This window comes from Plodia interpunctella, chromosome 19, assembly GCF_027563975.2.
Source record: "Plodia interpunctella isolate USDA-ARS_2022_Savannah chromosome 19, ilPloInte3.2, whole genome shotgun sequence".
NCBI classification, from domain to species: domain Eukaryota; kingdom Metazoa; phylum Arthropoda; class Insecta; order Lepidoptera; family Pyralidae; genus Plodia; species Plodia interpunctella.
Window position 1 is genome coordinate 7346860 of NC_071312.1, and position 280641 is coordinate 7627500.

Genomic DNA, 280641 nt, shown 5'->3' on the forward strand with positions numbered 1-280641 from the left:
TTTCAGGTGGGATTGAGAATTTGATGGCACGAAAAGAGGTGTCTGAGGGCGTCCTCTGCGATGAGCGGGAGTACGCAGTTAATAAGTAGTGTCCGATGTTACATGTTATTCTCACATGCGAATGAGATGGCGTGATTCACGAATCACCTATTTCTATCACACACGCTATGTGAATGACTCGTCTCAACTTTGTCTTTTTCCATTGCAACACCAAATAGAATGGTCAAGTTTGGTTGATAAACACCCAGTGTTGCCCGACAACAGGAGACAGACATATATTTTCTTCGCTTTCTTGAAAAACTGTAGATCTTTTTCTCTTTATCATTATAATCAGGGCCTAAGACGTCGCATGCGAGCAGCCTAGTGTTATTCGCATCAATAAACGTAACCATAGCAAACCAGTTAAGTATTGTATCAGCACATTCATTCGTTTAATTGTAAAATAAAATGTTAATAAATAACTTGGTTTTTATTTAACACTACAACTTATTGTGAAAAATAAATATTTGAAAAATAAATACATGCTTTTTTTAACTTGAAATATAACTACATTATGTCTCGGCTGGAATCTTGCAAGTCAATTTTGAAGTACTTAGATATTTTTAATCGATTGATTACACAGCACTGCCGTGCCCCCAGATTATGTGTTAACATTAAGAAGTCTTGTTTTTAATTACTCTGATGCGAAACTGATTTGGTGGTTAAGATATATTGCCCCAACTTCAATGTGGTTTACACATGCTACTTAAGTTTTTAAGAGTGCCCTTCCCGGTCAGACTATCGTAAACGCGAGCATGGTCGAAAAGCTTGTTGTTCGACGACCTCGGTGGCGCAGTGGTAATGTTCTTGCCACTGAACCGAGAGGTCCCGGGTTCGATCTCCGGTCGGGTCATGATGGAAAATGATCTTTTTCTGATTGGCTCGGGTCTTGGATGTTTATCTATATATGTATTTGTTATAAAATATAGTATCGTTGAGTTAGTATCCCATAACACAAGTATCGAACTTACTTTGGGGCTAGCAGATTTCTCCTAATATTTATTTATTCATCTAGCCGCTAGATATTGCAATGCGTAAAGAGAGAGAAAGTGAGCGCATATTGTTATCAATTTCTTTGTAGTGAAATCTAAAATATAATACAATACGACATTTTACTACAATTTCACATTTCACTAGATGTGGCATTTGTTAGGTATAAAATGTCGCAATTTACGACAAGGATTTTGGCGTTCACCGTTTTCAGTAAAGTATGGCAACTGTGTCCAATAGAAAACTATAATACTTCTAATAAAATTAATTATCAAGCGTAGCCGTAGTGTGCTGTTTTTTATTATATGATGGTGGCGCTAGTGTGAGGGTCAGCCAGCCCAGTACCAAGCACGTACATTGCTGGTTTTTGATTGATTAACTCAATCAAAAACCAGCAATAAATGCTATCATACAAACGACGCAATCTAAGTTCCTTCGTGTCTAGGTACATCTAACAAGAGTTCGGCGATAGTGTATAGCCGACAATAGATTTAAAGTGATTTAATATTTATTTACATACGTATGTAAGGGGCTCGACGACCTATGTATGAGACGCGACGCATATGGTTTCATTCAAACTATTCCTAATTTTGTTGAAAGGTGAATGAATCTTGAATGCAATTCATGTATGTGAAAAAAAAACGAGCGTTAAATATACTGTTCTTATTTACATATACTTACGTATGTGTGCAAGGATTTATTATTTCATTGGAAAAAACGGCGCGCCATCTGGTGGTCTAAACCTACAACGATAAAGATCGTTAGGCTTTCGAAGTTTCGAAACTGGCAGGGTGTAAGCTAGGGTCAAATGATCTCACCGTTCGATAAGTAAAAGAATAACACCATTTTGTTGTGAAATCAATGCATAAACAAGACCGTACACATCGAAAGTAACTCCGAATCGGTCGCTGCGTCAGTCTTTTCAGTTCAACTTTTTTAATAATTCATAGAGGTCGCAGGTGGTTCATTGTTAATCATGTAGCGGGAATTGGTGCGACAGGGCATTGGAAAAAATGTCTGGATTTACTTTTCTTCCTAGATTCATTGATGAAAAGTAAATTTCGTAAAAACTCATAGAACCAGTGAGTCAAAATCCGATGTCATTGGTCAAATCAAATTATCTTCGATTTCTTGTTACAAACTTCCGTCCCTTTTTACACCCAAGATTTCTAAGACAACGGAAGAGAAGACATCCAAAGGTCTAGCTTCACTACTGTTACTATCAAAATATTTCATAATTGTCGAATATTGACAAATGTTATACATTTCACAAATATAAATGCTATTTAATTTATCAATAAGATTAGTAATATTTTACTTCATATCAAGTTATACACTAGTGAAGATAACATTGAAATTGCTAAGGTTTTGGATAGGAAAGTTGATTCTATTTCTTTGTTGACAAATTTATTTAATCAATCAATTTTAAAAGCACATGTTTTATCAAAAACATATTGGGTACTATTAAAATGTAGTGCACTCAACATTTGCAGGGTTGGAAAATCTGATTATTTAATTACATGTGACACGTATAAATGAATATAAATGTAGGTATACCACACAATAGAGCGGGAACAATAAACCGACTGTATTAGAATAAGAATCTTCGACGCGAGTGCTCCAGGAAAATAATTATATCACTGCAATTTTGTGGACTGTTGCGTTGTGTGACTGAGAGAAATCTTGTAGTTTTTAAAATGCAACAGGAAAGCGACGTGGGGAAGAAGATAGAGAAGAACAAGTTCGAGTCTTCTATCAGTGAACTCAAGAAAAAAAGTTTTGTAACCGCGACGGATATTGAGAATTTTGGTAAGTTTCCAATTCCTTATTTGAACAGTTTTTCTTTATTAACTAAAGCGTTTTAAATAATTTTATTGGTAGTTTGTTTACATCCGGTTCGAAGGATCCGGTTCGGTTTGTGTAGGCTTTTAAGGTAACAAAATATAACTATGAATTTATAGGTAATAAACAACAATTAAAATAAATTTAAACTAATAAAAACAAATAATTAAAAAATGTATTAATAAGTATAATATAAAAAATGCCACTCCCTGCAATTCGTTACCGTGCGCAGAAGGCTGACAGCATTGCCACGTTGAATGGCCATGTTTAATCTATCATCTTAGTTTCCTCGGTTCCCTCTTCAACCGTTAAGCATCGAACGGCATAGCATTCCCAAAGAAGGTTAACGTCAGGCTGGAGGCCGGTGGTAAAATCACAGGCTATACTTCAAAATTGTACGTCTTACCGTTAACCGGAAGCGGAGATGAGATAGATGATCAAATCACCGAAATTTTGCAAATATATTGTCGTATATAATTTACTTTGCAACATATTCATCGTCAAGTCGACCATTCTTATTGCAACATGTAAATTTAATTGTTTTCTTAGCTTGGCTATTAATTTGTGGCAAAGGCGTGACGTCACGCCCTTTCCTAAGACGTAGTTTAACTTTAAATGGACGATAAGATTGATATTGAATATGATTTCGACATTGTGACGTCTTTTTGCAATATCGCACCACATGTTTTTAAGCGTGAACATAGTTGTTCCTACTCTTATACTTATCTCCTCATAAGTGGATGGAATTAAGATCATCTAAATCACACCCTTTGTGAAGGATATAAAAATAATAGTCACCTTGGCTTATGTAACAAACTCAGCAAAACACATTTCTAAATTCTCCTTTTAAAATGGAACAATGGGACAATATACTTAATTATCTGCTGCTGATGCAAAGCGGTGCGGAACCTGACACCAGCCGCATCAGTGGAAACGCAACGTAATTGGGGGTTCATCTCTAGGTTAATAGGCTAGCAACCTATTCTATTCAATCACAATTCCGCCAGTCTCTTTCACTCCTTCGCATGTTCACAGTTGTGACGCTCGAAGACCGGAATCCAAGTAAAAGTGACCTCTAAATTTTGAAGATTTAGCTCCTGACTTTATGACCGGCCGCCTGACGTCAACCCTCCTTGGGAATGCTATTGTAACCTATCAGCTGCCTAGGCTATATATCTCATAGTTTCCTAGTGTGAAATCCTAGGACCAAATGCAGTGTAACAACAAATAAAAATTAGCATTACCATCAGACGACTAATTCAAAGCAACTCGTCTAACAATAGATAATTCCTATTGGTACATAGCTAGAATAGCCTTTAAATAGAACTACATGTGTTGCACACAGCTCCGCGTGGTAAAAAGAATAATAAAGAAGTTGGTACTAGTTAAAAATATTTTTCAAATTTGAGTTAGATTGTCATGATCTCTACTACTACCCTCAACTTTTCCAAAAACTAGGTATCACCCTAATCAAAGGTCTCTACCAAAAATGGTATTGATTCATAGCTGATTCTCGGAGTGTTTCGACCGCTGCGGTCGCGCGCCGCGCTGTCATTACGACCTGTCAATTTTCTTGAGGCAGGAATAATTTTCTAAAATCAATCATTCATAAAATTGACATTACCACTTAACAGTAATTATAGTTATTAAATGATGACGATGTTACCTATATTATATAAAGGTGTAAAATCGTTTCATTCATTTTGTCAAAGATTGCCTTGATAGACGTTTCCCGCCAATAAATAAAAGTTTGAAAATGGAACCATTGAAGAATTTAGAAAAGTCGGAAATGGGTTCGTAAGATCGCAAGTTTACCAACATAAGTTTAAAAACTAGCCTGATTCTTGAAACTGTACAGATATATGTTACTACATAATCATTATAACTGCGAATGTGAGGATGTATGGTGTATGTTTGTTACTCTTTCACGCAAAATCGACTGGACGGATTGTTATGAAATTTGGTACACAGGTAGAAATATAACCTGGAATAATACATATACTTGTACTTTTTATTTCAAACTTCCCACGGGAGCGAAGCCCCGGGGCGCAGCTAGTTAGCTAGCTATAAGTTTTTTGCGTTCAATTTTTCGGATCAGGTTTTGGAAATGTTTGGCAGTTGAATGCATTGTTGGGTGCACGTCGACTATAATTTAAAATGCCAGCTTTGAAAATAATGTATTTTATAGTGTAACATACCAATAAACTTTCAAATTTGACAACACGAATAAAGAAGAAAAATTAAAAAAAAAAACAAGAATAGGATAAATCTTTTTTTCACTTCGACTCTACTAGAGTTCAGGTTTCCTCGCGATGTTTTCCTTTACTGCAAGCAAATGTTGGTCGATGAAAATGAGTCAGATTATAGTATAAATAACCATGTTGCAGAACCAGAATTCGAATATAGAACCTGGCGGATCACAGGCGGGCGTTTTAACCATTGGACCACCACCTTTCTTATTTGTAGTACTAAGCGACTTCTATTGTAATGTGTATACTTTTTAGGAGAGAGTGGCCTGACAGAAGAATGTCGCCGCGCCTACCGGCGATCGCTGGACGATCCCGAGGGATTCTGGGCCGAGGTGGGGATGGAGCTGGAGTGGAGCAAGCCCTGGGACTACGTGTTGGACAATACAAACCCGCCTTTCACTAAATGGTAAGCTATAAGCCAGTGTATGTTGAGGACCACCTGGTCAAAATTAAGTACCACTTGGGTTCACCGCCTGGAGAGTTTACTCTAGTTTACCTAAACTGGGGTAAACTCCTTTTCTTCTTGTTCCTTACGAAATCCAATTTTAAACTTCCTTCCATAACATTCTGTTTCCTGTTATACTTTCATTCATTTTTAAGACTTTTATATCATTCCTGAATACTATCCTCAGTAAATGGTTTTCGTAAGTCATTGAAAGAATTTGTTTTATCGCAGCAGATAGACGGCACTGTTACACATTACTCAAATTCCCTCACTATTCTCAATTCGTAATAATTGATTGACCCTAAACCTTCCTCAGGAATCACTCTATCTATAGGTGAAAACCGAATGAAAAGCCGTGCAGTAGTTTTTGAGTTTAACGCAAACAGACAGACAGACAGACGCGGCAGAGGACTTTGTTTTATAATATGTAAGGATTAGGGTAAACCATGAAAATAAAATATCACCCCTGGAAGATTTTGAGGTGGACAATGGAAGAAGGAATTCTGAAGGATCTTTTTATACCCCGTAATCTTGACAACTGCATACAACTGGTGGAACTGCATACAGTTATACAACAAACTACCCCATACAATGAAGGAGCTAAATCTTGGACCTTTTAAAAATAAACTGTTTGATTTGCTTGTAGACAAATGTTTCTATAATATTCAGGATTTTTTAAACAGTAAATTTTAAATATGACAACTAATGTTTTAAATATCCTACTTGTATTTGACTAACTAATGACTAAATTAAATTGTGTTTATTTGAAATTAAATTATAAAATGAATTATTGTTGACATAATGTAATCTTGGAAATTATCAATTTTAGAGTTTAATTGATATTTATGTACCTACATTTGCACGCCATTGTTTGGCAAAATATGTGATACTATTTAATTTTAACATCTTTCTGTGCCATATTTTGTGCGAATAAATGATAAATAAATAAAATAAACAAAGATAATTCGACCTTGTTACTTATGTAGGTGGGTGGGTGGCGAGTTGTCGGTCTGTCACAACGCCGTGGACCGCCATGTGGCGGCGGGGAAGGGAGACCAGGTGGCGCTGGTCCATGACTCCCCCCTAACCGACACTGTGAGGAAGATCACTTATGCTGAGCTTAAGAATCAGGTAACATTTTATTTACCATTTGTTTATCAATTTCATTTTTTAAAATGGACTCCAAGCATCGGTTGTCTAGAAGAAATCGTTTTTAGCGATAAGACCGCCAATTGAACTTAGGTAATTATTTTTCTGTTTCTTAATTATTATGGCGTATTGTACAATCATAGGTTCATTAATTTATTTCCATTGTTTCTTTCTTTGACGCAACCCATCTATTTATTCTTTGGTCTTCTAAAGTTTTTTATGAATACAATATGATCTTTTTCACGTGTTTCTTTCGAAACACGTGGAAAGAGAGAGGGGAGACTTTTGCCCAGCAGTGGGACATGTTATAGATAAAAAAATAAATATAATCTTTAAATCGCATAAAATATGATGTTACCTACTAGTTTATTACATTATTAAGCGATGTAAAATTGCGAAAAAAATTTTTTTTTTACAATATCAGCCTAGAAACATATGTAATGCTGTAAATTATAAAATTTATAGTTTTTAAGTTTCTTAAACATTGTCGATTCGACGACTTCGGTGGCGCAGTGGTAAAATGCTTGCCTCTGAACCGAGAGGTCTCGGGTTCGATACCCCGGTCGGGTCATGATGTTTATCTATATATGTATTTGTTATAAAATATAATATCGTTGAGTTGTATCCCATAACACAAGTCTCGAACTTACTTTGGGGCTAGCTCAATCTGTGTGATATTTATTTATTGTGCCAGGTGGCAAGAATAGCTGGTAAACTGGCGACCCTGGGGGTGACGCGGGGCTCCCGCGTGCTGATCTACATGCCGCTGATACCTGAAGCGATCGTAACCATGTTGGCCACCAACAGGCTGGGGGCGATACACTCGGTCGTCTTTGGAGGTCAGACACATTTATTACTCAAGTGACCCCTAGGTGGGATGTACTGTACAATGGGTAATTTTTCTTTTTTATTGATCTTCTTATGCTCAATGGTTCCAATACCATATGTGACTGTGTTTTCTCGTTTAAAAGATTTTCGCCTAAAGGTATGTGTGAGGAGAGAAGTTAAATTAAGAATTCGAGAATTAGTACAATATTCATTATTCTTACTTTACAAATTTTGGTAAATTTAGAATCTAAATAAGAAATGTCGATATTAAATCGAAGTAGACACGGATTCAGTCAGGTAGCCGTTATGAAATAGCCACTTAACTTGGAGATGACGAGCGAAGGATCCGAGAGCAGTTCTGGCGACGCGCAGTTTTTGAAATGGTTCTCGGGATGATACGGTAAGGTGGAGGGAGGCCGTTGACTAAGGCATGACGTCATCATCTCGCCTATCCCGAGTGCCCAACACCTGCACTTGAAGGCAGCTTCAGACGAACCCATCGAAGAAAGGATTTAGTTGCCAGTGGTGTAGCGTTTACTGATCAAACACAGTACACTTGCTCAATTGTGCTATGTGAATACTGCGTTTTATTTTGTGTTTTTAGTCTGGTTGTGTATTGTGTTGTTGTTTTACAAATAAATGTTTTATCTATATATCTATCAAAGAGGTTATTATGAAGCATTGGTGGCCCAGTGGCCTGTGAGACAGGTCACAAGCATAGATTAATAAAGACTCGTGGTCACAGGTTTGAATCCTACTCGTGCTACCTACGTGTATATCAATCCGGCCGAGTCATAGACGCGCGCTACTGATGAACAGAGCGCGGAGCCCTTCTAATTAGAAATAAGTAACTAAATCTATGCTGATGAAGGAAAACATCGCGAGAAAACCTGCATACTGGCTGTTCGACTACTTATTCAATATTGTGTACATGCGTTCTTATGTGTTGTCGCAAAAGTCATGTAAGATGCATCAGTTTTTTTAAAGTATCCAGTATATCCATGGGATTAGATTTGCGCATTATACTTAGTTCGCGACTATTATATGATAATGCCTATGGATAAACCAAAAAGGAATACCGTAATAGGTTGTGCGCTTCATAAGTTAGTAGTTTATTTGAATTTGCAGGATTTGCTGCACGTGAATTGAGAACTAGAATAGAACATGCCGAACCCACTGTCATCGTAGCAGCCAGCTGCGGGGTGGAGCCTAATAAAATCGTAAGGTAAATTTTCCGCCATCTTGAAAAGTTAAAATAATCATATTCATGGATTTAGTAGGTATTTCGTACGAGTATCTACTAATTCCAAGATCATACCTATACTTACTTATAATTCTTTCATTCTATAAACTATTATAATTTTAATTGTTTCTGAAAAAGTTACTATTGTTCAATTATTTTCTTTATTGTCGATAAAACTTGAAAATATTATTAATTAAATGTATTTAAATGTAGATATAGGTACCTGCTTATAAGTTTCGTCGTATATTAAAATAGGTACGTAGCACCACGTGTAATGTTTTTTTATACTGGTGGAACCTACGTAGTATATTTTTCAAAAAGAGCGGAAAGTGGAAGTCGTGATAGCATAGACAAAGATGTCGTAGTTTGTTAGGTTAATCAGTCAATATTCAAATGTCCTGTGGTAGCAGTATTCTGCTACTACTAGCACGCTCAAAAGCACCTCAGTCTATTTACCTACTGATTGATAATGTTATAATAATTTTAACTATTTTTTCAATGTTAAACTCGGATAAACATTTTGTTACTTTTATCTATTTTATTTGATGGCCCAAATATACATGTAGAATTAACACCACATTGCAAATAGTGTAAACTCGTGTTTATACAAATAAATAATGGTTTTTTTCTTAACAGATTTATATCGTTATCTGTAGCGAAATAAACAATTTCGTTTTTTATTTAAATAATTTACATAAATTAAAATTGAAACCGATAATGTGTTTTTGGTAGACCAAAAGTATGTATTTGTATAATATTGTGATGATATACAAATACATATATATTTTGTATAATACTTATATATATTGAAAATTAGGTATAAAGATATCCTGGACGAAGCCCTGTGCCAAAGCTCTCACCAGCCGCGCTGTTGTATCATATACCAACGACGTAGAGTACTGGAATGTTCTTTGGAAGAGGGACGGGACATCTCGTGGCAAGATGCGTTAGATGCTGAACCTGTGCCTTGTGTATCTGTTGAGGCGAACGAACCTCTGTATATCCTATACACTTCCGGTAAATACCTACTTCCTTATTACTTAAACACAAATTCCTTGAAAAAAAAAAACATTTATAAATCTTTTCATGTGTTTCATGTCATCAGGACCATAAACCAGAGTTCACATTTACGTGATGCGTTGTGGACTTTTAAATAAGTCAAAATCATTATTATTATTGTAAGGTAGCCAACCTTCAGGAAGAGTGTGCCGGCAGCAAAATAAGTAGTTTATTTATTATATGTTGTGATATTTTTTCAGGCACGACAGATGCTCCTAAAGGAATACAACGACCGTGTGGCCACGCAGCAACACTATGCTGGTCAATGCACGCAGTGTACGGTTTGAAGAAAGGGGTTTGGTGGTCCGCCTCAGACCTCGGTTGGGTTGTCGGGCATTCCTATATTTGCTACGGTCCTCTACTTGCTGGCCTAACTTCAGTACTTTACGAGGGAAAACCCGACAGAACTCCAGATCCTGGACAATATTTTAGGTGACAAGTATTTTTTGTTTCCTAGATTGTATTTTTATTCACAATCTTAACTGTCTTATTGTATTACCTACATTTTGATTGAAAGTTATTTCATATAATTATCTATTACTTTTCATGTTATAAAGATACTTTAATTACTATATTGTTTTTAGAGTAATTACTGTTTTTTCAATGTCAACTATATTATCGTTTTTACACATAACTAGATAGTTATTGATTTATTACAGGATAATCGAGCAACATAGAGTGAACGCATTGTTTACAATACCTACAGCGTTCCGTGTTTTGAAAAGAGCTGACCCAGCTGCAAAATATTCCAGGAGATATTGCGGGAAATCTTTAAAAACTGTATTTATCGCTGGTGAACATTGTGATCAAGATACTAGAGTAAGTATATTTTTTACAGTAAATTCTGTAAGTTCCATTGATTTTAGATGGATAGGTTCAAAGTAGCCAAAATTATACAAGTAAATACATAGGTAGACGGTATTATGTATTTAGTGTTTCTAGTCACCCCAAGTGAAAACTAATGGCTATTACCTGACTACTTGTAGGTAACTAGTTAATTTTGGTCTCAAGAATGATTACCTATTTTTTATTAATTAATGGTTCACTCTATACAACGTATTTCTCATTTGCCTTCAACACTGTACCTACATTAAAGTTAACCGTTGTGCATTTTAAAATGCTAATATCTCCAACGGTGTATATCGGTAAACTCTGCCCTATGACACTTTTTGTTTCAACCAAAGTAATTAGTTGGTTGCTTACGTTTTTAATTAACACATAGTATAATTTAAGTTCTATTGACACTTTATAAGTTACTAGGAACATGTCTCACAAGTGTGACAGAAAATTATTTTTTCTTCATTGTTGCAGTAGGTATCTGGTATGACAGATAATATTAATAGTATCGTAGGACAAAGCGTCACATCATAATGAACTAGTTAATTATTTTTTATTCTAGCAATGGGCCGAACGGATATTTGGCGTCCCAGTTTTAAACCATTGGTGGCAGACCGAGACTGGATCGGCAATAACTGCCGCGTGTCTTGGGTATGGCGTAAAGTCTGTACCGCCACATTCAGCTGGATATCCCGTACCAGGATATGATAGTAAGTCACAGTTTAATGAATTTTCTAACTCACATATTTGAAATTAATTTCGAACTGAGATTTTCATATCGTGCTTATTTACTAGACATTATTTTTACCGTTTATTTCTATTACTTCAGGCTTAATGTGTATAGTTATATGTGAATCTATTTTAAGTGCGAACTCTAAGAGAAGATGGAACAGAATGTCAGCCAGGCGAAGTTGGTAGACTAGTGGCAAAACTACCGCTTCCACCAGGCTTTGCTTCAACACTATGGCAGGCCGACGAAAGATTCAAAAAGACCTATTTTGAATCTTACCCGGTAATATTATCAATTCGTATAAGTATAATCTCTAATCTACTTTACACATTGGGGTAACTAATCGTAGGGTTGACAAAAAAGAAAACAATACGAAATATTGTTGTTGACAAAATTAAATCGCGTGCAGGCATTACCTATGCAGACATGTCTACAATTTTATCCCAATGTGTAGAGGCTAAACTCTAGCCTAGGTTTAATTAGTGCATTTTTACATAAAATACATTAATGATAAAATGTATTTAGTAATTGTAGTTAGTCCAAAATGTGTTATATATAAATATCTCAACTTTCAGGGCTACTACGACACCCAAGACGCCGGTTGGATAAGCATCGAAGGAGCTGTATGGGTGGTAGCGAGAGCAGATGACGTTATCAATGTGGCAGGCCATAGACTATCCACTGCAGCTCTAGAGGATGTAGTTCTAAAGCATGCCAGGGTCGCAGACGCTGTGGTCGTGGGGGCCCCTGATCCGACTAAGGGAGATGTACCACTATGTTTATACGTAATGAGGCCGCCTCAAGATGGTAAGTATTATGCCAGTATTTCGAATCTATCTATTTATATTGCGTGTGATACTTCAATACCTATTTACTTCAAGATTTATAAAATGGTGTCTTATTTTTTCCAGATGAAGAAATTGTAGCGGAAAGTACTGTGACTCAAGAACTAATTTCACTCGTCCGTCACCTGATTGGTCCAATCGCAGCGTTCCGAAAAGCAGTGGCGGTGCCAGCACTCCCTCGCACTCGGTCAGGAAAGGCGCTTCGTGGGGCCATAGCCAAACTAGCGCGTTCCCAACTCGTCAAACTACCAGCGACTATAGAAGATCCCACCGTATTCAGGGAAATAAAAGCAGCGTTGAAAAAATCCGGATATGCTATTGATGCACCTGATCCAGAATTTTAGTACCTGATTTATTTTAATGTGATTAAATTGTGAATTGTGAAAAATGGGAGATTAGAAAGGTTAAACTTACATAAATATATATCATAGTCGTAACTTTATTACATAAATTGCAATTTACTTCTAAGCGATGGCAAATCTATAAACGCTACACCATCATAAATAATCTTGGATGTTTATTTCCTGAAATAAACTTATGCTACGTATGTACCAGAATACAAGCTGTTGAGTATCTATAGTTGATGTGATTAAAGATAGAATTAGTAATTTTATTCATTTTCTGTAATTCATATTTGTATGCTATGAATAAATTTATTTCTATTTCTAGATAATTATGATTAACTACATACTTAATATAATAAATTAAGTTAGGATGTGTTCACTTTGTACATTTATTTAAATTGTTTAAAGGTAAAAGGGTTCCTTTTAAGTGTCTACTAATATGGTGTGAGCAACTACAAATTTAACCAACAGTAAAATATTTCAGAAAAATATTAATAAATTAATTTGTATATTTTCTATTCATAATTGTGTGACCAACATAATGATTTTGAATTGGTTTTACATATCGACGGAGAATTTTGGAAAATTCATTCTTAGGGTGAAAGCTGTGGAGATATTCATGTAGGTGAAGCAGAGTACAAAACCTAGTAATACGTAAAAATTCTAAGAAAAAAGCTACCAAAAAGTAAATAAATTGGGTTATTTAATTAAATTGTATTTATTGCGACTGCAAATCAGTCGACAGTTGTGTTAAGTGTTAGTGTGATGATTAATTTATTCACATTAATTAATAGATATAAGTAATATATTTTATAGTATAAATGTTGTACTTAATGAAAGTGTCAGCTTTTATTTCAATGAATACTTAGGAATATCAAAATAGAAAAAAGAAAACGAAAAAAAAAACATAGTTTTACTTTAGCAGATCATATCGTATGGGTAATGGTGATATTGTGTAAATACTTGATGAAAAATCTTACTTTTTAAAATATTTACCGATTAATAATAAAGTATTTTCAGTAAGTACTATTTAAGAAAAGTGATTTAAGAGGCTTTTATTATATTTATAGTTTTTCTTATATGTAATTAAACATACTTTTTTAAAATTCCTGAGTATTTTATTCTTTATTTTAATTTTTACTTTCATTATGTTTTGCTGTTTTGGATATTACATACTCAAACTGGATACGTAGCCAAAAGATATTTTACAAAAATTTTAAATTTGAATACTACATGAAAACGCGGCGGAAGTTCAAATCGCTGTCAGTCACATCCAATGGTCACATCACAGTCACACAGATATGTCACTGTCAAAAATGTCAAATGTAGAGTGACGCATCGGGGGTCGGTCGGCTGTTCAGTTCTAATCTAAATAAATTAATCATTGCCCATTTCATATCCAAAATATTATATGAATACAGTTTATTAATCGATATTAGCACATTCAGTGCTTAATTTATAACGAATTCTTGTGATTAAGTTTCCTGTAAATAGGCTTGTGTGGAATTGAGGGCGTGGGAAGACCGGCTCGCGATTTGCAAGGTTTGTATGGATTTCTTTCTAAGTTTTCCTTTTACTTTACGTGTGCAATCGACTTTTTAGCAAACTAGTTATTGTATAATTCTATTGCGGCAATTATACTAATTTATAACCTGTAGGAGGCTTAAATCATCCTTATTTCCAGAACTTTTCGTTTCATTATATTGATGTTTTTGAATCATTTTCCTGTAGCGATTGTGGATGAATACACCTTATTATTTATCTTTATCAAGTGTCAAGATAAAGAAATAATATTGACAATTTGCTTACTGTGAAACTCTTATTTTATCATAAATGTTATGATTGATGTCTTTATTCATATTTGGCTCATTCTGTGTCATAATCTTTTAAAAGACTGTGGTGGTCTAGTGGTTAAGACCTGTAATTTTTAGGTTCAATGTTCGAATCCTGTTCATGTCAGATAAGATTAACTACAAATATTTTTTTAATTTCAACTATTCATGCCAGCATTATGGAACATTAGAACATAGAACATAATTCGTCATTCATGCAAGAGCTATAATGTCACAAATATACAGACATGAAGTTCTTTGTGTTGCCACAATTAATAATGTTGCAGATGTGGAAAGCAACAACCGACATAAAGCCTCCTGTACCAGAGGAGGCAGACGAATGGGAGACGGATCCAGACTTCATTAATGATGTTACGGAGCAGGAGCAGCGTTGGGGGCCCGGTGGACGAAATGTCGAGGCTATTGAGTGAGTGAACTACTAGTATCAACATACCTACTGCATGGGAGCCAGAACTGTTAAAGACCTCTTTGTATTGCTACTTATTGATATTCTCACAGCCGAGTTAAATGTCGTAAATCTTATGAGAAATTGAAAATGAGAAAGGCTATGTGAGAAAAGGTCTGCAGTAGTTCCATTTGTAGGGGTTTTTTTTTAATTTAACTTTTATTTTTAAAGGACAACCAAACAATATTGAAATAAAAGGACCTACTAGTAGCCTTATAATGTGGAAAAATTATTTTTTATTGTGGTTTAGTTAATTTTACAAAGTAAAATAAATAATCAAAACTATAAAATATGAACTTTATAGAATGTCTAAGATCTTTGCTATTCCAAAGGGTTCCATCCTCGCAACAGTTTGAGAAGTTGCCACAGTCATTCTTTTTGATGACTACATGTGTTACCACGCTTTCTCTCTTTTTTTTACATCATGCATATGTCTATACTATTATTATAAAGAGGTAAGTGTTTGTATGTTTGTATGTTTAAGAGGTAATCTCTGAAACTACTGAACCAATTTAAAAAATTTCTTCACCATTAGTAAGGTACATTATCCAAGATTACTATAGGCTATATTTTATCTCAAAATTCCCACGGGAGCGAAGCCCCGGGCAACGTCTAGTGACATGGTAAAAAGAGACAGCATGTGGTTCATAACAAGCTAGTGTTTGTATGATTAATGGTAGGCCTTCTGTTATTGATATGTTCAAATGTATATGACACTGATCTAATTTATCATTGCTGGTCAGTGACACTCATGTAAAATTAGCCTGGAAGGAAGTCTGTGGGTGTCTGTCTTTTGAACTCCGCTACATGTTTTAATTTGCAAGTGATGAGTCAATACATCCCAATAAGAATTTGAAAATTAATAAGGACTTTTTATTGAGCTGTATATTTTTTATTCATACAGATTAGTTTTTTCACTTCTATTATAAGTAACTAAACTATTGCCTGAGGCTTTGCTCGCAGCATATTGAAGCATATGTCACTCTCCACCCTTCCCATTTTTGACGCGAAGAAGTACAAAATAACACTTTCACATTTTATAATATTAGCATGGTTATGACAAGTAAAATATATACAAAAAATTTATATACAACACTCTTGATCGAAATTTTACAACACAAGTGTTTTTTTCGACAAATATATCTCCACCTCACGTAATACCAATGTTTGCCGTCCTGTATCATAATACATCATTTTTTTTACCATTTTTCAGTATGGCAAAATTACGCGAAGAAGTATTGGAAGCAGACAAGTTAGATAAACAGAAGAAATACGAACAAGGACCTAAGCCTTCCTATGGGTAAGTACCTATAATGCCAGCTCCATACTGTCGCCGAACTCAGACCCATGCCAACGAGAATCCGTGAACATTGCGTAATTTGTATGAGTGCTTTTATTTACCGCAACGGAGAACCAGCAATGCAAACTGTTCGACGACAGTTTGGAGTCGGCATAATATGTAATTAAATTCCATAATTAAATCACAAAACATAAATGACTTGGATTTGTAATAACTGCATTGGTGCATTACACGCAAACAATATCATCAAACTTACTCATTAGTAAGTTTATTTGATGCTATATAGACATCAACATTACGTTGAACAAACCGTTGTCTCGGGAGTCCGGATGTGTTTATACATTCTGGAGAGGGGTGATGATGCAAAGGCAGACATAATAAATACCAAATAAAATGGAATTTCTATTAATTTGGAATTTCTAATAATTTCTATAATAACCAAGCAACTGAAGCTTCGACAAAAAATAAATTAAAAAAAAAGCAATTTATTTCTATTGACGACGTGGCCTAATAGTCATCATGCCGGACTGCTACACTGGAGGTGCCGGGTTCGATCCCCGATCAGGTCAACATGGAAAATGATCTTTTTCAGATTACTTGGGTCTTGGATGTTTATCTATATATGTATATGTTATCTATAGACATATAGTGTCGTTGAGTTAGTATCCCATAACACAAGTTTCCGACTTACTTTGGGTCTAACTCAATCTGTGTGATTTGTCCCTATATATTTATTTATTTATACTAGCGGCCAGTCCCGGCTTCGCTAGAGTAAAACCATAATAAATTACATATCTAAACCTTCCTCAGGAAGCATACTATCTATTTAAATGGATTTGTTATACATGTCATGGTTAAGAGCACTGTCCCGGATAGACAGGGGCGCGGCTTAAATTCCCGCTCGATTCCAGATTTTTTTCATCTCATTATTATTTTCAAAATAATACTATCTATTGATGAAAACCGTACAAAAATCACCAAAATCGTTTTAAAACCGGCAAAATTAAATTGTATATCTTTTTGTCAGGTACGGAGGTAAGTTCGGTGTGCAGAGCGATCGTATGGACAAGTCGGCTGTCGGCCACGATTATGTCGGGAAGGTCGAGAAACATGTCTCACAAAAGGATTATTCTCAAGGTAAGTATTTTATAATTAATTTCGTCAAAAAATTAACTTATTGTTATTAACTAGCGGCCCATCCCGGCTTCGGTCGGGTCTCTTCATAGTCGTATTCCTCATGGCTGAGGGTCGTGATCATTACGTGGAATGAAACACACACAACAACTTTCTTGGCATTATTAATGGAGTGGTTTGCCTTCTCTATTTCACACATAAGTTAATAATAATCAACAATATAGATCAAATCTAGATCTAGATCTACCACTATTTAAAAAAATATATACTAAAAAATATTTAAAAACAATATTTGTAAAATAAAATAAAAAATCAAAATAATATTAAATACACTAGTTAAAATTAAACAAAAAATTTCAATATTTTTCTTAACTAAATAATAAATTTATACAACAAGAAAATTACACGAAACTTACCTTGTTCCAAGACGATGTCGCTTCTAGCGGCTTGCTTGGAGTTTACATCTTTGTCGCATTCCATTGCCTTGCAGTCCACGCTCGTCCTCCCGCTCGTCGATAATAAATAGTGAGGGTAGTGTGCTGCGATGTTAAGTGACTGTGATTTGTGTGTTATGGATTCTTTGTGATTCCTTTGTTACTTTTTTTTTTATCTCGCATGTAATTATGTACTAAGGATTTGCCGTATGCGCGTGTTGTATAAAACTGTACATATAGGACACTTAGTTGTAGTTCTCATACCAAGTGAATTTTGTAATTCTTTATGAGAAATAAATATCTTTAAACCCAACCAGTGTGCAGGTTTCCTCACGATGTTTTCCTTCACCTGAAGCAAGTGGTGGTCGATGAAAACTACTATATATGAGTCAGATCTGTATACAAACTCATGTGGCACGAGTAGGATTCGAACCTGGGACCTTTCGATCCACAGGCGGGCGTCTTAACCATTACACCACCACCGCTTCGGTCTGGTAAAACCATAATAAATTATACTCCTAAACCTTTCGCAGGAATCCCCCTATCTATTAAGGAAACCCACATCAAAATCAGTTGTGTAGTTTCAAAGATCTAAGCATACATAGAGGCAGACAGTCAGCGGGCAGCGACTAGCTCAACGATACTATATGTATAGATAAACATCCAAGACCCGGGCCAATCAGAAAAAGATTATTTTCTATTATGACCCGACCGGGAATCGAACCCGGGACTTCTTGGATCTTTACCATTGCGCCACCAACAACAACACGTAATCATATTATCATTATCATCATAATATTAGTAATCAATTTAATTATCCTATTTTATAAATAAGTAAAGTACTGGTACAATGCCAATTTTATAAATGTTTAATTAAAAAAAAAAATTCTTCATTTAAAAAAATTGCAACACTAATGAAACGCTACACGCCGCGTTCAAACAGTCGTGAAACTCACCCACATAAATAAATCGATAAATCGAATCGATTAATCTTGGCTAATTGTTAGGTATTGTGACTTTTTTTTTTGCAGGTTTCGGCGGTAAGTTCGGCGTGCAGACAGACAGGATGGACAAGTCCGCGGTGGGACACGAGTACGCGGCGCCGCTGGAGCGCCACGCGTCGCAGACGGACCACGCGCGCGGCTTCGGCGGCAAGTTCGGTCTGCAGGCCGACCGCGTCGACCGCGTCAGCGCTTCTTCTTTATATACTTCTGATAAACTAAATATACTTTGTAGGAATATATCGTCTTGTTCTTCGTTAGTTTCGGTTTTACTCTTCTTTTCAGCAAAGTAAATATGGCGACCTACATAGCTTGCGACTTCAATATTATTATTATGTTTTGACATCGTATCTTACTCACATTAATGTCACTTATTATTTGTTATAGAAAAAAATATATATGTCTAGGATTTTTAAACTACAAAGCCACAATAATATTATTATGTTAAAAAAATGATATTTTTTCAAAAATGAACTCATTTTCATTTCTAGAGTGCAGCAGGCTGGGACCACAAAGAGCAGATAGAGAAGCACTCCTCTCAGAAGGACTATTCCGTGGGTTTTGGCGGTAAATTCGGTGTACAGACAGACAGGAAGGACGCCTCAGCTTTTGGCTGGGACCATAAGGAAGACGCGCAACAACATCATTCTCAGACAGGTAATTCTCTATATTTCTTATATCATAAACTTTCCTCAATGAAAACCTTACAAAAATACATAATAATTTTTGAGTTTCTCGCATTCATACATATAGACACGACAGGGGGACTGTATATTAATTCGTTCTAAACTTTTCTCAGTAATGACACTATCTATTTGTGAAAACTTTACAAAAATACATAATAGTTTTTGAGTTTATCGCATTCATATATATAGACGCGACAGGGGGACTGTATATTAATTAGTTCTAAACTTTCCTCAGGAATGACACTATCTATTTGTAAAAACTGTACAAAAATACATAATAGTTTTTTGAGTTTATCGCATTCATACAGATAGACGCGACAAGGGGACTGTTTTGTGACATGTAAGGGTTACATCATGAAGCGGTGAGAAGCGGTGGTGGTGTATTGTTAGGTCCGGACCGCCTGTGAATTTAAACTTTCGTATTTATAATATTAGTGGGACTAGCGACCTGGTTTGGCTTCGAACGGTCTAATAGGCTGTTTTGTTTGTATGAACTTTCGTTGATAAATTGTCTAAATAACAGTGAAAACTGCATCGTAGTCCGTTGCATGCTTCAAAAGAAGAAAGCTTTAAAACAGACAGACGCGGCGGCCAGCTTTGTTTTGTATTATGTACTGATTATTATTAATTAATTTAACAACATAACAGTGAAAAATGAAGTTACAAATAGGAAGCTAATGTAAAAAGGTACTACTTTTTTATATAGAAATTTCTTCCAATACACCAGCTGAGATAATTGGTGACATTTTCGCCAATATATGTATATATTATTCTCCGCCAGACTACGCGATCGGTTTCGGCGGTAAGTACGGCGTGCAGACAGACAGACAGGACGCGTCGGCGCTGGGCTGGGATCACCTCGAGAAGGCCAGCAAGCACGCCAGCCAGACCGACCATAATAAGGTACGTAGCGCGTCAACTCGGGAAGGGTATAAATGTTACGGGAACGGTATAAATATCATACGAAAACGGTAAACATGTTATACGAGAACGGTAAACATGTCATTGGAAAACGGTAAAAGTGTCGAATCAACTCGGGAATGGTAATAAACAGGTGACATAAACCACGTTAAAAAATATTTTAAATATAATTTCTTTAAGATACCTTTTAAAACATACATTTTAGTTAAACATTACAACTTAAAACCTAAGTGTCTGTTACCACTTTCTGATAAAATAACATTTGTAATCTGACAGATAAAGTAACTGCTAGATAAATCTGCCTGAACTTATTAGCCAGTTAACCCTATCCAACACTTGTGAAACACAATTTTAACTCTATATTTTTGATAGATATAGGCTATCGGATAACTTATCAGCAAGTGGTGAAACCGGCTCTAACACGTGTTTACTTTTAGGTCCACTTGTATATTTCGGAACAAACTTGTCTTTCCCGGCGTCGCTACTGTTAACTAAAAGGACCTTTCAAATTGACTTTTGCAAGTTTCCGATTTTGATCCCCGGGTACTAATAACCGACAGATTAGTAACCTTAGCAATCGCGCATGCGCACACAATTCATATTGACCTTAAAAGCTAGGGTTATATTGCGGGAGGCAACTCTAGAAGAAACCTATTCGATCGAACATCGATCTGGATTCAATTTTATTACGTTCGATTATCAAGTTTACGTCTAGAAAATTGATCCACGGTGATGTTCGATCGAATAGGGAATCCTCCCAGCTATTTACCCCGTAAACATGCAAGTGGGCCTTACAGGTTTTAAACGTTGACATTGTTCCTATCTTTCTCCTCTACCGACTTATGACTTCCGTATAAGTGCATCCTCTTCTCTCCTTTCTTGATCATTTCGTCGAGTAGAGTCATGTCTTCCTCTCCCTTATTGCTCATTTCGGCGATGGACGGCATTTCTTCGTTACCTGTGTCACCATCCCGCGATCGACCTTTTTTCTTGTCTCCTGGAAGTTAAAAATGAAAATAAAAACCGGCCAAGACCGACTCGGACTCGCGTACTAAAATTAGCGTTCAATATAAAAAAAATCGTGTCAAAGTTTTAATTAGCTTACTCCGCCGAAACGGATTGGTTGATTTTGATGAAATGTTATATGTATAATCAATAGGTCTGAGAATAGATCGTTGTCCGTTTTTCGAAAAAGTTATGTCAGATGCCTTTGGGCGACTTAAATAAAATCTGACACCATATAGTATTAGCAATAACACACTCGATAAGAAAGATTAAACTCTGTCTCTCTCTCTCTCTCATTCGGATTTTTAGTTATCTATACTATTATTATAAAGAGGTAAGCGTTTGTGAGTGTTTATGTTTGAGGTAAAGTTTAAACTCCGAAACTACCGAACCGATTTCTAAAATTCTTTCACCATTAGAAAGGTACATTATCGTAGATTGCTATAGGTTATATTTTATCTCAAAATTCCCACGGGAGCGAAGCCCCGGGCAACATCTAGTAGCTTATATTATTACCGTGGTATGACTCACCCTCCTCCCCCTGCCCCTGTCCATGTCCCATCGCCCTCATCTTCTGTTCGATCACCCGCGCCCGAATTTCTTTAAGGAACGCTGATATTTGATTCCCAATGTCCAGTTTGCCTTCCACTTTGATCTTGTATTCCCATGTTGAGATTGGTAGCACTAAAAAGATTTTTCTCTTAGGATCATAATTATAAAGGTAATTAGTACATTGATACCGCATCGCTTCCACCCGGCAATATGGCGTTAAATGAAAGTGAGCTTTATAACGTTCTCTGTAGACATAGATTACATTGACCATCTTTCTCTTACAACATTCTTATTTGCGGTATAAATGTGCTATGACCTTAATATATTTTAATAACATACTGTATTATAATTTTAACTTTATCTTATATTAAAATAAAATACAAAAATAAACTCAACATTAACATAAAGATTAAATGTTAAACAAAAAGAAAACAATTACTTACATGCTATGAGACACAAATATTTTAACATTGTCTATGATATCTGTCATGTGACTATAAACTTTTTGACCAATCAAAATGTTTTGTTAATCATTACACGCTTCACTGCGTTTCGAGCTATTTTATTGCAATTTTACGACTGATTCGATTATATTCTACGTGTACTGTCAACAGCACATTAAGTTACCTTGCATGAACCTCTATGGCGCGGTAATAACGACGAGTTTGCAATAAATTTGGGTAGGTTGATGTGTTGTTGATTGTACTAATAATTTATAAGCACACGCCATGAACTTGGATTGGAATATTTTTTGGCACGTTTGGCCACGTGTAAGTATTGGAAGTCACGTGATTATTCATGGTAAACAAAAAAAAAACATATACATATTTCTTAGAGTACGGATTCTGAGCGAGGGAGGAGTTCGGTTGGGGAAATTTCCATACATTGTGGTATGGAAATATAGCACCGGTTTTTTCATTTGTATGTGACAAAAAATTAAGACGTATTGAAATCATACATAAAATTAAATTACAATTAATTATAACATTAAATTTATGAAAATTCAGCAATGTCTAAACGTATATTCGGTATTGACGACATTCGGTATATTTGCATTGTGCAAATACAATGACAGATATGCGCTGCTAAAATTTATGTTAAAATCACTACAAAACTGATATATTATTTCGGAAAAATTATAATAATATAAGAGTTATTTTAAGCAATAATAGGCACTAATACAAATAAAGAATAGAACTAAAGTCATTGAATTGTGTTTTTGCTTCAGCAAAGTTTAAAAGAATGTTCAATATAAAATTTTTGTTTTGTACAATAAAATCATTACAAACGAACATATAATCTAAATTTCACATTCGTCAAGAGTGTGTTTAGCGGATCAGGAAATAAATAATATAAAAAACACTAAATTTTGTCTACCAGGCCTTAATTCGGCGGTAATAGCGGCGAATTTGGGTTGGCTTAAATTCTGTTAACTATATTTTTTTCTGAGCTTGCATATTAATTTCTCTTCCATAGGAAAGTTGCGGAGGTAGAGTGCCATTTATAAATAACTAGGTGCTGCCCGAAACTCTCTCCGCGGTCTATGTTTGATTGTTCCAGATTTCGTCAAAATCGGCGCAGCGATTTGACCATGAACATGATAGACAGAGAGAGAGAGAGAGACTTTCGCATTATAATAATAGAATAGAAGTGTATAAAAAGAAGAATTAATATTTAAATTTAGGCCCTCCGAGATCTTATATGCTTCTTTGCGTCATCAAATTACACACTACTTGACACATGTAGTTAAATATCAATAATTCCTAGGGCTTCGGCGGCAAATTCGGCATCGAGACGGACCGCGTGGACAAGTCCGCGCATCGGTTCGACGAAGTGGAGTCTGTCGGCGCCGACTACACCAAGCACAAGCCCGACATCGGCGGGGCCAAGCCCTCGTCTATCAGGGCCAAGTTCGAGAACATGGCCAAGGAGAAGGAACAGGTAATATATACATACATACATAAAATAAATGCTTCCATGGGAAATCACGCGGGCGAAGCCGCCTGCAAAATATAGTATATAATAAATGCGAAAGTTTATGCGGAAAAGTTAGTTCTTAAAATAATTTTCTCTATTAATTTTTAATTATCGCATAGACGGAGAAAGTTGGCGGCTACAAACCAAAGTCGAGCGGCGGGGCCAAGCCGTCCTCCATCGGGGCCAAGTTCGAGAACATGGCTAAGGAAAGGGAACAGGTATATTTTCTCATAGTCTCTCTTTCTCTCTTAGTCTCTCTCTCTCTTAGTTCCCCCCCCCTCTCTCTCTCACATTGTATCTCTCTCACTCTCTCTCTCACTCTCTTTCATAGTCTCTCTCTTACTATCTTTCATAGTCTCTCTCTCACTCTCTCTCATAGTCTCTCACTCTCTCATAGTCTCTCTCACTCTCTCTCATAGTCTCTCTTTCTCTCTCCCTCATAGTCTTTCTGTCTCTCTCATAGTATCTGTCTCTCTCTCTCTCTCACACACACAACTTTGTAAGGCGTTTTTTTGTTACTGTTGTGCCGATTATGTATTTTGGAATCTGAAATCTTTTGTTTTTAGGAAGCACTTCAGTCGGTTCAAAAGATTCGGCAACAAAGGGAGCAGATGGATAAACAACTTTCAGAAAAGGTGAATTAATACATTTTATTTGTCTTTAAACTTCTAATTGTATAGTTGTTAAATTCCTTACTTTAAAAGATCAGGCAATTATTGTTTATTATTTTTTCAATAATGGTAGTATTCGCGCAAAAGTGTACTATTCGCTTAAACGAACTATACAAATTCTCACAATATTTTAGTAACTGAAACATACATATTTTCAACAGTATTTAGTTTTATTATTCAAAATCAAATCATGTATTCTAAAATTAGGCCTTCACGGGAACTTTTTCACATCACATTGTAAATTAAATGATATTTACCAATGCTACAAACTACAAAACTACTTTTTGAACATATTGAAATGTTTTTATAGGAAAAAGAACGACTAGCCCAGGAGCCAAAGGAAGTAGAATCGCCGTCGCCGACGACAGCTAAGGCTGCTGAGCTTCCAGTTGAAGCGGTCCAGTCCAAAGACATCGATACTACGGAAGATAAACAGCCTAACTTGCCTGATGTTACGTTAGTAGGAGAACCCAAAGAGGATAAGGAAGAGGTGGGAAACATATACATTCACATCATTCATTCAGTTTTTAGTTCATTCACTTTCTTAAAAGAATGAAACTCCCAAGGTTTAGATATAATGTTGTCTGATGTTACTTTAGTAGGATAAGCGAAGGTTAATTAGGACTCATTTTGTTCATTCACATTCACATTAAGAAATTTCTATTGAAATAAGTAGTACCTTTGTACTTAGTTTCCTATTTGTAAGTTTTATATTTACACTGTTATGTTGTGTATATAAATAAATAAATAAACTCATTCATTCAATTTTTGATTAACTAATTCTCTTATGGGAATGAGACACCCGAGCTTTAGAAATAGCACTAGAAACAAAAAAGGACAGGCAACATATTTTCATTCAAGTCATTCATTCATTTCTTAGTTCACTTAAACTTGGGGAAACAATTATAACTAAGTATTTTATATATTTTTTATATTTCGTCCGCAGCTAACTCGCCAACCAACGATCGTAGTGTCGCCCGTCGGCTGGGAAACTGAACTAAACAGCGAACAAGAGGAAGAAGAGGAATCGTACACTGCGCGTGCGCTGTACGACTACCAGGCGGCCGCGCCCGACGAGATATCATTCGATCCGGACGATCTCATCACCAATATTCAGATGGTGAGACTACATTAATATATATCACGTAATAGCTAATTAAAATTCATTTCAGCGTAACGAAATGGTGGTTTTCCAGTGGTCAAGACTATGAACTGAAAGGTCCAAAGTTCGAATCCGCATTAGTTTGTGTACCAATTTGACTAATAGTAGTTTTCATATAAAAATCTTATTTTTAGAGAGGTAGGGATTAGGAATTTCCACTCTCCACGATCCTGGCAAATCTATCTCCTTTCCTTTATACTCTTGAGAGGTGGGAGGAAGGGGGTGCCACTCCCAAAATAGAACTGTACGAACTTCAATAAACTGTGACATTAGTTAAAAGTAACGAAGTATTTGTATGCACCACATTTTTCACAATATATATACATACTAATGTTATAAATGCGATAGTCTGTCTGTGCCCCTTTCATGGTTAAACCGCTGGACCAATTTTGATGGAATTTGGTATGCATGTACTTAAAGACCCCCGTTCAAAGATAGGCTTATAACTTTTTTGTCAAAAATCAACCCCCAAATGACAATAATGGGGGGTGAAAGTTTGTATGAAAATCGTTTGTTACGCTTTCGCAGATAAATAAATTCACGAAGGCGAAGCCGCGGGCAAGAGCAACAAGCAAGTTTTTAAATATATTTTTTTCGTTCCAGATCGACGAAGGGTGGTGGCAAGGGCTCTGCAAGGGCGCGTACGGGTTATTCCCCGCGAACTACGTCCAGTTACAAGATAAGTGAATAGGGTGTACCATTAATTTCTTCTTATTGCTTACGAGGGTTGTGAAAGCTCTTTCCCTCGTCTGTGCGTTTTCCCGATTTCTTCTTCAGTCGTTGAGCGTCGGAGCCCAGAGTCCACTATCCTACTTTTTCGACTCTACTTCGCACGGTCGTCGACATCCCTAGTTGTCAGACCATAGACACGCATATCATCCTGGACGACATCAAGCCAGCACTTCTTGGGTTTGCCTTCTGCCAGCGTCTAGCGGGAGCGGAATGGCCAGACATTTTAAAAAACAATTTCAATAAGAAAATATAAAGAAAACTGTTTTGCAAAACAGAGACAGACGATCATCTTTACAAACTAAAGACTTGTTTTTAATAGTATTTTAGAATTTTGTAATAGTATTTAGATAATTTTTATATTTTGTTAATATTATGTGGAATTATTGATTACGTAAAGCTAGCCATTTAGTGTAGAATAAGAGTATTTAGTAGATTAGCTAGCAAGTTGCTAGAACGGCTCGGATACCTGGTTATTTTTGAAACCTGTTCGCGCGCATCTCCATACATTTTGGTAAAGAGCGTGTTCTTTACGATTCAACCCTGAGATAACACTTATTTCTCGGCTTCTGATCGAAGAGCATTTTCATGTCGATTTTGTTCGAATCATCAGTTGAACCTCAAAATGATTTTGCTCGTTTCTCCGACCCACCACGCCAAACGACCCTACACAAAATAATAAGAAAGACAAAACATAGTGTGGTCTTTGTCACACGCGTTAATAACATCAACAAAATGCCCTCGAAGTGGAACAATTACGAATATAATTATTAAACAAGGTTAAAATAATCCGGTATCGAGCCCTGATCGCTAGAATTAAAGGTTTGCCATACGAATGAAGTCTTTAATATCTTATAGTTTAGTATATTTAGCGTATTTCTCACAGAAATATATTACTAAACTCAAGTGAGTGTTAGCCCAGGCTATGATCTATTTATTAACTAATTTACATACAAATTTGTTGAGTAGTTTTCGTGTCAAATGGCGAAAATGAACACGTAAAATAAATTTCGTTCGGATGGTTTTGCATACTGCCGATTAAAAAATGACAGTACTTTTAAACTAAATAAAAATGAAAAAAATGAAGTGTTTATTTAATTTAATTTAATTTAGGAGACATATTTTAAGATATTATTTGCTTTAATTTAATATGATATTTGTCTCCTTAATGATACTATATTTCATGGTTGTGCAACATTTAAAAGTACGTAGGGCTGGCAATTACAAGTTATTTTTACGAATGTTACTATGAATAATTTTTTTTTCAAGACTTTTTCACGACAATGTAAATAGTGTAATTTTTTCGTCGAATAAATCTATAATATACCTCTACACTGATTAGAACAATTTGACGAAAACTAAAAAAAATAATACCATCTTAGTTAATTAATTTAGTATTAAGTATATTAGAAACGTACTTATGACAAAAACTGTATTAATTGTAAAGGAACCTCATTTTATGGAATTAAATTACTAATTAATTGCCTAAAGGTAGACCAACTTTTTTACATACCTAATAAAATAAAAAAGTTTTTAAAATGCCGACTACCTACCGACATCTAGTGGTAAGTAGTCACATACACATTAATCGTAATAAAGTAATATAGTACGGAATATTACTGGTTGGATAAAAAATCATAAAAGCCATGCCCCATTGCTCCATTGCAATGCAGCACGTTATAGCTCCGTTGTGCTCCGTTGTCTTCTATAGGTTTTGACACTGACGTGCGTTGACGTACGTCGAGACTTCATACAATTTCTGACAATGACAATGACCGAGGACCACGGAGCGCAAAGGAACAATGAGGCGTGGCTCTTAAACAAAAATTAAACAATAATTCATAGATTATCCAATGGCTCATATCAACGCACATGAATTTAATACAATAATCAATAATGTTTAAAAGACGCTTCCACTTTTGTATGATTTTTTTTAAATGACGCAAGTCTATTTAATTTAAATTGTAATTATTTGAAATGAAATGTTTCGATTTTTTTTTAAAATAATTGTATTATTAATGTAACGCCCATTTAAGTCAAAATACTTTTTAGTATTTTTTTTTTATTATCAGAATATTTTTTATAAACTTAAGTTTCGTTTTATGTAAGAAATCATATCGTATAATTTATAGTCACAGCATAAAGACATTAATTGTAAGAAAATGTTATAAATACTTATTGATTAGACTTAAGAAATAACCAAAATTAATTTTGAGACGCAAATATATTGGACATTTGTAAAATATGAGGCAAATAAATATGATGGCTGTTGCTATATGCATTCATGCAATAGAAATCATTTCTCAAGGCGCACGCTGACGCGCAGTCGTAACGCGTATTCAGCCTGTCTCAGTCACACGCCTTAAGGGCGTATGAGATAGGTGACTCGTTAATTTCAATCGACGAGTCACGCAGCGGTAATATTTTCAGTGATGTCGTCAAATATAACACGCCTTATGAAATAATACCTCTTTGCTACTTGATTATTCGAGCGACATGCCAATGTTCCGTTTTAAGCTGTTGTCGCGCAAAATGTCACTTTCGCAAAACGACAATAAATGTAAAAGTATACGGTATATACCCCATATTTCCAATTAAGTCCACGCTAAATTTCACCTCGATTCAATGCTCCGTTTTGACGTGAAAGAAGGACAAACACTTTATCACCTTTATAATATTAGCATGGATGGATATATAATAATTCATTCTGAATTAAAGCCAAAACCAACTCCGAAAAAATATGTGGAGACGATTTTATTTACGACTAGCTTTTGCCCACAACTTCGTATGTGAGAGAAAATCAAGAAATATCTTCTTAGTGGGGAGCACTAAGAAGATATTTCTTGATTGATTACACTGTCCTAGAAACCTACTCACCAAATTTCAGCTTTCTACACCCAGTTTGGGCTGTGCGTTGTCTGTCAATCAGTCACTCAGTAACGCAAGAGATTTATGTTATGTGTTAATATATTTAGACGATTGATGTTATATTCAATATTTTTTTTTATTTTAATAAACTTATGTCTTAAACAGTTTCAAGCCATAAGTTTATTGAGGCAAAATAAATTCTATACTTAGTTACTTTTCGCAATGACGTTTTGAGAACGTGACGTTTTGTGTCACCAACTGTCTTACAAATCCATTATTATGAAGTGTTGACATTTTGAAAGCATTACGCCACTTTTCACGTTTCACTGATAAATTTTAATGGAAATCAATTAGGCTTAAGTAACTCGATCATAGATAACAAATAACTGTCATAATAATCTATGGATTAAGATAATTTCATTCATTCTTTCACAATGTTTTCGATCGAATCGTGAAATGAATATAGGTACCCCAGAAATGGTACATGTGCTGCTTTTCATAAAATTAATGTAAAATAATGTATCCTGAATCTTTCTGTAAATCTTTCGATAAATGTCCAATTTTTTTTTTTACATTCAATGTATAAATTTGTATGGATTAAAAAAATATATATGAAAAGTGGCATAATGACATAATTATAATATACATTGAATATTGTACGGCATGTAATGTCGAGATGTTTTATATTAAATGATGTTTATAAAATAAAATATTATTTTCTAGTGATGTGATTGTTTTTATTTGAGCCCGATCGGTCCAGTAGTTTGGGCTGTGCGTTGATAGATCATACTAGCGCCTCGACGCGGCTTCGCTCAGGTTTTACCTGCGTACCCCTACCATATAACGCTAATATAACGCTTTAGTAATTGTAAATTTAGCATCCCGGGCCCTACTATATCTGCCCGATATCCAAAAGGGAGTGATCTCGACGCTAGCGCCCATAAGAAATGAAAATCACAAAATAAATAAAGCAGTTAATCGAAAATAGAACAATAATATACCAGAAACAAAATAATTGTAAATCTAAACAAAACGTTGCTACTTAAATTACAACCTGCACTCTCAATAAACTTTGTATACGCCGAGACCCTTGTGAATAGTGTAGTTTTATCAAAGTTCTTGCCGCACACCACGCCGACCAAAATACCATTCGGGCTCTCTCTCCTTCTTTCCGGGGTTCCTTTACACACCAACGGACCCCCAGAGTCTCCGCTGGCCACGTCTGCATTAGTCGATGTGGTGCACACGAAGTTGTTCATATTCATATCCCATAACTCATTACAAGCGTGTCTTGGTATCACAAATAGTTTGGCTATTAGAAGACGCGTGGATTGCAACGCTCTCGGTCCATGCATTAGATCACCATACCCACTTGCTAAACACCAACTCATGTAATCACTATTCCAGCGCGCGTATGGTATAAACGTCACATAGTTATTGAAAATCCACGGTTCTCTTACGATTACTAAAGAAATGTCATTAACAGGGAAGTAGTATTGTTTGTGGACGATGATCTTATCTATATCCCTCCATTGCGACAATCCTGCGCTGTTATTGCTTTTGCTGTCCGTCAACAAATCGCCTGCTACCGCGCGCAGTGTGTCCCTAGTTTTAGGGTTCTTATAGTCTTTGTTCTCAAAACAATGGGCCACAGACAGAACCAACTTTGGTTTTAGTATGGAGCCCCCGCAATGATTACGCCATATGTTTTTCCTAAATCGTTTCGCCTCTCTTTCTTTTATAGAGACCATGTAAGGGACATCGCCGTTTCTAGCGATTTCCCCGTGAACGATTACAGGTTTCACGGATTTATCGTAATTTTTCGAGTACTTTAATGTCGTTATCACACGGTTATCGTAACTGGCTACAGCGTGGGTTATTATGAGGATGAATAAACAGTTTAGTGTCATATATTACTGGTGATTTCTTAGTTTTCCGTCACATTTTGGATATGATTGACAAAGGTGATGATGATATTTCTTGACGCAAAGGAAACAGAAAAATGAGAAATGAGTGAGATTTGTAGGTACACATAAATATTACATACTCTTTAGAGTGTTATTATCTATGGATTCTTACATCGCGTTGAGATGTTCCGTAGTGTTCCGTTTTATATGACTGTGCGAAAAAAGGAGTGTTATATTTTGATGTTTATATATAAATGAGGATTTTTATATATAAAATCATTGGAAATATTCACCGTTGGTCTTCTGATATACTTATGTATAAATAGTTTTGAAAATAAAATACGTAATTTTCCCTGTATTATTTTGAAGCCATAGTCGGCAATTATGCAATCAAATTATTGTATCCATCTTGTTTCTGATTTAATAACGTCTAGCCTTTAATTATTAAGTGATTCACATTTCGTCTTTATTCCCCCATTTGTTTGGTAAGCCGCGGCGTCAAATGACGAGAATTTATATGTATAACATTTATACTGATACTAGCTGTTTACCCGCGACTTCGTCGGTGTAGAATAGTTAGTCCTGACAGCATAATTATATTCTTTTGTGATTAATTTGTACCTATACCCATCCCAGATTACTAATTTTAGTGCCAATATTTTTGTGTTATAGCCAAATTATCATCTTTGGCCGTCTTTTCAACATGATTTTCATTCAAAATTTCACCCCCCATATATTGGAGTTTGGGGGTTGATTTAGAAAAAAAACGTAGCCTATCTTTGAAAGGAGTTCTTTAACTATATGCATACCAAATTTTATCAAAATCGGTGCTGCGGTTTAGCCGTGAAAGCGCAAAGACAGAGAGACTTTCGCTTTTATAATATTAGCTGACTTTTTTTAGCTGAATTTTATAATATTACTGATGTTTTCTGCCATTATCAAGGACTTTACACTTTCATGACCATTAAAGGTTGCAATCAAGTAAAAACTCGTTATACGATAACTCGATACGATATCCTTTAATAAGTCCGAGTTTAGGTATGTGCCTGCAAGAAATGTTTTTAATTTGCCTATGGTTTATATTATTTGACTACGGTGTTCTCTGACTGAGTCAAAAAGCATGACATTATTCAAGATTTATTCCGTAAGAATATAAAAGGTCCTTGAATTTATTATACAATGTTATTCATTGAAGGGATGTGTTCTAGGGTCAACTAATTTTCATTGACCGAGTAAAATGTAACCAAAACACTGTGGTCACTTCGTAAAATTCATGAATATATTAGCGTTTCTCATAATTTTATTCCAAGGCGCAGCATCCCTAAAAGACAAACGCATTATAACCACATTAAAATACTCGAGTTTCCGAGTGAAACCTGTAGTGGTCGAAGGAAGACCTGTGAACATCGAGGATGTGCCATATCTAGTGTCAATAAAAGATATAGGCAAAAAAATCGATGAGAAAAACTATAAGTGGGTAAATCTGTGTGGGGGGAGCATTATAAGCTTGTCGATTGTGCTCACGGCGGCCCATTGTTTCGAAGAACACCACTTTTACTACACTAGGAGGTTTGATCTTCTTGGAGTTTCAGCTGGGTCTATTTACACCAATCTGATACACGACGGGACTCCCGTCACGACTGCCGCTGGCCAATGGAGGATCATACGACAGATTATTCTGCATCCCGATTTCTTGTTTCCATTGAATGACCTAGCTTTAGTTTCGGTCAAACCTGATTGGTCATTCACGAATTACATCAAACCCATCCATGTCTCGAAAAGGAATACGGAATATCCGAGCGAGTGCTACATTGCTGGCTATGGTAGAAGGGGACATGGGAGGACCAGTGCGAAATCGGACGTGTTGCTTAAAGCGCCCATACGCGTTTTTACTACAATACAATGTTCCGTTATATGGCAAATGGATATGAGTACTTACATTTGCACTGATGCTTCATTCGGAGACGTTAGTTCGGGAGATTCTGGGGGTCCTTTGGTATGCTTCGGGACGGCAGAAGCGGGGAACAATCCCTTATTGGTCGGCGTCGTTAGTGGCAAGAATTATGACAAAACGACGTTGTTTACCCGAGTGGCCGCGTACAAATCTTGGATAGATAAAATTGACAATACCAATGGCGGCAAAACGGAAGCCTGTTCATTACTGCTAGTAATTACATCTCTGCTTTTATATCTTGCGTTTCATTCACACCGTGCAATTAGCTTTGGAATTAATTTAAAATTTAATAGCGCTCCACAAAGACTTGGTTTGTTCTATGTAAAATGACTTCTTTGATCACTTGATGCAGATTATTATAGGGTATTGTTATTGAAATTTCTGACGTCATTAGTGGGGCACGATTCTCACTTTATCAGTTTTCTCCATATTTTTTTCTGAAGAGACATTTACAAAAAATCCCGTTTAAAAGTTCGAGCGCAGGCATTAACGATCGATGTAATTTTTTCGTTTGAAAATTTGCTTCATACCATCCATCGAATTGGCTTTTGCTCGCGGCTTCGCTCGCGTTAATTATGTGTGTCTGCTCATAAATTCTTTTTGTCAATATCTCGGGTTCTAAGCGACGTATCGCGATGAAACCTATACCAGATTTCAAGTTACTCCATCTGCTATACAATTTTGAAAACCGGATCAAATTCCATCCAGTTTTTGCGTAATGTGCGATAGACATAGAAGCAAACAAAAAAAAACTAAAAAAATTGTCTTGGCTACTATTAGTCCCATAAAGACCCCCATAATTATTTGTCTTTAATATGTCATATGTACAGACAGACATTATTTGCTTACAAACTTACATTTTTATTATATGTATTGATTCTTTTATATGTGACAGTTTGGCCTTGGCATAATTTCACAAGAAATAGGCATGTACGTATAGAAATCGGGTAATCATTTCAGATACTTATATTTTATGTATTAAATAATAACAAATGATTACTAGATTAGACTATATAAAGGGCTTATTTTTCTCAGTCGTCTCGGAGTTACAATGGCGCTATTGAAAAAGCTAGACGTCTCATTATTTATTGTACTTATTAAGTAAGCCCATAGATAAGTAAACGTGACGCGTACGTGACAAGATACACGTGAAAATAAGTATATTCGAAATTCAAAATTCAAATCATTTATTCAGAAATTAGACCTTCACAGGCACTTTTTCTCGTCAATTTTTATATTTATAGTTATTTCTCACAAGCTACAAACTACTGGCATTTCGGAACGACCACTGCTGAGAAGAAATGCCGAAAGAAACTCATTTGAACAGTGTTGGTCCCTATCATGCCAGATCGGCTTACCATTATTGTTTCTTACAATGTTTTTTTTTCTCTAATAATATATAAAATACTGCGTGTTGAATGTCACGTAAACTACTTTCAAAGAACGAAATTTCTGGTCAAGTGCTAGTCCTACTCGCGCACTGAAGTCACCTGTTGTAATCCTATTAATACCTATTATAAATGCGAAAATTTGTTAGGATGTATGTGTGTATGTTTGTTACTGGTTCACGCAAAATCTACTAGATGGATTGTTATGAAATTTGGTACTTACACGGGTAGAATTGAACCTGCACGCACAGGGTACTTTTTATCCCGAAATTTCCACAGAAGCAAAGCCACTGGGCGCAGCCAGTTAATACTTATAAATGTTGACAATCTTATTCGTCGGCGTATACCCTCATTTTGTACAAAATTAATTGCAAACATAAGTTTGTAGTGGTTTTTTTTTCAGTAATGGCCACACTATACGATAAACGCATTGCATATCATCACGTGCTGAATAAAACAATCGATCAGGAGCATACGAGAACCACTATGTAGATGTAATTTATGATGACGTGTTGTCGCGTTGTCCATGCCCATCTTTCCATTTATATTGCCATGAATACTTAAACATATGACTATATTAATACTAAGCGAAAAACTATGATTTTGTGTGGGTTCCATAAGGAAAAGAGTTAATAGATATTTTTTTGTCAGTTTTGTTTCGTTCACAAAATATGTATGAATTTTACAGGTACATAAATGGCGAACCCTGGGCTCCGACGCTCAACGACCGTGGAACACGCACGGATGAGAGAGAAAAGTATCGACTAAGTAATAATGTGTACTACAAGAAAAATAATGAACTAATTTAAGTGTTGTAAAAAATATATCTCAGGGACTTTCCGGGATGAAAAGGTATTATTTATATTTGATCTAACCTTTAATGTGAAAATGTTACAAAGTTAATGCACAATAGATGGACTTAATGATAAGCATTTTCTAACAATCAGATTGTTTTTTATTTCCACCTCGAATAATTGATACTCATAAATCCTATATGATTTCAAAAAATATATTCAATAAATATTTCATAAATTCATGATTTTCAATATTGAATTTAACTTCACGTTATTAGATTTTCACGTCATATTGAAAATTCTCATGAGTTTCTATGATATTATAGAAATCGAATTTTTCGCATTTGTATATGTGGAATTTTCTTATTTGGATAACAGATGTCGAGAAAGTAATTATCACGTTATGGACATAACTTGTCAGCTTCCCGAGATAGTATGGTTAAAAGTACCTATTCTATGTACTTTTATAAAACATGTTTATTACAACTAGTTATTATAATCCCTATGCCATTCCGTTGTCAAGCCGCCTCTAAGATACAAACTTAGTTGGTTGAAATAAATAAAATAATCATTATTATTTTTGGCCTTCATACACAGTGGTAACTAAACTCACTTAACCAGTTACAAGAGAAAAATTTAGCTGTTACTAACTAAACTAAATAACTAGCTGTGTGACAAGTTTTTTTTTCATCTTCGTAGATCATTTATTTAACTTAAATATTTTACATAACATAAATTTATCTCCTAGCAGTGTAACAAAAACGTAATCTAATGTAAAAAAATTATCTACGAAAGCGGAAATAATCTTGTTTCCATAAGTGTTTGTCTCATATTATATCTCCTTTAGATAAAAGAACATCGAAATAAAGTAGAAAAAGGGGTATTTTTTATTTAGTCATATGCTTAATGCGATAATGGTGTCATTTCAAGATGAACTTGGACGATTTTAGACAAACAAGTAATAAATAAAATCATTTATTTCTTGAAACGTAGATAAAATTACTAAGTACAAGCTAACGGCATAATCATATTATAGTACAGGTATTACAGTTATATAAAAATACTGAAATGTCAATATTTTAAAGCATGGCCATGACATGGTTTCGAGGCGTCACAGCCAAGAATAAAACTGAGATGAAAAACGAGTCATTACGAAGAAAGTCGTCGAAAATTAATTAATATATCTAATCACAAAAGTTATCCATTGCAGCTAGCATTCTTGCTTGCATTTATATGCATAACCTCGACTCTTGTCCAAACTTGTTCGCGTTAATATTCATAATGCCATAGTTGTTTCCAAACAGTGGTAATTACTCTACTCGTACAAGAACTTACAGTTTGTAATAAAAAAAAATTGATAAGATATAATTTATTATTTTGTGAAGAAACAACGAATCCGCGGCCCGATTCTTGCACAATCTAAATTCATTTCATCAGTTTTCTTGGAACGTATGAATGTATTCACATAATGGACTTTTGACTTCAAGTCCCGTATATTCAAATCATGGACTTACTACATACTAATTCCATGAGTCTGACGTGTGCTAAATCTATCGCATGGAATTAATAAGTACTATTGTCTATGCGTATATTTTTTTGTTTTTGGCACACAGAAAAAGTATTTGATTTGACTTGATGGCAACTACACTATTTTCTACATTTTTTGAGGTTCAACCAGATTTAAAAAAGCACTCCAAATCCTGTCTTTTATATTTATTTATTTCCTTATTAAGTATAACAAAAAATTACAATATTTTAACATTGTCAAACTACTTGTACAGTTTAACTGCAACAAACAAGTTATTTAATTAGTAACTTGAATTAGTCATTGAATTTGGATATATTACCTACAGTCAACAGCACATCAACCAACCCAAATTCATTGCAAACTCGCCGCTCCTACCGTAAATACGGAATAATATATTTTTGATGCAACGCTGCATTTAATTAGAACTGCAGAAGGACGCAGCAATTCTTCTAATGCTCGTGAAATAATGTAGGTTTTGTACCTCGGGGGCAGACATTGCCGTGTAAAATAAATTCGAGAAAAGGTAGATAGTGCCCTTGAGCTTCGCTTGGCGCGTCTTGGCGGGGGCACTCCCGTGCCCCCAGACAATGCATTATTCCAATTTGTGTCAGCGTTAATTTCTCTCCGAAGACACGATTTTCATACACACTTTCACCCCCCAGTTATCGTCATTTCGTGGATGTTTTTTCAAAAAAAAAGGAGGCTATATTTAAACGGTGCTTTTAACTACACGTATACCGTGCCGTGAAAACGGAATAGACAGATAGACGGACAGACTTTTTTAATGCGTTCATAATATTCGTATGCTTATTATATCGTTGTATAGATATTTTTTCCATAGTTAAATGGTGTTGTGTATCATTGGGATCTCCGGAAATTAACCCTGACCGAATATCCTAATATTTTCCTAAAATGTGAAATATATTGAATCATGCTGAGTTTTATGCAACTTTAATTGAGACTAGTGTCATTAGAGAAATCTATTGTAATCCAATATATTATAGCCGTCGAATAGTCATTTATTCAGACAATAGACTTTCACAGGCACTTTTTCACGTCAAATTTTATAATACTTATATGAGATTTTAAATTACACCACCCGCTTTACAACTGAGAGGACCGCATGAAATTACATCTAGTAGCTCTTACGTTTTTCGCGAACAAACATAGCCGACCTAATTTTTATTATATGTATGTATAAATATAGATGGATTGTAATTTCTCAAAGAGCTATAAAGTACTGATATTAGATTTGTATATTTACTTCAACATTTTTTTTAAAGATTAAAAAAATTGTATTAAAAAAGTACTTTCAATTTAAAAATTGTATTGTCACAAATAAAAAATATTATTTTTAAAACATAAGTATAATCTGCAACATACTTCGTCAAATTCGATTTGTATTGTAAGTATTTTGTTTTTTGTATTTCGGAAAAAATCGTAACTACTTTATATGAAGGTACGAATGCGTGCAGTGTAAGTTAAGTAGGGAACTATAACTAGTCAATTGAACAAAAAGATCTAATTCATATTCAGATGGAATAGTGTAAGAAACGTTTGTACAGTGTGCCGCAAAAGTGAAATAAGGATCAAAAGTATGACTGGATTTGCAGTCGACCGTACGTCCGTTCCTCTAAACATTCTCACAAAATTCCGGAATAATAAAATATTTGTAGGATTTTAAAACTAATTCTTACACTAGATATAATTCAGTCGTAAAGTAAAAAGGGATTCAACTCATTCCGCGAATAAAAATATGAAAGACTTCGTATGCAAAGTTAACTCATATAATTAGATATTGTTGTTTCGTCTGAAATTCACTCTTCCGATTCTAGGAATCATGTCCGTCCGTTTGTGAATACAAATTAAATTAACCATTCATGTATAGTTTAAATTGGCTTTGCTATTTTTAACAAGTGTCCTAAGTGAGTGGCGGAACGCTGCTAAACGTGTTGGCACGCCGCGCGCCAATGTTTTTTCTATTTATACATTAGGACAACCGCATACAATCTTAATCCTACACAAAAACAATGGATTACAAAATAACATGGTATTTACAATGTTCTTGATGCCTGAGTGGACAGCGGCGATCACTTACCGGTGGTCTAAACGGAGTAAAAAAATAACATACTTAATCGTTAAATTATTGTTTTAAAATTAGCTTTTCTTAACTGCTTGTCTGCTTAATAGCTTATTATTTTTTTCGTTGAAAAAACTTGCTCACAGATTTGTGGCAGAATTTAATTTACTGATAGTGTGAACTTAAATTTTTTACGAAATTTTGAATATTTGAACGATTTCAACGAACTAAAATTTGTGATCGAATTACAATTGTCCGAGTGTTAAAATTTAAAGCGTAAGCAGTTAACGACAGTAGTAGTAAATTTATTAACCTACTTTTGTGCTCAAATTAAATAATAGCAATATGTTCTACCATCCGGCGTCCCGCTTGCTAGATTGCCTCCTATTCCATAGAAAAAATTGGAGTTTGCAAGGAAGACTGAGCTATTTTCCTCGTAATGAATTTGCCATACTTCTGTGGTCAGACGTTCTTTGGTGGAATAGTTACAGACAAAGACAATTTCGAATCTTTTTCGTACCTCGTTCGTTTGTAGGCCAAAATTTCTCAGGGGTATAGGAAGTAGGACATTGATATTTATATTCATTACATATAACATATGTACAGACGAACATTTTGACGAATGTTGAAAAGGTATGTTGTTACTTGAGTGTGTGTGTGTGTTTTAATCTTTGTGGGACTAATAGAAGCCAAAACAAATATATTTAGAATGTTGGTCTGTCTGTCTGTTTGTTCCTGCATCACGCAAAAACTACTTTAGAAATAGTTTCGAAATGATTTTAGAAAGAAGATTAAAACTATAAAATTTAAACTTACCTAAATCATAATACATCCCCATTATAAATCCACCGAATTTATTGATACGGGCCACAGCAGTAAAATATTACTTTCAATTCATATACCAAATATTTATTCGCAAACATAATACTTTTTGCCAAAAAAAAAACTGAGTTTTATTTTCAAATTATCAGGGAAAATAAAAAGTGATTATAAAAAAAGGAGATAAGAATAGTTTTTTTCGAAACGATCTTAAATCTAAAAATGTAAATTATTGAACTGTAACAAATAAAAAGAATCAAAACCGATATAACGGCCATATTTGCAAGTACAGTATAACATTTTTGGCCGTAATTTTAAAATTTACCACTACTATTAAAATAATAAATAATAATAAAAATTAAATACTCATAGACAAAACACCAGTAAGTACGTAAGTAATAAAAACCACATATTAAATTTGAAAACAAAGACTATACATATATAACCCTTCCGAAAGCAATAGAAACCCACTCATTTTCAATTTTGAGGTACCAGGACCTCAGCAGTCGAAGGTGGCTATCAATTTCAATCAGCCTGTTTGCAGGCTGCACTGGGACTAGGGCGGGGGCCGTGGGCGCCTCTACGATATAAAAGCTGCTACACGCCCGCTACGGCACTCTCGTAGCTCCACGCACTTCGTAGCCGCACCAACTCGTACCGTAGCAATGGCACTCTGGTAAGTTTCTTTTTTTGTTTAGTTTTCAGAAAAGTTTGAAGTTCTTTTTTTAAATCTGATTTCGATACAGTTTGAACGGAGTTTTAAAAGTTTCATTCTACATTTTCTTTAGTTAGTTTTTTTTAAATGTAAATAGTGGCCAGTATTAAAAGTGGCATTAACCGAAAATATTTTTTTTAACGTGAAAATGTGTGTTAAATACGAATTGTATTTTGTCTTCCAATTTTTAATTGAAATATTTTTAATGCGGTCACTTTTTCTTACTTGGTACCTAGTTAACTTTATTTTAATTCAAACTAAATATTCTTCAAACCAATTTTTTTCTTCTTTTTACGCTATTACGTAATTGAACATGATATTAATCTCATTGGGTTTAGAATTTGTTGACGTCTTATTGTATAAATAATAATGCAGGGAAAAATAATATGTTTTTCGTGTATGGAAAAGTTTGCGTAACATTTTAACAGATGTCTTATTTAAAAGTACACACTTTGAGAGAACTTCGCGAAACGAAAACCCGAACTTAACATTAAAATAATAATCGAAATACATGACAAAAGTTGAACAACGGTTTGATTATTTCATTAAAACACTTTAAATGTTTCTTTGAAATATTGTATACCCCTCGATTTTACAACTACCGGCCCGAAACGGATAAACCCATAATAAAATATACATAATCATCATTCTGTCTATTGGTGGAAACCTCGGGTTCAAATCCGACAGATAGTTTTATATCGCGGTCATACAGACAAACGGACGCAAGAGGGATACTTATTTTATGATATATATAAGGATGTCATAAAATATTACGCAGCAGATTAGAATTCAAGTCTCAATATAAGCTAAGTATAAGTCTTGGAAGAAAGTTCAATACAAATTGGCCAAAACAGTTTACAGACAGGATTGTACATCGTAAACTTGTGTAAATAACGTAATTTTTTCTAAGTCTATAGTACAGTTAATGTAGTATTTTAATCGTAAATTAGGTTACTACAGTAATAATATATATTTTTTATATAAAATACCTAGAGGTTAACTCTCGGTTGGTGCGACATGAAAATTTTATATATGAGATCTAGCGAAGCCTATGTCAACATATGTATTGTTTAACAATCCTATAACAACATTGTGTAACAAATGAGCTATGTAAGTTTATTCTGATTCCATTAAAAATAAATTAAAAATATATGTTATATATTCTACTATATTGTATATATTCTAGCGGCGCCCCGAGGCGTTCGAATACATAGATCCCATGTAATCAAAATTTGACGTCCATTTTCGATAATAGAGGTTGGGACTTTACAAACATTTTGAAAACGTTACGACCAGCCGTGATTTGGAAAATGTCGAATGTGAAAATAGTAATATGATCATGTAGTACAACCGAGTACTTATATATATATATTTATATCTTAAACAAGTTTACTTGGACAAATTTAAAAACCTCAGACTTTCAATATTCATTTCGCTACAACTTTTGAACGGCTAAACCGATTTTGATCAAACATATCTAAGAACTACCGCATAAAAATTTGCTATCAAATAAAAAAACCCGCATCCAAATCGTTTCACCTGTTGATGAGCTGCGGTGCCACGTACACTGACTGACACACTTAGCGGTCAAACTTATAACACCCCTCTTTTTGCGTTGGGGGTTAAAAAAGCCCTTCTGGCATTATACGGACCAACACTGTTTCTTTTGGCATTTCTTCTCAGCAGTGGTTGTTCAAAAATGCTAGTAGTTTGTAGCTTTGGTAAATATTATTTAATTTAGAATATGACGTGAAAAGTGCCTGTGAAGGCCTAATTTCTGAATAAATTATTGGTATGGCTTATTTGATTTTGATGGGAGCTACGAGGTATACAACAACATAGGATTGTTTTGATCATCATTATTCATTCATTTCAATCATTCAATGCACTCAATTCACCTCTTCTTCGGCCTGCCACTACTTCTTTTCCCATTCAATTTCAAATCCATAACCTTTCTTACAATATTATTTTCCTCCCTTCTCATAACGTGACCATACCATCGAAGCCTATTGTTATAACTTCCAACAAAACTACACCCTACTAATATTATAAATGCGAAAGATTTTTAGGATGTATGTGCACCATGTGGCTTCGCTTCCGTGGGAATTTCGGAGAAAAATTTAGAAAGAAAAATTAGAAAGTACCCTATGTGTTATTGCAGGTTATATTCTACCCGTGTACCAAATTTCAGAACAATCCGTCCGGTAGATTTTTGCTTGAAAGAGTAAACATACACACATAATCACAAACTTTCGCATTTATAATATTAAATAATAGGATATAGCAAATAGTGAAATAGGAATAGTGTTTGTAATATGTGTGGATGGTAATCTTCGGCACCACTCAACCAACTTCCAAAATATTTTCATTTCAGAACTATTATTATTTTGATGTGTAGCGTATTTTACTTTTTATTCCGGAGTCCCGGCACATTCATTCGGTGTTATATAATAAAGATACTATTAAAAAAACGGTGGCTTTCCTTTACCTTGAGGGATTTAAGGATTTAAATCGTTCGGAAAGCCATTATGTTGGTCCTAATCTACCTTAAGTGAAATTAAGATGGCAATATATTTCGCGAGCCTATTGCTACCAAACTTATGATCGTGAAGAAACTTAATCTTAACTGACCTTCAGCTTGGGAAAAGCATTCTCTACGAAGGTTATATTCGTCTCTTTATTAAAGTCACTAGGCAAACAAGCCCTGTTCAAATTTCCTCTGTATTGAAAGCAAGTTAGATCGAATTTTTGGCTCCTTAAAGTATTGCATAGATCATCAAAGTTGCTTTCAGAAATTGTATTATTTTACGTAACCGACAATTGAAAAGACCGATTTTTTTTTTGATATTTTATATTATAAAAATATAAATCTCTCGTCTATAATCTAAACTCGTCCTAATAATACTTATTTACATTTAAAAAAACCAAATTATTTTAAATAGCAACATGTCCCATTGCTTTTATGTGTTCCAAAATTACCACAAACGGGGAGATCCGGGGCAGCTAGTCTTAACAAAGGAAAAGGAAGTGTAACGCAAAAGAAAATTCTCTTTGACAGGCAAATTGCTCATTTACACGGCCCAAGTCTGAAGGAACATTTTGCCAACTTAACTTTATGTAAAACCAGCCGTTACCTGTAAATCGACTTATTTTGAATATTTACAAGAGTAGGTACAAAAGTTAGGTAGTATTCTTCAAATCAACCAGAAAGAAAACATTTGACGATTACCAAAAAAAAATAAATTAATTAATGTGAAGATATTTATCTATTAATATAAATATTTAATTAAATAAACAAATTAAAGGTTTTGTATTGTATATTGCACTTACCCACGCGACTACATAAATGTAAATTATTAATTTTATTTTTATGTTGTAGACTTAAACCAAAAGGAAATAAAAAACGTTATTCATTGTTAGTTATTATATTGCTGTCTCAGATTTAATTCAAATCACCTACAGACATTTGACATGACCACAGACCGCCCGGCAGTGAGCCGTGACTAATACACTAGTGAGCTACGCACGCGAGTGCGATTCGAACCTGGGACCTTTCGATCACAGTTTGTCGTCAACAACAATTAAGTGTATGTTATTTACCTGAAGAATTAATTTGAGAAAAATTAACACCGTAAAATAGATAGTTAAATAAATAATTAAGTATTTTTCCAACTTAATGAGGTTTTAAAACGCATTAACACACAAATACATTCCATATCCTACCATGTACTGGTATGCCTTGTGATAGTATGCCGTATACTATAATGATTTAAGGTTATGCTCGTGTTCTATCAACGTATTTTCTGTACAATTCAATAAAGTATTTTTTTCAACTTAATGAGGATTTAAAACGAGTTAGCACACAAATTATATCCATACATCATGTCCAGCCGCTTGTCATTTGCAGTCAATAATTGGACAACTGCGACATGCTGTGATTTTAAAATCGATTGTTTATGTTGGCAACATTGTTTTTTCTGTGTAGGTACATCATAGTGTATTTCATACACTTTTTAACCTTCGATTGCGTGAGAATCGGGCCTCAGAATGGAATCAGTGGTTCGAGGCAAAGAAGTTACCCGAAAAGTTACTCTACGCACCGCCGAATTTCATCAAAACCCTTTCAGTGGATAGGGAGTATGAATAGTTTTAATTTTATTTTTTACTTCTAATGTATATTCCTAAAGGAGTTTTTCTATAATATTACTTTATTTAAAAGTATACATACATGTGCAAATAATTGAATCAAACACAAGGAAGATCTACGCATGATGATTCAAACAAGAAATTAATTTTATTTAATTAGACCACGATTCAAACCGTGTGTATTTGTATTCACCAAGCAGTTTGGTTTCAAAGGAAACCTCGTATATTTCCATGTGATATCATATTATATCATGAGAAATACTTATATATTTTGTGTTATATTTTTTTGTAAAATTATTATTTGGATTTGAAACATAAATAAAGACCGACTCTCTCTCTATCTCATCTTCTCAGGAAGGTTACATTCGGGATCGCCTGGCTGACGTCAACGCTCATTTAGAGAATGCTATTGTAGTCTATCAGCTGGCAAGGCTGAAGAAGAGGAGAAGACTGTCTAAGGGACATATAGTCCCTTAGTCGCTTCGTACATTATTCACGGGAGGAATTCATATCATAAATTAACTAGCGAACCTGTTATCGTATCTATGGTTAGGTCAGTTAACCAGCGCAGCCTATGTATCCTACTTAAATTCGTGACGCCGCAATTGCGAAATTAGAACAGGATAACTGGTTTACTTGCATAATCTGTGATGATGTGTCAAAATATGGCGGCAAATTTTGAATATCTCCAAAACGTTGCTGCCACTTACGACGAGCTATGCATTAAGCTATCATATTGTTTAAGCATTTTATTCTTTTATCTATGGTTTAAGCTGTAAACTGTTGTGTGCACGAATAAATAAATAATTCCAAAACAGATGCCGTGACCTAGTGGCAACTCCGAAGACATCAGTCTCACCAACTTTTAACAATCTCATTAATCAATAAACCAATTATTGTACTAAGTTAAAACAAAGGTGGCTCTCAAACAGCTTTACAAATTGTATTTAGCCTTTGGCGAAAAGGTCATCAAGTTAATGTCTGTTCCAATCACAAAATTTGGAACAATTTTCGAATAAATGACAGTGTAATGCAATGAGTAGGTACCTACTACCTAATACCTACCTGTTAGCACGTCACTAGCTGTGCAATGTGGCTTGGGAATGCAACATGGGCTTCCTAAGAACACAGATTTCGCGTTATTTTTTCTGATATTTCCAGCGATTAAGTAAACAAAAAAAAAGAATATTTTCGCATACACTTATGCGTAACAGCTAATTCTTGATTTTATTTCGTATTTTTTTGAAGTTGTTGTTTTTCGAGAAAATTTTTAAAAAACTTTGTGAACTTGCCTGTAAAAAGACTTCGCAAAGTAATTTCAGTAAAGTTTACTTCGGTAGGTGCTTATAAGTATTAATTCATCGTAACCGTTATACGAGTAAAGTTAAATATTTGACAAATTCACAATCAGAGATTCAAATTATCGGACGCGATCGAGCGGAAAAAATCACGAATTTGCGAACCTTTCTGTATAGGCAACTTATTGCGAATTTCTCATTGTTATATTTGCATTATCATTGAAATCTATATATTTATATATATTTTAGCCATATAAAAAAGGGAGTTTTCAATTAGATTCTTATTTGTATAGTATTTTGTAGTTTATTGTCAATTTTCTCACTTTATATTCACCGTGAGCCGATATTTTTTATTAGAATGAAATCTCTGAAATACCCAATCCCCATTAGATATAGTTAGTATATGTACACATATTGTTGTTGGAGTTGTACGTCTTTTTATAGCAAATATATTATTAATTTTATTTAGGGCATATAGCTAACAAGCGAGCGAGCACCATGTGGGCAGGAAACCAGTTTGTTTGTACATATTTATTATTAAACATTCATAAAAATAAAAACCCAGATTGAAAAATCTTGATTAATAAAACAACGGTTCTCGTATTAAAAATGCCGCAAAATGAATGCGGCCAGTACAAGTCTTACTAACTGTTTGCCGCCACATCCCTTAGGAAATACCCCGTTCGATTGCTAATACAGCCCGAACAAATGTCATACAACGTTGTAAAAATACACGGGAATTAAACAAACATCGATTTTAAATTCATCGTCTGTGGAATTGTTATCGATTCGCTGTTTCTCTCTCGTCTCTGCATGTTCCCGGTTGCTTTTGAGGCTGTGAAGCCCCTAAGCCCGTGATCAGCGTTAAAAAAACCTTAAAATGTTGAAGATTCGGCTGTGATTTTACAACCGGCTGCCTGACGTTAACCCTCCATGGAAATGTTACATATCAGCTGCCTAGGCTGTGTGTCCCTTAGTCACCTCCTACAACATCCACGGGAGAATATGGAGTGGTCCTGTCCACACGCAACGATCGCTGTTTATAGTTACAATTTTACTGTAAAGAGGCTTCAATCTTACACCTTTCTTAATTAAAATGTAAATATTAGTTACTTAATACTGCAGTGAAATACTGGTACCTACCTAACTCTGAAAATAGTTGCAGAATATTTTGTTTAAATCGGACCTAAGTATAATAAAGAATAAATTACCTGTAATATTTAAACCACCACAGTTTTCCACATGCAAATTGTACAAATAATAATCATGTTCTTGCTCTCGGAATTTATTTATTTATCCGCAAAAGTAATTAGCGACTGTTGTAATTAAAAGAGCCGCGGGCGGTCGTGTCTCGGCATAATGTACCCAACTATCTGTCATGGCGGCCGTCAACTGTCACTTTTTGGCGCGCGTTGACTTTTAATCAGATTTCTGAACGCAGCTCTGCATGTTGAAATGTGGCTAAATTAGGCCAATTTGCTGGAGCCTCGTCTCGCAAAACGTTTGCGATTATAACTCTGAAAATTCATATCATACCAAGATATTTATGTTCAGAAAGAGATGCAAGTGAGTTTATTATTCAGTTAACGGTTTAAGAAAATCTTAGAATATTATTTGAGCGTTATGCAGCGTAATTCGACAAAAAACGCAGATTAATGGAAAACCAAGTCTTGGATTTTGCACCATGATAATGCCCGTTCGCACATGATCATTTATAACGAATATTTGACCAAATACTCAACCAATAAGCATTTTTCAATTCCGAAAAAAGTGCTAACATTTTTTATGATGATTGAATTTTTCGTTGGCACATGTGTATCGTTTCTGAAAGAGCATATTTTAAAGGTGATAAAATAAATAAAATGTTTATTAGTATGTTTTATTGATCTTTTCCCGGCACTTTCTTGACAGAGTAGTATTTGCTAACCGGCCTTCCAAAGCACTCCAAAGCAACTTAATAACAATATATTTATAAAATATATTTTATATTTTAAATTTATAACAATATACTTATTTATAAAATATATTTTCGCAAATGTTTACCTATCTCATGTTGTAGTTTCACACGAAATCTCAAAATAAATTAAAATCGTCATAATTATTGCAGCCTACTTAATTATCTACTACACAAGCTTTTTAATAACTCGACGTTTAAATAATAGTAATACATGATATTGCAAAAAACGTTTTGTATATAAATATTATCTGTAATATTTCACAAAATATTAGCGCACTTTGAAATGCAAATCCGCTTGGTTGTTACGCCTAAGCAATTAAAACCCAAATGACCACTAGGCCACTAATTAGCATATAAATAAATCTTGTAATTTGCTGGCAAAACAACTCTTTGCTAGAACTTTGTCTAAAAAACAAAAATGTAGTCGCCATCTTGGCTTTTATGCCAAAAGTGCCTTTTAGCGGGAATAAAGATAATGGAGTTGAAACCTTGCATATGTAAAGCGTTTGCAAGGCATTTTTTGGACCTTAAAAGAATTTTACTTATAAAGTTACTTAGGTTATGAACCAAATTAATTTTATTACATTCAAATATGAGGACTCAATGGATCTCTTTAATTTAATAAAAGTGTATTGTGTATTTATGGGATACTATAGGGGGCGCTAGGAGTATTATAGAGCATAGGTAGGTATTTTTAAAAAGTATTTATAGCGAAATTAGTGTTAACGGGTGAAATAAAATGTCCACCTATCTAATTATATCTATACTAGATGTTGCCCGGAGCTTCGCTCCCGTGGGAATTTTGGGATAAAATATAGGCTATATTTTATCTCAAAATTCCCACGGGATAGCAATCTTGGATAATGTACCTTTCAAATGGTGAAAGAATTTTTAAAATCGGTTCGGTAGTTTCGGAGATTACCCGCCTCAAAAATACATACTCACAAACGCCTACCTCTTTATAATAATAGTATAGATAATCCTACTAATATTACAAATGCGAATGTTTGTGTGGATGTATGTTGGTTACTCTTTCACGCAAAATCTACTGAACCGATTATTATGAAACTTGCTACGGGTAGAATATAACCTGGAATAACACAGGGTACTTTTTCTCCCGAACTTTCCAGGGAGCGAAGCACAGCGCGCAGCTAGTGTACCTATATAATACAGAAATCTGAAGTTGTTATTCTATTTTTACATGAATATGTATTGCCAACATACTCTTTGGTGTGTTTGACCATTCTATTCAAAATATATGCTTCAAGAAACTCATAAGTCGTATATAGTAAAAATATATATTATTTAACATATTAACTACATACCATTAGAAAAATAAAACTTATAAATGTCGCTAAAAATCTAAGCCTTTCTTTATTTCTTTTGAAAGGGAATCATATAAACTTTGATTTTTTATTTATTTCTAAATATTTTCGTAAGGGTTTACGTGACATTTTGGACAAGCACCACAGACAACACAGACAAGACAGAGTCTGCGACGACACGTCGACGATTTGTTCCAATCAGATCGACAGGTGTGTTTATTCGCCGCTCAATATCCATTACTTATGGTACAGGTTTATTTGTTTGGCTGAAGCCACGTGACTGCCGCATTCTCTATTTTTTATAGTTTTTGATTTAAAAAAAAAAGTGGTAGTATTCATACTTTTAATGTTGTAAAACAACTATTATTTGCTTAACGACACAATATTGGTGCTTATTTATTATTCTTGCAGACGTACTTATCAAGAACTTTCCGACGAGCAATCCATAATTTTTATAGTTACTACCAGTAAAGATTAACAGTCTGTTTTAAAAACTATGTTTTTACAACTAAATATAGTAGTAAGTTTTTACAACTAGTTTGAGTAAAAGCGTAAAATTCATGATAATATTATAAATGTGTCTCGTTTTTCCTTCTTTCATGTTAAAACGGAGGATTGGATTTGGGTGATTTTTGTTGTGGAGATAGTTTGAGAGCTGTACACTGTACAGTGACATATATAGGTTATTTTTTGCAGCGAACGCAGCCACGGGCAACAGTCATTCAATATTTTTTATGTGTTATTATTTTTTATACAAAAAATCTAAATACTCATCAATATAAATTTTACATATGGGTAATAAATTTTACTATAAAGATGGGTCCGCTGCGTCACGTTTTGGTGATTAAATACATCTTGATATCTGCCGCTGGCAAAAATAAGGGTTAAGTTAGCATTGCACTCACGTAGGTTAATGTGCTATTGACGATACGAATAATACCATAATTTTGAGCATCCATAATTGCTTTTGTGGTCTAAATGTTTGACCCTTTGACCTATGGTTTTAATACCGTTAATCCCACGGGGAAAATAATTTGTAAAGTTTCCATTTTGGGTTGTTGGAGCTTGGATGCCTTGATTATCTGATAAAGAGAATATTTATTTACCGTTTACGATCGAAAGGTCCCAAGTTCGAATTCTGTGATTTGTATACTAATCTCACTCATGCTTAGGTGGTTTTCATAGATTGATTTTTTAGGTACTGCTGTATTGTTAAGTCACAGTATTCATAAAAGTCATGTCCAATTCGACTAGGCAACTTGAATAAAATCTAACATCAGTGTTAGTGAGTTAGATTCTTTAGTCGCCTGGTACGACATTCATGGAAGGTTATTTTATTATTTAGTGTAGAAGTTCACACGATCTCCGTCTAATTCTGTATAGACAAAGGGACAACTTTTCCACTGCGTTACATAAATCCCGTCCTGTCACACGCGTTGTTTGCAAGCAGAGCCGGATATTGGCCGAATACGTCCTCATTTGTTCTTTATAAGAGCACGTACAGTCAACAGCACATTAAGTTACCCTGCATGAACCTCTATTGCGTAATGGAACCTTAATAATTTCTGTAGGTGCCCTTAAAATCTAGACCATTAATTATTAAACTTATACTATTATTATATATAAAGGCTTGTTACCCTTTGTTTTTTCACAGTATAGAGCTATTTTCTTTAGGTTGTTTTCTTTACGTCCGATCAGTGATAATTTAGCAGACTGTTTTGAGAAGTGAATCGCTGTGGCTGCACCTATTCCAAAGCTTGCACCAGTTATAAGCACCACTTTATCCGCGAAATCTATGGTATTAAAACTGTAGTAATTATCTGATCATTACCTGATCTGACTTTTTAGCCTTCCTTTTATAAGTCCGATTTCGGTTGGTGCTTAAAACCTAATTTACATTGCGAAACTAAGTATACTCTCAGGAAAATAGTTTTGTGACGTTAATTTCGTCAGCAATTACACGTGTATAAGTACGTCAAATTTCATAATGAAGTTAGTTCTAAATCAAATAATTGTAAATAAATTGTAAAACTTGACGTCTGATCAGAATACGTGTTATTGCTACTTAAACTCATGCGGACTAATTTTCAAATAAAAACTCGTAGAAATTTAGGGAAAAAATACCCTATTACATTCCATGTGATATTCTAATCGTGTAATAAATTAGATCTAACTACGTCCAGTAGAATTTGCGTATAATTGAGTAACTCACATCCGAACACTTATAAAAACTTTTACACCATTACATAGCATAAAACAATGTAGCTTCTCGCGGTTAGTCCCTATGTATGCTTTGACGTTTAAAACTACGCAACGGATTTTAATGCGATTTTTTGAATAGATAGAGTGATTCAAGAAGACTTATGTATATGAAATGCATATACATATAGCACCGTGCAAAGATAGGCGCGTCGCTACATTGTAATATAATTGGGAAGTACAATTATGTTATTCAATCACTATGAAAACATATTACATATTAAACTTATTGCAAACATACTAACATTCGAAAGAGACTAAAAATCGTTGTTCACGAACCCTAAAAATATATTTAATATCTAAGAGAGAGAAAAAAAAATAAAAGAATTGGTTACAACTGGAATTGGTACAACGGCGTTAATGTACAAATGAACAGCACTGAAAAAAAAATACAACTCTTTGAAGCAAAGTAAAGTAACTGCGTGTTTTTCATGTGCTATGAATATTTTTGTATTCTAATTGTGGCTGTTCTTGTATTTTTTATTCATTATGATTATTTACATTAAAAATAATCACAAGTATTCTTTTTTGTATAGTCTTATAGATGTGTTAGTGAGGCAGACATAGATACGAGAATTTCCATCCAATTTCTTCATATGGTCGACATCGTCCTGTACAATAAATAATAGTAAATACACAGAATGATATATAACTATGTTTACTAAAAATGGTTTTATCCTTTTCCGTCAGACAAGAATAACTAAAAAACTCTGTCAACCGAACCGCTCTTGTTGTCCTCTAAATAGATATAATCAAAACGTGACAAGGAGAAATTATATTTTGTATATATTTTAAGAGTAGTAATATATATATGGTAGCATTAATAAAAACAAATAGAAATCTTTGGCTTTAACAACCACAAAGTCGATCTTTGTGGCTTTATTGTTTAACGTTATTTTATCAATAAATACTTGCCAATCTACAGTCGGACAGTGATAGCATGTTTTTCTAAATTCTATTCTAAAGCATGTGGATTTCGTAAAAATTGGATCGTTAGACTTTAGTCTTAATGTTTCTCAACTTTTTCAGTGTCTATCAATTGTTTACGCGTAATGAAATACAAAGAATTTTAATTTGTACTTTCTGTCTGTCATTTGTTTTTCGAGCTTTCCCTTCGACTTATTAAAATTAAGTATTTAGATTTCAAGTGATCAATTTACAGGGGAGCTATCGCCAAGTCGACCAAAAAGGTGGTACTAAACATTTTTTTTTAATATTTTTTTTAAACTTCTTTAAAAAATGACGGACAGGCACTTCAGAAGCCTAACAAGCTAAACTTAATATTATTTTTTTATTTTTACTAAAATTCACATTTTCAATTATAACTTAGTTCAAAACGATATAAAAATGTTTTATTTCTGGGAAAATGATATAGTAGAGAGCTTGCTACATGCCAAAATTAAACAACTTATTTTCAGTTTAAATTCTCTAAGTATACTAAAATATATTTTCTCGTCAAGTTAAACTTAAGAACCTTTGATCCCGCCGAGATAAAACAACAAGAATTAACAAGGACATGTGTAAAACGAGCGTTAGTTACTTGTAGTATATTAATTAGACATTGCTACTGCAATGGCCGCGCACGCTGCATTTTAACGCCATTTGAGAATCCTGGCATCTAATTCACTTACTACTTTTTACTTACTTGTACTTAATACTTTTTATTTGTCTAGTTCGAAATCATTAACTTGTTTTCTTCACGGTAGAAATGAAGATTTCATTTTTTTAAATGTCTGGTCGAGGTATGTCGTGACCGAAGGGCTGGAAGCTTCTTTAATAGAGGCCTAAATTTTGTCAGCCTTTTGGACACGTTGACCACGTTGACGCAGGCCAATGCTCTTGACAGGCTGTTCGATTTGTTTTTATTTTTAATTATTTCAAAATTTTGTTTGTATGTTATTTGTTTCTATTTATTCTTTTATATATATATATATATATATATATATATATATATATATATATATATATATATATATATATATATATATATATATATATATATATATATATATATAATTTTATTTTGGAAGTTGGAGACATACGTAGCGAAATCTAATTCTAAGAAGCCATGGCCCGCGCTACGCTCGCGGTATAGCCCTGTGTCACTCTCCACTTCACCCTTCCAACTGTCTCCGACACAATAAAATCACATTAATTCATTGCTCTGTTTTGACGTGAAAGAAGGAGAAACATACACTTTTTCACATTTATTCTAAATTGCTTACTAGGAAAAATTAGGCATGAATATTAAGCTTTAGTAAAAATTAATTTCATTTATTTTGTACTTCCCTCTCTCATTAGCGTTTCACGGTTTCTTCATCAGTCGTTGGAGCCCAGTGTCCGCTTTCCTACATTTTAGTCTCCCTTCGCACGGTCGTCGGCACCCGTTTTTGTCAGACCATTTGTTGTACTTCATGGGATTGTAATTTAAATAATCCCTTACTTCCATTAATCGCACATCACATCACACATACATGCGGATTGCTGCCAAGTTCGTTGTCGATGCCAAATAATCGTGCACATAAAAGCAACTTATTGTGATGTAAATAAGGTTTAGATTGATTATGTTTCGATTAGATTTTAATGTGTTTTTAAACTTACAGGAATAGTGTAGCGACAACATCCATTTAGTGGCTCATTTACGTGCAATTTTACACGTAGGCATTAGGGATGTGTTGAATTTATATCGATAAAGTCGTTGAATTTAGTTTGTATTCTCTATATTTTGCACAATATTGATTTTGATTATTCATTTCACTTATTTTTATTTTTTAAATACAACGTTTAAGGTGGCTTGTGGTTCCGCCCTAAAATGTGACACACAGTTTAGACAGCTGATAGGCAATAATGGCATTCCCAAAGAAGGTCCACAATCCCAAACACAACCGAGAACACAGTCATATATAAAACAGAAAATATGTCGACAATCTACATTAGAAGACAATATGCAAAAACCAATAACACATATAGATTAAATATTTTTAACATATGTTTCAACATTACATACTTACTGAAGAATCACCTACAAGGTGATTCTTCCTTCTTCTTCTTCTTCCCAACACGCATGCAATAGTTTATTTATCGATAAATCAATCATCTTTAAGACATTTCCCGATGCGAGCGCATCTCTAGTGTCGATGTTCCCGAGATAAATTGATTGGTATCCCGATCCAGCCTCCAGTACAGTGCGCGCGCGCATCGATAAATTATTACGTGCCATTCAACTCGATAAAATAGTCTAAAAATACCGCTCACCACTATTTTTAAACGTATTGTTCGGGTTTGTTTATCAATATTGTAGTAATAGGCGATGATGCAATAATTTGTGATTGATTGATCATGTTTGCTTGTGTGCTGTGTAAACAGTGAGTTTGATGTCGCTTGTGTGAGTATTACTTCAAAAAATAATATATTTTTATCCTGCATTTGTGTTTTTTGAAACTAAAACATAATCTGGAAGTATGCCGTTAACACCTATCGCTTCCGTTCAAACCACATTTTATCACATAAATGTTTTTTTTTTTAATTTTGGTAAAATTAGGTAGTTATCTATTCCTTGTAACACGAGCATCTCTTAAGTCAACATCTCCCTATGATTAAATTATAATTTATAATATTGACTTGTTTACCCCGTAAGATATAAAGATGTACCTACTTAATAAGTAGGTACTGTAGGTATCTGGATTCATAATTGAAAGCGAATTTCTTGATTATTTTCTGATGACGATACCTATTATAAATATTGGTCCACTGTAACAAAGACTCTAATAAATTTGTATCTAGTCTACTTTAAGAATTACCTTACTTTATGGATTATTAAATAAAAAAGCAGAAAAAAACCTGTACCTATAGGTACATACAATATAACAAATATTGCGTGATAATTTTGGAATTTTTCATATGAGGCAATTCAATCCATTTTTATTCTATATCCAGGCATGTAAGTGACTGCGTACTTATTTCGCGATATGCATTTTTATCTCCTTCTTAACTCCAATCTCCTTTATTAGAAATAGTTTTACTGGCACTTGTGCGTGTGGTTCCCGTCTAGAATGAGGCCACTACTTATCCTCCAGTCGTATATTACGAGGCAAATAAGTAGAAGTTGCCTTCACACCATCTTCGAAGTGGGTTGTCAGGCTGGCGGAAAATTTCCATTTAATGGATCATTTTTTAAATGGACAGGCTTCGTGGCGTTACAGCCGAAATGAAGCCGAGAGCATGCTCATCTGAGCATGCTAGACAGATAGAGTTTTACTTACACTTGACTATTGAGACATGACAATCTTAGACATTAATCTTACTAGCTTGTGTCGATGGCTTTTCTGTACAGTAGTGTGTTTGCAAATATCATTACGCGTAGAGGGTTACCTAAACTAATCGGTAAAAAGGGATCGTCTTTCTTTGTTTCTACTTATTTCAATTAAAAATATGATATTTTCTACATCTCTCTCAGATAAAGGCATTGTATGCATCCGTACAAGAATAATTTCAACTTTGCAATTATGTTTTTTGTGTCTCAAAAGATTCCCTGCCAAATTGCTGTCCAATTTGCAAGAAGCAAAACAGGTTATAAGTATGAAAGTTGCATATATGTATATGCACTTATACTTAAAGTCTACTTATGCTTCGACTCATAAACTCGTGATTAACATAAATATGGGAAGCTTATGGAATATACTTGCTTATGGAATATAATACTTTCTAGACAATAAAACACGCATACGACACTCTAGAAAAAATCAAAGTGCTTTTATATTTTAAACATTTAAAAAAATCCACTTTTCTAATATTTGTGCATGTGCAAAAACCATCTGCATTCTCCGGGTCCTTAGCAAAAAAAATTATGACCATTTTAAAATAAAGGAACCCATACTTGACTAATTTTTGTGCCATCCGAAAAATTCCATCGATCATAATTTGAGATCTAAACGTAAAAGCCCCTCCGTCGCAGCCCACTACCCAACAGCGGTTTTCCATCATGTTTTGACGTTTATTGAACGTAACAAACATATATTTACTTAGCTAGGAATTAAGTACTGTTAGCTGAACTTCAAATTAACTCCAAATTCAGTGAAAATTAGAAACAATAAGAGTCATTAAAAAAAATATAGCAAGCAATCAAACAATAAAACATATCCAGTATTAACTGAACAAAGAGGTTTGAAATATCCACACAAACATACTTATAGACTGCCTTTTATTACATAAATATATTATTTAAATATACCTACATATAAGTGGTAGTTTAAGTTAAGTGGTTGAGTCAAATATATCTTCCCCTAATTGTACATAAAGTACATGCTCTAAAAGTATACAGAAACAGTCTCTGTTCACCTCGTAAGAAAACGTGACGGTATTTAAAAATAAATCGTATAATCTTCGCAACTTTGTGTATGAACAAACTTCAGAGAGACTATAGGCTTATATTGTTTACGATGGGCTGAGCTGCCGCATTACACAATAACGTCTGGCGGTAGGCAGATGAAAGAATGTCGTAATGAATGAATTACGTCACGTCGTAGATCATTTTCCATCATGACCTGACCGGGGATCGAACCCGGGACCTCTCGGTTCAGTGGCAAGAACTCTACCACTGCGCCACCGAGGTCGTCTAAGTAACGTAACTAAGTGAAAATAATCGCAATAAATCCTTATCATTAAACTTATTATAAAACAAAGCCCTCTACCGTGGTTCGTCTGTTCGCGATAAACTCAAAAACTACTGCACGGATTTCCATGCGGTTTTCACCAATTGACAGTGTGATTCCTGAGGAGGGTTTAGGTGTATTAATTTATTATGTTTTTACCCGAGCGAAGCCGGGAGGGGTAGCTAGTACTTACTAAAATTCTCTCTTTTTCATTCAGTACAAGACAAGTAATTAATAAGTATTTTGAAGCACTCCGTGAATCTTTTTCATTGGGCGACTACAATGTAACATCGAAATTTGCACAAAAACGAATAACCGAAACATGGTGTCCTGTTATCCTGTTATGTTAATATGGGCGACTTGAAAACAATAAAAATGGCGGCCTCAGGAATTCCATCCCTTCTTTAATACTTTATTGGAATGCCGAAAACGATGCCTATTGGTTTACATATGTAAGAGAAATATCTACGAAATACCAACGCACCTGTGAAACATCAAATTGCAAAAAGTTGTGTCTGACTGAATCTTTGCATACTATAAAACAAAGCCTAATACTGCGTCTGTCTGTCTGTTCGGCGAGTTCGCGATAAACTCAAAAATTACTGCACGGATTTTCATGTGGTTATCACCAATACATAGTAAGATTCCTGAGGAAGGTTTAGGTGTATAATTTATTATGTTTTTAACCGAGCGAAGCCGAGACTGGTCGCTAGTACTATATAAATTTTTACATTCACTGGTATCATATTATTCAGGTCGTCTTAAGGCATCTGACATGACATCTACATCTAGTGGTCGCATATACCCTACTGCAGTTAAGCTGTCAACCTCTACAGGTTTCCTCACGATGTTTTTCCTTCACCGGAAGCCACCACTCGGTCTATGAAATATAGATATATGAGTCAAATTGGAACTCGTGATTTGAGTCTATATTATAAACATCAAAGTGTCTAAAAACTTTTAAAATTATTTTGTCATCAACATGTTAATAATAATAATAATAAAATACATGCCGAATCACACGTAAATTCCTAACTTCGTCTACCCTCACGTCTACCTTCAGCATATAAAACTTTTCCCTCTTACGCTTGGCTTCGGCCCGCGTATGAGGTGTATACCCTTTTTTTTTATTTTTATTTAAAAAAAAAGGAGAAAACATTTATAAAAGTATAATAATAATAATAATATACCTTTATTTCAGAATAAACTTTCCACAGATTGGGTTAGTAAAACAATATAGGTAGGTACTAGGTACTTAGGCTAGGATGGTACAAACAAAAAAGAGATTTAAATTAAAATTTCACTTATTGAATCAAAGTTTGGTTATTCGTAAGAAATTAGTATGTACTTATCTATTAATTGTTCAAAATCGTCGCAAAAACCTATAAACATAAATGGCGGGAATAACCGTCAATGTTCATGCAAACTCAAAAACAAATATGAAAAAAAAACACTTTTTAATGCTCGAATGTTTTGACCGTTAATATTGTTAATAACGTTTGTTCTGCTGTCGCAATATCCACTAAAGCTGTATTGCTAAAACAACTTATAATAGAGTCAAAATAGTACCTATACAAAAATATTATTTCACCTCATCAAACTGTCACATTAGCGAGCTGTCGACAATCCACATTCATCCAATATGTTTGTGTGTTTGGTTAATGAGTACTCGCGAATTATGAGGCTGCACTAGTTGCCGGCAAACCAAATTACATATATGATTGTATATTTTGTACATTTGAACATAAACATTTTATTGGAAATTCTCATGTGAAATTTGTAAGCATAATTTGGACAGAATTAATTCTAAACCGCAGATGTAAGTAGGTAACTGTGTTCTAAACATTGTAAACAATTCGTTAAAAAAATCTTAAGCAACCAGGTAACTATCATTACGTCAGTCAGTAGCAATAGAGTCTCAAAATGGCAAATGTTATTGCGTCGAAATAAATAAGAACTTCGGGCCATTAACTAAATATATTCCAAATTTCATAGAAATCGGTTCAGACGGTGGTTTAGCCGTGAAAGCGTGTTAGGCAGCGAGATTTTCGCAATTTATATTTGTGTGGATTGAAAATGGTATTAGTATTAATATTGTACATGCAAAAAGAGTGTAATTTTGTCTCTATAGAATTTCTGATTACTGACTGACGTAACGATAGTTACCTAGTAGCTACATCTTTCAAGACAGACAGACAAGACATAGCTTGATAATATATATAATTTAAATTAAATAAAATAAGGCCTTAAATAATTTTGAAACTTTTTCCTCTTCAAGCTTCCATTCAATCGGCATTCGTGAAAATACCTATTGCAAGAAATGATAGACTTTAATCTCTGAAAATATACAGTTCTCGTGGGAAATTGACACGAGCGAAGCTGCGGGTTAAAGCTAGTCATTTATATAAGATACGTACTAATATAAAAGAGAAACAGTGTAACAGACGAACGTAAAGGCAAACAATACGTAACGTTGTTAGCCAGTAACTCGAGATGCAAAAGGCTCAAAGGAAAACACAGTCAAAGCAAATGCGTCTCGTATCGCGTTATTCTGTTTTTCAAATTTTCCTTCTGAATTTGTGTCATATTTGTACAGGCGACTACAAATCAAGTTACCCAAAGTTGACCTTATATGGTGGTAATAGAGGTCAATTTACAATGCATTTATAGGTTTATGTGCGGAATGTATGTTGTAATTCACGTGAGTAATTATTTCCCAGAGAAAAACTAAATAAAAAAACTAAAGGACGTATCACATAACTAAGCTGATTTTTCTTATAAGTCTTATTATGTAAACAATCTTACCATGACTTTTGATGATTTGACAGTACATAGGTGATATAAATTAAAATAGAATTTTAGGAAATTACATACTTCCGTGATTCATAAATGTTTTACCTTGCAAATTTCTAAAATCTATAAAAACGAACTTAAACTAAATAAGCAAGAAGAAGAAAGACTAAATAAGACATTTATGATTTGCTTTTCGTTACATAAATATTTATACTTATTCTATTCAGTATATTTATTTTCAGATTCTCCATAATTGTTAGTAATTATATAATGTTAGCAATTATATTTATTATTCTATAAGTATGAACTCCGTTTTGGGAGAACATGCAGCTTGGTCCATTACTCATAATACGAACTATGAACCGAGCCTGCTACCACACTTAGGAGACTGTTGCTGCCACGCACCCTGCACAACAGCCGCTTGTGAAAAACCAAATTTCTCAAGCGTTACTTAGTGCGATTGCAAGAAAAATGCCCATAAAAACAAACGCGGGTGTCTCGTTCCGGCCCTATCCGGACAAAACTGGATAAAACCCGATATGCTGTAAAAATTAACTTTACACTCCCCAGATGTCTCGAAAGTGGGTTAATTAGACGTCGCTAGACCCATTTCAGTATTTTTTGTTTATTTCTCTAAAGAATCGTTTCTGTTTTTAGGGACATCTAGTTAATTGCTTTGTAAAAATCCTGATTGGTAATAGATTAGATACCCTAAGTCAGATTTAGTATCTAATTTTTCAATTTTAGAAATTACAAACGGTTAAAAATACAATTTTTCTTTTATGCTCTGGTCGATTGACTGATGTTTCAATCATACTGTTTTATCCAAGTTGCGATGCCTTGCAAGTTTGATAATTAGGCTTAAAAATTCACAAAGTTTTTTATAACAGATCGGCACAACTCACTTTTATTAAACCTTATCCGGTAGCCGACTACAGGATAACAATCCTGATATTAACTAATATTGTAAATGCGAAAATAAGTTTGTTTGTTACCTCTTCACGCTCTATCTTTTGAATGAAATTTTGCATATATGTAGTTTGAAGTATGAAGGACATATGGTAACTTTCATCCCGGAAAATTAACGCGGGCGAAGCCGGGGGCCAAAGCGAGTTGTTTATAAAAGCTTATTATGTCTCTATTCTTCGCGTCGAGTGAATGATTGTATTGTATTGTATTACTTACAAAGAGAAAAATATTATCGCGAATATCATATTAGTCTAGAAAATATACCAAAAATGACAGTACTAGCCAATTCAGTCTTCTTAGATTAGTTTTCCGTATTCCGGGGCTTTACCGCACGAGTGGGTTTTTCCGCGAGGGTGACCAAAATGTCGTACTTCCAGTTTACCGACCGTTGTGCGCATAATTCTAGACTGACAAAGGAAATTGGAATCGTTATTATTTGGTTACATTGTCTATTTCACATTGTGCGAGTCCAATTTCTTCCGGTGTAGGACAACATCGTGAGGATCGAACCTGCACTGTGTGCGAAGTGCGACTTTGCTATATACATCGACTCGCAGTGAAATGCAACTAACCAATCACAGCGCACCATTATGACGCAACGACAACCACACCACATGCCGGAATGTTACACTGGAGGTCCCGTTTCAGTTCCATTCCCGGTCAGTTCAACATAAAAAATGATCTTTTTCAGATTGACCTGGGTCTTGGATGTTTATCTATATATGCATATGTTATAGAATATAGTATCGTTGAGTTAGTATCCCATAACACAAGTCTCGAACTTACCTTGGGGATAACACAATCTGTGTGATTTGTCCCTATATATAAATCTTCCAAACAGAATAGAAAGAACTAAGCAAAACAACTTATCCATTCGTTTGAGCTTAATGGGTCCTGACTACCTGCGGCGAGCCCGACCCATTACAAATAAATAGTAAGGCTGGAACTCGGCCAGTGCTCTGCTATGCTGTGCTAAGTAAATAAATATTGATAGTTCCGTACCTACCCAGCTACTGTGGCTCTGTGCGATAAACAAATACAAACGAATTTCTATTGGTTTGTTCCAACACATCGTTTCAGTTAGCACAGCATAGCATAGCACTAGGCGAGTTCCAGCATTAGTTACAATCGACCGAATGTGTAATTCATTAGCTTTTATTGTCAATAACTCCAGTTTGCCAGCGGGCCGCCATATAATTTTCAAATTATTTTACGGTATCTTTGAGATTTCCACATGCCCTATTTACTTATTTATTTACTTATTTCGTTATTAAGTAACGTTTTTGTGATACGATCAAGACTTTATTTGCGACTTTATTTGTCGTAAAAATATTTGATAAATGGGATGTTTCGATAGACATTTAATAAACATAAAATGCTATTTCTTCTTCACGTAAGCTATACGTTGTTTCGTTACAATATTGTACCGAAATGACGTGACAAAATCGGCACGTTCATTCGATGTCGCACCGCCAGTGACGGTGAAAATAATGGCAATTTCCCTCATCCGCAGTGGTGAATCCTGTCGTCTGGCGGTCCTCTGCCTGGTGCTGTCGTGGTGCGCGCTGACGGCCGTCTCCGCGCCGGCGCCGCTTTGCGCGGGCGCAGTGGAGGATGATCCGCGCGCCGCTAGGTTCTGTCAGGCGCTCAACACCTTCCTTGAGTTGTACGCTGAGGCTGCTGGCGAACAGGTGCCGGAGTACCAGGGTATGTGATGATAAAGATAAGAATTTGATTTCAAACTCGCCAGATTATTGTCAGATGATCTGTCATGCTTATCAGGAATGCGTGAAGACCGTGCGAAGTGGAGGAGAAACTAGGAAAGGGAACATAGCGCTCTGACTTCAGACGAAAGAGAGATTTTCGGTGCCCCGACAGTCCCGTTTCCTATACGAATGAGATTCCTGTTTGGGGACCATTTCACTTTGTTAATATTATTTCCTGGTTGGGGACGAATGAGGACCGTAAGGTGCAAATGATCACCCATCTACTGGTACCGCATTAGTCGCACATTACTGCCCATCGTGCCCTAACTCTTGCACGATTTGATGCACACATAATACGTTTGCAGTCAAAATACTCACCGGCTACACACAACCCGCGAACACCGAAATATGCCGACGTGATTGAACCTACGTACCTAATTTGTATGAGAGCTTTGTTTTACCGCAAGTAAAACCAGCAGTGTCAAGTCGAAATCGCTAAAACTTGCCGATAGTACAATACAATAATTCTTTATTGCAAAAATTAATTACATAGTATACATAAGTACAATATAATCACACATAGCATGACATTATGATTTAGATACATTGTGCAAAAGGTGGCCTTATCGCTGTACTGTAATGAAGTAACTAAGTTTGATACTATTAATATACCTAATATTAATAGTATCAAAGTTAGTTAGTTCATTTAAAGTCGACACAAATTATATAATAATGATGTCTCTTTCCAGCTCTAGTACGCGACTACCCACAACTCCTGGACACCGGAATGAAGCGGCAAGATGTTGTCCACTCCTTCCTTCGCTTCGGTCGTCGGCGCTGACGCGTCCCCTCCCCGCGCCCTCGCGTCACCAACAAAATGCAACCGAAACGACGCGCCTAAACTATTACGCGCACCAGTAGTAGGCCCCCTGTGACTACGCTTCGTTCCATGTTTTTCTTTGTCCAAAACATACTTTAAAGTTCCTTTTAGTTTATAAGGGTATCCGTACACTGCGATTAATGTTATTGTATTCTAAACCTCTCTCTCTCCCAAATTTTAAAATTAGGTATGAAATTGTACTTATTGCTAAAAGTATTATAGATTGTAAGATATAAATAACATTGTTGTCAACGTTTTGTGGCATTGATTTTTTTTATAGTTGTAAGAATATTGTAATGTTTTAAATAAATACATATTTATGACAAGCTCACGGATTTTTATTTTTATTCCTCTAAAACTATCTATAGATCTAATATTTTTAATTAATGTTAGGACTAAAAATCTACTCTATATTACTATAGTAATACACAAAAGAATAAGCAACACACTTCGTCAATAAAGATAAAAATAAATATTTAAAGATAAAAAACAATTTTGAATCCAATAATATTTTATTTGTCAGATTAATGAAATAAAAACCCCGACTATCAAATTAGCTATCAAATAAAAAAACCGCGACCAAATCGGTTCACCCGTTGATGAGCTACGGTGCCACGAACGCAGACAGACACACTTAGTAGTCAAACTTATAATACCCCCTTTTGCGTCGGGGGTTAAAAAAGAAAAAAATGAAATTACGTTTTTTGTTCCGAGTATTTTTTATGTTCTTTTTAAAGGCTTTTTTTTACAAGCTCGGAAGGAATAAGGATGTTAATATATACTTACTTAATATATACATACTGTAACAATTTACGCGAGGTCAATGTACGGAAGCGGGCGTTCATTGTTTCAAATTTAATTAAAGGCAATAAGGTCCTTAAAATTTAGAGTTATAGCGTTATTGTACCGCGTCAACGCTACGGGTCATAAATTGGCTACTCATATGAGTGAACTTTTAATGGATTCGCAACTATGTGTGTTAATGAATCATTAATTCATTAACGCGACGTTTTTGTACACAACTTGACCAAATCCTTACATATTATAAAAGTACGTCCCCCTATCGCGTCTGTCTGTCTACTACTGTCACTCTATGTCTACTGTCACTTTATGACCTAAACTGATCAGCATCGCAAATTCTTACCATCGAATCTGTATGAACGCGAACTCTATAACTACCGAACGGATTTTAGTACCGTTTTCATCAATAAATAAATAGTGTGATTTCTGAGGAAGCTTTTGGTTTATAATTTTTATTGTGGTTTTTCCCGAGCGAAGACGGGACGGACCGTTTGTATTGTATAAATCAAGGACAAGTTCGCTGAAAATGTAAAGACAATATATTTTCCCACAGTATAATTTTCCTAGAACACGTTGTATACATGTAGACAAAATACATAAAGACATCCAAATTGTAGCTACATTTAGACCGAGAAATAACAGAGTATAGATTTTATTTTAACTTAAACAATTAACAAGTGAGTTACCGTCAAATTTGACGTTGATTTTTACCAGCGCGCCGCTGACGATGTTTAGACAAAATGGAATACTTAGCATTTTTCTGCGCACGTAAAGTTGACGGTGCAACTCACCCTAAATGCCTAAAGCAATTTCGGATAGTCAAACCTTAGGACCAAATTGGTAAAAATGTATATTCCATTTATATTTATATTGCAACAGGATGACAAACTGTCATTGTTTTCATACCATATGAACTAAAACGTAGCAATTACAAATTATCTATATATAATAGTCACAATATTAAGTACTTATAATAAATCAATTTTTAAATAATAATTTCTAATAGAAAATTATTTTACCCTTAACATGGCCAGCTATATTTCAACGATTTAATAGCATTTTCATATTTATTTTAAGAGCTAAAATACTGGTACAATACCTAAAATACTGTGCTATTTCTCGGTCCGATTAACTTTGATGTTACAAAACATTAAGGATACAAGAATCACGGGGTAGGAAACATATATACAAAATATTTATTCGAAACAAATTGGACTGAAAATTGGAGTACAGATAGCCATAAATGCTTAAATGTGCATGCAAGTGGCTGGCACGGTTCGTAATCAATTAAGTAATAGCGTAATTTGTGAGCGTTGCCCTTATTGGCTGATCTGACCCCGCGTCTCCCCCACGCTCATGAGAAATAGTCATGCAACAAATTGCTTGTTATCTACTTGCATGCCAGCTACAAGAATGACATGGAATTTATTGGCATACACATACCAATATATTCTACACATGTCATTCCATCTTAAGGCGAGAATCAAGTGACATAGTGTACACGTCTGGGGGCTTACTATCGTCGATTAAAGCGATCCACTTTATGACCTAAACTGATCTGCATCGCAAATTCTTACCATCGACTTAATTTTTAGTATCAATGCGATTGAAATTTATTTTAGATTCCTAAATTGAACATAGTTACATTGGAATCGTTCCGTAAAAGTTGATATTAGGCCAGAGGTTGAAGTGCGTGTTTCCATTTCATTTCTCACTATCGAGTCGATTCGAAGTGAGACGCGACGGACCAATCACATTGCCGTGCGGTTGTCGTTGTGTCACAATGGCGCACTGTGATTGGTTCGCTGTGCCTCACTTCGAATCGATTAGATGGTGAGAAATGAAATGCAAACCCGCACTTCGCCCACTGCTGACCCAAAAAAGGTTAAACCCAAAAAGTATGCATCTGCTTCATCATGTTTAGCTTGCGTCGCAGGGATTTGCGGAGATTTAGCACGACCATTTGCTGCGATTCTTGCAGATCTATTAAATTTTAAAAATCGTCCAATTTATTTCAAAACAAACACTTTAATATAGCACCATATTTACACTAACCGGGAGACATTTAGAATACGAATCAGAATTACTACATTGATTTGTCGACACCAATAATAGCGATTATCGTTTATTTGTTTACCCTTTCACCGCGCAATTTTACATCAGAAAATACATATCGAATCGAAAATACATATGTCCAACACTCAAGTTTAATCCGACGTTCGCAGTGAAAGGGTTAATATTTATCAAAGAACATTAAATATACATTTGTTTCTGGCTAGATATTAGTGGAATCCGTGAAATCCGTTACCAGTAAGTATCTGCTATGTTTTTATTATACATGTGATGTATAAAGATTTTGTGAAAAAACAGTGAATTATAGTTACGTATTTAATGATTGTTAACAAAAGTTGTTTTTAAACTTTATCTCTACTGCATAAATGCTAAATCCACATAGCAAAAGGTATCTACTCGTACGAAAAAATATTTTAACAATATTTTCATTTTACAATATTCATATTAAAATATAACTTTCCATGCAATTTATTTATAGTTTTGGTGAAAAATCTAATGGATGCGCTGACGTTTTTTTAGAATATATGATTATTTGATTGTAAACACAAAGATTGATTTGATTAATTGATGAATTGATTGATTGATTGATACAAAGATTGTAAATACTTCGTAATAGTGCATAACTAACGAGTGATAAAAAAGTCGTGAAATTAGAAAAATGTGCATTTTAAGTACAAATATTTTTCTTTTAAAATAAGTTACTTTTATAAATTTCTGAACTAGTTTACATTTGTATTCTGTTTAAATAATATACATAAAACTTAAATTTAAAGTACTTTTAATTGGAAACTATAAAAAAAAACCTACTCTATGGCAAGACAATGATAACGAATAATATTCGTATGGAGAGCGATTTGGCAAAAGCGGATCCCGGGACACCAAATATAGCTGAGGATTCAACCAGGATAACGCTCAGTGGTGCTATTATTACAATTTATCACTCAACAAAATCGATAAAACTTATGATTTTGAATATAGAATTTATTATATTGGACATAACCTAGCGAAACGTAAAAAATAAAAAAAATATCTCACTGTGTTCGGCCAGTAATATATTTCAAATATAGAATGGCAATTTATACGCTTGTAAATAAAGAAACAATTCGTAGATTGACATCCAAACTTGGTCATATAAAGATTTCTGTAAACGTAATTCTACGAAGCGGTGGTGGTGTAATGGTTGACGCTCGCCTGTGGACAGAAACGTGCCAGGTGCGAATCGTACTCATGCCACATGAGTTTGTATACCAATCTGACTCATGTAAAGTTTTTATCGACCACCACTTGCTTCCGGTGAAGGAAAACATCGTGAGGAAACCTGCCCACTGGTTGATTATTATCTCCTGTGTGAAATGGAGAAGCAATGGAAAACCACTCCATTACTAATGCCAAGAAAGTTGATGTGTGTGTTTCATTCCACGTAATGACCACGAACCACATCCATGAGGAATACGACTATGAAGAAGGACTTAACGTACAAATTGTTCCTTTTTTGATATGAATTTTGATCACTTATAGTAATTTAGAATTATGAATCGACATAATGTTGACACAAGGTTGGCTTTTATAAGAAGTTACATTAATGTTAAAATATATTACATGACAATTCAATCTATTTGATTTTATAAAAGTCGTTGTTTAAAACAAAATGTGTGACTACATTTTAGAAGAGTTTATAATTTGAACCAAATTTTTTTGACATAAAAGTTCATTATTACAGAAAAGAATAATCGCAAAATTGATTATGATATACACAAAACAATTTATACATAGGACAAATTTCACTTTTATATTAGTAAATCAAAACAGATCAAATCGATATTAAAACAAAATAAATAGCTTAATAATAACAATATTGCATTTAACTTTGTGTACAATAAAAAAAAAATCTTAAACAATTTCAACTAGATATCAGCTTAGCGTAGCCGTACATACACGGAGACCACATTAGATTATATATTTTGTCTCATTCAAAGTCATTCATTAAAATGAACGAACAAACACAATATTGTTTACAGTGATGAAAATTTAGCAAAAAATTATAAAACAAGATGGCATTTGGTGAAATCAAAAATCCCTTTTGTTGTCGATTTTTTATTATGTTGTTTACTATTCCAGATCTTCATATGAATTTCACTAAATCATGAATGTATGTTACAATATCATGTCAGATGCCTTTAGGCGACTTGGAAATAAAATCTTACGTGAATGTCTCAAATATACTTGACAATGTTATATACGTTTTAAAATAAGCATTACGACTAATGTCGTAATGCTTATTGGCACCTCATTTTTTTGCCAAAAAATATATTCTCAGTGACATACTTTTTATTTATAATCACAGTATTGATGTTCTATTACTAAATTACAACATGCTAAATAGCCTGCCTGCGATAAGTTTTTCAATAGAGAGTAAAAAGTAAATGAGCGCGCTGTCTGCTCCGGGAGGGCAACACTGGTTCATCAATCAATCTTTTTGGTATTGCAATAACAAAATAAAATGAGTTCAGTTAAAAACCCATTTTGCACTCTTTATAGACCACAAGCTGTGCCCCGGGGCTTCACCCGTGGGAATTTTGGAATAAAAAGTAGCCCTAGTACCCGTATTCCTAATTTCATGACAATCCGTCCAGTACATTTCGCGCGAAAACGTAACAAACAAACAAACAAACAAACAAACAAACAAACAAACAAACAAACAAACAAACAAACAAACAAACAAACAAACAAACAAACATACATACATACATACACACATGCATCCCAACAATCTTTCGCATTTATAATATTACCTTGTAGGATGAAGCTATAGGTAAGACTGGAGTTAGTACTCCTAAGAACTTTTTAAATTAAGGTATTGCTTTTTAAATATTGCTATCTCTTTCATCGGTTGCCCGACCTCTCTTTCTAATGCGAGGTATTTATACTTAGGTACAATGTGTACTCGTGTTGTTATTCCTTTCAGCGTGCAAGGAGAGGATGGGCTGCCCATGAAAGAGATAACAATACGTGTATGTACGTGATTAACAAAATCTCGATAGTACTCGTCCCAGGCTTCATGTTATAGACAGACAGTAGTTACATTAACTTTTGTAATAGTAGATATGTTATGTTTGCTCACGTCACTGTACGTAAAGCAAGCGGTGTTGTAAAATCCAAAATCTTCTGTCTCCGTCTTCGCGGCGTCACAGCCCCAAACGCACCGAAAACTCGCAGAGATAAGAGAGAGAGAGAGAGAGAGAGATGTCATGTTTGCTTTATAAGTTTTAATACGTGATATGAACCACATCTCCGCCGACTGAGAGTAGACATTGGCCCTGAAAACAAACGTACGATGTACAAGACCAAGAACGACAGAAAAACATCCTGTTAGGGGTTAGCACGAGCCCTTCTAGAACGTGTAACGCCACGTATTATGACCTCTTTAGTCATATCGCGTGCGCGCTGGCATGATTTTTATTTCTTTCATTCTAAATTCAAAATTTTAAATGATTGTTCCACTTGATATTTTGAAATCACATTTTGACTCATTCATTACGATAACGATATCGGCACGTATCACAATACGGTGTAATAATAATATATATATAATAAAATATCTTAAATTATTTATAGACCCTTGAAGGGTAAGTGTTTTATTATGTTTCGGAGAAGTGTTCTAAATTTTACAGTGATTTAGTGCTATAGTTTATGTATTTTTTTAAGGTCTGTATTTTACTTATCAATTATACTATTATACAACTGTCTGCCTTTGCCTATTTCTACTCCAACCTACCCTGAGATTACCCTACCACCTAACAAACGTAAACGCATCGACAAAGTCAAGATTTACATGGTGTACCACAGCGCGTTTTTATTTCTAATATCGCCAATCGGACGAATAATTACAACAAAATAAAATCATATTTTTACAAAAAAAAAAAAATATATATATATAGAAGTGTGTGTTTTTTCTTTCATTGCGGTGCCACCATATTCGACATAAAATGGTGCCGAAACCCGGGAATAAAAATTGACAACATCACTAGTGATTGAATAGTATCTGTACTTTAAAATTTCAAAATTATCATCTTATCATTAATTATATCAGTAATTATTATCAATGGAAAATTGAGTTTCTTTTATAATGTTTTATTCCTTGCAAAAATACTGTTAATGACTAAGAGGGTAACCTTACTGCTCCATTGCGCTAAGTTGCGCTGACGCAGCTCGTTGCCGAGCCGCTGACGTAGTTCAGACATTAATGTACGTCGATGCACGTAGCTGTGTCATGCGCAAAGAAGCGCAACAGAGCATTGTGGGAGCGCTCATAAAGTCCAGTGCTCGAATCTCAGTGTGTTAATTACCGATACTTTTTTTACAAAAATCTGTATTTATACTCGTGAAGTTTTATTAACAGTTGTAATTTTGAAACACTAGATGTTTGCATAAATAACAGTACAGTGACCTGTCTCTCATCTCAGCGTTTTCTTAATTTCTTCCTCAGTCATAGAACGTCGGAGTCCAGGATACGGTTTTGTAATTTTATCTCCTTCACTCCGCATGGTCTTTGGGATCCATAAGACCATTGTATTCTTCTGCTAGGAACAAGTGTGAACATTAGATATTAAACACTTCGATAAATAGGTAAATCATGTACCTGGTTTTTGTGCGCGTTGTCTTGCAACATGAGCTGTGTGATGTAGAATGACGTCAGAGCGTTTCCTCCCAACGCTGCTGTGTACGCCCGTACTATCGCTAGCACCTACAAACAAAAACATCATTTCATATTGCAATATATGCCTCTTCGTATTCCAATATATGCTTCTTACAAAGCGTTCGTATTCTAATATATGCTTGCTAAGGATCGGATCGAGATCTAGGAATCTAGAAATAGTGTGTTTCTCACCGTTTCTCACGTGTGAGAAACTATATATATATATATATATATATATATATATATATATATATATATATATATATATATATATATATATATATATGATATATATATATATATATATATATATATATATATATATATATATATGTATATTTTTTTATTATTTTTTGCATTTCTCTTAGTTTCTCAGCCGCTGGCTGCATCTGTATGCTAAAACTAGAAAAAATGAGATACTAAAACGTATACTACACTTTTAACTTTGAACACTCTGCGATTTCCCACTGTCTTAGAACGTCTATCCCTACCTCGCATGTAAATGTATGCGGTGTTCTCTCCCACAAACAGCAACTTAATGTTGTCAGCAATGTCATACATATGGGAATGTACTTTATGGTTCATTTTTAATCTATGGTATTATGGTCTTTAGCAAGACCGGGAGCGCGCGCTTGGACGTTGAATATAGAAGGATACGAAACGCTGTTGCGGAGATAATTGTTTTTTTTTTTTGGAGAAATAAACAAACTGTAAAGAAGACGGATTTTCACTGCTCCTTCCTCCCACATACATATACTTATATTGTAATGAATTCTCTCCAGCAACAAGTATACATTAATTGAAAGATTCTTCTTATTGTCATTAACTTATTAAGTGAGAAACGAAGGGAGAAACCTATAAGACAATCTTCCTTCGAACGCCGCAAAACCCCTGTTCCTTAGAACTAAAGATATATGCTTATATCCCGACCTCGCAGGTAAATGTGTGCAGAAAGCCGCTGAGTCCCCCCAGCTCCCTACGCGGTGATCTTTCCCACATACAGCAGTTATGAAACGCGCACACAATTATTTATTTATTTTTGCTACATTGGATACACATTCTCTCCAGAAATAAGTATGACGCATCAAATTGAAAGACTCTTCTTGTTGCAATTAACTTGTTAAGAGAGAAGCAAAATGAGAAACGAAGAGAAATCTATACTTTACTTAGAACTAAAGGTACATATCTGTCCCCACCTCGCAGGTAAATGTGTGCAGGAAGCCGCTGAGCCCCCCCAGCTCCCTGACGGCGGTGGTCTCTCTCACGAACAGCAGCCGCAACGCGCACACTCTGCGAGCGCCGCGCGCGCCCACTATGTAGCTTAGTGACGTCAGCGACACCATTGTCGGGGACTGCAATACATACCATTCTTCATTAATTTGCGACGATCCATTGAACGTTGAATAAGTGATACATTAACTCAGGAATGCAGCTTCCGATAGGTTAAATAATTTTGGAAATATTTTGAGTAGTTCCAAAGATCATTACACACAAACACGTATTCGTCATTAGTGTAATATATTCTACTAAATAGATTATTAAAATTTGATCAACAGTTGTAAGCTATATTCCTTGAGTGAAATTAGACATTAGAAGCCCCGACACTCATACAATTATAATTTGTGTTATTGTCAACAATTTTACTTCATTCTCATATGTTTTTACCGCAATAAACTCTGAACTTATATGTCTGGACTGCAATTCAGTGAATCAGAAATCAACGATTAGGATCATTTACCGCATTGACACATTAAATTGCATACAAATTTAAGAATTGCAAACGAATTTAAAAATAAAATTAAACATCACGCGGCCATTCGCAAAATCGGGTGTAGATTCACAAAGGCGCACACATCGCAAAAGCAAATTCCAACCTTTAGGTTGAATTAGCACAAATCCCAAATATCACCATGGAAATGGCAACCTAGAAAAATCTATTGCCTCTACAATTTTTTAACAAATTATCTTTGCAATTATTATATTGATAATAGCGATGATACCAATGCGATAATGTGCAATACGAGGAATGTATTGACATTCCTCGTATCGCACATTATCGAATCGCTATCATCAGTTCCAACAATGATAATGTCTATCCGTCTATCTTATTAGTAATCGTAATATTTAACGAACAGACGTGTTTCTAGATTTCCAAATACAAGTTAAAATGGATGTACATGTGAGTAGTTTTTTTAATATTTATGGCTCATCCTCGACCAAACAATAGACGCTAGCGAAAGAACTCCTGTGGCACACATTTAATGGGATCACAGTGGACTTCGGCCAATCTCGTTTCCTTTCTTTTCATAATACTAAGCGAGCAAACAGGCAAGCGAGCCACCTGATGAAGAGTAGTTACGGTGCTCGAAAAATGCTTACTTTCTTCCCATGAAGATCCGTTGTTGTAAGATTCGAGAAATATTGACGTGGGGAAGGAATTTTCAACTTAGTAGTTTGCATGGAGAATCGAGAGGAATATTATAAAGAGGAATAATATATATATAAGAAATAGGGTGAGGGTGTATATATGTATGTATGTTACTCTTTCAAAATCGACTGGACCGATTGCTGTGAAATTTGGTACACGTGCACACCCTGGAATAACACATAGTGTACTTTTTATCACGAAATTCCCACGGGAGCGAAGCATCAGGCCGCAGCTAGTAATACATATTTCCCAAATTATTTGCAGGTTGTGGACAACGAAGGAGGCGGTATCAACATCGTCGACGGAGTGAATGTAGCCGACGGTGGTTTCGGGGGGGTCAATGTTGTGGACGGTGTGAATGTGGCTGACGGTGGCTTCGGGGGGGTCAATGTTGTGGACGGTGTGAATGTGGCTGACGGTGGCTTCGGGGGCGTCAATGTTGTGGACGGTGTAAATGTGGCCGATGGAGGCTTCGGCGGAGTCAATGTTGTAGAGGGAGATAGTAAGTATTGAATACGTTTTTTTAAACGTAATTTAATAGTTCGTAACTAATCAAATATATTGAGTTGGCCCCAAAGACCAACCCTTACTATAGTTACTATAGTTTTATAGGGTACTAGCTGCGCCGCGAGGCTTCACTCCCGTGGGAATTTCGGGATAACAAGTACCCTATGTGTTATTCCAGGTTATATTTTACACGTGTACCAAATTTCATAATAATCTAGATTTTGCGTAAGAGTAACATACATTCATACACACAGACATCCTCACAAACTTTCACTTTTATAATATTAGTAGGATTAACTCGACTAATTTTAAAATAATATCCAGTATCTTCTTTTAGAGCCTATTTAGTATTAGATGTTGTCCGCGGCTTCGCTCGCGATAGCAATGTTTGATCTCAGGTCATTAACTATATTCATTCCAAATTTCATATAAATCGGCCCAGCTGTTTAGCCGTGAAAACGTGACAGATAGACTTCGCTTTTATAATATTACTGTGGATTGAATATAAAACAATATGTTTATTAGCATTGAGTTTTAATGTGGAATGAATATAAAACAGTATGATTATTACTATAGAGTTTACAAGAACAGAAATCATGTTGAAATAGCATAACTTTAAGTTATCTTTAAGTTAACAAAACAATAAAACTTCATATTTCTTCAGCAGGTCTAAACATAGTGGACGGCGGAACTCACATGCCTTTGGATGGAGTGAACGTGGTGGAAGGAGACGGTGGCATCAATGTCGTAGAATAATGGCAAGTCATTTTACTCTTTCTCTCTGAGCGTTTCGCGGTTGGGTGATTCTCAGAGCGTTTCGACCGTTGCGGCCGAGCTGTCATTACAATTTCGTCTCCAGTTCGCTTAATTACGAATATTTTACTTTTTATACGTATTTTACTATTAAATTTTGCATGTATAACTCTTCTCATAAAGGCGTAATATCCATTCCAATACACTTTTTGTGATATTATTGTCCTTAAGTTTGCAGAATGCATTAAATTATAAAAATACTATACCAACGAAAATCAGGGCTATGGCTCATGCCGCAACGTATATAGCTGAGCTGGTATTTTCGGCTTCGATTTATGGATTTAACATTAATATGTTTAAGCATAATATGTACATGTGTTTAGCCAAATATATTTTCTTTTTTTTTTTTAAATATAATTCACAAGGAAGTTAAATACCAATTAAGTAGATAATTCCTATCAGACACATAATCTGACTTTGATTAGTTTCAAGGAATCTGATATTAGATTATATTGTGACAAGAATATACATTTCATATATGTTTGTTATATTTATTATCATAATATCTCCTTAATACCTAATCCGATTAATGTGAGTCACAAATTCACTCAAATCTGACAACGCAATCTCAAAGTGCAATAAGTAACTGTGATTTCCTTTGTTACAGGTGGATAAAACAGAAATATAATTTTTAAGAAACTCAATATCGATTAAGGACCTTGTTTTACATGCATGACGTGCCTGTCATTGCCTGTAAATAAAATAAATAAGAAATAATCACGTATTTTTATTAGATTAGATGGTGATGGTGTTTTATAGAACAAAAGTTAACTTAAAATACTTGTTTGGAGAATTCCTATTGCCTTTCCTTTTGCATGCCATTAAGCGGTGGTGGTGTAATAAGACGGCCGCTTGTGGATCGAGAGGTCTCAGGTTCATATCCTACTCATGCTATATGAGTTTGTATACCATATAGTAGTTTTCATCGACCACCACTTGCTACCGGTGAAGGAAAACATCGTGAGGAATCCTGCACACTGATGGACAGTTTAATTCTTTAGTATATATGCGATTACCTGCCACTAGATGGCGGTAAGTAGTCATAAAAATCATGTCAGATGCCTTTAGGCGACTTGAATAAAATCTGACACCAGTGTTAGCAATAACACACTCGATATAATGATGAAGCCATTAATGTAATTTTTATTGAATTTTGAAATGGTACTTCCCACTATTTGTGTTTATATTTATTAGATTGTAATCAATTAAGGGTTGAGGAACTCCCAGATTTTATAAAAAAATAAATTTTCTTTCTCTTGAGATTTTTCTTCCTTTTATCATTTAGTTTTGAAACATTTTTGATTTCTGATACAGTATCACGTCTTTATCTGTCACGGGGCAGTCAAGAGCTGAGAGTCACGAAACACATAGATAGACATTTAAATAGGATAGGCATTAGATAATATTACCTGTCCATTAGCCGGAGTACTGTCTTCCACCACTGATTGTTTAGGTTGTTCTTCATCTAACACAAAGATATCATCTTCAGCATCCCCAGTGCCCGAGTGGTCGTTGTGTCCGTTCTCGACGCCGTTCGATTCCGGTTTGGACGGATCTACTAGAGGAATGGCCGCGCCAGACACCACTAGTTGGATCTCGTCCTGTAGAAAAAAATGACAGTTAACTTTTTACAAGCTTTTACGTTCCACGTGAAAATAAATAAATATATCAGGACAAATCACACAGATTGAGCTAGCCCCAAAGTAAGTTCGAGACTTGTGTTATGGGATACTAACTCAACGATACTATATTTTATAACAAATACATATATATATATATATATATGTATTTGTTATAAAATATAGAAAAGGATATTTTTACCTGGGTTTTACGATGTCTCAGTATATCTATATATTACTAGCGCTCAACTCCGTATCCGCGGCGGTTTTCATGTTCATGACATAGCAGACAACCTCCATGAGAGCCTCTTTGCGTTGATACGGGTCTGGTCGGGGTTTAAAAAAGGAGACGACTTCTCTTCATAGTCGTATCACTCATGGCTGAGGGTCGTGATCATTACGTGGAATTAAACACACATAACGGCTTTCTTGACACTATTATCGAAGTGGTTTTGCCGTTGCCTTCTCCATTTCACACACAAGTTGATAATCAACCAGAGTGCAGGTTTCCTCACGATGTTTTCCTTCACTCGGAAGCAAATGGTGGCTGATGAAAAGTACTGCACATGAGTTAGATTATGGCCTTTCAAATACTTGATTGACTGGAAGAAATCCCATTCTGGGAGAAGTCAGATTTTGTACCCGTCAACAAACAAACAAAAAAAACAAACAAACAAACTCATGTGACACGAGTAGGATGCGAATCTGGGAGCTATCGGTCCACAGGCGGGTGGGGTGTGTACGCACCTCAGGTAGCTCGAGCTGGAAGCGGGGCGCCAGCAGCGCGCAGGGCCGCAGCCGCCGCAGCTTGTAGCAGACGCCGTCCAGCGCGCGCGCCACGTGCCGCTCCGCCGCCGTGGACGCGGCGACCCCTTGCCCCGACAGCGGCAGCCGCGCGCGCCACACCTCGCGGACACAATACATCATTATCCCTCTATCTAGTATATCGTACCGATGTTACAAATGCGAAAGTTCATGTTTGTTATTCTATAAAGTGTACTGAAACGTTAAATAATAAAAATATATATACGTTGTAACTTTGTTTGACTTCGCCAAGGAAATTTAATAAATATTTATAAATAATGAGCAATTAATTTTCCTGAACCTCTATTCTATAAATAACTATTTATTCTTGAATAATAGCGAGATGAAAAAATCTGGAATCGAACGGGAATAAAAATCTAATTTCCTGAGTTCATCTCATTATTATTTTCAAAAATAAGTTAAAAAGCATGTGCGACATGTATAACAAAGCATGTGCGACATGTATAACAAAGCATGTGCGACATGTATAACAAAGCATGTGTGACATGTATAACAAAGCATGTGTGACATGTATAACAAAGCATGTGCGACATGTATAACAAAGCATGTGCGACATGTATAACAAAGCATGTGCGACATGTATAACAAAGCATGTGCGACATGTATAACAAAGCATGTGCGACATGTATAACAAAGCATGTGCGACATGTATAACGAAGCATGTGTGACATGTATAACAAAGCATGTGTGACATGTATAACAAAGCATGTGCGACATGTATAACAAAGCATGTGTGATATGTATAACAAAGCATGTGTGACATGTATAACAAAGCATGTGTGACATGTATAACAAAGCATGTGCGACATGTATAACAAAGCATGTGTGACATGTATAACAAAGCATGTGTGACATGTATAACAAAGCATGTGCGACATGTATAACAAAGCATGTGCGACATGTATAACAAAGCATGTGCGACATGTATAACAAAGCATGTGTGACATGTATAACAAATCAATTTAAACTATATTCTTGTTTTGTATTCGAACAACGGTAATAAAGACCTAAGTGCCAGCCGCCATAAGGTCCCTTTTGATTTAGACGATCACATTTTATAAAACTCGTAAAAATATACGCATTTTACGACTTATCCCTATTAAACATATATGTTAGCTATAGTCATTAACGAGGCCTTCGTACTATGAACCCGCGTATAAAACATATTAAAATTATATATTATAATTAAAATTAAAAAGCTACTCTTCATACGCCCATGGTCAGTGTTTAAAGTTATAGTTATAACACCCGCGGAAGACCAGCGCCGTGGCTCACACCACGACTTATGCTAAAGGAGACCACTTTGTTTCAAGCATTACATTAGTTTTTATTTGTACTGTGCTGTATGTACTATTATGTCATGCTATTATGTAAACTATTGTAAATTAGACCATAGACGTACAGACGTAAATATAGTTGTAAGAGTGGTAAATAAATAAATAAAACACATGTTTGTGCTAATAAACGTTTTTTCTTTCTATCTTGTTGTACCTGCGCAAACGCATGTGGCGGGGCATTTCTGGCGGGCCGCAGCGCCGGTGTGAACACCTGCATACGAGTGTGAAGTCGGCGCGTGGCCAAACATCGAGCTGTTTCTACCTGAAAGGCCAACTCATATTTCGGACAAACGAAATTAAAACAACAAACTATATAAATACGGCAAATAAAAACGGCAAAAATATCATGTTTCCTGTGTAGAAGCCGGCTTAAATAACAATTTATTATATTTTTTCAGTATTTGTTGTTATAGCGGCAACAGAATCACGGTTTATGAGACACAGCCCGAAGATGTACGGACGACACTAATAGAGGATTTCCTGAAACTCCCAAAGGGACGGAAAAAAACGGTATTTTTATTTAAGTACGCCAGTAATCGTACTGGCGAGTAGGAGCTAGCCTAATTTAAAAAATAATTAAAAAGAAACAGCTTACGTCCTCAGCTTCATCCAGTTCCAGTACGCATGCGTCTTTATCAGCGCTAAGTTCCAAAGTTGGCGGCGCTTCTTCCGACTCCACTTCCGGTAGCGCACCGTTTGTGTTGTGTTCCGGTACTCCTACACAGATTATACATGACGTTACAAAATATCCAATTCTACGTTATTAATATTATAAATGCGAAAGTTTGTGATGATTTATGTGTGTATGTTTGTTAATCTTTCACGCAAAATCTACTAGACCGATTGTTTTGGAATTTGGTACACAGGTAGAATATAGCCTGGAATTACACAGAGGGTACTTTGTAACCCGAAATTACAACGGGGGCGAAGCCCCGGTTCGTAGCTAGTAATAGACAAATATTTGACGACATCCGTTGCATAGGGATAAAATCCCGCCGCCGCCCGCATCAGGTAGTCTAGCGTTCAATTCCCAGCGCGGGCAAATATTTGTAACTACGTAACGGACACGTACGTACTACGTAACGGTAAACGCTAATTTATTTAATAGAGGAAGGTTTAGGTGTGTGGCGCATCTCCACATTCCCGAGACGTGAGCGATTAGTGGTAAAGATAGCTAACAGATTTTAGATAATGTTATTGATAGATAAATTCAAATTCAAATCATTTATTCAGAAATTAGACCTTCACAGGCACTTTTTCTCGTCAATTTTTATATTTATAGTTATTTCTCACAAGCTACAAACTACTGGCATTTCGGAACGACCACTGCTGAGAAGAAATGCCGAAAGAAACTCATTTGAACAGTGTTGGTCCCTATCATGCCAGATCGGCTTACCATTATTGTTTCTTACAATGTAATATGATAAGATATAGTATATAACATAATGCAAAATAAAGTCAGACATCTACTAACTTTGTGTCTCATTGCATATCCCGAAACAGGTGTATAATTTATAAGTAGTAGCTATAGTAAATATAATAAAAAATAACTTACCGACGTCGAATCCATTTGCAGTCTTGTTAGCTGTGAATGTATCCCACAATGCCTTCTGTATTTCCAACGCTTCCTTGTCGTTTTCTGATGCCTGCCAACAAAGCAATAAAATCACATTTTAACCTCTCACTGCTACATCGGACTATCTTCCTAAAAATAAAAACAAAATAAAACAAAAGTAGTGTACACTTGACTAATCTTCATAAAAATAAAAACAATCTTCCTAAAAATAAAAACAATCTTTTTAATAATAAAAATAATTTTCCTAATAATAAAAACAATCTTCCTAAAAATAAAAACAATCTTCCTAATAATAAAAACAAAATAAAATCAAAGCAGCGTACACTTGATCCTGGACTAATCTTCCTAAATATAAAAAAAAAATCCTAAAAATAAAAACAAAATGAAAGCAAAGCAGTGACCTTGATCCTCGGCGGACGAGGCGGCGGCAGCGCGGCCACGCGCACGGCGCAGCCGCTGGCCAGCGCTAGCACGCAGCGCTCGCCCACAGACACCTGCGTCTGCAGGTTGAACACTGCGTTCGCGCCCTGGGAACAACGATGTCTAACAATCATGCTAATCATCAAAATTACTATTCATCTAAGTTCTAATTTATTCTTAACAGTGTAAATAGCAGTAACAGTGTGTGTGTGGGTAGCAGTGTGAATAATCTTGTTAGGAATTCTAGTTCTATTATGTTCAACACTAGTGTCTTCATTACGATGTCATTTGGCAAGGAAATTCTTTGAAAATACAGTATTTTATATAGTGCTTATCGCACTTGTGTGTATGAAATGTGTTATTCAAAATTTTTTTTATATGTATACCATGTTACTATCGGCGGGAACCTGTAATTGGCTTCTTGTAATGTACTGTTTTTGTCTAAAATTAAGATTGTATGCTGTTGCTTCTCCAAAAAATATAAAAACATTTTCATTTTATTTATGTGACTTGCTATAGTAGAGAAAGCCTGTAAGAAGGTAATCACCTGCATCCTCAATTTGGCCAGCAACAGTTTGTGCAGTTCGTACTCCAAGAACGGCAGCTGGTCGGAGATGTCCAGAGCCGCGGGCTCGCCTGCGGGCGGCGCGCGGCGCACGCGCGCCGCTGTACGACCAGACACAAAACTGTTTACTACTTTTTATGACTATTCTGGGTGCCAGAAGTGCGCAGGCGCAGAAAGAAGTGGCGTGTCGATATTGAGGCTGCCCTCGATTTGTGGGAAAAGGAAGAGGAGACCTTTGCCCAGAAGTGGGACACATCGATAAAAAAATTAATTAAAAAAATAACCTTATCAAATTCAGCAATTCAATGGTATATTAAAAACTAATTTTAACAACATAAATTAACATTTTAGACGAGATATAACCATGAACTGGGCTTGGATAGTTGGGTGTTTCTCAGAGCGTTTCGACCGATGCGGCCGCCTGTCATTATAATTTTTCAAATATTAATAAAGAAAAAAATTCGTTTTACTATCTGGCTTTAAAATAAGTAATCTAAGGCTGTGGTAATGTAAATTTTACAAATGATTGCTTCCTCAAGAAAATTGACGGATCGTATGACAGCACGACGAAAAACCACCCCTAGGGAGAAATTACGCTTTGCTGTCGAGATGTATACTACAAGTATACTCTGCTTATGAAGAAATTAACAATAATATTATAAGTTTTATTGTCTTAGACCAATACATTTTTGTACATACATATGATACAGTTGATAAGGCAGGTCCAACGCTCAACCAACCAGCAAACTAGGAATTAACTTTCATACTGGCAGAATCTGAAGTACTTAAGATTGGTGAGTTCCATGATTCCCAAGCTAGACGAATCTGTATTTTGGGAACTATATTTTATAAACGTAACATTCTAATATTCGTGGATGTACGCGCCTGGTTGTCTTGGCCAATAGGTCACTGGTCACCTATAAACTGGTTAGACAATATTGCACAAGCAGCAGATGTAGAAACACGAATATCACTTACCAACAGCAGTCAATGTTACAGCCTTGGGATATGCGGTCAGTCGGGACGGCTTCGCGCACGTCGACAGCAACACGGCGGGGACACGAGCTCGTCTGTGCATCAACATATGTGGCACTTTAATGTTGCAGTCGTAAATTTCACGTCAGGCGACTTAATAATTCGAATTTGACACAAACACAATCGATATAATCCTCTCGTCGATGTCGTATGAGACGACAGTGACACATAAAATTGGCAGTTGATGTGCAATGAACTAAATAGCATACCCAATAAAGGTTAATGTCAGGCAAATCTAGAATTAGTCGAATTTTCAAAACTTTAAGGTTATTTTTTTAAACCACACTGCAAATCTCCGTCAACTCGAAGACGAAATAGTATTGAAGTAGGTTTATCTGCACCCCCCGCAGGCCCTAACTCAGGAAGATGTTCTTCGCGACATCACAGCGCCTAATGCAACCGTCAACCCGCGAAGACGAGCGTACCCTGAGCTCCGACGCTCAACGGCTAAGGAAGGAGCAGTCAACACGCTCAGACGAGAGAAGAGAACTCGTAAAGAGAGTGTGGAAATAAGGGTTTACCTGCACCCCCCGCAGGCCCCTAATTCGGCCCTGTAGGGTCCCGCGGCCGGAGAATACGGCACGTGCGCCACGGAACAGCATTCTGTTGTGTTCTCGTCTGGAATTTTGGAGCCGTTGTTGCCTGTAACGATCACATGTCGAAGGCATAGATGGAGTAATGTAATGTGCGCGACAAAACAACTTATATATAAAGATGAAAAAACGAAAATAGAAGCAGAAACTAAAACTTAATTGAAAAACGTGTAAGCTTTGGTGAAAACGATATAAATAAATATATATATACGTATATACAGGTTGAGTTAGCCCAAAAGTAAGTTCGAGACTTGCGTTATGGGATACTAATAACTCAACGATACTATATTTTATAACAAATACATATATAGATAAACATCCCAGACCCGGGCCAATCAGAAAAATGTCATTTTCCATCATGACCCGACCGGGGATCGAACCCGGGACCTCTCGGTTCAGAAGCAAGCAATTTACCAATAAATGTATGTACATTTTATTGACATAAAAAAGGTCAAAACATCAGAAAATCGACCTCGATGTCGCAGTGGTAAAGTACTTGCCTTTGAACCGTGAGACACCGGGTTCAATCCCCGGTCGGGTCATGATGGAAAATGATCTTTTTCTGATTGGCCCGGGTCTTGGATGTTTATCTTTATATGTATTTGTTTTATTTTATGTGTTATATTATTATTTTTGTCTTTGGTATACAGTCGCTCGTTTGTAACACGAAACGTCCGAAATACGAACAAACGTATGTAATAACTAATTCATATTTACCAGCGATTAAAGGTTCCAGGTCTGCGTTAAAATCGCAGTCGAGATTAATAACCGCCGCCGTGCCTGACGCCGACAACACGCACACGTCTTCACTGCAATAGAAATATTCCATAACTAGCTGCACACCGCAGTGTCACCCACGTTAATATTTCATAAAAATACTTAAGTTTTATGCACAGTGGCGCCATCTACTTTATAAAGCGCCATTGACCATTGCAACCAACGTTTTACATAATTTACATCACTCACCAGATGGCGGCAGTGTCAGTGTAGGCGATGACAGCATTACACCTGAGCGCCCTGGCATGAGCCCGCAGCTCAGTCCTGAGCTCGGCCCACCAAGCAGCACGAAGCGCACTCTCCCCTCCACCGTCCACTAATTTCACAGATCGAGCACACACTGTTCCACCTAAAATAGATTTTTATTACAATGCGATGTCAAACTGACATTGACAGCCGATGTCATGACGCGACATTTTTAATTGATCGTCGAGCTGACGTCACCGGTTTTCCTAATGTTATACTTTACATTATTTTAATGTGAATGTTATTGTAATTAAGTCTAAAATTGGAACAATAATGGACGACGAGCTACCAGAGTATGACACGACCACACACCTGTACATTAATATGTCAGGGAGCGCCTGACATATTAATGTACAGAGTACGTTTGTTAATTCACGTCCTTGGACAAAACGCTGTGGTGAAGTTTGTTGCGCCGCTTCTTCTTCGCCACTTTGGAAGTCGGCGGTAGACTGAGTTTTAAATATTTTTTGATGTCAATAAGTATCATCCCACGAATTAAGTATTCGTATTTGTACACTTACCAATATGTACAATAAAACCAGGTGGGTACTCAGTCATGGTCAGGAAGGGGTACTCCAGCATCTCCAGGTTATTGCTGTTCATCGACGGCCGCAAGATGGCGCCGCCACCGCTGCCCACGTTTCCCGACGATGTGTTTAGAGAGCTGCCTGGATTACGATAAAAAAATGTAACAATGGTAAAATTAAGGCATTATTTTGTTTGTAATTACTTTATTGTACGAAAAATAAATAACATAAATTGTACCTTTACAACAGAATTGCATTTTTCACATCTTTAAACTATACCACTCGTTTTATAGGTGCAACAGTTTGAATATGAGTGTATAAGGATGTTTGTTGCTCAATTATGCAAATCCACGATAGGCCGATATCGATGAAATTTGGTTGTAGATTATATCCTGACATAGGGTACAATTCTGCCCAAATTTTCCTCGAGAGTGAAGCGGGGCGCAGATATTACATAAAAATAATATCTACGCAAGTATAGAACAGCACAAACATACCTTGAGACAAAAAAATAAATAACGCAAATTACAAACCTTTTGGTGTAACACTAAGGTCAGAATCGGACGATCTTCTATGTATCCCCATTGGAGCTGAGGACGCATTCAGCGAAGAGTTCTGATTGGTCGCAGGAGGCACCGGATCCTTCCCACCATACGACTCATGCCTCGCGTGCCTCGGAGAACCCTTGTCCTTATCGCTCCTCGCTTCCCGCTCCCTGTCAACATTGCACGCTGCATGCAAGTTATCGCACACACTAGCAGAGTTAGTGTCACAATCATCATGTCCTTCTACATCTAAGCTCTCACTACGCTCGACACTACTCTCGGAGGGTATGGTCTCTAACGGTGCGCCGCTAAGTATGGGATGAAAATGCTGGAGGACCGGCTTTATTGTTTCTTTGGACATTTTGCACGATTCGACGGTATCTACGCTGTCTTGTCTGACTAATTTGTTTTTGTGTACATTTCCCGTTGCGTTTTCTTCTGGTTCTATCATTAGTGATTGAGCCTTTTCCATGAGCATCGTTTGCATTGCCGTACTTACTAAACCAGGTTCCTTTTCATTATTCGATGTATTTTCTTTTTTATCCTCTGGTTTCTCGTCCGTATACTCGAGAATTTGATGTATAGACTCAGAATAATTTGTTGGACTTAAGATGTTTTGCACTTTGTCCATTAGTGTGATTTGAACAGCATTTTTTATGAGGCTAGGAGCTTCTTCAGTATGTTTGTTTGGTTCAAGGTAATGTATTACTTTGTCAATTACAGTTGTTTTGACACCAGATAATATTGAAATATTGTCATTTGAGGCTTTATTTACTCCATTTGAATCTCTTTCGATAGGTTTGGACGGATTATTATTGTCTAGTTCTTTTAAAGAACCGTTTGACGATTGGTTGCTTTCTGTATTGCTTCTATTAGTTGCGTGATTGTCGGCATCTGTCGCATATTTTGCGTTCGGATCAAAATCGAATCGTTTTAATAAAGTAGCATCAGGTGAAGTCGGTATAAGTAAAGATTGGACTTTGTCCAACAGAATAGTCTCCATTGCCGTATGAATAATTCCGGTCGACACGGGAGATTTATTTCTTGCTTCTTCATTTCTTGCTTCTTCGACTTTTTCCAATTTTTCATTAACGTCATTAAAAAATTGATTATTTCCTATAGGTATGGGATCAGGAGATGTTGGTGCAAGAAGTGATTGTACTTTATCTATAAGTATAGTCTCCATAGCAGTGTGTACAAGACTAGATGGCTTTATAACGCGCTTCTCTTTTTGAACAGAATGTTCCCTACTATGTACATGTGAGTCATCTGGGAATAAATTACCGCTTAGAGACGCTCTGGAAACTGGCTCCGATCCGATGTACATAGAAACATTAGGATGAGGTAGTTCGTCACTTTTATGAAATATTTGCTTAGCATCCAAACCTTCTTTATCTAAGGACATTAAGTCAGCATAAGAAAGAAATGGAGAACCTAACACTGTCTCACTAGGAGCTTTCGAAGTTATATCAGAACTTGAATTCGGCTGACTTAAATGTTTTGGTTTCTCGTGTTTTTTCTTTGGCAACAAAGAATAATGTGACAAACTTTTGATCATGTTACTTTTCGATATTTTAGATATCTGGCGTTTTATACGTTTGGAAGAGCGATATACAAAGCTTTTACTCTCAGTCGGGGAACATGGGGCACTAATACTATTGGATTTTCTATGAGCAAAGGGGTTGTGAAACTTGAAGTGATGAGTATTAGATTTAGGAGCTACAAACGTGTTCGATTCCGCAACGCCGGATGTGGATGGAACGATGAGATGTCCAATCTTGGCATCTTTATCGATATCGGTAGATTCCTCAGTTTCAGAAGATTCTGTTTTGCTTTCTTGACTCCAATTTTTCTCTTGATTTTTAGAACGCTCAAATTGGTTTGGAGGAATTGTTTCTAAAACACTAAGTTTTTTTTCCATATGTGCAATTAAATCCGGATTTACTTCTCTACTTAGAACGGATTGGACGATTGAACTGGTAGTTTCGTAAGATCTTTCATTATCAGTTCTTAGATCTGAACTCTCGTCGTCTTCATCAGAGCTAGAGTAAATTTCAGAACTCTCTCCTGAAAGTATCGAAGAAACTGAACCATGGAAATCTGGTTCCACAGGTTTAAGAAGAGCTTCATTTCTAGCAACGACGGGAGTCGTAGGACACGATTCGGACATTTTTCTCTCCCGTTTTGTAGTCTCTGAATTATCCTCGCTTATATTAGTTAAAGAGGAAAACAAGAGTTCAGGTACTTTTTTCTCCGATTTAGTATCATGTGATTCGGAGCTAGATTTTTTTGCATTATCGTCGTCTGATATGTTTAACTGGGGTTCGGATTCACTAGCGCGTCTTGTAGTAGAATTAGGAGAATGCTCAGAATCTTGAGTTTCAGCAATACAAGCAAGACTCGTGTGAGCATGAATGACAGACCTTGCTAGAATAGATGCCATACCGACACCTTCGTCAAATTTGTTAGCGAAAGTTTTCTTAAATTTGGGTTTCTTTAGCTTTTTCAATTTCTTAAACTCATTTTTAATATCAACGAGAGATATTTTAGAAGTGTCAGATGAATTCGATTTTATTGAAACTGAATCGTCTTGTCTGTCTGATTTTCGACGGACGCTGCGGACGCTGCTCAAACGCTTAAAAAATAAGTTAGGTTTAAATTTTTTTATCTTTTTAAGAGTGTTGGTTGAATCTGAGTCTTCATCGCTATCTTTGCGATTTAGGAGTTTATTTAAATCAGTTTGATCATCATGTATGTGCCTAAGACTTTTCTGAGATATGTAATCGTCTTGGTATATAGAAACACTTCCTGCGTAACTTTTGACACTGGACTGCCTTGTAAATTGAGCGCTTTTATCGTCATCATCAAGATTATCTTGATCATCGAAAAGAGACGATCTAGGGTGAAGTATATTTAGAAATCTTTGCAACTCATCGGGATGACATTGAAAATATTCGTTTAAATCCGTGATATGTTCGGTATCGGTCGACAAAATGTCCAAGTACTTTCTTAGTTGTCTATTAATGTGTAAGGCAAGCGATGCGACACACCATGCAAACATTTATTCATAAGTAAGTTTATACAATATGTTTTTAAAGTTAATCTGGTTGCGGTTTCACAACATGTAAAGCCTATTTCATGTGCCATTTACAATAATTCCAATGAGTTATTTGTATTTGTAATATTTGTTGCTAGATTAAGCGAAAAACTTTTTATATAGTTATCCTTAGTAATAATAAAATATTTATACAATACATAACATATAATAACAAAACAGAAACTAAATTGCAATGTGGTCGACATAAAAAAATATATTATATGGACTTCATTAAAACACAGGACAAAATAAGGTACATTATACCAAATATATATATATATATATATATATAAATAATAATATAATCAGAGCTGAAAACAAATCGAAGACAATACCAAGTATTTCAAATTACTTTATTTTTCTGATCGGCATAAAAAATAGTATACTAGTACATATTATAAAATAAAAAAATATATAAAATTTTCAATTAAATAGTACTCACTGCTGAGTGCAAGCCGGTATGCTGATTGGTTGACTCGGAGTCGGCAGAGGCGTTATACTGACTGCTGTACCTGTTACACATTTACTTCTATATGAATCTATATTCTATATTCTCCTTTATTTGAGCGTTTTACCAGTTTCTTCCAGTCCAAGGCCCGCTAAACTTACTTTTATATATTATATACTATATAGAAGTACATTTTTACATATAGTTAAGTTTCTGCGGCACGAAGGTAAAAAAAACGTCATGACAAATCCAACACCAACCATTTTAAAAAAAGTCCAAACGGCGGTCGCCCTTCGGAATCCCGGTCTAACTGGCGCCAAATTGGTTTCGAGTGTCAAGCAGTCTCGGGTTATTTTTCATCAATTATAACATTACACAAAGGTTTGTGTTACTCAGTCTGTGTCCATTATATGAAATGTATTTGTCATTTTGGCCGTTTTCATATATTTGTATAAACTTAATATACCTCACTATTATTTTCTCACTATCCTAAAGGTAAACTGGCAGAGAATACTATTCGCGGTAAGCATTCTGTAACATATTTAAATTTGGAAAATAAAGTTTTTTAAAAAAATTACTGAAATTATGATGCTTACCAATAGCTCTGGCCACAACACCCGCTTCTCCTTCAAGATCGAAGTCCTGCTGGTATCCAACTACAGCATTTGCTCCTAATTCAGCTGCTTTTAGACCAACTAACCTTTGCACCTATTGGCAAGAACATAGCAAATTAGATCTTATATCCTAGTAGAATGAAATAAAAAGAAGGAAACTTTAGATAATAATAGACTATGCTCACGCATTTGACAGTCTTGATATTGCATTATCGCTGTCTAAACTACATTGTTCTGGATGACAATTATATCGAATGGTTTAATATTATTTTTATTAGTTGTTCCCAGAAGGACATGTGAAAGAAGATGATTTGATTCTCTTCCTCCAATCTCCAGGTGGTACACCACAGGGCTCTTTACTTAGGCCTTTGTATTCGTTTAGCAGAATAAATACCTGATTGCTAAGTTTGATAAAGGCGACCTGCCTCGCCTCGTTCGAGGCGCGAGGCGTCCTAATCTTGTCGATCCACTGGTATTCCGGGTCGTCGTTCACTACTAGTTCCTCGACAAATCCGTGAATAGATGTCGCTTTGTAGCCCGGCGGTATCATCGGACCTGTAAGAAGACAAATATTTTTTTAAATATTATTGAAACTTTTTGCACAACTTCAAAAGTGGTGGACTGAAAATGCCATAAGACATTAATTACATCAATCTTTCACGAGTACACGAGTTAACGCATAGATCAGACAAAGCTAGCTCAACCATAATAAAGGGAACCAATATAATAAATTATACATATAGTATCACGTCTTTTTCCGTTACGGGGCAGTCAGAGACAAGAATTGCAAGATTCTGAGCCCACATTTAGCTGTATGCTTAGCTTATGGCTTGTTGAAGGAATTGGGATTAAATAGTGATGCCACTAAAATTGCATAAGGCGATGAGAAAAAAAAAATAATTTCTCTTTAAAACGTTTTGGTCTTATAGTTGACTGATAGATAATGCTATATGGCGTTAATTTCACCATTTGTAAATATTTATTTGTAATTTCGTACAATGAAGTTTTAAATAAATAAAAACGTTTAACATCGTTATCCGTTCTGCGTCTTTCCAAAATGGATTGTAAGTCAAGGGCTTCTGCGCAGTTTGCCCAAACAAATGATTTTACAAACATTTACCTTTTGCCAGACTCATCACGCCTCCAGACAGATGGTCCCAGCTTGTGCTCTTATCGGACGGGATTTTGGCAGAGTATCAAGATAATACAGCTATGAAGACATAGCGCTGTGCGTAATTGAAATTCTTATCCAAGTGTTTTAGATGCTTGACATTGGTATCAAAAGAAGGTCAGATTAAAAATCATTACTAGTACTAGTTACTTTCTAATGCATGTTTAAGAAGGATAAAAGGTGATATTGCTTAACGCTCCCGTTTGAAATGCTAAATTATCTACGACAAATATGGGTCACCATTATGCAATATACTTTCCACTTTCCAGAGAGGATAAGCGTGCCGACAACTGAGGAGGAAAGCAATCTTGCGAGTTAAATTTCACCTAATTTCGCTTGTACTTATATATTTCGTTGTAATTTTTCACGTCACTTCAGTTTCCATTAAAATGCACTATAAGCGAGATCTGATGACGCACGCGTTAAATGCAACAAGATCTCTTTGACGACAATAAAATATTGTGGCAATTTTTTTCTTAAATACTTGGTAACCTAGTGAATTGAATTATGTCCAAAGTCGTAAAACGGACATTGTTGTTTATGTCAGCTCTTTAGTCCTGCGAGGTGGTCGATGTTTTACAACTGGATGTAAAAAATAATGAGATGAAAAAAATCTGAAATCGAGCGGGAATTGAACCCGCGCCCCTATCTATCCGGGACAGGGCTGAATTAATTCATCTCTTTTCGTCTTACCCCGTGATATGTATAACAAATCCATTTAAATAACTGTATGTGCTTACAATGGAAGAACTGTACGCCGCAGCTGGAAGTCTTGTACTTGTTAAAATCTGAGAACAGCTCCACCTTGACGATCACGTTCAGCTCCCCGCGGATGCCGTGCATCGTGTCGAACACCGGTATCCAGCCCGACAGCACCGCACCTAAAGAATGGGTTATTTTTGTTTTATTATATCTATATTTTTTTCTTTTTTTTTTGAGAGCGAACACTAAATTTTTTGGAGTGATTGAAATGAAAGAAACAAAGCGAACCAGACTATACAAACTTACAATTACAATACCTACATAACAACCTATGTTTATAAAAACACAAATATGGGAATAGAGTATGTCATGCTCACTCAAACGTCGTCGTAGGCGGAGTCTTGAAGTTCCGTCTATTATGGCTGAGCTTCGCGATGGCTGGCCCATTCATCTACATGTGAATGGGAGCTGCCGGAAGGAACTGGTCAACTTGATACTATATACATTTTGTTTAGAAAATATTGTGTAAAAGTTACATTTTTTAAATTTTAGAATTACACTGCCTCTCTCACCCTACAAATCGGAACACAACAATGTAAGCACTGCCCATGCAAACGACCTTTTATGAATTATTGATTTTTGGAATTGTATCCTTACTCAAGAAAATGAAAGGATCGTAAGGACAGCGGGGCCGCAGTGGTCGAAACGCTATGAGACCACCACCCATTTGAGGAGTATGTCGTGATCGTGATGAATGGTGAATAAAAAGGCTGATAACAACTGTTACCTCCGTGGCCGCCAGCAGTGCTCTTAGCATTGTTCGCCTCTCGAGCCAGCAGCGGCGCCAGGCTGATCACAACCTTGCCTATCGCGTCATTCGCGGAGTACGTGTCGTGGTCCATCAGACGTAGCTGGAGTGGCTCGTCTTGCAGCTCTGACTCGTCTACCTATGGTAATTATTTATATGTGACGTTTACGAGTATTCATGTCGCACACATATTAAGAGAAGTGAGCAATCCCTTGTTATAATCAAGAAATGTCTTACTGGTTACACACTATCGCCGAACACAGACATGCCGACGCGAGGAATACGGCGTAGTTTGTATGAGTGCTTTTATTTACCGCAATGAAAAACCAGCAATGTAATATTGTGTAATAATATGCAAGGTCCGCAATAGTGTGAAGCCGGCATCTTGTTCTTTATAAGCATTTACTACAGTGTGCATATACATGCAGCCAAGAAAAATATTCCTTTCCATATGATTGCAAATCTGAGTCAGAATATTGACAAGAAATCAATATGTACATTTGCGCTGGTTTATTGACTTTTGAGAGGTGAAATTAACGGATATTATTAGTTCATTTCGTAGTTGGCAATAAACAAGAGAATTGCGAGAGCGACCAATGCGTATTTCAGTTTAATGAGACATTTAAGATTTCAACAAATAAATTAGTCAAACATGCTTCTTGCATTGAACGTAAAATACTTTGTTTGCCAAATAGAGTAATAAAGAAAGGTATTTTCATAGCACTTCAGAATTATAGTGAAGTTATACAAGTAGAATAAACAAACATTGCTTTGGCAATCTATGTTTACCATTTATATAGGTACTTCAAAGGTAAAAAGTTTAGACTGCGCGTCGGCGCGTGAATTTAGCATGAGTTTAACACTTTTGATTCTTTTATCAGTAAGCTGAATTCATAAAATTGTGAATTCAGCAAGTTTCTCTTTCAATGGGGTATTCTGGACACATGCCATCAATTTCAGCTCCTCCAAGACTCAGCCCAATAATTATTTCATTATTTTATACTCATTATTTTAAAAAACCACATTGATGAATGCTAAAGGAACCTGTAATTTCTCATAAAATTAATATTCATATGGTACATTCTTTGACATGGTACCTACATACAAACAACCATATATCATGTTGGCCTGCATGGATCTTTACACCACAGAAATAGTGACGAATTTGCAATGCATTTGAGTACAATAATAAGAAATGTTACATATTAAAATAATTTGACATGACGTCTTTATTTATTCTTCTGCAAACTAATAATCATAGTAGACGGTCGCCAGACGGCTACAAAAATACTTACACCAGCGACACATGCGCGGCGACACGGCCAAACGTCGAAAAAGCTATTTATCATGAAAAATTCGCAACCTTGATGATTTGTTTTGTTATGTTCATTTGTTTGGTTTCCCATTGTTGTGAGCTTGAGAAATTATAATCTTATTAGGGTTCGTGTTTTTAGATTAGCCTGTAGTAATGAGTGGGCAATTTATTTTTCCATAAATCACTTTTATGTAATGTAGTTCTTAAAAGAAGCTATATTTATTGGGCCATGGTAATAAAAGATTGCCAACTACAGTAATTAGGAGCCGTCAATAAATTATGTTACTGTAATAATTATGAATACTTTATTCATGTTTGATATTTTGTGATAAGGGTGTGGGTGGGAGGGCTGAATTCTGTGGTCTGTGGCTGAATCACCCACACATGTCTAGTGTACAACTTTTGAATTAAAGTGAACTGTAGGTAGTTCAAAAGTGTTTTATTACTGAAATCCATTTAGCTGTAAAGCATTTAGCAAACTAATTTAAATTATGTAAGACTTACCTCAAACCGGTACCATTCTGTACTGCTCCAATGAGGGTTCAACGACTTCCTGCAAACATCAGTTTTGTGGGTCACCCCTCCAAACTTTATCTCCACAAATGCATCCGTAGTATCACTGGCTCTGTCCATTACAGGCAAATTTCTGCCAGCCAACACTTTAACCTTTATTTTCCCAGGCATTTTCACAGTTTACTAAACTTTTTAACACTGAAACACTAATATTATTACCCAGTGAGGACACACCAACTGTTAGCACAACATATTCAGACAGATTATCATTGAATTCATGTCAGATTAGCGCTTTTAGAAATTCTAATCAGTACCATAACATAAGATTACAATCTTATCAATGCGTCTGTTTGTACATCAAATTTGGCTTGTTCATTCGTCACACAGATCACTTATAGTATCCAGATACATTTCCAACAAGTAAATATGAAAAACATCAAAGGAAAAATATAGTTTTTGGTGAAAAGTAAGTTATTTTATTTGCACACACACTATATTCGCTACGCATTTTCCACGTGAATTACGCGCTGTGAAATATAAACACAGGGTTTACGCACTTCAGACGTCTACGAAATCTGTTCTAAAACTATTGACTAGGGTTTATTAATAGATAAACGTGCAATTTTAAAAATAAAAGTTCGTCGTCTTTCGTAATTCAAGCAACAACAAATGTCAACTCAGCTGTCTAGGGATACTGTCAAAATGCGCTGCGTTCCAATCAACATAATTGTAAAATTAGCTGGATGCGTTTGTTAACTGTTTTATATGGGGATTAATTTATTTGGTCTACTACATGGAATAGGGAATATTACGCAAAGCTCAGCGCAGATGGCACTACTGGTACAACTAAGGTACACAAACATTGCCAATGGAGGTAAAAAGCGCCAATTTTCAATATTGTTGCAGATTTACGACAAAAATACCTACGCAAACGTGGTGCAAATTTAAAGGGAAAAGGAAGGATTTAGTGGATTATCCTGAAAATAATAACACTATTTTAGGCTATGTTCTGCATTATTGAACTGATATAAACTCGATTTTGACTGAAGATTTTACCGGTATGAAGTCCATATTTTAATAAGTCTTCACGTGTGAAGTGGTCCGAGCTTCTTTTCGACCGTTTATTGGATCGAAAATTTTACAGCGTGAGGCTTATCCCATAGTTTTCGAATTTTTTTTTATCTTATGGAAAACGATTTATCCCAATTCGGCACCCGAACATGCTACATTGTTGTATATTTTCACAAACGGATGCTTATATAACGAAAGGATTAATAGTCTTAAAATAAAATTTGCAGTAATACTCCCTATTCCATGGTATTATCTAATCTGTGCCAGTTGTAACTTTTAAAATAGAAACAATAACTCAGATTCAATGATTTATTAAATTAGCAGTCTTTTATTTCTTTATTAACTTCATAGTAACTTGATAACATTTTACCTTACAAAATAAAGTAAAAACATCATATATACTCCTGATAGGCATACAAATATAAATAACTATACTAACATTGAATAATTTATAAAAATTATATGGTCATTAGTTCGGCACAGCCGAACATTTTTCAACTTTATTTAATTCTGTGAAAAACTATAATCAAATTGGTGGGCAACTCGACTTCAAAACACAACTTTCTTTAACATAGACAGAGAAAACTACAGACATCGTCAATCTTCCATTTCACTCACATAAAAAAGCACGAAGAGAAACTCGTCTGCCGAAGAGACTCTCGGCTTTTACAAAGACGGCCACGACCGAGTTAAAGCCGGAATTAGCATAGACTCCTCTGAAATGTTTTGTCACTATCACACTTATAAAATATAGTTAAATGCTAAAGTGACAAAACATATTTCAGCTTATAGTATAAGTTTTTTATGAATAACAGGACATGTCTATAATAATAGTTATATTTGTGTTTGATTACTAACAACACACAATTCAAACAGGCACACCATAAATCACAGATAACATTACAAAAAAAATCGTACTTTTACGATTTGATGACGGCGCGGACCGAGTTGCGCACTCTTCTTGAAAATTATTTTACAAACACTTTTTCCTTATAATAAGAAGTGTAGAAAACAATAATTTTTCGCGGGGGAATCATAATCAATGCCAGCCATCTAGGAGCATCCCCGATGCGGCGCCCGATGTGACGTTTGATACGTAATAAAAAAAAAATTAACGTCATTTTTCTCGTAACTTGGCCAGCATTTTTCCAATGTCTTGGCTGCCGGCGACGGGCGCGGAGGGCCTTTTCAGTTTGTGTTTGGCGCTCAGTTTGGGCACACAACTCTTCAGAGCTGGCTTAGTTGGAGTCGGGAAGATATCAAGTTTTGAATGACCTCCTAAAAACAAAAAATAAAACAGTGTACATGGTAAACGAAAAAAAAAATACTAATATAGGTCGGCGTGTAGTTTACTCTAGAATAAGACCACTTAATATCCTCCCGTGGATGTCATACGAGGCGACTAAGAGACACAAAGGCGTAACAGCGGATAGGCAACGACAGTATTCGCAAAGAGGGTTGACCTCAGGGCGGCCGGTTGTAAAATCATAGTCAATCTTCAAAATTTAATGGCAATTATTTTACGCTGACACTGGGCTTTGAGATGTCACAGCTCGGAATGCAACCTAACACGCGAAGATGAGAGAGAGAGAGATGAAAAAAGGTGTAAGTAGAACTGGCCTTTCCTAATAAGAGATGGTTCTTTCTCAATCTACACTATTATTATAAAGAGGTAAGCGTTTATGAGTTTGTATGTTTGAGGCGGGTAATCTCCGAAACTACCGAACCGATTTCAAAAATTCTTTCACCATTAGAAAGGTACATTAACCAAGATTGCTGATAGGCTATATTTTATCTCAAAATTACCACGGAAGCGAAGCCCCGGGCAACATCTAGTGTTATTAATAAACACGAAATTAATAAATAATTTACTAACCTAATCCATCATACGAAATGTCCATATCCACGTCAATAAACTTAGGCGTTTCCTTGTCCAAAGGGAGCATCATTTTTGCCTTTTTCTGAAATATACTTGTGCTGGGCTCGGCTGGTTTCTTCATGGCAATGTTGCGGACTGAGTTTAACATTGCCACTTCTGCAGGCTAAAATAAATATTTTAATGTTTTTTTTTAATACAAAACAGACATGTTTTTTAACTAATTTTGAAAATAAATATGAGATGAAAAAAAATTTTAATCGAGCAGGAATATAACTCATGTTCCTGTCTATCCGGGACAGACAGTGCTTTAAGTACTGAGCTATCGAGATTATGCCAGTTTGGTCAAATAAAAGTGTTTTTAACAGGCAATAAGCACATTTTTTAAATGTACACAACAGTGTAAACGGACAACACTAAACAACTTCACTAACACTTTCAGCGCCGGTCCAACAGACACAACACGCTAAAATCGTAAAAGAAACGTTTATTATTAATGATGTCGGAAATTGAGTATAAACTATTTATAACAATTGACGAATTCTTCTTCTTCTTTTAGAGTCGTTATGGCTATTTATTAAAGAATTAGCAGCCGTCCCAGCTGATCAGCTGATCGGGTAAACCATAATAAAACTTTCACAGAAATCACCCTATAGATAATTAGATTTAATTCAAAATAATTGAAGTTCAGTTCATTCGAACCATCAAGAGTAACAACGTGAATTTTGAACGGGATTATGCGTTATTTCTTTTCACCCTCATTTAACTACCCTAAAGATAAAATTTTAAGAAATCCTGAAAAACTGGTATTATTATTTTTGATGCATAGCATTTATGCCAAGTTTCAAGTAGATCAGTAAAGATTTTTGTAATTTTTCATACAAACTTTACCCCCAATTTTACTGATCGAAGGGGTCGAATTTTGAAAAATTCCTTTCTTATCTGAGCACTAAGTAATAACCTAAAGCTATATATATTTGTCCACGCTAAAAGCATTTATCTTGATGATAATGTATGTGCAGTATCCTCACCCTGAGCTGGGCCTCGGCCGGCAGCTGCCGCGGCCGCTGCTGCAGCGCCGCCAGCGCCAGGCTGCTTTGCTTCAGGTTCAAGTACGGCGACTCGGAATCCTCTATTGTTTTCACCTGTTTATCCTGTTATATATACAGGGTTACTTGTATCTAACGCATAACTTTCCAAAGGCGCATAAGGTACATAGAGACTTAACATCTTTTGTTCTACGACTTTTGTCTAAATGTAATAAATACGACAATATTCCTTTTTTTTTGTTTTAATGTCGTTTCTATAAAACGTTAACGCTACATAACGCTACTGTACTGCCTCGTGGCTTTTGCATAGAGTTAAGATGTTTAGAATCGCAAAGTAGATTGTATTTTTTTTTTTTCATATAAAAAAAAAACTACCGATAACGAAAAGTCGTAGAATAAAAGTTGCTTGTTTTGATGTACCCAAGTAGTCTTTAGGTTCTGCGTTTGATACCAATAATCCTGTATATGTATGTATATATGTATATATGTATAAATAAATCTACATTATTTCCGTCCCCGAACATTACCTATCTATACTATAAAAGTTGTGTTTTTTTTTCCTTCCTATAAATGTGAAAGTTTGTGAGGATGCATGTGTGTATGTTTGTTATTCTTTCAAGCAAAATCTAGACGGATTGTTATGAAATTTGGGACACAGGTGGAATATAATCTGGGATAACACATAGTGTACTTTTTATCCCGTAATTCCCACGAGAGCGAAGCCCCGGGGCGATACAAAAACGTTCATTTCTTCTTCTTGTCCCTTACTGAAACCTTTTGGTCACAAAATAAAATAAAAAATAACAAAAATACTCACAAAAGAACTATTTCGACTGATACACATAGCCTTGTTAAATTCAGACTCCCTTGTTGCTTGAATCTTCATATTGAATGGGAAATCTAACATATTGTCCTTCTCTTCAATCTTCTGTGAGAAAATATTCGTCACAGTGGGGGGCGCCTCCACTTTCTTCTTCTTCATGTTCTCAATCTGTTCCTTCAATTCGGCTACATTCAACTCGGCGTGAATAAATTTTTCTTCTAATTGTCTGCAATTTAAAATTATATTAATTTCATAAATTACCAGCGTCCCGTCGCGGCTTCGCTAGGGTAATAATAATGTCGGGATTTTTATGCGGTTTTCACCAATAGTGTTGATTCCTGAGGTACATATGTGTATAATTTACTAAATTTTTTACACAAACAGACCGGCTGCTAGTATGCTATTAGTGACCGTAGACCAAAAAAATATTTGAAGTAAATTTGATTATTGATAACTCTAAGCATTCTTGAGGAAAAGGAGATTCTGAGAGACGGACAGGGGAGTGACCGAATAAGGGCTCCATTTTTACCTTTCGAGGATCCTAAAATATCTTTGGAAAATTGAATACTCACGATAATTTAAGTTGTAGCGCGCGGACGTTAGATTTCTCAGCACTGCAGGCTTGCGTGGCCGCCTGCAGCCGCTCTCGCAGCTCTGATTTCTTCGATTCAGATTCACACAGTGCCCTAAAATGCACATCAATTCACAAATAACTAAGTTTTAATTCAGACTACTTGCTTAATTGCAGCGACATATAATAAAAATAATTTTACGTCCATACATTATGAAAATTAAATTAACATTAATTAAAATGAAAATAAAATTGATTAAGAGTTCCTCAAAATGTTCACCTTGTCACATGCATAGACCAGTGTGTATCCTAACTAATATTATAAATGCGAAAGTAACTTTATTTGTTACCTCTTCAGGCTTTATCTACTTAAGCTTACTCTTAAACTTATTCTCCCTATCTCTCAACCACTCTTCTTAACCCGTACTTCAATCAACTTTCATCGCGAAAAAAAAACTGCTCCCGTGTAAAATTCACGTGGGCGAAGCCGAGGGCAAAAGCTAGTGATGTATTAAGTACCTTTTGAGAGCAGTAGCGAATGTGGCAACAGTTCGCACGTCCGTGTATCCTTGTAACATCTGCTCGACTTCGTCACTTGTTGCGTTTAGGACCTTTTGCAAACTGCAATTAAAATATGTACATATTTTAGCCAGTATATATATTAAAAGATCTCAAGAAATTACAAAATTGATACTAATAAGTAATCCAGATTACAAACAAAACAACCTCATAATTTAATCAATAAATAGATAAACACTATACATCGTATGGTTGAAAAAAAAATTGCAAGACGATGCGCTGTAATGTAGTGTAGTGTAGTGTAGTGATATTGATGCGCTGTAGTGTAGTGTAGTGATATCATAGATTACTTGAAGACAATAAAAGTACAGAGAGGAGCTGAATGGTCGTGCTGATGACTAAATAATTTCAAATAAAGCCAAAAAAATTCTAATTCTCACCCATTCAAAGTCTGCATGTTCTTCTTTAGGGATTCATTCTCATCTTTAAGTCTCTGTGTCTCCTTGTTCTGCACCTTGACATACTCAAGCTGTTCCCGGAGTGCTGCCACTGCTGAGTCTCGGCTGACTAACTTCTTCTCAAATGTCTTTAGAAGTTCCCTGATGATTAAATACTTTATTTTTTATTCATTATGTACTGGCTTTTGCCCACGTGAATTTCCCCATGGGATATGATATTTTTCGGTATGTAAGGTATTTACACCTCAAATGCAAAATTTCAAGAAGATTGGCTATATAGATAAAGCAAGAAGTAATAAACAAACTAACTTTTGTATGGATTGTACTATTTAGGATTACGATAGGTAGCTACATCAACAACAGTATGAATCTCATTAAACTGTGATAATGCATTGTTATTGAAACTAAAGCCATGTAAAATTTCAACACTACACAGCTAGTAGAAATAGGTCTATGAAATACACCAGCTGTTGGTCTTATGCAAGATTTAAAAACCAAAATCATCTGGATGGTATGATTGGAGGAAAAAAGTGGAGAGTGTCATTGCAAGGACGTATGTAGACAGCTTGTTAAAGAACTTATGGAAACATACTCATTTTTCTTCAAATCAGCGCTGACTGCTGTCAACTTATTCTCCTTTTCTTTCTCCCTGGCTTTCTGCTGTCGTAACTGCAATAACGCATCGTCGAGCCTCGACTGCAGAGTGGTAACATCCTCGCTGGAATTCTCATTCGACACCGTTGGGTAGATTCGGAACATACACTTGTCTGTCACTTTGTTGCGACATTGAGGACATGATTTTGACCTGAAAGGTTTATTTCTTTTATAACACACTATCTCTCAATTACATTATATATTATTACATACAGACAGACAACAAGGGGACATATTTTTATAATATTTAAGGGTCAGGATTACCTTTCGATCCATTGTGAGAGACAATGGTAGTGAAACAAATGTCCACATTTTGTAGCATGTAAGTTTTCCGCTGGATTGACCAGGTCACTACAAATGGTGCACAAAATATGCATCTGAAAAATTTTCACATTTTTAGGTTAGTCTTGCTTATTAAATTGTAATTATATACACACATTTCAGGTTTGTTATAATTATAGTGAATGAGCAAAATAAAGTGAGAAAGGGAAGCGAGCGAGCTTTACAAACTTTATTCAGTATAGTAAAGTATGTGTAATCTAAAGCAACCCCAAATAAACAACCGTGAAATGTACCGTCAAAGTAGTGGGTTGGTGTCGAATCAAAGAACACAATACTTGAATCACAACACAACATCAATATGATACTCTCATATGTTTGTACATATTATGATAAAGGAACCCAAGGAACACACTGAAATTAATGAATTTTTGTTCCAAACTTTGCGATCATTTCATTTGCGATCGACGATTTCGTTTATTAATTTTATCTTCACTTCAAAATTCAAATCTTCAACTTCAACAAAAAAAAATAGAACTAAGGAACAAAAGGACCATCACTAACCATCAACGCCACTGTCATGTCCACGGGTTATGTCAAATATTCCTGTACTGTAGCAGGGCCGCACCATTAGATTTGCGAATGCAAAATCCAAATCAATAATGCGAATACGAATCCGGACTGAATGCTTTTCCATCATACAAAATGTTTACATGTCCCTTCATAGCAGTGTGGGTGGCCACTTTAACGATTTTGTTCCTAGATTTGGGGAACGTTAAAGTCAGCGATTTTCTAAAATGTATTACCGTTCTAACTTGGGAAGAAAGGAAGGATACACGGAATCATAAACTCTCCACGGGAAGGTACGTGTGCGGCGCGCGGGGTGATGTGAACATTTTGTATGAAAGAAGATCATTCAGTTTCCGAATCTAACGTGTGCGGTCGAAATGAGCACTATTTCCATTCGGTTTGATGTTCATTGGTTGTTTCATTCTATTATTGTGTTATCGTGTTTTATTTCTTTCTTTGTAGTAAAAATAGTAGGTATTCAATATCTGCAAAATCCAAAAATGCAACTCAAGAATAATTTGTAGAAAACTATAAAGTAATGGTAATATTTTCTCTTTCATCTAAAGTGTGTACTAAGTTCATTGGTGTCAGATATTATTGAATTCGAAATTGCTTAAAGGCATCTGACATGACATTTACGTCTACCTACCCATTTAGTGAACATACCATACACACTGGTGTACTAAGTCACAGGTGGCAGGTTTCCTCACAATGTTTTTCTTCAGAGAAACCAATGACACGGATACATGACTTGGGTTGGTATACAAACTCCTGTGGCATTAGTTGGAGGCAATAAAAAGTACATACATACATTAACTCTTTATAAACTGTGTATTGTAAACCGTGTATTATAACTAAATAATTAATGATAACAAATGAAAACCGCTATTTAGAATTAAATTTTATCATACTTATTATTAGTATTATTATCAACATCCTTTTGCGCTATTCCTTATCAACATCCTTTTGAGCCGTTGTACATTAAACTTTGACCATGGTTATGTTGTGGGCATTTAAGTATGGTGACTTGAATTCTGAAAACACAATCCCATTTTACACACAGTTATGGGTAATAATGATTGTCTAACTGCTAACTGTATACTTAGCAGTGTATACTTATTAGTCATAAGGTAAAATCAACAAAAAACAGTAATTTGTATAAATTGCTGTTTTTTGTTGATTTTACCTTATGACTAATAGAATATTCAATAGATTAACCCTCCAACAGTGTTGCTGCAGCACACAAAACCACAATTATGTCTATATTTATAAATACTTTACTATGTACCTACTTGTTGTTTTTTTAAAATTTTATGTGTGTGTAGCATATCTATTCTATATTTTAATTTGCAGATGCAGATCTTATGCACTATTTGTACTGATCCAGTAAAACAAACTGAGATTTTACATTCTACAAATTGTGGACATCTGTTCCATCACAACTGTCTAGCAGAATGGATAGAAAGGTACTACATTTTCTATTCTTTTAGCATATAATAATAAAATTGTAAGTGCACATTTACACAAGTACAACCCAGAGTTATTCTTAAAAAAATAACAGAAATAAGCTACAAGATAAATACATCTGTGAAAATTTCAACTGTATATCATGGTTTATGATATATGATTTCTGTTATAAATAACCCTTTGGGTACAGAACCCTAAACACACATATTAATAGTCAGTTCATGGGTATCCTAAGATCCCATTATACAATGACCTTCACTGAGTTTGTTAATAGATGAAAAGTATTTTATATCTTATTAAATATATCAATAAACATATTGCAAATAGTTTGTCTAAAGAATTTCAGTCCAATATATGATCAATATTTAAGATATTTAAATTCAAAATTCTTTATTCAATTTAGGATGATAATCACTTATTGACATCAAAAACAACTAAAAAATTCACCAGTTTGATTAATAGACAAATTTCATACCAATCGAAAATATCTCTATTGACTTAAAGTAGTGTCTATCCATACACTTATGGGTATATCCATACTCTATTGGGCAGTGCAGGCCTGTTTATATCTATATAAAGAGGTCTTATTATATTGTGATCCTTAAATTAACCATTTCAGATCAAACACATGCCCTCAGTGCCGTCGATTAGTGACAGACCGATGTATTTTCCGAGTTTACCCGACGGTGTCCGACGAGACGCCGAAGGAGGTGGTCGAACTGAAAAAGCAGTTGAATGAGGCGTCGAAGACCTTACAGACATTCAAAGATAATGAGTAAGTAGATTTATAGATCCCTCGAGTCAACTCGCACTTGATCGTTTTATTCATTAATGCTTGTTCATGGTTGCATTCTGGCCAGTGAGCCGAAACCCAGGTCAGTATAAAATGTAAAGAATTTTGAAGATTCGGCGGTGATTTGACAACGGGACGCCTGCGTGACGCCAGCTTCTTTGGGAATGCTATTACCTGCCAACGCTATGTGTCCATTAGTCGCCTTGTACGACATCCACGGGAGGATATAGGACCATTCCGGTCCTATTTATGTGATAGGGATTGAAGTAATAAGCTTTGTCGTAGAGAGATGGAGATAAAAAGATTAATAATTTTTATTTTATTTTAGAGAGCTTCTCAAGCTATATACGGTGGAATTAGACAAGAGAAATTGTGACTTGGAGACTCAAAAAACCTTGGTGGAAATGGTCAATGACGACCTGAAAAGGTGTAATACACTAAACGAGGTTTTGAGGGAAAACGTCGCTTTTTTGAACAGGTTTATTTAATTACTAATACTACGCTTGCCCTTGCACTTGCCCGCGGCTTCGCTTGCGTGAATTTCCCACGGCATTACCCTATGTGTTTCTCCGTACTTCAAACTACGTATTCTTCATATACTGATCTTCATGACTAAGGGTCGTGGTCATTGCATGGAATGAAATACACGTAACAACTTTCTTGGCATTATTAATGGAGTGGTTTACCATTTCACACACAAGTTAATAATCAACCAGTGTGCAGGTTTCCTCGCGATGTTTTTTCTTCACTGGAAGTCGATGTAGACTATTATAAAGGTCGTTCCACTGATGCAGCAGCCATTCTAGTTGGAATTATAAATGATGCTTGAAATTAATAGAGCAGCCTCTAACAGCGCTCCTGTGCACATGGGCGTGCCTCAAGGCTCCATTATTGGTCCTTTTCTATTTCTAGTTTATTTAAATGATCTTCCTTGTCTTGCCCAACAATTGTGTGATGTAATTTTATTTGCTGACGACACGTCACTACTGTTTAAAATTGATAGAAAAAGTCAAAATTATGGTTTACAACTAATAACCTGGCTTTAAACACAGACAAGACCAAGTGTATTAAGTTCTCTCTTTCAAACGCACCCCAACTTGATATTCCTTTAATAGTTAATGGTAAAGTATTAGAATGGGTACACAGTGCCAAGTTCTTGGGCATTACTGTGGATAGTAAGTTTAAGCGGAATAAACATATTGAAATCACGGCCAAAAAACTTAGTTCGGCAGTTTTTGCAGTGAGAAGGATCAGACAGTGTACAAACATCGAAACAGCTAGGCTCGTGTATTACAGCTACTTTCATAGCATAATGTCTTACGGATTATTGTTATGGGGTAATGCAGCTGATATAGGAAAAATTTTTGTTTTACAGAAACGAGTAATTTATCGTTTTATTTATGGGCTTAAGCCACGGGATTCCTTGCGAGAATTATTCAAATCGATAAATATTATGACTGTTGCATCTCAGTACATCTTCGACGTGTTTATTTTTGTTATATATAACTTACACCTGTATAAAACATTGAGCGAAGTTAACAGTGTAAACACTCGTAATAGGCATAAACTTTGTATGAACAGATTCCGACTTAAAAAGGTTAGGCGGTCTTTCGTGGGTCAAAGTGTAAAATTGTTCAATAAACTCCCTGTAGAGGCCAATGCCAAAATTTAATAAAAATGATGGCTAATGCTAGTCTGGAACTAAGCTAGGGGGGAACTGGTCATATATATATATATATTTCTTTCGGCATTTCTTCTCAGCAGTAGTCGTTCCGAAATGCTAGTAGTTTGTAGCTTTGGTAAACATCATTTAATTTAGAATATAACGTGAACGTGCCTGTGAAGGCCAAATTTCTGAATAAATGATTTGATTTTGATATACATGAGTCAGATTGGTATACAAACTCATCAATCATCAATCGAACCTTTCGATCCTCAGGCGGGCGTCTTAACCGTTACACCACCACCGCTTCGTATAACATTTCATAAATTTTTGTTGTTTTTAGTAAAATGGCGTTGGATGATATGTCGAGGGCACGATTGTCGCGGAAACTTGGGCACCTCGGAGTTAAAGTTAGAAAACAGAATGACATATTTCAAAATAATATACAGTTATTAAAAAAGTAAGTATAATAAGATAGATGACAAGGTCAGAAAATTAAATTAAAAATGTATAATACTCTAGATAAAATAGATATATTTTAACTAGCGGCCCGTCCCAGCTTCGCTCGGGTGAATATATAATAAATTATACACCTAAATCTTCCTCCGGAATTACCCTATCTATTGGTGAAAACCGCATGAAAATTTGTGCGGTAGTTTTTGAATTTATCTAATATATCGAAGAAGTATAATTTATTTAATATATCGAACGGACAAAACGTGGCAGAAGACTTAAATTTTTAATATGTAAGGATTTCTCAAAAACTACAAACTACTATCTATTGAACTGATAAAAATGCTATGGTGTGCAAACCTGCACACTACTGTAACTATTCGCGCTAAGAACTGATAGGTTAGGTTATAAATCATTTCTCGTCTATCTCGCTCGCACTTACTTTGGTTTAATATTTCTTCTTTCTTTCTTTGTAATCTGTTATTTATTTCCTCGATGTGCAATATACTTTGACTGCTTCCAGAAGACTATTCAAATCGGAGTGCGAGAAACTTAATTGGAGAAAGAAACTATACGACATAGAAGAAGAATGTATTGAGAAGAAATTCAGCATCCTATCTCAGCGACTCCAATTGGGGTGAGTCATCTTAATTAAAGGTAACGTCGACAATGCGGCAAATTCCAAATGCCAGTTTATGGTAATGAGAGTAGGTTCTTGAATGTAAATTTTAATAAATAATATAGATAATATTTTTTTTCCAACGAAAAAGCAGTTCTTTGGCATAAGACGAAAGAGATAAGTGTCCTGCACAACGAACACGTATCCAGCACGTGCACAGCATGGAATTTGAACGCACGTGTACACACATGCACACACACACACACACACACACACGCACGCACACACACACACACACACAAACACACACACACACACACACACACGCACGCACACACACACACACACACACACACACACACACACACACACACACACACACACACACACACACACACACACACACAAACACATGCGTTAAAATTCCGTATAACCACGCAGAAAACTTGCTGCATAAGATTTGGATGTGCATCAATTGGTCTGAGAAGCCACGATAGTTTATAAGAGACGATTCAATTTACACTAGGGTCAGAAATTTTCACCTAATTAAAATTTAAATTTAGTGCTACATGTATAACGAAATATACGTCAATCGTGTTTTTATTACAGGCAATCATCACAAAAAAAATTGACTACCACATTAGCACGACTTCATGCTGTCATTATAGAATCACAAAAATCCAATAATAACATATGCAAGGACGATATAGTAGAAAAACTCTCCAAAATGTTGGCAGAGGGCGTTGTACTTCCACCCAAATCTGTAAATCCTAGGAACTCAAATGTAGCAAATGGGTTAAAATTTCCTGAAAAATTAAGTAATAACAGTTATAATGATGAAACTAAACAGGCTTTTAAAATTGTCCCTAATGTTTTGGATAAATCACGAACTGAACGCCCAATGAACAATTCTAGTCTTGTAGATGGGGGGAAATCACTGTCTGATATATTTGCAATAGAGTTGGTTGTCACAAAACCACCCTCTGAAAGCTCAAGTAATAATAATATTAAACTAAGTACTGTGTCGACGGAATTTCGTTTCGCATCAAATCCTCAACCAAAGAACCTAGTAGAAAATCACAATGAGAAACCTGTAATAAATCCTTCGAAGAAGAATGAAGCTATATCCGAGGCGAAACCGAAGTCTAACAAATTTAACCATGACCAGTATATGTTGCCAGAAGATAAAAAAATAGCATTTAAAGATTTAGTGAATAAACAATCGACGCAACTTAGTTTCGGATCATATCAATCAGAAAACGCAGTTGAAGATGACAAAACCGGCGATAAGAAACCTTTAACAAATTCGTCAAAGCAGAAAGAAGCGTCTGGAACGAAACCAATATCTAATGAAAAAATTAGCGTGCCATCAGATGTTAAGACAGCTTATAACGAACTTGTGAAAAAAGCTGCAAAGCTTCCGAGTAATGGGGCCATACCAAAATCATCGGGAAAAATTGAGATTTCACGCGATGATTCTGTCAAACCAATGTTTATATTTCCAATTGCGTCCAAACCCGCAGAAGATAAATCTGATGTAATAACCGATTTTGTCTTCCCGTCGACGTCAGCGGATTCTGAAGACTCCATTCTGTGGAGGAAAACGTTACAGGGCCTTATTGGATCCACACCGCGCGATAAAGAGAAAATCAGTCATTACGTAAGACTTTTTTCTAATTTTGACACTATGTCTATTAAGTACTTATATTACTATATCTGGGTGTTTTTAAATACTTTTCTACTTACATTCAAAGAGGTAAAATTGGGCAGCTCCTATAAGCGTAGTTTCAAGTTTATTATAAATACTTCAAAAAATAATGCTAAAAGCAATAAGGAGGTCCTTGTATTCGTTGCAGTGAACGCTACGGACGATTACTTAAGTGTTCAAAATTCGGATAAAGTATAGGTACTTTATCCGAATTACTTTTGTACTTAGGCTTTTGATGGTAAGGTACCTTGAGGAGGCCCAAGGTACCTTACCATTTCGAATATATATATTCGAAATGGTAGGTTATTTTGTTACACTTGTATAAAGAAAAACAAAAGGTGTCGACCTTTTGTACAAAATCAAAGTAAAAATATGTAATTACACATTATTTTAATGTTTATACTTCGCAGTAAAATTTTGAGGAATGGTTTTATGTTTGTTTGTTTGTTTCTTTCAGGTAAGACCAAGTGAAGATGCGTCTAAACCTGCTTCTTTATCTAAACCACAGACTGAAAACAATAAAATGGATATTAATGAAACTGTGAAAAAGACATCTGAGTTTGTGCCGAAAGGTGATGGCGTCTTACCAATAACATTGGAGAAACTTAACATTACGTGCGATGGACCTGAAAACCCTAAGGTTGAGTTGTCTAAAATAGTTCTTGGTTCCAAACAACTCACTGAAGGAAAATCGAGTGCAATATCTCAGGATATTGTCTTACCGGCTGTATCAGAGCAGTCTTCAGACTTTTACAACAGAAACGTGGTAGCTTCCACGTTGCAGCGAAAACCGACGCCCAAATCACGCGGCAATATGCCTTGTGATATGAGAGCGGTGCTTGATTTTATCGAGTTTAAGTCACAACCACAAAAACCTAACAAAATTCTGGACAACACTACCGTGCCTGGCACGTCAAAAGGTGTAAAGTTCGACCTGAAACCACGAGATACAGAAAACGTGGCAAAAAGTTCAATCGATGATCATTCCACTCGTGGGCCGAAACCATTACAATTTGACAATAAAACAATTTTTTTTTACTCTAAACCACAACATGATGTCAAAACTATTATTTCTGACTATAATAACGCGGAGTCCACTGCAGCTGCTGTCCAATATTCGTCAGAACGCGATTTCGTAATTACCCCCGATTGGCTTGAGATTGCCAAAGAAGAAATGTCAAAATTGTTTTCATTGGATGATACCGAGTCAACTTCAAGACAATTTAGTGAAAATGAGCGCGAAAATCAATTGGAAAAGCTGGCTATATCTTTGTCAAAAATCTCATGGCCGAAAATATTTGAAAGTAAAATGCCAAGGTCATTTAATGCATCACAGATTCCGTCAACATCACAAGCAGAAATGTTTGCTACGAAATCAAACGATGGACAACCACTATTTCGAGGGTTTTTAGAAATAAAACCTTGGTGCGTGCCGCATAAGAGTTATAGTTATAATGGAGAAGGGATTTTGTCTGAAAAGCTTAAGGAATTATTTGAATCGGAGTGGCAAAGTCACGGAGCGACGCCAATATTCAACTTTGTGGCAACGAGATCTTAGCGTGAAAATGTAAGTGCTTTTTTTTCAGGGTTCCTTACCTCCAAAGGTACAAAACGGAACCCTTATAGGATCACTTTGTTGTCCGTCTGTCAAGGTCCTTTTTCTCAGGAATGCTTTGAAGAAAGCTGAAATTTACATGATTCAAATTGAAAATCCTTTATTCAATTTAGGATGATATACATCACTTATTAACGTCAAAAAATTACTTAAACTAAGTCTACTGCCGGCTTTCAAAGCGCAGGTGAAGAAGAAGCGGCGCAACAAACTTCACCGCAACCTTTTCTCCAAGGACGTCAATTAACAAATATATTATATATATATTATAAATATATTATATATATATATATATATATATATATATATATATATATATATATATATAGCTCAATTGATTTAGAATCAAAACCGTGTTGACTAAGCTTTCGCAAAAGTGTTTCATGATCTACACAATCAAATGCTTTAGAAAGATCACAAAATACTCCGATGGCATCCTGTGAGTTCTCCCACGCGTTGTAAATATGACTGACAAGAGCCACTCCCGCGTCAGTTGTACTTTTTCCGGCAGTGAAGCCATATTGATGGCCGTGGAAAAGATTATGGGTCTTAAAATGATGTAGCATTTGATTGAGCATTATCTTTTCAAATACCTTGCTTAATACGGGTAATATGGAAATTGGTCTGTAATTGCCAGGCTCAGATTTTTCACCTTTTTTGAATAATGGAATTAATTTACTATATTTCATTAAATCTGGGAAAGTACCTTGGTCAACACATTGATTAATATAAAAGCTAAGTCTACAGCTATGACATTGATTATATTTTGAATCAAACTAACAGACATACCCCAATGATCTTCAGAATTTTTAAGATTTAGCTGTTTAAAAGTTTTAATGATGTCACTAGATTCTATGTGTGAAAACTTAAATTTAGATCTACATGCAGTGACATTAGTTTTAAGTAGAGATACAGCATTACTAGGACTTGAATTTATATTAATAGTGAGTTCTAGAGGTATGTTAGTAAAATAATTTTCAAATAAATCAGCTATTTCTTTTTCGAAGTAGTTTTTTTATTATTATAATTAATTTCTGGAATGCTTTCCTTAACTACTGTTTTACCAATTTCTTTATTAATAACATTCCAGGTCTCTTTCATTTTGTTAGAAGCCTTATTAATTTTATTTTTAATATAATTAGATTTGGCTTGCCCACATACTTTTTTGAAAATTTTTGAATAACTCCTAACATATTCTGCGAAATTGGTATCGAACCTATATTGTTTTTGGGCATATAAATCAAAAAGTTTTTGTCTGCTTTTATATATACCTAATGTAGCCCATTCATTAAACTTTAATTTGTTATGCCGCTTTCGTTTTTTTTTGTTTAAAAGTATCAGTAAAGACTCCTGAAATAGTATTAAATAAATATTATAGTGTTCATTAGGATTGGTGCCAGTATATGTGACTGAACACATTTTATTCTGTAATGAACTTTTAAATTTGCAAATATTATGGTTAGTGATTGGTCTGCATGTAATTATTTCCTCGCTAGGACGTTCTTTGGTAAAAGTTATAAATTGGCCGCAATGGTCAGATGGTAATTTAGAAAAAACTGATTTACTTAATAATATTTCATTGCTAAAAAAGTTATCAATGCATTTGGCAGAAGTGGCGGTAATACGGGTTGGTTCTAAAAAAGCATTTACTAAACCAAAACTTTTGAAAAGATTTTGAAATTGGATACTTTCTGTGAATGAATGAATGAAATGTTTAGGTCGATGGCCCCTTGAAACTGTGTGAAAGTGAAACTACCAAGTCAACTTGATCAAAATATGTGACCATTTATGTTGCAAATTTTGTAATTTCACACGAAACTCAAAACAGAAAAGGGTACTCCCGTCCCGTTAACCTAGAATAATGAAATTTGTCATGTTTTAATGGTGTGTTTGAATTAAAATGTTTATTTTTACCATCCTTCAAGATGTCTAAAGTAAACCCTTATCAAGATTAAAATAAAAATTTAATTACTGCTTCCATTCCGATCAATTCAATCGACCAACGGTTGTGTCGAATTCGATTGCTATGTTCTCATTTTCTTAAACTACACTAGTGTGATTACTTGCCACTAGATGTCGGTAGGTAGTCGTAAAAGGCATGTCAGATTACCTTGGGCGTTTTGAGTAAAATCTGACACCAGTGTTAGCATTAACAAACTCAATATGATGTACATAAGAAATATATTTTTGAAATTATATTGTTTTGTTATTTTTAGGAATCGCCTGAAACGAGACAAATTAAAAAAAACAAGATTGCAAATTTGGACGCAACTCACGCAGCCGTATTGTAAGCGTAGACATTAGGCAAAAACGAGAAACTCTTTTCGCATTGAGAATTGCACCGTTGCAATATTACTTTAAAATATATGTATAGTGTGTCTTTATTTTTGTGTGGATGTTTTTTTAACAGCAAAGTTTCCACAACCTCATTTCTCAAATTCATTGACTTTTCATGTAAAAGTCCTATCAGCTGGTCGGTCAGTTTCGTCTTTGAGCACGAAATATAGACGTTTAATTCTCATTGGTAATTTCGTGTTACAGTGTTGAAGTGTTTAAAAAAACCTGTTAATTTTATTATGTACCTTATTTGTAGGGTAAATCATATTTTACAATGTTATAATGGTCGGGTGTATGGATCGTCTAAATTAATGTTATCATCACAGCACCGGGCCACAGCTCGTATATAAAGGTCACCGAAATGTTTTTTTTAATAATATTGAAATAAAATAAACGTGTTTTAGTTTTCGCATATTGTTTATCACAGTTGATTTTGATTTTAGATGCATGGCATTGTCTATAACTGTCTATATCTAAATTATATATAGCATTTATTTTAATGTAGCATTAAAATTTATAAAGAGACGATAGAAGTTGCAGTTTTTGTTGTCTTTTTTTAACAAATAATTTGTACTAATTTGGTCAGTACCTAATTATATAATATTTTTAAAATATTATTTTTTTCTATTTGAGGGTGCGCTTTTTCCTGTTTGATTAATAATTCCGTGGAATTCTGACAGCGGAAATATAAACGTTCAGATTTTTGGAAATAAAAAAATATATAATTCCATTATAACACTACTCTGAAGTACAAAGAAAGACCATTCTTATTACATATACAAATTGAAAAACAGTAAAACAGCATTTCTTCAGTCAATTAAAGTCAAGGCTCCTCTCATGATGCTCAATAATTCAACAAATAAAACAACTTTAGTTTTTATAAATTTCACAAAGGTTCTCAAAAAAAGACCGTTAATCACTAAACAGAGATTCCTGTAAAAGGAAAATAATCTCCCAAATAATCATATTAGAATTCGACAATATGATAACAAAAAATCTATTTACTATTTCAAAATTATCAATATATTTTGAATGAATGAATGGTTCCATAAAAACGATTTTATTTAATATTTCGGGTGAGATCGTTTCAATGTTGCCTACATTTATGAAATGTCAGAATTCCGCGGCATTAAAATGCAGACTATATTACCATTAAAAAGGCGCTCTGTACTCTGTAAACTGGCACAGTGTTGCCAGGTCCAATTAGTTCAATAGAAATTACAAAATTTCGCAATATAATCGTAGTTAAAGTTACTAATTTTATTGACGCGATTGTTTCGCCCCAAATTGGTACACGGCGACGCTGAATAAGTACTTACCTACCTGATTTGATTTGAATTGCCAAATATATCGAACTTAGTCAAAAAATGTGTTTTATTATTAGATCAGTTGTGTCCAGGGTTTTCGCTTGACATTGCATCATAGGTACATATAATGTTTTCCATTCTAGACAAGAAGAGAGAAGCGTGTTCGACCAAACACACAAACTTTCAGATTTAATTTTATTTTTTCAACTCAAGTCGGTTTTGTTTTTTTGTGTTTAAAAAACCAATTAGTCGAAAGGCAAATGCAACTCTAATACAATCATAAAAGTATGATTGTGATCGAGTGCTACTAAAAAAAGATAAATATGCGATTAACCCAACGAAATACTATTAACACAGATTATAACAAATCCAGTACTATTAAAAAGAGATCGAGATTTCCATATTACGGCTATGTTTTTTACCGGGGAATTACCTTATCTTATGGACAGGAGTTTGATAAAACGCCCACACTACACACTTTGCAATTTGGCTTGCGTTCAGCGGCTTCGCTTGCAATTTGCTCTAAAGTGATAGATTGCAAGCGAACTGAAATGTGTTACTTTGCATTGCAAATTAAAGAATGCAGTTGTAAGATTGTAAGGCTTGAATTTTGGTTGATTTTTTATATGTTTTCTTCAGAAAATTTTAGTTAGTTTGTAATAAATTTATTACACGAAAATAAGTACATTAATCAAAATTAATACAAGAAAGATACATTATACAACGGCGGACTTATCCCAAGTAGGGATCTCTTACAGTCAACCGGCGATAGGTTGAGAAGACATATATACAGTAGCAAAACAAACTAACAAACAAACGATAAATTGTAAGAAAATAAACAAATATACTTAGGAAAAGTAAAATCTAAATAAATAAATACATAAATATATATAACAATAACCAAAAATACATAAAATATATATAAATACATATTAAAAATAACATTTATTTTAGTTAAATGTCGAAAGTCTTTTATACATGAGTGAAACGGAATATTTTCTCCATCTACGATCTATCCCACCCAACCTCAACAAATACCAACCATTAAGCTATAAATCTACCTACTGCTAAGAACTTTTTGATGAAGTACATAGGTACTTACTCGGGTATTGCTACCTCATTCATCTGTACCTTTCACCGAATAAAATGAGAGAGAGAGATAGCAATATATTAGTGTTTGACCGAAACCAAAATTTCTATTAGAAATTTAATAAAGAAAAAAAATTCATTTCACCCTTGTATTCATATATTATATTAGTCTCAAACAGTATAAATAGCTATAACGACTCGAAAATAAGTTCTTAGCTACTGCTAAGAACTTATTTTCGAGCTAACTGGCTTCAGTATTACTTCTTCATGATTCGAAGCAACCTTAGACAAAGAAAATTAAAATTCAAAAAATATTAATCAAATTATTTATTCAGAAATTAGGCCTTCACAGGCACTTTTTCACGTCATATTCTAAATTAAATGATATTTAAATGTTAAGAAAGTTGCATTGCAAGTACAGCGCTCGCCACTGCAAGTGACAGATTGCAAGCCAGATTGCAAAGTGTGTAGATGAATAAAAGTTATTACAATGAATAAATAATGACAGGGTATTTTGTACAACAACAATGAACACTTAAGTCTTGTTCGACAAATCACACATACAGTAGTAAACTGTAGTCTTTGTGTGGATATTTCCAAGAAACAAAGCTGATATTTGAAACGTTTAACGTTATCTTAGTATGTACGGTTGAGTTGACATAGATACTCGTAGGTATAATATTATATTTAGCTTATTGCGTGTTGATAAAATTTTAACGAAGTTAAAAATGTTATTAGTCATTTGAAATGTGTAAACGTGATTATTAGTTGGTTTAGTAGGTTTTTATGGGTTTTGCAGGCCTGTCTTCATTTTCCTATAGTTTTGTGATAGAAACAGTTCGGTTTGTTTATTAAGTAATATATAAGTATAATTGTGAGTATAACCTACATTTCAATTTTTTTTATATAAAAAATATAGCTATAAAATACCAGTAGATATTTTATATATTTTTTGTGGTTTATATCTTTTTGCTGTCGATTTGAATGATGGAACAGAAGAAATCTAGATAGGTATGTAATTATGTATTACAATTAGGTAAGTAGGTAACAAATTTATCGATCAGCTGATTGGATTTCTACAGTTTTTTCTTTCCCGTGCTTTCCCGGTTGCTTTTCTGTAAGTGATTTCCATAGACAAAATTTAAGAAATTGAATCCTATGTAGTAGGTACTTATATTTTTTGTAAAATTTAAATTGAATGACTTACGTACCAACTTACCTTACATACCAACAATATTTTTCTCATGGTAGATAGATAGGTACAGTCAACCAACAGTACATCAAGTTACCCTGCTCTGTACAACATGAACTTCTACCTATGGCGCGGTTATGCATTAAATTTGGGTAGGTTGATGTGCTGTTGACTGTACGATAAAAATGAGGTTTTTTTCAAAGCAAGATGGAAAATTATACTTTTAAAAACTGAGAGATTTGAAAAAAACCCATTGATTTCCAGATGAAGATCACTTGCACAATTTGTACGGAATTGATACGGACAAATGAAGATTTTAAAGTCACAAAATGTGGACACCTGTTTCATAATAGCTGCCTCTCAGACTGGCTTTTAAGGTACGTACCCACCTAATGCCGGCTCCACGCTCTCGTCGAACAGTTTGCCAAACTTTGGCCGATTCGGTATACAATGCCGGTTTTTCATTACGTTAATTAAAAGCACTCTTATTAACTACACAATGTTCACGCATTCGCTGGCTTATGTCAGCTCAGCTCTACACTGTCGCGGGCCGGCATCACGTTCACGTACAAAACGATTTTATAATCGTGTTTTATATTTTGTTTTTATAATTTTGTACGTGAACGTGATGCCGGCTCCACACTATCGCCGAACTCAGACAGATGCAGACGCGATTGATTTTTTTTATTTTTTACAGATGTTTTTGCGCCGTATCAGTATATCAGTATACTGTATTTCGTTTAATATTACCGCACTCAAAATTTGCAAAAAAAAAAAACATCAAAACAAGAGTGTCGCTTTTGTTTTGTTTTTTTTTTGGCCAAGAGAGTAGCGGATAATTATTTTTTTTAATTCAAGAGCGTCGTGGTCGTTGGCGTCGCGGAACGAGAGCTAACACCTGGACTCAGGATCCGTTTTCCTGTGTTATTCCGGTCTGATTCCCAAAATGTGATACCATAGTTTATCCGTTTTATTTGAATTATTTTCTATTCCTTTCTGATTCCCCATCCAGGGGATTAAAATAAACAATTACAATATTGTATTCCAGTCGGATCCCCAAGCATATTTTTGGTACAGTCAGTAAGAAAATTCTTGTAACTACTGGATAATATTTTTTGATCTGATATATTAAATTGTTGGCTATCTTATGGTTATAATCTTTATTCTTCATTAGAATGTTTTATATCTGAAAAACAGTGTATATTTAAAAACTAACAATATATTAGTAAATATTTACCCTCGCTTTTTGTTTTAGAATGTCTGAAGATAATAACCAGCAACAACTGTTTCCTTTTTGACTGTACTAAACTAGTAGGGGATCAGACCGGACAAAAGTAATTATAATAATTAAGGGTGGATCCGTTTGATAGATCCGTTCGGAATAACTCGTTTTCCTAATTTATCGTCCACACTTCGTACGGTCGTCGGCATCTCTGATTATCACATATAATTTCAAGCTTTTAATTACCTGTTCCGATGTTTGTCTGTAACCAAATCTTGCAAGTAAAATTTCACCTATTTCCGCTTGTCCTACAGTCTTGAAATTTCCACTTCACTTCAGTTTCTGTGAAAATGCGTTATTAAGTATGACAAGCATGCTCCCGACGAGGGAATTCCTCAACGGTTTACTGCACATATATACACGATATTTTTATCACGCGTCGAGTAATTCTCACGACAATAAAAGCTTGTGGAAAGAATTAAATTTTTTGTAGAAAATTTGTTTATCCATTTTAGGTCTCAATCGTGTCCCCAATGTCGTTGCACGGTGACAAGCAATGCGACAATCCAAGTGTATCCAACGCTGTCAGACGAAGCCACTGACATTGAATCAATTCAGTCAAACCTGGACGAGGCGCTACACAAAGTGCAAGAACTCCACGTCGCACGTGAAGAGAAGGAAAATCTCTTGCGCGCTGCCACTGAGGATTTGACAAAGAATGAGTAAGTCCAGCAATAACTTTAATAAGATATCCTCCCGTGGATGTCGTACGAGGCGATTAGGGTACACATAGCTAGCTGATAGACAACAATAGTTTTCCCAAGGAGTGTTGATTACAGGATGGTGGTTGTAATAAGGTGTAACATTCAAGTGTCTTTCCCTGGTGCTGGACATAACCTCTTAGTGTTTTTTTTTAATTCGCATTTTGAATACCTATATTACTCCATGTATAAAACATAAGCTACAAAAAAGTTTCATACTAAAATTCTTTGATTTCTCTAGTAAAATAATGTTTTGGTCGGAACTTTGGTGCAAAAACCTGACTATCATTAGTACCTAATATTGTCAATTTGTAGGTACTTATATTTTTTACATAAAGAGTTACATAAAATGAAACTATTTTCTATCTGTTACTTAAATATGTAGAAATTGTTCGTTTCAGAGATATACTGAAGCAATATTCGTTACAACTTGACAGCTTAAACTGCATAGTGGAGATACTCAAAGAACAACTGGATACTATGGAAATGCACAAAGAAAGGCTGGAGATAGAAAATAACGAAGCAAATAAAGAAATGAGACGCTTAAAGGAAGATGCGAAACAGTATCAAGAAAAAATACGAAGTTTGAAAGAAGAGAATCAAACTTCGCAAGAATTGACAAATTCATTGGAGCAACAAACGGATGATTTGAAGAAAGAAGTCCAAACTTTGAATGAAAAGACACTGATTTTAGAAGAACAGAGGCAAGATTTGACGAATGAGATACAATGCTTGAAAGATGAAATGCAACCTCCGAAACAGTTTGCGCATTTGGAAGTAGGGATACGCCGCTTGGAGGAAGAGTTGCTACGCTTGGAGCCACAAACCAATAAACTGCAGGAAGAGAAAAAAATATTGCAGGAAGAGAACAAGTTATATCAAGCAGAGATCGAACGTTTGAAGAATGGAATTTTAAGCTTAGTGGAAGGAAGTCTAGTTTTGGGAGACGCACGGAGACCAAAACAAGAGACACAAAAAGAAACGAAATTATCAACAGTGAAACAAAGCTCAGATATCAAACAATGCTTAGAATTAGTTGGAAAGAGCGAAATCAAAGAAGCGGACGATGAAACACAACGCTTGGATGTTGCAACAAATGGCAAGGGAAATTGTTTAGAAAAGCAAGAGACAGAAGTAAATAGCGTATCAGAAAAAGCATCGGAAAGTATGTTTGATGAGGCCCAACACTTGAAAGTTGAGATTCAAATTTCAGAAGAACAGGTTATTCGTTTGGATGAAGAGATACATTTGAATGAAAACACACAGCAGAAAGTGGAGATTCAATTTCCCGAAGAAGATCCAGTAGAGCCAAAGGAGATGCTCTTAGAGGAAAAAGTAGAAAGTTTGACGGAAGAAGTGAAACAAGATGAGAAGCCATCTTTGGAAGAAACATTGAGTTCGAATGATTTGACAGCTTTAAATGGAGAAAATAAATGTTTGAAGAATGAAATGCAGGACTCGAATGAAGATTTCCATCTTGTTGGGGAAGGGGCAGCCGTGAAGAAGAATAGTGAGGCGCAGCAAGAGGACAAAGAGCTTTCGAAAGATCTACAATAATCACTCTGAAAACAATACCACTCAATTTGTAAGACTTCAAAAGGGGACCATGACATGTAACAATGTCCAACAAACAATGTCGAATTAAAAATATATTTTACACTTTTTTATATTTGCTTATCCTTAATGTACGTGACTTAATTAATGGTGTATTGATTAAACTGTACATTCTTGTAGAAATCTTGACAACATAAAAATGAAATAATAAAAAAATATATGTCTTTATACAATTGCTATTTCTTTCCATACATTGTATACAAATGTTTTATACTAGCTACCACTATTGATAACGAACAATATAATCGATAGTATCGTGTAGACTATTGATCCAATCAATATTATTTTACTACACTTTAAAGCTTAATAATTTACGAACGGTTTATGGTTTAGGTCTAGGGAACCCTAAAAAACATAACGATGTCCATGTCTTGCCCTTGTTTGAATAAACCCAGAAAAATAAATGCTTGCAAAGAGTTTCGCTCGGAGCGGAGCAATAAATAACTTGTTTAGGCCGTTATTTAATTCGGTACATATATATCGGTTACGAGCCCTGATTCGGGACAACAAGCCAATACTCAGCACGACTCACTTTGTCTTTGTGTGTCCCTTTCACTCAATGTTGCCGATATCACGAAATCTCGAACTACTCGAGTTCATGAAGATGAAATTTGGCAGGAAGGTAGATTGAGACTAGGAGACGTCCGCTAAGAAAGGATATTTCGAAATTCCATTCCTAAGGGGATTAAATAGGAGTTGCCAGTTTGTATGAAACTTCGTCATTTTTGAAGCGAGACATATGAAATTTTGAATTTAAATTTGTTGAAGTTGGTAACAATAATAATTAATAAGATTTTAGCTTTGACTCCTTTCAAGAACTGAAGTTCACGCGTGCGAAGCCGCGGGCAAAAGCTAGTACTTTATAATTAGTAGAAATCATTTACAATGACGAACAAATGTTGTGAGCTCTTGGCGTTCGCTGACCCTAAACCCCGACTCTAATCATCTACATCCTCCATTCTCTTATACGCTTTCTTCAATTCCTTCAGCAGTTCGGTAGCCTGAGTCTTCTCAATGAGAAGGTCTTGCTTCTTCTGCTCCCCGGTGAACACGTCATCAGTGAACAGGGACAGTTTGTACGTGTCCACTGTGCCCTCGGGCCCCGATGTCGCGGCCACATCAGTTATTTTGTTCACTGTAAATGACAAAAATCTAAGTAATAATATTATTAAATTTGCTACTTACATGGATAGAATACAACCTGGTATAACACATAGGATAATTTTTATCCCAAAATTCCCACGGGAGTGAGATCCTGGGACGCAGCTAGTAAGTGTTTTATTTACAGAAATTTTCGATATATAAACTTTTATTATTTTATTGTCGTCAAACATCTTGTATCATTTAACTACTTATTTAGAATCTCCAACATTACCTAAGTTTTACTTTTTAAGTCTGTCTTTTTGTCACAGACGCGAATATAACACGCGAAGGTGACGATTAGGCGTGACACCCATTGATCCCGGGTTTAATGACGACCTCGGTGGCGCAAGTGCTTGCCTCTGAGCCTTTGGGGCTAGCTCAATCTGTGTGATTTGTCCTAATATATTTATTTATGATAATATATATATTTACTAAATGAGACCGCGAAGAGGTGAAATGACGTTTATGTCATGGCTTTTGCCACGGCATGAACCTGAGCTTGCAACCTTTTCGGCAATGATCTAATTTTATACACATCATTAGAAATTATTTATTATTTAATTTTTTACACTTCATAACTTTTACATATAACTGTTTTTTTTTTGCCGAATAAAGCATTTCAGCCTCTTTTTCCTTTCTTTCTGATAATTTCTGAGTGGTGGTGTAATGGTTAAAACTGTGAACCGAAAGTAGTTCGAATCGTATTCGTGCCACGTGAGTTTGTATACTATTCGTGACTCACGTACCTATTAGTTTTCGTAGAACACCATCAGAAATCACTCTAGTCGATAATTTATCATCTAGTGTGCAAACCACTTTAACATTGCCAAGAAAGTCGTTACGTATGCTTCAATCCACTTAATGATTTCCCTCAGCTAAGAGGAAAATGACTGACAAAGCAGGAGTAGTCGCACTTACCCATCATCATCATATCGAGTGTGTTATTGCTAACAATGGTGTCAGATTTTATTCAAGTCGTCGAAAGGCATCTAACATGACTTTTACGACTATTTACCGCCATCTACTTACCCATGAAGCCGTTATTCCTGGCGTGGCTATGAGCGGCGTCTCTCCTAGCGTCGGCCGCGTCCGCGAGCGCGGCGGCGAGCGCGCGCGGGACGCCGAGCACGAGCAGGTCGCGCGAGAGCTGCGCGTGCGCGCACGAGCACGACAGCGCCTGCTCCACCACCCAGCGGATGACCGCCGCTGCTCGCGCGGATTCGTCGCGGGAACCTGTAATGCGATGTCGAGTTTAGTACAAAGGACGTCAATCAGGTAGTGCCCTGAGAACCATGTCCTATTGTTCAGTCGTGCACCGTTGCAGTTTTGTCGTGTTTGTTGTTTTCTATAGGTTTTTTTTATAATGACACAGATTGAGCTAGCCCCAAAGTAAGTTCGAGACTTCGAGACTCGTATACCTATAGATAAACATCCAAGACCCGGGCCAATCAGGAAAAGATCATTTTCCATCATGACCCGACCGGGGATCAGACCCGGCACCTCTCTGTTCAGAAGCAAACACTTTATCACTGCGCCACCGAGGTTGTCAGTTTTGACATAGACGTGCGTAAATGTACGTCGAATTTCGATACAATTTCATCCTCCGTCACGACGACGACGATGACGAAGCGCAACTAAGCAATGGGGCATGGCTCTAACACTCGTTGGGAATCCCCAAATATTTTTCTCTTGGTTTATAATGTACTATTGTTCTATCACTGTTTACTTACATAAACTTGTGTCTTTTAGTATTTCCATGATTCCATCATCCTGAAATGAGAAAACATTTGTATGAAAATAAACAGACAAATGAAATATTTAATAACAATAGACACTAAATACCTAAGATAGCTAAACTAATACTCATACAAAAACAAAATTAGTTAATTATATATAAAATAAGGTTTAATAAAGAGTAGAGCCTCAAATCACACTAAGAAACTCCACCGCATGGAAATAGAAAGTACTTTCGAAGTACTTACTAAATCCATGGTCCAATTTGACGTCGACTTTAATCTGCGCACTGCTGACGTCTAGACAAAATGGCGTACTTTGCGTTTTTCTGCACACCTTATAGCATATATTAGGTATTACACATTATACATATATTTATATTATACGTATAAAATATACTTACAGGTTTACACTGGTATCTAACGCATAACCTTCCAAAGGCGCATAATGTACATAGAGACTAACATCTTTTGTTCTACGACTTTTGTCTAAACGTAATAAATGCAAAAAAAAAATCCGGGTTGCACTACGGGAGTGCCCTGTGTCCTGACGCGAGTTTAACATTTTTTACCCATCACAAAAAGTGCACAACGCCCCACTAAAGAATTGGCGCCGTTTCTATAAAACATAACGCTACTGTACTGTCTCGTGTTGCTCGGCTATTACATAGAGTTAAGATGTGTAGAATCGCAAATTAGATGTGTATTTTTTAAATGAAAAACTACGAATCACAAAAAGTCGTAAAATAAAAGTTGCTTGTTTTGATGTACCCAAGTAGTCTTTAAGAGGTTTTGCGTTTGATACCAGTAACCCTGTATATGACAACTAGCTGCCCTCATGTTTGCTGTGCAGGGCGTCACTTGTATTTATCAATTTATGTAACAATATAACTTTGAAGATAAATCTGAAAATCTGAGCTGACTTGTTCATATGTAAATATATTTGATTGAATTCTCATAATTTACTATACTTTTATTTTACGTTCGGCCGCATACTTTACATCAACCTCCTTTAGGAATACTGTCAAGGTTTTATCCCTTAGTCGTCTCGTACGACATCCACTTTTATATTTATAAGTGGTATGTCTAAAATAGCTAACGATTTAACGAATTTTAGTAGTCACGATTATCATTGTCTTATTTATAACCTTTTGTTTATTGTGCGAAATGATAAGATACGAAAATTACAAAACGAATGGGAAAATGTAACACCAGGCTAATTATTACAATCAGTAAGTCTATTGAGAAAGTATCGATAGTTCAACTGTTGTTCAATTTGTAAGACCACACGGTTGGACTGGTAAAACAGAGGGTTTTATCTCTTAGTAGTGTTTTTGCAGCAAAAAAATGTAGCCACATAATGACTGGTATTAAATTAGAGACTTCTAAGGAAGCCAAATCATATTTACGAGGACAGAAGTTGCAAAGAGACACATTATGTACTGTGAAAGTGTCAAATAACATATATATATCGTATTAACATTTGTTACAGGACTTTGAGTGTAAGGAGATAAGAATCAAAGGAACTTTGTGAAAAGAATAAACTTATTTCTGTTTTTTCTTCTGTTTTATACCCCGACTACAGAAGGAGTTATAAGTTTAACGTGTCTGTGTATCTGTCTGTCCGTGGCATCGAAACGGCTGAACCGATTTCGATCTACTTTTTTTTATTTGAAAGAGAATTTAATCGAGTGTTCTTAGGTATATTTGGAAAATGTGCGTTTGGAAATCGTCTGCTTTTTTGCTAGCAGATGATGTCAGCGATTTCGGAGGGGTCTTCTTAAATGTTTAATTTTTAGCATGTTTTTTGTTTCTTTTTAATAATAATAAAGAGCATGATCAGGCGTGTGGTTGCGTCCTAAAATAGGTCCACTCCCCACTCCATATACTCCCGTGGATGTCGTACGAGGCGACCAAGAGACACATGGCCTAAGCAGTTAATAGGCAACAATAACATTCCCAAGAAGGGTTGACGCCAGGCAGGCGGCCGGTTGTAAAATCACAGCCGAAGCGTCAATAATTTTTAAAGGTTGTATTTTAAACGCTGATCCCAGGCTTCGTGGCACCACAGCCCCAGAATCCAACCGGGAACATGCGGATAAGAGAGAGAATAAAAAGAACTATGCCTAGTTAAGTAACTTCCGCAATGGCCAGTCTCGGGATGGGTGACCAAAAATATATTTGTTTTAGAATTCTTGTTTAAAAAAAATAATATTCTGAAAACGTTTGATACCTAATACCAACTTAACTGTTATATAAATATCATAATAACAATTCTTGTAATATTCAGAAAATCAGACGGAAATTCTCTCGAGAATCAAAGGAACACTAACAAAATATTACGTAAATCATAAATAAGTAATTAATTCTTCTCTAGTTTGAAACGAAAATAACTCTACAGATAAAGCTGTGAAATAACTTAAACTTAAATTTAGACCACGAGACTATATTATGCGCTTATAATACTGTGATATTATGACTAATGCAAATTCAACCCATTAAATAGTACGAAACATTCAATTAATTATTATGAAACATTCACAATTTAAAATCTTCCAAAGGAAATGAAGGCAGAGATATTTTAATCTGATTTATTGGTCTGCTTACTTCAAAATCCATCTGTTCTGTAAGTGAAGTCCGGAGTATAATAGCAGGACAACAACTTTGAGTAAAGCTTGAGAAACTACTGTTGCTCAAAGGATTTTTACTTAACAATGGAGTTTATAATTATGCACAAGTATTATTATTGTAAAAAAAAATCACGTATTTTTATTACATTTTACTTTTCATCCAGAAAAAAAAAAGTTCTCGTGGGAAGAATACGCGGGCGACGCCGCCGCCCCGGGCCATAGCTAGTGTGGAATAATTTTAGCTGTATGTCACGTATCCATACATATGACAGACGTGCAACGCAAATTCAGTTGTATTATCATAACTTTGTTACATGATGTTACCTTTTAGTTTTCTTATTGCGTTTTAAAGGTTATTTGATGCCTACATCCTTATAGAGAGCTTGTGAACGGCAGAAGTGATTGTATATAGTTTACTTTTTACACAACTGCGCTCAAAAAAATAAGTGTAACTTTAAATTATGATGATTGGGCTGTTATTTTACAATGGCCGCTTCGCATGGCGTCAACCCTTCTTGGGAATGCTATTGTATAGCATTCAGCCCTTAGTGTCCCATAGACATCTCATACGACATACACCTTTTACCTTTTATTTTAATTTATATGAATTGGTAATGTTTGTCAACACCTGTTTGTCCGTGTTCACGTAATTATACTCGTACTATGTATAACTTAAATAAGACTCGGCACTGTTTTTGTCCTAGTACTTGAAATTTGTTTGTTGAATGTAAATATCCCGTATAATGACTGTTATGTGCCAAAATATATATTTATATAATACGATAATACCTATTCTTTAGTGACCTATGCATGTATCTTACGGTCATCATACATACATAATATTGGCATATATTAGCATACCGGCTGTTCCTCCATAACATGCTGCACCAGGGTCCTGAAGAGAGGAGCAGGGAGGCTGCTGAGGGCATGGAGACCAGCCAGGGCCCATAAAGGGCAGTCGCCGTCGGAGCAAAACTTGAATTTCTGTAAATACAAAAACCACGATTCTCGACAAAAACTTTTTTAATAGCATTATCTTCTTCTTTTTCGTCCGTGCTTTTGAAATCGGCAAGTAGACTAAGAGTGGGTTGCACCAGTTTGACGTTAACTTTAACCTGCCCAGAAAAACGCAGATCAAAGTCAACGTGAAAATTGGCTGGTGCAACTCTGAATTTATTTGACGTTGACGATAAAGAAGTAGGAGAGCTGGACAGTAACATAGGTTACGTTTTTACCGCGAGCAGAGCCGCGGGCAACAGCTAGTTATTTCATAACTAAGTTCATTAAGTACAAACTGTAAAACAAATATGGAAATTATGATAAAACAATTTCGTGTGAAGTCTAACTTGCGAAATGAGTTGAGAGAATTTGAGGTTACAATAATCGAGTTAACAATTTTAGTCGGATGCGTGGGGTGGAACGTGTCGAAAATTTGTTTCAAGATCCTTCTTCTAGATCAAAATTATTGACAGTTCTGATCTTATTTTAACCTTTACATACAATACAATACTCTTTATTGCACCAAAAGCGAAATTACAAAAAAAGAACAATACAAAAATAAAATAAAAAGGCACAAATGCGGAGACTTATCGCTAAAGCGATCTCTTCCAGTCAACCTTGGGGTGGGAGGAAACGATAATGGGGAGAGGCGTTGGCGCAGTAAATAAAATAAACTAACACATAATATACACACATATACATATAAATATATATACAAATTTGTAAAAAAAATACCTAAACATACAAATAAATAAGAAAAAGTAGGTACAAGTTAGGAGATAGTGGAAAGATAATGTGACTTAACTTACACTCCTTAACTTAAAAGTGGTGGCGGTCCAGTGAATCCTACTCGCGCCAATCTGACTCATGTATAGTAGTTTTCATCGACCAACACTTGCTACCGGTGAAGGAAAACATCGTGAGGAAACCTGCACATTGGCGGACAGTTGCACCAATGGGTTGGCGACCATCACGGCTAGCTCGAGTTATCAAATGAAACGAATCTTTCAGATTCTCTAGCACTTTTCAGTAACAGATAGAATTAGGCAACTTCAGTGATGATAAACGGTTGTGGCCGCCGGTGATTTAAAGTTCCAGGTTCGAATCTTACTTGTGTCATATGAGCTCATTATTATTATTTTCATTATACCTACTTCGAAAAGCGACAATGCCATTCATATAAGGCCATTTTTATAATTTTTTTGTTTCTACTTCGAAAAGCAACAAAGCCCAAGCAAAACAGGAGCGGGTAGATAGTATACAACAAACGACTCACCATATTTCTTGCTCACTCTGTAACAAACAAGATATAACATTAACATACAAATCTCTGGTTTGACATACAGACTGCGAATTAATCTCGCACAATCAATTTTAGTTGTCTAAACGTATGGCCTTATAAGAGACATGTTTGTATTGATTTATTAGTGTATATCTACGTCATATTCATAGAAGCGGTGGTGGTCCAGTGGTTGAGACCGTCCATCTGAGATCAAAAGGTCCCAGGTTCGAATCTTACTCGCGTCACATGAGTTTGTATACCAATCTGACTCTTGTATAGTAGTTTTCTCTTGACCACTTGCGGTGAAGAAAACATCGTGAGGTAACTTGCGCACTGGTTACTGGTAAGTTCACTATTGTGTATACAGTTCACTAGTAGTGTGTATGCGACTACTTGCCACTAGATGTCGGCGGCTAGTCGTAAAGTCATGTCAGATGCCTTTAGGCGACTAGTGTTAGCAATAACACACTCGAAAAGAAGAAGATAGCTTACAATCGAAGTGCTAATAAAAAAATATTATATACAATAAATACAAAATATATAGCTGAGATAAACAAAGGCATTTCTAAAGAGGGTTCCCAACCAAATCATCAAGCTTCAATTTTTAAAAGGACCGTATAGGCTTCAGGTTGTCACAGCCGTGAATAAAACCGTGAGCACGATCGAGAAGATAGACAGGATAGGTAATTAGTAATAGAGGAAAGATAATTTAAATTATGAACTCAAAAACAGATTTATTATTTTCTTAATGGACATCCTAAACTGAAATTCCATTATTCGGCACTTTCCAATACACAAATTGCTGAAATCCGAGTAAAAAGCAAAAGGCCATAATAAGAATTATTTATGAGTCATATTTTGAAGGATAAGGCGTTTATTTTAACTTAAAATATTAATGTAAATATTCACAATAAAGAGGGAAATTTTTAATTACGCAATAAATAATACGCATGAGTAAAGATCACAAGAGAACGGAAATTTCTTTGCAAGTTTATTTTTATAAGTAAGTAATATTATGATAAATAAAAGGAGTCCCGTGTAACATTTTCTCATTTTAAAGTGGTATATATATATTTTAATTTCACCGGTTTATCATTTTTATGTTTTAACAAAACCAGCCTCTAATTTGAGTAACCTTTTTTGGAGAAAACCTCAACAACTTCGGTGGCGCAGTGGTAAAGTGCTTGCCACTGAACTGAGAGGTCCCGGGTTCGATCCCCGGTCGAGTCATGATGGAAAATGATCTTTTTCTGATTGGCCTGGGTCTTTGTTATAAAATATAGTATCGTTGAGTTTGTATCCCATAACACAAGTCTCGAACTTACTTTGGGGCTAGCTCAATTTGTGTGATTTGTATATCTATATCTAATATCTTTATTAGGAAGCAAGGTTGATGTTGTACAGGGAGGTAACCACAGGTTGAGGATAGAGAGAGATGGAACATACTCTACGGACTAGAACTTGGAGATGTTCTTAAATGTTGAATGATTGAATCTTGTCGAAATGCAATGGCTATTTAAACCGTGGGCCTCGTTCAAGTGCAGGACGTGAGGCAGTTGGGACAGGACAGCAGGACAGAACAGATTTAAATTTAGATGTATATTTTAGGCTAATGAATAGTAAAAGTGGGACGAAATGGGTGGGACAACAAGTCATATAAATCATTTTAGAAGTGGAATCACAAGCTCTAAGTTACACCTTTGATTGGTAGTCCCACTAGGTGGGATCACGAATCGTACAGTTTAAAATTAGTGGGACCACAAGAACGTGGGACAAAATTGTTGGGTCAAAAATAAATTTCATCTCGAAAGCACGGGGGCCGCAGTATCAATATATTTCTGTGGACGTAATTCTTCTGAAAAGATAGCAATCTATTTTTAAATCCTTCTCATAGTAGTCTAATCCGCTCGCCTATTGTGATACTTTCAATATAACTTATCGATGCAAGGAAGGCAACTTTGATTGAGTTTATCTAAATAGCTTGAGAAATAATAAGTATGGGCATGCGCATCTTAGGGTTCCGTGGATAAATCACTACATAGTATAAAACAAAGTCGCTTCCCGCTGTCTGTGTGATTTATTATGGTTTTATCTGAGCGAAGCCGGGTTGGGCCGCTAGTAAATATGGATGAATCAAACAAATTTAGTTAGAATACTTTTTATTGTGTAACATACACGCACACACCACACACGAACACACACATAAAGAAACTAGGTGTGTGCGCGCATCACAATAGGCAACGGCTCAATGTTACCCTAAGCGAAAATTTCCAGCACTGATTTTCAGCTGTTATCTGAATACAGGCAAATACAGAGAAAAAAGCACAGATAAAAAAGAAACTAATAATTTTATAGTTATAAAAATAAAGGTAGAGCGAGACAACAAGAAAGTTGAATTACGACAAAATTGTAGTATTTTATGGGAAATTTAGTATTTTAACGGCTTCAAATAAGAGTTCGTAGCACTTTCGTAGCGACGCCGTAGCATTTCGTAGCCTTGCTACGACACGTCTACGAAGCGTCCTCGTCCGACCAAGTTAGGTGAACTAACTGCGCCCCGGGGTTTCACTCGGATGGGTGTTTTGGGATATAAAGTACCATATGTGCTAGCCAAGGTTACATTCTACCCGTGTACTAAATTTCTTCAAAATCCGTTTAGCACATTTTGCGTGATCGAATAACAAACATCGTCACATTCCATCTCTCTCACTTACATACATTTTTTACATCAGTGGATGTATTACGAAGCGACTAAGGGACGCATAGCTAGGCAACAATACCATTCCCAAGGGCTTCAATGCAACCGGGAAAAATAGATTTACGATACGTTTATATTATTTGTATGAAAACCTAATTCATACTACAATATGAATGCAATTGAAGTTCGATTTTTGCACGCCATTTAGGCATACCGGCAAAATTTTCTTTACAAAAACAACCACCACTTGTGAAATGGAAATTAATGAAATTACGACATCTGGCCCTCGGCGAAGTACCCTCATTGAGGAGGGTCGCCATCGACCTTAACTCCACTTTAATAGATACGTTGTTTTCATTCAATCAAATCGGCGCAGGTGATCTATCAATATTAGGGATGTTGTTCAGTATCCGATAATATCGGAACGAACTCTATCCGTAACTGTTTCCAGTACTATAAGCGCCGCCCTGGTAGAATTAGTACATCGTTCACCGAGAAATGAAAGTCTTACATTCTAGGGTCTTACATGCGAGATTGTATGTCGAGACCCGAGACGTTAGTCGAGGTCCACAAACACACGAGTTGTGAATCGTACTTTCTTTCAAAAATAGTGCTTTATACGACGCCTGCCTACGATGATAATAAAAATATATAAATAGAAGGAAATAATTTAATATGATAAGAATTGCAAACGGAAGCTAATTATTCCTGGGAGATACAGGGTATTTTTATTCTAATATTCCCACGGGAGCAAAGCCGTGGGATATAGCTAGGTGTAATAACAAATGCAATAGTCCGTCTGAAGACAGTAATTCGGTGATTGATATCCGTATCCATTATCCAGATCAGACTATTCATATTCATAACATCCGTAACAAATTTTACATAGAACACTTGTTTGCAAAACGAAACTAAAGTTGTATATAGATGATAGATAGATAGACATATTTATTTGCTAACTATTACACACTAATTAACAACGTAATAATTTATAATAAACTAACTCAACATGCAATGTGTGCTACAGAAACAAATTTGCTGCAGCTCGATTCGACATTCGATCACAGTCAGACGTTTGAACTACTGGAACACCATCGCTTCAATTGATTTATAATGTGCAAGGATATTAACCTTAATAGTGTGGCCATAGAATATAATTTACTTTATGATCTAGAGAATAAAATCTCATTTTAGGCAACGCAGATGTTGAACTTTACGAGGTAGAGAGCTTACTTACTACTCATACTTACTGCTACTATAAATCTTATTTTAATAGCTTTTACAAATCAGAGCTTTATTTTTAATAATGTACAGTCGACAGCACATCAAGTTACCCTGCATGAACCTCGAAATGAAATATCGGCGTGTTTGCAATGAATTTGTGTAGGTTGATGTGCTATTGATTGCACGTTTATCTCTATAGCAAAATACGATTATTATTATTAATTTCCCATTTAATACGCTATATTTATTCTTATTAAAAATGAGCAAATACTTATAATGTCTAATGGCAGAATCCTTCGTTCTGGTAACACCACTCTGGTTTCAATGTCTCCGCCTGGACGCCCATGCGCACGAGGCGTTCGCGAACATGCTCCATGCGCCGCTCGGCTTGCCGCCATCCGCTCGGCTCGGCCCACAGCCGCTCGGCAAGCGCGGCCACGCGAGGCCACACCCGCCCGTCCAGCATCCCCGCGTCCGTCTGCTCCGACCACAACGCTGCCTCCGCACCAATAACCAGCTTCTTATAATCACCAGCAACCTTTGCTGGACTGAAGTCGTAAACCTGCTGCCAGGGGATATACGGCGCACACCAGTTTAAGCCACCCCCTATCCACGCGCCGTACCCACAGTCCAGATACAACGCGTCGTAATTGGTTAAAATCAGACGATAACCTTTTTTCAGTAATGTTTTGATAAGAGGATTATCCTTCGCGTCCCATACTTGAATTATGTACTCGTTTTTGCTTAAGTATTTTTCAATGGTCGAGCTATCTGTCAGTTTGCTGGTCCAAAGGATGAGCTGCGTACCTGTTCCAAAAGCCTTGTACGCTATCTTTTGGGCTTTCTTTTGGAAGAAATGCCATAGTTTTAGAAAACTAAATTGTGTCTTTATCATGAACTGCTGGATATCTGGAGAGGTCATCCAACAATCTTCGTTGACTTCGTCCCCGCCCATGTGGAAGATGTCGGGATCGAACACATCTGCCATGTCCATATAGATATCCTCCAGGTATTGATAGAGTTCTTCTTTTATTGGGTTCAATTGTCCACATGGAGGCCCGTTGCAGTATTTATACCATGGCTCAGCCTTGAAACACATAAGTAGGTTGGAGTCCTGCCAGCCCTCTCCGACGTGCGCGGGTGCATCGAACTCAGGTAATACACGCACACCGCGCTCCAAAGCGTACTGCACTATTTCTTTCATGTCGCTCACGCTGTAAGTCTTGGCAGGGCTGTCTGTTCCGAGTTTAGTCAGGTTCGGCCTCCGCGTAGACTCGAAAGGGAAACTTTGACTGTCGGTGATGTGCCAGTGAAAAGTGTTCATCTTGACGACAGCCATGGCATCTATAGTTCTTTTAATAGATGCGACAGGATAAAAGTGTCTTGCAGTGTCCAGAAGTAGGCCTCGAAACGGGTACACCGGTGAATCATTGATTGTCACGTCTCTGGTCAATAAAACGTGATCACTGATGTCGTTATAGACGAACAGTTGAGACAGCGTCTCTAGCCCATGCCTCAGGCCGAAGAAGGAGTCGCCTGTGACTGTCACATTTATGTGATCCTTGCTGGTGGCTCGGACGTTCAGGGAGTAACTCTCGTTCATGGTGAGCGATATCGCAGTTGTGTCAGGATTATTATTAAATAGGTAGATTACCACGGAACTCCCTGTACCTTTAGGGCGCACCTTTCCAGGAATAGACTGGCGAATGAGGTTCTTGAATCTGTCTACTGCTTTGTTAATCAAACTGTCGGAGAAACCTCGTTTTATATTTACCACTCTCAATCTTTTGAGGCTCACTTTGGACAGGACATCGTCAAGTTTCACTTCACCCCTCGGTCGCGGCCAGAGCAGACCAAATTTGGTGCAGATCATTTTGCAAGCTTCCAAGTTGAGAGCTAGATCAGAAATTTTCGGGTCTGTCCTCATTTTTATACATTTACCATAATTGCATGTCCAATGCCACAGTGCAGTCGGTTCGTCGCAATAAGAAGATGTTATATAAAACGTTACTAAAAAGATTATGGACCACATCGTAATCTGATGTGTATGTTATCAGATACACGCACCTTCTCCTATATTTCTGACCTATCGGCCAGAGAGTAATACAATGAAAATTGATTTTGATGTTTCCGGAAATGCACGTATCTAACTAAAAACTAAAATCCGATCCCAAAAAGGACATTTTCTGTTCGCTAATTATGAAAGCACGGTCTCCGCGTGAGAATTGATGAAAAACTGAAATTTTAAAGAATTCAGTATTCATGTCGCAGCTAACTGGTTAAAGAAGCCATTAAGGTTAATAGCTAGTCCTTTTATTGAAGAACGCCATTCAATGAAACATCTAGTTTTGTAGTACCATCAGAGCGTTTTGAACTATATATATATATATATATATATATATATATATATATATATATATATATATATATATATATATATATATATATATATATATATATGGTGAGGTGAGAACGGAGCCTTTATTCGTTGCTCATCTGTGCAAGATCCGTTTCGCAGGAACGTTTGGTTAAATACCTAAATTTTTATCGATTACTTGGGTTAATGATTTATTTCAGCTGTGAAAAATAAAACTTGTAAGTCAAGAATAATGGTAAACCCTTCTGGTAACACTGATTTTTTTAAATGAGTTTCTTTCGGCGTTTATTTCAGCAGTGATCATTCCAAAATACAAGTACTTTGTAGCTTTTTGAGAAATTACTATATAATGTAAAATTGTATGAAAAAGTGCATGTGTAAAGGTATGGTTTCTGAATTAATGATTTCACTTTTCAACGAATTTCTGAAGCATATAATTTGTGATAATTGAAATTAAGCAAGCACTATATTACAAAACATATCAAGGAAATGAGACGTCAATGAAAGATGGCGGTTACTGACTAACTGGTTTATTCAATAATGAACATACAAATATAAATATACCCTACACCTTTCCCCTCTTAAGTCTAAACTTACTTACTAATTCATAAGTACATAAGTATATTTTATTTATTGTTTAATTGCCCGTTTCATGGCACGCAGTGCGCGGGCAGACACTTTGGGTTCAGGGAGAGTGGAACATTCTGAATCGACCGGCTTTGAATTAACTTCGCTGGGTTTTATAGTTATATCGGGTACCTTATTTCCGTCCTCACTACTCCCTACGTCCGCTGCGTCTTCAAACTCTTCCGCATAGTCCTCTACTGTTTTCTCTTCCTCCCGCGAAGGGTTAATGTTAGTCTGGGTCAGTGAAAAACGAGACTTATCTTTAACAGGCAATAACTGATTGTGATGTCTACGCCATTCTAACCCTTTGTCTAAACCTACTTTATATGAAACTGGTCCTGTCTTCGCTGTAACCGTACCCTGCTCCCATTTATTTCCTTTTGCCGAATAGTTTCGGACTAGGACAGGCTCACCAACATTTATTTCTCTGGTATTACCTTTCGCATTGGTGACCTGACGCTGCTGAGCAGCTCGCACGACAGTTGCTAGGTCCGGACGGAGCGCGTCCAAGCGGTTACGTAACCGTCTCCCCAACATAAGTACCGCAGGCGAGACGCCTGTAGTTGCATGCTCGCAGTTGCGATAAGAAAACAAAAATACACTTAAGGCCTTTTCAACATTTTCTCCTGTATGTACTGCCCTTTTGATTGCTTTCTTAATCGTTTTTACCGCGTTTTCCGCGGCCCCATTACCTTGCGGTCGGTAAGGCGCCGATGTCACATGCCTTATACAATTTTGTAAACAAAAGTTTTTAAATTCCTCAGAGAAAAATGGTGGGCCGTTATCAGTCACGAGTAGTGCAGGTAGACCAAACCTGGCGAATATAGACCTAAAAGCAGAAATTGTTGACAGTGCATCCGTTCGCGTCATTGTTATTACTTCGATCCACTTCGAGTGTGCATCGACAATTATAAGGTACCGTTTATCAGCATATTCTCCAAAGTCAGCGTGTATCCGCTGCCACGGTACCAATGGATACTCCCACGGATGCATAGCCGCGTGAGGGGGTGCGTCGCGGACCGCCCGACATGCTTCACATGTACGACAAACAGTTTCTAAATCAGAATCCAACCCAGGCCAATAAACATAATTACGTGACAAATTCTTCATTTTATTGATCCCTAAATGGCCTTCATGTATTTCTTCTAATACCATTTTACGCAGTTTTGGTGGAATAATAATTCTATATTTGTAAATAAGACAGTCTAATTCAGTTACAATATCTTTTTTCCGTTCAAAATAAGATTTTTCTTCCTCACAACTCGCTTTTAACGGCCAACCGAACTTAACATACCCCAATATCTTACTTAACAATGCATCTCCTTTTGTGTGTTTACTAACATCTCTGAAATCAACCGGTACATTGTCTATAACTATATTCATATAACCTAGCGGCCGCGTAGTGCAGCGGCGCTCGCTAGACAAAGGCAAACGAGACAGCGCATCTGCCGGTCCGTTCTCACTCGATCTTACAAATTCAACTTTAAAATCATATGCAGCTAACCGAACCGCCCAGCGCTGTAAGCGACTCGCAGCTGTTTGGGGTATGCCTTGTTTGGGCCCTAATATGTGGCTTAAGGGTTGATGATCGGTGCGCAACGTAAATTTCCTACCAAATAAATAATGGTGATGTCGCGTTACCCCAAAGAATATTGCGAGCGCTTCCTTGTCTAACTGACTGTAATTCTTTTCCGCATCGTTGAGCGTGCGCGAGGCGCAGCTGACCGGCCGCTCGCCCTGCGGTGTGCTGTGCGCCAGCACGGCGCCCACCCCGTACGCGCTGCTGTCCACCGATAGCACGAGCGGCCGCCCCTCTTCATAGTGTGCTAGTACTCTGTCACTGGTTAATGCCTTTTTTGCATCCTTAAACGCGTGCTCACACTCCGGTGACCAATTCCACGTATTTCCTTTTTTTAAAAGCTTATGCAAGGGATGTATCATCAAACTCAGGTTAGGGATAAATTTACCATAATAATTTAAAATACCGAGGAAGCTTTTTAACTGCGTGACGTCCATTGGTCGCGGGGCGCGAGCAATCGCGTCCACTTTCATCGGGTCAGGATGTAAGCCTTTTTTATCAATTATAAATCCTAAATATTTTACACTCTCTTTTAAGAATGTACACTTTTCCATTTTAACTGTTAATCCCATGACCTTTAACCTTTCTAAGACTAATCTTAAATTACATAGGTGCAATGCTCTAGTCGCCCCGGTGACAGCGATGTCATCCAAAAATACAACGGTATTCGACACCCCTCTCAGGGTTTCTTCCATCAATTTTTGAAACTTTTCTGGGATACAAGATAAGCCATATGGAGTACGACGATATGCGAACGTGCCGAGGTGGGTTGTAATCGCAGTAAAAGGCTGGGAATCTTCCGTTAACATTGTCTGTGCGTAAGCATGTGTTAAATCTATTTTGCTATATTCCTCACCCCCACTGAGGGTCGCAAACAATTCTTCAATGCGAGGAAGTGGGTAAAATTCGCGTTTTAACTTCGGATTAATGGTTACTTTGTAATCCCCACAGATTCGAATATCGCCGTTCTCCTTGACCACAGGTACAATCGGAGTGCCATATTCCGAGTTTTCCACCCGATAGATGGTGCCTTCGGCCTCGAGCCGCTCGAGCTCGGCCTGGACGCGCGCGCGCAACGCCAGCGGCACCGGCCGCGCGCGCACGTACACCGGCGACTTATCACTTAATTCTAATTTAATTGTTTTTGTACAAGTTCCTAATTTACTTGTGAACACTTCTGGAAATTCTGTAGCCAATCGGTTCCCGATCGAGTCTTCTCGTATCTTATTAAAACTAATTTGTTTAATATTTAAAGCGCGAATCCATTCTCTGCCCAAAAGTGGGCGACTCCCATTCTTAATCACATAAAGTGTTAAATTATTAGCTGTTACGTGCCCGAGAGTAACGTTCACAGTAATCGACCCGAGCGATTCAATCGGTGAACCGGCATAACTACGCAATACAATGTTTTGGACAGTGATGGGTTTATGTGTAAAATATTGTTTATAAAAACTTTCACTGATTGCAGATATGCGACTGCCCGTATCTATCTCACTCTCCACTGGAAAACCGTCAATGTTCACTTTAATATAAAATGGTTTGGTACCTGTAGTCATCAGTTCGATGTTGAAAATGTCCTCATCATCCGATACTTCCTCCATTTCACTCACAAAATTTTGCCGACCTATTGACCGATCACCACGCACTTTGCACATTATTTTCAAATGCCCTCTTTTATTGCAAATATACCCTATAAATATACCCTACAGGAAAAAATCTGGAAAATGCATTAGTTGATTTATAAAATGTTTTCTTCTATATTTGTAATAAAAAAAAATTGAATTCTATTAATACTGTAATCATGATGTTTTCAAAGAAGCGAGGAAGATCATGGCTAACAAAAAATCCAGTCTTATCAGCAATTAAAATATGATTTGATGACAGCAAGTACCTAACGAGAAATATCTTATTTAAAACAATCGGCCCGTTCCGACGCCGAGTAAAACCGTAATAAATTATAAACCAATACCTTCCTCAGGAATCACACTATCTGTTAGTTAAAACCGCATGAAAATCCGTTTCAGTTTATCGCGAACTGGCGGCAGACGCGGCAAATGACTATATTTTATAATATGTAAGGATACGAATAAAGAAGAAAATGTATTGTGTTGGTTTGCGTGCATTAAATTTTTTTAATAATTCATTTTATTGTGTTTATTTATTTGTATTATGTGTATTTCATAACACAAATTGCAACCTTACCTACTTCATCAAACTATTGTCATCCCATTTCGATCCGAGAATAGACAATAGTCATTGACAATGCAAAAAGATTGTGGTACGACGCGGAAATTATATGCGTGCCAATGGTTTTAAAACTCGGACAGACACAACACTGTTTAGTTTGTATGAGTGCTTTTATTTACCGCAGTGGAAAATCAGCAATGTAACTGAAGCGGTGGTAATTGTTTACTGTTGAACGTTGTATTCAGTAAGCTAATTAATATTTAGACGTATGATATAATGCGATGATTGTGATGATTAATTTTCAATTAAATGGCTACCTGTTTAACTGAAAGGCTATTTTAACAAATTGACTGCGACATTTCCATTATTTACAAACTATGAAAATAGCTGGAATTGCAAAATAGCTACAGCGCGTGCCACTACATCGATTGTGAAATTAAGTTGAACAAAAGATCGTTGTTTTCCCATCGACAATTCGCAGTATGTTCAGAATTTTGCATAAATATAGAGTAATCAGTATTTGTATATAGCTTGAGCCTTTGTGACCCGGGGCGTAATTTGCCGCCCCTTTAGCCCGCCCCTTAGGTGAGCGAAGCGTGGGCAAATTTCATCAAAATCGGTCCAGCGGTTTAGCCATGAAAGAGAACCAGACAGACATATGGCAAACTTTCGCATTCGCGCAGAATTTTGCATCGCAAATATTAGTATCTCATGACAATAATTTGTTTTACATCTCAATTTTCAAATTCGCAAATTATAATATTTTTTGCACCGGTGACTAATTAATTATTAAAATATGAATCAAAGCAGCAAAGACTGTGTAGTGTAATAAACATGACATCTTTGATCCAGTATATTTCCATTTAATTTGTCGTAAAACATTGAATAAATATATTTTCAATCAAAACAAGCAAATGTTATGATTCCACAGAAAACACAAGATAAAAGCTAATTATTAGGGTTCCGTAACTGGTACAAATGATGAACCATCGAATGAAATACATGACGCAATGACGTATTTTATATTTCATGGTATCCCCCCAGATATATTACGTTTAGTCACATAACTTAAATGTGGCAACTTTCAGTGGTTGATATATATGGCTGTTTTACTTCTGTACTAGGAGAGAGGAGAGACACGATATTTCAGAGTAATGGCTGTCCTGCTCATTGCTTGTGGTATGTTTGTTTTTTCATATATGTATAAGACCTACATTAGTTAATTGACGTCTTTAGAGAAAACGCTATGGTGAAGTTTGTTAATCGTATAAAACAAAAGAAACAATTTTTTTTTGGGTCAAATAAATAAATATGTGAGAACCATCGGAAAATAGTTCCATGGAACTAGTGAGATTTTTTTTTCTGGATGATTCATATGTGACAGATTTACTCAGGGCCGGCAACAAGCGAGTGTTGCAGGCGTTCACAGGATGCGGTGACCACTTTCCATCAGGTGGGTCGTATGCCTGTTTATATGCTCAGCATATATAAAAAAATATTGGAATACGGAACCACAAGGAAGAACATATTTTTTAGGGAAAGCAAAACATGTGTATTTTTATATTATACTTTTTGTGTTATGTTATGTGCATAAATTAGGGTAGGCATAAAAATATAGGTTTTCTAAAGCTTTATAAATTATAGGTTTGCCCAATCATGGGTCCGTCTATCAATCAATCAATATACATAAAACTCTTGCGTTACTGAGTGACTGACTGACAGACAACGCGCAGCCGAAACTACTGGGCGTAGAAAGCTGAAATTTGTTGTGTTGGTTCCTAGGACAGTGTAGCACTAAGAAGGGATTTCTTGAAATTCTCACGAAAAACGGTTTTTTACTCACATACGGAATTATGAGCAAAAGCTAGTTACAAATAAGTAATAATAATAAGGTATTTATTTCAGGTCAATAACCTATAGGTATATACATAACAACATTTATATAAAATTAAAAATATGGCCTAATACATTATTACCTACAAACAAAAAATAAACATCTGTAAATATAACCGATTGTGACTTGATTGGATAATAATAACAAAGCTAATGATTATTGGGATACGGGATACTGCCTTGTGGCAGAATAGGACCACTCCATATCCTCCCGTGGATGTCTTACGAGGTGACTAAGGGACACACAGCCTAGCAGCTGATAGGCAACAATATCATTCCTAAGAAGGGTTGACGTCAAGTCGGCGGGTACACCCGCGTATATTTCGTGCGTACGCTCATAACTTATCATTAACGATATCTCGGGTTCTAAGCAACGTATCGCGATGTAACCTATGCCAGATTTTAAGTTAGACCATCCCCTATACAACTGAAAAACGCATCAAATTCCATCCAGTAGTTTTTGCATGATGCAAGAACAAACATATAGACAGATAACAAAAATATTAGGTCCACAAAGACCCGCATAATATATACTTTTTAATATCTCAGTACAGACATAACTCGCTTAGATTTTTATTATAATGTAAGTAAAGATTATATTTCCCTCGAAAAGCTACAAATTACTAGCATTTTTCGGAATAATTATGAGTTCGATTCAAATTCCAAACTTAGTCGGATGCCGTCGTTCTGTCAACGCAAATTTTTTTAAAGTGCGATTGAGACTAAACATAAAATGCTTTAACTTTTTGATTAATAACAATGAATGGCGCTTTATCATCATCGTTTGAGCAATATTATAATTTTAGTATAGTAAACTGATAGTAACGCATTTTTATATATTTATAATTTTTCAATAATATATCAAAAGTACTTTAAATACATGATCAAAAAATAAGCATGTCATGAGTGTGATCGAGTGTAAAAAAAAATTAGAATTGATCTTACTTCACCCCCTTTTTACGTTGAGGGTTTAAAATAAATCCTTATTAGCGACAATCATAGAAAACTGCAATAGGAAAACAAATAGGTGCGCTAGGAACTTACCGTGTTATTTTGAACCCTATAGCGTATATAATAAAGTTTGTTTTGCATTAGCCTGCAGATTTCTTACGGGAGACGCAACCGGGAAGACAAGTTGTAGTGAATTAGTAATGAATATAAAATAATTGGACGTACTTGGTTCGTCCTACGGCGTGGTGCAAAATATCCCATTGCAATTCAACAGTCTACAAAAGTATGGTCAGCAACGCAAGCATTAAAAAAACTTAATCCTTAATTGAAATAAAGAGATGGCGGGACGATATTGATGGGTTCCTGCGGGGCGGCAACAGGTTGCTTACGACAGAGATTTGTGGGAAAAGGAAGGGGAGGCCTTTGTCCAGCAGTGAGACACATCAATAGGTTAGATAAAAAAAAATATTTTCGAATTTTCATAAAAAAATGTTTTTTTTATTATATAAGTAGGTATAGTTATTATTTATTATATAGTTACTATTAGTTACATTTAAATATATTACTTATAGTATGCATACCAATAAGGACTTCGAATAGATTGTACTATTTTAAGTCTAAAATAACAAATTTTTATCTCATGAAATTTAGAAATGCAGTAAGCACAATGGAAAATTTTTTCACAATTATATTCACAAAGAAAATAAAGTATTACCTTGATATGTAAGTGTTACCTTGATTTTTATTATTTCATATATTTTGGCAACAGATTTAATCTGTTGCGAAAACATAATTTGTTACTGGAGAAAAGTAATTTAAAAAGTAAATATATTTTCGAAATAAAGATGATCACTTATGATTATAACAGGCAAATCACAGATTAATCTAACTAAACACACCTTTCAATTTTTATTTGAATTTTTATTAAATCAATTGCCAAATAAAAGCTTAGAAATACCTAAATGCTTATAGTAATTAGGTACACTTCTTTTACGACATAGGTGGTTCAAAAGATTCTAAAAGGTCTGCACTAGCTTTAGCTTCCACCTTTGTACCTTTTACCAAACACCCTTATAAACAATATTTAGGTTTACAATATAACTGCTGCAGCTGCAGCGTATTTAAAAAATACTTCCAACAATCCTCAAAAAATAATTTAACTCGTTACACCGTGTTGACGTGAAAGAAGTATAAAATAACACATTCTCACATTTATAATAAGACTAGCGACCTGACCTGGCTCCACACGGGGATTGCACAAACCTTCAGGAATAAATTACATCTAAATAATAGTGTCATCAAAATTTAATAAAAAACAAATCTTACAATCATACATACACGCTCTCCGTGTATATATGACGTTCGTACAACTTTGTTTTATACTATGTAAGTATTTTAACATTTCTTATACGAAATCACTCCCACATATTAAAGGAAAGGAAATATGCCTTACACACCTAAAATATATAATGTCGTTTTTTCTGCTAACGCTCCCTACAAACGGAGGTCCGTATATAAGCGGCGACGCACACAACGCGCTAAACATAACAATCTTGTCTGTCCGTCGTAACACACACCTGTTGTAATGTTCATTATATAGTACTAACAATATCTGTGCCGGTTACGGGTTATGCTGTAAATTTTCTTTTCACGTAAGTACATTTTTCAAATTTTTCTTAAGTTAATATTATTGTTATCCTTTTATATATTATTGTTATCCTTTTTGGGTCGTTGAGTTGTGTTTTTTTTTTCCAATTTTATTATAAAATCTGATAGATATTTAATAATAAGTATTTTGTAGATTGATAGAAATAGGAATGTATGTCTAATGACCTTGCTATATTTTAAATAGTATTTATTGTGTTATATTTTATTTATACAAAGAACACAACAATATTTAGTATATAATATGAGCAAAATATTTTTTAATGAAAATTATTAACGACAATTGTCCAGAGATAATTTCAATAAATCTATTTTAAATTTTGTTCAAAATTTCGCACAAAAATCGACGGTACATTTTTTTATTTTTTTTTTTAATTAAACTCTGAAAACATTATGTACATAAATTACTTTATTTAAAACTATCGGCCCGTCCCGGCTTCGCTCGGATAAAACCATAACAAAAGATACATCTAAACCTTCCTTAGGAATCACACTATCTATTGGTGAAAATCGTACAAAAATCCCTCCGATAATTTTTGAGTTTATTGCGTTCATACCGACAGACAGACGCCAGTTCTTTTTATAATATGCAAAGATATTAAATTTTATTATCAATTTGTCTATTATTTATGACAATCTTCAAATATAAGTGGTTACACTAAAATCAATAATAATTAAATGATAATATAAATTTAATAATATAAATTATAGTCGGAACAAAATATATATTTTTTTAATAATCTAAATAACAAAACTAAAAAACTTATTTTTAATATAATCGGTTATTATCGTGAAACAATATAGGAATCCTATGGGCTCCATTGACCGGGGTTCTAAAGCTGAGGAAGAAACCGAGACAACGCACAAATGAGACACAAACAAACATATTTATTAGGATAAGACATATTTTTTATGTTGTACGAAATATTTCTTCTGGAGTTGTTTCAGTTGTGTAACTGCTTAAACATTTATTGGATCACTAGTTGCGCCCCGAGGCTTCGATCCCGTGGGAATTTCGGGATAAAAAGTAATCTATGTGTTATTCAAATTTCATAACAATCCGTCCACTAGATTTTGCGTGATGAGTAACAAACCTATCTATCTATCTAACAAATTTTCGCATTTATAATAGTAGAATTTTAACTCTAAACCGCACGCGGGAAATGTTATACTTATTACGTAAATAACAATAAACTTGCAGATGAAGAATGTTAACCTTATTCACATTAATTTATTACGATCCATATTAGGAATCTCATGATATTAGGTAAAATATTGTGAACAGAATTCGCATATAATTGTTACTATTATAGAGGTAAACATAGTATAAAACAAAGTCGCTTCCCGCTGTCTGTCTGTCCCTATGTACACTTAGATCTTCAAAACTGCGCAACGGATTTTGATGCGGATTTTTTCAATAGATAGTACGATTTCTGAGGAAGGTTAGGTGTATATTTTATTAAGGTCTTACCCGATCGCAACCGGGACGGGCCGATAGTAAACATACAAAGGTTTCCCATATTTTACCAATTTTTTTCCCATATTTTAATAATTAAATAAGCGATGATTTTGAATCATAGTTTCATTAAACAGATAGATCAACTTTTTATTGCACAATACAGAAAATACATTTGTTTTAGCATAATTGGAGCGGTGGTGGTGTAATGGTTAAGACGCCCGCCGAAAGGTCGCAAGGTCTCAGGTTCGTATCCTACTCGTACCATATGAGAAGAGATACGAGAAGATTTGTATACCAATCTGACTCATATATAGTAGTTTTCATAGACCAGCACTTGCTTCCGGTGCAGGAAAATATCGTGAGGAAACCTGCACATTTGTTGATAGTTTAGTTCCCTAGTGTGTATGCGACTCCCTGCCGCTAGATAGCGGTAAGTAGTCGTAAAAGTCATGTCAGATGCCTTTACGCGACTTGAATAAAATCTGACCCCAGTGTTAGCAATAACACACTCGATATGATGATTATTATGAGCAATAATACTAAGCGCCACATCACATTTTTATTAATTTCTTTTATTTCTTAGCGAAAATTAGAAAAATATATATATATTTTACCAGATTATATGCCCCACTTAAGAATTTTAGCAGAAATTATTATAGTTATACATTACATAATCTTGTTACAGTTGACTTAATCGAAATCGGTGGCTATTAAGTTCCTTTGAGACTCAAAGGAACTTAATAGCCACCGATTTCGATTGTGAGGACATTGCGTTTTAGAATACTATTATAGTATCTACTAAAATTCTTGATGTAGCGTGGCATAACCTGTTATTTTTTTAAAATTTCGCTAAGAAATAAAATAAATTAATAAAAATGTGAAAAGGCGCGCGCCAACTCACATTTTCATTAATTTACACTAGCGCTAGTGTGCGAATCGAGGAGTAATCGCCTTAATCTAGAAACAAAATGATCGCAAAGGCTTATCGCAAATACTATTCAAATTCAAATTCAAAATTCTTTATTCAATTTAGGATGATATACATCACTTATTGACGTCAAAAAATTACTCTGCCGGCTTCCAAAGCGCAGGTGAAGAAGAAGCGGCGCAACCAAGTTCACCGCAGCCTTTTCTCCATGGACGTCAATTAACAAATATAGATCTTATACATATATTAAAAATTAGGGGGACGAATTTACTTCATTATTAAAAATGTCAAAATTTGAATGAATAAATAAAATGAAAAAAAAAGCTTATTTCCCTCTGGGACCATTCTGATTTTCGGGTAAAAGGTATCCCATGTAATTTTGCGAATCAACAGATGAACACAACGCATAATTTAATTAAAAATCTTTGAAAACATAACGGTTAAACGGTGTTTTTTGGATTCAATTAAAAAATACAATTTATTTAAGAAAATCATGCATGACCAGATGGTGCATCCAGGATTGGCTCTAAACGAGGGAACTCCTCAACGGTTCACGCGTTGAAGGAAACAAGATGTCTCTGATGACAATAAAAGCCTGTCAAAGGTGATATTGAAGTAAAAAAATGTATATTTTAACATTCCCTTCTTCTTCTTATTTAGGAGTATACGCCACGCCTCTCTATCCTCGGCTTTGCTTTTAAGGTCTCGATACGACACAACATAACTCTTCCTCGGTCTCCCTGGACCTCTTCTTCCTTTCAACTTTCCTTCGAAAATAGTTTTAAATAAGGCGTCGTGTCTTATCAAGTGGCCAATCATTCCTCCCCTCTATTTTCCATCATCTTCAACATTCCCACGGGAACGAAATACTATTAAGAAGCAAATTCTTCGTCTTAACGTGTCGCCAGGGCTAATATTAACATGGGATAAGATTTCCATTTTCGTTTGTAATGTATAAACTCAAAAACTACTGGACTAATTTTGATGAGATTGTGCCAAAGCTTATCAAAGTTAGTCCAGTAGTTTTTGAGTTGCGATCAAAATGATTGCAACTTGTCACCGCGGAACGTCAACCGCCAGTTTTTTAATTTTAATATCTGCGCCTATTTGATGATAAAAAGCTTATTTTAATGATAAAATGGGTATTTTATGATAAAAGTGCGAACAGCTTCAATCGAGTGTTGGTCTCTGCTTCGTAACACTTTTGTTAGCTACGAAACGTCTACGAAAAGACATCGTCCAACCAAGTTAGGTGATCTAATTGCTCCACGTGGCTTCGCTCTTGTAGGAGTTTCGGGATAAAAATGATCGTGTTATTCCAGAATATAATTCTAATGACAACCTCCGTGCCGTATTGGTATTCACACCAGCCCGCTATTTGCAGGTCCTGGGTTCGATTCTCAGCGAGGGCTAATATTTGTCTTGTGTTTTTGATCACAAATATTTGTTTGTCGATTCTGGGTGTATTGTGCCCGTTTCTGTGTTTGTGTCTGCGATACATGCTTAGAGTGGGCCGTTGAGTGTTGTCCATTTATTATTTATTTATATATTCTACCCGTGTAGTTATTCTCTATCTCTCTCTGTCGTTTTGCCAGTGCGTTTCCAGTCGTCGAGCGTCGGAGCCGAGTGTCCGCTTTGCTACTTTTTCGTCTCCACTTCGCATGGTCGTAGGCATCCCTAGTTGTAAAGCTATTGTTTAAAAATAACTGTTAGAAGAATATTTTATACGGATACTTAGAGCGGTATATTGTGAAACTAGATTTAACTTTGAATCAAAATCTATGGCAGTATGTTTTAGTATTAACTAAGATATTCTAACGATAACTAGTTTTCACTAGTAAAAACTGGTTCTAAGATAAAAAGTTTTGACTGTTACGCCTGTAACATATACAGTACCTTTCCCTTACTTCGTTTAGAAGTTTCCCAAAACCAATTTCGCTATTGTATTGACAATAGCTTCATTTCCATAAGACTTACATTTGTTAATTGACGTCTTTGGAGAAAAGGCTGCAGTAACGTTTGTTGCGCTTCTTCTTCACCTGCGCTTTGGAAGTCAGCGGTAGACTTAGTTTCATTAATTATTTGAAGTCAATAAGCGATGTATCAACCAAATTTGAACAAAGAATTTTGAATTTGAAAAAATTCTGGACCCGAGTGGGAATCGAACCCACGCCGTTTTACTGTGTTTTTAACCACAGCTAAAATGTGAGACATAACGAAACCATTTAAAAAATGTATTTGTACAAAAATCTTCACCTAATTAAGTTACAAATAGACGCCCATAAAATAAATATAACTGTAAAAATACGTAATAAGAAATAAAATAAACGGGGACTCGGGTTATTTGTAGAAAATTTTATTAATATTATATGTTATTTATATTTTATAAGATGCTGTAACAAGCCAATGGACTTCTAGATTTCAAATCAAAATGTGACCTTTTCGCAGAAGTCACTGCGATAATTTCGGAGGAAATTTATTTCCTATCTTGTAACTTTTCCGTGAAATTTGATTGTTTTCTTTATCCTACTAATGTTTTAAATGCGAAAATATGTGGTTACTCTTTCGCGCAAAATTGACTGGACGGATCGTTATAAAATTTGGTACACGGGTAAAATATGTATAACTTGAAATAACACATAAGGTACTTTTTATCCCGAAATTCCCATGGGAGCGAACCCCCCAGCTAGTGTTCTATAATGAAATTGCTACAGCCAGCAGCAACTTTATGATGATTACATAAACATTATTTTGTAATATAATCTTAAATAATACGTTACGTATTATGTACCAGCTATATTTTGTAACGACACAGTTATCGCAATAAACATTTTTGAGTTTGATTAAAAAAACGTAGACTAAATAACCCTTCGAACTCGAGATAAAAAAAAATCAATGTTTTTCCACTCTCCGGCTCGCAGAAAAGCGTTATTTGTCAACGAAACCTGACGACACTGACCGTTTCGCACGGATGTGGCCACCAAACACATTGTTGCGACCATCAATGACTAAATATTATGTTTTTCACAAATCAGAGAATTCTTTCACCGAGTTCACAGAATTCCGAGTGTTTGTTTTTCAATTGGTAAATGTCTAAACAAAGACAAATATTTCTTGATATACATTTAGTAAGTACTTCGCCGTAGTACTTAATAAAACGGAATTTTACAAAAGTGGGATGTAACAGGAAAGTCTCAATTTCATGATATACAGTTAATTATGATGTGTGAGTTGCAACAGTCAACTTTGGAGTTGAGTTTCACCTGCGCGCCGCTGACGTTCAGATAAATGGCGTACTTTGCGTTTTTTAACGAAAAAATTTACTGGACCTACTCTTGGATGGATTGTACCAGTTAATGCTTATGTCAACTTTAACCTGCGCAGAAAAATGCTATGTATGCCATTTTGTCTAAACATCAGCGTCGCTCAGGTCAAAGTCAACGTCAAAGTTGACTGGTGCAACTCATAATCATTCTAATTCATAAAAGTCAACCTAATTTTCTGTTTATTATAAATGAGTCACAAAAATAAATTAAACTTAATTTAGAGTCAAATATGTGTGTTACAAATTGTCCCGTGTCTTATCCAGAGCAAGGTAAACCTGCCCAAGTTGACGATTTATTGTGTGTGTTTCATTCGACATTAATGCCTGCGAGATGAGATGATGAGAGAAAGAGAGAGAGTGTACCGAAAGCTTAATAAGCGTTACATATTAAAACTATTTTAGATGTACCCCTAAAATTGGGTACTCAATGTTCAAAGGATGTCCTTAATAAGGGTACTTAGCCCTTCAAAATTGAAAATGTATTGGGGTAATAATTTATGAGCTTAGGATTAAAATGTTGATGAATAACCAAAGAGATTTAGATCTGTGACGAGCTGACAGGCCTCCAGCATCCAAGTAATATCTATATGTATGTATGTATGTATGTATTGTATATACAAAACTGACAGCTATAGGAGAAGCGGCGGCTAGCTAACGTGGAACTGGGCGGGTCACGTTTGCCGTATGCAGCCTGGGAGATGGGCCCACATCCTTACAACCTGGATTCCAACTGACGGGTATAGAAAGCGAGGCAGGCCTTGGACTAGATGGTCGGATGAGCTTGGGGCATTCGACAGACATTGGATGGAGAAGGCCAAAGAAAGGAACACGTGGAAAGAGAGAGGGGAGGCTTTTGCCCAGCAGTGGGACATGTTATAGATATTTAAAAAAATATATGTATATATACATAAACACGAAAAACACTTACTCATCACGAAATCTACAAAGCTACTAAGCTAATAAAGATTAAATTTAGCAGGAAACTTCCACTAAGTAAGGACTTTTGAAAAATTTTATTGAAATAGGGGTTTTGCTTCGGTTCTTTTTTGGAAGGCAAATTGACGCGGGGGAAGGTTTAGCCTAAAGTTAGTTTCAATTGTTTTATTTAAAGATGTAATTTGTATACTTTTGGCAAAAATGCTAGTAGCAAAGTGTAACAATACTTTAGAAATTATTTTTTAATTAATTGAATAGTGTTACAAATCTTGCGTGACTCAAGGGGAACACATGTTTTCTCAATATTTTCGGCTATTTCTCACATAAAACCGTAAATTGATATCATATTCTACCATCCAGTCAACTACACAGCATAGATTTTCTAAATAATAGGGAAAAAATACGAGATGTTATAGGTGTATTTTGTGACCTTTCAAAAGCTTTTGACTGTGTCGACCACAAAATACTGAAAAATAAGCTTAAATTCTATGGTGTCACTGGAGCGGCCCTTGATGTACTATCTTCTTAGTTAGACAATATAACTCCGAAAGTAGAAATTAATAGAGCAGCCTTTAACAGCGCTCCTGTGCACATGGGCGTGCCTCAAGGCTCCATTATTGGTCCTTTTCTATTTCTAGTTTATATAAATGATCTTCCTTGTCTTGCCCAACAATTGTGAGATGTAATTTTATTTGCTGACGACACGTCACTACTGTTTAAAGTTGATAGAAAATGTCGAAATTATAACAATGTAAGCAACATTATGTCACTTGTGCTTGAATGGTTTACAACTAATAACCTGGCTTTAAACACAGACAAGACCAAGTGTATTAAGTTCTCTCTTTCAAACGCACCCCAACTTGATATTCCTTTAATAGTTAATGGTAAATTATTAGAATGGGTACACAGTGCCAAGTTCTTGGGCATTGCTGTGGATAGTAAGTTTAAGTGGGATAAACATATTGAAATCACGGCCAAAAAACTTAGTTCGGCAGCTTTTGCAGTGAGAAGGATCAGACAGTGTACAAACATCGAAACAGCTAGGCTCGTGTATTACAGCTACTTTCGTAGCATAATGTCTTACGGATTATTGTTATGGGGTAATGCAGCTGATATAGGAAACATTTTTGTTTTACAGAAACGAGCAATTCGTTTTATTTATGGGCTTAAGCCACGGGATTCCTTGCGAGAATTATTCAAATCGATAAATATTATGACTGTTGCATCTCAGTACATCTTAGACGTACTTATTTTTGTTAAATCTAACTTACACCTGTATAAAACATTAAGGGATGTTAACAGTGTAATCACTCGTAATAGCCATAAACTTTGTATGAACAGATTCCGACTTAAAAAGTTAGGCGGTCTTTCGTGGGTCAAAGTGTAAAATTGTTCAATAAACTCCCTGTAGAGGCTATTAACTTGCCAATGCCAAAATTTAAATTATATATAAAAATGCTTTAATGGCTAATGCTTATTACACAAATAGCGACTATTTAAATGATAAAAAACCTTGGACCCTTCCTAAAACTTCTACCTCTTACACTTGATCTTACTTTTTTATTATTATTTATATATTTTCTTGATATGTTTATTACATATATTTTGACATTTACTTGTAAAACATATACGTGATTTGTGATCTTCAAGTATCTGATAGTAACATAGGTATCTATTATGTTAGATTATGGAGATCGAGTATGTCATACACACTCAAATGGTCAAACCGGTAGCGGCGTCGTGGATCGGGTCGGGAGGTTCCCTCTATTGTGGTTGAGCTTCGCGATGGCTGACTCACGCGTCAACTCGTGAACGGGTGCTGCCGGGGGAACTGGTCAGCTCGATCTTTTATTAAAAGTTTTTTTGTTTGGTTAATTATATATATATAGGTATATATATTTTCCTTTCATCAGCACTTGATCACAATCATAATGTTTCAGTATACCTTTTGACCATGTACTTTATTGTGTTCTTACATTGTTATATTACTGATAAAAAAATATACATAAATTTATATTTAAAAAATGGTAAGCCCTTCTAGCATAATAGGGACCAACACTGTTTGAATGAGTTTCTTTCGGCATTTCTTCTCAGCAGCGGTCGTTCCGAAATGTTAGTAGTTGGTAAACATCATTTAATTTAGAATATGACGTGAAAAAGTGCCTGTGAAGGCCTAATTTCTGAATAAACGATTTGATTTTGAAATATCGATAGATAATGTTTATATTATTTTTAATTTATCATTGTCTATTTCAGAACTATGTCTCACCATTGGCTCCTCATCACGTTTTGGTTCAGTCCTGTCAGTCTCCAGTACATCAACACGGGGCCGATAGAGCCAGTCTTGGAGAATCCCCAAAGCAGTGTGCACTTCTCTATCCCCTACGTCAATTATTTAAACCCCCCTCAGAATCCCGACGTCGACGTCCAGTCCGAAGACTTCAGTAAATTTTACAACAGGCCCGAATCAGACGTGCAGAGGAGAAAACGTACCGCTGATTATGAAGAATCACATTGGTATCAACAAGTCGAGGAAGCTAATAAGTCCCCATTTGGAAGCAGCATCGAGGAGAAAAATCAGAAGCCGTTTCTAGCAACTTACAGCTTAATAACCGACGATAACGAGAACGACACGTTTGTGGATCCCCTTGAAAAAAAGAATTTCAGTCCTTGGGGGGGAAAGAGAAACCCGAGACATACTGAGAGCAATTGGACGTGGAAGCGTTCTTCAGGCTTGAGAGAGCCGAGTATGCCGAAAAGAGTCCGTTTCAGCCCATGGGGAGGCAAACGGAGCAAGCAGATGATCTTCAAACCGAATTCGAAAAGTTCGAGAATCATCTACGCGTCTGTGCTGCCAGAATTGACTGGCATAGTGTCGAATTTCATGCCTCTTGGACGGTCGTTAAACTGGGCGGGACTTCAGCTGATTCCCACTCACAATTTGGACAAAAGGTTCCCAATTAAAATGCTGGCTATGTCTTCACCGTTGGAAGGGAAATTGTTTAGAGACGCGTTGCCTTTCAAGGCTTTTATGGATCAGATACCGAAGTCGTACAAACCTGGACATCCGTATTACGACGTCAACTTGAAGAAGGATGGAAAGAGGAAAGTGAAATTCAGTGCGTGGGGAGGGAAGCGGTCACCGCCGATCATCGGCCCTATCTGGACACCGACGCCGACCGATGTGAAGGAATCCACACTCAACAGCATCCTGTTAATACGAACCCGAAACACTAAGGACACACCGAAGGCATTGTAATACGGACTTTCGATAAACTCTCGAACTTTGATGTCTGCAATTTAGCTTCTAATTAGTGCCATATGTGAATATGAACAGACCAAAAATTATAAAAAAATGTGGGGCTACACGTGGAAAGGATCGAAAGTGTTTTTATTTTATTCGAATTAGCGTTTCGGTCATAAATATTTTGTAATCAATGTTTTTATGCTCTCGCTGTCCTCAAAGTCCGAGAACCACATAAGAGTCATTAAGCCAACAGCAGACTATGTGAGTAAATAAAAACCATTTCTGATCTAACGATATTATCATCCGGCAATTTTCCGTGTAAATATACATAGGTGGTTACTGTTGACTGAAGATAAATCCGCATATAAGATGAAAAAATAAATACTTGGAAAAGTCTGTCTATTTTAAATATAACTTCTGTAAAAGGCACGTTATATTAGAGTAACCGAAATGTATTTGCGTTTATGGACAGTTTATATCGCATATGAATCAATTGTTGTACGTAGGTTTATTTATTTCAATGTATCAAAGAGTTTGATAAAAACTAGCGTGAGGAACAGACATTAAAAATAATACGGGTCATTTGTGAATATCGACTAGAAATTGAAATGTTCGAGACTGCGCGGTAACAGTCCGGAAATATTCTCCGAAATTACAAGAATTTATACCATGAATTTTTTGAGGTCGTGCCCGCGAAAGTTCTTTTGGACATCTGCAGGAATTCTTAAAGGTGGAAATTTACGATAACTGAGAATTTCTCAACGTTACATCGCTATTATCACAGGATATCGACTCGTCTTGAGAATGGTCTTCTACAAGATCAAAACTGTACCTAATCGATATCTCCATCAACTTAAATGAATGACCCGTAAAATAGTTTCTTTATCAGGGTTTGTTTTTTTTTTACTAAATATAGCTTTTTTATTCCACGAGCAACCATTTTGCAGTTAGAAGTTACACCCACCCCTGCCGGCGGGCTGGGCACGTCAGGGGTGAACTGACATCAAGCACTAAGTCGTTGTTAAACTATTTGTTAATCTTATTTATTACCTAATGTAAGATAAATAAACGGTAAAGTTCTATTGATTTTCATTTGTTCGTTTGTTACCTCGTCTTCTCAAGACCATTATGATAAAGCCAAGAACATTATGGAGATTTTTTTCTACCGCAGTTTAAACCTTTTAAATAAGGACTTTCCAGATATCGACATGTTCTCAAAATCGCTGCAGACTATAAAAAGTAATTTATTTAAAGCACTGTCATTAGCTGAGTAAAAAAAAAAAAAACTGAATCTGAAGTGGGGTTGGCACGAGTATTTGCGAGAACAAAATCGATGAAGTGATGCCGACGACCGTGAGAAATGGAACGAAAAAGTAGGGAAGAGGACCCTGGGCTAGACGCTTAACGTTACGCGACGGAAGAGTTATGTACACAGAGATACAAGAGAGACAAAGGTGCATTTTACTACAATTATGGGACATTAATATTTCGATATGATTACGTTATCGTAAAAACTGATGCTAGCCCCAAAGATTTCACTTCCAAAATAAGCCATGAAGATCTGATCTTACAATTCTCAAAGACATCTAATGTACTTGCAATAGGAACTATTGAGTTGGATTTTCTGTTCCTGTGGTAATTCTGGGACCTTATATACTATTCAATGGTTTCCTTTACTTTGGTGTAAGCACATTTCATCAAAATCCCCTGCCCTCTTTGGTTCAGACAAACACCCATATTACTACGTAAACTCTGTTTCAAAACCATATATTAAATTAAATGAGACTTAATCAAAAAATACGTGGCAAGAAGCAGAGGAAGACTGAATTGATGAGTAGTGCTTTGGCAGGGTACGGCAAGAAAAATATAACAGATCGCTTAACATCAGACAGGGAGAAGTTGATGGGACTGACCTGCTGTACCGACCTTACATAAAGTGGGATAAGGGTAAGCGGATGATGATTCGATCATAACCTTTGTTATAGCTATCTGAAGTGGTGGTGGTGTAATGGTTAAGTCCCAGGTTCAAACCTACTCGTGCCTTTGGTTTGTATACCGATCTGAATCATGTTTAGTAGTTTCTATAGTTCACCACTTGCTTCTGGTGAAGGAAAATATAGTGAGAAAACTTGCACACTGGTTGATGGCAAAGTCTAACCACTCCATTAATAGTGCCAAAAAACTTGTTGTGTGTTTCATTCCACGTAATGGCCACAACCCTCAGCCATGAGGAAATACGAATATGAAGAGATCTAGTGATACGAAACTTATATTATGGTGAACAAAGAAATACAACAAAATTAAGTAAATAGTGTTTATTGAAAATTTAATCTATACTTTTTACGGTCAAATTACCTTAATGTTTCTTGATCACATGGACTTTGTTAAAACATTTACAGTTATTTACTGAAATATACAATACCATTTTACCTTAGAATATAAGAAACCACCAAAAAATCTTAATTATGATACTTTGAAAACTGGTAAATATTTACCTTCTCACATTTAAAAAGTTAAAACTATTAAAATATGTTTTGTCTCAGTTTGTAAAGCAAGACAGAAATAAAACATTTTGAACATAAGATTGGTTATAACTTTGTCATGACAGTGTTAAAGAACAACAGAACTAAAATGGGGCAATCTGATTCTTTCAAAAATCCATTACTTTTAAGCAGTTCTTAGTATTATATGAACACCAGAGTCTGTCTCAATGGGTTTGCTGAGCTGTCCGACTTTCAGTTTGAAAGCTTCTTCCTCAAATGGCAGTTGCATCTGTCCACGACCGAACAAACCGAGATCTCCCCCACGTTTCGCAGAAGAACAATCAGAATATTTACTAGCAATATCCACAAATGTTGCGTCGTTCGCTACAATCTGCTTACGATAGCTCTTTAGAATCTCAAGTGCTTCTTCTTTGGTACGAGTAATAGTCTCCTCTCTCCAGGATGACGGCCGTCGACTCTCCGAGTGTTTGACAAGTATGTGGCTACAGCGGATCTCACCGGGGTCCGCAGGGGCTTCCGGACGTTCCCATTGAGACTTCTTCGTGTACATGTTGATGAAATATGTCATTCCCGTGGAACGACTAGTCCTCATCTCCCATCCCTCTGGCAAGGGGGCGTCATTATCGTTGGACATTCTGCAACGGGTTTATTATTTCTTGTTGGAGTCATTCAAAACAGGCAAATACAGATTTTAATAAAACGTAGACCAAGGTGTCTAGGTGTTAAAAAAACTTGTCACGAATTAAAAAAAACAGTGATGTGTACAGAAATTGTAGATGTTTGGAAAATATGCAAGCATTTTTTACAATATTTTTAGAATAATGGATGGGTAATATATTTTGTGTAAGTAAAAATTAAGTAATAAGTACCTATAAATCTTTGTTCACCATAAAACTAAGTTTAATTTTGACAAAAAGCGTTATATATAAATTGGCCAAAAACATAACCTTTTTGTTATGATTTTTATTAAGATATTATGGACTCACCTTGATTGATTGCCTGGTTGTTATCCGCTTCTCGTTATTCTGAAGTAAGTAAAATGAAAAATTAAATCACAAATTAAGTTTAGAAAACAAAATCAAAATCAGATGCCCAACAGACGCCGACGATAATATTAATTTGTCAACGACGGACAGACGGAGACTTGAAGTTTGACGTTGACATTTTGATTGACTTTACACACTAGTGTTTCTATTAGAAAAAATACGGTTGCAGAGTTAACTATTTCATTATAAAATATATCTAGCGCCATCTCTTTCATTACTTTAAAAACATTAATTGTAGAATTCGCTACTGGTGGAGGCAACTAAAAATTTATGATCGCAAAGAAAGCAATCTGCAGTATAGATGGCGATAGCATGATCAAACGCAAAGCCAGCCAGAATGCCATTGATCGTGGTGAATCGAAGTACCGAGCCATGCCCCACATGCTCCGTTGCGACAACGCAGCACGTGTTAGCTTCAGTGTTTTCAATAGGTTTTGACACTAACGTGCGATGACTTACGTCGAATGTCTATAGGTAGGCCCATTTTCTGCGTTGATCAGTTGACAGAGCTCAACGGAGCAATGGGGCTTGGCAATGCAATGGGCACTATCGGCAAACATTACGTTAAACTTTGGCGGATTCGGCAAACGTTGCTGGTTTTTCATTGTGGTAATATGTAGGTATAAATATCTCTCATACAAACTAAACAATATTTATTTGCGGCATCTGTCCGAGTTCGGCGATATTGACAAGACTGCACAGATTTAGATTAGTTCTTCTAAATATGTGGTAACCAGCAAGACAAGTGTGTATGCCTACCTAGTTAGGTACTTACCTAGTTATTTTTTTTTTGTATTTGTTATTATATTTAAGTAAATAATTTATATATCGAAGTAAGTACCTAATTTAGGTTGTTTTGTTGTTGCTTTTACTAACACAACTAATTTTATAGGTAACGAATTTCAAGATAAAACTATGGGACAGATAGAAGAAATTAAAAAAAGTACCTATTTTGACTCAGAATGTGATTACTTATATCATCATGGAGCCGAACGAAGCCCCAAGCTTCTAGATAATTCTATGTAAATGCAGCCTCAATCTCGACATTGCTGTTGATATAGTTTGCCGTTAATTTGGTACACAATACCGATTGTATGGTCAACATCCAACGGTTTCAAATTGGAATTCGATTGAACTATTATATTATTGGGCAGTAAACCCTCAAACCTGTGCCCTCAAATTACGTAAGCAATACAATTCCTCGGACATAACTTTGTGCAAAGATACCGCAGTCTCTCACATCATTAGATTCCACAGGCCATAGCCTAAATGGTCTGTGTCAGGTTCTCTGGTTATATTCGCTGCTGTGACGCAGTAAGTACTTATTTGATCAAACCTTTCTATTTCTTTGTACTTCAATTTCATTAACGCTGCAAAATTAATACGAAAGTCTGTTGAGATCTGTGGCTAAAAAGATCCCAGCTCGTTCAGTCGCTGTATGCTGTGACTAGAAGCCATAAAGTTGATTTCACTTAAAGGTGAGATCACCTTATTTAGAAATTCTGTGCGAGCATTAGAAATGGATGAAATAGGATGGAATGAAAATCTAATAAACTTTTAGTACCTACCTATATGTAGTTGTAATTATATTTCAATATACCTACATAATACTTTATACTTGGTGTTGCTCACAGCTTCGGTAGACTATTTATTATCTCGGGTCAACTATGTGTATTAAACATTTTATCTAAATCGGGCCAGCGTAGGTACAATCAACAGCACATCAACCTACCCAAATTAATTGCAAACTGGTCGCTATTACCGCGCCATGGAAGTTCATGCAGGGTAACTTAATGTGCTGTTGACAGTATCTTAAAAGCTGACAGACGAATTCGCATTTGTAATCTATTATAGTATTGATTCGTGGTAGGGACGCCAGCGCAAGCACCAGACGGGTGATTGATCCTTCTATTCTGGGACCATTTCACCCAATTAATTAATATTTATATGTATGAATATCTAGTACTAAATCTCATTCATGATCGACATTCTGCAATAACTATTGCCAACGTAGAAAAACTTACCTACCTTGTTAATTCAAATGTAAATTTCACGGTCAGCTACCCCGAAAGGTTATGAGGTAAAAATATAACTCTATTCCATAATGTTTTCAATATTTTTTTATACGGGACATATTTATTGGTGAAGCCCTTTCCGTAATTATTTTATAAAAACAATTTCCTCTCTCTATAAAATGAGCACTAGATATATATTTTTCGTTCCCTAATGTTTTTTCTTTATCATTTTGTATTTTTGTGCGTTTTTTTAGTTAGGTAAATAATTTATGATGTTCTTAATTAAAAAAATAACTTTACTACAATTATTTGAAGCTAGGTTTTGCGCACTGGTACTTCACTCTTGTAGAAATTGTCTCTAATAATTCAATTATTTTAGTATCGATTAAATTTAGTTGATGTTTAATACTTGATAATATTCTTCACAATTAAATGCATTTTATTACCATTTTCCAGCTAAATATGACAGCACAACCTGCACAATATTCATATATCCTTTCGTCAAGGTAACCTAGAATTTGTCTTATCCATATTTGTATCTTGTATCGTGTTTTGGTGCATTAAAATAACTTTACTTGCTTACAATACTATAGTTAAATATATCTATTTTTATAAATCACTACATGTTACTCGAAGCTTTGCTCCCGTGGGAATTTTGAGATAAAATATAGCCTATAGCAATGTTGTATAATGTACATTTCTAATGGTGAAAGAATTTTTGAAATCGGTTCGGTAGTTTCGGAGATTACCCGCCTCAAACATACAAACTCACAAACGCTTACGTCTTTATAATAATAGTATATAGTATAATAATAGTATATATATCAAACATACAAACTCACAAACGCTTACCTCTTTATAATAATAGTATATAGGTTAATATATATACACTACATGTATATGATGATGTTTAACTCAATTAAGTTCATTTATGGACATACACGACCACTGAAACTCGACGGACTGAACATTCGGCACGACTGCAACGAATGTGTGCTCACATTTCATTTAATTGGCGTTGCATCATTATCAGCTAATTGCTGTGTTATGTATCTATTGATAATTGCATGCGGTTCTCCGATTCCATTTACGCGAGTAAATTGACCCTTTACGGGCATACTTTTTGACAATAGACTAGGTTTCCAGAGGTAGACTTTTATATGAAAGTCGTCTGCATCTGCGTGGGTAGGTACCACGCTGTCTATTTCTGCCACTAAAATTGTACTGTTCCTGAATGGTGAGAGAGGTAGTGTAATTACAGGGCGCGTGTGACACCACAGTTGCTGCAGGCGTCGCTTAGGCTAGGCTTATATATAGGCTTCGACCACTGATAAGTCGCATACCTAATTACCACAGATATCTAACTAGTTGCTCTAATATAAAAATCTGTGCTGTTTACCTGCTTTCTAGTGAGTAAGTATACGAAAAAAGGGGATTCCTATGACCCTTTTTAGGTTTCGTAAGAACCGATATAAAATGTGTTAGCTTACACACTGCACAATATTTAAATTGTTCTAAATTATACAGAGAAAAAATCCAGGAAAAAAAGGATTGATTTGCTGTTTTTTTTTTTTAATTCCGTGACATTTATGCGTAATGATGACTAAACTACACAGCTCCGGGGGCGAAGACGTGGGCGAGTGCGATTGCAGATCACAAAATACTGTAAGCACAGGTAATTAATAATTATCCTTAACTCATATGTATATTGTGTGTATCATTCGTACCTATTCGTCCACTTATAAGATTCTCCATTGTCATATTAACATTAAGTCACTAACACGGCACTAAGTCCGGTCCTTTGAGAGGCTTGCGTGAGGATACAGATTTTACACGTAGATGCCCTTTGGAGAGTTTTGATGTTACGCTATCAGTGGTAGATATACCGTGTATATTCGGATACAAGATACTTGAAACTTGACATTGTATTTTCAATTAAATAGCAATAAAAATAGTGTTTTTTTTAGAAATAACTTCATATAAATACTATTACTTTCTCATGTTAAAATTTTTTTGTATAATTTTATTTACTTAAAACCATTGATTGTTTTTCATGTAGATGTATGTACTTACTAAACTTTTCATTTCTAGACTTTCGATAATTTGAACATAGGTTAGCGGGCGGGCCTTTCATCAGGCTAAATTCCATCAATTACTAATAACATTCATGCAAAAACGCATGTATAAGCCGCAAATGGTCCACTCGTCAGTTACCTTGCTGATAAACATATTCGCTATAATTAATACGATTATTGTAACATAGACGACACGAAAAACCTATTAAAGTTTTTGAGTGTTTCGCCTTTAACGTGATTGGCCGAGAGTTGCGCGCGGAGGCGTACGGCGGCCGTGATTGGTCGCCTGCGCGTGTAAGTAGTCGAGTTTTCGCGCGGTTTCCATCAGTTCAACAGTTTTCCCGCGCGAAACAGCGCGGATGACATTTTCGTTTTACGCAAAGTTGCGTTCGGAAGTTATGACCTGTGTATAACATCGTTTTTATCCGCTGTTGTGTTACATTTGGTGAGTAAAATTTTTATATATCATTACAACATACATACATTTTAATATACTTTACTTAGTGTTATATTACGATGGAAAAAATAAATGAAATTAATGGTATGTAGGTAACGTAAATTAAATATTAAATACACTGTATCCATGGGGACTGTATCCATTTTATTTTATTCGAGAAGATTTATCGTTCTTTAGGTTATTATTATTAGGTAGATATAATTTTGGAAAACGTTCACCTAATAACATAAATCTTACAATAATAATATTACAATATCTCAAAGCAATTACTTTATTTATGTATTGTATAATTATGTAAAACGATGGCAGAAAGAGTGAAAAAAAAAACATTCATATTCAACAAGTTACGTAGGTACAAATAAATATTTATTTTTATATAATGTAAAATGGAAATCAGTAAAAGTTCAAGTTCGTATATAGATTGAATGGTTAAAATTAAAAGCACTGAACAGAAATATTCCGTAGTGGAATTTTGCTTGATATAAAATACAAATAAGATAATTAAACATGCACTTTGTACACAAGGCTCGTAATTATGCATGGATAATTAACGATAGTGTGTGTCTTAGAACGATGTCTTCTGTCACTTAAGTGTCTTGTGTTCGGAATACATGTATTAATAATGTAATGTACATTATTGATTATATATATATATATGATTTTATTTTACGTACAGTCACCAACACATTAACATACTGAAATCATTACAATTTCGCCCATATTACCGCCGCTTGATCCGCCGGAGATCCATGCAGTATAATTTAACATACGGTCGACTGTATTTCTGTTTATCTAATGAATTTAGGTATTTACCTACCTACAAGAGGCGGAGCAATAAATATTATTTTAGAATTTCATTTAGGTATTTATGACATTAAAGAAAATGTATTGTAGTATAACGTACCTTTAACGAATATTCGTCCTCACATTTAACGGAATTTTATTGTTCGACTAACTTTGTATAATAAGAGTGGTTTTTGAAATTAATTAGATTATTAAATAACAAGAGTCAATGGTTTTGCAACAAAAGTATAAACAAGTAAAAAATAAGTAGGTAGTTTAATTCGGAATCTATCTCCATAGTTTGTTCTTTCCCGCGGTGGAATTCTCGATTCGATTCGACATTGGAACCTTAGAGAAATAGTTTAAGACTTACGACAGACCGATCGCGCCTGTGATGCCCCTGGTATTGCAGTTGCTCATGGACAGCGGTGACCGCTTACCACCAGATGAACCTCTTGCTCGTTTGCAACCTTTTCCCATAAATATATACTGATATCTATAGTTATAGTAATCAACGTAGATATGGAATCTTACCCAGGATTTTCCTAATCAATACCTATTAGTGTCCAGTTTATCGACTGGAAATTCTGCTGAGTAAAACACTAGATCACGATCGTAAAACTAGTTCAATAGGGTATTATCTTGGAGTATTCGCTATAGGACCAGCGTCTGAGAGTGTCTGAGAGTATGAAAAAATATTCTTTGCGCTCACCATTCGACCACACCATTCGACCACACCATTCTACCACACCATTCGTACATAATTATTTAAAAAGTGAAAATCTGGCTGTTACGCTGGCTGTGTTTCACGACTAAATCACGCAGTGATTATTTTAATGAAATCTAATACATATATGTATAGATATGAAAAGCCATATGTAGGCTATGTCTGTACATAGGAGATAATAAAGAAAAATATTTCATTGGGCTATTAGAAGCCAAAACTATTTTTTTTTTAATTTTGCGTCAATTTCTCGCGGGAACAGTTATTTTTCCAGGATGAAAGGGTACCCTATGTCCTTTTCCATACTTCAAACTTTCAAAATTTCAAGTACCTACACAAAATTTCAAGAAGATTGGCTTAGCACATAAAGCCTGAAGAAGATACAAACAAACAAATTTACTTCCACATTTATAATGTTACAATATCACTTTTAACTTACATAGATATTTGTAATTTAAAATATGACGAGAACGCATAGCATTCTTCAAGAAGCTAAGTACTGGATGTTTTAGTCTGGAAATGAATAATAGGTGTTTTTTTTTAACAAAGATAATCTATTAAAAGAACATTATTTTAGTATTGAACAAAATCTGTTTCATTTATGAATGTATCAATTGTTGTTGTATAAACAAAAACTTTTACAATAATGAAAGTTTTACAGCTAAAATTCTATAGGCCTGAGGCTAATCAACGTGTTTATTTTCCAAACAGATAATAGTATGTAGATTATCAATTAATTGCTTTGAAACATTTGATACTAGTCAAGTTATTTAACCAAATCCCTCAACATTCAGCATTTTACAAATCGATATAGGTATAAGTAATACTGACGTTTTTTAAAGTCTTATCTTAATATCACTAATTAACGTTCAAAGACAAAGATTATTTATTTGCAAAAATACGAGTTTACATTTTTTTACAATGTGGTGTTAAAAGAAAAATTTAATCCTACATGTCTCACCGTCCACGGGTATGCAAATTTAAATGGAGAGCATGCTATCATCCCACAAAACAAAATCGAATAAATAAAAGTAACTAAATTAACTAAATTTTTATCTGAGTCTATCATTAAATATTAATTAGTATTCGTTTAAGTACAATTTATTAATTTCATAAGAACTTTGTAAATATAATGTAGTACCAATGATTAAAACAAAAACTAAATTAGTTAAAAGTTAAAATAATCTAGGTATATTACTTTACATGGAGAAGAATGTCCATTGTGCTACCTTCCTTCTTTATTACCTTTTACAATGTAGTAGTGTAGAAGCTGCTAAACCGACTTCGATCTGTTTAAAAAAAATCTCAAAAAATATTCTTCAGGGTAAACACAAGATACTTTTTACCGCGAACGAAACCACGGGCAGCAGTACTAAAATATTTAAGACTGAACCCGGTGTTTAGTTTCAGAAGCTGTAACATTTTAGCAAAATTATCTCGTGTTTCTTTGAGAATTCTTAAGTTGTTATATTTTATGTTTTTCTTTTCAGACACATGTTAGCCCTTTAATTTCTCACAGTAAAGCTAAAAAAAACATTATTTTGTTTTAACACAGTTAATATTATATACTCTCCCGAAGTCTTGACCACATTTTTTTTTATAAAAAAAAATCTAACTTTTGCTCTCGGCTTCGTCCGCGTTTATTACGTACCTATTAATTTATTACGAGCGTATGCTTCGGTTCTAAGCAACGTATCGCGATGAAACATATATCAGATCATTAAAAATTAAAACAAAAATGTTTTGGCTTTTAATAGTCCCATAAATGGGGCTCTCCATATTTATTTTGTTCTGATATTTTCTATGTACAGACATAGGGCACTTAAAGTTTCATTATACATTATTGTTTAAGTTATAAAATATACGAGTAGTATCGTTGGGTTAGTATCCCATAACACAAGTTTCAAACTTATTTTGGGGCATAGCCATGTAATTTGTCCATGTATATTTCTTTGAGAAGCAGTGGTGGTGTAATGGTTTGTTACTCAAAATCGCAGTTACGCAAAATCGTTTTTATGAAATTTGGTACACGGGTAGAATACAACCTGGAATAACACATAGGGTAGTTTTCCAGAATTTCCTACGGGAGCGAAGCCCCGGGGTGCAGCTAGTAATATAATAAACCCGCTATCCAGTCCAGATTAACAAGGCGTTGCATTCTAGTGTAGCTACATATTAAGGTAGATGTCTCTTTATAGTTCTATTTATATTCATGGCTAAGGGTCGTGGAATGAAACACAAACAACAACTTTCTTGGCACCATTAATGGAGTGCTTTTCCATTGCTTTTTCCATAGAGATAATTGTGAGTGAACATAAAAAATATTCTACTCCAAATTGGAAACTAAAGTTATCCCAGTACAGTCTATTCACGAAATATGCGCTTCCATTCACTACCATTTCACGGAATGATTGATGAAATGTATATTTCGAATGATTACGCACGTAAATTCTAACATAAAATACAAAATCTTTAGGATTTACAATTTTATGACAAAAATATTTCACGAAATGTTTCTTTTTTTGTCATTGACTGGATGATTAACAGGAGGAGAAGTATTCGACATTCTTTACGCTTCAATACGTTTCAATACTCCAATTAAACTAGAAAGTTAATGTTGATGTCTCTTATATGAGCGTTTTCCCAGTTGTTTCCTCAGCCGTTAAGCGTCGGAGGCCAAGGTCCGCTTTCCTACTTTTTCGTTTAAACTTTAATGATGAGTAAAATTATAAAAAAACAAGTGTAAGTCGGTCCAACTCATGCTTGACCGATTCTTTATTAACAGTCAATGCACATTTTCCCGTCTTGCGCTTAGAAACGGCCATCCCATTTTATTTCGAATGCAAATTATATCTTATAATGTGAAAACTGAATTTAAATTTATTCAATTCCAAGTGAATGAATATCTATCACAGAATTAAAAATAATAAATAGAAGTGGCATTTGCTGTCGTTATGCTCGGCCGCTGAATAAAAAATAAATCGTATACAACAGTACAGTAAAAAGTGCAAAGTGGTATCCAAATTCATTGTATAACTTCAGCCCTATATCCGGGGCGGAAAGTTTAATGACATGCAGACTGGTTGACATGTGGTCGAGTGGTTTGTATTAAACTAAACAACTCTTAATCAATAGATTTCAAGACGAGATTATTGATTGTTAGTAACTAATGCTCGTGCAGTATCTCCTTTTTTAGGATTCCGTATAGCTAGTGATTGCTAATGAATTGTAAAACGAACCCTTATGTCACTGCCACAAGAAGTCCACTTCTGAACATAGGCCTCTGTCAAAGACTTCAACCTTGACCGATTGACATCAGGTTGCGTGCAGCGTGTTTCTCTAAACTCAATTAAATAAAATATGTATGTATTCTGTGAATTGCATAATTTTTGTATGCAAAAAAAAAAATAATTGAGCCATTTAGGACTCCGAAATAATAACATGCATGGACGCTTTTTTAACGCGCGTTTAAAATACGTTGAGTAAAACGCGCATGAGTATCCGACACGGCAACCCGTTTTTTATTGCAAATACTTATTGCAAATAATAATAGTATATAAATCCCATTTTGAGCGTCATGCGTTGAATGTCATTCAAATCATTCATTTATCTGAATAAATGATCTGAACAAAATTAGACCTTCACAGGCACTTTTTCACGACACATTTTATATTATTAATTTACAATCACAAGTTACAAACTACTGGCATTTCGGAACGACTACTGCTGAGAAGAAATGCCGAAAGAAACTAATATGAACAGTGTTCTGTCCCTAACATGCCAGAAGGGCATGCCATTTGTTTCTTACATTTTTTTCTAATAGTATTCAGTCTAATAGTATCATTTGTGACAAAAGCTCGCTAATTTCAGGAGCTTTATTTACGTCCATGTGAACGAGGGGTAAATTAACACAAAGGCAACTAATCCAGGGCTTTGTTCCTTAAATTTTAACTGAGAAATAATAGCCTTTCTTCAGGTGAAGAATTCTCAAAGAAGCTTACGATAATTTGGTTAAAATGTTAGAGATTCTTAAACACCCGGTTTAGTTTCAAAGAAATTTGTATATCTCTATATTTTTTAATTTATTTTCGTATGTATTCATAATATTATTAGGTATAGTATGCAACTCTAAATAGAATTTTATTACAACGTACGTGTCAACCACGACAACTGTTTGCAACACCACTCACACGCGCACTGTATCCCATGCACAGTCTCCGCTGTGCCGCATGCTACTGGATCTCAATGCGTTCCTGAACCAGGCACCTGAGTGTGATGTGTTTGCTGATGAATGTAAGATGCTTGTCAGGAGTTGTTTGCGGTTTTGCGAGAATGACGAATGTGAGTCGACTTGCTTGTATCAAAAATACAACAATGTTTTTTTTATGTTTCTTGTTAATGTGATATTGTTATAAGATTTTTTATTTCCTTCCTTTTATATATACTGTAATAGGATACACATGTACCGTTGTATTTAAATAACAATAAATAAATAAAACACTCTGTCTGTCTCAAAATTGAAGATGAAGAAGTGAAGTAGGACCATGGGTATGGGTATTTATTTTATTTATTTAGGCACATCGCAACAACATAAACACAAAACAATGATAATATTATTTAACATAGGTATTAAAAACTTAACTTAGTGTTTACATCATTGACAGACATTCATATAAGTATCAATTTGCTAAGATGAAAGCGGGATATGAGAAAGAAAAGAAAATATTATTTTTTTTACTTCTTATGCTCGAAAATAAGATGATAGGTTGTAAAGTTATATTATAAGTTCTAGAGTATAAAGTAAAATCATCGTAAATTAATTTCCTTTTTGTTCCAAAGCGTTGATAATTTCCTCGCAATCTAAGTGAAAAACACAGTATAGACGTCGACAGAACATTTAACCTCCAAACTGTTGCCGAACTCAGACACATGAGGACGCGCATACATGAACATTGCGTAGATAGTATGAGTGTTTAAAACCAGCGAGGTATACCGAATTCGCCACAGTTTGGCAAACTCACAAACTGTTTGTCGACAGTGTGGAGCTGGCATAATAATTCAAGATAGTTTACCTACGCCTCGTCGTGCTTCGTTTTAGTATCTTGCTGTACTATTGTATACTTCGAGTTAAATTAAATATTTGTTTTACCAGTTGAAACGATCCTCCTAAATTTACGCTCAATTTGTAGTCAACTGTACACAACTTTTCACTATTAATTTTGTGTCATTATCTCTTAAAGCTCTCTGTCCATTTGGCTATAAAAGTGTAAGAAATCGTCCCTTTTTTTGAGATAAAATATAGCTTATAACAATCTTAAATAAAGTACCTTTCTAATGGTGAAAGAATTTTTCAAATCAGGTTCAGTAGGTTCGGAGATTGTCCGCCAATCACAATTTCACAAACGCTTACCTCTTTATAATAATAGTATAAATATCTTGGTTCGCGTCTCGTCCAGCACTCCTTCGTTCAAGGTCTATAAAGAGGCAGAATGCCACTACAATATACCTATATTAATCATTAACGTATTTTAAAATTTTTACGTCAAGAAATTAATGCATATCATCCTAAGTTGGATAAAGAATTTTGCAATTAAATTTATCGCTAGTTGACTGTAATATTTCATGTCATGGGATAAGTTCGCCTTAAAAAAACATATCTGTAGTAACCCTATTTCAGTTTATTTTGATGGTATTCTAGCAGTGATAGATTCTGCTACGGTCATATTATAGTATAGTACCTATAAACAGTCTAGTGGACAGAAACCCTTATTGATTAATACCTCTGTGTCCAGGGGCGATCAAACTTTGGAGATACTATTCTGGGTAACTCCTTAATGGTTTAAAATATCAATGTTATAAATTCGAAGATTCAATTGAGTTTGTACTTAATTATTATTTTGATCCCAATATTCTAAATATAGATAATATAATATAACAATATATATAAAACTCTTCAGTTACTGAGTGACTGACTGACTGACATGTACAGCCGAAACTACTGGGCGTAGGAAGCTGAAATTTAGCATGTAGGTTACCTGGGGAGTGTAGGTCAGCAATAAGAGATTTTTGGAAATTCTACCCCGAAGGGGGTGAAAGGGGTAAAAATCTTTATATGAAAACTCAAGTCACTAATTTCAACGGTGTACCGTTGAAGTTAGTGTCTTGAAAATTTGGATTTTAGTTGTGTATTATCCTCAACCCCTTCAAAAGGCGGATGAAAGATTGTATGGGACTTAATTCAATTTTCAAGATATGAATATGAAAATAGGTACCTAAACATACTCTTTGTAGTAAATTAAAAAGATTGTAGATATTTGTAAAATACTTAAGTCAGAAGAAATAGCGTTGTCGCTTTCATTAAAAGGCACGATCTTACCAAATTTGACGCGGGCGAAGTCGCGGGCGAAAGCTAGTACACTATAATGCACTATCGCTCAATAGTTCGCCAAAGTTTGGTGGATCCGACATCTATGGCCGGTATTTCATTGCAGTTATATATTATAAAACAAAGTCCTTCGCCTCTACTGCACCGATTTTTATGCGGGTTTTCACCAATAGTAGTGTGATACCCGAGGTAGGTCTAGGTTTTACAATGTGCGTTTATAATTTACGGGAAGGGAATTATAATTTACAATAAAAAGTTACCCATTGATTATTTCAGGTAATATTTTACGTATAACCAAATTTTATAGATATTCATTGGATATTTTGTGTAAGGCGCATTATTAATATGATAAGATTTGCATAAAATCTTTTTCTTCTTTTTAAAGTTAAACCTAACGGTTGTAAAAATACCATCGCTGAAATACGTATTTATCATTTTTAATGAAGTGCTTCGATCGTATTCTCGAAGTATTCTGAATTATTTATGTTTATACCCGAGATTCTTTTATGATCTTATTGATGAGAACCAGTAAACATCTTCTAGAATATAAATTTAACCACCAATCAAGCTCTAGAAACAAAACGGACAGACACGAGTCACTTTCACGTGTATAATTTAACTATATGTAGGTACTATCGACAGCACATCGACCAATCCAAATTCATTGCAAACTCGTCTCTGCTACCGCGGGATAAAGATCCATGCAAGATTGCTTGACGGTCAACTTTTTAGATATTAATTCGTAAAAAATAATAGTACCTAGTTTTCATCGACCACCACATGTTTCCGGTGAAAGAAAACATCGTGCACACTGGTTGATTATTAACTTTTGTGTGAAATGGAGAAGGCAATGGCAAACCACTCTATTTAGTGCCACGAAAGTTGGTGTGTGTGATACATCTATGATTTCAAGTAATGACCGCGACCCTCAGCCACAAGGAAATATGACTATGAAGAGAGATTATATTTCCAAGACAAAACAAAATAGTCCTCGCGATTTCCAGGTTGTATTCTCGGCTGTCTGGCACTAGAATCTCGTTTTACATGATTGCCTTCTGACGATAAAATGAAATAAAGACATTTGACACAAAAGCTTTACAATCTCATCCATATTTAGATAAACAGTTTCACTCCGTATAGTGGCCACTTTGACTCGAATAAACATCTTCAGATTTTATTGAACTACAAGCTTTTGCCTCAGCTTCATCCGCGTTATAACTTATTATCGATATCTCGGGTTCTATAAAACGTATCGCTATAAAACCTTTAACAGATTTTGAGTTAGACCTTCCGCTATACGACCGTAAAAACCTCATCAAATTCCATCCAGTAGATTTTGCGTGATATGCTAACAAATATACAGACAGAAAAATTAAAAATAAAATTGTTTTGGTTTCTATTAGTCCCATAAAGACCCCATATCTTTTTTTCTTAATATCTCCTTTGTACAGAGGTATATACTTACAGTTTTGTGACATTAAATCTAGGATCTAGCGATGTATTGTTCCACAGCTGCTATAAAAGAGGTGTTATGTTTATAGAATACATATATGTTAGGTAGGATTAAAGTATTTTTGTTTTTACGAATAGTGAATTTTAAACATACTTAATAACATAAAGTTAAGTTAGGACACGTTATTTTTATGTGATTATTTATGCGATATGCATATTATTCCTCATTTTTGTTGATAGATCTGCGGAATACACAAAAAGATCTAGAAAAAAAAATATATTATAATGATAAATTATTTGCTATATGTAACATACATGCTAGAACTAGAACTCCCTTGAACTCCTAGAGTATTTTAAGAATAGATATAAGTTTTTAAGTAGGTACACTATCATTATTCTCGGCTGTGGCACCCAGACACTCAGGGTCCTAGTACCATAAAGCATACAATTTTGTAGATTCAGTGATCAGTCATAACATAACAAAGCATTTGTGTAATTTTTTTTTTATCTTAAAATCAAATAGCTTTTCCAGTTGTGTTATCAATGTAACTTCTGTGGTACCAGGTGATGCGATATTAAAACCTAAAATTGACTTATCTCGGCGTAGATTTCATTTGGAGACCACCCAGACACTTGCGTCCTGCAGGGTGCAATGACCTTTGAGTTTTAAGTAAACACTACCAGGTAAAATGGAGTTTGAAAAGCTATTTGTCAATGGGAATTAGCCCCCTATACTTTTATGAGTGATAAAATGGTTTGGTTATAATTATTAAGGTGTTACTTTCATGTAAAAGTGAAAGTGCACTTTCAAAATAACTACTATACCTACCACCGTTGATCGGTAAACTTAAGTAGGTAGTACATTTTTTATATCCTTCTCTTCGTATTTTGGTTTCATTTCACAGCTGTGACGCTCTGATAAAAAGATTCTGTATCTGTATAAAAATAAACCTTTAAGATTCGGTTACAATTTAACGATTAGCCTAGCGTCAGTACACTACGAGAACGCTGTTGATGCCTATCAGCCGTCAAACCTCTATCATTGAGTTACCTTGACGACATCCACGAGAGGATATGGAGCGGTAATATTTTAGGGCGGGGACCACATGCTTCGTACATTCTTTATATGCTCATATATATATTTATGTCTCGATAAGAAAGAAATTATTTATTTACGTACGTTTGACATGTCCGAGGGATGTAACAGATCGGTTAACATGAGACAGGGAGAAGTGGTGGAGGTTAACGTAACGTATTAAAGTACAGCATGTACTGGCCCCACATAAAGTGGGATAAGGGTAGGTGGACGACGATGTTTGAGTAAGACATATGTCTTACTCAAACATCGTCGTCCATGTCCAGTATGAGAGATTCCTTACATTATCCTGGGTTATGCTGGCTCCACACTGTCGACGAACAGTTTGCCAAAGTTTGGCGGATTCTGTATACATTGCAGGTTTATCATTGCGGTAAATGAAAGCACTCATACTAACTACGCAATGTTCACGCATTCGCGTCGGCGTGTGCCTGTGCAGAGTTGGCATTAGATACACTCATGTGGTTTACACAAATGCTGTGCACTGCGTTCCATTCCAAACCATTGGTATATTGGCAGTAGCAAACGGATACGGATTTACGCCCAGGCGTAAACGTTTATACATTGCGTAAACCCATCTCTGGTAGCATCTTTATTATATACTGCTAGATTATCACACCTAAAAACTAGAACAAGAAATAAAGTTTTTATTTTTTTATTTTATCTTCATGTTTTTCTTATCCTTAAATTTTAAAGATTCAGCATTTATTTACTTTGAAAATGCTTTTGTTGCCTATCGACCCTATCGACTGTTCGTAACACTTTCGTGGACAACTTCTATAGCAGTTTTTAAAACAATCAAAATTTTTGATTTGTCTCGTCGAGCGTAAGCATACACACGCCATGGGAAGATATGAACTGGTTCTATTATAGCTCGGAAAATACACGCCATTAAGTCATTTATGCAACTGATTTAGTTTTAAATTATTGTTGAAAAGTGAAAAATTTTATCTTCGATAGTTCTGGAGTATCAGCGTGTAATGCGCTCCTCGATTTTTGATGAGATTAGAAGAACTACACGCTCATATTTGATTTATTTGGAAATTTCAAGTTCTCCATTCGCAAACGGCTCGAGTATACGGCCGTGTGGTGCAATAAAATGTGCAGTTTATTTCATGTGTGATGTATAATTTATTACGAAATGTGAATTTATAGCATCACGGCCACAGATTTTATATATAACTAGATACGAGCCTTTTATTTTTATGCAGTCAGTACCGTTTTAATTTTTGTGCCATATTTATACTCTTGCAAGTCGTGGCGATAAGAAATTAAAAATTGTTAATTTTAATATCAGTTGTATAAAGGAATTCTTCGAAATTAAAAAAAAATGCATATTCCGCTTTAAGTTGGTATACTTAGTCACAGATTAGACTAATAATAATACTTCTAGTAACTCAATGTTTTCTGAAGATATTAAGCGATGTATGATTATTAGGCGAGCATTTTAACGACTTATCATGACCTTAAATATTTTTTCTATACAGGGGTATACATTTTTGTATTCCGTGTGTACACACGATGTGATTACTTTCTATGTTTGAATGTTTTAATTTCTAATAGTAACATTTCCGATGTAACAATAATATTTTATGGACAATACATGTGTTCGAGCGTGTTCACATTCCTCGCTCAGTCGTTCTCTATACGGCGCAGTACGTTGTATTAATCCTCCGCACATAAGTTGAACCAAAATGGCGATAAAAGTGTTCTTTTTATGGGATTATTCGTGGTTAACCGCGAAATCCAAAATACTCGTTTATTTTTTCATAAATAATAACATCTCTAATTAAACCTGCGCTGACGCCGCCATTTTGGTTCAACTTATGCACCGAGGATTGTACCGCCGTCGTGTTTTTTATAGAGTGTGACACTGATACGCGTTGACGTACGTCCAAACTTCATACAATTTCTACGTTCCTCTGCGTTGATCCGTCGACGATGACGGAGAACGCAGCTCAACTGAGCAATGAAAACACGCTATTACTGTAAAACCACAGATAATATTCAACACGAGCATTATTCAGAATGTCTGCCTAATGGTTGCCGCGATAGGATCGGTCGCATAGCAGATAATATTGGTATCTGCCATGCAATGCTAAAATTTAATGTTATTATTATTTTATTCATGCTTAACCTAGATTTCGTCAGAATACGGCCAAGATGGAAAATATAACTTTTCATTTAACCTTGCTTATGGTTAATAGTTTTAGCTTTCAAGTACTAGTAGTTTTCATACATTGAAAATTTAGTGTTAAAACTGTAGAAGATCCACGTAAATTATTAATTCACTTTTCGTCTTATTCAAAAGCCGTTATCAATGTAGTTCTTTATTTTAACATTTTTAAAAATAATTAATATAATATAATTTGAAATAAAATTAATATATGACTATAAAATTAATATATTAATGTTATAGCTGAATCCCGCGATGTTACCCGTGTCATTATTTTATAAAAATAATTACGTTTTATTTACAGTAGTACCATCTACATCATATAAAGCGCCATTGATATCAGACTTTTGAAACAATCATAGGAAGCGCACATTTTTGAGATATAAAGTATCCTACCTCAATACCACATTTAATAAAAATTGGCTCAGCTGTTTGAGCGTGAAGAAGTTACAAACATACAAACTTTCGCTTTTATAATATTAATAGGATTTTACTATTTTAATTGATTTAAGTATATATATGATAACAATCCAATAATATTTATTTCTTATTACTGTTCAATGTCCAATATATCGCCCAGTCATTGTGTTGCATTGTATTGGCAATAAATCACAACTCAAATCTAAAGGAAAGCTGCAACATTTTGTCCGAGACAACTGTTTATTTTTACATTACCCGGTCAGTGTTATATATAATTTAATATTGTATAAATCTAACAGCGTCCCGTCCCGGCTTCGCTCGGGTAAAATAATATTCTACTAATATTATAAATGCGAAAGGTTGTGAGTATGTATATGTGCATGTTTCTTCTCTTTCACGCAAAATCTACTGGACGGATTGTTATGTAATTTGTTACACGGGTAGAATATAACCTGGAATAACACATAGTGTACTTTTTATCCCGAAATTCCCACGGGAGCGAAGCCCAAGTAGCTAGTAAATTATTCACCTAAACATTCAGTCACTCTATTTGATAAGCCGCATAAAAATCCATGTCGTAGTTTTAAGGATCTAAGAATACAAAGGGGCAGACAGACGGTGGTCAGTGTTTATACTATGTGATGTAATTATATTGATGTGTATATAATGATAAGGTGGTTCACGTTCACCTGTAACTGTCGAAAGTGTTTATTCCTAGCTGTCACTGATAAACATGCCTGCAATAGACCGCGTGGCACTAGGGTTTAAATTGGGACAATTTCGCCGCCCCCTTAAGCTGGCGCCCGGGGCGGTCCACATCCCGCTACGCCACTGAATGTGAACAATATCTATTGTATGTACATTGTAAACGCCATAGTTCTCGCCCTTCGGCTTCAAATCACAAGAACCCTCGGAAATCGTTACGTTCGTTTAAGTTAGCAACTGCTAACTTGATTTTGCTTCATTTTTTTTAAGATAAAAATTACGTTTTTTTTTTAACAGCACTCGATCACAATCATAATATGTGTCCGTATCTTTTAAACATGTATTTAATTGTGTACTTGCAATGTTATATTACTAAGAAAAACTTATATTACATTTATGTTGAAAAAATGGTAAGCCTCAATGATAAGGACCAACACTGTTTAAATTAATTTCTTTCGGCATTTCTTCTATCCGAAATGATAGTAATTTGTAGCTTTGGTAAATATTATTTAAATTAAAATATGGCGTGAAAATGTGTTTGTGAAGGCTTAATTTTCGAATAAACGATTTGATTTTGATTTTGGTAATGCCGGCTTTACACCACCCGTTAAACAGTTCGTCAAACTATTCCGAGCATACATCGCTAGTTTTGCATTGCAATAAATAAAACGTCAATTCATTTGCGGTATCTTGTCTGAGTTCAGCGATAGTTTGTAACTGGCGTAATATAAATAGTAAACTAATTTCTTGTCATCCATCCAAATACCGCTTAAAACCGGCTTAATTTATGCTGTTGATCGATCTCTTAAGATTACAAGTATACCGAATTTTCATCGCAGGAACCAACTCAGTCTGTCCAAATAATAGTATATATATTGTTATTCATGAGTCTTTTTATTGAATATAGATGCTGTCCGAGCTGGGGAGGAAATTTCTTATTTATATACGGCATTTTGTTTCATCACTAACCTATATTAGGATAAATATTGAGATTTAGAATTTGGTTCAAAAAAGTCGTGTTCGATAATGAAGGGTCTCGTAGCCGGAAACCTATATGTTTTGTACTGGCGATGTTTAAAACTGCCGCCTGCCTGCGTCAACACTCCTTGAGAATGCTACTGGTGCTCAGATCACGTGTCCTGGTCATTTCGTTCCCATCTAGGGCACCACAGAACAGTTTTTGTGCTTCTATCGTTATAATGGAATCTGACTTGGATCGAAAAGTCTCAGGTTCGTATCCTACTCGTGCTGTATGAGTTTGTATATCAATATGTTTGTGTATCAATCTATCTAATACATAGTAGTTTTCATAGACCACCACTTGTGAGGAAACCTGCACACTGGTGGACAGTTTAGTTCGCTAGTGTGTATGCGACTACCTGCCACTAGATGGCGATAAGTAGTCTAAAAGTCATGTCAGATGCCTTTAGGCGACTTGAATAAAATTCGGACACCAGTGTTAGCCACCACACTCGATATGAATGATGATATGATGAATCTAATCAAGTTTTATATAATATTTTAAAGCATGTTCTCGTGGTCATGTCCCACTACGTGAATAACCTAATTCTACATTTAATAATATAAAGATGTATGTAGTACAATGCATTGTTTTTATTTCTCCGTAGTGAAAAAAAAAATAAGCGATCCTTTTAGTGCATTTTCATTCAACCATAGTGCACTTAGTGCGCTGTCGTATGTATTTATACCCAGTTTTGTAACCTTACATCCCTGCGTGTAATAAATCTTATTACACGAACGTGCTATCAGGAAATTGATAACCCTTTTCTGTTAACAATAATCCAATGAACATACTAAAACAAACTCGTTTAAAAAAGATTAGTTAAAAAGTAAAATTTAAATGGTAAAACGGTAATGATAAATCGATAGATCTTGATTATAATCAATTACCCATGCAAGCTGCACGACATCGGGAATGGAAAGTAACTTACTGAGTCCCTACAAAAGATCAAGCCAAATCGAAGTTGCGATGGTCCAATGAACTAAGTATCGGTCTTCCAAAATGGATGGTAACAACTGGCGATTGATAGAAGTGGAAATAGATAGGGTATGCTTTTGCCCAGCAGTGGGACAATATAGCTACATAAAAGATAATTACTTAGCCCAAGTATGATATTGTTGCAAAAATATATTTTCACATAACACAACACAATTATAAAATCATCATATTTTAGAAGGTATTATTAAACTTACAATGACAAAGATGTTATTAAACTTGTATGCGGTTAACTATTTGTTCGAGTGGAGAGGACAGATACAGGACAGACAGACTTTCACATTCATAATATTAAGTCTTAAAACGACCTCGGTGGCGCAGTGGTAAAGTAAGCACTTTACCACTGAAACGAGAGGTCCCGCGTTCGATCCCCGGTTGGGTTATGATGGATAATGATCTTTTTCTGATTGGCTCGGGTCTTGGATATTTATCTATTTATGTATATATTGTAAAATATAGTATCGTTGAGTTAGTATAACATAACACAGGTCTCGAACTTACTTTGGGGCTAGCTCAATCTGTGTGATTTGTCCTAATGTATTTATTAATATTTATTTAAGTATAGAAGTATGGATAACGCCTGAACTAGGAAACTGCATTGAAGTTAAGTTATGATGGGGACACATACATCGCTTAGCGCTGGATACTCGCGCTAATGGAGTTCCAAACTCGTTTGCACTGCTCCTATCTCCTCTGCTTTTGCTATTGTTTGTACTCGTACTTACATTTAACCATGTCACAAATACTTCCACTTTCTTTCTCTTAAAGTGTTTCAAAATGTATAGAAATTTAAATTAAATTCTGAATAAATTTTGATATAGAATATAGTATCGTTGAGTTCGTATCCCATAACGATCTTATATTCATTCCATGTGATTTTTCCCTATGCATACGGGTATTTGATTAAAAATTTTCGATTGCCTTAGGGGCCTCGGAAAAAGACAATTCTAAACGGAAGAAACCATAACGTTAAATATAACAGTTAGCACAGAAGTTTAGTAATTAACACCAATCGTCTACTTTTGCCCCAAATTAAACCATGCTGTAATTTTAACCACTCATTTCAATGTACTTTCATTCACATCTTCGTATAATTGAGAATATATATAAACTGTCTGTTTCGCTTTCACGGTTAATCCGCTAGACCGATTTTAGTCAAATTTTGTATACATATAGTTAAAGGTCCCCGTTCAAACCATAGGTTTACGTTTTTCTTCAAAAATCGACCCCCATATAAGAGGATAAAATACCCCATATAAGAGGGGTTAAAGTTTGTATGAAAATCATGTCTATTCCGCTATCGCAGAAATTCACGTGGGCGAAGCCGCGGGCAAGCCCGACATTTAAAAAAATGTTAAACTATTTAAAATATGTGAAAACCTAGATAACTAGGTAATGTACACATATGGAAAGAAAAAAAATGTTAAAATGTAACATTTTTGTAAAATGTAACATTCTTGTACAAAAAAGATCAATTATGATAAAAAATAAGTACCTATCAGTCTCCGATATTTCAGTTTTTATAGATGCAATTTTATAGCCAGTACAAAATAATACTAAAATAAGTTAGTATAATTAGGTACATGGCAGTGTTAGTTCTGCCTGCTTTCTATGCATCACAATGAGTCTCACGCACGTGAAAAGGCTGTGTGCCGCGAGATGTGACGGCCAGATTCGTGTTTTGACACTTTTTACTTGTTTGACTTTGACATTTCGCGCGCGTCGGGACAATAGTGCACAGAAATTTCTCTATAAATAAAACCGTGCTTATTTTTTGGGATATATTTTATTATATGTCATTTAACGAAATTTAATTAATATTACTTATTTAACTTGTAGTTATAAAAATATATAAGTTTATTTTATGATGATATCGTATTGTTGGCTAATAAAATCATGAAACATACGATATGGTTTAACACTGTAAAATTATTTATCAGCAATGTTTTAGTCTCAAAATTCAGAAAATGTCCTTGTCCTGCGAAGGTATATGGAATATTAAAATAAAAATATATTCTTTGTTTATTCTTTTATAGAATCAGTAAATAATATCAAACAGGTAGGAAATCTAAGTATTATTCATGTTGTGAAAAAAAAAGTCTTAGATCGAATATAATTGATTGACACAATGGTTGTAAAATCCTCGAAAACCTCTAGTGGATGAGAGTATAATACAGGCGGCTCTTGGTATTTTTAAGATCTAGGAAAAAGTAAGAAATTGGTGAATACAATTTCAATGAGCAAAATTAAAACTTGAGGACCAATTAATACGTACTCATGTATGCAAATTATTTTTTATTTTTTTTCTTCGAATAAGATTTCATTAAATACAATTTCGGAATTGTATAGGTGTAATTTGTGGCTTTTGAAATTAATTAACAACATCCTAAGTAAATAACTTAAAAAATTATAATCAACATAATGATGACTTTTATGTCTTGGAGCGTGTTTTTTCTGGGTTCAATTAGAACTCGGAAGTAAAGTAATGGCTAAAATAATAATTTTAATTCCGTGAAAAGAGATATAATCGGATATTTTTGGGACGCGAAGGGAATTCGAATGATTGATTACTTCCCGAAAGGCCAATGTCGACTGATTACACATTCATGAATAATCATGAAAAGGATTATTACATGGTAGATATATTTAACTGTTATAATAAATTTAAACGAAAAACTGATATAAAAACGAATGGTCTGACAACTAAGTTCGCACGTGAAGAAGAAAAAGAAGGAAGGCGGACACTGAACTCCGACGCCTTTACGGCTGAAGAAGACACTTCAATTGTTGAACCAGATCTTCTCTATTGAACTGAAATTTTGTACAGATTTTATGTAACTAAGCAAAATACGGCAACACACGATTTAAATAAAAGCTTTCGTCGAAAATAAAAAAGTTTGTAAAAAAAAAACTTACTTATTCCGAATAAATTCTTCTAGAGTGCTCTGTAGCTCTGATGTCAGACTTTATACAGGCATCTGACGTGACTTTTCCGACAACCGCCATCTAGTGACAGTCGCGGCAAACACACTAGTGAACTAAACAGTCTATCATTGAGTAAATCTATCCTTGAATTGTATCGCGACGTGGAAATGTGCGGAATTGTTGGTTCCGTGCTGTGATTGGTGGAACTGATTGGCTAATAACTTGTACGTAACCTGCGATGCAACCCCGAACGTAACATGCGATGATGAGGGTGGGAGAGAGATAGCGATTAATCTGCATCAAAATTTTAGAAATAAACCTCTTCGCTTTTGTAATGGAAATCAAATCAAAATAAATCGTGGATTTATATTATAATAACTTTAAAAACTACATGATTATATTATGGCCATTACTAGCCAGACACACACGAGCGCTACCATTCGCCATATATAAATATAAGTATATAAATAAACAATCTAATTAGATAGTATAATAGTTTTCTAAATAAATAGGGGCCAAATAGACTACACGAATTTTGTTTGTTTTGATTAGTCAACTAAAAATGTTTCTAAAAAATTAGGCTACACTGAGAGCAAAACGCACGTCGTATGACAAATTCCTCAATTGATAAGAATTGCCACAAATATGTATAAATATATACATACGAAAACATTGACTTTTTGATAAAACGAGCATCCGGGTAGGTCCCTAGGGACAGCGATGGGATTTCTATTTGTTATTAAATCTTTTTCATGGGATAATGGACTATCGATTAATATTATGAGTGTAACAACTTACCAAGCGAACGTTAGTGGTTGGTTTTCGAGATATTTCGATACTACGTAATACAAATATTATACATGCTAAAGTTTGTGAGGATATATGTTTGTGTGTGTATGTTTGTTACTCTTTCATGCAGTTATGAAATTTAGTACACGGGTAGAATATAACCTGGAATAACAAATAGGGTATTTTTTATCACGAAATTCCCACAGGAACGGAGCTCTGGGGCGCAGCTTGTATATATATATATATATAGGTCGATATTATATGTAAATAACCAACCTTATCTGACTCCCTGAAGAAGGGCCACTAGATACATAAGCACCCAAGTTCGGAAAGACTTTCCATATGCATTGTTTAACGCAATCCAATGCTTTACTGCACATAAAGCACATAATGGAAGAGGTGTTAAACTCAGAAGTCTTCATGTTTTGTTGACATAAATATTAAACGTATAGTATGTAAACTACTATAGGAAAGAAACTCTTGACAGCCGATCTTTCTAAAGAATGCTGACGTGCAATATGTCAGTTGTAAAATAAAAATTTGAAAATGTATCTTTATGTAGACTTCGGGCTTCGGGGAGTCGAGGCGTCAATGAAACACATCACAACACATATTGAATGAATTTCGTGTATTGAAAAATAACAGTTGCTCGCTACGACGAACTCCGCGATGACCTACGATTATCGTAGCACTTCGTAGACGGTCTACGGAGCGCTACGAGACTATGAAGTAATAACACCGTACAAAATTTCGTAATTAACAACACTATCACATTACCCACGATATTTACATACAATTTCGAATCCTGGCTCCTAAGCTCTGTGGCTGCAGAAGAAACCGGGTAAACGATTTACATACCCTTTAGATTTAGGGTGAGTTGCACCCTTAAATTTGTCATTGATTTTATCGTTTAGACAAAATGGCGTAATATGCGTTTTATGTGCATGTTAAAGTTAACGTCAAAGATGACGGTGCAACCCACTCACTATTCGAGTTTTGAGATAAGAGATCAAAACAAACATGTGAAGGAAAAATCCGATTGTATGGACAACGATAACTCGATATTCCATTAAAGAAAGACCGTTACACTGGATTATATCAATTATCCAGGATTCTGTTTCTCAGATCTGAATATCGAGCATTTTTCTTAATATTACTGACCTTTTGTTATAAGGAAGTTGAGAAAACGTGACGGATAAAATATACTGAATCAAGAATAAACAAGTGTTCCTCAGCTAAACTGGAAGATTAAGTTGTACCTTTGTATCATCAAGTGTATTTTTAACCCCTACGCAAAAAGAGGGGTGTTATAAGTTTGACCGGTAAATGTGTCTGTTGTGTGTGTCTCATCAAAAGGTGACAACCGATTTGAATGCGTTTTTTTTTTGTTTGATAGATAATTTTTATGTGGTGGTTCTTGGATAGTTTTAATCAAAATCGGTTTAACCGTTCAAAAGTCGGGGTATTTTTAATTTGTCTAACAAAAGAAAAACTGTGAATGAAATTAACTATAGCAAAATACGGCAATAAAAATATATTTTCTTGTTAAAAAAACTTACTAGTAGTCAATTCTTCTATTATCTGGCGTCAAACTTTCTCAAGTCACCTAAAGGCATCTGACGTGACTTTGATGACTACCGCCATCTAACGACATCACAGTTCACTAGTGTGTATGCAACACTAATGAACTAAACTCCAAAATCTACATTTATTTATTTATTTGTCAATTTCGTATCTCGAAACGCATGTGCAAATCGATTTGCATATGTTAATATCTGTTATTTATACATGCGCATAAAAATTAACTCCACGTGTTAACAAGTGCGTCGATTTAAATCTTTTTTATCGGCACAAAAATATTTTGAAATCAGATTGTTTATATAAATTGTTTTTTTTTAGTTTGTATTAGAGCTATTATTAACCGCAACGAAAAACCAGAAATGTATGCCAAAGTTCGGCAAACTGTGTCGCGATAGAGTACAGCCGACATTACGTTGTAAAACACAGGAGTCACAAACTATTGGCACAGTTAAAACGCTGGGTTCAGGCGTGGAAAACATTGGAGGCTTTTGAAGCAGTCTGTCAACATTTGCAGTAGGTTAGCGGATTACCTTACAGTGCTTCCCAACATTTTATATATCGTATTTTCATGTCATGTTTTGGAAAACAATCTGCGGTTCTCGTCCTAGAATAGAACCATCCTCTAGTAGATGTCGCAAGAGATGACTAAGGGATTTAACAGCTGATAGCAACACCATATCAGGCAGAGTATCTTTGTTTATTTGTAATAAATTTATTGCACGAAAATATTATTTTTGTTTTGTAATTTGCAATCATTCATGGACTTTTAGCGGAACTGATGTTCGAGTTTTTAAACTGAACTCGTTCTACAATCGTAAAACAGCCTTTCTTAGAATCTGGATGCAGAGCGTCGTATCGCTTCAATATCTCCCTACGTCCACTGAAATCCATCTTAAAGCCGTTTTATTTTAAATAACATATTTATTGCTTATACATTAATCGTACGTAGTATAAAACAAAGTCGCTTCCCGCTGTCTGTCTATTCCTATGTATGCTTTGATCTTTAAAACTACGCAACAGATTTTGAAGCGGTTTTTTTAGTAGATAGAATGATTCAAGTAGGTTTATGTGTGTAATATTATGATTTTAACCGAGCGAGTTTTAAGAATTAATTAAATGAATCTTACTAGAATGCGAAAGTTTGTGAGGATGTATGTGTGTATGTTTGTTATATTGAACCTGGAATAACGCATAAGGTATTTTTTTTTATCGCGCAATTCCCACGGGAACGCAGCAGCACGCAGCTAGTATTAAATAAATTTCAATAGTCATTCCGTAACGTGTACAGTTTAACATTATCTGGCTGTTTATACAGCAGGTAGGTGTATCAAGGATTTTGTTGGTTATTTAAAGTGTTTCTTTAGGCTTTCGATCGAGTTGCGGTCAATTGTACAGTTTTGTATGTTCGATAAAAAATAAATTAAAAAAAGTTGCACCTATTTACTTAAAACATACCTTTTCAACAATAAGCTCACGATAGCTACACGCGGCCTTTCAGTTTTGCAATTTATAGCTCTGTCTACCCCGTAGAGGGTAGAAACGTGATGCTGTATCTGTATGACTTATACTTTATGTTCTTCTTTGTATTTATATCAGATGTTTACAGCATCATGGTGATTTTTTTACACGACTGTCCAAAATAGGAATAATTAAACACTTTCTCTGGCTTCATATTCCTTACTTATATGACTATGGTCTTATAAATACTTCATATACTAGGTAATATCAATTGCCAAATACAATACCAATCCTGGAATAGTTTAGGGCGGGAACCACACGTATAATTCAAGTCATCAAATAAATAGGAATAAATATGTCATATAATAGATTGAAGTTTTTTGTATAAGTAATGTTATGTAAAAAAATATTTTACCAAAGAAAAACGTTTTCATGTACCTAGTTAACATAAACGCGCCGTATTCTATCAACTGAAAATATAAACTTACATTGTTTATGCCTAATCGTGAATTAGAATTGAATTTTAAATTCTCAAAGATATTCAAATGCGGCCGTGAACTTGGCTCTCTTTTTGCATAACACCCGAGGCGCGCGGCCCAACGGAATGGTAAATTGATCGCCGCGTTACAACGATATATTAATCTGGAAGATTCATTTCTAATGAAAACTTCACTGTAACAAAATACCTGGGCTCGATTCTTAGCGTGAGCAAATATTTTTTTGTGATTATGAGTGTGTTGTGCTAGTTTCTCGGTTTTTATTTATCGAACTTAAACTTAGTGCTTAGTGTCACCCGTTGAGTGTTGTGTATGTACGTGTTTACATACTGTCCAACAGAGTTTAGTTTAGTTTCCATGTCAAATACAATGCTTTTATAAAAGCAAAAGTATGTTTATCTGTTTGTTACCTCTTTAGGCTTTATCTATTCAACCAATCGTCTTGAAATTTTCCTAATATTCAGATATGAGAACAGAAAATAACAAGTACTTTTTAACATGAAAAAAAAAATTTAAACTTTTTAGTTTGCATTTTAGTTTAGTTATTTTTTTTTACTTGTTAAATTTACATTAAAATTTATATTTTATTAATGTAAATTTAAAAAGTTTTTACTTGTTAAATTTACATTTAAATTTACTTTTTATTAATGTAAATTTCACAAGTTTTTACTTGTTAAATTTACATTAATAAAAAGGTTCACGATTGAAGATTTAAAATTAAGGAATGGCTCACTGTGACTGATTCTTTGTAAATACTTAAGTAGTTTTTTGAACTTTAAGTTAATCTAAAAGAGTTGTTCAAAGCTACTTATAAAACTACTAGTCGTGAACTTGTTCTTTGGTATGCAAGTAACAAATCAAGCTAATTTGTAGGGGTCCAAAACTTAACGTTTAACGACAGAAACAAACTTCGTCTTACTTCGTCGACTTGGGGAGGTTGAAGGCAATATCTACATCAGACCTAGTATATACTAGACTAAGACTTATTAAATATATTGTATTTAGTAGTGACAAAATAAGTTCGGAATTCGGATTTATCGTAGGGACTACTTTTGTTTTTATGTATGCGTATATCTATATATACGCATGAAAATATCCGCCCCGGGGCTTCGCTCCCGTGGGAATTCCGGGATAAAAGGTACACTATATGGTATTCCAGGTTATATTCTACCCGTGTACCAAATTTCATAACAATCCGTCAAGAAGATTTTGCGTGAAAGAGTAACAAACATACACCCTCAAAAACTTCTACATTTTATAATATTAGTAGGATGTAACTAGACTGCCATCATAAGTAAGAATATTGTGTATTCAATAATTATTATTTTTCAGAATGAAACCGGACTGAAATAATTGTATTATACAACTATGTATCAGGATTAGTTCAATAATATAAAATGCTCACTGTCGCTGAACTCAGACACATGCCGACGCGAATGCGCGAACATTGCTAAGATAATATGAGTGCTATTATTTACCGCAATGATAAACCAGCAATATATATTGAATTCGCCAAAATTTGGCAAACTGTTCGACGATAACAGTATGGAGCGAGCGACAATAAATTTGACACTTCTTCTTTGTCGAATCGACCATTCTAATTTCGACTTCATAAAAACAATTTGACACTAAAAAGTAATCAAAATTCGGTACTTATCCGGTTAGATGTATATCTGTGGTGACAACCATAACTTAAGAGATCAAAACTTTGTTAACTGGGCCAAAGAAACCGATCGTTTACAAGATAACCACCGAAATGTGACTTCAGGTTTCCGCCATTTGTCTCTCAAACGATCAATTATATTATGCAATGTGAATGTTTAAAAAGAAATACATTTTTGCCACAAGCTTCTATTGTCGACAAAGAGATCTTGTTGCATTCAACGCTTGACAAAAAATCATGTACGTGCAGTGAACCGTACTGAAGTTCTCTCGTTGGGAGCCAATCCTGGGTGCATCAGGACATGCTTGCTCATTATAATATTAGTTAGGATTATGATGAGAGAATGTGTATGGTTATGATAATGTATCGAGGTTTAATTTTTAATTTTTTTAAAATCTAGTTAACCTTTCATTAACATATATATTACATATTATACATTAAACTAAAACTAATTCTAAAAAATTAGAACTAATTTAAAATATATTTATTTAATAAGGTTTATTTGATTGACGTACTCAACGCCACTTTTTTTTTGTATTACCATACTTAATTGTGTTTTATATAATAAATGTAAAAAAAAAATTAAAAAAAAAAAAATCCATTAATTATATAAGTCATTTTTAGATTACAACGATTTGATCACTCGTAAATATTTTAAATTGTACAATTTTGTTTTATTCATCTTCACAGTCTTCTCAAAGACTGTGCTACAATCGTCAATTAAATTAGTAATGTACCGTCTATTGTCCCGTCCATCACGAGGTCATTAACCCAAAAAACAGGAGTCGCTAAACAGAGATGGCTAAATAACCCTAATTTGAGTTAAACAACCTCTTAGCCGTTGTAAAATCAAATAGGACACGCCTTTTCGTGGCTTGAGTCAGAAGAGGAAGCGATTTAATTTCTAGGTTATTCCCATGTTATTCCTTTTTTGAATAATAGTGTCTCGGATGGAAAATTGATTTGGATACATTAAGGGTTTCTTAGTATATTATTATTAATATATTTATTATTATTTTAAATAAAATTTGGTAGAAGGTAAAAAAACTCTCGCCATATGCTAGCTAGTGAAGTGCGTGTGCCTAATACGTAACATGTTGAGCAGTGATGTCGTAGTGACTGTCTTGTAGCGTATATTTCGGAGTCAAAAATTATTTCAAAAAGTATACCTACATTAATGTGGTTTAATTTTATTTTTTTAAATTTTAAATTTTAGTTTATCTTTTCATTTAGTTCAAGGAATTCCATTACACATGTTTCTATCATTAACTTATGATTCCAGCCATAAAATGCGGTAATTTACGGCACACATTTTAATTTAATATAAACGCCACATCTACTAACATAGTCCTCTTTACGGTGATAAAACAAAATACAGTATGTAACCTCTGCTTTACGGCCGCATTTTATGAGTTTTCACCGCGAACTCAACAAAATATTTATCGTCGCGCCAATCCTATAAAAACGACAATTTCATCACGTAATTGCTTAATTAATTTCAATCAATTTTATGATACTAAAGATGGAGAACTCAGAAAAGAATGAGAGAAGTCTCTCTCTTTCTCGTCTGAGCGTTTTCCTGGTTTCTATCTCAGCAGTTGAGCGTCGGAGCCCAGGGTCTCCATTTCGCGCGATCATCGACATCCCTAGTTGCCGGATCATTGGCACGCTATTTTGCATATTGACAGGATATTCAAGATATTGACGCATTCACAAGAATAGGACGAAATGTTTAGATTTATGCCAAATGTAAAATAAAATATATATATATATATATTAAGATGAATAATAGTATGATTATGCCATAATTTTAACATTTTTTATTTCGTGTTGCTCCTAGTTTGTATTAAGGGACCCACCCTTAATTTTGACTTTAACATGAGCGGAAAAATGTAAAGTACGCCATTTTGTCTAAACATCAGCGGCGCGCTCGATAAAATCAACGTCAAAGGTGATGGCACAATTCACCATATGTTTGACATTTGTCAAAATATTCCCGCTATAAAAAGCTTCCAGTTTTGTCATTCGAAACAAAATAAATACGATGAAACGTATTGCTGAAGATTTTTTACACTGCAGCTTAGTTTTTAAATATTTGTAATTTATTTAAACTAGTAATTTTAAGTAACATTAACTAATGATATGACTTATAAGTCCTAGTAATTCATTGTTACAGAAATCTATTTGTAGGTAGGTACTAATATGTAATCGCTCATAAAAACACCACAAAAGGATCTATCTTTTTTTCTTATATCTAGTGTTATAGCCAACACTGGTGCCAGATTTTATTCAAGGCATCTGTAAAAAGATTATACCAACCGATAACCCGTTTATCTTACGAAAAAAGGTCTCGCCTCACCCATAGATCTACAAAGCAAACTATCTTTGTTATCCGGTGCCCTAGTTAAGCGTCAAACGCAACGGAAACGGGTCGCAGCGCAATACGTAATTACAATTCCATTACCTGTATCCTTAATTGTCGCTGTCTTTCTATCTTTTTGTGTGTAACAGATTTTATTCAAGCCTAAAAGCATCGCACATGACTTTTTACGACTACATACCGCGTACACACTATTGAAATTAAACTGTCAACCAGTGTGCAGGTTTCCTCGCGATGTTTTCCTTCACCAGGAGCAAGTGATACAGATTGGTATACAAACTCATATGGCACGAGTAGGATTCGAATCGGGGACCTTCCGATCACAAGCTGACGATCTTAACCACTTGACCACCGCCGCTTCAAATCGTTGCAGTTATCACTTCAATAAACACACAAACATTATCGAATCGCGTTGTGCAGCATTCCGTAGCTCATCTAGAATGAGTTACATACACGAATTTGTGAGTATTCCACACTGATTAAATGAAATAAATATATAAATAGGGTTATTGGTAAACAGATATGGAAAAATCAGACATATTGAGTTAGCCCTAAAGTAAGTTCGAAACTTGTGTTATGGGATACTAACTCAACGATACTATATTCAATAACATATACATATATAGATAAACATCCAAGAAGATCGAACCCGGGACCTCCAGTGTAGCAGTCCGGCGTGATGACAATTAGGCCACGGAGGTCGTTAAAAGTAAAAAGGTGTACAATTTTCATTGTACATAGCATTATTTCATGGATATCTTTAGCATTCATAAATTGTTGATTTTTATCCTTCTGTAATCTTGTTGCTTACATTGTATCTTGCCTCATTTAGTGTATGTCGTGTATTCTTCGACTTTAAATTACCTCTCCATTATGTTTCTAATTACGAAAACTGTTGATTGTTGTGTGTGTGTGTGTCATTATCTTGTTATTTGTGTGTAAACTCCTAGTTTTCTTAATACATCAAATAAATAAATGTATTAACTCTACACCTTTCACATGTTATATGAGGTTTGATAATATAAATGAAAACTGCGCCGGTTTTAGTCAGACCTACAAAATTACACATCGAACATTCAGTAGCTTTTGCGTATATCTTATACTTCTATACTATTACGAGGGCTGCTATTTATGTATCCGGAACTGGCCAATAATTCTAGAATATTTAAAAAGTAATTACAACATTTGAAAATAGAACTCTTCGGCTAGAGAATAAATATTTTTCATGTCCCTGTCATTTGTTTTTTTCAATTGGCGCCAATTTTGAAAATAGCTTGTCTTCATTGCCATGGATTTAACTCGTGAACATTTTCGCGCGATGATTTATTATGATTTTCGGCGTGGATTAACTCAAAAACAGTGCATCGAACAACTGATTTTAACTTTTGGAGATGAAGCACCATCGAAAACCACTGTGTATTATTGGTTTAAGGAATTTCAACGTGGACGGTCTATGCTCACGGATGAAATTAAGGAGGGTCGTCCTAAATCGGTAGTGGTACAACAAAATATTGATGCTGTGCGACAATTAGTAATGCAAGATCGTCATGTTACATACCGCGAGATAGAGGCGTCTCTGGGCATTAGTATGACGAGTATACACGCGATATTACACGAACATTTAATTGTTAAAAAAATTTGTTCGCGTTGGATTCCGCACAACTTGAGCGTAGATCAAAAACAGGCTCGTGTCGACTGGTGTAAGAAAATGATAAAAAAATACAACCGTGGCACGTCAAAAGCTGTTTATAATATCTACACAGGTGACGAAACCTGGATCTATGCTTATGACCCTGAAACTAAACAACAGTCAACGGTGTGGGTCTTTCAAGATGAACCGAATCCAACAAAAGTTGTTCGTGCGAGAAGCACTTTAAAGCAAATGGTCGCTTGTTTTTTTGGTATCAACGGACATGTAGCTACAGTGCCACTAGAGAATAGTAGGACGGTTAATTCTGAATGGTACAGCACCATTTGTTTGCCAGAAGTCTTTGAAAAAATACGAAAGAACAACCCACAACGCAGAATCATACTTCATCACGACAATGCTAGCTGCCACAAGTCGGCTGAAACAAATAATTTTTTGGAGGGTCAAAAGATTGAATTGACGGGTCATCCGCCGTACAGCCCCGACCTGGCACCCAATGATTTTTATTTATTTCCAAACATTAAAAATAAATTACGTGGTCAACGTTTTTCGAGCCGCGAAGAGGCCGTTGACGCGTTCAAAACACACGTTTTGGACATACCTCAATCAGAATGGAAAAAGTGCTTTGAAAATTGGTTTCATCGTATGCAGAAGTGCATAGATCATCGCGGAGAATACTTCGAGAAACAATAAAAACATATGTAATAATATATGTTTGTTTAATTTTGTTATTCCGGATACATAAATAGCAGCCCTCGTATTATAAAGAGGTAAGCGTTTGTGAGATCCTTTGAGGCGGGTTATCTCCGAAACTACTGAACCGATTTCAAAAATTCTTTCACCATTATCCAAGATTGCTATAGGCTATATTTTATCTCAAAATTCCTACGGGAGCGAAGCCCCTGGCAACATGTAGTATACAACAAATAGACATAATACTGGTATAAACTAAAATAAAAATGTTTATTCGATAAAGCAAACTAAATAATTAATTTTAATTTTTTAATAATATAATTTAATTTCTAATTATATGAAATACATTTACAGAACATGGTCACATCACAGCTACGGCACATTAAGTTCAAATATTTTTATATTTATTAAAATATTTTCGGATATTTGTTGTTCCGTCTGATTTGAATCATAAAGCGACCCGTGTCACTCAAGTAGCACAATACATTGCCAACATTTTCATAAACTCCGATGAAGGGATAAAAATGTGGTCCTGTGAAGTTAATTACTAACAAAGTAAAAGATACAGGGTTATTCATAAAAAAGTTAAAACATTAAGTTAAACTATGTTTTGTCTCGTCAATCAAAGTCTGGTAACAATAAATATAATTTAGCGCTTAAACTTTTTTCAAAAAAGAAGGTCAGTGAAAAATTAAATTTTAATTCAACTTATAATGATATACATCACTTATTGATGTCAATATTTTACTTAAAACCATGGAATAATAGGTACGTACTTCGTTGTACGGAGTACCTACTTATTCCATGATTAAAACTAAGTCTACTGCCGACTTCCAAAGCGCAGGTGAAGAAGAAGCGGCGCAACGAACTTCACCGCAACCTTTTCTTCAAAGACGTTAATCGACAATTACTTAGTTCGTATTTTAGTAAGTTTTTATTGCATAATGCTCCATCAAAAAAAAGGGGGGTATTTAACCAAAATTTTATTTCAAAATCAAGTCATTAGTATACGTTACCGAGTACGAAACCGCAAACTGGCAGTGTTTTGTTTTTTTTTTTTTGTTTCATAAAAAAATGTTGCAAGCACCTCTTGCTTATGGCATATAAATAATATATATTTTGCACAAGTTTTTTATTGATGACCGACTAGAATAGGTATTTGTTGGGGAACTGTTCCGCGATAGTGTAAAGCTCGCATAACATTTCTACGAGGTCCAGGGCGCATATTGTTAGGCGTAAAGAAAAAAAAAGACATTGAGACATGGATTTATCGACCATTGATAGTTCTCAATTTAATCTTGTTACAATATCAGAGCGTTTCATGGAGCATATAAAAATTAAATGATCAGTCAAAGAAAATGGGTCGGTTTTTAAACGGATATTACGTTAGGGAAAGCCTTTGAGCGCTGTAGTGCAAAGGCTTGATAGCCAGCCTCTACTGATATAATTTATCTTGTGAGTTTAATACATGTTGAATCACTATCTTATGTTATTTGTTTATTACCGACCCGCTCGGTTTCGCGCGGGTGCAATATTATGCATATAAATACATATAAACGTTCCTATTGAATCATTCTATTAAAAAACCCGCATTACCATTATATGAACGGACAGACAGCGTGAAGTGACTTTGTTTTATATAATGTAATAATGGTGAAAATGTTATTGCTAAAAATTAATTTTCAGATTGTAACATTTACAATCAGAGCGGGGTGAGAAGCAGATGGCATATTCTATGTTTTTCTTACGCTTCCAGACCAAATTAATAAAATGCTTAAGTGCTTAGTTGGATTCGCGCGCAATTTGAAGACATTTCAAAGGCCCTTATATTAATAGAAACACAAGTGAAAAAATTACTGTGATAATGACTATGTTTTCAAAGATATGATAAAAATAAAATCACAAATTCAAACGATAGACGCTTCTGTCCATTCTCTAATTTCTTAAGCTTTAACTCCAAAACTATCTGATTCCGATTGAGGTTGAATTTTTCTATATAAAGCCGTTAAATAAACCCGAATATAAACACTAGTCTTTATATGAAATAGGCAGAACGCTTATTCAGATTTCGTGTTATAGATAACGGGCTTATCATTGAGCACCTATATTATATATTATATTCATCATATTATATGTTTATCTTGGATAGTGATAAAGTACGAAATTTTCAGACCTTCAAATGTCGATTTTTTTTGTTAATTTGATAAGTGGACTAGAACCTTTATTTGGGCAGTCAATAACTGATCTTTTAAATGGAATTTAGCTGGAAATAAAATGATAAAATCATATTTATATGAAATGATAAAATATTTTTATTTCTAAAAAATATCAAAGAATATATTTATCACTATAATATCAGTAATTTATATACAGTTTCAGTAAATTAATGCTAAGACCAACTACGAATTTAACTCAGTAATGACCAGTGCAAACTTGAGTGGTTAATGGTTACCCGGCAAATTAACGCTACTAACTGAACGAATTAAGCTGCAATCACAATTAGAATTTTAAAAGTTAAGATTTTAATTTAACAGATTTTTATTTTAAATGGTCTCTTATTAAGCACGAAAGGGTAAACATTAAAGTAAGCTTCAATCAAGTTACCATGCATGAACCTCTATTGCGCTGTAATAGAGGCGAGTTTGCAATGAATTTGGCTAGTTTGATGTGTTGTTGACTGTACATATTTAAATTATATTTAGCAGTTGCATAAGCAAATGAAAGGTGATGTACTTTAGACAGACAGATATACATATACAGTATATTTCTAGATACTTATTTTGCCTAAGACTATAAATAGTATTTGTAACAAGTAATTATCATAACAAAACTTATATTTAATATGCAGGAATACATCAGAAATGCTAAGTATCAATGTTAAAGTTTGTCAATATAACGCTTGCTTAAATTCAGTCGACTTCTTCATTCGTTCTCAAGCAAACATTTCTATTATACACGCATGAACACATTCTAATTATAAGTACACTAAAAAGTTAGTTTATCTATATATACATATAATAAAACAGTAAAAATATTTTGTATGTACATTTAAGTAGTATTTTTGACTGAAATGGATAGAGGGAACAAGAAACAATAATAGAAAGCATAAATAAAAATTTGCATTTTTTGTCTGTCTGTCTGTATGATCACACTTATCTCCGAAAGTACTGAACCTTTAAAAAATTATAAAATATTAAAACTTTCACCAATTGCTTTATTTGAACTCAGCAAAAATTTTAAGTTTGTTTCAAAATCAAAATCGGTTGTTTAAAAAAGTTATCGTTATCGTCATAATATAGTTATAAAAGTTATCGTCAATTCCCGAGGGCATTGAAGCGGGTAAACCCGCGGGTAAACAGTTACTATTAAGAGAACGTAAACTTCGTAAGTACCTAGAAATCTTCGGCATACATCGTTTGTAATGTGTGCATTTTCTTATTTTCTACCAATATTTTTGAAAAAATGTTTTACTCATATTTTGAATTCCCAAGAAAATATTATTTTCGGAAAACCACATAAAAGAAATATCCTCAGTCGTATCACTTAAAAACAAATTGTTTGTATTGCAATGTTATTAAGAAGTTTGAGGTTATGAATATCAATTGACGAATACATTACAAACACCTACGAAAATGTCGGAATAATTTTAAGTTATTGTTTTCGAAAACAAAACTTCGGAGCGTGTAAATTTGAACATGTAATCAAAAATACTTTTACATTATAATATTACAATCGTATTAACAAGATGTACAACTGATGTGAAAGGGACAAATGCATAAAATAAGTCGAATAGGTAGAAAATTTTTAATAAATAAAATTAACTAATTTTCTTCTGGTTTTGGAATAATGCACAAGTAATATATTACTACGGGAAACATACTAAAATATTGAATATTATAAAATTTTCGTAAATATGACTCGTGTGTTTCCGATATAAAAGAGTTTTAATGAAAACCAAATCTAATCATCCATTTTTGATTTTTACCGCCCGTTTAGCGTGGTTACCCCGCTGCGACCCAAGATGGCCGTTATAATTACAGCTTGCAACACAGGCCACTCGCTGTATTTTTAGTCCGCGCCGTCAATTATTATGACGTTTTAACTCTGAAAATGTTCATATTAATAATTGTGTCGTGTGATTTTTTTGTGTATACTGCCCTCGATAGTTGAGTATTTTTAACACTTATCATAAATTTGTTTTCAATAGATAACATGAAAATGAAAAAACTCCTTACAATCATACTTATTTAGTTATATAGGTATGTAAACTCTCAATGTGTCATGTTAATTTTATCTCGATTAAGTATGAACCAGGGACAACTGGCAAAAAAAGAGCTTTTTTTAATCACTTCCCGAAGGAAATGAATAAACTAATATAATGTTATTATTAGCAACTTATAAAAGTAAAAACAATAAAATTAGTTTCACGTATCGTATAAATTGTAATATAATATATGGTTAATACGACAGTTCTATGCTAATGTTAACCCGTATCTCCTTAGTACATATTCCATACGATATTGGGAAAATATGATATAATAAAGCCTATTATTTTGTAATTTCGAAATAATAACCTACATAATCCAATACAGCTAAAATACTACGCTTAAATTTAAATAATCCACAAATCCGAGCGATTTTATTGTAAACAAATGACATATTGAAACGTGGAAACCGACATTCCAAATTCAAATGCTTGTGGAAGTCACAAAATAGAGGCCTGCTTTATCGGAGCGGGACCGTGACATTGAAAAATGACATTCGAATTGAATTCAAAAATGGAATGTGCTGAAATATGGCCAGTGATAACATCTCATGTAGGTTGTGATGGATTCAGCAAATATAGGAGTTGATTTGGAATTTAGAAAAATGTATTGACAAGTATAAGCTGAGGCTACACTATGAACGCGCTCGAGTTCTTCGTTCTTTAACTATATATTAAATAGTTCATAGAATGAAGGTTACGGGTGGGATTTTTAATTTCAGTTTTCTTGCACAAATCATATTTTGTTTTATTTTTATTTTAGGAATTACCTAACATTATTTTTTACCGCTGTGCTCTGGCGTTATATTTTCGTGAGAAATTCTCAAATTAGATTTTAAAATAAGTACATTATTTGTTGTATAATCACAACTCATAAACGTCACAATATATTTTTGTTCATAGAAATATATAAGACTATTTATAACTAATAAACTTCTTTCCAAACCGGCTAAGAACTGAAACGGAGACGAGAGTTTATATGAAAAATAAACTTATATATAAAACTCTTCCTGCTGATTGACAGACAATGTAGTAAAGTGTGTAGGGTATGGTTCTTCCCTACACTCCTTGGGGAGTGTAGGGGAGAACCATAATATCATGTAAAAGATGATATCCCAAAATTCCCACGTATACTCGTGAAAACCAAACTTACACGCGCGTACGAAGTGGCTAGCACGTATTTAGTTAAATGTAAGCTGAAATCAACTTTCTTTACAACTCAGTAATGTGCATAGTTTTCTTCCCACCTAAGCGCTAGTTCGCAACAGTAAGTACCGGTAACTAAGTAACCGTTCAACTTCAAAACTACTGCAAATACACTTCTGGATAGCAGATTTGATTCTAATTGAACTTAATCGGTTAACTATTCGAGGCGAGTTGTTAAGAAGTTGAGGGATTAGCTTCCTGGTTACTGCGTTTTAGTCTTTTATTTCTCTAGCAATGTATATTCGGGTGGAATCTTGTAACTCAATTTTGAAGCGGATATCTTCAAATTGAACTGAAATTTTGCACACACATTTTTAATTTGGATGACAACACATTATTATGATTACTATGACCTGATGGTGCACCTAGTTCGGGTTCCCAACTAGGGAACTCCTCAACGGTTTACTGTACGGACGTCACGCATTGAATGCAATAAAATCTCTTTGATAATAATAAAAGCATGGGTCAAATAAATCACCTTTGTAAAAAAATACAATAATTCTTTCTTTCATTAACCTAGTGTGACAAAGAAAGAAATAAGGAAGCAATAAACCATTTATTGTTATTTACAAACTCAGCAATAAAGTGACGTCATCCTAAAAGGGTTAAAATTACGACTTAGTTAGAAAAGGCTCCCGTGGCTTACCTTTTTCTGAGCTGACACTTAACAACGCTAGTTAAAACTACAGTTAAAACCATGTTCAGCTGACAACTGTTTTACTGTCGCGTTAACTGTCTACTCACTTAGAGCGAACAGAGTAAATATTCATTTATAGAAATGTCACAGTAAATAAATGTATAGTTCTTGTTTTTGCATTTGTATTTAAAGTCCTCAATTTGAATTACATTTTTGAAGCGAATAAATTGAAAAAACACTGTTAAATCTTTTGTTTATCTATAAAAATTAAAGTATATAAATAAAATCAAATCTGTTAAATTAGAATAAAAATAGTTTAAATCTCCTCGCACTCCTGCGCCAGAAAACTATTCTCCGGGTTATGTGATTTATAATTTTATTAAAATATATAAATAAATTTAAAATTTAATAAAACTTTTGGCACTTAAGCTTTGTATAGTGGGTTTATTGAATGAAATGATTACAGTTTAAAAAAATTATGTTTACAATTTTTTGATGTGTCTCACTGCTGGGCAAAGGCCACTCCTTCCTTTTTCCATAAATCTCTGACGTGGGCTGTCTGTTATGTATAACAAATACAACGTGGCTTTTGAGTTTTGCAACTCTCGGCTCTGTCTAACCCATAAGGTATAAAGACGGTATACTATGTCAATATCTGCAATCTACATACATCTTTTATCTTCAGAATATCAAAGTGATTAATTACTTATTCACAAAAAGTTACAACCTTATCATTATTATAATAATTTGGCTCTTTCTATGATTATCAAATATAGTAAATTAAGATGAGGATAATATATATTTTAACTAAAATACGGTAAAGATATAATATTTTACATAAGTGTACGTGTTTTGCAAAATAATAATGTTTTATCTACATCTTTAACGCCCTCTGCTTTAAACTTTTAGTAACTCTAATGTGCAAGGTTAAGTTAAAGCACATAAATAAAAATGGCTTCTACTGGTAAGATGTCGACTTTATTTATTAATTATTGTACTTCATTTGTTTGCTTGTCACGAATTCTGATTGCCAAAGAAAGGAACAAGAATTGTAATAAAGATTATCCACTTTTACAATGAAGCAAAAACAATTTTCAATATTTTTTTACACTATATTTTTTTATTATTTAAGTGATTTTAAAAGGTAAAGTTTTTTTTTACAACTTTACTTGTGAATATTGCAAGTTTTAGATACTTACATTTAATTGAGTACCATTATACAGCTCCAATACCTATCTAGTATTTTCGAACACATATGCGAAGACTATCCCTAATATTTATACAAAAGCTAAAGTATCTTTAAACTGAAGTGTGTTTTGTCTCGTTCTGTCAATGCTAAATATTGTAAAAGTATGCTTAAACTTTTTTTATGAATAACAAGCTCTCCATTACGAAAACTTCGTAGCTCTTTGTTGCATTGGTTCGTAGCACTTCGTAGCGTACGTTCCACGAGGTGCTACGAAATTCTGGAGTTCATAAAAGTGGTAACACATACTTTAAGCTGTTTTAACACTGCCTGTGGTCACAAATACTTGTCAACGGTTCTGGGTGTGTTGTGACCGTCTCTGTGTTTGTGTCGATCGGACCCGAGATACAAGCTTAGTGCTTAGTATGGGCCGTTAGTCAATTTATTATTATTATAACAATATATTTTTTATTTTATTTTTTAAATATTATTTTGGAAGAAAATATCTGAGCTTCTAGCTGTGGGGACTACAATATTCCTTATTTTTGATAGCAACGAAGTTCAAATTTCCAGCAGTTGTCGACCGATAGTTGTCAATATCGATTACCCCACTCATTCCGAATGGATCGACCGTGGCTTTCTGCTATTTACATAGTCCAGGTAAATGTGCGTTATACGAAACATAGCTTTAAACTGGATATCTTTGAATCGATTGTTGAAACTCGATTTCTACAGTAAGTCAACTATCTAAATGCAAAGCTAACTGAAGCAGTTTTTTATAACATTAGCTTCATACATATATTAATTTAAAAAATGATCTATAAATTATTTAATTCTTTGAGTTAGCTATTCCCATATAAAGATCTCGATATCCCCAGTTAAAAATATATATGAGTATCCTGTTTTTTTATTTTTGTAAAATTAAAATAGTATTTCTTTGTCAGGAAGATTATAATTATTATTTATTCAGAAATTAAAATAAAGGAAGAAAAATCGAAAGGTTTTGGCAGACCACCAGACACTGGTGGCTAAGTAACATGGAAAAAGAAAAGTGACATGGAAAAAGAGATCCACAAAGACAGAACTCCATCTCCAGACAACCTGGAGTAGACCTCTGGTCTACAATGAGAACTGACTCCAAATGATATGGGAGAAAGAGTGGTAGAAGAAGACTTATTCAGAAACTTACCTCTCACATTTTTCATGACAAATTTCGTAAACATTTACACACAGATTATTAATTTTCAAACTAAAAACTACTAGCTATTCGGAACGACCAGTGCTAAGGAGAAACATATATTTTTATATTTGAATTATCATGTTTAGGAATTTGTGAATTTCGCTGATATTAAAATAAAATGGTTTTCCAGTAAAATGCGTATCTTTAGTGCAGAAACTAGTCGAATTTCAATGCAAGTGGGAAAGTGAAACAAATGGAGCCGAAGCCAATGCTTTCAGGTAGTTTAGCATACAGGAATTTGGAATTCACTTTCATAGTAAAAGAGTCTTTTGAACATTGATTGAAAGTAATTTTTTACACTTGCACAGTTGTATAATAATAATGTGTTCTAGAAAGATTGTGGAGATAAATAAAGATGTTACTAATTTTTTAATTTTTATTTTGAATGTCACTACGATACTATAAATTACGAGTGCACTAGAGTTGGTGCAATTATAGTGTCGTTGTGACATTGAAGTACTTTATTATATGACCGTACAGGTATTGAACATTATGTAAAATATATATAATTGGACCCCTTTATATCTTAACCTAAAGGAAGGAACCTAACCATATTTGCAGATAGGTTTAATAAGTAAAATAATTGATCCGACTAATATTAATGCGAATGTTTGTGAGGATGTATTTGTGTATGTTTGCTACTCTTCACGCAAAATCTGTTCGGCGGATTGTTGTAAAATTTGGTACACGGGTAGAATAACACATAGGGTGCAACTAGATTCTAAATTTTCTGTATCTTTTCAAACAATTTAGGTGTAAAAATAATTAATTTATAGAGTATATTTTCATAGTAGTCACCACGTTTTTTATTATCAGTTTTTGATTGTCAGATTATCAGTACCTGCTGACATAGGTCTGTGAGATCGTTAAAATAAAGTTTTTCTCGCCAAAAATCATTTAGCTCAACCAAAATAACCATTGTCGAATAAATAATTAAGCTGAAAATACTTTGAAACTGCGCCTTACCTGAGTGCTGAGTGAAAGAGACAGTAGGCACTATCACTGTGGAAAAAAGGGACGGAAAATATGCCTAATGAGCGACACTGTCACCCCTTATCAAAGGTTAAAAGCCATTGTGAAGATGTGTGGAAGTTTCTTTTGAAAGTAATTGAACCGTTGTTGTAAGCAATTTTAGTTTTTTCCTTTTCACCGTAAGCTTTACTCTAATAATAGTGATGTTGTAGTTTCATTGGGAGCTAGCAATATACAGGGTTATTGATATCTAATGCATATCTTCCAAAGACGCATAAGGTAAATGGAGACAACATCTTTTGTTCTACGACTTTTGTCTAAACGTAATAAATACAAAACATTTGCTTTTCTTAGGTATAAGTCGTTTCTATAAGATGTTACCGCTATATTCGATTCCGCTACATAACGATACTGTACTGTCTCGTGTTGCTCGGCTATTACTTAAGAGTTAAGACATGTAGAATCGCAAATTAGATTGCATTTTATTTTATATGAAAAAAAAATACGAATCACGAAAAGTCGTAGAATTGATGTACCCAAGTCTTTAGGAGGTTTTGCGTTTGATACCTGTAACCCTGTATATTGGGTCGTGAATGTTTATCTATGTTTATATATGTATATGTTATAAAATATAGTATCGTTGAATAAGTAACCCGTGACACAAGTTCCGATTTTACTTTGGGCTAACGCAATCGATTTGTGTGATTTGTGCACAATTTTTTTTATTTAATATATTTATATTCCATTTGCATTGATATAATCGCATGTTTTTGTAGTAAAAGTATATAAAGCAAAGGCAAGGCAATAATTTGAATTTGAGAAGTAAATTTAACTTCATTCTTTAATTTTCTTATTATTTTTTTTTTTTTTTGCTAATTAAAGATATAGAGGCTTTTGAAAATATCAGAAACTTAACAATCTACTTACTTACAATCTAACAAGTTCTTTTATGACATTTTAGACTTAAAAAATATAAGTTGTTTAAAAAAAAATATATATTTTTAGTTGAAAATGTTTTGTTAGTAAAACACGTAAAACAATTATATTTTAACTAACTGTAGAATATATTTTTGTCTATGTGTAATCCTGCAATTTATGTTTTGCGCCATAAAGAGCCAACAAAACACCGCTCTCTAAAATATTAATTTATCCCTCGTTCGTTTCCAATCACGTTATGTACGTTAATTACGATATCTTCTTACTGGTGGGCGAAAGCAAGGTCGTCATTTTAATAAAGGTTTATCATGTTTTGGTTACTACCGGTTTTTGTATGGCTAGCTGGGACCGTACTATATTAAACTAACTTTTTGTATTTGTTAAAACACTAGCGCCATCTAGTAACTTTAGCATGCACAGACTACAAGGAGAGGATAAATATCGACAATCTAAGTAACACTTTATAGATAAACCAACGGATGTGTCACTACATTTGGTTAATTATTTCGTTCCTAGATGGCGCCAGCTATTCTTAAGTTTTAAATATAAGCTAATTCATTCTCTTCAGTTTGTATCGCAATATAGTAAACCAAAAATAATTCCTGATTGATTTTTTCTTGATTTTTTATTTCGCCATCTACCTAAATCCTGCTGGTTATTAACTAACAGTATTGTTTTTTCGGTTTTAAACAACAGTTAATTTTCCTCCTGTCTTTAATCGAAGCTTTTCCTCGGTTCCTTTCCTCGCTATAGAGCGATCGATTCCATTATACGCTTTCCTGATTTTTCTCCACTTTACCACGGTTTCAGCATACTAGTTGTGAGAACAATGGTATCATGCTATCTTGTCCGCTGTTGTCTGCTATCCTGATACTACAATTACATCTCAGAACTCAATAAAGCGATAGTTTAATCCAATAAGTGACGAGCTGTGAATGTGTCGACTTCATTTTATTAGCATATAGTGTTGTATAAGATGCACGAATATTTTTGAGATTGTTCCATTTATCGCCTGGTTCACAACTTAAACATTATGGGCGATGAATTCGCCGAATATATCTGGCGATTTCTCGAAGGAGACGCCAATAAGTTTCTATAATTTAATTGGAGAGTCTCTGCTATAATTGTGTAAGTTTATATATTTTATGGTGAATAATATTTTAGTTTTTTTTTTCGATTTAATAATGTGTAACTCCAAGCTTTCACAGTTGCAATACATTATTTTTATGACACTTCTGTATCTTTATGGTGCAATATTAGAGTTTATTATTATTATGTAAATATTTATCCGACATAAAACAGACCCAATGAAATAAAAAAAAATCTTCATTTATTTTTTTCGTGTCGCATTTCAACACCAATATTGCATTCAAATTTAAATTATGCGCATGCAAAATTTCAAATTGGCAAACTGCAGCAGCTAAAATAAAATTTGTTAGTTCGTTTTGATAACAGACAGACATTCGGGGTATGTGAAAATTACTGGAAATCTCATACAAACATAAAATAACAAGTGTATATATCCACATTAGTGTTGTTGCGATTGCTATGGTATATCGATAGTATCGGGAAATTGTCGTGGCCTTAATAATCAACTATACTATATATCTGATTGTTATGTTATATCGAAATTAGGTCCTTTCGATGCTATTAATCGTATATCGATACCAATCCGGGTACATGTACGTACTATTATTGTAGAAACATTTTATACCAACTAATTTATAACTATACATGTAAAAATGGAATAAATTAAATAAATAGACCAATGCAATATATAATTATAATTGCTAGACCAATTATAATTATATATTGCGTTTATATTATGTATATTATCAGTAATTATTCCTAAGTGTGGATACTTCATTATTAATTTATTCAAATTTTTATCAATTTGTTGAAAACTTATTGATTGATTAATTATAAGTAATATATAATTATTTTGTTAAATCGATATAATCGCTTTTCAACTATTTCTATGGGATCGCTTGTTATCGATAATATCACAAAATGTCGATAATTTTTCAAAGGCAACTATCGATAGCAAACTATCGATACTACAACAACACTGATCCGTATCGATGGTAGTGCGTACAACAGCAACCTAGCCACTAATTAATTTGTTTATCCAAAATCACTCGGACCCTATTACACAGGTAATTGGTTCTCTGACAATCAAAATTTAAGCCTAAATATAGGCAAAATATGCTTTTAACCTATTTTAATGTAATTCAAGTAGTTGAACCACTAGATTATAGTAGAAACATGTCGGTCGTTGGTTTCTATTGTGTTATTGAAGGAACTATCCTGACGTAAAAGTATCAGATGTTCTTACTGAGAACAAAAGTTGACCGTTGATAAACTGTTGACTAAGGTGGTCAAACCCCAGACAGGCGAACAACTTTTCTTCAGAAATAGAACAATCACTGAAAATATTATCTATACCTATATCTTGCTGAGATCGAAGTTATTCTCGTGAGTTCGATGAACGTGTGCTTTAAATTAAATGAATCGAGCAAATTGTTAAAACCATTGTCTTCAGATTATGAAACTATAATGTCTACATTAAAATCACTACATAAAATTATGTGTTTATTGATGAAGTAACTCGCCTGTGGGCTTCCTCTAAAACATCTAAAAGTGTTTCGTGACAGGCTGCAGGATGTCGACAAGCTTCCTAATATATTTTCATCTGTAATAGCTAACTTAACCACCTTTAAATAAATGTTCTGTAACACAAAAAATATCTACCTCTCTATGTCAAAAACAAATCATTATAATTTGCTGGTGAAACCCTGTATATTAATGAACAAGGTTTTTAAAATAATTATTATCTAGTTTAAAACTAAATTATTAATAATCTCATATATTTAATACATTTGGTCTGACATCAATAAATGTGATATAACGGGTCTATAAATATTGTATGCTAGAAGTTTAGTAATAGTCGACTTATGTCTAGTGGGCGCGTACACAATACTATTGTTGTAAAAACAGTTATTAATATATTTATTAAAATCTAAGATAACAGCGTGAAAACACGCGTCTACACGAGCGATAAATTCCATGAAATTGTGCTTAGTACGTCTGTATATAATATTTGTTAAATTTATAACACATATTTGGGGTGCACGGATTTTCATAATAACAATTTTGAAATTTAAAATAATTTTGCTATGTTGTAAAATACCAATCGCTTTATAAATATTTTACTATCCTAATACGATTTCGAAAATCTTGAAAATATGTAAAATGAAATCGCTTGCGTAAATTCCGATAGCCCGGAGTTATGAAGTCTTCATAGAATTTTATTCCGATTCATATTAGTTGATTTGCAAACCAAGTGTGCAATAGGTAACCGGTCATTTTGCTTTCATGGCACTTTAAAGTATCTACCTATTATTTAATAATCAATGAAACAATCACAAAGTATTTCTTTAAATTTACTATTAGGTACATACAGATATCGTCGCCCATTCGACCTGGGCCCTGGGACATATTGTCATATCATTCGTCCGCTCGTCACAGTTTTGCCTTCTCACTCTGGCCATATTATCTTCACTATTTTATCTCAATACCGCAAATAAACTCGCCATAAACGTGGCCTTCCAGTTTTACCACTCTTGGCTCTGTCTACACCGTAATGGGTAACGAGATGATGCTAAATCTATGATAGGAAAACAAAAAATCTCTTCAGATTAAAGGGCGAGTTTCACCAGTCAACTTTGACGTTTACCAACGCGGTGCTGACGTTTAGACAAACTGGCGTAGTCTGCGCTGGTTAAAGTTAACGCTAACGTAAAAATTTACTGGTGCAACTCACTCTTCGTGGAGTTGTCACCAGTCAACTTTCGTTGACTTTGACCTGAACGCCGCCACTATTTAGACTTTGCTATTTTCTGCGCAAATTAAAGTTAACGTCAAAGTTGACTGGTGCAAACCACTCGAGTTTCACCGCCAGCTTTCCCAGACCACTGTGTTCTACAACGCTGACGTAACCGATTATTGGTCGCAATATTGGTCGCTTTGTAGCTGCTGAAAGGTTAACATTTTCAGCATTTAACACAACTCCTAAACCGATATATTACTTACTAATTATGTTCCTGGGCGTCACATAAAAAAATCAGAATGATTCTGTGGCAAATCAGGTTATCCAGTTCATAATTCTACCTATCAAAATCGGTCTAATACATTTTGCATGAATAATTAACACTTTTACACACAAATACTTAGATAGGTGGGTATATGTAAATGATCGAGCGACCCTGGGTGAGCTACTTCACTCAATTCTTAAACAACCTAATTTAGAATAATTATTAAATAGCAGTTAATTTCCTAAATTAAGGAATGAAGGTGTAAAATATATAAGTATATTTTAGTTTTTAAAGTTTTTTTTAAATTTTACAAACTTAAAGTAATATAATAGGTCGGATGAGCTTGGAGCATTTGACAGACATTGGATGGAGAAGACCAAAGAAAGGGACAAGTGGAAAGAGAGAGGGGAGGCTTTTGCCCAGCAGTGGGACATGTTAAAAAAAACTACTATTTAAAAAAAAGTGTAATGTGCTACTAACCCGACTATTTTGTAGTGTAAAAATTAAAGATTTTTTTAAATATCCTGCCCCTATTAAGCAGGAATCGAATACGTTTCAACTAGATTTTAGAAGTGTCGATATTAACTTTAAACTTCGCTTGTAAGTACTAAAAAAATGGTATTTTACCACTTCGTATATACAAACAGATATTTATTTCTATAGAATATAGTTATATTCTGATTTTTGTTATACACAACATGAGGGAAAGAAAATGATTTTAAAAAGGGATCCGTTAATTTACAACAAAATTCCAAATAAATATAAAAGCTTAAACTTAAGTCTATTTAAAAGGGACCTCAAGTCTTTATTAACTGATAAATGTTCTTATACTTAAAATGATTTCTTTAAATGCATCTTTTTTTTGTTATTTGTAGCGGATAGCATACTCCTCTTTATTTATTTATATTTGCATACCTATATTCGGTAAAACATGTAGGTTTAATTCATTTTAACATCAATTACTATATTTGTACTCATGTTTTTGGCAAATAAATATTTTCAATCTTTCTATCTTTTTGAGCTAAGTAACCCTGAAACCTACCACCGGCTTTTCGCCACGTTTCCGACCCGCTGCAATGTTATTTGCAACAACTCGAGTGCAGCAGATTGCATTCGTAGAGGTGTCGCCCCCAATCACTGGGCACTCCATAGAGTCTCGTATCCTCTTTGGTTCCGCACTCTGCGGTGTGTGGGTGGTAAATAGAACTAGTCAACCTGTTTATCTATTGTAAGTTGGCTATATGTCCGTACATTATATTAAAAGCAGTAAATATGGGAGGTTTTTAATGGGACTAATAGTAGCAAAAACATTTTTTTAAATTCTTGTCTATCTTTCTGTCTGTCTGGCTGTATATTTGTTCCCGCATTACGCAAAAATGACTAGACAGAATTAGATGCGGTTTTCACAGTTGTAAAGCGGATGGTCTGACTTGAAATCTGGTATAGGTTTCATTGCGATACGTTGCTTAGTTATGAGCCGATAATTAGTTATGAGCGGAATAAGCGTGAGCGAAGACGCGGTCAGAAGCTGGTATGCAATATAATGACAGATTTTACTTTGTCTTTTTAGGAGTATTTTTTAGGAGAGTGGATCCTGGGCTCCGACGCACATTGGCTGAAACAGAAGCAACCGAGAAATCTAACTTGCAAGATTTGATTACGGACAAGAGAAACTAAATAAGAGCTTGTAATAAGGACCCACCGTGACAATATACAACTTTTCCCTAATTGATAATGTCATGTATAATAAGTGGAATAACTAAATAATAGTGTTAAGAGACCACTGGTGTAGGATTATCCCACCTCCTACGTGCTGTGGATACCTAGTAGATATTCGTGCCACGGAGTATTATTAATGAGAAGCGACGGGTGACCTCCCCTTAATGCAATAATAACAATACGCTCGTTTACAATGGAAAACAAGCCCTTTTTATGGTCTAGAGCGCAAAATGCACAATTTATTTTTAGATCAATTTATTTTGGATCAATGAAATTAAAATTGTCAGTTTACTTCACCGCGATAGATTGTTAACCCCGAATGGAATCAGAGTAATGTTTATAGTTTACGTTGTCTGTGTATCTGTATTGTCGTCCGTGGCATCGTAGTAGCTAAATAACTGAGTAATTTTGATTTAAAATATGTCGAAATGTACTTAGCAAAACTGTAACTTACAATGAAACTTTATCTAAATGAATCATGTCTGAGATGATAATACTAAACTTATCTCAATGTTATAAATGCGAAAGTAAGTTAGTTTGTTATCTCTTCACGCTCTATCTACTCAACCATTCTTCTTGAAATTTTGTATATACATGTAGTTTGGAGAAGGACACAGGGACATATGTTAAGGACCTTTCACCCGGGAAACTTAACGCAGGCGAAAAGTTATTAGAAAATGTATTTGATGTATAAGAAAAACTGTGTAAAACCAATATGAGTTGAGCCAATTTAATGCTAATGTGAAATTTGTTTTTTTATCTGTCTGACGCCACCGCTAAAAATTATATTTAAGTAATCTAATGAATCTCACATCTCCATACAGAGCCTGCCTTGAATATATATGTTTATGGATCACAGTATAAATTTAAAAAAGTATCAGTACGACAGCACGTCCAAATGGCAAACATTTGTAATACAAACACAAATAGAGTGCCAATCATTTCGGACTTAAACCAGGAATTGCCTACGAATCTGAAACTATTTGTTTTTACAATCGCTCCCTAGGGAGCGACACCAGTTTTACTGTAAATAAGTTTTTGTTACAATTTGAATGTACATATTGATTGCTGCATCAGCATTTAGCTGTGGTGGTCCAGTTGTTAAGTCCGCCTGTGATCGACAGGTCCCAAGGTCAAATCCTACTCTGACTCATGTATAGGTACTAATTTTCATAGACCACCACTTGCTTCCGGTGGAGGAAAACATCGTGAGGAAACCTGCAAACTGGTTGATAGTTTAAATTCACTAGTGTGTATGCGATTACTTGCCACTAGACGCGGTAAGTAGTCGTAGAAATCATGACAGATGCCTTTAGGCGACTTGAATAAAACAGTGTTAGCAACTAAACACACTCGAAAAGAAGAAGAACTGCGCCAGGCTTGTGATTCCCGCCCTTTAAGTAGTCCTTTTCTATATAAATATCTTGCCGCGGTTCTCGTACTTACAAGCTAACTATAAAAGAAACCTAGGTAATAAAAAGTGAGGTGTATGCATTGAGCTTTCCATTTTAAATACAACAAAAGTATTTTTACTCATATTGCTAAATTCATATCGGCTAAGGAGGCTCTCCAAGAATTTTAATATCAATTTTATCTTGCATACGGCAATTTCTCGGCAGTAAAATATCAACACAGAAATTAAGGGCGTAGGTACAACCTTTATTGTGTTGTCTAGAAATTGTCAATTTCATTGTGTATGTAGGTGTGTTACTAGATCTAAAATTATTAGAATTGAAAGTATTTACGCGACTATCTAACCTCTAACTCTGGGTTCAATTGTCGTATAAGTATATCATTTTGGCCAAATTGAGTCATATACATCGTTCACAGAATTTCTATCTTCATTATATTTGGATGTAAAAGCAAAAAATGAAAATAAATATATACAAGGGCAAATCACACAGATTGAGTTAGCCCCAAAGCAAGTTCGAGACTTGTGTTATGGGATACTAACTCAACGATACTATATTCTATAACAGATATAACCCATGTCAATCTGAAAAGATCATTTTCCATGTTGACCCGACCGGGGATTGAACCGGGGAACTCCAGTGTAGCAGTCCGGCGTGATGACAATTAGGCCACGGAAATCGTCAAATGTTTGGCTTTTACATATAACATTTAGCATAATTATTACTTTTAAATCTTGTAAAAACAGTTTTCAATTAATATAATAGTCTTATGTGTTATGTGTGTGGACGCAATGACGTGAAAAGTGTTTGACGTTTCACGGTAGCCCCTCAAGAACGGGTAGATCAGGGTCGGAGATGATAATTTTGTTAACTTCTGAATGAAATGACATGAGGAAAAACCACCATCCATTAATATGCGGTCTGCACCGCTATCGATACCGATAGTGCGACATTTGATTTTACAACGTTAATAGCCGAACAGTCAATCACACAATCTAATCTAGGTAGTGTCATGTGTGATAAATGTTATCTGAAAGAGATTATCGACTTCGGCTTTGTTGGGCCTCATATTTTAGGATTATAACCGACGTCACTACACATGTGGCTGAAATGCAACAGAAGTCAAAGTTATTGGCTCCACGATAGAACTTGACCTAAACTCAAATATCTATATTGCAGTTTGTGTCGTACAGTTCAACAGTTTACAGGCATGTAGTATTGGCATAAAATTTCACTTGTAACACATACTATGTTCTACATATGCACCCATATGTTAGTACATAAAAATTAAACTTTTTGAACAATGTATTGTATAGGCAACATTTTGTCTTAATTGCACACAATATATGTAATTATTTTTGGAATACATACGTATTTACTATTTATTCGTATGGTCTCGGTTAAAGTATTCATCAAAGTTGTAAAACACATGATCTAATATGGATGGCGATGATGATGGATGTGACCATAGATCAACAAAAATAAAACGGTACTTAATGAACTTGACTGATTGGAGCCATTCAGTCCTGCTCCGGTGCGACGACGCAATTCGTGTAGCTCCCTGACGTGTACATGGAAACTTCATACTATGTACAATTAGTAGGTAGGTACTTCGTAGCACCTACTAATTATATGCTTCGTACAATTTCTATGTTTTTCTACGATGCCTGTTGACGGACGTCAAAACGACGGAGCGCAACTGAGCAATGAGGCATGGCCCTAAGCTGATCGGATTTTAAGTGCTGCTTTTTTTATCTATGTAACGGACTAATATGGAGAATTAACAACAGTTTATTTTGGAAGCTCATATATTCCAATCATGTCGTATTATAATTAGTATAATATGTTATTATAGAAAGTAATATTTATTTAGAAGTTTAGTGAGTTGAGGTTAGTAAAGACTGTTATATCGAGTTTGTAGAGAAATAGATCGATTGATTAATCTATTTTCTATTCATATTTTAAATGTGAACGTTGCTTCATGTTTGTCACTTGATTGTGCAAAATGTACTGGACGGATTTCGATGAAATTTAGTACACGGGAAGAATATACAGAATGTTTCTATAGGCGCCACACAATCGCCGAACACGAATAGATGCCGACGCGTATGCGTGAACATAGCGTAGTTTAGTATGAGTGCTTTTATTTACCGCAATTACAAAATCAGCAATGTATACCGATTCCGTTAATTTTGGCGAACTGTTCGCGTTTAGTGTGGAGCCGGCATTATCCAAATACTTTAATTTGTTTGGTGATACAGGTACATTACTTTTATGGCTGCCAGCACTTTAGTTATCGAATGCACGATATATAATATTGGTTCAAGATAACAGTGAATACATTACTTTAGCCATCAAATTGGATAAGCTTTTCGGATGTTTTATATCTGTGAATAGATTTAGGGTGTGATTCCATATGCTAACTAGATAACTGGTTTAATTATTGACAAGAAACATTAAAATCCTTTGTCTACTATTAGATAAAAATCATTGTGAAATGATCTCAGTATGTGAATACTGATAATTCGTCCGCAACTAGGAAATCCTTACTTATTATAAAACAAGGTCCTCTGCCGCATCTGTCTGTCTGTTCGCGATAAACACAAAAACGATTTTCATCAATATACAGTGTCATTCTTGAGAAAGGTTTAGATGTATAATAATATTATTGTTTTATATTGTATTGTATTAACGTAAATGTCAATTAAGGGCAGGTTTTTGCCCTTATAACATATTATCTTAAACTATATAATTTATCAAAAATCGACCCCCAAATGATTATAATGGGGGGTGAAAGTTACTACAAGAATCATGTCTTCACTTTCGCAGAGAAATTCACGCGGGCGTAGCCGCGGGCAAAATCTAAAAATATAAGTCGATAGGGCACAACGAATAAAACACTCCGTAGAATTTTAACTAAAACTGTTTAGCTAGTCGTAAAGGGAAGCATAATTATGTAAAAGGTGATTCGCGAGCTCGAAAGCTCAAATTGCGAATATCATGCGAAGTTTTGAACTAAGAGAATCTTTGAATTTTAGTACGGATGCAGTTTCTGAATTATATAGAAAGTAAAGAGAGAAATTCGGTCTGGAAAAACGGCTGGAAATAAATTCTATACATTTTTTTTATGAAATGAATCTCAAAGCTATGCCTTTTATCCTACATTTTTCACGTCGGCGAAGGAAAGAAGTATATTTATTGTTTTGATGGAAATTACGAATTAAGTATACAAATTTCCGATATCTGTTTATTTAAAAGTTTAAGTACACAGTGCAGCGAGAAAAATATCGGATAGTAAATGGGAAAGTGACCAAATGTTGATTATAAAAATAATATTGATATCGAGAAGCTGACAATTCGAATAAATCTCCAAAAACAACTCTCAAAGTCGGACGGAACGATTTTGATAACACTACGTGGGTGTATTCTGGGGTGTTTTAGAAAGAGATTAAAAGAGGACTTTAGCACGTCCGGAACTTAGTTATTTAAGGTGACAAATGGACCGATAATACTGTAATGGTTTCCAGTTACATACTTTAAAATTACTAAGAACTATGTAGTATTATTGAAACGGGCAGTCCCGTGTTATAGTTTTAATCAAATTAAGGGTTAGTTGCACCAGTCAACTTTAACTATAACCTGCGCATTTAAAAGCAAAGCACGACATTTTGTCTAAATGTCAGCGGTGCGCAGATTAAAGTCAACGTTAAAGTTAACTGGAGCACCAACTCTAAGTATATACGAGTATTGCTCATTACTCCATTCCGCGGCTCACACGTAAAAAGTACCTTCCGTGTTTTTCATACAATATTTTACCCCCTATTTCAGTCCCTTAGGGAGGTTCCCTTAAAATGTAACCTATGTTTGACAATGATTTTTCAACTGTAGTCATAGCAGATTTTATCTAATTCGCTTCTGTGGTATCCGCTAATGCGTAACAGACAAATTTTCGCAAAATATTATTATAAAAAGTTATCAAGAGAAAAAAACTAAATCAATCACGGTGAAGCTGCTTCGTCGTTCCTTCTATACATTATTGGATCAGATCCATACCTGAATATTATTACATGATTCGATACATTCGTGCATTTGTTATGAATCAGAAAATGCCAAATAGATCAATGAGTATTTTTTATGCAAACGCGAAAAAAATATATATTGGCATTGTGAAAAACACAAAATTGAAATGTAATAAATTATACCATTCCAAATCTTAAATACTTATATATAATGTGTCCAAAGACCGACATAATATTTACTAGCTTTTGCCCGCGGACAATTATTTTTAGGGGATGAAAAGTAGGTACCCTATGTTCTTCTCCATACAACAAACTACATGTATGCAATTTCAAGAAGCATTCGTCCTGTAAATAGAGCGTGAAGGGGTAACAAACAAACATACTTTCACTTTTGTAATATTAAGTTATGATAACACCCATAAAGGTCGCAATAACAGATCTATGGCAACAAGCCGTCGCAAAGCTAATAAAAATGAATCCGCTACGCTTTCCTCATGTTCGCAGGTCGTGCTGATCGCAAATTATTATATTTACCCACTTTGTTGTTCCCCTCGGATATTCCCGAAACGATAAATGGGAAGCTTTCCGAACTCTTCGTGCATTTTTAGGTCAGTTCTCACGTGTGTCCCATTAGGACTTCGTGAGATATCGCTAAACAGCCAGTAGGGTAATGTTGAGCAAATGTAACGTTGTCTATTATACAAATACCATGAAAAATAAAGTGATGTTTTTTCTTGATATATATCAAATATATATTACCCTTTACCTTTACTTTATGTCTCCGGGGACCCAAGGGCTGGGGACTATTTTGGCCAACGTTTGAGTTTGGCCATACAAAGAGGAAATGTCGCCAGCCTTCTGGGAACTTTACCGCACCACGACGGCGATTTAGTGTCAATTTTTTATTTAAATTAATTTAATATTTTAGTTTTAATTTTTAATTTTAACAAATAGCCTAAGTGTGTATGTGTAGTTAATTTTATATTGGATATTAGCATAATATATTAGGTTAATATCTTATTATATTAAGAGTGTCACAAAATAATAATAATAATCTTTTTATAATCATTAATATCACAAATCTATATTTGCTACTACGAAAGAGAGAAAAAACCTTTCACTTGGTCACTTTTTTATTTTATGAAAAAGAAGCTAAGTCCAAATGAAGCTGTTTATTCATAATCACTTTTTTAATAAAATAGGTACTAGTTATATTTACAAAAGTCTGCAAAACCGAACTGGGATTGGGCGGGCCATGTAAGCCGCATGGAACCGGAAATATGGGTCAAAAGAGTGACTACTTGCAGGTTTCCACACGATATTTTCCTTCGCCGGTAGCAAGTGGTGCTCGATGAAAATTGCTATACATGAGTGAGATTGGTACACAAACCCATGTGGCGCAAGTAGGATTCGAATCTGGGACCTTTCGATCCACAGGTGCGCGTCTAAACCATTACACCACCAGCGTTCCAGGACAGATTTAGAAAATTGTTATTATCCATTTATTACGATAAATGGAAAATCATTTTCAATTAATTTTATATTATCAATTCTATTTGTCACAGATCACATCGCCATGGGAACTTGCCGCACTTGTATGCTGTTCATCACGCTCCACCTCGTGTACATGGTCTCCGGCCAAGAAGTCGTCAAAAGAGTACCCCAGGGCTTCATGGGAATGCGAGGAAAAAAATACGATTCTGACTCCTTAGAACAATTCTACAAGAGAAAACCTCAATTCTTTGTGGGAGTCAAAGGCAAGAAAAACGTGTTTAATGTGGACAATGACGTCTACAAGAGAGCGCCTATGGGCTTCGTCGGCATGAGGGGAAAGAAGGAATATATACCTGACCTCTTCTATCCCGATAGTTACGAGTACGTGCCGAAAAGAGACGGCTCTCTGATTGGTCAGATCGACTACAGTTCTAATGAGGAGAATAGGAAAAATGAAGGGTTGCCAGTTTTGAATGAGATTCTAACGGATTACTTGCAAAAGTTGGAAAATCCTTCGGCTACTGATGTGGATGAAGATGGCAATGAGCTAATAACCAATGAGGTATCTACGTTTTCTTTTTTTTACTTGTAAATGATGTGTCCCGCTGCTGGGTAACTGATGTGTCCCACTGCTGGGTAAAGGCCGTACTTTTCCGGCTGGTTCTCCGAGAGTTTCGACAGCTCCGGCCGCGCCGTTATTATGATCCGTCAATTTTCTTGAGGAAGGAATCACTTCCAAAATCAATCATTCATAAAATTGACATTGACCACAGTACAGATTATAATTTTAAAGTCAGATATTAAAACTGATTCTTGTCTTTGTTAAAATTAGAAAAATTGCAAGGCGCGCGGCCGCAGCGGTTGGATCGCTCGGAGAACCACCCTTCCTCGGGTTTCTGTCTACTTTTTATTTATAAATAAAATAAAATAAAATAATTTATATGTTAGATATTTAACACTTCGCTATTAATTACTTGTCTGGACAAACATAGAGTGTTTTATTATATCGAGCTGCTAATTATTATGTTTATACATTATATGTATGTATATTCCGGGCAATAAAGGAGATATTTCAGACGTACAAATCTACTACTATTACCTATAGCTACCTATTACCACTGTTACCTATAACTTACACACTTGTCCATGTTATATGGTTTTGCAAATCAATACTTTGAAAATATCTGAACTTTACTTACTCCTCTGGTTTTGTGACTTCAATGTGGATCTTGGCCTCGGAAATGAGAATCATAAATTAAAAACGTTAAAATGTATTCAGGTGGACAAAAGGGCGGCTAATATGCGTCAATTCTATGGAGTCCGGGGAAAGAAATCAATTCAGAACAAACGGCCGTATGACTTGACCTTCCGGGGCAAATTCATAGGCGTCCGGGGCAAGAAGGACCTGAAAAACAGCGGGGCGCAGGAGGCCCGGTTTTTGCTGGGGCCAAGCGGGCCGTGGCCGAAAAGGAAGGCCCAAATGGGATTCTTCGGGATGCGCGGCAAGAAATGGGCTGATGGTAAGCGCTTAAAATTTTGAATTAATCTGAAATGTATATAATACTAGCTTTTGCTCGCGGTTTCGCCCGCGTGAATTTATCTGCGAAAGCGGAACAGACAATTTTCATACAAACTTTCACCCCCTTTATAGTCATTAGGGGGTTGATTTTTGGGAAAAAAGGAGCCTATTTTTGAATGTGGTTCTTTATCTACAAATTTATTCAAAATGTAATCTTCTATATTCTGTTATATCTTCTACAGATATACAAAACTGTATGTGGGCTACATGCCTGTACATAGGAGTAAAGAAAAATAATTAAGGATAAGAAAAATAATTAACTTTATAAAACCAATAGAAACCGAAACATTTCGTGCAAAAGCTAGTAAATAATAAATCTGATGTATTATCTAAAGGGAAGTGTGGGAACGAAGATAACTGATCATGAACTAACTACAGAGTTACATACAAGTTTGACGCAAGTCAACTCTGTACAAGATGTGTACGGCTTCTTGTTATCCAACAAGATTATTCCAGTTTGGGTGTACCTCGTGCATAGTAATGATTGTTGCAAAGTTGCATTGTCCTTATGGATGTAACACCTACAACGTTATTGCCATAGAGTTACAAACACAGAATTCTCGCATCTTTGGGACTTACGGGGACACGACAGAGCCAGGAGGATTTGAAATTGAAACGTTGTGGACAAAAGTACAAGTTGGTAGAAAATTAAAAAAATATCTGGCTGGTTCATTTTCTTAAACAGCTATATCCCTTCCATCGTGAAACATATCTATAATATTCTTAATCAAACTTGTTCTCTTAGTCGGAGTCATTCAGATGACTTAAGCGGAAAAAGCCAGGAAAACGATCGGTCGTTTTCCTGGTTTCTTCCGCTTAACTACTTTATCGTTTCTCTAATTCTAACCTATAAATACAATTTTATTTCTAAAAATAAACGGAAATAGCAGTGCTTGTTCAGCATAAAATCGGAACGCAGTGCACTGAAGCACTGATATTCTGCAAATTGCTCAAGATTTGATTAACAGTTTGAACAACATTCGGTTGCACCAGTCAATATTAACTTTAATCTGTGCAGAACAACGAACAGTACGCCATTTTATCTAATCGGCGTGTAAAAATTGACGTCAAAGTTGCTTGGCGTAACTGAGGCTACGATTACAATGGATGTTAGTCATTATCACAGTATTTTTTTCGCTGGTGTTTCTAACAATATAATGATACAAACACACACGCTTTAAAAATCCCCCTTTTTTGGACTCGTCTTAACGCTCCATACTAAATGAAAAGTGACTTCACAACTTGCTACTCATGTGATGTGTAATGCATTATTTTGTGCAAACATTTATAACCTTGTTAGTTTCAGAAACCTGAATACTTAATTCTGTTTCTAGAAACATTAATCACTTAACTACTATGAAATTAAACCCTTATATAACTTTGTAAGTTGAAATATTTACTCTTTTAATATTAAGTCTTTCGAAATTCGGATCTTAGTTACACGAAAAACTGTGGAAAATACATGCTGGAATAAGTACTTAGGAAGGCGTTATGGATCTTTTAAAAGTTTCGCCTATAAAGACCGTGTTTGGGTTTTAAATAATAAATGTTTGAGGACCTTGTGGCCGCGGGCTTGTAATGGATAATGTTGATATTGTAGATCTATTTTAGCTACTAGCGCCTGCGTCGCTATAATTTTGACTTTAATTTCTTTAAATATCTATACAATGTTTATATGTTTGTTTATTATTTAATAGCTTTTCTTTTTACCTACGGCTTCGCCCGCGTGAATTTCCCACGGGGAATGTGAGTTCTTTTTCCCGGAATGAAAAGTAGACTAAGTCCTACTACTTTTGAAAAATTAAGAAGATTGTTTGAGTAGATAAAGCGTGATAAACAAACAAATGAATAGATGAGATTTGAACAAAAGTTTTAATTTAATTTACCTACTCACAGCCGATCGTTTTGCTCGTTAGCTTGTGCTAACCTCGCTATAGTTATTAAAATTACGAGATGTGAATATAGAGAGATTCAGGGACATGGCTAACGATAGACTATAAAAACTACAAACGAACAGTTTCGTCGACATTTTTATATGTAATAGTAAAAGGCTTTCTGTTACGACCTTGCCCTTGTACGTGCTTGTACCATTGCTTATTTATGGTCTCGCGTTGTTACAAACAGACAACGCGTTCATTGGAGTTTTAACTTTTATATTTGTACGATTGTAAAGATAAATATTTATAAAAAATTCGCACTGACACAGTTAGAAATATAAATAAAGAGAATTGTGCTTGTAATGTTCGTACGAATAATTACTACTTAATTCCTTTTGTCTTTCCAGAATCGACCGCCGAGATGGAAACGCCCAATTAAGTGTCTTCATAAAAATTGAAATGAATGCTATGTCTACATTCTTATAAAGATCTTGACATACATATCCTATAAAGATAAATTAATTCCTTGCCAATTTTCGCGTAAGAGGCTTATTTTAGCGTTGTACCTACCATCTAGTTAAGCGACCTAGTCAACACCCGTTAAGAAATTGGTATAAGGCGTGTACTTAAGTGGCCTATGTTTTAATAGAGATTTTAAAATTTTGAATTAACTTATTACACAAATTAGATAGAAGGAACTTCATTAAAATATTTTTTTAGATCAATTTATAATCGAGCATCGAGCGGGTCGGGTAGACTTTTTTACTAATGCTGTTTGATTATTCAGGTATCTATATCAACTTTTCTTAGAAATTGTAACCATCAATAAGAACAAATTCTTGTAATTTGCACCCACGATGGAAATTTATATTGAATTTGCGAAATATTTACTTTCAATATCATTTAATCTCCCTGTTTGATCTACTTCTGTCTCTGGGAATAGCTCCCTTTATGGATAAGTTTGAATTTATTTTCTTTTCTTTTTAGTTTGATGTGTGCAATAAAGGTATATCAAACAAATTTAAAATGAAGACTTATCATATCGTAAGTAGGTATATGTTCTTCACATGTCCAAGTTTTCAAAAGATTTTATTTATTTTAAGTATATCTTATTTTGATTAGGCGCTAACTACATTCAGAAAATAAACGAAATCTTATGTAGTTGTAAACGAAAAGGTACCTAAGTGCACGCCTGTCTTAATTCTATATATATTTACAATAAGTTATACCTACAGACATAGTATTATATAAAAAGATTTTTCTATTTCTACCTATGTGTATAAAGTTACTCGGATCTCATTGTCAAAGTACTTACATACGTAAAAGCATTTTTTTTGCATAATAGTCTGTATAGAAGTGATCTATCTTACCAATACGTACCCTCTTAAATAAAATGTACTAGTAAAAAAGACACACTATCACACTTTCCATAAGATAAGTGTTATAGTGTGTCTTTTTTTTATAAAGAGGAGGCTTAGGGACCCCCGGTAATCATACAGAAGCATACTGAAGTATGTTATGTCACTATCATACTTTGCATTTTACATTGAGAGACAGAGACAAAACATAATTTAGTTACAAAGTACCACGCTTTATTTAGACTACGAGATTGTGACAGAACATAAAATGCTTTTAATTATGTAGCGTTAAGTAGTTAAAATGTTAGATAGATTGGTGAAAATTTCAATTATAGATATATAAATATTTTAATGAAGTTATTTATTAGTATTTTCTATGTTATAGTCACATGTAATCAGAATATAGTTATATGGCATAAGCGTTGTGTTTCGTCTTATGTTAATGTAGTGTAGGTACCTACTTCTCGTTGCATGCACATTTTGTGAAGGCTGGGACAAAATGTGACATGAAACGATTTACAGAGCTAATAAATGCAGTTGCCAATTCTAGACTTGCATTATTTACGATTAATTCCCTTAATACACATAGATCGAGAGACTCCCTCAATACATTTGGAATTAACATTTAAGTTTTACGAACTTTTCGAATTCATATATAAAGTAAAAGGACCTATCTCAACACTATTTTACGTCAAAGTTTAAAATACTTTAACATTTAATCATTGTTAAACTGATAGTTCGATAACCAAATTGTAAACTTGATTGTAATCATTTAAAAATCACACAACCACACAGATATAAGAACATTCTGTGCTTAATAAACTGTTTAATCGCCAATATTAAAATTTAATATTTATGTCACTAGAGGCGACATCTACTTAGTTTTAGAACGCGCTATCGTGTATTAACATATTTTTACGGAAATGTAATTTAACTGTATGATACATTTCTAACTGACATTTGCTACAACAATGTTCGGTCATTATAGACACCAGATTAGACACTACATTTTTCAAAGTTACAACCACCGGCTGCTGAGAAGAAATGCTGGAATAAACATATTTTATAGCACATCGAACTGAAGAGCATCTTCGTGCGTGAAGAGTGATGACACAGGAAGCGAGTGAGATTTTTGACAGTCATATGGATATAAATGGAATTGTCACACATGCTTTTCAATTTATTTTTTTTTAAATAATAATGAGATGAAAAAATTCTGGAATCGAGCGAGAATCGAGGGTTCAATTCCCGCTCCAGAATTTTTTCGTCTCATTATTATTTTCGAAAAAGACATAGATAGGAACTTCCTAGCAACATCCTGATCGTGGCAAGTGGAAATCCTTCCATCTACCCTCAAGGGAATCCCTCAGGGGAGGTAAGATAAGGTATTTATTTATAAACAGCAATGTATGCCGCATCCGCCAAATTCACCAAACTGGTCCGCAACAGTGTGTGCCCCAAGGTTGGTATTTGGGTCCTCTGCTATTTGGAATTCGGATATTCTTGAATTACCTAATTATCCAAATTAAGTATGTTTTACCTACTCACGAGATAGCATAGATATCTCGACCACTACACTAGGTCACTACACTACACACATTTTTTTATTTACCTATCAGTGATTCGTGATTTTTTAACACACTTTCATATTTATTTTTAAAGAAGAACTTATTCCAGTAATAAGGAATAAACTTCCCTCTAAAAGCTAACAAAGATACTTTAAAATAAATTTTTTATGTTTTTATCAATGAAACGGTAAAATATAATGTAGGTACTAAACAGTTATTGATACAGACACAAGACCATAGCATGTATTTCCAGGATTTCGTAAGTGTATTGAAGCGGCGGTTGTGTCGAGACCACCGCCTGTGAACTGATACGTGCTTTATTGTATTTTATTTATTTTTTATTGCATTTTTCAAGAGAAACGAATCGATATACATTAGATAAAAAATTGTTTAACCGGCGAATTTACACCAGTTCGTAGACGTAGTAAAAACACCCAACATTTAAGTTAACGCATGCAAAACATATTGTTTACGACGCATTTCGATTTCATTGGAAAATCAAAACTAATTCCCACTGATCTAGAATAAGAAAATTTGGCAATAAGTTATGGTTTATAAATTGAAAAAAAAAACAAATTGAAAAAAAAAAAACAATTTTACGGAACCCTAGACGCAAGAGTCCACTCGCATTTGACCGGCATTTGAAAATGACATCTATTTTCCTTTCTTCCGTGCAAATGTGTTATTCTCAAATACTTTTATTTTAATAAATTAGTTCAGGATTATGTATCGCTAATTCAGGTCATCATGAGCGAAGTCACGATGACAGGCCGGTTAGTAATAGAGCAAGCAATCGCATTTTTATTTATTGACTGACGTAATGATTCGATTTTAAAAACTGTAGGACGAAAACTCGCATACACTGGTTTCCCTCTAGTAATCAGTTTACATCAGAGTACCTAAAACATGTCAGTTTTAGATTCCCGTACTCCCACGGGAGCCACGACTGGGACATGTCTCCATTAGACAGGAATTTCAATGAGATCCCGATTTGCTGATATTTGATGTCGGGAATAACTTATGAGTTATAGTTAATTGATTTGTATGCTATTAGGATGAAAGCCTGTGGAGTAGGTAAGTACATTATTTTACACGTGATGCGTAGATACGCGTACATTATGACATATATTATAATTGGAATAGACATTTTTATGTATATAGGTATATATATATATATATATATATATATATATATATATATATATATATATATATATATATATATATATATATATATATACCTATATATAGATACCTACCTAGATATATATATATATATATATATATGTAATTTAGAATATGACGTGAAAAAGTGCCTGTGAAGGCCTAATTTCTGAATAAATGATTTGATTTTAATTTTGCATGCAATGCACTTTCTCCGTAGAGTATTTCTGAGAAAAATAGCTTTAGTAGTTTAATAGAGTTTATTCTAAATCTGTAAAAAATAATAATATCTAGCTATCTGTTAGTGCAAACCTCATTAATTGTGGTTTATTCCATTTTTTTCCCCTAAGAATATAAAAAACACCAAAGTTAATCTTGGTGTTTCTTCAAATCTCAGAAAACCTACAAACAAAATGTATAGGGTCTGTCCTTATCTATATTTATGAATTTTAATGCCAGCTCCATAGTGTCGTCAAACTTTGGCGAATTCTGTATACATTGCTGGTTTTTCATTGTGGTAAGTTAAAGCACTCATACTAACTACGCAATGTTCACGTATTCGCGTCGGCGTGTGTCTGAGTTCGGCGACAGTGTACAGCTGGTATAACAGTTCGCTTTCGTTCTTTGAAAACTGCATTGAACTACTTCAACTAATTAGAGCGTGGTGATTTTTTTTTTTTTCAGCTGTTCAAAGTTCCGCTTTTGCCCAGCAGTTGTGAAAATTACAGAATAATTTTTCAATGGAGTCTGCTTTCCGCTGAAATACTGAACATTATCACTACATAGGTAATATAAAACAAAGTCGATTCCCGCTGTCTGTCCCTATGTATGATATATGCCTTATACCTTTAAAGTCCGCAACAGTTTTTTTATTAAGTACAATGATTCATTATTTAGATGTATATTTTGTATGCTAAAACCATAACAGGGCCGCTATTTCTGTAACAAAGCGAGCATTATTTAATATTTTCAATATAAACTTGTTCGAAAAACATTACAGCCTGTGATGGGTAACAAAACACACGAATCGGGGTTAGAACTTAGAACCCACTGCGACGTGGCGTGGTAGTAAAATATTAACTGATGGCTAGTCAATGAACAAAAGCATACTTTTGTCGGGTCCGGACCCGTGCTTCACCTAAGTTCTCCACCTGGGTGAAGCACAGGGACTTCTAAGGTCCCGTGCTCCAACTGATAACGTTATTGTCCCTTAGTACAGTCTAGTAAATAAAAAAATACATAATTTAACAAATATTTAATCAATACGATTTATTTAACGGATTTTTTCCAAAAAATGGCCCAAGAAAATTTCGTTATGAATTAATTGCATTTGCGAATGTAATATAAAATGGTCTTTCTCACTGTGTTCTTTGCGGCGTTTAGTTACCGATGATTCTAAAGAATCGGTATTTTGGGATATCACTGTTAGCTATTCTAATTCTATTCTAAAGCTATTCAATCTATTCAGGGTAACATATGGTTTTTTGAACTCTTTATTGTGTTTTGAATTCAAACTCTCCGTTACGTTATTTGTAAAATACAATTTAAATACAATGTACACCTCTCGTTAAAAACACACCATTCATCTACATTTTTCCTAATCAAATTTTTCTCAAAATATTGAATAAATTCCCGGATATTCGCATTTTTAAAAGTTTTACTTTCTGACAAAATATATTGCCATCCTTCTGCAATAAGATCATGGGGCACTAAAGCCAGGCTGGAACGTAGACCTACAATGCGTTTGTAAATTTTATTTTTGATGCCAAGATTTTTTGATTTCTTCCATATATTTTGTGTGAAATGAAAATAACACCTTTTTATTATAATATCTGGGAAAAATAGTTTTAACGCATTTGGTGGCCCTGGTTCAAAATCCGCGCGTGTATTATGGCAGAATGTAGATGAATAGTGTGTATTTAACGAGAGGCACCGTACAAATGACATAACGGAGAGTTGGAATTCTAAACACAATAAAGAGTTCATAAAACCACATGTTACCCTGAATAGATTGCTAACAGTGATATCCCAAAATACCGATTCTTTAGAATCATCGGTATTTTGGCAAACGCCGCAAAGAACACAGTGAGAAAGACCATTTTATATTACATTAGCAAATGCAATTAATTCATAACGAAATTTCCTTGGGCCATTTTTTGGAAAAAATGCGTTAAATAAATCGTATTGATTAAATATTTGTTAATTTTTTATTTACTAGACTGTACTAAGGGACAATAACGTCATCAGTTGGAGCACGTGACCTTGGAAGTCCCCGTGCTTCACCCAGGTGGAGAACTTTGGTGAAGCACGGGTCCAGACTCCTTTTGTCTTACAATTGGTGTAGTTATTTCTCGCGCATTTCGGATAAACGAAAAACAGAAACTGATAAAATTGGAAGAACTTGAAGCAGTACAACTCATTGCAAATCGCCCCTATTACCATAGAGCAAGGCAGGGTAACTTGACTTGCTGTCGACTGTAGGTACATAAGTTTCAGACTTTTTTCAACACAAAGGAATCATTTAGCTAGAAAATAAAATAAATAAAACCACTCATAAGTTTGATATTTTTATTAAAACTGCTTCTTATAAATCCATCGATTGCTAACATAATAATAACGTAGAATAGAACGTACATAAGCCATGTCTCAAAGTGATATACATAAATACATAGATAGATGAATGACAGTGACAAACTGGCAACCAACGACGTGTGCGAACACACCCATACAAATGCAATGTGACAGGTGACAGGACGCCATATTTAATTTCGATCTGTCAAAACGTAAAAGTATCTTTAAAAAAACAATGGAAAATATGTGTTTTACACCTTTCTTACAGCGCATTTTCATATTATTAAATAGCCACAAGCCTCGAAGGAAAGTGGTTACCGGCACCCGTCACATATTATTGTATACTTCACACTCGCAAAATGAATCGAAAACAATCTAGATACATGATCAAATTAAAATATATGTTTGATTAGCAATAAAAAAAATTATACAAGCAAGTGATAACATCTATTTGGTACAGTCCATCGAGAAAAAATATTTTTGCAACCACAAAAATGTTTCGCGACGAACTGTACTAAATAGGTTTTATTTAGAAAAGAAAAAAAACTATTACAAACGAACATGGAATACATTTGGGTTAATCCCGGTGTTATTAATAAAAAATTTGTTATTAACTACTAATATAATAGAAGTTGGAAATAAATTAATTACAATGAAAGTGTCAGTCAGAGAATTTTGCGTTTTTAAACAAATTTTAACTTGCAAAAATTATTTCAAGATATTTTTAACTAAAATCGGTTTTAAAGTACTTTCAACTAAAATTATCTATAATGAATTTGACTGTAAACCATCAGTTGAAATAACATTTTCAATCGTAATTTCATTAAAAATAACTTATGACAATATTTGCAATTAAACAGTTTTTTTTTAACATAAGACTGTATAACGAATACATCTTACGTGGATATGCGTGTGGCTAACATGTGTCTACACATTTTAAATAAGAAAAAGATGTAGTATTTTATGTAATAGATTTACTGTGCCCCACATATCCACATGACATATAAAAAAAAATCAATAACATCCTATGGAACATAAAAAAAACCTTCCAAGAAACAGCATACGAACAGAATACACGACTGATACAATTATTTTTAAACTCTAACTACTTATTATACAAAAATTGTTTATGCATGTCGTTAATAACATATTTATTTTAATTTATTATTGAATTTTTGTTAAGCATATTATATATCCAGACTACTTTTGTGAATATCTATCAATATATTTACAAAATCCGAAATATTATGACGATAACAATAATTTTCTTTAATGCAATAATTTTGTAAAATATTCGTAGGATATTATTGGTAAAAACTCACAAAAGTCAACACTCATTCAATGCGAATTTGATTCCTACACTATGCTAATGATTTATTGTTAAATGAGGATGCATTAGCTCTCTCCTTCACTCTGCCTGGAGTGACTGCGACAGATATACGACAAAATTGTAATGTATTTATTGAGGACACAAAGATATTAAATAATTCCTTGATATTTTTTCAAAATACCTAGTAATATTTTATATAGGTATTTTTGTTGAATTGAAATATGCCAACGATATCTTAAAATCATAATGGTGTACAAGATATCGCTGATATACAAGGAACCAGAATATTATTATAGAAAATTGTATATTGGAAATTCATTCTAAACTGCAAAAAGCATAACAAATGTACGCAATAAACTAAAATCGTCTCGTACGTATTGCAAATAAACACATATTTTTTATCACTGGTTACGATGGCAACGGCCTAAAATCAGTCCTAATATAACGTGGACGAAACATCCATCTCGCTTCCACGACGCGGTTCGTCGACGTGCGACAGAGAAAGAAAATTATTTCACCAACAGGCAGGATTCTAACAATAAAAACATCACAATAAATAAAACTTATAATGTACACATTGTTAAACGCTGTTGATAAGGACAGCTATCTATACACAACCTAATAATGATAGAACATCGAACAATTTTACTGACTTGACTTTATATGGAAAGGACACGTGTCTGACATATTTAAAAAATAAGTTACAAGTACATATTCGGAATATACAGTATAAGTTTTGATATAATGAAACTAGTATTTGAATTTAGGATAATTTTGTATTTTCTTCATAGTGACTACATGCGGATAATATATTTTAGATATGGTTTGGATGGTTCATGTAGGAATAAACATATATAAATTGATTCATAGAGATCACACGAACTGGAGATGAACAATATTAATGGTACAGTCAAGTCACCCAGCATGAACCTCTATGGCGCGGTAATAGCGACGAGTTTGCAGTGAATTTGGGTAGGTTGTGGTGCTGTTGACTGTACAACGAGCTCTCGACAAGTATTCTCTATTTGCTTGCGACTTCGTACGCGCGCAAAAATACCGATTATTTCCGTTCCCGTAGGAATTTGGGGAAATCTTCCCTTAGTACTCTACTACATTTGAATCTACAAAGTTTCAGCTTTCGACAACCAGTAGTTTCGGCTATATGTTGTCAGTCAGTCAACTACGGAAGTGTATATAAAGATTGGGCATGCATTTTATTATTGTTTTAATATAATGCAATGATTTACAAAGATCTAATAAATGAGGAAAGATCATAAATAAACTTATATAAAAATCCACATAATCCAATAAATAAGAATAGATCCCACAACATGAAAAATAGCGTTATTAAACCATTTATTTTTTCGAAGCATTGCGCGATCTCTATGACCAAAATAACGTTAAAACATCAAAACATAATCGTTAATCCGTGTTCTCATATCACCCCGATAAGTTTTATTAGTATTAAAATATTACCCCTAAACTTCAAGCCGTGATCTCCCCGTCTAATTTGCAAATTAAAAACAAGCTATTTTAAATCTTTTGCAGTATAAATGCAATAATAATTATATTATTATAATTTAGTGTTTTCGAACCTTCTGTAATTATATTCTATTTGGCGTAATATGTTAATATTGTTTCTGTAAGATGATAGATTATACCCATTAAATAGTATATTTTTACACATTTTAAAGTAAAAAAACTGAAATTCACGCAAGTTACAAATATTCGGCTAATGATTTTACGTCTTTTCGCTCACGATATAAATATCATAGATATATAATTCGCCAAATAAAATATTATATAACAGACCAACAAACCGTTTTCACGCATACATATTGGCTGTATACATACAAATTCCAACTTTTCACGCCTTACCTTGAAAGGGCAAAATTTTTCTACCAATAAAAATTATAGTTTTTCTAATTAATCGCATTCGAATTTTTACTAGCATTTGTATTATTTTTGTTTCTCATATCATTAGCATACTTGCAATTTGATAACGTTATTAAATTTGCTTATAATTCGACTTGTAGTGTAGCACCGAACTAAATAAAACTAAGGCACGATTCGTATAAAAACTATTTTCTAGCGATTAGCTCTCTGACTATAAAACGATATCTAAAATCTAAATAACAGACTGAGAAAGCTATAGACTTTTTATCTTTAGTTACGCTCATACAAGAAAGAGACACGCGTATTAGGAATACATAAGATGAAACGGGACAGAGCGCAATATTTTGTCCCTAATCGCGAGCTCTGTTTTACAACGCGCAATCTACCGCTTTGCATCAAATGAGTCGGGAAGTTGTATGGATATATTTTGTCTCATTTGGTTACCTTAACTTAGTCTCTTTGATTTCCTTTGTCTTTGTTATGCTCCCAATTTAAGATGTCACTTTCTAGTAACTATTAATTCTGGGTGTGTCATGAGTTTAGACATCATTTCATTTTATAGAGACTGCTAGATTTTAAGTGCAAATGTTATGTCTTATATTAGTATTTTAGATGTGCAACTAAGTGCGATAAATTTCTAGTTATATAATTATAATGTGCCGATATAATATATGCACTTGTCGAGTTTTTCTTAGTTGGTCAATATCACTCTTATAATTTCTAATCTTATTGGGTTTTGTACACTTTGTAAGATGTTTTATTTTGATATATTTTATGGATATTCAAAGATTGAGAAATGTCTCTGTCGCAATCGAATTAGAAGACATAGCAGCAAACAAATTAACTAATTATGATTTTTAGACCAATCTGATTGGATGTTTAGTGTGGCTGTAATCATGTTTACTCTAATTAATAAAACTTAGCCCCTGGTATTTTATCCATAAAGAAAATCTGATCAATGTCATGATAACATTCCAAATTTTCCATTTTATTTTTCTTTCCGTTCAGTTTTATTTTTTGTTTAAATTCCCAAAAACAAACTTTGCTATTTTTCCCAAAGCTACACAGATATGTATTCACATAGAGTGCACAATGCGCGCGCATCCGCCAGCCAATATATACGCTATGAAAACTCATTTACCATCACTATGTAACATACCACAGATTATATAGCATTTTGCAACGTCAGAGGGTGGTTATGCCCATGGCCGTTGTGCGTAGTGAAGTCGTCGTCTAGAATTTTCTCCATCTTTTGGGCTTCGTTTGAGAGCCGCTCGGATTGGATGAAGTTGGCCGATATGTGGCCAACGCTGGCGCCAACGTTGCCGTTATTGGTCTCGTTGTCTATCTGTTTGGGCGTCTGCTCTTGGGGTTTGTCTTCGGTCTGAAAGAAAAGTAATCATGCCATGTTATAATATTTTAAATATATATATATATATATATATATATATATATATATATATATATATATATATATATATATATATATATATATATATATTTGCTGTTACAGCGGTTACAGTTGAAATTTTAAATTGTAGACAATTTTCTTTATTCTACAATTAATAATATACAATTTGTAATGTACAATTATAACTATTTAATATTTTTAACTTTATTCCATACAATTTTTTTTTATTCCCGCTGGAATAATGAATTGTCATACAATTTTTTAATCTACCGTTTTGAATGACTACAATTTACTTTCACATCTAAATTTAAACACGTAACATGTTTATTATTCTCATATAAATATATTAAACGTTATGTTAGGAGGTTTTGTGTTTGATCCTATTATATTATCCTATTATTATATTATCAAACACAAAACCTAAAAACCTCTAAAGACTACTCGGGTACATCAAAACAAGCAACTTTTATTCTACGACTTTTTTGATTCGTAGTTTTTTTGTCATATAAAAAAAATACACATCTTAACTCTATGCAATAGTCTAGCAACACGAGACAGTGCAGTAGCGTTATATAACGGAATCGAACATAGAGTTAACGTTTTATAGAAACGACATTAAAAACTAAAAAAATGTTTTTTTTTTGTATTTATTACGTTTATATAAAAGTCGTAGAACAAAAGATGTTAGTCTCTATGTACCTTATGCGGCTTTGGAAGGTTATGCGTTACCAGTAACCATGTATATATTATTATTTTGTACAGGTACAGTATAAACACATGAAGTAAGTAACATGTTTGTGTTGTGGTGTTTAATTTTTGGTAATAAATGTTCATCATTCATTCATTCAAGTAAAACTATCAATAGGTCTCACAGTGACCTGGTTGTGTGAGGACAGCCCCAGCAAGTCCGCGAGGTTCCCGTTGCTGGGCTGCGGCTGCGCCGCCTCGCCTTCTTGGGGTTTCGACGCTTCCGGCTACAAACGAACACACACAACATTACATAGTTTACTTTCGTCGTATAGGCAGGTAAAATCTATGGAAACTGCTGGTTTGCATTTCACTTCTCACCGTCAAATCGATTCATAGCAAACCCGATAAAAAAAACCCGATCCACTGAGCAGAATGGAAAACACTGAATCGACAAGAACTTCAATCCGCGATCAGGTCATCATGAAAAATTATCTTTTTCAGATTGGCCTCCTGTCTTGGTATCGCCGAGTTAGTATCCAATAAAACAAGTCTCAAACTTAATGTGTGATTTGTCCCTGTATATTTGTTTACTAGCTTTTGCTCGCGGCCTCGCCCGCGTTAATTTTCCCAGATGAAAGTTACCCTATGTCCTTTTACGTACTCCAAAAATGATGATGAGATGAAAAAATCTGGAATCGAACGGGAATTGTACCCGCGCCCATGTGTGACATGTATAAAAAAATCAATTTATATATGTACGCAAAGCTTTCAAGAATAGAGCGTAAAGAGGTAACAACAAACAAACAAACTTTTACATTTATAATACTAGTTAGGATAGGATATTTTTATTTATTTATTTATTTATTTATTTATTTATTTATTCATTCATAAGCTTAAATCTATCTTTACAGTTCTCACCAATGCAATAGACAAGCATCCCATTTCAATTATTATTATAACTTATGACATACAAAGCCGTTCTTATGAATTCGCTCATAGAACATGAAAACAGGTCTATTCTTTCGGCAATCTGATTGAGATTACGAAACGCGCGCGTCAGCGGGGCCAGGGCACATACAGCAGCGGCGGCCGGCGACGGCGCCACACGTACCCTTGGGGAACACACAGTCTCAGCGATAATTAGTGGTCATCTCACCTGACTAGTGCCGAAACCGAGCAAGTCAGCGTTCGCGTCGGCGCCCGCGCGCGGCGCTTTGTCTTGTTGCTTCTTGTCTTCTTCTGCTTGCTGCGGAGGATACATGTTTTTTTTTACATTGCTGTGCGTGATTTTGGGCGTGTTTTGTTTCGACTTTATAACTAGCTGCGCCCCGGGGCTCCCGTAGGAATTCCGGGATAAAAATACCCTATGTGTTGTTCCAGGTTATGCTCTACGCGCGGACCAGATTTCATAACAATCGGTCGAGTAGATTTTGCTTGATAGAATAACAAACATACATATACATCCTCACAGATTTTCGCAGATAATGCGAAACAATGGTGTCAATCAATCGCGAAATTGTTTACTTCAAAAGTAAAAATTAACCCTTTACAATCTAACCACATTTTATAATGATGTAAAGAAAAAAAATTAAGAATAATGTATAATGATTATAAGAACTGTTTATTTGTTCCACTAGTTCAAAGTTTGCAATACATGAGTCAATTGGAGCTTATCGCCATACTAATAAAGACCAAAATGGCGGGTCACCGGATTCGCGAACGTGACAAAGGTTTGAATGTAAACAAAAAATTATTGACCATAGACATTGATTTTGTTGTTATCACTAAAATTCTTCATAAAAAGTAGCCTCTAACAACTTGAAAATAAAGTTTAAAGTAGTTCGGGAGGAGACCGGTCGAAATCGACCGCTTCGGTGACGAGGGTTTACGGCATCTGAGATGACTTTTACGACTTCCTACCGCCATCTAGCGGCAAGTAGTCGCATACACACTAGTGAAAACTGTCAACCAGTGTGCTGGTTTCCTCACCATGTTTTCCTTCACCGGAAGAAACTCAAACTTTTATAGTTTGAGTTGCTTCCGGTGTAGTAGTGAAGAACTAGTAGTCAGATTGGTACATGAGTTTACCACATGGGTTTATACTCATATGGCACCTGTAGGGTTCGAACCTGGGACCTTTCGATCACAGGTTACCTACATACGTATTATATTGCAAGTTACATAAAAGCATGTGAAAATATTTTTTGTTTAGCTTAACATGCAAACCAATATTTGCCAGGGCTTGGCTATCAACACTTAAAAAATTATCAATGGATAGTTGTTACATTGTAAGAAATCATTATAACGCCTACCTTCTTAAGCCTAGTTCTGGCCATGATAGCTTCCACACGCTGCTTCCTCGCCAGCCTCTCCTTCTCCTCCCGCTCGGCTTCCTCGCGGCGAACCTTCTCCGCTTCCTCATTGGCCCTCCTCTTTTCCTCTTCTTCCTTGACGCGCAACGCTTTCTCCGATTCCTCGCGCGCTTTGCGCTCGGCTTCTTCGCGTTCCAGTTGTTGTTGGGCCTAAAACACCAAAAATACACGTATTAAAAAATTAATTGATATGAATATATTTTTTTTAATGAATAAATTGTATCAAAATTTCAATGATATGTTACAAAAAATCAGCAATCGCTTAGTACTGGAGCTAAGTCGAGGGGAGACATTGTGACATATTTAAAAGGCTAATAAATTCATAAAACCTTTTTTTTTTAAGAGGATATTTATATATTATACATTTCAGCGCTTATACAAATCGTAGATACATAAAAAATATTAGTGATGTAACAACTCACACTAGTAAATAAATATACATGTGTGTACCTCAATAGCCTTCCTAAGTTTTTCTTCTTCCATTTGCCTTTGAAGCCGCGCCAGCTCCTTCGCTTCTTCTTCCTCTCTTCTCTGTCTCTCTTCCTCTTGTCTCTGTCTTTCCGCTTCTTCCTCGGCTTCGCGCTGTAGTCTATAATATACAAAATTGATATAAACTAATTCAGAGAACTACACTAACGATCTACAGAAATGAATTTTTTGGAGATGTGATGCTGTTGAAGCCCGAATTTAGTGTAAAGAATAGACCTTACCTCCTGCAGTCAACCCTTGAGAATGCTATTGTTGCCGCGTATGACATCCACGGGAGGACGTGGAGACGTCCCATAATAGGGCGGAACAACACGCCATAAAAGAATTAAAGAAGTATATGTATGTAACAATATAAATGTACCTCTGTCTTTCAAGCTCAGCCTGCCTTTCCAACTCTTCCCTTGCTCGCCTTCTCCTCTCAGCTAGAGCGGCTTTGGCTTCCTCTTCCGTCGTGATTCTTCGAGCGGTCATTGACGCTGCAACATTTAAAGTTTTTTTTTCATGGCGGGATTACAATAAGTATTATTTTCAGTTATTTTTTTCGCTTAGAAAAACTTACAAAAAATATTAGTGATTTTTTTTTGTCCAAATTAGCTGTTTAGTACACTAGTGTATGCGACTAAGTAGTCGCGGTGTACTAAACTATCTAGTGGCAATTTGCCACTAGGTAGGCGGTAGATAGTCGAAAAGACATGACCTTTTCGACTATCTACCGCCTACCTAGTGTGTGTTCACCTGTTCATGTTTACCTTTATTCGACTTTAATCAAATCTGACACCAGTGTTAGAAATAGCACGCTCGAAATGAACGAATGAATGAGTATGAACACTGTGGATTAAGCAGAATATAACGCAGTTTCCTCACCTGTCATTTCATTCTCTTCAGTCTTTTCCTGCGATGGCTCTTTTTCTTTCTCCATTTTATCCACTTTCTCTACTTTCTCCACCTTCTCCACTTTCTCTATCTTCTCAGATTTCTCCACTTCCTCCTTTTCGACTGGCTTGTGTACCTCCTGTTCTTCAGGTTTCGATGGCTTAACCTCTACGTGTTCTTTGTTTTCGTTTAGCTGCAAACAAAGACACATTTTTTATTATTCATAAGACTCATAAATAAAATTACTAACATACAATTATCCATATCACACGAACATGGTAAATTGGTGTGACTAAGGATCGGTTTGGCAAATTATATATAATACTAGATGTAGGCCGGGATTTTGCTCCCGTGGGAATTTCGAGATAAAATATAGCCTATAGCAATCTTGGATAATGTATCTTTCTAATGGTGAAAGAATTTTTGAAATAGGTTCGGTAGTTTCGGGGATTACCCGGCTCAAACATACAAACTCACAAACGCTTACCTCTTTATAACAATAGTAATAGAAGTACATGTAAATTATTTATGGAAACAATATACCTAATTGTGCATATTACGCAAAGCTCAGCGCAGATGGCGCTACTGGTACAACTAAGGTACACAAACATTGCCAATGGAGGCAAAAAGCGCCAATTTTCAATATTGTTGCAGATTTACGACCAAAAATACCTACGCAAACGTGGTGGGAGTTTAAAGGAAAAAGGAAGGATTTAGTGGATTATCCTGAAAATAATAACACTATTTTATGTTATATTCTGCATTATTTGGTCAACTGTGGTCATAAACTGATATAAACTTGATTTTGACTGAAGATCTTACCTGTACGCAGTCCATATTTTAATAAGTCCGTGAAGTGTTCCGAGCTTCTTTTCGACCGTTTACTGGCTCGAAAATTTTACAACGCGAGGCGTATCCCATAGTTTTCGAAGTTTTTTATCTTATGGAAAACGATTTTTCCCAATATTTCGGCACCCGAATATGCTACATTGTTGTATATTTTCACAAACGAATGCTTACATAATGAAAGGATTAATAAAGTACTCTAAAATAAACGTTTTAATCGACATAGCAAAAGGCGGCAAAGCTTTTGTGTAACATATAGTGCTGTACTCTGGTGGGATAAATGTGCAGTAATACTCCCTATTAGGAGAAAAATTACAAATTAGCGGACTGCTCGCTTAAGAGATCTGATTCGGTAAATTGACACGTTAAAAGGAATTGGTGCGATATAAATGTGATTTGATATAAGAGTGATTAATGTGCTTTTATTTACCTTATCATCTATGGTTTGGTTGGTCGCGTCATCATGTATCTGCAGCGCTTCTAATTTCCGCGTCACCTCCACGGCGTTCACGCGGGATTTATCCGCCACTGTAGCAGGCTGCAATGGAAATATATGAAAATAAAGAAATATACAAATATTATATAAATATATTAGGACAAATCACACAGATGGAGCTAGCCCTAAAGTAAGTTCGAGATTTGCGTTATGGGATACTAACTCAACGATATTATATTTTATAACAAATACATATATAGATAAGTCTTCTCTCTCGGTTCAGAAGCAAGCACTTTACAGCAGATATATGATATATTATTATTATATTATTATTATTATTACTTTACCACTGCGCCACCGAGGTCGTCGAATATGATATTATGATAGACGAATTATGAATAATTACGAATATGATAGATAGAAAAAACATTTATTTGTTCAACTGTTACACCCACACATTATACAACATAAAACAGACTATAAAACTAATTTATATCCAAAAGTACATACATATGTGTGCCACAGAAACACAAATAGGCTACAGCTCAGCACATGTTGCTCGGAAGGAGCAACGCTGATTTTCAGCTGTCACCTCTGAGCGACGACACAAACAAGCGCATTCTAACAAATTAATTTAAATTTAAAATATTATTATTATTAATTTGACAATTAATCAATATTATATATTAGAAAAGAGAGACGTTAGATATGTTGCTGATTGATAAATATTATTATAATTTGAACGATTTTTTAAATTATAGATTTAGATAAAAATTTAGTTAATTTAGTTACTTTTATTTATTCGATTTTGTTTTGCGGGATGATAGCATGCTCTCCATTTAAATTTGCATACCCGTGGACGGTGAAACATGTAGGATTCTTTTAACACCACATTGTAAAAAAACGTAAACTCATGTTTTTGCAAATAAATAATCTTTGTCTTTGTTAATTTGTCATGTTTTTTGACATTAAGATTATTATTACTAGGACGAATGCGTTGAAGATTAGTACCTATTGAAAGTGTTTATTAAAAATTGTGTAGTGTCAAAGTCGCGTTGTCCGCCGATACCGGGCGCGCGCGCGTGTGCGCGGCGTCATCAAAGGCGGCGTATTCAAAGCAAAATTAGGTATGTTTTTGAAACATTATGAGGCACAAGTTTGAATTGTACTAAGAGACTAGAACTTAAAAGGAGTTTTAACGGACGCTTTGCGGGTGGTGTCAAGTAGGACGACAATACACCAAGTATTGCTGTCCTTTTCTAAAATTAGGGATGTTACTAAAGAAAAATAAATATTGTTTTTTTTTTGTATGGAAAAAAATATTACATATAATTTTATTTTTCATAACCACACACCTTATATGACCCTCGGGGTATGGCCTTGTCACGGCTTTATATACCATTGAACAAACATCTTGTATATATAAAAGAACAAGTGTTTTTCACGAATCAACACTCAGCCTAAAGATGAAAATCGTAACATAAACGCGAAATTTGGGCAGTAGCTTTAGGTTATTCCGTAGTGCTCAGATAAGAAAGGAATTTTCAAAATTCGACCCCTAAAGTGGTAAAATTTGGGGGTAAGTTTGTATGAAAAATAACGAAAATCTTTACTGATCTACTTGAAACTTGGCACAAATGCAATGCAACAAAAATAATGAAAACCGTGGTTAAGGATTTTTTAAAATTTGACATTTAGGGTAGTTAAATGAGGATAAAAGAAATAACAAATAATCCCATTCAAAATTTCGAAGTAAGAAGTGAGAAGTGAAAAAGAAAAGAATTTGAAAGAGAAAGAATTTAGAAGTGAGTAGACAGCTCAGCGGTAAACACCATTGAATTCACGTTGTTACTGTTGATGGTTCGAATGCTGAACTTCAATTATTTTGAATTAAATCTGATTATCTGATTAGGGTGATTTCTGTGAAGTTTTATTATGGTTTTACCCGAGCGAAGCTGGGACGGGCTGCTAGTTTAATTATATATTAATTAGCGTCGTTACTCCGAAAGAAACAATTTAAAGATAAAATGTTATGTGTTATATTACCTTATGCACTTCTTTCTCGACACTAGTTTCTTTAGAAGCGGGCGACGGCGACAGCGCGCGACCCGGCGACGCCGACAGCGATTTGTTGCGCGACTGGTCATACAACAACACACATGTTTATACACTTTCTATCGAATGTGTTCGCTAACAGTGCCGCCAGAATTTATTCAAGTCGCTTAAATGCATCTGACATGTCGTCTAGTGGCGAGTATCACATACATACTAGTGAACTTAAACTTTCAACCAGTATGTAAGTCTCCTTACGATGTTTCCTTTCATCAGAATCAAGTAGTGGTGGTGTTATGGTTAAGACGCCCGCCTGTGGATCGAAAGGTCTCGGGTTCGTATCCTACTCGTGCCATATGAGTTTGTATACCAATCTGACTCATACATAGTAGTTTTCATAGACCACCACTTGCTTCCGGTGAAGGAAAACATCGTGAGGAAACCTGCACACTGGTGGACAGTTTAGTTGACAGTACAAACTATGTGTATGCGTATGCGTATAGATGGTGGTAAGTAGACGTAAAGTCATGCCAGATGCCTTTAGGCGACTTGAACACAATCTGACACCAGTTTTAGTAATAACACACTAGATATGACGATGATCGGAAGCAAAGTGGTGATTTATGAAAACTGTTATACATGAGTCGGATTGGTATACAAACTCATGCATGTGGCACGAGTAAGATTCGAACCTGGGACCTTTCGATCTAAGGCGGACGGCTTTAACCACCATTACTTGATAAGTCGTTTAAGTGAAGAATTGAAAGAATAAAACTTAAGGGCTGAAAATCAGTCTTGGGCATTTTGTTCAGTGCTACCTAATTTACTATTAGTTTGTGTTAATAATTGTATGTGTGTGTGTGTATGTAATAAATAAATCTTCTACCTTATCATGTTCTTTGGCTGGCTTTGGCTTTCGACTTGTGTGCGGCGGCGGCTTGCCCTCCCCTGGCGCTACGGACAACGCTGCAACAAATATATTCATAGTTATTGCTATTTATTACTAAATTTATGGATGTTTGTCATGTTTGACATGATTGTTGTTGTCGATGATTGTTTTACTCGTGACAATTATTTTTTTCAATATCGAGGACTGGCTGCGCCCCGGGGCTTCGTGTCCGTGGGAATTTTTAGATAAAATGTACCCTATGTGTTATTCCAGGTTATTTTCTACCTGTGTACTAATTTTCATAACAATCGGTCCAGTAGATAATGCGTGAAGAGGTAACAAACAAATTCACTTTGGCATTTATAATATTAGTTGGGATTGAGATTTGAAATGAATATTAGTAAAGATATCGTATCATCTCAGCCTCAAGAAAAATTACAAATCTAGGAGACGCTCCGTGGCATAGTGGTCACCACGCTCGGAGGCCCTAAGTTCGATTCTCAGAAGGCATATTATAAGTACTTGTGATCACAGATCGACCGTTATCTGTATTCGGAGGTCCTAGGTCCGAGAAGTAGGTATTACTCGAATTTGCAATCATAGATATTTATCTTCATATTTCCTGGGCGACGTTTATTTATTGAGTGTATGTTCATATTTCCAGGGTGACGCTAGTACAACACTAGCCGAGTTGAGTGCGGCCGAGCTAGTTACATAACAGGGTGGTTCTCAGAGCGTTTCGACCGCTGCGATCGCGTTGTCGTTACATTTTTTAGAATGAGTTTTACTATATATTTCTTTTAAGTTTCATGGCTCCATCGTTCGTCAAAACGATGATTTTGCCAACGTCAAGATTGACACGGTGTTTTACTATATGACTTTACATTAATCACTCTGTACTTTAGTAATGACAATTTTATGAATGATCGATTTTGTAAATGATTCCTTCCTAAAGAAAATTGACGGACAGTAGTGACGCAGGTCTGCGATCCAGCCAACACAACATGAACCTGTAGCAGCAGTAGCAGCAGCAGCAGAGTGCAGATGCACGGAGGCGGGGCGCGGGCGGCGGGGGGTGGAGACGGGGCGCCGCAGCTCCGCGCACACGGAGCTGCTGTCGCGCGACACCGACGGCGTCGTCGCCAGGCTCGACGAGTTCACGCCACCTGGGATTGTCGTACGATACTGTTATGGCTACGTATCGTTTAACTTAGAATGGTAACTTTCGCTCCGCGCAAACCGTTGCTATAATGTTTTTCTTTAGATATAGTCTATCTCTTAACTTTGGAACGCCGCAGACAGAGAGGACGTCTCATCGAGACCAACAAAATATTAACAAAATATTACGATGTACCTAGTCTGCAAAATCTGTTTAAAATCTCGGAAAATAATAAATTTAGAGGTCATTCCTTGAAACTATATCGCAAACGGAAAACCGAAAAGTAATTTTCTATCCAATCGTGTGTGGTTCGAGACTGGAACAAACTCTTGAAAAGAAATGAAAGAATGTTGTCACTGCACCTTCAGTCAACAGTTTTAAGAACAGATTGGATAACATATCCAAACTTCAAGACACGCACGCATCAGCTTAATGAGCTGCTAGTGTGTTATAAATATAATAAATAAATAGTTGAAAACTACACACAATTATATACTAAATAACAGGTATTACACGCGCACATACTTTTCTATTTGTATGTGCGCATTTGATATCTGTTATTTAGTATATAATTATGTAACGCGAAAGTTTAAAAGTAGTTATATAACTACACACCACCTGGGATTGTTGTGCGATATTTTTAAGACGATGCATCGTTGAACAAATAATGGCACAACTGAAATGTTTATAAGCCCTTCTGGCATGATAGGGACCAACACTGTCGGCATTTGTTATCAGCCGTTGTCGTTCCGAAATGCTAGTAGTTTGGAGCTTTGGTAAATATCATTTATGATAATCATATTGCCTGTAAAGGCGTGATTTCTGAATAAATAATTCGACAACAATTTTGAAAAAATCTACTGACATGTTCAATTGAAATAATGATGTGATTTCTACACATGTTTCTCAATGTCAAACAGTATGATGCCGGCTCCACACTATACGGGAATTTGATCCGATTAGGCCAATGAGGTAGGCCTTAACATAACTTTAATTTATAACATTATTATTAGTATTGTAACACTAGATAAAATTTATATTTATATAATACAACAGTAAATACATTTTAGGAAATTTGAGAGTAAAAAAATTTCAGATATTGCTATTAATTTTTTCGCGTATCGCGTACGTATAAAACTCGTAACTAACACAACGATGCAAGCACATCAAATAATGAAACAAGCGGGAAAGCACATTAATTGTTAATTAAAAAATACTATTATAACAACAAAACTAGTGTATAGTACGAATGACGAAATGTTGCAAAATCCACTTTCAATTCAAACAAATAAAAGTGGAGTTACTTTTATTAAACGGTATAAAGCCATTGAACAATAATAATGATAAAACCAGTATTTCTACTTCAAAATATCCTCATGCAAAGTACACATTCAATCATATACCTTCCCAAAAATTTTCGTTTTTCTTACTTTCGAATCCATTCGATAATGGAAACCCGAACTTCCACCTCAGAACAGACATGCAAGTGGCCATTAGAATATGGCATAGTAATACGTCACCTCTAGGCGTGTTGACTCCAGTGCCGGCGATGGAGGCGGGGCGCGGCCGGCGCGGCTGCGCGCGCCGCGTCACGGACATGGCGCTGCCGGGCCGCGAGCTCGGCGTCGTCTCCCCTGACCGCGTCTCTGTTAACATCGATAAGCTGAGCGCAAGCGAATATGGCCCTTGTTTCCTGTGGCGGTAGGCCGCATGTCGCGTGATGTAATTGTTACGGACGATGCGAGTATATTAGTCGTGTTTCTGTCACGATGAGATCTTATTGCGTGATGTGTTAGGTGAATTATTGTAATGATTACGCGTTCTATGCTTGTATAAGAATGTCATACTGTCTTATTGTATATGTTATTAGGTCGACGGTCAGTTGAGTATTCTTCATTTACTTCAAATGCTGATATTAAAGTATACAAGGCAATTTTGAGAGACATTTCGCTGCCATCGACAAGTTGAGCGGAAGCGAATATTATCCTTGTGGCCTGTGGCAGTAAGTCGCATATCGCGTGATGTAAGTTTCGAACGAAGCGAGTTATTTTGTCAAGTGAATATAGATCTTATCGCGTGATGCTTTAGGTGAATATGGTATTTAATCATCAACGTATTCGGTACGTAAATGTCAATGTGGGAATTACTGTCTTATTAAACGTGTTATTTGGTCGATAGTAGCTTGAATCGTATTAGTAAAAAATATATAGTTGTGGAGTATACAAATCAATATTGGCATAGAGTTTATTTTTATGTACATGTGTTTAAAATAGTTGCTTTCAGTTAAAAAATTCAATAAAGATCCATCACGCCGACAAATTATTAATGTGCATAGCTTAGTGCATGTACTTGTGCAACAAAATTATTACCTTTACCTTGTGCTTTGTATTATATTAGTAACAAAGCAGTGACTTAAATATAAATTAGTAAATATTCACTCACCTTATATTAGAAGAAAATGGAAGAGAACCGGACCGCGTAGAAGAGAGAAAGAGATAGAGTTACGTACCCGATTATTTATGGAAACGTTGGAACCAATACCACAAATGATCAGTGAACAAAAACACCAAGATTATTTAATAGACAATAAGACCAGGGTATGACGATCGACTAACTTTGTAATCGATTAAGAAATAGATAACTAACTCCAGTTTTCGATGATCATACATCTAAGAAGAATGCTATGCAAATATTTACATGTACGATACTAAAATTTCATTCTAAAACAAATTCTTGATAGCTCACACATCACACACGCAGAATCACACACACACTACTGTTTCTATCAATTACCTACATATACACAAATATACTTTTGCTTTCAAATTAGTATAGACAAATTGTTAAGAACAAATAATGACAAATATTTTGTTATTATAATAAAGCAAAGCGTTTTATTATTCACGTTTGCTAAGCGTAATATTTTTTTGGTTCTTATTTTGCTGACAATATAAATTCCACAGAGAAAATATATAGGTTCAAGAACAAACGAAATTTTATATGTATATAGTATGTAGATTGACGAACATTGGAGATGTTCGTGACTATTTGAAAAACATAAATTTTAAATTGTAAAAAAAATGTCATTTCGTTCGTTGTACTTATTTTGTTGAAATTTTGTAAAAAGTTTCCAAAAGGATGTCACCTTTTAAGGTAAGAAACTGGCGTGATAAATGTATATTTTAAGCTGTGTAATAATTATATTTTCCTTGAAATTGAAATAAATTTTAAAATATTGAAAAATTTTTTACTTTATCTATCGACGAGTTTCACATATGCATAACGAAATACGCGCAATTGAATGTAAATTAAATTTCGTTATTTTGCAGCCAATTACGAAAACTGAGGGAATTTTCATTTCACCAATGACGATCGATGCCTATTTCAATCGACACACGCTAAGATGCGAAGCCACAAAACCTTGCGAAGCGACCTCTCCCAACACTCGATCAACATACGAGTCCGGTGCGGTAGCAGCAGCGGCGGCGGCGGCGGCTGCGGGCCGGACGCGGCGAGGCGGTCCAGGCGGGTCATGGAGTACGCTCTACCTGGCGCGCGCGGCGCGGGCACCGTCGGCACCAGGTCCGTGCGTCGCCGCGCCACCGACGACCACGCCGGCGCCGGCTGCCGGTCCGGTTCGTCTGCCGAGTGATACAGTGCACTGATACTTCTGAACAGTCAACAATAAACGAATATAAATATATTAATACAAATCACACAGATTGAACTAGCCCCAATGTAAGTTTGATACTTGTGTTATGGGATACTAACTCAACGGTATACTATATTTTATAACAAATACATATTATATATAGATAAACATGCAAGACCCGAGGCAATCAGAAAAAGATCATTTTCCATCATGACGACCGGGGATTGAACCCGGGACCTCTCGGTTCAGAGGCAAGCACTTTACCACTGCGCCACCGAGGTCAGAACAAAACAGAACTTCATTGGACCGGTGAGCTTCTCTCTGTGTTGACTTGTGAATCGGGTGCTGCCAGAGAGGAACTGGTTACGTCGATTCTCATATTATAGTATATCTATTTTTTAATTTGTACGTAAATATCATATTATTTAGTCAATTTTACTCTAATCAATCCAGCAATAATTTGGTGTCATTTCTGCGCTAATAAGACAAAATCATAATAAACGACACATCACGCTTTAATCCCAACGCTTTTATAAATGAGAGTTTTACCAAGAACATTACAAAACAATTATAAAACACATATATTTTCTTATTAAGCTGATACACATCCGCGTCTCACGCATCCATACAATATAGAGGGCTGGAGACTTATTGACGCGGAGAAGACACGAAATGAAATACAAAGTAAAGCCCAACGTTCTTTTATTTAGATTAATAAGGCATGTGCTGCATTTATATCAAAAGATACAACATTTACATACAGTTCATTATAAAACTAAAATAAAATCACATAGAGTACATAACCACAAAATCACTTGCTCAGTGTTATAAACAGGTAAACTATATGCATATTCTGATGGGTTATGAGCAAAATAGGAATAAAATAGAGGTTTAGAACAATGCAGTAAATTATTTTATTTTCACAGAGCAAATCTACATACATTGTTGGCGACCATTTCTGAGAGAGAGAGAGAGAGAGAAAAACTATTTCTTCTTTACAACTGACAATGTCAGTAACATACAATGAGTATGAAGGTATTATATCTAGTTTAGTTTAAACACTCTAACTGGAACTACTCAAACAAAGGGCATTAATTTTCACTGATACAACGCGATTGTAAGGATAACGAAGCAAAAATTTATTACTGAATTATATAAATAGTTTCTAATAAGATAGGTAGTTTTCTTTCCGCATAAGAGAAACCACAGCCTATCTTATGCGTCGCTTCCTTCCAGTATTAGTGTCTGATGATGTGTGAGTGATGTCTAATCTTCTTGACACACATCCAGCTTGCAAGAACTAGGTATTATCTCTAATCCAATGCAAGGCTGAAACAACACTGGCTTACATCGGGCGAGTGTAATGGGTTCCGAACAATAAACAACTGTTTTATATTTATTTCACACTAGGTTTTGCTTTCCTCTGCGAAAGTGGAAATTTAATTTTTCATCATAGAAATTTGATTTTTGAAAAAGAAAATTAGTTTTGAACCCTGTTCTTTGACTACAGGCATATATATATATTTTGTAACCGGTCCATCGGTTTGGCCGTGAAAGCGGAACAAACGCACAGACAGAGACAGATACCGACCGACAAACTTTCGCATTCAATATTGATATATTGTATTGGATTTTTATAGCCTTAATTTTGTGTCCCACTGCTGGGCAAAGGCCACCCCTTTTGTCTTCCAAAGGTCTCTATCCTGAGCCATTTGTCGAATGGCAACAAATTGATTTATACAATGATCAAGTTTTTTTTATGTGGAAATAGAATCATAATCATCTAGGCCTTTTACCCTAAATACCACGAAAGGTTGAACGATTGAATGTTCCCAAGTTCGTATTCTACTCGTACGTGCCACATGGTTTTCCAATCTGATTAGTGTTTAGTAGACCACCACTTGCGGTGAGGGATTACCACTAGACGGCTTAGACAACTGGCATGAACACTCGACCATTATGAACTGGATTAAATCTACATTAATAATAATGCTTATAGACAAAAGCGGCACATAAAACGTGTAATTAGCTAAATAGTTACTTACATAAACTCATGGTCATCATTTGAATTCCTTTGTTTGGCAGCATTAATTATAATTATGTTTAGTAAGTAGGTACATAGTAGACAGTATGGTGGTAAATATATGGTAATAATTATGTGTCAAGGATAAACAAAATATGGAGAAATAAGAGGTGGAATATTATTACATTTTGCTGAAGTTATAAAGAAAATGCTAAAGCAACAACTCTCTCTTATCTGAGCATTTTCCCGTTACTTTCCTCAGCTGTTAAGCGTCGGAGCCAGGGTCCGCTATATCTTTATTATCATTGTCAAAGCCCAATCGAAGCCCAAGGCGTGTCTAAGCAAATATCATATTTGTAGTTGTTGTGTTGTTATTGTTGTCGTGTGGTTTATTACCTTTGTTATCATTGTCTGAGTCCAAATGCAAGGCCGAGGCGCGTCTAACCAGCGGCGCAGACGCGAACATCACATTTGTAGTTGATGCCGCCCTGGAATGTCCAAGCAAAATGTTAATAAAAATTTACTAAATGGTTTGGAGTTGGGGGTTATTATTGCATGGCGATGCAAAGCGATGCTTGATTATGTTCACAAACTAGGTATATTTTTTTGGAGATAATTGGAGATTAATTTATACAAACATTAGATATCTATAGGTACTGCATCCTAATTTGAAAATGGGTTAAATAAAAGACAAAAAATTTTTTCATAATACTCTGTCGGAAGATCTAGATGAGTATTTTTTAATGTGTTATTAAATTATTTTTAAAAAACTTAAAAAAAAACATTGAAAATTAAATTATCTTAGCGCACTTCCACTTATTTATAATTATAGTATAAATTATTAGATATCAACACTTTTTACACACTTAGAAGTAAAAACTAAATAACATGCAATAACCAACATAACAACTATACAGTATATAAGTACATATATATATTCTACGCAACTAATTGATTTGATACTACATTTTATTGCATGCAATTCTGATTTTCAGTACACTTTAAAACTAACTTCAATAAGTCGAGTTGCCCTGTGTGATCTTTATGTAGCAGGTAATAACGATGAATTTGCTATGTATGTGAGAGTTTATAAAATTAAATTAAATTTATAAAATTAAACGTAAATTAAATTTTAACAATTTTACGGACACTGAAAGAGACACGAAAGAAATTTAACTGTTATAGCGTCAAGTGTCCGCCCAGCAAAGCGATAAAATAAATATAATCGACGCAAAGATACTTAATTAACTTATAAAATTGTATTGTATACTAATACAAATATTAATTTAAGCCGAATTTATTTCTCTAAGCCGGAGACTCCTTTTACAAATGGTGATCTATCAAATACGATATGTAAAAAGGGTCTTATATATAAGTCTGGTCGACAGGCGTATAAGTTCCTAATGGCCCAAACAAAAAAAAAATAGCTTAATTTAAAAAAACAATACATTGCAAAATGGCCTTCGTCAAACAAAGGGTCACCAACCCAAAAATTAGCATGAAAAATGTCATGATTTCGTCAACTCCGCCATTAAAATAAGGCCATTGTTTCAGAGACAATGGCGGAGGAAGATGGCGTCACGGGGCCCGGCCGGAAGGATAACGGATTGTGGTGTATGTTTGGTTTGCAATTGATATTGTAAATCGTAATGCCGGCTCGACATTATCGTCGGACACCGACTCGAATGAACATTGCGTAGTTTATATTAGTGTTTTTATTTGCCGCAATGGAAAATTAGCAATGTATGCCGAATTTGGCAAAATTATTCGCGATAGTTTGGAACCGGCATATTGTTCGGATTTGCTAACGCTTGGCACGAATTTAATATTTTGAGTTTAATAGAGTAGTTGCTTGGTTAAAAATGAATAACATGTAATTACGTAATGTCATTTTAACTACTATTTAACTGATCATAATATTAGTTGTTTGACCATCGTTTTTAATTCTCATTATAAAATACATACTGAATGCTTATAAGACTCCAAATAATGTCACTGTAAATTATCTGATATGACTTACTGACAAAAACCTATGGAGTGTTGATAAATTAAATGGTGTATTTTAAAGTTAATTTTGTTAAATTGTCAATTTATCCAAAAGACAGCCAAGTTTGAGACGACAAGTAAAATAATCAGAACTTTTATAAAATACAAACCCTAGAGAAAAATAAATAAGAATACTTTCTTAAAAACCGTCTTCATTTGTAGACTTTTTACAGATCTCTGGGGATTGGCGGGAGGTGAATGTGGATTTATTGTGAAAATGTTGCCGCAATTATGTCAGGGAGTACCAACATATCTTTTCATTCCAGTGATATTCGCTTAAGTTATTTGTATAGTGCTATTTCGTTAACCATCAAATTAATTCACCGGAAGCAAGTACATATATAAGATTTGTTCAATAAGTCAACGGCGCTTTCTAAATTAGATGGCGCTACTGTGGGTAAAAACGTAAGTAAATTTAAAAACGTAAGTATTTTATCAAAATAACTATGTTATTGAAATAATTACAACAAATAATAAATTGCGGATAACAAACACTAAATGAAAGGTCTGATTTCCAAAAATATAAACACTGCAATTAGACTATATGTGAAATATTTTGTACTGTCGAGAAGAAAATGGTTTTCATTGAGAATGTTGTCACTGCACCTTCAGTCAACAGTTTTAAGAACAGATTGGATAACATCTCCAAACTTCAAGACACGCACGCATCAGCTTAATGAGCTGCTAGTGTGTTATAAATATAATATACATATATAAATTTCAAAGTAAAAATGTGACATGCATAGGAAAATATTTTTATATTATTTAGATAACAAACTGCAGCAAGGCACGCGGCGACCGACCTAACTATTAATTTTAAGATTTGGCACGCGTCCAACTATATTTATTTAATTAATTTGAAGGCTTGTTTAGAAACAGACTGATTACGGACTAAAATAAAAGCAATGCTACGTCAAAAGGAAAAAAATGGAACCCTTATGGCAATGGAAATGGAAAATCACTCGTGCATCAGTCTCTCTGTCCATCTTTCTCTCGGCACACTTAACTAGTTTTCTCCGAAACTACTAAAATGAAGTTGAAATTTAGCATGTAAACCCATGTAAATCTGTGATCCAAAGACATATCATCAACATCTTCTATTGTACAAACAACAAAACGTGACACACGGGCCCAGATTAGACAGCTAAGGGCCGACACCGTCGAGGAGGCGCTACATCCGTAAATGAATTAAAGGCTGATGATGAAAACTACTATCGTATTTTAATTTTCTCCCCGACTGTACCTCTTTAACGTTTACCACTTGACCGAAATTGCGAGCGACGCAAAGTGGGCTCCCGTCGGCGATCAAACGAACATGACGCTAAGCCCTTTGGCAACGGGCTATGCAAACTGCTTCCGATTGGTTGTAGTATTTAATGTTAATTACTTGCAACCGTAGGATGTTTTAATAGTCAAAAGGGCTATTCGAATGTAGTTGGCTGTTAAGCCTGATGAGCATTTTCTGTTAAGGTAAAAAATCCAAGATCTGAAATAACTTATGCAGACCCAAGATGGAACAGCTACACTAGAGGAAATATAGAAATGACGCCCTAATAAAAGTTGTTGTAGTATATATTTCAATCGTATGAGCATCTTCTGTATAGCTATGGTTACGTTTTGTCTGTACAGTTAAATTTCTTTAATAATTTTGACTCCTTACAAAAAATTGTTCGGCCACGCGAACGAAGTCGCGGGCACCAGCTAGTTAATTAATAACCATATATAATATTAAAGATAACTAGTTTTTACGCACGGCTCCACCCTCGTGAATTTCCCACAGGAACAGTTATTTTTTCCGAGATGATAACCTTCTCCGTACTCTGAATTACATAGTGTTAGGATTAAGATAGGATATAGGTAGGCGGTCAATTTAATTGTGATAATTAAATATTTACCTCAATGTACCTATCTATTCTACAATTTATTAAACCTACATAACGATTTGGTGTTACTGGCACACAATAAATGAACGGTATTTCATACGCGCGGTGGATGTTAACACGATACTAAATATACTTCCGTGCTGGACAGACAGACCATAGGCTCGACCTAAATCTGGATCTAGGAATGTCAGAGTTGAACTCTAAATACACATAATGTGAAGTGCTAGCTGCATTCTGTTGTAATTGATCAATATTTAAGTCAAAAACTCAAAACTATTTCAATTAGCGTATAATATTACTAACTGCCATCCGGGGCTTCGCTCCCGTGGGAATTCGCGTGAAAGAGTAACAAACATACGCAGTTACGTGTGTATGTGTGTGTGATGTATGTGTATGAGTATACATCCTCACAAACTTTCGTATTTATAATAATTAGGATTGTAATACCAGGGTTGGTGATTAATATGGCAATAATTCTATAATAATCGAACCGAAATAGATTTAATAAACTGGCATTTTCAAAAAATACTCTTTCAAGATATTATAGACAAGACATGGTGAAATCATATATTTCCTGTATTCGATTGACTACAAATTAATAAATAACATTAAAAAACAAATATTGGCACACTCGATGTCCGTGCGTCATCTTATTAGCAACGTCACAAATGTCTACTATCGGTTTCTAAAATTTATTATTTATGTATTTTTAAAGTTTGCTAATTCTCTTTTTCGATACTTATAGATTTTTAACTAATTACTTATTGACGTCAATCATTTGTGTTATAAGATTTCACTTTGCATGTGGTGAAGAAACGATTTAGACGACTAATGTCTATATTTCCTCAATATGTGTACAAAACACGAAAAGTATTCTTTAGAGAGAGGTGCAATATGTTGCGAAAACAATTGCTAAATTTACAAATTATCTAGACACCTGATTTAACAACTAACAACAAATGATAAGAAACGGAATTTCAAGATAATTACATACAGTCATAAATTTTTTGTACTAATTAAAAAATAAAACAGTTTCAGAATGTTCATATGGTTTTTTTTTACAATATATAAGCCTACCGTTCATAAATTTAATGTAAAATATGTATGCCAATGCATTTGTAATTAGCTGACGTCGTTGTTTTTGTAATAGGAATCGAATCGAGTAAGACAATGTTAGAATAATTTTTCACAGATTTTCAATTTCAATTATTTCTGGAATTAATTGGTTCCAGTTGTATTTATTTACTCTTTAATTAGGGAATGTAATTATTATCAATTTTTAATGGAAAATATCATAACCTTTGTATATTTGAATCTGTTTCTAAATCTAAAAATATCAAGATACAATTCCGATAATATCAGTTAGGGTAATTTTCGAAGATTATCAACATGACTATTGCTGTGATAATTGGAAAGAAACAAATGTGGAGTATAGCTAAAATTAAAGAGATGTTATCTCATAAGATTTTCTAAGAATATATCTTCATATGATATGATTTAAAGATGGTTTTAAATCATATCATATGAAGATGTATTCTACACTCATTTCTCACACTAAAATTGGATCATCATATATTCCAAACACATGTAAAAATAAAACAAAAATATTTACAAAATATAAAAAAAACATGCTTTTACATTGGAATTACCATGCTCATCGCCATGCAAGACTATCGTGCAGTACGTAATGACTAAAAATAGACGGTAATGAACTACTGCAGGTACAGTCGTGTGCAAAAGTACTTTTACATCAACAGAAAGATATATTGATACAGAGCTCTCATAATAAAATATCTCCTACTTAAGTACAGAGTAGAAGCTTTACTTAAAGGTTTCAGTCAAAGTATAATATGTCTAATTTAGAAATTGTATCATAAATACATTTTGTATATATTCAATTCAATATAAAGTATTTTACAACAAGGCAACAAATTTTCTGCTTAACACTTTTGATTCAGATTGTACCTGTATATATTACGAATAGCATCAAATTCTATCAATAAATTCTAAATTAAGATAGTACCTAATATTATTAGTGAAAGTTAGTCCTGCTATATAGTATCTAAAAACATTAGTTATTAAATAGACGCAACAAATACTTGAAAATTAAAAAAAAACTGCTTACAGCGACTCAAAAAAGTTCATCTGATCTATGGGGTTCGTACTGGAGGGGGTGGAAAACAAAAGAACAAAATTAGTAACAAAACGAAATAATAAAAAATACTTCAATATAAAGGGTCGCACGCTTACGGACGCGATAAGATTTTAGCCGGTCAGAAAAAAAAAATTGGACAAATCACACAGATTGAGCTAGCCCCTAAGTTCGAGACTTGTGTTATGGGATACTAACTTAACATCCAAGAACCGGGCCAATCAGAAAAAGGTCATTTTCCATCATGACACGGGACTTCTCGGTTCAGAGGCAAGCACTACCACTGCGCCACCGAAGTCGTCCAGTTAAAATAGGATGAAGATATACCACTCGTATCGACTCGCGTTGTCCGAGCCAATACGAATGGGAATTTACGACACTCTTATTCCTGTGAAATAAAGGTTTTTCTGGCCGGCTAAACATTTAGATCTAGATTTCGCGTCGGGGACTACCCAAATCGAAATTATGTTATTCACTTGGGGAATAGAAACCATAACCCGAAAGCAAAGCAAAATCATTAATTAATATCTAGAAGCATAGTACCAATTATAGTACTAGTACACAGCCTACTTTTAGACATTCTCAGGGTCTTTTAATACGCAGAGATCATTTTACACTGGACAACGTTTAGCAGTCAATCGTAATTGCTATGTTAAAGATGTTAACAATTTTATCTTGATCTGCTTGGTCTACATCGTGTTGGATAAGTTGGATTGGGACAAATGTTGGCCAAATAATAATTGACTTATGAATCAGCAGAGTTATTTAGAGTTGTCATTCGTTTTGACCTCTAATGTATATACCTAATTCAAATACTGTGGTAATAAAGCGATAATTAAAAACAAAATAATTATTTAACACAAAAATATTAAATAGCAATAAGCATTCGAGTTATAACCCGATTACTTTAATAATAAAATGATTACTAATATTATACTTAATTGAATATTTGTCATGTAAGCGCTGAAATGGAAAAGTCCAATCGAAAAAAAAAGATATTAAAAATAAAAAATATTTATATATATAACTTTATAAATTACACTAATAAATATTGCTATTTATACAAGAGAACAATAATATAACCAGGACGGTGATCGTGACACAAATAAAAAAAACTAAATAGATCAACATATCGGCCCACCATGTTCGTTTATTTTTTGTTTTTAATCCAACATTTGCCGAAGCCGGCCCACAAGTTTTTGCTGCCAGCCGGTCTGGCTCGGCGGCATTGGCAATGGCCTTCACACGCATCGATCCCACCAAACTGTGACAAAAACTGACCATTGTCACAGCACGTTGTTAGTTTGCTTTACAGCCTAAACGAATGACAATCCTTTATTGAAGCAATCTTATCAACCAACATTTTAGTTTTTTTTATGTTCTCAAAACTGGGGCATTGGTCGTTCTTATAGATAGACAAGGAGAATGGGCCACACTATGCGGGCCCAATGTGGATTGGCAGGTTTTAACGTCTACACTGGGACGTACGGATTGAAATTCCGAAATGAATATTTTTAACTGAAACTGTAATCTACAATTGAAAAAGTATGTAAATTTAGAGTACCTGCGCGCAGCCCAGAAAAATCCACTAGAATCTAGCGGCTCGAGAAGCCGCGGCGTCGACGAGCCGAAAGCGAAAGCGGGCCGCGGCGACGAGCGAGCGGCCCTCGCTCGCTCCAGCCGCTCGCTCCGGTCGCGCTCGCGTTGTAACAGCGCCTCGCGTCGAGACACCGACGCCTCCCATATTGCTCGCTTGCGCTCTTCTACCTGGAGATTAAGATATTAATTTACTTTATTATGTGCTCTTAAAAGTATTTATTTATATAAGCTGTGATTCGAACTAGTAACTAATCCAAACTAATGTTGTAAATGCGAAAGTAAGTTTGTTTGAAATTCAAATTCAAATAATTTAATCAGAAATTAGATTAGTTTGTTTATCACCTCATCACGCTTAATCTGCTCAACCAATCATCTTGAAATGTTGCGTACATGTAGTTTGAATTACGGAGAAGGACATAGGACCTTGCATACTGGAAAATTTTATAGAAGCAACTAAATAATGTTCGAATAAAAAAGGATATTTGATTAACATTTCATGAATATAAAACGATTTAAGACAAACTCATATTTTTTTGGATAATTATATTATAGTAGGAAATTGATCGATAAATGCTGATAGCGTCTGATAAAATGTTAATATTTTTGATCTCTATTTTGGTTGTTTAGCTAACACATACCATACACATTACACACACAGTCCACAAATAATCAAATAATTTATACCAGTATCACCAATAATAAGACCGTTAAGCAATATTTACCAAAGCTACTAACTAGTTGCAGTAGCATATTGGAACGACCACTGCTGTTCCCTATCATGCTAAAAAAATCCTTATAGTAGCTCAATCTTGAAGATCATATTAGAATTGATCGAAAAAAATCTAACTTTTGTAATATTTCTTTAGTGTGTGGTATTTCTTCATAACCTGCGTAATGTAAGTCGACGGACTGGTTCCAAATAAATATTTGACACCAAGTTGTGTATTCGTCCTAAGGACTACCTACCGTTTCCAACGTCATTTTCGATAAAATTGTTCCTTATTCCGAAAGCACCAAAATTGTTACCACAAAATTTATTACTAAACCGGGCGAATCTATTTTTACAACAAAAACTGCATTATCACAAACACTTTACTTATTGTTTCTATATGAGTTCCCATTTCTGTAGCGTACAAAATAATGAGATACTTAAATTTATTTATTTTTCCGCTGTGAAGGGATCAATTCAAAAAATATACGCACACGATACACTCAACAGAATATTTTATATTCCAAAAAGAAGTAACATTTTCTAAAGCTCAAACCAACAGTGTTGATGTCATTATAGTTTTTATCGTACTGACTTTTTTGATAACTGATTATCTATCAGTATCAACGTGTAAGGAAGTGACTACACTATGATTCAAAACAAAGTACATAATAAATTCCGTTACTTTTCCACGTAAATCTTTATCGTAACGAAACACAAGTCGCACACGATTTGACGCTGCAGCGGTACTATTGATATTTTGGTCGCACGATGCGTGCGCGCATTCGGGATGCTATTGGGAAGCGAAGAACGGTTGATTGAATCAACGAAAGAGGGGAGGAGAAAACTGAAATATCCTGAAAAGTTGAACTAAACGCGTAAATGTGGCTAATATTTAACATCTAGGAAAAAATGTGTGTTGAGCTTATTATTAAGAACAGTAAATGTGAGACAGAAGAAAATAGAGATAAAATAATATAACGCACAAAGCTCTCATAAGAGGTAAGTGACAAAGAAAGAAATAAATACAAACTTAACGAACTGAATCAGTGAACATATCTGCAACACGTCACTAGATAATATTATAAAACAAAGTAGGCCTCTGCGTCTGTCTATTTTTAACCTTAATTCTTTTAAAACGTGCCACAGAATTTGATGCAGTTTTCACTTGTATTTAGAAAATTAGTCTACGAGAAGTCATCACAACTCTCTAGACAGAGAATGTAAACGCTCTATTGAGAAAAGAAAAAACAATATCTCATCGCTATATATATATATCGCTAGGCAGGCGGCCGCTCGTAAGACAACAGCTGAATCTTAAAAAATTGGAGGTTTATTTTCTAAATTAATTGGATTCCGGGCTTCGAAGCGTCACAACCGGAAGAAAGATTGTGTATGTGAATGTTGGGAAGCAAACATATGGGCCTTGAAGGTCGATACATGCTTACTCCACGCTTCACTGGTTGCAAACATTTATTCGATGTAGCACTCGTAAATCAATGCCAATATTATAGTTTTCGATATGCGATGCGATCTAGGTCATGAAGCTTTAAAATCATTCATAAATTTGCCCACATGTCACATACAGGAAATACGATAAATCAATGCCAAATATAGTGTAATCGATATGTGCGGGATCTTATTTAAGTAAGTACCAACAATTTTGCAAATAATCTACTGTTTCTAGTTAAAGTTTAACATAATACAGATTATGGCAAAAGCTTATTATCAAAATGGTCTTTCTAAATGCAATTCTTTTTGAAAACCTATCAATTTGACCATTGGACCTATTGTTAATTTTAGCTAATAAACACACTATGTAGACAGTTCCAAAAAATCATCAAAAATTGTCCAAAAGTTTTCAACGGACACCGTATCGTGCTCTCAATAACAAGTGAAACAGATGAAAATAGACAAATAGAGACGACATGACCGGACGCTTCACAAAATCAACGGGACCTTGACTGCGAAAATAAATTAGGTCGTCGATGTAATCGAGCATTAACAGTTGACACTTCCTAAACGCGACCGTCGGCCTCAAGGGTTGCAAAACTATCGATAGATCTCGAAATTCGCCCTGTCGATACTATCGATGTAATTAATAGTATTGTTAGTCAATAGTATGATATCGCGGTTAAATCTTTAAAATTACTTAGCGCCTTCGCGCTTGAAATCACAGTTATGTATTATAGTGTCTAGTGCTCAGATTTCAATTAGGTATCTAACTGATGAAATAAAAAAAATATTATGATGATATTAATAACTGAGAAATCGTTACTTACTTATTTATTACACCTATTATATCTATCTATATCATATTTTTGAATGTATGTAAGAAATCAAAGAACAAAATTAAAAGGAACGTTGACGTCATAACTCAGCTAACAAGAGCAGCATACGGAACCTTGACTGCGAAAATAAATGAGGCAATAGGTATTAAACAGCAGACACTTCCTAAACAACGGCTTGCGTCTGCGCCGGGCATTTTTGCAACAGTTTTTATGTGAGAAAGATAAGACAAGAAGACAACGCTATTTTGATGAGGTAATTTTATGATAAATCTAAATTTATAGTCTTTAATTACACATGTGTGACCAATATTAAAATAATATAACGTCTATTGCTAATATAAATTATCAAATAGTAGAAAATTGATAAAGTTAAGTTAGTTTAAGTTAATCGAGAAAAGAAAAATCAACTACCTAACATCATTCAGTAACAGATCTACAAATATGTGTAATAGAGATCTATTACGTTATCATTTTTAGTTTACTCCAAAATGTAGCAAGAATTTACAAGTTTTATGAGGAAATAAAGAAATAAGTAGTACCTACTCCCCAGGTGTTGTTTTCAAACATTACGGCGGCCACAGCACGATTATAAGAGTTATGTATTGTAGGATTGTTTACCTTCACAAGGTGTTAAAATAATGGAAGCGATAGGTCCAAGAATTCATATAAACAGCAAAGGGAAAGTTAATAGATAGTTCGAAATTTTGAATTACTTCGATTAAAGTATCTGAATGTGACAATTTATAAACATAAAAATGTCGCAATTGATATGATGGTATGATTGAAAGATAAAAGTATTTCATGAAGTAGATTTGATATTTTTCTAAAATTCGTCTTAAAATATTATTAAAATGTTCATGAATTAATACAATAGTCAAAAGGGCTCGTATGAGTAGAAAGTCAAATAAAAATAAAGTACCTGGGCTGCGCAAACTGTGGAGTGTTGAAACTAAATACCGGCCAAACATTATATAGGATTACGAAGGGAAATTATAATACTGATATTTCAGTCGTATTTGTAGCTACTCTACAAAGTTACACATGTAAACTAATCGAACAATACTCATAAAGTATATCAGAAAACTTACGATTTGCCTAAGCTGGTCCACATTAATACTGAAATATGTACAACAGTAGATAAATCTGTTCAAATTCATTGCAATTTAGAAACTATTGCAGGGACTTAGAGATCAATGTTGGTTATCAAACATATGCGTTTAATATATTAGAGTAATCCTAGCAATATATCGAAGTAAAACTACTTTATAGGAATAATGTAATAAATTTATCTACTTAATACAATAACTAATGACAATGAAGATCTGCAGGATTACTGTTTTGATATTAACTAGAATATTAATGAAAATAAATTGGAAGGGGGAAAATTAGCTTTTGTAAAAAACAATCATGCTAGATTTTATTAAGATACGTTAGTATGGCTGAGCTAACTGTTACGACGAGCAGACATCAACATTTTAATGATAATCCTATCGGATTTGCATACAGTTATTTTTATACAAATGGAATAGTAGATAATTTAGATTCAGATTTATTTATTGCAATGTCACAAATGGAAATGAAAGATATTACATAGACAATAAGTATGTACAGGTGACGCCCAGCAAGGACACAGCAAACATTGGGACAGCTAGATGCCATTTACACCACCATATGGGTCACCACAAGATGCTAAAATTAAAATGAAGTAACCTTCCACCATTGATAGCGCCGTTTATACAAAATTTGAACTAAGATCTAATCTTGATAAACTTGAAAATCTTGATAAACTGATATCTAATAATCTAATAAATAAATATATAAAACTTTGTAATATACAAATGTAATGGTACTAATTAGTTCCGATTTAGTTATACTAACTACAACAAATTACTATTAAAGTAACAAACACACTAGTACGACAGCCACTTACCGATTGGTTGGCTGTCTGACTGTCGGGTAACTAGAAAAAAAGGAGAAAATAAAAATTAAACTAAAACAAAATTGGGGATGTGATTTAAACGACACAACGGGAACTAGAAGGAAGTTGCATAGAAAAAGGAATAATGCAAGTTGCAGCAGATAATAATAGGTGAAAAAGGGTAAAATTTGTTACAAATACGAATTAAATATTTACTGCCAGTGCAAAGAAAGCAATAAATCGATATTCCAGATCTCATATTTTATATTATATATATATTTATAATTCTCAGTATTAAATTTCTCTGTTGTATCTTATCAGTTGTCCTAAATTGATTATTGATTAGCTATTTAACTAATAATAGGGGTCCAGCCCACAATTATCTCGCACAAGAGCCCTAGTAGCTTTATCGTTCGATCTACTTCTATTAACGTATCAATCACTAATTAACATAATTGATAGATTGTCTGTCTTCAATGAGCTAACCCGATATAATTGTAAGTTTGAAATCAATATCAAATCTAATCAGCTTTTTTTTTAAAGGGCTAAATATAAAGGTTAAAACTCAAATATAAAAATTACAAATACTCTCTTCTGTAAACATTTTCATAAATCGAATTTATTGCACAAAGAAATCCCAAAAAAAAACTATCGAAATTTTAGACTGTTTAATTACGAAAAGAACAATGACAATTAATCAAAAGCTTGTTCGATAAATTCCGTAACATTGTTATATTTCAGTATTTACCGTTTCTGGAAAAATGATTCTCAAATCAATTAGGAGCAATGGGAAGGCTACACTTTACAAATTTTTGAGTTCTTTTTATTATAGAAAAAAGACAACCCACAACACGAAGAGTGATAAAATCAAGGGACAAGAAGAATCAACCAAAGTCTTTAACATTTAAATGTTAAATTCGGTACCACGCAGCGTCCGCTTTGGAATTTAGTCCTGAAGGAAGTGGATAGTCCGTTATTTTTGTCGCACTCCTTGGAGAGTTAATTTTAAATTTATTTTTGATGCACTGCACCGGCTCAGAATTTGGTTTCAGTCATTAATGTTCGTCTATATATTATGTTTGTTTAATTTGAACTTTTGTTATGAGCTTTTCGCTTCCGATGGGTTGACTATTATGGGAGGGTTTCATTTTCTATTGATTTTCTTTTTCAAAAGTTTTAATTGCAATTACCTTTTGTTTATTTGCTTTATCAGTGTAAGTATGCTTATTAGTAAGTATATATATATATATATATATATATATATATATGTTACTGTGATATTTGTTTCTCCTAATGGTTCCTAAGTGGTTGGGAGAGAATGCTTTTAGCATTAAGTTCGCCATTTGTTTATAAGCATGTTTTTACTTGGAACAATAAAATTTAATAAATATTTGACACATTTAAGCAATTGTCCATGTCATTTCTTTGAGTAACATTCAGATGTAGGAATAAAAAATATATATCGCCTTACATAAGATTATTTTGTATGTATAAATTATAACAGAGGGTTTCAATAATTTTAAATATGATAAATAAATTTTAACCATTTTGATAATAACAAGTCCACTGTTTTTATCCTAGATATTTTCACACTATGTAAAAATAAATAAAGAATAAAATTCCAATCCCGTCCATAAATGTCAGCATCTAGAAAATTGTATGACTAACACTAAACACAATACTTAGGTTTAGACCGGTGCGTTCATAGCGCGCGATGCTTCTACTACATGACCTCATAATTGACAATGGTTATCCAATCGGTCACCTGGACTCATCGTATGTGTGTTTTGTATTGTGGAATTCGGATGAAAACATCAGAAACATACGTGGATTACAATCGAAATTGATTATTGTTAACTATGTCTCCGCTGGGGAAGTAATTTCAAATATGTTAGTATATATAGACATAGAAGATGTGAAAATACACAGCTGAATTATAAAACGCTGCAAGCTGGCTTAAAACTTTGGTAATATTGCAGTAGAAGCTTGAGGTTACTCAAAATGTAATAGATAAATAAGATAATAAAGACCATAAACTTAATAAACAAATGTGCAAAATATTAAGAGAAATACCAGCTATTAGACATAAAATGATATCAGTTATACATAACTTAATAAATATTTAATAAATACCTAAATAACATTGATAGAAAGCGATCGATTAGGTTATAGTTTATTTAATTTTCTTTTATAAATCGATAAATTTAAAGGCAATGAGGTAATGTTATAATGATTTCAATAACTGCAAAGTAATCGTGGTAAGTATTTCATAACTCTTTATTACAATAGTGATTGCTAATTATAATAGTTTAAAGCTAATCGACAACATCTCGCAAATAACATAAAATATAAGACCATATTAGAAATTCATTGTAATCAATATGATTTATTCATACTAATAAATTTGACGACCTCGGTGGCGCAGCGGTAAAGTTCTTACCACTGAACCGAGAGGTCCCGGGTTCGATCCCCGGTCGGGCCATGATGGAAAATGATCTTTTTCTGATTGGCCCGAGTCTTGGATGTTTATCCAAATATGTATTTGTTATAAAATATATTATCGTTGAGTTAGTATCCCATAACACAAGTCTCGAACTTACTTTGAGGCTAGCTCAATCTGTGTGATATGTCCTAATATATTTATTTAATATTCTTTGGATACGTTACACTTCAAGAACTTGGTATTTATAAAGAAGTTAGCTTCAAATCAACACACGAATTCTCCAAACGATAACATATATTATTATCTCATCAACACCAACTAGCGACTCGATGACATCACCAACAAGGACGGGGTTATGCAAGGCGTTTACCTAGGCACATGAGAAAACTGACTAGTTTTGCGGTATGCAATCAAGATTAACTTTGTCTTCAATCTGACTGGCGGTACATGGCGGCATCTTGCGTACGTTATATCGAGATAAAGATGTTTTATTACTCAGGAAAATTTTTCAAGAGACTCTACATTATATGGATAGCGAACAAGAAAACATAACACAAAGATTTGTTATTATGAAAATAGATATAAATAACGTTGTTTAATGTAATATCAAATTAAAAGATAATAACACATTTGGAGACAAAACTTGACCTCTTACGAATGCAAGGAATTCTGAACCGGTTTTGAGTCCTGAATCAGTAAACATAAGCGAGGTTCTTTAATAAAATGTGCATTATATTATATCTATGTAAACATAAGGCAATTATGGTCGATATTGACAAATCAAAATGATTGGAAGAATTGATTTTTGGGGATATGTTAGCTTTGGCACAGCTAACTCACCTAACATCTAACTATGTATTATAAATAATATAATGCATAGAGAAAATCTGTGGCACAGTTTATTTTTAGAATATAAACAGTGCTGATTGTTGAACATAATTGAGATGCTCTAATTGATAACGATGATGCTTCACATAACTTGAGATTTGAGGATGGATGCAACAACGAACACAAAATCTTGAAAAGTAATTTTTTATGTGTTAGACAGGGCTTTCATATGTGAAAACCGAATTAAATTATTGGCCGAACTTTAATATTTTAGCATATGGTGAAAATACTGGATGTGAGTAGAAACCATTTCATCACAGAATGTTTCGATATTTATATGTACCACTTGAAATATTAGTTCAATCAGATAAGGTAAAAATATTGAGATAAATTGGTAAACAACATGATAAAAGTCGTTCAAGATTTGAGATAGAATATACTTTTTACTATACATCGAATGAAATGTACGCTAGACAGGAAGACACATACAAAATACCTATACTATTATGATAAAGATGATACAACCTAACTATCGTTTAGTAATGTTTAGAAATACTAAATAAACTGCGACTCATTATGATAAAAATGTGATTAACCCAAACTTTAAGAAACATAGATAAAAGCAACTTCCATCTTTTATGTGAATGGAGTATAAAATGAACACAACTTATTCTACTAAATTACAATCTCGTACTTTCCTCTGATTGCCTCATAGTGAGCAAACCATAAAACTATTAATATGATTACGTATTACAACATGCATAATTAGCTTTGCATAAAGAACGTAATGGTTCGAATTAAATATGTGATTTTCATTTAGGAAGTCAAAGAGAAACCGAACGTGACAATATTGTTAATCACATGATAATCATATGCAAGTCTTTCAAATATTCCATTCAACTATTTGGAACCTTGATATTTTTAAATTTTTACATCATGTCTATTATAGTATTACCGCCCGTCGAGTATTTGAGTCTAGTAGCTTGAGATGCGAACAAATATTTCATGTAATATACATGTCCGAAGTACGACATCTAAAAAAGTTTGAAAAAGATGGAGGAGGAAAATTTTAACACCAACTTTTCCATACTATTAAGTAGTCAAGCCAACAAATAGGCAACCCACACTGGTGGAGAGCGATCACTCTTGACGGTAGCAACACCTGAAAGCAAGGGTGTCACGAGCATATTCAATTTAGCTGAAAATTAGACCAAGAAGATAGACCAAGAATTATCGATAAGTTCTCAGTATTTACAAAAAGCGCTGATGGTCAAGAGGTAGTTTAGGACAGTTAAGTTAGCATATAGTGGAGAATTCGTGTAACTTTTGGTCATTGAGCCATCGGATAATATACATAACAGACTCAATAACATGCAAAGCTACAGTTATGTCATAAACTAGTTAACAGTTGAATCCAAATGATGCCGATCAATTAAGACTATAACAAACTATATTGCATAGACTTATTTGCAGACCGTGGGTTGTCATTACTCCCCATTGAAGCCGTTTTGTCTTGCCAAGACCTGTAATTTCTAATTTTCACCGTTGTACGGTAAGCTAACTATTATTTTACTTGGAGAAAGTGAAGTTACGAACATATTGCCGGCAATCCGGTTACCGTTAGTGCGTCGCTTGCAATGTTGCAATTCATATGAATTTATTGGTGCTATGAATAATTAAACATCAATGCAAAAATTCTCTGATTATGTTTATCTTGCTTGACATTTACAAAATTCTACATTTCAGTTTAATTAACTGCTTTGTTTAACAGTGATTGTGTGATGTCATAAGATTTCATATTATCTTAAGATGGTTTTAGGTTGTAACTGAAAATTCATCTAGTTTTAGAGACAGAATAATCTACTAAATCCAAATTTCTATATTGCATCGACATTTCTACACTTTCAGTTAAGCAGGACCATCTTTAATTATCTTGATTATCTTAACTGTCCAAATCATGTTCTCCTTTCTATTAAGAAGACACGGGCTTATGAAAAAATTGAAAAACACCTATACACCAAACACAATACGGATGCCACTTATCATGGGCTTTATTTCCGGACACTGCTGTTCTATTTCCGTTGCCAATCCACTCTAAAAGTCCTCTTCAACATTAAGCTATTGTTATCTCTCTTCGTCGTCTCCGTGAACTATCACATAATTATACCTGACACATGATTTAGCTTCTTTCATCTGATCCATCTACGGCGACCTCTAACACCCAAAATCGCAAAAAGTTTTTATATTACTAATCAGGCAAACAGGTCCATTTGATGATCAGACAAAAAGTCACTGTAGCCTATAAAAGCCTGCAACACCAGTGGTTCACGGGCGCGTTGCCACCCTGAATCCATTCACGCCTTTTGTGAAGAACTCGCATGTTGTAGTCTCTATGGAAAACCATGGCAGAGAACTCACTCCACAACTTCAGAGTAAGTATTTAGAGTTGTTTATGATAGTACACTGTATTGTATGTCCTATCTCTTTCACACTAACCTGTTGCCGTCGATCCTCGTCCCTCGATCGCTGTTCAGCTTGTCTTTTCCGTCTATCTTCATCTCGTTTCTCCCGCTGCGCTTGCGCTGCCGCCGCGTGAGCTCTTAATTCGTCTAATCTTTTCCTTTGTTCGGCTTCGCGTCGTTCGCGAGCTAACCTCGCTCGGTCTATGGCATCTGCTGCTGCTGCTATTGAAACAGAGACATTTATGTTAACCTTTGTAATATTCATAATTTTCAAGTCCGTATTTGAAAGATTTGCTACTCCGGCGAACGAAAGTACTTATCTAAATCAAGTCAAAATTGCTAAGAGTAGAGTTAATATTCCTTTTATGATCACATTATCATAAATTCACATCTATATAAAGCTGCCGATTTAAATCAGTTCCCTACAAATTCATTATGTATTATATGTTGAACAGTCTACAATAAGAATATTTAGAATTATTTGTAATAATACTTGACTTGACCGAGATAAATAATATCAACAAAGAGATAGAAGTGAAACGAGTGCACCGCTTTCAACACAAGCCCTATCAAGTCTTTCTATGATTTCCTCTGGGGCCAAAAGAACTTCGCATCTTAAATGAAGACATAGAAACTTAAAACACAAGATTCACATAGGCCACATGGAATGATGTTGAAGATTCATAGACAAATGTTTAAAGCACATGTATATTTAAAGCAGAGTCTATTACAATAGAATAGATGTCGGTCAGATAAACATCAACATATATTACGTAAAGTACAAAGGAAATGGTAGCCTTTAGGTTTAGACAATGCGAGCTGCTAAATTGCCAGTTGACAGCAATTTCACTGACAAATGATAACGAAATTGTCAAACCTTGAATATGGCATAATCTTTACAACATTAGCAATTCGCACCAGAAGTACGTGTAGATAGTAACTCGGAAATTCACAGAAAACTACAAGCAAAAAAGTTTAACTAAATGATCGTATAACTGTTCGATTGTCAATTTACTTAAATCTTTAAAAATCTAAAATTGTAGACAAATTGATAAAATTTCGGTTTCGTGAGGATCTGGGGCCCGATTCTCACTCAATCGAAATTCACTTGGATCAGTTTTTCTCCAATTTTTTCTGCATTTACAAAAATCGCAACCGTCACAAAATCTCGAGCGAACGCATCGGACGAACATTTCATGTATAAATTTGTCATTGAAAAAAAAAAATTGGACCAAATTGATGAACTTCGATTGCGTGAGAATCGGGCCTCTGGGACTCAGTGCGAGTAACTCGTGTCGAGGTATCTGGAACAAGTCACTGTACTACAGCTACTGGCTGACACTCGCAAAGTCTAAACCATGCATTTGATTAGAACAAGCGCCCATCCAATTGCTAGTGAGATCGTTGCGTACAACGAAACGTTATTACTTTATTAGCCCATGCGCCGTGGAACGATTATCTGTTGGATTCTTCAATTGTTCATTTTATTGTAAAATATAGGTATTAGAATGCTTCAATGATGGTTAGGCAAGACATGATAAACGGTCGTTATGATTGTTTGGAAATTTCTTTCTAAAATTTCAGTGATTACATTCCAATACGTGACAAGTGCTTAGAATTAATGTTGTGTTATGAATTTCAGTAAATAAATATGTTTTATCGTACCTATGTCTACAAAATTAGGTATAAATACCTATTACAGGTATAAGTTTAGTTAGTATAGTTTCAGGTTAAGTATTAGGTATAAGTACCTATTACATCCTTAATATGTTACATTAGCTCAATGACAAAAAACATTGCTATAAGAAGGGCAAACGAACACTTTCACAAATTTTTGATATTAGTATGGAAATATGGTTCACTTATACGTGCATATTATTATGTTTACAAGACAGACGCAAAAAGAGGGGTGTTATAAGTTTAACGTGTCTGTCTGTGTATCTGTCTATGGCATCGTAGCTCCCAAATGGATGAACCAATTTTCGTTTTTTTTTGTCATAGACAATTTTATCCCGAGTATTCTAAGCCATGTTTTATGAAAATCTGTTCAGCGGTTCAAAAGTTGTAGTAAAATGAATATTGAAAGTCGGGGGTTTTTTAATTTGTCTAACAAAGAACAAAACATATGTAAGTTCGGTTTCTAAAGAAACGTCAAGAGAGAGAAAATTTCAAGTCTGTTTTCGCTAAGATCTAGCAGCTTAGGAATGGAACAACAATGGCATTACATTATTTCGACTTTCACTTACATGTTGAAGCCCAATAAACTTTATGTTTTATTACATGTTTACTACCAATAAATGTGGTCTTCTCAAATGGACCAAGCCGAAACAGATTTGATGTTCAATCGTTAGTATGTAGTCTAAAAATATCATATTAACATGACCCTTATGGCGAAAGAAACAGGGCTTCAATAAGATTTTTAAGAGCGTATATAATTTGGTTAGTGCTTTCATTTCTAGCGTACGTTCAGTTTGGTACATAATCAACCACAAGATGCCATGTAATAATGCTCAAAATGTGACAAACGTGACCTCGTGTCTTATGATGAAAAAATATTTTAATATCAGCACATACATATGCATGTATCGATAACACAAGGTGTCTGTTAATCTATACTCCTCCACTACATTACTAAATCAGGATTGTGTTCTAAGGGAGCAACCCAATTCTACGGCAACCCAATTCCTTACAACACGCGACGGGAACACAACTTCACATATAATAATCGATATTAATGAAGGTTCATTTAATAGAGACGTCAAGACGTATGAATAGAAAGGAATGCTAGTGTGACAAATATATAAAGATAATATATTAATTACCTATATTTGCTTTTATGTTACTATAAACTATGTGAGATATTCAATTCGTCGTATTGATCAATAACAACCTGTGTTATTACACAGGTTGTTATTGATCAATATATATGCTTTTGGTCGCAAATGGTTTAAATGATGTTAAAAAACTTAATTGTGCATGAGATGAGAGAAATCTCGAAAAAGAAAGACTTAGTCTCTAAATTGACAAAGATATAAATAGGCAAGGCATGGATTGTAAAGAACACGTGGCAAAATGTTGGCACAAACTCATCAATAAGAACAAGGTGTGAAACACGTAGACTTACAATAAAAAATAAATAAGTAAGTATAAAAACATCGGTATGTCTGAAGCCAAACTGTCTAAGGTAAGGCAAGTGTATCAAATTGGGTAGGTCGTAGATCTGTAGGAAAAAAGAAATCACGGACAGCACACATGTTTTTTGTTTATAATATCTATCGTAATTACGGAGCGTTGAACTGGCAAAAGCAGCACATTGGCATTGCTATAAAACGCAAATTCTATTTATACTTTTTCATATCGAGATCTAGAAAGCAGAAATAGTGAATTGTATAAAAAGTATCAATTATTCTTCCTATTTAGAAGTTTTTGCACAATATCATCAGAACTGTAAATAATAATGATTTAGAATTTGAATTAATAAAAGGCAAAGATGAAACTCGAATTGGGAAAGAAAATTCACAAAAGATGTTTTTATTTAAGATAGTGTTGATTCAGATAAAAATCCTATTAAGACTTCATGACATAGATTTTGTTATTAGATACGTTCGTCGCGGTATCATCAATTATGATTTTGATTAAGATATTATAACGCGAAACAATAAAGTTTTAGAATTGAGCAATAAGAATAAAAGTAATACATTTACAAAATACTTTTTATCGTTGACTTAGGAACATTTTCGATGAGAATCATACAAGAAAACAATAGATTTTCCGATAACGTCTAGTGATTTTAGCGTAGATATTTATCAAATTCCTACAATTCTTGTCTCGAGAGCATTTACAGATACAATAAAAAGTTAAGTCTTCTACACAAAATCTATCGTCTATTAAAATGTTTGCAGGTAAAGGGAAAAGAAATATAGAGAAAGATTTATTTGATATTTTTTTCTGATAATTTCGGAATATCTCCAGATGGATTATTTTCTTTTGTTTTCAAGCTGTTTCATCTATTTCCCAAGAAATTCAATGTCAAAAATATTATCAGTATTTTTCAACGCATATAGTTCCAATATATTTATGGTAAATTGTTTATTAACTTGAGTGAAGATGACGGAATCCAACAATTTTGATAGATTCGTCATGTTGAATAGTGGATCGTTCGAAACAAAATCCCAATGGTGCATCCACTAGGAGGCAAAGTAGACGAACCAGTGAGGTCCAATATTAAATATAATTCTAAATTAATCAAAGTATGCTTAAAAATGCGAAAATTTAAGACCAGACAAAACACCATCTAACAAAATTATTTCAATGACTTTGGAGATTTGCCAAGTGGAGTGGAGAATAATTAGGGATTAAGTAAATGGCTTGAATATTTTAAGCAGGACTTAACAAAGAGTTTCAACTTTATTCGGGATTTTCGAAGAATGATGCGGTACTGGCGGTGCTGTGTAATTCCCTGCAGTGTCAATTGCCCAAAAAATGAATTAATCTTGCATTCAGTAGACAAGACCTGCACATAATAGTCAACAGCACATCAAGTTACCTTGCATGAATCTCAATGGCGCGGTAATAGCGGCGAATTTGCAATCAATTTAGGTAGGTTGATGTGCTGTTGACTATACGTTTGTTTTAAGAATTGTTCTTTACATTGAGATTTAATAAGGCATACAACAAGCACATTTGTGAACTTGACCTGCTAACGACATGTTCCCACCGTTTTCGAGGAACCTTGCAGCTGAATTCCAGGTCATCTCCGAATTAGTGCTGTGCCAAAACTCTACAAGAGACGTGCCAAATTTCCCCAATGTATATCAGAAGCGCGCGAAAAAGTAGATGCTGCTTAGTTTCAACCACAACAACATTGTATGAAACTTCTTGTTTAGGATAGATATTTGTATTCTAACGTCAGTTTTCAGTACTGACGTATTATCACAATAATCCTTAAGTCGCAAAGTTCTTTCTTCCAATAGACTTCGAAGCTACAGCCTCTAAGTGGATAAGGCGGACGCCTATTCCATTGAACCATGGAGCCAGTTAGACAGCAACTGAACCGATAAGACTGAGGCCGTGCGGTCAATGGGACATCAAATTACTCAAATACATTGGAAATCCACCACTATTACCACTATACAGAATTCAATGCCAAGTAAATTTATATAAAATTGACTTGACAGCAAGTACGGAAGGTATTCGATACTGCACCTGACCTTAATAATTTCCGTGTCAGAGCAGCGTATCATTACACAAACAACTTAATTGGATCAAAGTAAACGCTATCTGAGGTGTTATCGAGTGGAATTAAGCTGATACTGACTCAAGTGCAGTAGAAGAGAACTTAAATGATTATAACTATATTAATAATCAAAGTCATAAAAACCCCAATCGCCATTTTTGACAAAGCATAAATGATTGGAAGTGATCTAACTATATCCAAAAAGCCATCATAAATCCTGAATGTTCGAATTGGAGAATTCTGCCGCTGTATAGCGGCGACAAGAATTCAGATCATAAATAGAGATTGGTAAATAAAACCAGTCACCTTGACACTGCTAATGTTAATCGGCTTACAGTCTCGACACCAAGTACAATAACAATATCTAAAGCTAGAATGTTAAGATATGCAATTTAATGGAAGCCGCCTTGCTCACGAATCGAGTGCACAGGCAAATTCATTTTACTGCCTGCTATAATATACATGACATATTGTCATTCGGTATAAATACAATTTTAACTTTAGTAACATACATTAAATTTTTTAAAAATCACAAAAGTAAAAAAATGATTTGAATAAATATAGAAATTAAAACGTCGTTTTAAGAATCTGTTACTTAAACTTAAAATAATGTGATTAATACAAGTTCGGCTTATCTACAGATTTCTCTCAATTTTATAACCACGCTTATGTATTCAGGGAGCACTTCAACTTCAAGGTAACTTCTGTCTGTGGATCAATAAAGTCGTCTCAAAAGAATTCAACACAATTAACAAAGGCAATTTTAATAATAATGATCTACCTAATTTAAATTCGAATTCACTTTTATTTGGATATAATATAAACCTTTTTATCAATTGGTCTGTCTCCCGGTTGCTTCCGCTGCCATTTAGCGTCGGAAGTCATGCGGTGATTTATCAGAAATTGGGCTGGAAGATATTTATTTAGAAACGGAGAAAAGCACAGTCGACTATATTATTATGTATATATGTATGTGGTACTTTAGAGGATTCACGTCAATTATTTTGGAATTTGAATGAGATTCGTGAGAAGATTGACAATGGATGCATAGCATAGAAATATGAAGCATTGTTGACTGACGATATTTGTGTTGTGAAAGCAATCAATGTTGAAAAGGTAATAACAACCGAATAGAGAAATCTTTACAATAACGGCTCAAATATGAACACAAATGCTAAAGTTCCTGACAATTTTTTTTTTAATTTGTATTTATTGCGTAATTCCAAAGGACATATTTAAAACACATTTTCGGACGAAATTTTAAAAAGAGTGATTCAATTTGTAGAAACTGTGTTTTATCGGCAAACATAGAGTATAAATTGCAGGTTGCTGGGCAAATGCTTTTGGCTTGCCACGCCTGTGTTATAATAAAATCTAAGCTGACAAACACCGAATAACTATAAATCCAACCGTGTGGCCATCAGCTGCCGTACTAGGTAGTGAACGGAATAGCAAAGACTGACTTAGCTCATAAGAATTCACTGTTTCTGTTTATTTATGTGCTTGTATTGGCATTGGATTGGTCTATCTGTGGATAACTAGAAGTATTAAAAAACATGAATGACTGTTTGATTAAACTGTTGGCAAAGGTGTCGCCACATCGGAAGTTCTCAAAAAATCTTCGTAGTTACTCTATCGACTTGAACCAAGTAAATGCAGACAAAATCAGATCTATTAATCTTGATGATCATGGAAATCATTACATAAGATACTATTATTAAAAATTAAGTCTGCTAGTTAACGGGATAAAAGGACCAAACAATATATGTGTCACAACTTTACTAGCAATTGCTAGTAAACATATGGATATATGGATAGAAATTGATAAAGATAATATATTAATATTAGTAATTTCTGGCTATTCTGAAGTTGAAAAATTGAAAAATAACAAAACAATTATGTAAATAATTGACTTATTAATGATTAAAACAGCACATTACAAAAAATGACTCCACACTAGGCATATATATTTATACTAATCTATAGTTTTCTGTAATTAAATCTATTATGTAAATTAATTAAAACTATTTGGTGACTAACGAAAACAGTCACATAGAAACTGATTAATATAGATGTCGCACATTAGTCTTAGCAACATTATCATAATAACAAATTGACTCATTTCATGGGGCTACCCCAAAAAAATATTCTGACGGGATAATGACGATTTTCTGGGGTACTATCTGTCTCTAGATACAGATCATATTTATAATGGTTGTTTATTTGAACAGTTTAGACCGAACATTTTAAAAACAACAATAACGACGGAAGCTCTTCGGAAAAAAGGAAAAACTTTTTCAAATTAATATCGCAAAATTTTACAACATTCATTATGCCATTACAGACCTTTTGTCTAAACATAGATGCTATACAATTGGTATCTGCTGGTGGGTGTAATACGGACATATACTTCGTCCGTATTCGCGTGTATATGAGTCACAATGACGTATGGTAACAACTATGACATCAGGATGTATAATGCACACTTAAAGTGCTAAGGTCCGTCAATCATCACTTCTTTGCAAATAACGATTGTCTTAACACATGGTAACGTAGACAGAGAAAGCTATTGACGGCATGTATTCCATTTTGCTCATACAAAAAAGAGATGTGCGTATTTGAAATATATGTGAAAAAAAGAAACAAAGCTGACATTTTTGACAACTTTTGTCACTCATCACGTGCACGGCCTAATCTGCTTTTTCGTATGACATTGGCCAGATTGGACCAAGATCATATGGAAATCTTCAATTTCGTTTGGTTACGCTTGTCCGTCGTCTATATTATTCTCTTGGTCTTTGTCTGGTAATCATTCTATATCTGCCAATCTTTGATTTCAGTGAAGCGATTGTGGATTGATGGCTAAGCGCATGTTGATACTGTACAATTAAACGTCTTAGTCTGAAGACCTGTGTGCGTCTGTAAGGTCTATTCATCAATTACTAGCCACAACCTGATTCCGGTGAAAAATTTGTGCTGAATCCATCTCACTAGCATTATGTTCAACAAATACTCTAGAAGGGATTTTAGGGCTACTAAACTTGACGTTTACGGTTAAGGGTAAAGTACAGATACACAATATCAAATCTTTACCCCTGACAGGGTTATCATAGATAAATAGGGAGATAAAGGTGAGGGATGGTTTGATAAGGGTAACTATTAGTAAAACCTTAAGCTCTCATGCCAAATGTCAACGCCTACGATTAAAACCAGAATACCTCCTATTGTCATTGATACGTGATTGGCCGTTTACCGACACAAAAGTATTGCGATCGTAAAATTTTCAAGTCGACGATAGCATTCAAGACTTTGACAAACGAGAAAAGAGTTGATCTTGACATATTCCGGAAAGGCTGATCAGGGAAAACAATTAATAATGACAAAGGTGTTGTGAATATTTGTAGAATGCTATATAGAGATACATCACACATTTGCATACCTATTGAGCTCCTCTGGTAAAATACACGAGAGCGATAGTGTTGATAACCAATCACAATCTAGTCTAATAAGAGCTGATAACAACAATCGATTACTGTTTGTACTGTTGTATTGAGAGTATGTGTGGACGCGATCGTAAACATTGTTCATTTCTTCGTTAAATTCCTTTTGAAACGCAGAAATGTCTTTCTTACGAATAGTTACTTAGTTTGGTTGTATGTTTGTTACTCAATCACGCAAAAACTATTGCCTACAGGAGCGGAGCCATGGGTCGCAGCTAGTTATATGTATGTTTAGTAATTAGACACAATGGTGAAGAATTGACATTTAGGTACGTAAGACATTATTATTGAAAAAATTTTACTCCCCGTGGGATTCGAATCCACGACCCTGACAACTGTGGTGATTTTATGTCAACACTAAGAACAATTTAATGAAACACGTGATCATAATTTGGCACGTGTTTACGAGGAACGAATGCTGACGTTTAGACCCCCACAGAGGCAAAATAAAAATGGTACATACATATTCGATGTTTGAAACTACTGGAAATCACGTAGGTAGGTACCCATATTTGGTTGATTAGATATGACAAATAATCGATAACCTTATCGATAATTTACAATATGTAGAAACGGTTAACTTAGTCTTTGCACGACAAAAACGACAGTATTCGTGTCGTACCTATGGACAGGTAAGGTCAGTGAACCCTATTTCGAAACTCTATGATTACCATAATCATAAATAGACTCGAAAAGAAGATATCATCTCTTTCAGGTCTATATGTCACTTCACTGATGACTGATGAAGAATTAACCCGATAATTTGCATTAATTTTTTCATAATAATCTAATCAGTCTGTCGACTCGGCTAAATTTGTTAAGACCAATAGGTATGTTGCCAATAGCATTATCTATGGTATAATACGGTAGGTAGGTACTCGTATAGTGTAGGGCACGCAGGGCAGGACAATATTGTGTATTGGTTTGGAGAGAGGTACCTACCACACAGTACACAGAGGTGTTTGAGCTGTAATATTTCTTTACTTCGGCCGACTTGTGACCGGAGGCTATTGATAGACTTCTATGCCAAGGTCAATCAGAGATCCAGGTGGGACGTGCTCCGACAGTGAGATGGATGGGCGATTATTCTCCTCTGATAGATAATTTTCTTTCTCAATCATTAGGTATTATCTTAGTCAAAAATTAGAGTACCTATACTGCTACTTTAAGTCCTTTTTTAAATTCTTACAGGAGTGGTCCACCGCTAAGTATTTTTATCCACGGGAACAAAGTCTCAAGTCACAACTAGTTTTATGAATTTGCACAACACTACACGCACACGACCTTGATGTACAATTAATTCATGATTTGAACTTTAAGTCATTAGTAATAAGGTCATTTCGGAACAACAGCTAAGGAAAATGAACCTTAACTCTTGGACATAAAGCTGAAAAGATTTAGATGTGTAGGTGTTAAGTAGGTATGTTACCTTACGTTGAACCCACAGATACATAAGAGATTTTTCTCAAGAATGCTTCGCTCACATTATCGCCCACGATTAGGAGTAAAGTACCTACCTAGTTGATGAAATCAGGTGTCGATTTTAACAAGGTAAGCAGGTAGGAATGATAGGTAAAGTCAACAGCACATAAAGTTACTCTGCGTGAACCTCTATGGCGCGGTAATAGCGACGTGTTGCTATGAATTTGGGTAGGTTGATGTGCTGTTGAATTATACCTACCTATTTGAAATCTTGCTTGGGCTCACATTTTACTGTTCACGCTGTAGATATGAATATTTCATTATATTTATTCCTCACATCACATTATGAATATTTCAAAATCCTTACATAATAAAAATAAGTCTCCCAGTCGCGTCTGTTTGTATGAATGCGATAAAATCTATCAGATAGATTTTTGTACAGTTTTCAACGACAGTGTGATTTGTGAGGAAGGTTAGGTGTATAATTAATTTTGGTTTTACACGAACGAAGCCGGGACGAGCAGCTAGTTATTACAAATTCCTTCAGCTGTCTTTACTTTAGGTACCTTGAGTTATTAGTACAAAAAAATTAACCACCATCTACTTAATAGGTAGGTATCTATCATTTTGTAAAATTGTTAATTTATCAATAACCAATTTACTATCCATGTTAAAATTAAAAGTCTTCTATATTCATTGGCCTACACAAATTCAAATAGAGTTGGAGTTACTGAATAATTAGTCTTCAGTTTTAATGCCCAGACATAGAGTTCATTGTCCTTTGTGACTTCGAGCGAGTATGGAACTGTGACTTCCCTAGTTAAGTAAAGTACCTACCTACTTTGCACTAATGATTCACAATATACTAAATAAGGCTTTCGAATATAAATTTGTATCAGGTTAGTGTAAGACTATGAGAAGACTAAGTTAATGACTTGTATAAAATTACTGTGGAGATAGGCAGAGACTAAGGATTTCCAATTTTGAAAATTTCTAATTATAATTGGTTTATTAACCAATGTTTTCTAAAATAAAGTTATAATAAAATTGATCACGAATAATATTTTGACTATTGTCAACCAAAACATTCTGGTTTGGTAAAGTCAACTCCTACACAAAATAGCTAGATCATAAATTAGACTCATATGGTTGAGCAACAGCATTTATACCAATTTTCAAGATCAAGTTAAAACTAAATATTTCAAATTCTTAGTTAAGTTTTCAAAGATTTTACATTCTATAACAGAACATCAAAATCTTCTAGTTATCATTACCTAAAGGAATGTAACTATGACATTCCATAAAGTACAATCTATGATCAATATTAAAATCATATGTTCTACTAGCTGCAATCCTACTGACTGGTGATTTTCAATAAAAATATTAGGACTTATCCTATGTGCCAAATACTTAATTGTCAAAATTAGCCTGAAATGAGCCTTAAAATACAGATGATAAGAGGTTAAGCTTAAGCAAACGTTATGTTTGTTAGCACATAAGCAAGGCTGCCACTTATTTGGTTTTCATATATATTTCAAGATCTTACTCATCATGAATCACAACAGTAAAATTTTATTTATCCAGAGGCATGATATGAATGCATGATAATGATACAACATGTTCCAATAAAAGAAATAATCAAACTCTTAAAATGGCGTAACTTTCTTAAAATGTTTAAGATAATTTTGATGACTTTAAGACAATATGCTGTGAAAAAGTACATGTGTGATTTGATGTGATGGTTACTTTTGATTCTGGAATTAATTTCCAATATTTAAGGTCTGAAGAATAGGGGAAAGTGTTGGATAACAGTAAAATTGTTGGATAACAAGTAACAGGTAGTGGATAGGAGAAGCAGGACAGATAAGACCGGTATTTACATACAGGCCTACTCAACAGTGGGCAGAAAAGAGGCTAAAAATTATTATGATATTTAAGAGGAAGCAATTGCGACATTACACTGATAAAACACTGTTTAATTCACTAGTGTGTATGCATCTACTTTGTCATGTGGGATGTCTTCAAGTGACTTGATTCAAATCTGACTAGTTAGCAATGATACACTCGAAAAGACGACTTGATAAAACTTCCTACACTATGCAACGGTGATTTTGACTTGCTGTTATTAATTTTTTTAAATAGCTATAACATGTCCCACTACTGGGCAAAAGCCTCCCCTCTCTATTTCCACATGTCCCTTTCTATGGTCTTCTCCATCCAATGTCTGTCTGTTAGTCCTAGGCCTACCTTACTTTCTGTACCCATCAGTTGGAATCCAGGTTGTAAGAATGTGGGCCCATTATTAAATACATAATCTAAATTTAGGAGACATATACTTGGAAATGGATACGATAGTGGAGCCTTGGCTGCATTAGATTGTGATTGTGGAGGGGAAAGAAGTAGCTGGTACTGGGTAACCAGATTTATAGACAAAAATTCCTACTTAGTTTTATATGTGTCTGTAATTACAATTGTGGAAGCGGTAGTGGTTAAGACGCCCGCCTGTGGATCGAAAGATCCCAGGTTTGAATCCTACTACTGCCACATGAGTTTGTATACCAATCTGACTCATGTATAGTAGTTTTCATCGACCACCACTTGCTTCCGGCGAAGGAAAACATCGTGAGGAAACCTGCACACTGGTTGATTATTATTAACTTGTGTGTGAAATGGAGAAAGCAATGGTAAACCACTCCATTAATAATGCCAAGAAAGTTGTGTGTGTTTCATTCCACATAATGACCACGACCCTCAGCCATGAGGAATATGACTATGAAGAAGTAATTACAAAGTGTAGGTAAGTTTTATACCAAAATCAAATTCAGAAAATATGTACCACAACTAGGTACCAGATCATGCAAGATTTGTAAAGGCTTTTGATACAACATTTTGTATTGTTCAGACTGTCACATATGTTTTATTTCTCTAAATCATACCAAATTCCACAACAGAATACCTGCATTACACACATGGAAAATTTGATACTGGCAATGATAAGATAACAATGTAGAAAGTGCAGCTAAATATTATGACATCATTGTAGACCATTTGTGTCCAAGGAATAGGTGGCTGATACGACAAAACCACGTCCCAGAAAGAGAATTGGTCGTGAAATTGCAAAAGAAAGGCAAAAAAATCAACAGACATAACGGTGCAACAGCAAAATTCCGTCATCTGGTGACAATATACGTACTCTATTATACCGATGGCGCATTCCAATGTACGGTCAACTATTTAGCTAATTTTAGAACATACCACGACGGCAAAAAAGTATCCAAATGTAGATGAAAAACAAAACATTGTGCATCGGGTAAATATCGCCACGGACATTCTCGAAAGCGGTGCACGAAACCACGACGTGGGGCCACGACGCGTTAGGGTTAGGCAATTTTCGATCACATTTTTTAACACTAAATGGCACGTTTCAACTATAATTACACATTATACCTTTGCTTTCAGCGGTTTCAATAATATCTTTCACGTCATCAACCATCTTGCTGGATGACAGTCACTCACTAATCACTTTTTATTCGAACATTTTTCGAAAACTCATACTTGATTCACTATTTTCAGACAGCCAGCTAGCGATCTATACGACGACACTTCGTTCCGTTCACTGCCAATGACGTACGGACGGTTGGTGAGCCGAGATGGCGATCGCGGGCGTAGGTATGCGATCAACCTTCGATTCGATTGTTGCACGATTAACAACTAAAATATTGATATTTTGAAATATTCAACAAAAATTAATTATTGATATCCTTGAAAACTGTACATGAATCAACTTATTAATTTGATTTTGTCATAAATTATGTAACAAACTAGGCATACAGCTGTGTTTCTGATATCATGAAATTAAAAAGTAAACAATACTCTTGACTTTTGTAAGGTATCCATCAATGGATTTCCATGGAGTGAACATTTGAAATACAAACTTGAACAGCAATGTATTCTATACGTATGTAGCGACATCTAGGTCGTATTCCATAAAGTATATTTTTTCTTTTTTTGACACTAGTGAAAATGTCATTGTTATATTAAATAAATGAATAAATTATGTACCTACTTGGTTGACTTTTTACATGATAATGTTTAATTTAATAAATATGTTTATAATGCGCAATGATAATAATAAAAGTATTTAAATAAATAATGTAAATTTAATTTTATTATCCTATGTTAGTTTACTTCACTAGCGACATCTAGGGCAAACAAAAGATATTATTCAACGTGATAAAGTTTGTTAGTGTATTGTAAGTTATTCAGTAGATGGCGCTAAAATTAGTAGAAAACAATGAGTACATTACAAAACTATCGCCGAACTCGGATGACGGCTCCACTGACGCGAATGAATGCATGAACATTGCGTAGTTTGTGTGTTTTTATTTATATTACCGCAATGAAAAACCAGCAATGTATGCCGAAACGCCAAGGTCGCCGAACTGGTCCGCGATGTGGAGCTAGAAAATGAGATCAAGTTTACCGAAACAAATTTTTATGTGAACATAATCGGCAAACAATTCGCCAAACTTACTACTTTGCGGTTTCGCTGTAGATACATTGATTTTTCTTTGCGGTACATAATAAATAAAAACTTACAAACAAATTCGCAAAGTACATTACTTCACGTCAACATCTGTGTGAGTTCGCCGATTTAGAGGGATACTTCATTGCTCCGTTGCGACGACGCAGCACTTTGCGGCTCCGTTGTCTGCAGTTGTGACGGAGCATGACTGAACAATGGGGCCGGCAGTTGTATACCTAGCTGTGATAGTACTTATCAACATATATACGGCCAATACAGACTGTTAAGTATGCTCAAGTCGATGTACGAACAAACGCAGCGAGACATCCTTTCATTTTGTATGGATTGAGGACGCGACGAGACTGGTCACTATAATAACGCCAGTTCCCACGCGTAACATACATTGCTTGTTTTTCATAGCGGTAAATAAAAAGCACTCGTACAAATTACGCAATGTATGTTCATACACATCGGTATCTCCTTGAGTTCTTGAGTGACATGGTGGAGAATGCACGTGAGCTGCAAGTAGGTGACGACTGGCGGGTGCTGCTGGCAAGGGATAGTGGTCTGCTCCTGTGTTGGAGGCCAACACTCATTTTGGGCCACTACACCTGCAAGCCTACCATTAACTTATACAGAACGATTCTAATGAAGCTCAATTCAATTTAGGCATCTAAAATGAATCGCATTCATACTATAAATTAAGTCGATGGTAAGAATTTGCGATGCAGATTAGTTTAGGACGTAAAGTGGATCGCGATAAGAGATGACAGTAAGCCACCTGGATAGTAAGAGCTAGCCTCATTGCTCAGGCGCGAATCTTTGCCACGAGACGCAAAGAAAGAAAATATTTGCCAATATCATGAGTACAAATATACAAAACCTACATGTTTTACCGAATATAGTTACCTATGCAAATATAAATAAATAATGAAGAGCATGCTATCCACTTCAAATAACAAAAAGTAATAATTTATATTAGCTCTAATTTCTATCTGAGTCGAATAAATCATTTAAAGTATAATAACATTTATCAGTCAATAAAGACTTGAGGTTCATTATATATAGATTTAATACGCAGCACGTTGTGCTCCGTTGTTTTCTATTGGTTTTGGCACTGCCGTGCGCTTGACGCAGTTTCTGCGTTATCTGTCGACGGACGTCAAAACGAGCAGTGGACATGGCTCGTAAATGGTATTTGTTCGACACAGTGTATAATCGGCTTTATTAATATGACGCATTCAACCGGTAACTTCTCAATCATCAATACATATAATGAAACGGTAGAAAAAAATTCCTGTACATTAAATAGATTTACTGAAGAATTGAATAGATTAACATAAAAATAAAATTAGGCGAGAACAAAAATTGTTCAGTCTGATGAGCATTTTCTGTTGAGGTATAAAAATCGAAGATCTGGAACACCTCATGTAGACCTACGATGGTACAGCTAAACTATAGGGAATATAGAAATGACGCTTTAATAAAAGTTGTTCAGTCTGATGAGCATTTTCTGTTGAGGTATAAAAATCGAAGATCTGGAACACCTGAAGAAGAGCCATAGTAGTTCAGCTACACTATAGAAAATATACTTTTTCAGTCTGATGAGCATCTTCTGTATGTATAGGTATCGTTACATTTGTCTGTACAATTAAATTTCTCTAATAACTTTGACTCCTTACCAAAAATTGTTCGGCCACGCGAACGAAGTCGCAGGCTACACACTCGGCCGTGATAGTGGCGAATCGAGTACATTGCTGGTTTTTCCCTGCGCAATGGGACTGGGACATGGGGACATTCAACTTCAATTTGACACGATCACAGCCGGATATGTTTCGCTGGCAAAATATAAATTTAAATACCTGTGATTGCCCAAAAACGGTAGGCATTATGATTTAAATTTTCGTGTTCCGTATGTATTTTAGTAAGTTTGTTTATTCTACCATAATTCTTATAAACGCCTTATCCTTCAATTCGAATCCATAAAATGTTGTGTAAATAAAACTACATAAGCTAATTTCACGAGTGGTATACAAATTCATATATCGTAGTTTTCATAGACTACCACTTGCTTCCGGTGCAGAAAAAAATTGTGAGGAAACCTGCACATAGTTAATCAATCTATTTGCGTCTACAGCTAGTATGGTAGTCATTCATGAAAGTCATGTCAGATGCCTTTAGGCGATTTGAATAAAACCACACAGAGAAGGAAGCTGGACTGAAGTAATGTTATAATAGAAAGAATGCTAAACTCTTGCGCATCATGCGCGTGCGAGGGATATCTAAACGACGTGTCTGTCTGCGAAATCAAATTACAAAGCAGCTGATTTTAATCGCACCTCCGTCACAGTTTGCGGTTTGTAATTAATTTACTTTCAAATTGTCCGGATAATACACCGTTCGTTTATTCGCTGGCATGCATACTTGACTGGGCAGGGTAGCATTGGCAGTTATCGTTCAACTTTCAAACCGTTTGGTCGGTGCAAGCGGGAAAGTGGCTATCAAAAACATTGCCGCGAATCTTCACGCGCGGCGTTCGAAAATTAAACTTCGACATTTTTATTTTTTAATAGAACCAATAGTTTTAACTTTTTTTATGTGTAGCAAAGAAATGTATTAGGATAGTGCTTTTTTGTTGATATTTTTTTATGACCAGAATAGTAATGCGGTGAAATTGTGTTTTGTGAAAGTGTTGAAGGATTCGGTATATTAGCAATGGAGCCTACGCGGTTTTTTTACATCGGATGTACGTTATTACTGGCTGTTTTAATAGGTAAGCAGCAATTTTATAATTATGTCATTATTTTTTATACGACATATTAATTTTGTTGTTGTGTATAATGACGCAAATTAAATAAAGGCTGACAAAATTAATATAATCGCGACACCAAAGGTACAAAAAGAAAAATAAAACATTGAATCAAGTGACCTCCTTAATTGAACGACCTTAAAATAACTGTCTGAATGTATAGTATGCGTTTAACAACATTAAAAATCATATCAGGTTTTTATTGCGAGCTATGAGTTCAGTTTTTACTATTTTTCACGACACTGAACAGAATTCTCATACATACAAACATACATACATACATAACATATGACAATCCTATAAGTAAATATTGTACCTAGTTGTAATAGTAGATGTAAAAGCGGTAATGGTTAAGACGCCCGCCTGTGGATCGAAAGGTCCCAGGTTCAAATCCTACTCGTGCCACATGAGTTTGTATACCAATCTTACTCATATATAGTAGTTTTCATCGAACACCACTTGCTTCCGGTGAAGGAAACATCGTGAGGAAACCTGCACACTGGTTGATTCTTATTAACTTGTGTGTGAAATGGAGAAGGCAAACCACTCCATTAATAATGCCAAGAAAGTTGTTGTGTGTGTTTCATTCCACCTTCAGCCATGAGGAATACGACTATGAAGAAGTAATAGTAGAAAATCATTGTGTTTTTCCTTGAATATACTCGTAGTTAGGTCAGTTTATGGGTTCCCGAAGGGCGCAGGCGCCGAAGTAGACCGCTAACAAGATGGCGGGGTGATTTAGACAAGTTTCAGCGTGGTTGGCAACAAATCGCTGAGGATAGAGACCTTTGGAAGACAAAAGGGGAGGCCTTTGCCCAGCAGTGGGACACATAATATAGGCTATGAGAAAAAATCGTTAGGTCACACTATTACTTTAATTAATTCATATTGATGAATCCACAAGTGCTCTAGATTTTTTACTCTATGACACCGGTTTGAAATATTTGAGTTGGTTGTACCTATATTCAGGATTTATCTTTGATAACACTTTAGTAGATTAATATATCATTATACTATCAAAGTAGGTGATTTAGGCTTTAGTTCTTGTTCATGTTAGTTCTTGTTCATGTTAACCTTAAACCTGAAGTTTTAGGTTTATTAGCTAGCTTTAACAGACCAAGCGCAATTAAGAAACGGGCCGCTTTAAACTTTACATTAAACCTTCGGGAGATAATAAACACAATTGAAAAACAATGGGATTCCACAGCTGAATAGTTAAAATAAAAATTAAATTAAAAAATTTACATGCCATCTTTGTATCATGTGCTTTAAGTAGGTACCTAATACAAATTTTTGATTATGAAGTCGAAGATACTCTTTTCAGCTAGAAAATAGTTTCCAAACAAACACACATTTTACAAAAATATATTATATTACGTTTGGAAAATGCGAACACTACCGATTAAATACTTTTTCAAACAAAAAGCTACATACAGTGGGACAATATAATGTATTTATTTTATTTATTTTTATATATTGACGACCTCGGCCGAGCCGAAGTAAGTTCGAGACTTGTGTTACGGGATACTAACTCAACGATACGATTTTATAACAAATACATATATAGATAAACATCCAAGATATGTAAGATTGGTCAAGTTGTGTAGATGATATTGGATTGGATAAATCTATTCAAAATCAATCTCTACGTACGAGCATGATAGTTATTCGAAGGGACTATTCGACCTAAGAATTATAATCTAACAAAAAAACAAAATTCGAGCTCAAGACTATTATTGTCTGGTGTCATTAAATAATCCATGTAAT

General features: G+C 34.8%; 19 protein-coding genes across 52 annotated transcripts in view; 10 read left to right on the top strand and 9 right to left on the bottom strand.

Annotated features, from left to right (window-relative positions):
- Window positions 1–2593: 2593 nt before the first annotated feature.
- On the top strand, window positions 2594–13297 carry LOC128678259 (uncharacterized protein). Of its 2 annotated transcripts, none has more exons than XM_053759688.2 (12): window positions 2594–2838; window positions 5376–5526; window positions 6552–6696; window positions 7409–7553; window positions 8671–8767; window positions 9603–9802; window positions 10045–10276; window positions 10504–10663; window positions 11244–11391; window positions 11548–11693; window positions 11987–12218; window positions 12323–13297. In XM_053759688.2, the coding sequence occupies exons 1-12, from the start codon at window positions 2727–2729 to the stop codon at window positions 12598–12600; spliced, it is 2046 nt and encodes a 681-aa protein (XP_053615663.1). In that variant the 5' UTR covers window positions 2594–2726; the 3' UTR covers window positions 12601–13297. The 2 variants fall into 2 exon arrangements, with proteins under 2 accessions (XP_053615663.1, XP_053615664.1); XM_053759689.2 differs by lacking the exon at window positions 2594–2838 and adding an exon at window positions 4589–4664.
- A 629-nt stretch (window positions 13298–13926) lies between these two features.
- Cortactin (cortactin) lies at window positions 13927–30064 on the top strand. Its single transcript, XM_053759448.2, has 13 exons — window positions 13927–14142; window positions 14720–14859; window positions 16112–16198; window positions 17226–17335; window positions 18798–18952; window positions 19259–19424; window positions 20235–20356; window positions 23699–23872; window positions 24028–24126; window positions 24475–24543; window positions 24890–25069; window positions 25526–25699; window positions 26345–30064. The coding sequence occupies exons 2-13, from the start codon at window positions 14720–14722 to the stop codon at window positions 26426–26428; spliced, it is 1560 nt and encodes a 519-aa protein (XP_053615423.1). The 5' UTR covers window positions 13927–14142; the 3' UTR covers window positions 26429–30064.
- On the bottom strand, window positions 20519–33299 carry LOC128678118 (uncharacterized). 3 transcript variants are annotated; one of them, XM_064436576.1, is made up of 3 exons: window positions 33185–33299; window positions 21896–22063; window positions 20519–21371 (listed from the first exon to the last, which is right to left on the bottom strand). In XM_064436576.1, the coding sequence occupies exons 1-3, from the start codon at window positions 33201–33203 to the stop codon at window positions 21175–21177; spliced, it is 384 nt and encodes a 127-aa protein (XP_064292646.1). In that variant the 5' UTR covers window positions 33204–33299; the 3' UTR covers window positions 20519–21174. The 3 variants fall into 3 exon arrangements, with proteins under 3 accessions (XP_064292646.1, XP_053615426.1, XP_053615425.1); XM_053759451.2 differs by lacking the exon at window positions 33185–33299 and adding an exon at window positions 22375–22525 and having other exon boundaries at window positions 21911–22063; XM_053759450.2 differs by lacking the exon at window positions 33185–33299 and adding an exon at window positions 22375–22525.
- Window positions 30160–31248, bottom strand: LOC128678494 (venom peptide isomerase heavy chain-like). The gene has a single exon (XM_053760078.1). It carries the CDS (start codon window positions 31246–31248, stop codon window positions 30313–30315), a length of 936 nt encoding a protein of 311 aa, XP_053616053.1. The 3' UTR covers window positions 30160–30312.
- On the top strand, window positions 30986–33738 carry LOC128678117 (ovochymase-like). The gene has a single exon (XM_053759449.2). The coding sequence runs from the start codon at window positions 32519–32521 to the stop codon at window positions 33527–33529; it is 1011 nt and encodes a 336-aa protein (XP_053615424.1). The 5' UTR covers window positions 30986–32518; the 3' UTR covers window positions 33530–33738.
- Window positions 33739–40363: 6625 nt separating this feature from the next.
- On the top strand, window positions 40364–63835 carry LOC128678071 (myosuppressin-like). 2 transcript variants are annotated; one of them, XM_053759350.1, is made up of 3 exons: window positions 40364–40484; window positions 62435–62628; window positions 63377–63835. In XM_053759350.1, exons 1-3 carry the CDS (start codon window positions 40474–40476, stop codon window positions 63466–63468), a joined length of 297 nt encoding a protein of 98 aa, XP_053615325.1. In that variant the 5' UTR covers window positions 40364–40473; the 3' UTR covers window positions 63469–63835. The 2 variants fall into 2 exon arrangements, with proteins under 2 accessions (XP_053615325.1, XP_053615326.1); XM_053759351.2 differs by lacking the exon at window positions 40364–40484 and adding an exon at window positions 54703–54893.
- Window positions 63836–64829: 994 nt separating this feature from the next.
- On the bottom strand, window positions 64830–94238 carry LOC128678069 (uncharacterized protein). Of its 3 annotated transcripts, XM_053759347.1 has the most exons (23): window positions 93550–94236; window positions 91710–91869; window positions 90961–91101; window positions 89444–89604; window positions 89032–89143; window positions 88430–88499; window positions 86618–87907; window positions 84879–85060; window positions 84340–84486; window positions 83762–83921; window positions 83513–83604; window positions 82724–82844; window positions 82146–82237; window positions 81150–81268; window positions 80584–80709; window positions 80162–80252; window positions 79202–79323; window positions 78761–78868; window positions 77192–77350; window positions 76235–76426; window positions 72274–72429; window positions 71021–71125; window positions 64830–69698 (listed from the first exon to the last, which is right to left on the bottom strand). In XM_053759347.1, the coding sequence occupies exons 1-23, from the start codon at window positions 93727–93729 to the stop codon at window positions 69648–69650; spliced, it is 4137 nt and encodes a 1378-aa protein (XP_053615322.1). In that variant the 5' UTR covers window positions 93730–94236; the 3' UTR covers window positions 64830–69647. The 3 variants fall into 3 exon arrangements, with proteins under 3 accessions (XP_053615322.1, XP_053615321.1, XP_053615323.1); XM_053759346.1 differs by having other exon boundaries at window positions 84879–87907; window positions 93550–94238; XM_053759348.1 differs by lacking the exon at window positions 86618–87907 and having other exon boundaries at window positions 93550–94234.
- On the top strand, window positions 73116–75542 carry LOC128678070 (uncharacterized PE-PGRS family protein PE_PGRS44-like). The gene is made up of 4 exons (XM_053759349.1): window positions 73116–73256; window positions 73770–74007; window positions 74677–74770; window positions 75433–75542. Exons 1-3 carry the CDS (start codon window positions 73245–73247, stop codon window positions 74766–74768), a joined length of 342 nt encoding a protein of 113 aa, XP_053615324.1. The 5' UTR covers window positions 73116–73244; the 3' UTR covers window positions 74769–74770; window positions 75433–75542.
- A 686-nt stretch (window positions 94239–94924) lies between the features above and the next one.
- Window positions 94925–101559, bottom strand: LOC128678060 (E3 ubiquitin-protein ligase TRAIP-like). Of its 2 annotated transcripts, none has more exons than XM_053759325.1 (10): window positions 101423–101559; window positions 100844–100956; window positions 100518–100730; window positions 99908–100066; window positions 99468–99569; window positions 98950–99063; window positions 98372–98603; window positions 97537–97659; window positions 96506–96671; window positions 94925–95907 (listed from the first exon to the last, which is right to left on the bottom strand). In XM_053759325.1, exons 1-10 carry the CDS (start codon window positions 101438–101440, stop codon window positions 95747–95749), a joined length of 1401 nt encoding a protein of 466 aa, XP_053615300.1. In that variant the 5' UTR covers window positions 101441–101559; the 3' UTR covers window positions 94925–95746. The 2 variants fall into 2 exon arrangements, with proteins under 2 accessions (XP_053615300.1, XP_053615301.1); XM_053759326.2 differs by lacking the exon at window positions 101423–101559 and adding an exon at window positions 101155–101391.
- Window positions 101476–113440, top strand: LOC128678057 (uncharacterized). 9 transcript variants are annotated; one of them, XM_053759316.2, is made up of 10 exons: window positions 101476–101589; window positions 101891–101969; window positions 102782–102894; window positions 103515–103670; window positions 104017–104166; window positions 105695–105811; window positions 106328–106441; window positions 107033–108083; window positions 108589–109698; window positions 111960–113440. In XM_053759316.2, the coding sequence occupies exons 2-9, from the start codon at window positions 101967–101969 to the stop codon at window positions 109687–109689; spliced, it is 2805 nt and encodes a 934-aa protein (XP_053615291.1). In that variant the 5' UTR covers window positions 101476–101589; window positions 101891–101966; the 3' UTR covers window positions 109690–109698; window positions 111960–113440. The 9 variants fall into 9 exon arrangements, with proteins under 9 accessions (XP_053615291.1, XP_053615293.1, XP_064292639.1 ...); XM_064436569.1 differs by lacking the exon at window positions 101476–101589 and adding an exon at window positions 101607–101721; XM_053759318.2 differs by lacking the exon at window positions 101891–101969 and having other exon boundaries at window positions 101580–101721.
- Window positions 113441–114816: 1376 nt separating this feature from the next.
- LOC128678059 (E3 ubiquitin-protein ligase TRAIP-like) lies at window positions 114817–119440 on the top strand. Of its 5 annotated transcripts, none has more exons than XM_053759321.2 (4): window positions 114817–115149; window positions 115933–116045; window positions 117406–117612; window positions 118053–119440. In XM_053759321.2, exons 2-4 carry the CDS (start codon window positions 115933–115935, stop codon window positions 119206–119208), a joined length of 1476 nt encoding a protein of 491 aa, XP_053615296.1. In that variant the 5' UTR covers window positions 114817–115149; the 3' UTR covers window positions 119209–119440. The 5 variants fall into 5 exon arrangements, with proteins under 5 accessions (XP_053615296.1, XP_053615297.1, XP_053615295.1 ...); XM_053759322.2 differs by having other exon boundaries at window positions 114817–115145; XM_053759320.2 differs by having other exon boundaries at window positions 114819–115350.
- LOC128678495 (uncharacterized protein) lies at window positions 119419–126741 on the bottom strand. Its single transcript, XM_053760079.1, has 5 exons — window positions 126700–126741; window positions 125633–125755; window positions 122139–122178; window positions 121438–121641; window positions 119419–120400 (listed from the first exon to the last, which is right to left on the bottom strand). Exons 1-5 carry the CDS (start codon window positions 126739–126741, stop codon window positions 120204–120206), a joined length of 606 nt encoding a protein of 201 aa, XP_053616054.1. The 3' UTR covers window positions 119419–120203.
- Window positions 126742–130378: 3637 nt separating this feature from the next.
- LOC128678405 (chitooligosaccharidolytic beta-N-acetylglucosaminidase-like) lies at window positions 130379–133191 on the bottom strand. The gene has a single exon (XM_053759920.1). It carries the CDS (start codon window positions 133004–133006, stop codon window positions 131255–131257), a length of 1752 nt encoding a protein of 583 aa, XP_053615895.1. The 5' UTR covers window positions 133007–133191; the 3' UTR covers window positions 130379–131254.
- A 790-nt stretch (window positions 133192–133981) lies between these two features.
- LOC128678496 (uncharacterized protein K02A2.6-like) lies at window positions 133982–137158 on the bottom strand. The gene has a single exon (XM_053760080.1). The coding sequence runs from the start codon at window positions 137156–137158 to the stop codon at window positions 133982–133984; it is 3177 nt and encodes a 1058-aa protein (XP_053616055.1).
- A 4970-nt stretch (window positions 137159–142128) lies between these two features.
- LOC128678276 (uncharacterized) lies at window positions 142129–153234 on the top strand. 2 transcript variants are annotated; one of them, XM_053759707.1, is made up of 2 exons: window positions 142129–142240; window positions 151158–153234. In XM_053759707.1, exon 2 carries the CDS (start codon window positions 151162–151164, stop codon window positions 152158–152160), a length of 999 nt encoding a protein of 332 aa, XP_053615682.1. In that variant the 5' UTR covers window positions 142129–142240; window positions 151158–151161; the 3' UTR covers window positions 152161–153234. The 2 variants fall into 2 exon arrangements, with proteins under 2 accessions (XP_053615682.1, XP_053615683.1); XM_053759708.1 differs by lacking the exon at window positions 142129–142240 and adding an exon at window positions 148121–148235.
- A 1448-nt stretch (window positions 153235–154682) lies between these two features.
- Window positions 154683–155780, bottom strand: dod (dodo). The gene is made up of 2 exons (XM_053759710.2): window positions 155639–155780; window positions 154683–155287 (listed from the first exon to the last, which is right to left on the bottom strand). Exon 2 carries the CDS (start codon window positions 155284–155286, stop codon window positions 154816–154818), a length of 471 nt encoding a protein of 156 aa, XP_053615685.1. The 5' UTR covers window position 155287; window positions 155639–155780; the 3' UTR covers window positions 154683–154815.
- Window positions 155781–160111: 4331 nt separating this feature from the next.
- On the top strand, window positions 160112–218179 carry Tk (Tachykinin). 2 transcript variants are annotated; one of them, XM_053759751.1, is made up of 4 exons: window positions 160112–160233; window positions 212888–213378; window positions 214096–214336; window positions 216680–218179. In XM_053759751.1, exons 2-4 carry the CDS (start codon window positions 212899–212901, stop codon window positions 216709–216711), a joined length of 753 nt encoding a protein of 250 aa, XP_053615726.1. In that variant the 5' UTR covers window positions 160112–160233; window positions 212888–212898; the 3' UTR covers window positions 216712–218179. The 2 variants fall into 2 exon arrangements, with proteins under 2 accessions (XP_053615726.1, XP_053615723.1); XM_053759748.2 differs by lacking the exon at window positions 160112–160233 and adding an exon at window positions 201038–201206.
- Window positions 218180–222916: 4737 nt separating this feature from the next.
- Window positions 222917–275187, bottom strand: LOC128678013 (calponin homology domain-containing protein DDB_G0272472-like). 12 transcript variants are annotated; one of them, XM_053759211.2, is made up of 20 exons: window positions 274988–275187; window positions 261417–261601; window positions 255662–255691; window positions 250697–250899; window positions 249106–249144; window positions 243448–243539; window positions 243074–243100; window positions 240835–241017; window positions 238897–239022; window positions 237228–237383; window positions 236215–236294; window positions 235323–235415; window positions 233271–233378; window positions 231986–232187; window positions 231483–231597; window positions 231083–231221; window positions 230573–230782; window positions 229417–229506; window positions 228443–228544; window positions 222917–227543 (listed from the first exon to the last, which is right to left on the bottom strand). In XM_053759211.2, the coding sequence occupies exons 1-20, from the start codon at window positions 275031–275033 to the stop codon at window positions 227325–227327; spliced, it is 2445 nt and encodes an 814-aa protein (XP_053615186.1). In that variant the 5' UTR covers window positions 275034–275187; the 3' UTR covers window positions 222917–227324. The 12 variants fall into 12 exon arrangements, with proteins under 12 accessions (XP_053615186.1, XP_053615193.1, XP_053615187.1 ...); XM_053759218.2 differs by having other exon boundaries at window positions 240925–241017; window positions 261417–261604; XM_053759212.2 differs by having other exon boundaries at window positions 228449–228544; window positions 261417–261604.
- A 3312-nt stretch (window positions 275188–278499) lies between these two features.
- Window positions 278500–280641, top strand: part of mtg (mind the gap) — a 61913-nt gene continuing 59771 nt past the window's right edge. Inside the window, exon 1 of one of the 2 annotated variants that reach the window (XM_053759604.1) lies at window positions 278500–278838. In XM_053759604.1, coding sequence (XP_053615579.1) covers window positions 278781–278838 — 58 coding nt within the window. In that variant the 5' untranslated portion in view covers window positions 278500–278780. The remainder of the gene's footprint in view (window positions 278839–280641) is intronic. The other variant, XM_053759605.1, reaches the window with a different exon arrangement.

Excerpts from the sequence above, each read along its gene's own strand:
- LOC128678259 (XM_053759688.2), top strand. The coding sequence starts at position 2,727 with ATGCAACAGGAAAGCGACGTGGGGAAGAAGATAGAGAAGAACAAGTTC. Across the intron at positions 7,554-8,670 it reads ACACTCGGTCGTCTTTGGAG|GATTTGCTGCACGTGAATTG; the intron begins GTCAGACACATT and ends TTGAATTTGCAG. Across the intron at positions 12,219-12,322 it reads AATGAGGCCGCCTCAAGATG|ATGAAGAAATTGTAGCGGAA; the intron begins GTAAGTATTATG and ends TATTTTTTCCAG.
- Cortactin (XM_053759448.2), top strand. The coding sequence starts at position 14,720 with ATGTGGAAAGCAACAACCGACATAAAGCCTCCTGTACCAGAGGAGGCA. Across the intron at positions 19,425-20,234 it reads ACAACATCATTCTCAGACAG|ACTACGCGATCGGTTTCGGC; the intron begins GTAATTCTCTAT and ends ATTCTCCGCCAG. Across the intron at positions 25,700-26,344 it reads TCATCACCAATATTCAGATG|ATCGACGAAGGGTGGTGGCA; the intron begins GTGAGACTACAT and ends TTTTCGTTCCAG.
- LOC128678118 (XM_053759450.2), bottom strand. The coding sequence starts at position 22,402 with ATGTTAAAATATTTGTGTCTCATAGCAT. Across the intron at positions 22,064-22,374 it reads ATATTTGTGTCTCATAGCAT|TGCTACCAATCTCAACATGG; the intron begins GTAAGTAATTGT and ends AAATCTTTTTAG. Across the intron at positions 21,372-21,895 it reads GGAGGGTGAGTCATACCACG|GAGACAAGAAAAAAGGTCGA; the intron begins GTAATAATATAA and ends TTTAACTTCCAG.
- LOC128678494 (XM_053760078.1), bottom strand. The coding sequence starts at position 31,248 with ATGACACTAAACTGTTTATTCATCCTCATAATAACCCACGCTGTAGCC.
- LOC128678117 (XM_053759449.2), top strand. The coding sequence starts at position 32,519 with ATGAATATATTAGCGTTTCTCATAATTTTATTCCAAGGCGCAGCATCC.
- LOC128678071 (XM_053759350.1), top strand. Across the intron at positions 62,629-63,376 it reads ACAGGTGCCGGAGTACCAGG|CTCTAGTACGCGACTACCCA; the intron begins GTATGTGATGAT and ends GTCTCTTTCCAG.
- LOC128678070 (XM_053759349.1), top strand. Across the intron at positions 74,008-74,676 it reads CAATGTTGTAGAGGGAGATA|CAGGTCTAAACATAGTGGAC; the intron begins GTAAGTATTGAA and ends ATATTTCTTCAG.
- LOC128678069 (XM_053759346.1), bottom strand. The coding sequence starts at position 93,729 with ATGCCTGGGAAAATAAAGGTTAAAGTGTTGGCTGGCAGAAATTTGCCT. Across the intron at positions 82,845-83,512 it reads CCTGGAACCTTTAATCGCTG|GCAACAACGGCTCCAAAATT; the intron begins GTAAATATGAAT and ends TGATCGTTACAG. Across the intron at positions 71,126-72,273 it reads TGCACACATTTACCTGCGAG|GTGCTAGCGATAGTACGGGC; the intron begins GTGGGGACAGAT and ends TTTTGTTTGTAG.
- LOC128678060 (XM_053759325.1), bottom strand. Across the intron at positions 100,067-100,517 it reads GCTGATTTGAAGAAAAATGA|GGAACTTCTAAAGACATTTG; the intron begins GTATGTTTCCAT and ends TTTAATCATCAG. Across the intron at positions 99,064-99,467 it reads TTCGCTACTGCTCTCAAAAG|GGCACTGTGTGAATCTGAAT; the intron begins GTACTTAATACA and ends TGTGCATTTTAG.
- LOC128678057 (XM_053759312.2), top strand. The coding sequence starts at position 102,423 with ATGGTTATGTTGTGGGCATTTAAGTATGGTGACTTGAATTCTGAAAAC. Across the intron at positions 103,671-104,016 it reads CAGACATTCAAAGATAATGA|AGAGCTTCTCAAGCTATATA; the intron begins GTAAGTAGATTT and ends ATTTTATTTTAG. Across the intron at positions 108,084-108,588 it reads AAGAGAAAATCAGTCATTAC|GTAAGACCAAGTGAAGATGC; the intron begins GTAAGACTTTTT and ends TGTTTCTTTCAG.
- LOC128678059 (XM_053759321.2), top strand. The coding sequence starts at position 115,933 with ATGAAGATCACTTGCACAATTTGTACGGAATTGATACGGACAAATGAA. Across the intron at positions 116,046-117,405 it reads CTCTCAGACTGGCTTTTAAG|GTCTCAATCGTGTCCCCAAT; the intron begins GTACGTACCCAC and ends TATCCATTTTAG. Across the intron at positions 117,613-118,052 it reads GAGGATTTGACAAAGAATGA|AGATATACTGAAGCAATATT; the intron begins GTAAGTCCAGCA and ends TGTTCGTTTCAG.
- LOC128678495 (XM_053760079.1), bottom strand. The coding sequence starts at position 126,741 with ATGGTCGCCAACCCATTGGTGCAACTGTCCGCCAATGTGCAG. Across the intron at positions 122,179-125,632 it reads ATGTTATGGAGGAACAGCCG|GATGATGGAATCATGGAAAT; the intron begins GTATGCTAATAT and ends TTCTCATTTCAG. Across the intron at positions 120,401-121,437 it reads CAGGAATAACGGCTTCATGG|TGAACAAAATAACTGATGTG; the intron begins GTAAGTAGATGG and ends TGTCATTTACAG.
- LOC128678405 (XM_053759920.1), bottom strand. The coding sequence starts at position 133,006 with ATGTGGTCCATAATCTTTTTAGTAACGTTTTATATAACATCTTCTTAT.
- LOC128678496 (XM_053760080.1), bottom strand. The coding sequence starts at position 137,158 with ATGGAGGAAGTATCGGATGATGAGGACATTTTCAACATCGAACTGATG.
- LOC128678276 (XM_053759707.1), top strand. The coding sequence starts at position 151,162 with ATGTCTCACCATTGGCTCCTCATCACGTTTTGGTTCAGTCCTGTCAGT.
- dod (XM_053759710.2), bottom strand. The coding sequence starts at position 155,286 with ATGTCCAACGATAATGACGCCCCCTTGCCAGAGGGATGGGAGATGAGG.
- Tk (XM_053759751.1), top strand. The coding sequence starts at position 212,899 with ATGGGAACTTGCCGCACTTGTATGCTGTTCATCACGCTCCACCTCGTG. Across the intron at positions 213,379-214,095 it reads ATGAGCTAATAACCAATGAG|GTGGACAAAAGGGCGGCTAA; the intron begins GTATCTACGTTT and ends AAATGTATTCAG. Across the intron at positions 214,337-216,679 it reads CGGCAAGAAATGGGCTGATG|AATCGACCGCCGAGATGGAA; the intron begins GTAAGCGCTTAA and ends TTGTCTTTCCAG.
- LOC128678013 (XM_053759210.2), bottom strand. The coding sequence starts at position 275,033 with ATGGTTGATGACGTGAAAGATATTATTGAAACCGCTGAAAGCAAAG. Across the intron at positions 249,145-250,696 it reads TTTTTCTGGGCTGCGCGCAG|TACGAACCCCATAGATCAGA; the intron begins GTACTCTAAATT and ends CACCCCCTCCAG. Across the intron at positions 232,188-233,270 it reads ACCAAACCATAGATGATAAG|CTAAACGAAAACAAAGAACA; the intron begins GTAAATAAAAGC and ends CTTTGTTTGCAG.